The 270112-nt window shown below is 38.7% G+C and overlaps 3 protein-coding genes and 2 long non-coding RNA genes across 9 annotated transcripts; 2 read left to right on the top strand and 3 right to left on the bottom strand.

Moving 5' to 3' along the window:
* Positions 1-14374: 14374 nt before the first annotated feature.
* Positions 14375-155708, bottom strand: BCL2 (BCL2 apoptosis regulator). Of its 3 annotated transcripts, XR_004593975.3 has the most exons (4): positions 154888-155708; positions 153785-154634; positions 19223-19451; positions 14375-17991 (listed from the first exon to the last, which is right to left on the bottom strand). XR_004593975.3 is itself a non-coding variant. In XM_060691136.2 (3 exons), the coding sequence occupies exons 2-3, from the start codon at positions 154316-154318 to the stop codon at positions 19317-19319; spliced, it is 669 nt and encodes a 222-aa protein (XP_060547119.1). In that variant the 5' UTR covers positions 154319-154634; positions 154888-155708; the 3' UTR covers positions 14375-19316. The 3 variants fall into 3 exon arrangements, 2 of the variants coding, with proteins under 2 accessions (XP_060547119.1, XP_034288836.1); XM_060691136.2 differs by having other exon boundaries at positions 14375-19451; XM_034432945.3 differs by having other exon boundaries at positions 14375-19451; positions 153785-154513; positions 154888-155525.
* LOC148114839 (uncharacterized) lies at positions 73509-82051 on the top strand. The gene is made up of 3 exons (XR_015733262.1): positions 73509-73555; positions 78682-78755; positions 80477-82051. It is a non-coding gene; the product is annotated as an uncharacterized LOC148114839 (long non-coding RNA).
* Positions 109006-120355, top strand: LOC117674760 (uncharacterized). Of its 2 annotated transcripts, none has more exons than XR_004593977.3 (4): positions 109006-109095; positions 109611-109818; positions 118858-118980; positions 120172-120355. It is a non-coding gene; the product is annotated as an uncharacterized LOC117674760 (long non-coding RNA). The 2 variants fall into 2 exon arrangements; XR_009622490.2 differs by having other exon boundaries at positions 118861-118980.
* A 17852-nt stretch (positions 155709-173560) lies between the features above and the next one.
* KDSR (3-ketodihydrosphingosine reductase) lies at positions 173561-210275 on the bottom strand. The gene is made up of 10 exons (XM_060691137.2): positions 209934-210275; positions 195624-195713; positions 191928-191984; positions 187287-187352; positions 187089-187184; positions 185579-185770; positions 184435-184518; positions 175817-175900; positions 175324-175425; positions 173561-174596 (listed from the first exon to the last, which is right to left on the bottom strand). Exons 1-10 carry the CDS (start codon positions 210060-210062, stop codon positions 174486-174488), a joined length of 1011 nt encoding a protein of 336 aa, XP_060547120.1. The 5' UTR covers positions 210063-210275; the 3' UTR covers positions 173561-174485.
* A 9226-nt stretch (positions 210276-219501) lies between these two features.
* Positions 219502-246036, bottom strand: VPS4B (vacuolar protein sorting 4 homolog B). Of its 2 annotated transcripts, none has more exons than XM_087890261.1 (11): positions 244926-245563; positions 242851-242962; positions 241590-241740; positions 240323-240390; positions 235839-235958; positions 233874-234030; positions 232307-232455; positions 231996-232077; positions 230728-230947; positions 228173-228310; positions 219502-221913 (listed from the first exon to the last, which is right to left on the bottom strand). In XM_087890261.1, exons 1-11 carry the CDS (start codon positions 245031-245033, stop codon positions 221812-221814), a joined length of 1407 nt encoding a protein of 468 aa, XP_087746387.1. In that variant the 5' UTR covers positions 245034-245563; the 3' UTR covers positions 219502-221811. The 2 variants fall into 2 exon arrangements, with proteins under 2 accessions (XP_087746387.1, XP_034288835.1); XM_034432944.3 differs by lacking the exon at positions 244926-245563 and adding an exon at positions 245648-246036 and having other exon boundaries at positions 219977-221913.
* Positions 246037-270112: the final 24076 nt, after the last annotated feature.

The following is a 270112-nucleotide window of genomic DNA, read 5'->3' on the forward strand; positions in this document are numbered from 1 at the left end:
GAAATGTAAAATTTGTTACTACTGGTTCTGTGAGTGTGGCTTGGTGGTGGTGGGGTAATATGACTGAGTGGGCGTGGCCAATTTTTTTTTAACTTTTAAAACCATTTTTTCTACAACCTCTTCAGCTGAAGAGGTTGTAAAAAAAATGCTTTTAAAGCCTCTGACAATCCCAGCTGACTTGCCTGATCGGCAGAGGCTTTTTTTTTTAAGCCTTTGACGATCCCAGCTGAATTGCCTGATTGGCAGAAGCTTTTTTTTTTTAAGCCTCTGACAATCCCAGCTGACTTGCCTGATTGGCAGAGGCTTTTTTTTTTAAAAAAACTCTCTGACAATCCCAGCTGACTTGCCTGATCGGCAGAGGCTTTTTTTCCTTTTAAAAACATTTTTTCTATAACCTCTTCGGCTGAAGAAGTTATAGAAAAAATGCTTTTAAAAGCCACTGATGATCCCAGCTGAGCCATGCGATCGTCAGGGGCTTTTTTTTTACTTTTAAAAGCATTTTTTCGGCCAAAGAGGTTTTAGGAAAAATGCTTTTAAAAATTAAAAAAAAAGCCTCTGATGATTGCGCGGCTCAGCTTGGCAATGGGGGAGGGCAGAGATTTTTGCTACCGGTTTTTCAAACCACCCGCCTCCATCGCTACCGGATCGGGAGATCTGGTCTGAACCGGGAGCATTTCACCCCTGCTTGGGACTCAGGACAGTTTACAGAGTTGCCCCTGCATGGCCCCAGGGGAGTCTGACAACCAATCAGAATACAAGCTCAAATTCAAAGCCCAACAGAAGGCCTAAAACCAAGGCACTCTCAACATCTCGGCCTTTTTTTTTGTTCGGGAACTCAAGCCATGTGATCCTGTTCATCAATAAACCTTCTTTCCAAGCAACTTCCATGAATCCAGTGTCTTTTTCCCCACTTGGAACTGAACCCAGAAGGATATTTCTTCCAACACATACATGTACATGTATAGTAAACATAACATGAGGATAGAGTCCAAACACACATAACTATATATTTCTTTGTCCGTGTGTGACCACACACGCACACAAACTCACAAAACGTGTTAACTTCATTGCTGTGAAAAATTGCGGGTGCTGATTAAACCATTGGAAAGAATTCAAGAAACCGTGCTCTGCATGTGTCAAGGAAGATTCTCAGTCCTCCAGATAGAGTTGTGTGAAAGTTGAGTCATGGAAACTGGACTTTTAGGCTTGATATGTTTTGCTGCTTATCCAAGAAGCTTCTCCAGTCATGCACTGCGTGCATTCCTTATCATGTTTAGATTCGATTTCTCCAGCATGTCCAAAGCATCACTGCACTAAGAGCAAACTGGTCAGGTGCTGCATACAGTTTCTTCCTCTATCAGCCAAGGAACAATTGCAAGTCAGAACCCTACCTTACTTACTGGGTGTACAGAGTTCACTAATCCCTACAAGAACCAAAGATGCAAACTCCCACCTTGTAGCCCAGTATGGCTAACCTTTTTCCCATCATGTGCCAAAAACAGGGGGAGCATGGGGGGTTTATGTGCGTACGTGCCCACACCCATAATTCAATGCGCCCCATCCCCCCGCACATGCACGCATGACCCTCTCCGGGCTCCCCCCGCTTTTGGCACGTGATGGCCTGATGGGCCCGGTAGGCCCATTTTTCACCCTCCCCAGGCTGTCTAGAGGCTTTCTTGGAGCCTGGGGAGGGCCAAAACGGCTTCCCTCCCCCGGAGGCCCTCCAGAAGCTGGAAACAGCCTGTTTCCCGACTTTCGCTGGATTTGGAAGGCCTGTTTTTTGCCCTCCCCAGGCTCCAGAGGCTTTCTAGGAGCCTGGGAGGGCAAAAACTGCCTTCCCCACACTCCCAGAGGCCCTCCAGAGGCCGGAAACAGCCCATTTCCCGACTTCCGGTGGGCCCAGAAGGGCTGAAAATCAGGTGGCTGGCGCGCACATGTGTGCTGGAGCTGAGCTATGGCAACACTCACGTGCCCACATGTGCCATAGGTTCGCCATCACGGTTGTAGCCTTTGGTTTCTTAGTTCTCAAGCAATGTTTGTGTTGTACCACTAGGTGGCGCCAACTGTGAAGGATTCCATTTTACTACAGTATAGGAAAATTTCCCCATTCTTTTATATGGTGGGCTTCAGAGGGGTGCTCTGTGTGCAAAATCTTAGCTTGTGATTAAAGTCTAAATAAAATCTAATCTATGATATACGATAGGAAATGCTCAGCACAGAAAGGGATAGAACAGGGACAAATCTAGAAAGCGATCAAGGTGGAATATTTGTTTGTTTGTTCTGTTTCCAACCTTTCTGTCCATGTAGTCTCAAACAAATACAAAACGATTCAATTAACATATATGCAGATTCATCATGTAATCCATTTTTTGAGTAAACAAAAAGTTCCACTTTTCCACAAAAAGTGGAAAAGAATAAAAGAATAGTAATCAAAACAAAGGTATGAAATTCATGTAAAAATGAAAACGAAATGAATAATGTTTACACTAACATCATACCTGTTGCACATCCTTTCAAACTATCCATACTTCCGATATGCCCATGAACAACTTTGTACAGTGTCTTTTATTTGTCTCACCACTATCTCTTTGAGGATTACATCAACTCCTTCAGCAACAACTTTCTCAATCTTTCCTTTCGTCTTGAACCGTTTATTCTTTCTTCACATATTTGTTTTGCAATGTGGACATTGTTTCTTCTCTGTGTGTCCAAGCCACCCAACATACCTCTTTCAAAACTAAAGTGTTGAATCAGGGGTGAAATCCAGCTGGTTCTGACAGGTTCTGGAGAACCGGTAGAGGAAATTTTGAGCAGTTCAGAGAACCAGTAGCAGAAATTTTGGGTAGTTCGGAGAACCGGCAAATACCACCTCTGGCTGGCCCCAGAGTGGGGTGGGAATGGGAATTTTGCAATATCCTTCCCCTGGAGTGGGATGGGAATGGAGATTTTGCAGTATATAAAGATTTTGCAATAAATAAACATGGATTCAACACAGTGGTGAAATCCAAATTTTTTTACTACTGGTTCTGTGGGCATGGCTTGGTGGGCATGATATGGCATGGTAGGCGTGGCTTGGTAGGCATGGCAGGGGAAGGATACTGCAAAATCTCCATTCCTACCCCACTCCAGGGGAAGGATACTGCAAAATCCCCATTCCCTCCCCACTCCTGGGGAAGGATATTACAAAATCTCCATTCCCACCCCACTCTGAGGCCAGCCAGAGGTGGTATTAAATCCCAGCGGTGTGTGTGTGTGTGTGTGTGTGTGTGTGTGTGTGTGTGTGTGTGTGTATCATGCAGCCAAAGCAACATCATTCTGGGCTGCATGCAGATAGGGATGGTTGGAGCAAGATTGTGAAAGTCACTCAGGTTTTCCTTCTTGCCTTTTCATCAGGGGTGGGTTTTACTTACCTTTACTACCAGTTTGCAATGGGATCACGTGCTTGCTTCTGCTCATGTGCAGATTGCCTATGATGACATCCGGGGCAGTGGGCGGAGCCTCCTGCCAGTTTTACTACCGGTTCTTGCGAACCGTTCTGAACCAGGGGCAACTCACCACTGCTTTTCATGCCAATGTAGCAATTACCATAGCTAATTGGCTGATCCATTTTCAATCAGTAATAATTTGAATAATTTTATTCAAAAGAAGGATCACACAAATTCACTTATCATTTTGCTGAAAAACTTTGAGAATGACTGACTTAGGTCTCAATGGCATGAATTGACTATATTTACTGGAATAAAAATAACACTGAATTTAAGCCAATTTCCCCCTTCTCACCACCCATCAATCAAAGAAAGAATTGATAGAAAAAGACATTAAAATCTGGGAGTCCTCCTGGATAGGCAGCTGTCCTTGGAGGAACATCTGACAGCTGTAACCAGGGGGACCTTTTATCAGGTTCGCCTGATTCGCCAGTTGCGGCCCTTTCTTGATCGGGATTCCCTGTGCACAGTCACTCATGCCCTCATCACCTCTCGCCTTGACTACTACAACGCTCTCTACATGGGGCTCCCCTTGAAGAGCACCCGGAGGCTCCAACCGGTCCAGAATGCAGCAGCGCGGGTAGTGATGGGAGCAGCATGGCGCTCCCATGTAACACCGCTCCTGCGCGAGCTGCACTGGCTCCCAATGGTCTTCCGGGTGCGCTTCAAGGTGCTGGTTATCACCTTTAAAGCGCTCCATGGGATCGGGCCTAGCTATCTTCGAGACCGCCTGCTGCTACCAACGACCTCCCATCGTCCCGTGCGCTCCCACAGAGAGGGCCTCCTCAGGGTGCCATCAGCCAATCAATGCAGGCTGGTGACCCCCAGGGGGAGGGCCTTCTCTGTGGGGGCACCTACCCTCTGGAATCAGTTGCCCCCAGAGATAAGGAGAATCCAAGACCTTAGCGCCTTCCGCCGTGCCCTTAAAACCCACTTTTTCCAGCAAGCCGGGCTGGTTTAAGAAGAAATTTTAAATGTTTTAATTGGTTTGTATTTTTAATTTTGGGCCAAATTTATATATATTTTAATTGTTTTTAATATTTGTATTTTATTTTTTTTAATTCTGGCTGTACACCGCCCTGAGTCCTCAGGGAGAAGGGCGGTATATAAATTTAAAATAAAGTAAAGTAAAGTAAAAAATGACAAAAGTTCTATATAATGCCCAATTCCCCATCTTGTCGATCTGGGGTTTTCAACTCGATATCTGGAGATTATCTCTTTGTACATTTTTGTTTGTGACATACTTTTATTATGGATACTTGCTCAAGACCACATTCCAGTCAATTCCATGCGTGAGAATGACTCTTTTACCAATGTTGAGGTCTCTCTTTTTTTTGCCATTAAAGTTAAATTCATGTCTACAGAATGGCCAACATTATCAAATCTATCAATTTTACCCTTGAAGCTCTCTATGGGCCGAGGATTATTAAACATCCACCCATCAAGCTTCTCTGTGGCATTTTAAAAGTGGGCCTGGGCACCTCTCCTCCCACCCCTTGTCAGAGTGATTTGAGTCTCTATTGAAAAAGTTACAATAGAGAAGTTGGTTCCCATGTTCACTATTAAAATGGGATTGTTTCTTGGACAAAAGGACTGAGTGATTTTTGACCGTTAACTCAGCAGCAGCTCGAGATGTTTCCAGAGGGTTGGACAGAGAGATACATAGAAGGTGATAGTTTAATAGTTTGCTTAGGTCTTTATGGGCCTGCTGGAGCTTCTGTTTATTTTCTGTTTTCAGTTTCCCACTGTGGGATGATTTAATAAGTCAAATGCTTATTCAGTACAATAGGCGTCAGACTATGGGCAGCATGGAGTTTCTTGCTTCTGTAAATCAGTCAACATATTACTCACCGTGTTATTTTAATTAAGAACCTGTATTTTCAAATATTGTCCGCAAGGACTACGTGCGAGTTGTGTGACTTCAATGCAAAAGGTTGTGGAAATCACAACAGTGCCCCTCCAGCTGTTCCTTCTCCTATTAGATGGTGTTTTGGTGGTCTCTGAATGATAACTCACATGATCCCTTTGATTGGCCTTGCTAGATAGAGCTGAAATTCAATTTTTTGTAGTAATTTTTAAAAAAATATATTTCTAAACCGCTCGTCTCCCTCAAATTACAGGACAGCATTTGATTGAGTACTTACCGGTATATTGTGTTGTTGTATACACGCCAGTGGTGAGATTCAATTTTTTTTACTACTGGTTCTGTGGGCGTGGCATGGCTTGGTGGCTGTGGCTTGGTGGGCGTGGTAAGGGAATTTACTGTAAAATCTCCATTCCCATATCACTCCAGGGGAAGGATACTGCAAAATCCCCATTTCCTCCCGGTCAGCTGGGAGTCGGGAGGCAGAGAATAGATGGAGACAGGGCCAGTCAGAGGTGGTATTTACCGGTTCTCCGAACTACTCAAAATTTCCGCTACCGGTTCTCCAGAACTGGTCAGAACCTGATGAATACCACCTCTGATACACACAGTACGGTTTTTCATGGAGATAGAGTGTGCATTATGCTAGGCTGAACTGCTGTCCCAAACGTTTCTCCTGTTGCCATTATGGAAATAAGCTTGACCTGCTGATCCATTCAGCATCTGAACATGGAAATATAGACACTTGGTTGTGTATACTTTGTGGAGGTTTTAGCCTTTGGCTGACATTAACACTGCTTTTACAAAACAGCATATTCTTATACACATGTTGGAAAATGTGCCTCACCATGAATTTATGATAGAAAGTTCATTCCCAGTTCCAAGCTCAAGTAAGGAATTTCAATGGTTTTCCCTACCTCCCCCATAACTATATCAATAGTCATTCAATAAGCCTTGGATATGTTGGTCTGGTTTATGCACATAGTTCCAAAACAAGGGAGAGGGAGGGAAAAAAGCCTTTTAGCATTCAACTCTGACATTGTTGAGTGCTTAGGGACATTTTTGTCTGCTGTAAAGAGTTCTTTTTCAGATGCAACTTGGAATCATAAGTGGTGCACCTGTCAAGTAAGGCTCAGCTGCCTTTTCACCTGGAAACCTGACGGTGGAACGCTTTCCCTAAAGAGGATCACTTGGTACTTCCATCACTGTCTTCCCACCATCAGGTTTCCCCAGGCATTTAAATACCCATACTATACTTAGATTGCAGGGTTGAATTATTTTACTTTCTTGTGCTTTATATTGCTGAATGCCCCTCTCTTATTTTTCTCATACCTCTAAAATTGGCATAATGATTCTTATTAGATGGCTCATATGCACACATATCAGGGGTGGATTCTACTTACCTTTACTACCAGTTTGCAACGGGACCGTGCGCGTGCGCATGCGTCTGTGCATGCACATAAACTTCCTGATGACATCTGGGTCAGTGGGCGGAGCGTCCCGCCGATTTCACTACTGGTTCTTGCGAACTGGTCCGAACCCGGGGCAACCCACCACTGACACATATGGACATTTCCCTTCCATATACAGGTAGTCCATGACTTACAACAGTTTGTTCAGTATCCATTTGAAGTTACAACGGCACTGAAAAAAGGGACTTATGACCGTTTTTCACACTTACGACCATTGCAGCATCCCCATGGTCACGTGATCAAAATTCAGACGCTTGGCAACTGACTCATAGTTACGACCGTTGCAGTGTCCCGGGCCCATGTGATTCCCCTTTTGCCATCTTCTAACCAGCAAAGTCAATGGGGAAGCCAGATTCACTTAACAACAGTGTTAACAATTTAACAACTGCAGTGATTCACTTAACAACTGTGGCAAGAAAGATCGTAAATAGGGCAAAATTCAGTTAACTGATTCGCTTAGCAACAGACGTTTTGGGTTCAATTGTGGTTGTAAGTCAAGGACTACCTGTATACAGTACTGCTCCTTTGAGGTTTGTTTTCTTGTTCGCTATCTCCACCAAATTGCAGCTGTGTCATTTCATATTTTGGTTATTTTTTCCTGTTCTCTTACAAGGTATTATCTTCATTGCATTTTTTGAAAAACCTGGTTCTCACCAAATTTAGCTTCTGAAATGTATACACATTCTACTCTTTCCAACTTGTGTGTTTCATCTAGAGATAAAGCAAGCCATTATCTGTCTTCCAGTCATCTCCTTTATGTCTATATTCAAGAGTTCTCAATATGAGGAGTTAATTCCTAGACACTTAACTGTAAAATTATGATCCAAGGCAGGATTATGCAGTTTGCCGGATCTATCATTAGTCTCTTAGAGGTGTGGAAAACTGGAGGAGCTTAACTGGAGCAACATTTAGGCTTTTTTAGTGAATCGTGTTATCCAAATTCTTTTAAGAGTAGGCTTCCTGAAAAAAAAGAGTAGTTTATCTCAGTGGTGAAATCCTATTTTTTTTACTACCGGTTCTGTGGGCGTGACTTGGTGGGCGTGGTGTGGCTTGGTGGGCATGGCTTGGTGGGTGTGGCAGGGGAAAGATACTGCAAAATCCCCATTCCTACCCCATTCTGGGGCCAGCCAGAAGTGGTATTTGCCAGTTCTCCGAACTGCTCAAAATTTCTGCTACTGGTTCTCCAGAACCTGTCTTATCTAGACAATAAATGTTTTTATAGGGGCAATCTGGTCTACCCAAATATGGGACAGAGCATACTGCTTCCACTTACTCTCTCCCCTGCTATAGCTGACAAAGCTAGGAGAGCCCATGGCTTAGACGTTAATACATCTACCTAATATGTAAGCTGTCTGGGTTTGAATCCCAGAAGGCTAGCTCAGTGATGGCAAACCTTTTTGGCACTGAGTGCGCAAATTAGAACGCGCATGCCAGAGTGCTGGAAACCTGAAGACCAGCTGGCCGGCATACACATATCTGTTTTTGGCCATTTTTTGGCCTGTTTTCAGGCTGTTTTTAGGGCTGTTTTCAGGCCGTTTTTTGGACCATTTTCAGGCTGTTTTTGGGCTGTTTTTCAGAAACCAGAAGAGCAGCTGGCGACGATGCACGTGCCCACAGAGAGGGCTCTGCGTGCCACCTCTGGCATGCGTGCCATAGGTTCGTCATCACGGGCTAGCTGACCAGAGTTAAATAGCTCGAAATAGATCTATACTAGTCGCCCTTTATTTCTTTGTCGGTAAATATAACACAAAATAATTCTCTAGACAATGTTGAAGGGGTGTGGGCAATAAATGAATACTGACTATTTACGGTTGAGCCATGGATTTAACTAGAGTATGCTATTTCACAACTGATTTTTCTGCACACCCCTACTCTACCCTTCTTTATTAACACTACGTTTAATGAAATACAGTTCTTGCGGACTGGACGGGAGGAGAATATCGACAGATATAACCCCTTTATTTATGGATGGGCAGCAACAGAATGTCTCTTCCATCCCACTCTCAAAAAATTTATCGTGAGCATTTCTGCCTTTGGCAAATGCATTAGTGCAATCAAATTAGCCTAGACAGAAAATGGCTTTCTACGAGAATGCACTTTCTTAATAATTGCAGGTACAAATATAGATATCTAGAGAGGGAGACAGACAATATATTTTTTGATTAGCTTCCGTCTCAGGGATTGGATGGCATCTTTTTCTGTTCACAAGTGGCTGGCTGCCAAGTCGGTTATCTGACTCGATGGAAAACTCTTGCTTCCCCCCCACAATCTGAACGATGTCTGCTTTTGCACAAACCCATTAAATGCAGCTGTACTTAAAATGTATAACAGCATTGGTTTAAAAACAGTCTGAAGTTAATAACTGGTCTCCCCTCTTCTCTCTGATCTCGCTGATCTCTTTGATTATAGCTGAAATACACTCACATCTTGTGAAGTGTTTTCGTTCCTCTCTTTGGCAGCCCCACCATCTTTTTCCGCCTTCTTTTTCTTCTCTGAAAGCTGTCCTGCTTACTGTCAAATCTACAAACCGTTATGGCGTTTGAGATAATTTTTCTTCCTTTAGCTAAAATGCAAAAAAACCCAAAAACATTTTGGGTTTCTTTGGGGGTGGGAAAGTACTTCTCATTAATTGCAAAAGCCAAGTATCTCTCAGTATTTACATGAGCTCTGGCTGCTCCCAACGTTTGATATTCCCAGATGTTTTCAGATGCTACCACACATTCACCCAATGCTCTTCAAGTCCGAAGAACATCCATCCACCTTTCAGCTTGGCATACATTTCTATCAGTCCCAGATAGATTCTCCCTGGGTTCATCTGCAAATCCTGCTTGCCCTGGCACAAACCATTTGTTTAAGAAGTAAAAAGGTGAAGTTGCACTCAAAAGCTCTCCCCAGACCATTGCAACATTGTCTTCCTCCCATCATTTCTTACTCTGCATCAAAAGCAATCTTTCCCCTACTTCTACTGGCAGCCTGCATGTGGTACTTCATTATGTAGGAGGCAATTATTCTACTTCAAAGTCTAATTGAAAGAGCCAGTCAACTAATGCAGTAGTTGAGCCAAAGGGAAAATACGGATATGCAACTGAATTATCAATGATACCAACACAGAATTTGTCCAGTAGGTTGCAGAAAAATATAATCAATTATTTTAACTGTAAACAGTTTACCAAGTTTATTCTAACTTGGTAAACTATTTCCTCACCCCTGATCATTTCATTCTTTCATTCTGACTCTAAGTTTTATTACAGTGCTTTTATGCATGTATACTGCAACGCAGGGGTGAAATCTACTTATGTTCCCAACCGGTTCGGAAGTGCACGCACCCTGCACGCATGCAGACTCTGTGCATGCGCAAATCCTTCTCCGTATGCGCAGAGGGTAAAAAACAGGTTACTTCCTGATTAAAACCAGGAAGTAATGATGACCGGGTGGGTGGGTGGAGCCTCACGTCGCCATCGCTACTGGTTGTCCGAACCACCGGCCGCCATCGCTACCAGTTGTCCGAACCACCGGCTGCCATCGCTACCGGTTGTCCGAACCACCGGCCGCCATCGCTACCAGTTGTCCGAACCACCGGCTGCCATCGCTACCGGTTTGGCCGAACTGGGCCGAACTAGGCGCATTTCACCCCTATGCAACTGTTACATGGAAAACAGACTTCAAAATCTTCGTAAGAATGTTGTTGGAAGTCTCAGACATAACATATGGTGAATGTACATCTTTCTCAGTTCGAGCCACGTTTAAATGTTTAAAGTCTAAGAGATTTTGTTAGGAGTCATGTATGGGAGAAGCATTTGTGTTTTGTTAAAAATTGAACTGAACAATGGAAAGTGCATGGGAGCTTCCAAAAGGAGGGAATTCTTTATCTAATGTTCCTTTGGAGACAAAACAGCTGTTTCTGCAAATTCAGAATGTAAAAATCAAGAAAATCTATCTTGTAAAATTCAGGAACTTGGACAGGAGGAAGTCGGTAATGAGGAGAGGATGTTAAAAGGGAGAGAACCCTTCACCTGCTTTATCCATACATGTTGGGGGAATTCAATGTTAAAGACTCCAGATGTTGAGCAAAATATGGATTCAGAGGAGTTTCCCTCAGTTACATCCATTTGCAGGCTCACGAGAGAGCAGTTTGATTTTCTGCCAATCCTGTTTTTGCATAATTGCAAATGCAAGATGATTATGGAGTCAAAGTTCCTTTCAAACAATTACTAAGATGAGAGACATCATCATCTGCCTGGTAAAATTCAACAGGGATTGATCATTTGGGAGTTTAAAATGTGAAGTATTTCTTGGTCCAGAATCTTAACTGAGCTACCTCAGTTTTCCTCAGTCTTTTGCTCTCTAAATACATTGTGAGTACATCTCACAGAATTGCCAAGCTGTATAGTTGTTGAGAATTCTAAGGAATTTTACTTTAACCTATTTGAAGGACATCTGGATGAGATAGTTGGAAAGACAATTTGATATTGGTTATGGACATTTCTTATAGTCAAGCAAGAATGTGGGAATGGAATTTCCTCAAGAGCCAGGTCAACAGGGAAGATGGTTCTTTTTAGATAGGATATATGAACATATTTTTTCTAAGCTATTCAAACAGATATAACTAATTGGAGGGCAGACTCTATTAAAGGCATAATGGGAATTTCATTGCAAATGATTTTGCTTTGCAGCGTTTCTGGGCCTAGTTTCAGCTCTTGCATAATTGGATAATTGCCAAGACCATTAGAAATAGTGTCAGGCTACGCATCCTATAATCATATGGCTTTCTTCCAGTGTAGCCTAATGATCTGTTTTGGGCTCCAAATCATAGTTAACTGGAACCTTTAAGCAAATGGCTTATAGCTTCCATGTCATCTACTCTGGAATCGAAAGGCCCAAAGGAAGGCATGTTCTAAAGTTTTCTTCAGTCAGAAATTGGCCATAAGTGATTTTAAGAATTAATTATTACATGGAACACTGACATCATTTAACAGTTTCCATATGACTTCTAGTGAAAACAGAGGAAAATATACTGTGGGATTCCTTAAAACAGAATTTACTCTGGTAGATCTCTCCAAGTGGATCTCTAGAACTAGATAAATCTTCTATACTTGTGAAGATAAAATCAACTTTTTTTTTTAATGGTCATCCCAATTCTGGCTCATTCTGTAGCAATTTCAGTTGCATTTGGGGTCAGCAAAAGCTGCATGTTTATCTTCAAGAGGCATGCCATTATTTTGTTTAAAATCTATAATTTAACTCTCTGTTACTAACTGGATTGCATTTGTGATGTAATAAATATAATAAATGATTTTGCAATCTAAAAGGCAGAAATAATAGAGCATATATTTAAATCAATAAATTATCTTGTTCGAGCATTGCTGACTCTGTGAATATGACAGAATCAAACTATCACCCAAACTAACTGACTTTGCTTATACTTTTATCAGAAACCCAGCTACATCTAGCAATAGCAATAGCATTTAGACTTATATACCATGCAACACAGTGCTTTACTACACCCTCTGGGTAGTTTATATTTAAGACAGAGTAGTCTTCCTCGTCAACCCTCCATATTAGTTGGGAACTGAAGACTCAAAACATCAAAAACACAGCAGACAGAGGAAGACTGCTGTATAGAGTTATAAATTATATGTATCACCTTAACCTGATCCATATAATTAGGGGCTGAAAGCACATGTGATCTGTTTCTTACAATGTTAGATGAGTGTTATTGCCAAGTGGAAATTGTTATCTTAGTTTTAAGTATCAGACAACAAAACTTATAAGAATCTTGTTAATTGGGGGAGGGGAAATATCACCATCAACCAATATGCTTTTCTAACCAAAAATAGCTGGCTCCATGAAAAGCTGAATGGCTGCTTGATTTCTGATGAAATATGTGGAAAGTTAACTACATTAGGTCCAAAAAGAAAATGTTACTATGTAGAATGGTTGCATTATGAATTTAGCAAATTTACTAAAAAGGTAAATCACCCTTGGTGAAGAAACACACATGGTTCTTTCATTTGCCATTGATTATTTGAAATCGGCATACTTTTAGATACAACGTTGTGCATTGCGCCTCAACTTCAGCTCACTCTGTGCCTCCATTGAGACATAATGTTTGCAGTAAATCTACAATCTCTCAATGATGTGTTTGCAATAAATCTACAATCTCTCAACAATTACGGTGCACATGGAAGGGTGATTTAACACTGTCTCTCACTCCTCAGGGTCTCCATAAAACTCACTTCCTCACAGTTACTAAGAGACAAGCTTCCATTATCATCAAATGCTTGGGGTCAAAAGCAGTGGTGAAATTCAACTTTTTTTACTATCGGTTCTGTGGGCGTGGCTTGGTGGGTGTGGTGTGGCTTGGTGGGCGTGGCTTGGCGGGCATGGCAGAGGAAGGATACTACAAAATCCCCATTCCCTCCCCACTCCTGGAGGGAAAGGATATTGCAAAATCTCCATTCCCACCCCACTCTGGGGCCAGCCAGAGGTGGTATTTGCCAGTTCTCTGAACTACTCAAAATTTCCGCTACCGGTTCTCCGAACTGCTCAAAATTTCCACTACCGGTTCTCCAGAACCTGTCAGAACCTGCTGGATTTCACCCTGGGTCAAAAGCAATCGCAACTGAGTATCATTTTAAAATTGGTATCGTAAGAGTAATAAATACCCTTTTCATATACTGAATTTCATTGCTTCCAGGAAAGGTAATCAAGATATGTGAACTACGTTTACACTTTTAAATACTGAAATTCATTTGGCCCTTAGAAACTAGTTGGGATAGAAGGAATTCCTTCCCCAATCCCCAAATAAACGACAACCCAGTGTATTAGTTTTATTGATCTTTCACTGGAGATCTGAGAAGGTTTCTATATATTTAGAATTTATGCAGAATAGAAGAAGGGGTACTGGACTTGGAAATGAATGTCATTTTGAAACATTGTAAATATGCAGTATATTATACTAAACCAAGGTTATACTGGAGAAGGTAAATTAGGGGGATGTTTTGGTCAACCTCACCCCCAATATTTTTTCCCTTGGGAAACCATCATCCAAAACATTCATTGCTTGATGTTGTGTATTGATGCACTTTCAGTTTCTTATGGCAGAGGAATCACAGTTGGATGACTTAAACGCTCCTATCCTAAGCTATTACTACAATATGGCTGAGTGGATGAATACTGTCATCAAAAGACTCAAGTGCAAATCTCAGCCTTGCCGTGAGCCCGTAATTTATCTTGGAAGGAATATCTGTCAGCCCAATTCTATTCAACCCTTAAGAAGTTCAGTTCAACAAGTCTTTTACATCCGTAAGTGGACATAAGGACATAAGGTTGAATTTCTGTTTTCCAGACACAATGTGAAATACTCCACAAGATGAGATGAGAGGGAAATGGGATGAGTTATTTCAAAGCATAAGCAGATGAAAATATCTGTATAATGTTACATCATTTTCAGCTCTAAAAGCTGTGTTTTGCAGGATTTTCCCCTTAAATCAAAACAAAGTACCCAAGAAAAACAGGAAGGATTATCAATCATGGTGAAACAACTGAGAAGATAGGCAAAATCAAGCTTTTATGTACATTTAACATCTCTAAAATACGTTCAACTTGAATAGTACAGTATTAATATTAACAATCCTTATAGCTAGTGCAGCCACAGTATTATACAATTTGCAGCAATCGAGGGGTGGGAAGTGGGGTACACACTACTGGCCATCTATTAAAGACAATTGACAGACATTTGGACTTCTCTGGTATGTAGACACTTACAATACCACGAAGCCCAAGGGGACAAAAACAACAGGAAAACACCCAGCAGTAGCATCTATTTACATGCCTGCAATGTGAAGCAGTTCTGAAAAACAATCGCAGCATTAGGCAATACAAGAAAATGAACTTTGTTCCAATAATTACTATTTTCTAGCAGCATAGCCATTCCTAGCTCAGATAGCGTTCTATTTTGATAATGTAAACGTTTCATTCAAAAACATTCTGTTCTTACTGGATGGTGCTTGAGACCTGTAGTATGATTTTTTTAAAGAAGAGGAATCTGGAAATTAAGAAGAGAAAGTGCTGAGAATGCTCCATGCTTTCTTGTCCCATAAGCCATTATGCTCAGATGCTCGCACAACCTCTTTTGGAGGAACATCATTATTCTGCCCTAGTCAACAGAACAGGGGTCCTCCAAATTAGACAACTTTTAAGACTTGTGGACTTCAACTCCCAGAATTCCTCAGCCATCCGAGGCTGGCTGAGGAATTCTGAGAGTTGAAGTCCACAAGTCTTAAAGTTGCCAAGTTTTGGAGAGACCCCTGCTATAGATGATGGATATTCCCATATTTCTATTCTAGCCACACCAATTAAGCAGTTTCTTGAAAGTATTTCATTTGGCTCATTTATAATGACTTTCTTGCATATGAGGTGAGCCACTACACCAGATCTGAATTTCTTCCTACCTCTCAATGGTGAGAATGGTAGGGCAGTTACTTGTTACTATAGCTTAGAACCATCTCATGCCTTGCTCCATGTTCTTCCGTGACATATTTGAAAGCATGTAGCCTCTGACGCAGCACTGACCACACATTATTTTTTGTCATTCTCCTCAAGCTTCTGGACAGCATTTTAAGACTTGCCCAAGGGGTTGTATTAAGGAACCTAGTTTAAACATACATGCTTATTACTATTTTGACACTGACGTGTATCACAACTTAATCCTATTCGTATTTTCCGGTATCAGGAGAGCTCTTACACTGAAGGAATAGTCTGATTCTATGCACAGTTTTCCGTAAGTCAGTTGGATGAGCTAGTCTCAGTTTAGGATGTGTGAACCAGTTCTTTGGTAAAACTTTAAGCCTGGTGAATCACTGCACCTTGGAGTTTCAAGGACCTGAAGCTTGTTTGTGGAATGCAAAGGCACAGCTTTTGTGGCATTCCTTCTCTACACCAAATATTTTAACTGAAGGCTAGTTGGAAAAACATTGTGTGGTTTTCTTATATGTTTGGACTCTTTGGACATTCCAGTCGTTTTTAGGCACAGTTCAAATGCCTGAAATGCTACAGAATCTAAATGCACCTGATTTATACAGAATTGCTATTTATAAATCGACACTTTTAATATATGTTAATAAACATTTTTAGGCTTAGCAAAGCTAAATAAAGTGAAGCCGTAACACACATTGCCCAGTATCTAGAAATTAGAATTCAACCACATATCTCTATAGGTTTCTTTCTGCTATGAAATTAAAGCGCTCATTTCACGGATGCTCTTGAAATGCTGGATGCAAAGGCCATAACTGTATATAGTAGCTACAGCCACGTTTTAACATGCATAAAAACTCTGGGCTCAGCCTACCAGAAAGTTCTCGTGTGCATGCTCCATTGGCAGGAGAAAAAGCTGAGAAAAGGTGGCTTTCTGGTGGACTTGGCCCATTTACTTTTTAAAGCAGCTTTGAAAACATGGTATGAATCACAGCAGCCTTCCCGAACCATGGTGATCTTCAGATATGATGGGGCTTCAGCTCCCAGAATTCCCTTTGATTATGGGGGAATCCAATACATTTGGAATGCGGCAGGTTGGGGAAGACTGAACTACATTTTAAGTTTAAAAGTACTACATTTTTGAGACCAGCTTTTCCAGCTTGGTGCCCAACTATTGTTTTGGGACCTCAACTACAGTCACTAAGCAGCACATCAATGGAAGCTGGTTATTATTTCTTTATTAAACTTACATGCTGGCTTTCCAGTCAGTAAGAACTCTGAAGGTGATTGCGTTATCTAATCCATGTTAGCAAGTACCAGGTTAGAGAAGGCTGACCTCATTAGTTGTTGTTGTTTTTTTTGCATATAATGCCACAAAATCAAGTTATTTCGCTTCTTACATATGTTGTATCTGTTAATTATTTTGCTACATTCTTTTGAATACAAAGCTTTTGATGACTGTACTTCAGTCCTGACATTTTATCACTGAATTAATATTATTTCATAACTTCTACTACTTTACAGTTTTACAGACATTTTTTTTAAAAAATGGAAAGGAAAGCTTTAAAAAAATAAACAAGATAAAAATTCATTCATGTCAAATATGTCCATCTCATTTAATTTAACCTTTTGATCCTTTCAGTTTTTGATTTTCATCCCAGAATTTATGATGCCCCTCATGTAATAGCTCACTCACAAATCTGAAATACATTGCCTAGGATCCAAGGAACAAATTATAAGTTGGTATCTTTGAACTTGATGAGTCCTTCCTCTGCAACATCCCAAACACCTTTGCAAGATAATCAAAACATTGCAGAAAATCTCCAGTGTTGAACCCAACAGCAAAGTCCGGAACAACTACAGAAGTCCCAGCTGTGTAGACACGCGGCTTTTCACTGTGGCCATTTATTTAATCTGGTGATATAAATGGACTGTTAAGATGGAACAATGGACTACTGGAATGAATACCACAGCTGCTTTTGTCCAAGTGACAATCATCCTGACAATTTGCCTTCTTCTGGGACTAAGTCCACCTTAGGCAGTCCAGCAAGTTGATATCTATGCTGCTGTTAAACAACTTCATGAACCGAGTCCACTGCATTCTTGGTTACATTCTTAGATATTGCCAATTTTTTTATTTTGGGGGTTTAGAGGTATAATGCCCAGTAAGCACACACACACACACACACACACACTCAGGAAGGCTCAGGATCTTTGTCATCACCACTGCCTCATTTATTTGCCTTCTCCATCTGAGCCTAATTTGAACCAAAGGCCAGAAGGAGAAGTCAAGATAAGGGGAGGCAGCTACAACTTCTCTTTGCTTCATTGGTACTTGGTATTCTTTGGATAATAGATGAATTCACAGGAACAGTAATCAAGTGACAGGTGCTCAGTCGGTTGGGGTGGGACACCTTCAACGTAAACCTGGGTTGATGCCTGATGATGTTGAGTTAAGGTGCCAGAAGCTCTGCCTATAAGCCACCTTTGATATTTATAATCAAAGAACCCAAGTGTAGGCATGGAGAGTTTCATATTCATTTTGCTGAAAGTTATTGTAACAAATTTTCCATTCTCTTTCCTTTCCAGATTTCCATGCAAAAACACTTGGCATCTCAAAGGGTTGAATGTCTATGAGTCATACCAGATGGAGGCGTTGGACCATTTCTTTATCTTCTTTTCTTTTCGAAGACATCTGAAGGAATAAATAGTGTGCATCACTTCTGAGGCAAATACACTTCCAATCTGGGACTGGCCCAGGGCTAAGAATGCAATTTGGGTGTTAATTTTGGTACAAAGAGGAAGCCATACCTAATCTCCGCCAGCTAATCGCTTCTTCTGGCCAAATGAACCTTGAGCCTGTTTTCGACTTTGAGATGTTATTAATTAACAAAGAAAATTACATTTAAGACCCTAAGAAAAATTAACCAAGGAAGGCAGGCTCTATTGCGAGCAAACCCTCATTCTACTGGGAATGTGAGCCACGGCTGACTTTGAGGCTTCAGTTCTGCAAGCCAGGCACAGGCACTTTTGGTTTTCCTGATAATTGCACGAAAAACGGCAATTTTACCGATGAAATATTTAATGAAACTGTTTCTGCCCATTCCAATGTATTTCATTTCAGCCTTTTAAATCACAGTTTGAGGACCCACAAATAGCTTCCTTATAACGATGGCCAATTGTGGTATGTAATGGCACAGCACTCATGTAACAAAATACTGCATGAATCACTATTTCCAGCTGTTGCTCTGCTGGGCATTTTTCCAAAAACAGCTGTCGGCTGTAGGGACAGAGGGTTGAACCATATGGTCTTATTACTGGCCTGAATCTGGCATTGTTTCTCATTCTGAATAGGTACCATGCCGAACCACCAAATCATTGTCTTCTCATCCTGTTGCCTTTTTAAGTCACCCTATTCATAGGCAGCTCTGAAATCTTACCTACAAAATTACGCCACTTTATCATCACTCTTCCTAAGGGTTAGGGTATGTCTCTATACCTACAGTTCTTCAGCCTATTGTGATAAAATAGTCTGTGGAATGATGCTTTATAAGGAAGCCGAAGATCTTTGGAATCTTCATTAAAAAATATACAATGCTTGTGTTCCAGAATTTTAGGAAAATAGTGGGTTAAATGTAAAATACTTTTAATAAATAACTCCTCTGCAATGTAAAAAATAAATGAATATTCCCTTTGGCAGTAATAGCAGATATATATATATATATATTATATGTGTATGTGTGTGTGTGTGTGTGTGCATTTACGTATACACACAAATATGTGTGTGTGCTTGCGCGCGCATGTGTGTGTATAAATATATGCACACTCGTGTGTCTGTGTACACCCAATCACACCCGAAGACATATATAGAAAGATACTTGGCTCATAAAATAATAGCATTATTTGACACGGGGGGAGAAAAACACCTCATATTATTTTCTTCTTTCAACACTCCTCTTTTTTCAGTTTCTGAAATCAAGATTTCCCATCAGTCCATCACCAGTTGGATGAAGTCGAAAGTCACTTATGTCCCAGGTAAGCCCCCAGGGTGATGCAGGCGCCCACCACTGCCAGACTAAGGATCGTCTTCAGAGGCAGCCATGACAAATCGAACAAAGGCCTGATGTTGTTGCTGTACAGCTCCACAAAGGCATCCTGTATAAAAGAAAAGGATAGGGAAAATGATGAGAAACAGGAGAGTACATGCTATAAAACATGAATAGGCATAGTTGGTATTTGTGACCGTTAAAACCAAACCAGCCTCCAAAACAAGTATCAAATATGACCTTTTCATTCTCATTCCTGGAGGAATCTCTTGAATTGTGGAAGAAACTCCTGCCAGGTGCGACGGAAGAATCACCTGCCTTTTAGCCAAGATTGAGCCATTGGCATTCTTAACTGTCAAGCAATATAATAAGGGCAGTTTGGTCTAGTGGTTAAGACACTAGCTAGAAACCAGGAGACCATTAATTCTATATGGGGGCACCTGCCCTCTGGAATGAATTGCCCCCGGAGATATGGATGATCCCTGACCTACGCGCCTTTCGCCGTGCCCTCAAGACATTATTGTTCCAACAAGCTGGGCTGGCCTAAACATGATTTTTAATGGTTGTTTTAGTTTTTTAATAATATCGGGGCCAAATTATTTAATATATTTTTAAATTGCTTTTAAATTTTTTGTATATGTGTGTTTTAGTGTTGGCTGTGCACCGCCCTGAGTCCTTTGGGAGAAGGGCGGTATAAAAATTTAAATAATAAATAAATAAATAATAAATTCTAGCCCTGACTTAAATAAATGCATCTTGGGCCAGCTGGTTGGTGATCTTGGGCCAGTCACACTATCTCAGCCCTAGAAAAGAGGCAAGGGAAACCACTTCTGAAATCTTATCAAGAAAACTGCAGGGACTTATCTAGGAAGTTGCTTGGTATCAATACCTGGAATGGGAAAGGGGAAGAAGAGGAGGAGGAGGAGGAAGAGGAAAAAGGAGGAAGGAGGAGAAAGAGAAGGAGGAGGAGGAGGAGGAGGGGGAGAAGAATTTAATTTAATTTAATTTAATTTAATTTAATTTAATTTAATTTAATTTAATTTAATTTAATTTAATTTAATTTAATTTAATTTAATTTAATTTAATTAATTCAATTCAATTCAATTCAATTTATATGCCGCCCCTCTCCGAAGACTCAGGGTGGCTCACAATACATTTTTAAAAATCATTATAAAAACATCTAAAAATTAAAAACATTAAAAACATTAAAAACTCATTCACTCCATTCATGGCCAGATCTCGCCAGATCACAAGAGTCTTCACCGTTTTTCGGAAGGCTTCACCTTCTTTTCGGAAGAAGAAGAAGACGAAGATGAAGACGAAGAAGAAGAAGAGGAGGAGGAGGAGGAGGAGAGGAGGAGGAGGAGGAGGGGAAGAAGAAGAAGAAGAAGAAGAAGAAGAAGAAGAAGAAGAAGAAGAAGAAGAAGAAGAAGAAGAGGAGGAGGAGGAGGAGGAGGAGGAGGAGGAGGAGGAGGAGGAGGAGGAGGAGGAGGAGGAGGAGGAAGAGGAAGAAGAGGAGGAAGAAGAGGAGGCAGAAGAATTATTCCTCTATTAGATTGGATGCTTCCATTGAACAATGAAGCTGGCATGATAATTTGCTTAAATATTAGTTTCCAATGTTTATTCCATACAAATTCTCTGAGCCAAAAAAATATTCTATATTGTATAGCTTTTCTAAACCTCCCACCCTCCCAGGTAGGTTCCCTGGAATCGCCTCTTCTTCCAAATCACGCTTGTTATCCAACAGCAATGCCTTCTTGAAACCAGACATTCTTATTTGCTGCTGTTGCCACCAAAATTGTATTATATCTACCCAAGTGGACACAAAAATGCAAGTTTGCCTTTGGGGATTAATGCCAGTAACTATCTCCCACATCTGAATTTTGGTTTAGCCCTCTGAGCAGCCGTGCCGCTCAGGTAATTCAAGGAGCCTTGAGAATATGCCTTACTAGCAAGGTAATAAATACAAATGATGAGAATAAATCTTCTCTCCACTTTAGCTGCACAACTCCTTCTCCTCTGTCCACTCTTCTAATCGAGAGAAGCATCAATAGCTTTTAGAAGTGACAGCAGCTCTAAAGATGAGCATGTTACAAGTTTCCACAACTCTGCTAAATGCCTAAGCCAGCAATTATTCTTGCTGGCACATTTAACAGCAGACACAAGATGGCGCATCATCCTTCTTATGCCATGCAGTTCAAAATCGAGTGAATTAAAATCTGAAGGAGAAATGCTTACATAAAGAAACAGTCAATTTTTAAAATTTATCTTCCCAAAAGGAGGAACAAATAACAAGCAGGCTAGCTTGTATTCTGGTTTTTTGGGGGGAGGGAGAGGAAACCATTATACCTTTCATACCAGGATTAGGAGCCTTTAATACCACTAAAATGGCCTGAAATCAAAACTACTTACATTTCCTTGTTTGTAGCATCTATGTACAATCTTTCATTAGCAATTTTACTATCTGTCCTTCTGCCAAGGATAGTACAAAGTTAAACACTTTTCTCTAGGCTTGCTTTTCAAGGCATCAAGAAACAGAATGGGAAAAGCTTTAATATTCTAAAATAACACTACATTTTGTATATTGTCAAGGGCATCGCTGTACCTTTCAAAGCTTGAGGGCTGGTTATAATTGAGATACGCAATCTAAGCTACATGCTTGCTGGCAAATAAAAGGGTTCAGGCCACATATATTTGTATAAAGTACCGTACTATCTGTCCAAACCAAATTCCAGCATCTCCTTAGCCAACCGTCTTCAGGTTTACTGTGCCATCAATTATCTAGGAGATTTACCCTGGTATCTAATTGAATGCAGTTATGGCATGGTATGAAGTGGGAGATTCTTACAGGATTTACTACGTAATTATTTCCATCTATGATGTTGATGTTCTGATGTATGAATCATGAACAGGCAGTACTGCCTTGTGATACACAGCCTTGTGATAAAGATGTATATAAATGTCATTGTGTACCCTAGTTACTGTTGTATCGAATAGCCTTTTTGGGCTTTTGAGTACATTTTTGACTTTTGGTGGTTGATTGTCTACACTTTTCTTGGCAGGGTTGTTTGGGGTTGGCTGCCCTTGCCTTTTTCCTAGGGCCAAGAGAGAGTGACTGGCCCAGGTCACCCAACTGGCTCTGTCCTAAGACTAGATTAGATTTCACAGTCTTCTGGTTTCTAGCGTTTGCCTTAACCACTATACAGAATTGTCTCTATACAGCTTGTTTACTACTTAAAAAGACTCTGAATTTGATTCTTCCAAGGTGCATCAGAAATGCATGAATGTAGTGTCTATTCTTAACTTTTTAAAGCAGCTGCATCTCTTCCTGGGAAGTACCATATTTTCACATTCTCTCAGCCCAACCTACCTCATAGGGTTGTTGTTGTTGGAAACCTAGGAGGAGGAAGGTGTGTTGGATGTGTTTGCTGCCTTGAGTTATTTGTAAAAATAATAAAAATATAGCCCACTACATTTTGTAAATCCCATTACATTTTACATTTATTATTTTATTATTTATGTGTGGGTGGGTGAGTGAGTGGGTGGGTGGGTGAACCTGCCCTATTGATGCTAATTTAATTAAAGAAATGCTTAAAATGTGAAATTATTGCCTTGCTCTTCAGGACTCTGAATTTGTGGAATTGTGATGCAGCATAAATTGCATTGTCTTAATTATGTTGATGTAGGGTCAGTTTGACTGATGGAAAGCCATCTTATCTATACCTTCTCCCTTCTTCATATCCACATCACATCTACACGATCTGGATTTGACGAGGAAAAGGTGATTAGGGGTGGTTGTGGATTGGACACATAGCACCTGCTAGCTCTTTCTTAAATCAATTTCGTCTGTGTTAGGATTGTGCTGCAAGATTGTGTGAATTTTGGAGAAGACCCTGCTTCTTTACCGAAGTGATGAGAGGTGCTAAGGAAGCACCCCCGAATGTTGCAAGTCACCTTTTCTTAATTCAGTCAGGATTGCTGCATAGCTTTTAATCATTTGACCAGTCAGCCTATCTTCTATCCGGCGGCTCTGTTGCTGGGTTGCAAAACGGATTGAGTTTGCTGCATAATCTGGCTAACAGATGCCTCATATTACATCCCTTTCCTGAATCATTAATATTGATACCCTAATGTACAATCTGGAGCACAAGCAAATTGTGCAGAACTTCAATGCCCTTGCTGCAGACTTTTCCTCCCTTGATGATTTCATTTAGCACTTTGTTCTGATCAGGAAGTGGAAGAACTTGATGAAGAAGAAAAGCCAGGCTAATTTTACGTTCAAATGAATTCGCAGCGAGAGGACAAAAGCTTTAACTCCCGGATTCCTACTTCAATGAGAACTCATTACAGCATTAATTTTAATATTTTTGTGATACCTCTGTGCCCCATTAATCGCAATCACAAGCGTGTGGTTTGTGCCTAGCCTGAAGACATGCACACCAAAGATGCATTGTATTGACACAAAGAAGAGTGTCAAAGCTCAGAATTCTGGCAATGTATAAGAAAATACACAATGGGAAATTGCAGTTCTTACTGACAACAATAACATCAATGTCTATCTTATGGCTGTTGCTGCTCCATATATTTGGAAGTAAATATTTTATGGGTCCTTCCTTTCCTCTTTGGTGCTTTCTCAAACATCCTGATTAGACTTATTTCCGAAGCTTGTTTGAACAGCCAGTCACTATTTGTTTAAGTCTGAAACCTGATTTAAACAAACATCCCCACTTATAGTATTTTATGCATTACACCAACAGAGTTCCAAAGACAGAAGTCGGAAGTGAAGAAAGGTGATTGGGAAAGGAAGCTGCAAAACCTCTAGCATCTAGAGTCAAGTAAATTCTAACCTGTTATTGTTTCATTATGCTGACTTCTTAGGCTGGTCATAAAAAAACTTCCTATCAAATGACATTACTGGTCCCTTTTACTTTAAAGTAACTCTGCTACGCCTGGCACTGGCTTTACGCTTTCTAATCTCATTTCTTGGAGATTCCAGGGAATCAACATCAGATGATTGTATATCAAGAATATGCTGTACATTAGTAGAATGCAGATCTAGATATTATGTAGATTTTGGATGATTTGCAGTAACTGGGAGAATTTATTATTCATAATTGCATAAGAGTGACAGCAAACCCTTGTCTATGGCTGCCCAAATGTTAAAACTGTTCAATAAAATGTGGAATAAGTAGTAGTAGATTTTTAGGTGGAACAGCCAAACAAATTTATGGGGTCAAATGTTCATTTATACCAAGAGTAATGGATCTTAGGGTCTTAATAATAATAAAAAGAACCAAATAGAATTGACAATGAAGTGTACCCCTGCCATTCTGCATACAAGCTACAATCTTTTCCAACAAGGACTAATGCCATTACAGCAGCATTACCACAAGGATTAACGCCACTGTTATAATGTGAGATACAAACGTGTCAAGTGAAAGCAACATTAGCTTGATTCATAGTACAGATATTCGGCTGAATGCTGCAAAATCGGTAAAGTCTTATTAAATTCAATGCAGCTAATCCCCAAATAAGCCTAGTGTCTTAGATGGCTTTGTTGTGTTCACAGAATACATTTAACTGGTTCAGATAAAGACATTTTGCCTAACATATTTGATCAATATTAACTCTGGTTAAATTTTTTGCGGTTTTACTACATTGTGCAAACCTAGCCCTGTTTTGGTAGTTTATGGTTCAATGCATTGTGTGAACTCTCAGAATAGGTTAATTCAGTAGCCAGATTAAGTATGTTGTGAGAATGTCACTGTAAACAGTTTATAGCAGTGCTATGTTAATTGGGTATCTGTGATCTAGGCAGGAATGGGCTTTTGTGGATTAGAGGTGAGAAATGGACATTCAGCCTTTTCTTTTATAATAACCAATCCAATCCAAAAATACTAAGGAATTCCTAGAAGATTCACATTCAGATAAATCAGCCATCAATTTACACACCAAGATAAAGTACATTTACATACCATTCAAAAGAGACAATAAAAAAGCTAAGAAGGAAACAGAACAGAACAGAACACATCATTTCCTATCCTCAGATAAGCAAGGATTAACACCAGACAAACTATCAAGCAGAAAATAGTACATGACTCAACTACCAAAGAGAAAATGACACCCCCACCAACACTGACAGAGGAAGCTACTGTATATAAACAGGGAGCCAAGCCACACTTACTAGTACTGATGATTTTAGCTAGTCAGGTAATGAAATATCTGCAAGCAAACAAACAAGCTCAGAGAGCACAATGGGTTCCACTTTATAATCAATCCGTCCAGTTGCAAGGAAACTGGAATTGATCTAAAAGTAGCCTTGTTGGAAATCTCACCACCCCTTTCTACATAGCATGTTGCAAACTATGATTATATGCCATTTATTAAAGGCTCTTAAGTTCATTGAAAGGGTTATAGCATTCCTAATTTAAATAATAGCAAAAGAATCTCCATTATTTATATGAGCTCTTTCATATACAGTCACAATTTAATGGGTTCTTACTACAAAGGGCCTGTACCTGAGTATGTCAAAGACCTTGGTTAAGTGCATGATGATTTTTACTAAGTGGGTACATAGTTACAGTAGATGGCAGTACCTAGCCAAAGTTGGTTAGCTTAAAGAAAGTTAGTCTGTCCTGATTTGTACTTGGATGGGAAACCACCAGGAAATCCTAGGACTTTGCATTGGAAAGTCAAGAAGCCCCAGAAGGCACATGATGGCAAATGGCTGCTTTTTGTTGCTTAGAAAACAGCACAGACACGCTTCCTTAGGAGTTGAGCTTAAATCAAGTGAGACTGCTTTTACTAAATGTCTTTAGCACCGAAGTTCTGTGTTAAAAATGTGGAGCGTATCCTCTATGTATAGTTTAGCCCCTGACATTTCTAGCTGATGCTATCTCAATGGACCAATCTCAGTTTCATACCTTCTCTTATGACTGGCGCTCAGATTGCTACCACAGGCTAAAATGCAGCTCCCAGTTTGCAAAGCCTCAACCTATTAGCTGCACTTCAGTGCTCTGTTACAGATCGGCACCAAACATAAAACTGGAGTTAAATAAATGGTTTCCTTGGTGCTGCAGTTTGCATTTATGAGTGGGTGTTGGGCAGAGTTTACACCCAGAGGAAGCCGACTTCCTTTTTTTTTCTTTTTCTTTTCTTTTCTACCTGAATCAAACAGATGGTGAGGAAGTGATTTTATTTCCCTCATTATCACTGGTCCAACAGGATATCCTTTTTGACCACACTGTGCTGAATGAAGAGCTGGCAAGCCTTCCAAGGCTTGATGGAACACAACTGCTCGCTCGCCTTGTAATGCTTTCTTGCTGCCTTCTCTATGATTCACAAGCAAACACTGCTCATGCCAACTTTTCCGGAAGCTCACATAAGGATCGGGTGATACAACCGTTACATTCACATCCATGAGTCCAAATGGGTGAAATAGGGTATAATGCAGTGGTGGGCTCCAAATTTTTTAACAACCGGTTCTCTGCCCTAATGACTGGCTGGGTGGGCGTGGCTGGGTGGATGTGGCGGGGGGGTGTCATGTGACTGAATGGACATGGCCAACTCTATGTCACTTGTGCGGATGGTACAGGGGTGGGTTCCACTTACCTTTACTACCAGTTCGCAACGGGAGTGTGTGTGCGCACTCGCTTTGCTTGTGCGCACGTGCGCGCTTCTACGTACGCACAGATCATCAGTGATGATGTTGGGGTGGGTGGGCAGAACCTCCCACCGCCATTACTTGCCAGTTTGCAAGAACTGGACTGAACCGGGAGCAACCCACCACTGGGGTGGTACCTGTATGGGACAGGCAGGGTTGGAGAGGGACAGGCAGGGTTAGGGGGTCTCCGGTGGGGGGAGTGGGAGGAAAGAAAGATCCAACCTGTTTGTGTGTGCATGTGTGTGTGTGTGTGTGAGAGAGAGAGAGAGAGAGAAACTGCTAGACTGGGAAAGCTGGCTGCGAGAGGAAGAGAAGCTGGGTAAGCTGGACCCAGACCCTTCCCGAGTCCCCTCATCCCAGAAGCAGCAACCTCGCACTCTCCCCTCTCTGCTAGCCCTCTTCTTCATGCGGGATTGGCCAGCAGCGGAGACAGAGAGGGAGAAGGGGGCAGCAGCAGCCGCTAGCATTGAGGGGAGTGCCACACAGAAACGGGAGCACACAGAAACACCACCCCCTTCTCCCTCTCCGTCTCCATTGCTGGGTGATCCCATGAGAAGAAAGGAGCTAACAGAGGGGGGAAGAGTGTGAGGTTTCTGCTTCTGGGATGAGGGGACCTGGGACATGCCTGGGTCCAGCTCACCCGGCTTCTCTTCCTCTCACAGACAGCTTTTTTGGGCCATTTTCAGACCATTTTTGGACCGAAAAAGGCCCGGAATACAGGCCCCTGTTTTGGGGCCTGTTTTCGACTGTTTTCGGGCCATTTTCATGCCATTTTTTGGGCCATTTTTCACCTGAATCTTCTGAAAATGTTATATGTACAACTGCTATGGGTTTAGTGATGTCATTTCAAACAATGGCCTATATAAGTTTTCATGAAAATATATGCCACATATACAAATTAGGGTAGATCTCTAGAACATGGTTTGCTTGAAGAAGTGCCTTGTGCTTCTGTCATTTACAGAAAAATGACTGCATTACATCTTAATTACTAAAATATAGGCAGTTTTGAAATAAACACATGACATGTATGTTCATACTTCAATATCCAGCTAGTACTACAATAAAAAGTAGAGTGATTTGGAGTGCTATGCTATGCTATGCTTTACATATTTTATGTACACAGATTAAAACAGATTCTTAAAATATTTCAGAATGTGGATGTTCCACATAAAATACAGATAGTCCTCGACTTACAATAGTTCACCTAGTGACGGTTCGAAGTTACAACGAAGTTACAGTTACACTGAAAAAAGTGATTTATAACCATTTTTCAGAGTTATGACCATTGCAGCATCCCCATGGTCATGTGATTTACATTCAGATGTTTGAGAACTGATAGTTGGGTCATGTGATATACTTTTGTGAACTTCTGACAAGCAAAATCAATAGGGAAACCAGATTCACTTAACAAATGCTAAATTACTAATTTAACAACTGCAGTGATTCACTTAACAAATGTGGCAAGAAAAGTCGTAAAATGGGGCAAAACGCACTTAACCAATTTTTCAAATGACTGTTTGATGATGTTACAATGGCACTGAAAAAAGTGACTTACAACCAGTTCTTGCACTTACGACCATCACAGCATCCTCACAGTGTTGAGATCAAAATTTGGGCCCTGGGCAACTGGCGTGTATTTACGACGGTTGCAGGATCACTGGGTCACATGATCCCCATCTGAAAACCATCCCAGCCGGCTTCCGGCAAGCAAAATTCAATGGGGGAAGTCGGACTCATTTTAACAACCACATGATTCATTAATAACTGCAGTGATTTGCTTAACAAGCATCGCAAAAATAAAAAACTTTGACAACTGCCCTCAGTAGTGAGGGAGGGACTACCCTCACTGGTCCACACGGCATCGATGGGGAGGTATAAAAAAAGGCAAAGACTTTTTTTATAAAAACCACAATGTGATTGAAGAAGTCCAGCCCCTTTATCATGGGACATGGGACATTGGCACACCTCCAAAGGGGGCAAGGCTTGGACCACATTGTGGTGACTATCATCTTACCTTTCTTTATCACATCCTCTGCGGACGTTGGTGCCAATCTGTACAATTGGAAAGTCCTATGTTTAACAACTCTGTGTGCATCCAGAACAAGAAGTTTGGGGATAGTCCTTTGACAAGTTTCTACCTTTAGGCTTCGTGTGCAAGCTGCAGTAGGAGATAGGCTATGAAATTCAGAAATATCTGTGGTTTCTGATTACATTACTCCAGGGAATCTGCGTTGCCGTTGTTCCGTGGAAGCAACACTATATAACACTTCAGGGCTACTAGATGAGAGCAAGGAACCTGCACTGTTTGGAGAGGCTGAAATTTCTTGATTATGAGTGGTGAGGAGGTGGTGAATATCCTTCTATGACAGTCTGAGAACTCCCCCCACCCCCCAGCCTGATGCTGGCTAAACCAAGCCCGCCTGGGAAACGTTACAGCAATTAGTCTTGGCGTCTCCAACTTAATTCACTTACACACTGTTTTGCAATATCGAAAAGACAGCTCCCGTGAAGGGAGGGGGGGACGTTCTTTCTTTCCCTCCCCCCTTTTGTTTCCATTCTTGGAAAAGCCACCTCAAAAATGAGATTATATATCTGACACTAGGATAGCAGCTGCAACAGCATTAAGAAATCAGTAGTTAATCATGGTTGTCTAGGATGAAAATCCACATGATGGGATCAATGTTAACCCCCAAAATTTTAACAGCAGCAACACAGAGAAAGAGACACACACACAAACACAGAATGAATAAAAGCCGTGTTGTTACAATTCTGTTTTGCATGGGATCGTAGAAAGATAACAATTCCCAAATCAGGTAGTCCAGGTAGTTCTTGACTTACGACAATTCATTTAGTGATCGTTCAAAGTTACAACGGCATTGAAAAAAGGGACTTAATGACCACTGCAGAATCCCCATCAGGGGTGGGTTCTACTTACCTTTACTACCGGTTCGCATCGTGCCCATGCACGTGTTTTTCTGCGCATGCGCAGATCACTTATGATCTGCCACCCACCGGTTTTACTACTGGTTCTATAGAACCGGTCCAAACCGGGGGCAACCCACCACTGATCCCCATGGTCAGATGATCAAAATTTGGATGCTTGGCAACCAGTTCATATTTATATTTATGACACTTGTAGTGTCCTGGGCTCATGTGATCACCTTTTGCAACTTTCTGACAAGCAAACTCAATGGGGAAGCCAGATTCACTTAACAACCATGATAGTCATTTACCAACTGCGGAAAGAAAGGTCATAAAACGGGGCAAAATTAACAAATGTCTCACTTAGCAACAGAAATTTTGGGGTCAACTGCGATCGTAAGTTGAGGATTACCTGTATTCAGGGATGGGTTCTAACATTTTTTTACTACCAGTTCTGTGAGCATGGCTTATTTTGTGGGCGTGGCTTGATGGTCATGTGACAATTCTTTAGGATTTAGCAGAGATACTGGTCTACCAGGCTTTTAACTGCTTGCAGAGCTGTACTGGTCTATCTATTTATTTTTGCAGGCACTGGTCTATCCATTTATTTTTGCAGGCACCAGTCTACTCATTTGTTTTTGGAGGCACCGGTCTACCACTGCCTTTTAACACTGATCAGCTGTAGGGCGGCCCTTTGAAGCCCTGCGGCAAGAGTTTAAACAGTTTTTTTTCCTTCTAGCCGATCAGCTGGGACTCAGGAGGCAGCAATAGATTGGGGGTGAGGCCAAATAAAAGGTAAGAATAACGCGGGGGGCGGAAGGGGGGAGGAGAACTGGTTCGGTGATGTCATATCGTCACTGCTACCTGCTTGGCGGAACCAGGCGGAACCGGGAGGAACCCACCACTGCCTGTATTGACTTGGTAGTCCCCCCCCCAGATGTAAAACTGCAGGTAAGAATTTTTCTTCTCTTGAATAAATTCAAATCACTTTTGCTTCTTACATTTTAGAAAATGCCAGCACTTACTACCTTCAAATGATCATAAAAATAGTAAATTTGCAGAGCAATTTAAGAAATGAGAACTGAAAGTCTCCATTAAGTCAAATGTCTCCAAAGTAATTTGGGTTCACAGTTGCTGTCAGCAGGCTGCAGCAGCAGCAAGAATGGGGTTTATTCATTAAATATATTCAAGGTTTATTGATGGCCACTGCCCATAACTGCAGACCTTTTACTATCTAAGACAAAGGCAGAACAAAATTTTGAAAGCTCCCTGCTCTGAGTTTTAGTAAACTATGCAGACGAATAATTTAAAAAAAAAAAAAAAACTACAGGATGCATAATCAAGGATCTAATGAAAAGTCATTTCACTCTTTTTATGCTTTCCAAAATTAGACAAGATAGTCCTTCCAAACATGTTTGACAGGCAAATTCTAGTTATCCGACAAAGTTTCGGCTCATTCCAGCAATTTAGCATACAGAAGAAAAACATAAACTGATATCCCTGTTAAATTTCTGGAACCAATTAATGCAGTATGACATTAATGTAAATAAGTCAACAGAAACAGCCATTAAAAAATAATAATAAAAAAGCAATTACAATAGTGTCATATTCCTAATAAAAGTTTGCTGAGATTGAGCAATAAAAAACAATATAGAATGGAACAGGTCTAGTCAGAGAGCAGAGCAGAATCTGTGACTTGGGTCACTTCTTACCACTTACATCTCTGCATATTCTACTACATTGTAGAATGGTGAAATCCCAAATTTTTTAAATTATCGGTTCTGTGGGCGTGGCTTGGTGGGCGTGGTGTGGCTTGGTGGGTGTGGCAGGGGAAGGATACTGCAAAATCTCCATTCCTTCCCCACTCCAGGGGAAGGATACTGCAACATTCCCATTCCTTCCCCACTCCAGGAGGAAGGATATTGCAAAATCTCCATTCCCACCCCACTCTGGGGCCAGCCGAACTACTCAAAATTTCCGCTACCGGTTTTCCGAACTGCTCAAAATTTCTGCTACCGGTTCTCCAGAACCTGTCAGAACCTGCTGGATTTCACCCCTGACTGTACCTTCCTTCACATGCCAGTTCCAACTATGCCCTATCCTTAAACACCTAAATAATCCATTTACCTACACCAGGCCATAAACTCATTTAAAACTCCAATTCATCACATTATTTTCCCCTATTACTTCTACCCCTCCCACTGGATCTCCAAAACCTTTTATTTGCTGTACTACAGAAGAAAACAGAAAACATATGAACATGGAAACCTCAATACAATTAAGGGATATATAAATGGAAACCCTAAATACTGAACATTGTGTATCCTAACGTGTCATTCTGTTTTGGTCTGCTGTTCTCCTTCTCAGAGTAAATCCCATTACATTTTTTTAAACAATTACTTATTCCCTATTAATATTTAGAATTGTAACCAAACTATTTTTTTAATATAAAAACATTTTCTTATGAAAGGACCATGGCTTAGTTGCCTTGCATATAGGTAAAGGTAAAAGTTCCCCTCACACATATGTGCTAGTCGTTCCCGACTCTAGGGGCAGTGCTCATCTCCATTTCAAAGCCGAAAAGCCAGCACTATCCAAAGATGTCTCCGTGGTCCTGTGGCTGACATCACTCAGCACCAAAGGCGCATGGAGCGCTGTTACCTTCCCACCAAAGGTGGCCCCTATTTTTTCTACTTGCATTTTTTACTTGCTTTCGAACTGCTAGCTTGGCAGAAGCTGGGATAAGTAACGGGAGCTCACCCCGTTATGCGGCACTAGGGATTCAAACCGTTGAACTGCCAACCTTTCGATCGACAAGCTCAGCGTCTTAAGCCTCTGAGCCACCGGGTCCCTTACATATGCAAGCCTTACATATAAAGAATCCCCAATTCAATTTCCAGGCAGGGCTAGGAAACATTCCAGTCCAAAACTATAAAAAGCAACTGCAAATCATTGCAGAATGAACTAGACTGGCCTCTGATTGGATTTTTTTAAAGGCTGCTTTCAGTGACACGCGGAAGAATCCCTCATTAATTGCTGCTGTCTTATCAAACACAATTCAAAGAGTTGATCTTTTTTTCCTCTCTCCTAGAGATCTTCTCTGCTGCCCACAATGTATCTCTAAGCAATACTTTACCTTGGAACAAATCCTATGTGCATTTAAGCAACAGCTGCATTGAACCTTAAAGAGCTTATACATGGGTGGAGACACAGCCAGCTATCTCGGCTATTCTAAGATGAGGAAGGAGTTCTACTGCTACTATACCTAGCTTTGCTACTGCACCTAACAGGGCTGCCTGTGGCAGTCGTCGGAGGCAGTCCATACCGACAGAAATGAAGTAGTAAGAGGATATTGGAGGATAGAGTCACATTCAATATGTGGCTATCCCAGTGCTTTTTCAACAAATGTATTGCCCGTAGACACTGTGGAGAATGTCATTTCCCTATCAACATTTAATTGGGGATCTGGTTGTCTTACTGAAGATACTTACTGAACACTGCATCCATTTTTCATTTATAAGGGGAAAAACATATTACAGTATTCAGCCTTGGTTTCTGGCACAGATGTCATGGGAACAGTTCTTGGGATTTGCCCCGGTATTCAAGGCCGGGGAGCAACTAAAAACAATTGTATGAACGCTCTCTTGTTTTCTTCTCACTCAAGGACAGAACTCACATTGTGGCTAGATTCTTGACCACTCTTCTGCGACTTATATCATAACCAAACTTCCAGAGGCCTTGTTTACTGACACCTCAGACATAAAATAAAAGTAACGCATGGGTTGATTAGAGAAACTCCTTGAACTTCTCTGCTGTTGTGGTTTAGGAACATGATTTCCAGTTAAGGAAGGCAGCTATCTGTTGCAACTTAGAAGAAAAAGATATGTGGAATTATTAAGCGTATTAAACGCAAAGCATCTGTGTTACGAACATTGTGAGTGTTTTTGAAAGTGGTTAGTAGAAATACATACCATTTCATCCAATCAACCTAACAATCTACGTTACAATTATTCTCTCCCCCCCCCACTCCCCTTGCCTCCTCTCCTCTACCATTGTTCTGATTGCCAGCTTTTGGGAATATGAACCTGCCTTTTTTTAAACTTATCTTATTTGGCAATGTACCACACATCGCACTGGGGCTGTATAAATGAATAACAACAGCAGATGGAATGCCATCAGACACTGTAAACAGAATACAGATCAACATCCTGTAATAATAGACCGCGGTGCATATGGAAACTGAGAACTCTGCATTTGTTATTCAAATGGCCCCATCAATTATTTGCATTTATATTTGTAATCCACTGGGTATGACTGTTATATTTATTCATACAGTACCTTCAAAGACAACTGAAGACTGGCTTGCAAAAGTGAGCAATGAATTATTCCTATGCATTTATGGGTTAGCAAGAACATAGATTGCTCTTCAGTGTTGGCTGACTTTTATTTCTTGAAGAATGAACTCTTTGGAATTGTCCTCCATTTTAACAGTATTGCAGCAAATCAGTGAAAACATCACCAAGCTTCTACCAGAGTCTGAATTTAGCATTAAATCATAGCTTCTCTTTATCTCTGGATGTAATATTAAACTATAAGTACTGCTATGTGAAAAGTCTTGGGGTTTGTTTGTTTGTTTTTTGCACTCAATTTCTTTGATTGCTGCAATACACATTTTAGTAGTGCATATGTCAAAACAGAACTAGAGACAACTTGGAAAAGAGTTGATACAGTTCCCATCTTCAAAAAAGAGTGGGGGAAAAGATCCAGGAAACTACAGACTAATCAGCCTAAGATCAATACTTGGGAAAATCCTGGAAAATATAATAAAAAAACAGATCTGCAAACATTTAGAAACAAAGTTAAAACTAGAAGTTTGTTAAAAACAGATCATGCCAAATCAATCCTATTTCCTTGACAAAGTGACTAAATTAGTAGACCAGTGAAATGCTGTGGACATAGTAGACTTAGACTTCAGTAAGGCATTCGACAAAGTAGACCATAACCTACTTCTAGGTAAGCTAAAAAAATGTGGCATAGACAGCACCAGATGGATTTGCAATTGGCTGACAAATCATACCCAACAAGTAGGTCTTGATACTACATCTACATGAAGGGAAGTAGCCAGTGGGTACCACAAGATTCTGTCTTAGTCCCAATACTCTTTAATATCTTCATAAATGACTTAGATTAGGGAATAGAAGGTGAACTCATCAAATTTGCAGATAACACTAAGGTGGCAGGAGTAGCCAACACCCCAGAAGATAAACTCAATATCCAAAAGCTGGCATGCGCCAGAAACCAGAAGACAAGGGGGCTGGCGCACAAATGCGTGCTGGCCACCTGGTCTTCGAGTTTCCAGGGCTCCAGTGTGTGTGAAAAGCAGCTGGCCGGCACACATATGCATGCAGGAAACCAGAAGATCAGCTGGTCTTCAAGTTTCTGGGGCTCCGGTGCACACGCGTACACATGCGTGCACAGCACGCACATTCCGGTTTGGGAACTTGGTGCCAAAAGGGTTCATCATCACTTGTATAGGATCTCCTGCTTGTGCAGGGGGTTGCACTAGAAGACCTTCAAGGTACCTTCCAGCTCGATTCTGATTCTGATTTTATTTTTGAGTGGATGAAAATGGAGCATGTTCACCAATGCTACATGTACAGGTCTCCTGTTCTCTAAATAAAGACTGGATATAAAAACAATCTTGTACAAGAATAAATACTATTGTTCATAATAAAAGATAATGTGTCTGTTTCTGGTTTTTTTGATGGATGGGTAGACTTACATATTACTGGAGAAAAGCCCAAGTATGCATATCACAATCATGTCCTTAGAGGAACAAATAAGGATATGTGTAGCAGAATTTAAACCTGCCATTTTGATCTTCCAGCTAAATTTGATTATCTTGGCAAGAGAACATGGTGTAATTTATCTTATTTGTTTGGCTTCCACCACTGTGGATAAAATGTTAGTATTAGATATCAGATCAAAAAGAGGGCAAGACGCAAAAAAACAAAAAAGAGGACATAAACCAGAAATTAAAGCAATACTAAACAGCAATATATATCAAGATAGTTTCAGAAGTGGTTTCTGCATAACATGAACCCATGCAATTTTATAGTTTAGAGGTTTTCCATCAAAAACACTTCATGTACTAAAACCTTCAAGTCTGCCCAGATAAATCCTTTATATGATTGTAACTGACAACCTTTGATTCTTCTTATATAAAGTATTATCTGACAGCCCTTAGTAACTTTAATAATAGGTAGACAGGCAGGGTATGTGTCATTTGTAATGGGCATTAATCCTCTGCAGCTGAAAGATACTGAAATATATAATAATTATATATTATATATTGAAATATATAATAATTTAAATGCACGTACACCCTGAATATTTGCATCTTAAAAACAACTAGTACGATGTGCATCTGATACCTATGGGGTCAAACCAATTTGAATCAAGAGATCAAAAAGAAAAAATCTATTTTCTAAGCATGCCATATTTTCATCATCTTGACATCACTTTATGATGGGCAGGTTGTAAGAAATGTTTTATGTATGTAACCTGAGAGAGAAAGAGAGAGAAATGGCAAGATATAGAGGAAACAGACATAATGTAAAAGGTATGTTCTGTTGCTAGATTTTTCTGTCACATCTGCGCTAACTATCAGAAGTGGAGTCCCACATTTTAAAATGACTTTTCTGTTTTAGCTAGCCATGGGAAAGAGAATGCTGGATTAAATGGATCTTGGTCTGATTTGGCAAGGCAATTTCTATGTTTCTTTTTGTTCAGCGCTATTTGATTACAATGCCAAATTTGCTCTTTGCAGCTTGACATTGAACATTCCAAGGAATTAACTAATGTGATTCAGATTTCACAACAACAGAAAACTATTTATGACCTCAGATTGACAACAATATAATGGGAATTCAGAAATCTAATTAGACAACAAAGAGTACCTTAAAAGGAGGGGAAAAGGGATCTGCCTGGCAGCATTGTTTTACAGAAATAAGACAAAAGAAGTGCTTGTTCTGCCAAGCCTTTCCCTCCATTCAGTATTAATTGTGAAACGAAAATGCAGTACATTGCACTCATTCTTTGGAGCTAATTAACCATTCATAAATATGATTATATCACGGTATACACCTGTAGAGAAAGAAAGCACAAAAATCCATGGCTAAAAATGTCGAATATTATAAGAGGCCGAAGGAGTCTTGATGCAAGTGTTCTAAGAGTTTTGGAATACTGGATAGGAAAATGTTTTTATCATTTCTGAGGTGAGGGTTGAAAAACTTCATGCTTCTATATTACCTTATGATTCCCAACCTAAGTCTCATAATACAGAATTTGGTTCTCAACACTCTATCTGGATGGATGGCCATTATGTTTGGGGCTGATTCATGGCATACCCAAATCACAGGTGATGTAATAATTGTTTCTTTCCATACGGAAAACTGGGAATATCTCTGTGCATGTGGAATTTGGGACCTCTCAGCATTTTCACCATTGATGCTGTAGAAGCCTGGCTATAAATCTGGTGCAAAGCCCATACAAAAGTTCATAATGTAAATATACCTTAAATTAATTCTAGTGACACAAACTACCAGCATCAACAATGGAAGTTTTAACCTATTGAATCATTTATATGTTGCCAATATGGGGGGTGGGGAGTATTCTAATTGCACAAATGCAAAATAATTATAAAACAGTATAGGTAGGAATGAGTAAACTAAGGGCATAATAAAGGAGTCCCTGTGGATTTTACTCCACTAACCATAGCCAACCTTAGGGGATGGCACTCATCTCTGTTTCAAGGCTATTGAGACAGTGCTGTATGAAGACATTTCCGTGGTCACGTGGCCAGCATGATGTCACGGAGCGCTGTTACTTTCCCACCAAAAGGATACCTATTTATCTACTCACATTTGCTTGTTTCAAACTGCTAGTTTGGCAGGAGCTGGGGAGAGGACGGGAACTCATCCCATTGCATGACTCATGGGTCTTGAACCCTGGCATCTGACTTCCCAGCCGATAAGCCCCGTGTCTTTAACCAATGAGCCACTGCACCACTCAAGGACAGAATATCCACAGATAGTTTTGTTTGATATGACGAGTGAATAATAAAACCAAAATCTTTTGTTAGTGTTTCTTTTCAAATGTAACTAACTACAAGAAATCGAGACAATATAGGATAGGTCAGTGATGGTGAAACTTTTTGGCACTGAGTTGGCCAAACAGGGAGCACGCGTGCGGGGGGCACCAAATGCTGAAAAGGGACCACATGTATTGCTAAATGTGGACAATTTAGTAGTATTCTTTCATTCCTTTCTAATCAGAAAATATCATGTAGCAGATCCACAACAAAATCACAATACTCAAGCAAACAAAAAAAGAACACAAACACAAACATTCCAATTATCTTTTTTTAAGTGAGAAAGCTGTACAAAAGTTTCCAGGTTAAGTTTGCCTTGGAAGAAGATGAGCTACCACCACCAAGAAGGTTCTACCCATCCTTCCTTAGAAAACAGTGTTGGCTTTTGTGTATTGCCTTGCAAACAGGAGTGTCTGGCAAAGATACATACGGGGAAGACTCTGGCAAATAAAGGGAACGGAGGTGTAAAAACCCTTTGCCTGAATCTCCTGGTGAAGAAATTTTGCTGAAATAGATAATGTGGGAAGTGTATATGGAGTAAGAGCTGGAGAATTATGGGCATGATGGGAAGGAGAGGGCAGAAGCCAAACAGTTCTCCAGGGGCCTATTAATAGTGAGTGTTGAAGTTTAGGAATTTTTTTTCCAAATTTCTAATCAGATCCAAACTACCACAAACGCACCTCTGACACTGACAGGGCAAGCCATTTGCATATAAACAGAGAGCAAACCCCACTCCCTTCTAGTACTGATGAAGTTACCTAGTTGGGTAAGGAAACGTCTGCAAGAAAACAACCAACCTCAGAGAGCACCAAGGACCTCCCAGACTTGACCAAATGGTTGGCCTTGGACAAGCCAGTCACTCTGACTCTCTAGCAGGGGTGGGTTGTACTTACCTTTACTACCGGTTCACAACGGGAGCGCATGTGTGCTTCTGCGCATGCACAGATCATCCATGATGATGTCGTGGCGGGTGGGTGGAACCTCCTGCCAGTTTTATTACCGGTTCTATGGAACCGGACCGAACCGGGAGCAACCCACCACTGCTGCCTAGTGACAATACTACCTGCCCCCCGAGGATAAGAATAATAATTTTTAGAAGTGTCTTTGAGATTTCTGAGATGATACTGTATACATGAAGTGTATTCACTGATCAACAGTGGGCTATTAAAGCCAAGCATCTCTGCAGCCTATCTTAAAACAAGGCCCAGATGTGAGGAAGCTACACATATTTAAGAAATAATATGTCCTTCAACATCAAGATGATGCTGTCCTCAGCAGTGCTTTGTCTAAGAATAGAAAGAGCCACAAGATGTATCTGTTTAACCTGGATTTATGATTGAGGTCAAGGAGGAGGGCAGTGTTTTTGAATAAACAGTGGGGATAATAGGTGGCAACTGCCTGCCTACAGACATGGATTGTCCTTATTGTTTTACTTTACTACACATGTCCAGATGGATTTTCTTTTTATTTAGAAAATAAATGTTTGCCGTATGAAGACAATGAATTTTAAAACTGTCTAATATTGTGATAATTTTATTACTTAAACTGTCTTTTATACTATCACTGTATTATATTATTTGAAAATGTGTGTGTGTGTGTTTGTGTGCCTGGATGGATGGATGGATGGATAGACAGACAGACAGGCAGACAGGCAGACAGACAGACAGACAGACAGACAGACAGACATATTCCTTTCAAGATTAATACTTATAAAAAAACCAATTTAATAGAAATGATACACAATATGCTAATGTATTTCCCGTCATAAGTGGGACTCAATAGGATAACAGTGGCTGCATTATGCCCATGACATTTTAAGAGATGCCATAAATTAAAAAATGAGATGTAAAGTGCCCATGAAAATATATTTCATCTGCAATAAAATGTTGCAGTGTGAACTGTTCCTATTCAGGGTTCCCCCAACATTCATTCAGTGTCCTTTTGCTATATTTCTCAGGAAAAAGAAAGTCTTTCTCATCTACCAAGCATATTCAGATTTTGCAGAATGGTTTGAGGGGAGGTTATTTACCCTTATATTTATGTTCTTCTGGGCTTTGAAGTTTCCTAGTTTTGCTATGGTTCTAGTTTGAATCTTGTCCTCTTGGCACCATTCTGCCTTCATTTAGACGAAAACAGGGACTCACTGTACTCTGTACAGGTAAACATTTGATTCATTTCTTGTTGATCATATTAATTACCGCCGGTTGAAATAGGAAACACGATCACAAGTTTTAAAATGTAGTCTGGGATGGCTACAATTATGAACTTTTTTATTGGTTCTCCTGTGAATGATCAAGAGAGGTTCAGCCTATAGACTAATAGCAAATGATACTATTAAAATGATTTAAATCTCTTGTTTATTCGTTTCTAATATCAAAACACAGAAACTGGATTTTTTTTCTGATTCAGTGGAAATTTTGTCTGTAGCTTGAGACTTTTCTTCAGTTTAGCAAAAAAAGAAAAAAGAAAGAAAGAAAGAAAGAAAGAAAGAAAGAAAGAAAGAAAGAAAGAAAAGAAAAAGAGGGAAAAACCCGTTACAGATCATCGCAATTAATCCTTTGTGCAGAACAATCTGATAATATACAAGTATAATTTTAAAAACCCTTATTATAATTTCATAAACTATAATTTATGAAAAAGGGTATTTCCAAGTGTCACCACTACCCTTTTTACTGCCTTTTCTAGTTTCAAGAGGAATTATTTTAAAAGGCTGATTTGTCATAAAAAATGAAACTCTCTGAGCTAATTTGCAAATTTGTACAGAGTGGCCTAGGGGATTCCCATATCTGTACACAAAAATATTTTTTTTTTCATGAAGCAATAGGCACCTCCCTCCCTCCCCTTGCCCAAACAAACTTTTCAAACTATTAAATAAAAATATGTGTACTTGCTTATGTTCTTGCTATTTTATGGTATTCAATATGCTTAGGCTGTTTTCAATTGCCTAAGCCATATTGATATGATTTATGGCTGAACTTATTTTAACTGGTATATATATATATATAAAATAACATAAGCCAAGGCTTGGATCTCTGAGGCTTTTGCATATTTATGTGGAAAGGTTTGGTGGCTGAGAATTTTAAGAAAATCAGCTGAGTTTTCTTTTCCTTTTGGAATTCAGTATTAGTACACCTTTGTACTAATGCCAAATGCTTCAGATAATCAATCTGTCTGTAAAGTTAAAGTTATATTTCAGAACAACCTTGCAAATCAACAATATGGTAAAAGAGCTATAGGTCCTGGATTTTAAAATGAAACTTTGCAGATGTCACTGAATTTGTGACAAGGAAACTAAAAACAGACTGGATCTTATCAACCAAACAAGATGAAGTCAGACTGATGATTCTTCCATCATATCTGCAGGATATTTTTGGCAAATGAGAAGAAAGATTTGGTTCTATTCTGGATGCTTACATGCAGTCCTTCATTGATAGTTCACTTGGGATGTTCGGCAGACTATAATGATTTATAGAGATACTACGATCATGGAGACACCGTAAATGCAGTGAAAGCTGGATGGATGAAATAATCCTGTTCTCATAAACTAAGCTTTTAGACATTCAGGAGACAGATTTACATCAGCTGCAGAATACTTCCAGCTTTTATATAAAATTACGTTTGCCCCAGCACTGTTGTATAGAGCAAACGGGGAGGGGGGGGGGTTGATGTTAACCCATGTTTTAAATTATTGCTTGTTGAGCAACCCAAAATAGCCTAGTTCAAAAATCACACTAAGCCAAAATTAGACCAAACACATTTATATATTATTATTATTACTATATTATTATGCCTGGAGTAGATCAATGTGAGTAGCAGAATAATTTCCCTCAATTTTTTCCTACCAGCCCTAATTATATCATGATATTCCCTGTGACAGTCTTAATGGATGCGAAAGTTTAAATTTAAAAAAGCAGGATAGGAAGAGTATTGATGCTTTTGAACTTTGGTGTTGGAGAAGTTTCCTGGATGGCTACGAAAAAAAGGATGGATCACGGAATAAGGGTTCTCACTTGAGGCACAAATGACCAGATTCAAATTATTCTACTTAGGACAAATTATGCAAAGACCCAGCTCTCTAAAAAAGGCTGTAGTGTTGGGAAAAATAGAAGAAAAGAGGAGAAGAAGAATATGATTACAAGTAGTCCTCAACTTTTAATAGTTTGTTTAGTGACCGTTCAAAGTTACAACGCCACTGAAAAAAAGTGTCTTATGACCATTTTTCACACTTATGACCTTTGCAGCATCCCCATCGTCACGTGATTTTCATTCGGATGCTTGGCAACTGCTTGCAGCATCCCGGGGTCATGTGGTCCCCCTTTGCGACCCTCTGACAAGCAAATTCAATGGGGAAGCCAGATTCACTTAACAACCGTGTTGCTAATTTAACAACTGCAGTGATTCACTTAACCAAAATAGCAATAGCACTTAGATTTATATACTGCTTTACAGTGCTTTATAGCCCTCTCTAATCAATTTACAGAATCAGCATATTGCCCCCAACAATTTGGGTTCTCATTTTACCCACCTTGGAAGGATGGGAGGCTGAGTCAACCTTGAGCCTGGTGTGATTTGAACTGCCAAATTGCAGTCATAAGTTCAGTCAGTCAGCAGAAGTAGCCTACAGTACTGCACTCTAATCATTGTGCCACCACGGCTCATGTGGCAAGGAAAGTCGTAGAATAGGGCAAAACTCACTTAAATTTCTCACTTAGCAACATAAATTCCAGGCTTAGTTGGGATTGTAAGTCAAGGACTGCCTGTAACAGCAAAGTGAATGGAATCAGTTACAGAGGCAATGAATACAATTGCTGAAAGATGTGAAAGAATACCTTAGATTGTCAATGCCCTGGAGAACATCTGTGTAGTTAAGAGTTGAAAACATCTTGAAGGCACATTGTCTGTCCGTCCATCCATCCATCCATCCAACCATCCATCCATCCATCCATCCATCCATCCATCCATCCATCCATCCATCCATCCATCCATCCATCCATCTATCTATCTATCTATCTATCTATCTATCTATCTATCTATCTATCTATCTATCTATCTATCTATCTATCTCGACTACATGAGCATTAGTTTGATTTAATGGTTAAGGCATCAGCTTAGGAACCAGGAATGTCCCACCTTCAGCACAAAGACATCTGGCTGATCCTGGATCAGTTCAGTCCCTCTCAACTCTTAGATGAATACAATGGCAAACGGCTTCTGAAAATCTTGTTATGGAAACTGCAGGGACTTGCCTGTAGTCACATCTGACACATCTGGCAAAAAACACCCCAAAATCAAAACAAAAACATAACTACCTCCACTTCTCATATAACCATTATGAATATCTCTCTATTGCTCAGGTTCTTTTTTTTTTTTTTTGTTAATTCTCTTATGGTAATACACACACACACACACACACACACTGCCAAATCCATCACCACGCTTTGGCGTTTGAGAATGTTTGTTTGCTTGATTGCTTATCGTATTCAGATCCCAAAGGATCCACAGCAGCTCAAAGCAAGTAACATCAAATTCAATACAAAATTGAAGCACACAAAACATTGTGAACCTCCACGGAGCAATAGTGCAGCAGCCATCAGTGTACAACCCAGATAACATGCCCTAGAAAAGCTCCATTTTCACCTGCTTCTAATGGATAGCCAAAATGGAAGCTCACCTAATACCTACCAGGAGATCATTCCAGAGGGCCAGTGCTGTTACTGAAAAGTAATGCTACCAAGCCTCAGACATCTTCTTCATCTTCCCAAAGTAGAAACCACTATTTGTGATATTACAGTACTTTAGAACGGGTTTTTTTCTACATTTATTTCTGTAGCTTATTTGCATCCTGAAATCATACTGAACTTTGTAGCATTTGTGGATTAATCAATTTAGCGATATGAAACCATTCTCTGTTACTACATATAGAGGCAATATCAGTGGCTTATATAAAGAAAACACAAAATCTATCCCCCAGGGGTGAAGTTCATTTACCTTTCCCTATCAGCTTGCAAATGTGAGCGCCCACACCTCCTCCACGCATGGCAGAACCTTCTGCGCATGTGCAGAGAGTAAAAAATGGGACATGATGACGTCCGGGCGGGTGGGCGGAGCCTCCCGCCGCCAGTGCTACCGGATCATGCGATCCGGATAGATCCAGCTGAATTTCACCACTGCTATCCCCCCACCTTTGGCATGAGTCCTTTGTATATAACTCCATGAAGATACAACTAAAGTAGATCAGCCTTTTACAACTTGGTGACCTCCAGATGCAGGTAGTCCTCCACTTACAACAGTTTGTTTAATGATCATTTAAAATCACAACGGCACTGAAAAATGTGACTTATGGCCATTTTTCACAGTTACTTTCACAGACCTTTTTTGCATCATTCCCATGGTCATGTGACCAAAATTCAGAACCTTGGCAACTGATTCATATTTATGACGGTTGCAGTGTTTCATGTGTTCACCTTTTGCAACCTTCTGACAAGCAACTTCAACGGGGAAGCCAGTTTCACTTAACAACCATGTTATTAATTTAACAACTGCAGTGATTCACTTAATAAATGTGGCAAAAAAATAAATAAATCGTAGACTGGGGCAAAACTCACTTAACAACTGTCTCACTTAGCAATGGAAATTTTGGCCTCCCTTGTGGTCGTAAGTCGAGGGCTACCTGTATTTTGGATTGCAATTCCATAAAATCCCAGCTAACAGGAGCTTCCTGTTACATAAGAAAAGCAGGAAGACTAGAAGGGTGATAGTAGTTAGTTCCAGCCAAGAAAAAGTATCAAGCAAGATAGCTTCCTGTGTGCATCATTGAGATAAACTCCAATGATGCAGCAATACTGAATTTATGCTGAAGAAAAGTTAGACTGAGGGCATGAGCAAGAAACAGGTGAGCTGAAGAAAAAAATAAAAATAAACAAACTATAGTTACCATCTCAGCAAAATCAAACGCCTTGCTCACACTTCCTAGCCTACTCTGTGAGAACAGGCCCTACAGAACGTCTGATCATAACAATGTGGTTTTTTAATGTGTTGTTCTGAAAGGTCACCCCCTCCGCCCCGAGCATTGAAAGCACAGAGGATATGTTGAATCATACCTATTGTTCCTTATCTCATTTGCATTTGGTGAAATCCCTGCATGGGCCTGATTTAGTAAGTAAGTCCTGCGCTGATATTTCCCCAGGCGAAACGTGATTTCTAAATGTAGCTTCTGTGCTTCTCTAAAACAAACACTTGTTCTATTCTGCCTGTTTACGTCCACATTTTAATTTTGAAGGTTTGTATACTTGCTATACTTGAAGGTTTGTATGCTTTCATCTAACATCACTGGTAGGACCTTTATTACTTCCTTCAAAGAAATGTATCAGATAATCTATAGCCATGATGGCGAACCTATGGCAAGGGTGCCATAGGTGGCACGCAGCGCTCTCTCTGTGGGCACGTGAGCCGTTGCCCCAGTTTAGCTCTGCCGCGCATGCGTGCGTGCCTCCCACCAGCCAGCTGGTTGCCAGGTCTCTGTTGTGCATGCAAAGGGGAGCTGGCATGTGCGGTGGGCCCATGTGCTCATGCACAAGGGTAGGGCACGGGGGCACATGCAGGGGCCACACGTGTATGCACGGGAGTGAGGCACATGCAGGGGGACACGCACGCATGGGGAGGGGTCCATGCGCAGGGCCATGAGTGCATTGCATTTTGGAGGTTCGGGCATGCGCACGCTTTGGGAACTTCGTCCGAAAAAAGTTAGCCATCACTGATCTATAGTGATCAATGGCTATGGAGATTCTCAGTCATCCAGGTCATGGTTGCCCCAAAGGTGCTTTTTCAAGAGGCAACTGGCCTTTCTTGTTTTTCTCTGAAGACGTTTTGCTTCTCATCCAAGAAGCTTCTTCAGTTCTGTAGTTATCAGTATTAATCAAAAGCACTGGAGGAATGAACGTTGTATCCTTTTAGCATGGCTGTGAATAGAGGTAGTTCTTGACTTATGACCATTTGTTTAACAACTGTTCAAAGTTATGATAATGATGAAAAAAAGTGACTTAGGATGGTCTTTGCACTTATGACCATCACGGTATCCCTACAGTCACAATTAGCACTTAATAATTTATCATCATTTCAAATTCCTAGTCAGAGAAAGTTTCAGTGGCCTTTAAGGATGACGGCCTGACAGGTCCTCTTGCTTCAGTTCTTTTATTCTGTGAGCTTTCTAATGCCATATTGCCTCTGAGATACCAACTGAGAGAATTTTAGATTCTATTTAGCCCAGTTATCAATCTCTAATTAAGTATTTAAGCTGCTCTGGGATAAGAAGCTAAGTTCTCTCATGGATTAGTAACTGGTTAAAATATAGGAAACAAGAGTAGTAATATATAGGCAATGTACTAGTTAAGATATGCAAAGTCAGATTCATCAAAGACGAGTTTTAGGATAAATATGAATACATGTACAAGATTTGCAGTTACTGTAAATTTGTTATATTTAGTCAGGGTGATATCACCAATAAGGGAATGTGAAAAGCTTCAAAGGATCTCTACGAATTGCCTGATTAGGCTGCAACTGCTTTTCAAAACAATAACAAAGGCAAATTCTATGTTTGGCATCATTAGGAAGGAAACTGAAAATAAACCTACAGATATAATTATCTCTTTATGTTATCCATGGTGAAAGCACAGAACTATTGTGCAACTACTCTGCACCTTGCAAAGAATACAATCCTTGGTTTATGGAAACAGAATTCCTGTTGCTAAGCAAGCCAGTTGTTAAGTGAGTTGAGCCCAAGTTTACAAGCTTTTTTTGCCACAGTTGTTAAGCAAATCACTGAAGTTGTTACAAGAATCATGCAAATTCAACTTTTCCCATTGATTATTGCTTGTTGGAAGCCAGCTGGGAAGGTTACGAATGGCAATCACATGACCTTGTCATGCTACAACTGCCATAAATACATGACGGTTTCCATGGGCCTAAATTTGATCATGTGACTGTGGGGATGCTGCAATAGTGCAAGGACCAGTCGCAGGTCACTTTTTCATTGCTGCTGTAACTTTGAACAGTTGCTAAAGACATGGTTGTAAGTCAAGGACTCCCTGTACCACCAAGCTAGAAGTTGTTCGAAAGGGCCACTTGGAATTATTAAGAATTTGGGCTGAGTAACTCGCTTCTGAGGAAAGTCCATAGCAGCTGGGGACTTTAGGTTGGAATAAAGGGAGGGTAGTAATGATATGACTGGAATACATAAAATTATACACAGATAACACAAGTAGGAAGTTCTTTCCCCTCCTACAAAGTGCCAGAATACAGGGCCATCCAGTGAAGCTAAAGCTTGGAGATTGGGAATAAAGACAAGGAAATACTTATTCACACAGTGCATGGTTATACACTGTGGAACGGACGTTGTCCTACCTGAACGTCCATTTTCTGGGCGCTGCGCTACACTCCATAGCTGGGTTACTTCCTCATGTGTCTGACATCAACTGAGTGGAACTTTTTTTTTTAAAATCCGATCCTCTCCTCTCTCTCTCTCCGTGCCCTGGCCACACCCTCTTGTCCCATGATGCCTCAGTCTTGAACGGAGGTGCAGCACAGCAAACAAGGACCGTCCGAGTCAACAAAAACAGGAACAAACGAAGCTGGGTCTGAAAAGGAACAACAGGGAACAGAGCAGGAAGCCCCAACAATGAAGAAGGGGGGGTAATGGAGTGTAGCCGCAGCGCCCAGAAAATAGATGTTCAGGTAGGACAACGTCCGTTTTCCAGTGCGCTGCGTCTACACTCCATAGCTGGGACATACCCAAGCTTAAACCTCCGGGGCGGGAGGCTGACTGCTCCCCGCAGTTGAAGCCGAAAGGACACTCTGTAAAACCCTTTGCCCGAAGGAAGCCTCTGCTAAAGCGCATATATCTATCCGATAGTGATGAATAAAGGGAGACAAGGATGACCACGTGGCCGCCCGACATATGTCCGCCACTGACGCTTGTGTTGCCCATGCTGCCGACGTGGCAGCACTGCAGGTGGAATGCGGCAAAACCATGCCCGGAAGAGGCCGCGCATGCAGATCATAGGCGATTAGATGCAGGCCTTGATCCAGCGGCCCACCGTGGATGAGGAAACCTTCTGTCCCATGGAGGCAGGGTGAAAAGAGACTAGAAGGGCCTCTGTCTTCCTAAAAGAAGCCGTCCGATGGATATAACGCTGAAGGGCCTGACCGACATCTAGTGTGTGCCAGAGGACCTCACAGGGATGTCTCGGAAAATGGCAGAAATCCGGTAGGATGATCTCTTGGGCTCGGTGGAACCATGAGTTCCCCTTGGGGGTGAAAGCTGGATCAAGTCTAAGTACCACCGTGTTGGTATGGAATATGCAAAGATTTTTCCTAATAGATAAGGCAGAGAGCTCAGAGATCCTCCTGGCCGAGGTGATGGCCAGGAGGAAAGCCACCTTGAAGGAGAGAAATTTGAGCGAAACAGAGCCCAGAGGTTCAAACGGCAATGTGGTGAGCGCTTGTAAGACAAGTGGAAGATCCCAGGAGGGATATTGGTGCACTGTGGGAGGTCGTAAATTTGTAGCCTCATGGAGGAACCCCCGCACCCAGGGGTGATGAGACAAGGACTGATAAGGCGGGCAGGAAAGAACTGTAGACAGGGCAGCAGTTTGACGCCTCAAGGTGGCTGTGGCCAAGCCGTTGTCAAAACCCACCTGGAGAAAGTCAAGAATATCGTTAATATCTGCCGAAATCGGATCCACATGGTGGCTCGCACACCAAGACAAAAAGACCTCCAAGTCGCCTCATAAATCTGCATCGTGGACGGCCGCCTGGAAGCCTGGATTGTGCCGATCACCTTGTCCGAAAGCCTACCTCTCTTCAGGATGACCCGTTCAAATGCCAGAAGGCTAACTGGAGCCACTGAGGCTCTGGATGACAGATGCCCCCCTGGCACAGGGAGATCCGATGAGGAGGGATCACCCATGGGCTCTTGATGGAGAACTCCACGAGGTCGGCGAACCACTGGCGACGTGGCCAATTGGGGGCCACCAACAATAACTCCGCCCCGTCGGTGATCATCTTCCGGACAACTTGCTGGATGAATGGAATTGGAGGGAATGTGTATAACAACCCGGGAGGCCAACGACACTGCAACGCATCCATGTCCTCCGACAGTAGACTTGGAAAATGAGTTATGTACCGTGGGAGCTGGGCATTCGCCGGACTTGCAAACAGATCAATGAGTGGGGTCCCGAATCAGACCGACAGTTCCTGGAACAACTGAGGCTGAAGCTGCCATTCGGCAGGGTCGATCAGCTCCCGGCTGAGCCAGTCTGCATGAAGGTTGGCCGTTCCGGAAATATGGTCCGCCCGTATCGAGAGGAGGTGGCGATCCGCCCAGTTGAACAGTTTCTCCGACTCGAGCATCAGTGAGCGGGACCTTGTGCCCCCTTTCCGATTTACGTGGGCCTTGGCTGAGGTGTTTTCCGTGAGGACTAGGACGTGGCTTCCCTGCAGCATGAGGCGGAAGTGATGAAGAGCCAGCCGAATCATGCGCAGCTCGAGGAAGTTGATACTGTTGAGTTTCTCCAACGGTGACCACTGTCCCTGAGCCACCTGGTTGGCAAGGTGGGCGCCCCAGCCCTGGAGACTGGCATCAGTCGTCAGAACGAGGCAGTTGAGCTCCAAGAAGTGGCAGCCTTGCTGGAGAGCCGGCGACCTCCACCTTGGAGAAAGGTGAAGAGAAAGACGGACTTGAGGCGGCACAAATATTTTCTTCATCGTGTTGGAACAGCCTCTCTGCTGATAGGGAAGAAGGAGCCATTGCAAGGGCCGGAAGTATCTCCGTGCCCAAGGAACAATGTTGAAGCAAGACACTAGTTTCCCGAGCAGTTGAGAGAGTGTCAGTAAGGGAACCGACCTCCAAGCCAGAACTTGGTCTACTAAGTCCCTGATGCTCTGGACCCTGTCCGGGGACAGAAAAACCTGCCCTTTGATGGAGTCTATTAGAGACCCCAGATGAAGAATGGATGTAGAGGAGACGAGAAGACTCTTGTCCCAGTTTATTGAAAAGCCGTGGGTTTGAAACGCTGAGAGAACTAGGTCCATGTCGTGAACTGCTCGATGCCTGGATGCCGAAAGAACCAGGACATCGTCCAGGTAACAAAGGACTCTCACCGGGGTCGACCTGAGGGTGGCTGTCACCACTGCCACCAGCTTGGTGAAGGTACGGGGCGCTGATGAGAGCCCGAATGGCATGGCACAGTATTGGTAATGCCTCCCCGCATACTCGAATCTCAGGAAACGACGATGAGAGGGATGCACCGGGACGTGTAGGTACGCCTCCCGTAGATCCACGGACTGCATGAAGTCCCCTTGCCGGACAGATGAGAGACTCGACCGAAGCGAGTGCATTTTGAATCGGCAGTAGCGGACTGCCAGATTCAGATGCTTCAGGTTGAGGATCCCCCTATAACCTCCTGAGTGTTTGGGCACCAAAAATAGCACCGAGTAGAATCCAGTGCCTATTTGATCCCTGGGAACGGGCTCTATTGCATTGATGTTCAATAGATGTTTGATCTCTGCCGACATGAGACTGTGCAGATCCGCAGACCGAGGTACAGGGCACCTGAGGAAGCGACTCGGGGGAAGGCCGGTAAACTCGATAGATAGGCCTTGGGAGACCGTGCGACGTACCCAGGCATCTGGAGTCGACAAGTCCCACTGGTAGTGAAAGGTTTGGAGCTGACCGCCGATTGGACCCAGCAACCCTGAGTCATTTGCCCCGCCGGAAGGACTTGGAGCTGAAGCCCCGGAAGGAGCGTTTTGAAAATTGTTGAGGTCTCCCTTTGTCGCGGAAGTGCTGTCTGTCCGTGAAACGGTCAGCTGCCTGGGCCGATTGTCGGTAGGTAGAGGACCCCCCGGGCCTGGGGTAGTTCCGAAAGGGCTGCCGCTGGCCATAAGGAGTATAACGTCTGTCTTGTTTACTGTAGACCGACAGGAGGACTTTGCGCTTATCTTTGTCCTCAACGAGGACTGGGTTGAGCACGGGTCCAAAGAGGTTGGGGGCCTTATATGGGGCCGCTGCGAACTTCCATTTGGTCTTGACATCGGCCTTCCAGTGCCTAAACCAGAAAAGACGCCGACATGTAATCGAGAAGGCGAGGCCCCATGAGGCGAACTTGACTGAATTCAAGGAAGCGTCAGCTGTGATGATTTTATTAACATATTGGTGCAGCCTGGTCTCCTACGGGGGAGCCTTTCTTGCAATTGTCGCAGCCAGATCAGCGACACACGGTTAAAGAACAACGTGGCAGTTGCAATCCGTATCGCCCAGGCCACTGCTTGATGCAATTTGCGGAGGGCGAGCTCGGCTTGTCTATCCTCGGATTTCAGACTGTCCAAGGGGTCAGAAGAAAGGACCGAAGATGAAGTGAGGGCCGCCACCGGAGCATCGACGACTGGCAATTCCAGGAGTGCCTCCAGTTCGGGTGCTGGATAATAGAGCTTTTTGTCCAGATTGCTGGGGGTGGTTAAGGAGCCCAGTTGACCCCACGGTGTTTGAAGAACGTCCGCGAACAATTGCGGGCACGGAATGTAGTCCTTCTCCTGCTTGGCCTGCTTGAATAAAGCATCATGAGGGCCTGCCTCAGGTTGAGGGGTGGCGGCCTGTGCACCAACTGTCCCCAAATTGGTTGTCAGGTGCGCTTTGTGTAAGAGCGACTTAAACAATGCTGGGCGAAAGAGCCCGGTGAAAGCCGGGGAATCTGGTGTCAAGCCCTCGTCTTCTGAAAACTCAAGGTCCTAAGGATAATCATCGGCTTGGTCCAATTCCGCGGAAGAGTCAGACTCCTGTCTTCGAGGCGAACAAGACCGGTGTGTAGATTGACTGGGAGCTGCTCCCTGGGTAGGCACCGGAGGTGGGACCAGTGAAGCTTGCTGTAGACCAGCTGCTAGGATGGTTGATAAAGCCGACGACAGCACGGTCTGAAGATCAAACTGTGGGCCTGCTGGTGGCGGTTCCACTGTGCGGAGTCCCGCTGCCATGGGCATGAAAGTGGCCTCGGGAAGCTGCCTGTGATGAGGCTGAACAGAGGCCAACCCTGCAGAAGAGACGTCCGGCATAGACTGCGAGACACCTTTGACTAATGGCTGTGGAGCCGGTGAAGTATCCCGAGACGTGGCCAGTCCCGTCGCAGGAGGAGTCGGCTGACGCAGCCTGGAGTCCAAGGCAGAAGAAGCAGATGCCGCCTGCCTGGCCTTATCATATTGTCTCTCAAATGCCTTGTGGCGCCTCAAGGCATCCTTGTCAACAGGCGCAGCCACCTTAGAGCGATGGGTCTTGCAGCTGATGGGAGCAGACCACTTACCCGCCCCCTTCTTGAGCCCCTTGGCCCTGGGAGGGCTCTCCTCCTGTTCGAGGTCAGATGAAAGGAACGAATCGGCCATAGCAATGCTATTAGCAACCCAGTTGTTGGGTGAATCTGGCTTCTCCATTGACTTTGCTTGTCAGAAGGTGACCTTGGGACACAGCAACAGTCATAAATACCGACCAGTTGCCAAGCATCTGAAATTTGATCACGTGACCAAGTAACAACTGTTACAACTGTAACTGTGAAAAATGGTCATAAGGCACATTTTTCATTGCCACAGTAACTTTGAACTGTCACTAAACAAATTCTTGTAAGTCGAAGACTACCCGTGTGCTAAATATTGGCTTTTAAGAAGCAAAAGTGGACAATGTATAGTGCAAAATGCAAAACTTAGTGAATTCTAGTCCATCTTTCCATGTTCTCATCTTCAAGGCATTTTCTAAGGATTATTTTTACTTTGGCCTGTGCTAGTGACCGTGAGAAGTTTCCTGATCACAGGTTGAAAACATTTTTATATTATGGTTAAAATATTTTGTTAAGTTGTGTCATAGGCCACCAAGGATGCCTGAGATCAAACACGAGAATGGCACATAAATATTTTAAACAAAACAATGTTCAGTAGGACTCAAATTTTCTGGAATAATTTAGTATAAAAAAATATAGTATATTTCCCATGTGTTTCACATATGTAGATGAATAAGCCTTGTAGTAGTTTTGCGAAGGCAGCCAAATCTTTCCCCTAGTATTATTGGTGCATATATAGGGAATTTTCTCAAAGGGAACACTGTGATTAGGAAAGCAAAACATATTTGATATATAAAAAAGGCATTCAGATAAAACAAAATGTAAGTTAATTTTCGGCATAATGTGTGTGTTGGTATACACAGATTTGTAGGAATGAGAAGCAAACACAATTGTAAGTATATACAGTGTCTTGTTAGAGGGGAAGTTCATTCCCACAAGAATAGGGTGAGACAACAGTTTATTAGACCCACATGTGATTTAGCTACTTAAAATGCTATATTATGTTGAAGGGAGGAAGTGCCATTGTTAACAATATTCAATCCAGTCAGCTGGACTCAATAAAAGAAATTAAAGCAAAATCCCAACCTAAGCAATGCTTTTTAATTGAATCAAATCTTTACACATGAAAAGAATCTGGCCAACTCGTTCATGATGTAGCCAGAGAATTCTAAGGTCATTCAACTAATCCAACAAAGCTGGTACTTTCCTAGACATTATAAAATAGATCTAAGTACCGCATAAGTTTTTTTTCCTATCCAATATTTTAAATAATTTATATGAAGCATAAACCACCCTAAAACCTGGTCATTTGTCTGGTCATATTTATTTGCCAACAAATATGTTGTGTTTTCCTAGACAGAGCTTTCCCTTTGAGAAAGTTCCCTAATGACATATGCTGTCATGTGTTAATACAATTTATCCATATGGATTATCTCGTTCACTTCATCACAGCCTAGATTTATTCTGTAAAGCGACAGCTAGGTTTCTTTTAATATGGGATCCAATACTCTAGGTATGTTGCAAGTGTTATAAGGGCAATTCTTATTTTGTTCCATGTGTCTAAATCAGAACAATCCTAGATACTGTATTGATTCTTTATGTAAAATGAAAACCAAAGATATGCTGCTCTGATAATTGTCTCTGTTAAATTTTTTTGGAATTGGTTTAGAGCTGCCTTCAGCAACCTTTCCCATTCGATTGAAAAAGATGGTTTAGGAATAGCAAATTTCTAGATAATTACATTTTTAAAAAACTTGAGATGGAGAAGGGAAGAAACACTAGTAGAGTAACATAACAAATAATATCCATCCACTTTAAGAAACAAGTACTTTCTCAAAGTCTTGGGTGTATTCCAAGAACTATTTCAAAAGATATCTCTAATTGTAATTTTTAATGTGATAGAATGGTGGAAATAATTAAATATGGGGAGAAGTAACTGCATTAGGACATCCCAAGGAAATGAAAATTGGACTTTGAAGAAGCAGGAGAGAATATTGACACTTTTGAACTGTGAGGTTGGAGAAGGCTCTTGAGAATAACAATGGACAGCCAAAAGCAAGCAAACAAACAAATGAACCACAGAACAAATCATTCCAGACTTCTAATTTAAAGTACAAATTACCAGGTTCAAATTATTATACTTTGGATACATTATGCAAAGACCAAGCTCTCTGGATAAGTCTATAACACTGGGAAAAGTGGAAAGAAAGGAAGAAGATGACCAGCAGCAAGGTGGATGGACTCTATTACAGCAGCAATGGGTGCACCATTGGAAGACGTGAGGGGCCTGATTGGAGACAGGTTATCCTAGGGAAGCTCCTTCTAGATGGTTGCTAAATATTAACGTTGATTTGATAGTATAAAAATCAATCAAAATCCTATTAACAATATTTTCCTAATTCAATTAATTCCTAATTAAATATAATTATTGTAAATGGAAGTCTAATTGTCTCTATAAAATAGATTAGGGAGAGGAAAACGGAGATGGTTATAAACCACAGAATATTTACCTTTTACTAGATCAGAAGCTTTGTCAATTTAACCCAATATTTGTCTACCATGAATGGCTCCCTAGAGCAGGGGTGTCAAACTCATGTCGTCACAACATCGTCATGTGACGAATTGGGACTTTTTCCCCCTATGCTAAACTGGGTGTGGGCATGGCCAGCGCATGACGCATCCGGCCCATTGGCCGGGAGTTTGACAGCCCTGCTCTAGAGTCTCAGGGATTTGGTGATTTATCTGCATTTTTAAGGGGAAAAAATGGGAATTAGTTTTTGCTCATTAGAAGATGCCAGATTCAGCCATAATATCTCGTTTTTTTTAAAAAAAACTAGGAAACAACTAATATACATTGGGAAAATGCATAGTGGATTTGGCAATTAGAGGGGGAAAAAAACATAATCAGAGATATGTCACTCTCAAAATCTTTCATTAACAAATTACAAATGTGTTTGAATTTCAAATCCCCCCCTCCAAAATGTCATATCATTCTTGATTGCCCTCCCTCCATTGGGCTGACCACATCCTAATTTGTGCATATTTGGTGAAGAAACGTACACCCATCTTCTAGTGTTTATTTATATATTTTTCCTACGGATAACATTTTCATAGGGCAATCACCAGAGGTGGGTTTCAGCAGGAAATGGGGATTTTGCAGTAACCTTCCTCTGAACTGGGAAGGGAATGGAGATTTTATAGTATCCTTCCCCTGCCACGCCCACCAAGCCACGCCCACCAAGCTATGCCCACAGATCCGGTAGTAAAAAAATTTGAAACCCACCACTGGTAATCACCCTATTGATGTAACGGAGATAGGGTTTTGATGTCTAGCAAAATAGGCTTTTGCTCTTTTATCGGAAATAAAAAGAATTCAGTCAAGGTGTCAAAAAAGGTTTTAAATATCCTACTGATGTTTTTGCACTGTTATTGGATCTATTCAGTTCCTGTACACTGACAGTGTGAATGAAAGAGATTCATTGCTGAGCAAACAAGGCTGAGATTACAGGAACTGATCAGTGTGTTAAGACAGGCTGGAATGAGAATATCTCTGCCTTTTGTCAATGTCACAGAGATGAATCTATTAGGAAGGTGGGATAAAACAAGAATAAAGGAGAGAGACCAGAATGGTACATTAATATTCTGCCTTAATTTAGATTTTACTGTTATGTTTTGTTAAAGGGAACAGAGCCTGAACTGGAAAAATTGTGATTTCTTTTACATTTATCCTAAGCCATCAATTCAGCTGCAAGCCTTAGGAAGGCTTATAGCACTTGTTCTTCTGGGACATGTATAATGAATGAGTGTGGATGTGGGATAGCGAATGAGCTCAGTGAAATAAGCTCCGGTGTCAATATATATGAATTTGCCTGACCATCTCTATGCATCAACAAACCTCTGCAAGCAATGTACTATACACTGTTATGTATTTTTTTTTCCTGGAAAATTCAGCATGCATCTATTCTGGAATAGGGAGAGCAGCCTTTTCCAACTCAAGGCCCTCCAGATATATAGCATTATATAACCCCCTCATTCCAAAAGTACAAATGGAGTAAAAACGTGTGATGGGAGTCATAGGCCAATTCATCCAGATTGGAGAAAGATGAATTAAAGAGAAATGTTGAACATGGTCCAATCAAACATGAGATGGTCAAGTGAAGAGCAATGGACCAATTCAGTCACAAGTTCCACCTAAAAGTAAGATTAAAGCAAATGTTCTCTATTACGAAGCACAGTTCCTATGAAAATGGTCTTCTTTTGATCATCCAACCAACAGGCCTTCATTAAAGAGAGTAAGGTTGACAATGAATGGGATCTTTATACCTAGCCACAGAGGGAAAACTAGGACACAATTTGGTTACAAACCAGCCTTTGACGAAGAAGCTAGTTATGCTATTAGGCTGTACTGAATTGCCTTTTCTATTTTATTTTAGGCAGGCAGCTAATCAGGTTAAAATAACAGAAGAAGAAGAGCCTGTTTTGAGTAGAAACTGGAAATTAGATTTTACCTGAACATTCAGTATTCTTTACTTGGCTTCATTTGTCAGTTTCTTTTAGCTAATCTAAACAAGCTTTTCCTGTTCCTTGTGTTGTGTATATAAAATAGAAAACTGTTTTTCAAGAAAGCTTAGAGCATGGAAGGAAATATATAGAACTTTTGAATTAATACACTTTAAAAGAAAACCTCCCAAATTTGAAAAATACAAAAAAAGAGGAATGTTGAAAAGCAATAGCATTCAGTATAGAGTTATCTATATTGAAATGAATTAAGGCAATAGTCCAACATTTCCTTTATGCGAGGGCTATTGTATCTGGGCTACCAATTTAATTATCCCTAAATGACTGCAAAGAGATATAGAAAATTCCCTTTGTTATCAACTAGATGCTGCCCAGAGTTCTGCAATTCAGACACATTTTCACAGAAAATGAATGTTGAGTAAAATTTTGTGAGACGCCTAAAATCTCATGAGATAATTGTGCCTTCTCCCTTGAAATCCTTGATCTTTGAGACGAAAATTCCAAATGTAAAAGTCCATAATTTTTCAAGATTTGTTATATATAAACACCAACACACACTGCAGAAATAATTGCCAGCAGATTTATATAGTTCCAGTAGTTCCTAACTACAAACTGGGAACAGATACTCAGTTGTACATCTCCACCCCGAACCACCCCAATGATGCCCTTGATGTGATGTCCCGGTGCCTGGAGGCCGTGCGGATCTGGATGGGGAGAAACAGGCTCAAACTCAACCCCTCCAAGACTGAGTGGCTGTGGCTTCCGGCGGCCCGGTATAGTCAGCTGGCACCATCGCTGACTATTGGGGGTGAAACCTTGGCCCCCACAGAGAGGGCTCGCAACTTGGGTGTTCTCCTGGATGCACGGCTGTCTTTGGAAGATCATATGACGGCCGTGGCCAGGGGAGCTTTTTATCGGGTTCGCCTGGTACACCAGTTGCGTCCCTTTCTGGACCGGGATGCCCTCCGCACAGTCACTCATGCCCTCGTCATGTCCCGTCTGGACTACTGCAACACTCTCTACATGGGGCTCCCCTTGAAGAGCACTCGGAGGCTCCAGCTGGTCCAGGATGCGGCTGCGCGGGTGGTTATGGGTGCGACTCGGCGTACCCATGTAACACCTCTCCTGCATAAGCTGCACTGGCTCCCGTTGGTCTTCCGAGTGCGATTCAAGGTGTTGGTTACCACCTTTAAAGTGCTCCATGGCTTAGGACCAGGGTATATATGAGACCGCCTTCTGCCAGCAACAACCTCCCACCGGCCAATACGCTCCCACAGAGAGGGGCTCCTCAGGGTGCCGTTGGCCAAACAATGCTGACTGGCGACACCCAGGGGGAGAGCCTTCTCTGTGGGGGCACCAGCCCTTTGGAATGAGCTGCCCCTAGAGCTTTGTCTTAGCCCCGACCTGCGCACTTTTCGCCACGCCCTTAAGACTCTACTGTTTCAGCAAGCCGGACTGGCCTAATATAAATTTTAAATGGGTGTATATGTGTTTTAAATTGATGGCCAAATTTTATATATCTGATTTTAATTGGTTTTAAATTTTATAAATTTATGTGTTTTAATATGGCTGTACACCGCCCTGAGTCCCTCGGGAGAAGGGCGGTATAGAAATTTAATAAAACTAAACTAAAACTAAACTAAACCACTGAATTAAATGGTTTATGATGATTCTAGGAAAACATCTGCAGTAATTAACTTGAGCTGCTGAGATGTTTCAGACAGAAAGTTGCCCTTTACCAGGTGCTTAAAGCCCGGAACAAGCAATATGAAAATATGTAGTAAACACAGGTCTATTTTGTGGTCTTGGCCAGAACCACATACTGAAAAAATTATGAGTCAGTCCTTCTGCCCCCAATTATATACATTAAATATAGAGCTGATTTCATTTTGCCTTCTGATTTTAAATGTTTAGCCAGCTCTAAATGATACTAATATTTTCCATGGCAACCATTAGTCCAATATTCTTCAGAAAGGAAGGAAGGAACTAAATAAATCCAGTAGTTACTTGCAGTTAAATAGCTCCAAGAACTGAAGCTTAAAGAACCGCATTAAGCATCATGACTATCAGGATAAATTTGAACTTTGACAACACTGTTATTTCTTGGCAATCCAGATCAAAGGATTCTAGCTATACCTGTGGTTCCTTGAACCTACTTTTGGATAACTGCACTGTGATAACAATATGATACACTTAGGCCAAAATTATGACTTTTAAGCGCAATGTAAAATGCAATTTCAGCACATGTTTAGATCTGTGTTGGAGAAATCATAAAATGTATGACTTTGTAGAACAGGTGTAATGACAACAGAAGAGTAAGGATGAAATTGTTATATTTTATTTTGCAGTTACAAAGCCCTGAGTTTAGAAAGACAACTCTTTCTGCAATTCTTTTAAGGATTCCATTCCCAATAAGGGATTGATCCATCGATCCAACCAACCAACTATCTAACTATCTTATTTACCCTGTTTCCTCGAAAATAAGACATCCCCTGATAATAAACCCAATTGGGCTTTTGAGCGCATGTGCTAAAATAAGCCCCCCAAAATAAGCCCTCCCCCAAAATATTTAAACGCAGAGCTGGAAATCATAATCATAATAAGATCTCCCTGAAAATAAGGCCAAGCACTTATTTCGGGGTTCAAAAAATATAAGACAGGGTCTTATTTTCGGGGAAACATGGTAACTATTTGATAAGTGCTGTGAAACTCTCTGTTTTGAAGCAATATGTCAACAAAGAAATGTAATACTTTAGGTTATCCAATACAGGATAATTATCAGCCTGATAAATTAGGAAGGGTCCTTTTGAGTTTCTTTCTCTGACTATTATGCAGCTACCTCTCTTATCTGATCATAATCTAGGTAGCATCTCCCACATCTCCCCCAAAGGTAATTCATACCTACCATTACAAATAGGAATACATATTTTTTTTTGAGCCTTGGCCATTTTATATTGAGCTGCAGTGGATAAACTATAGTTGCATTAAATTAATAATTTTTTCAGGTTGAGACTTCTATTTTTGTATCTCTGCTCTAAAAGTAAACTTTTAATGTAACAGAACAAGCTATGCTTCCAATTTTGATTGAGAAAAATAATGAGTCTCAAGCGTATGTCAATGAGGAAGTGCTTCTATCATTAATATAGAAAGGTGATATGATTTAAGAAACAGTACAAATCACTTAATTAAAGGTTATATTAACATGTCATGCAGAGATATTTAGAAATGAGCGAGCCCCTAAAGCTCAGTCTCATTTAGTTTCTCATTTTTTTCCACTCATAAGTTCATTTTCTCCAACGTCCACATACTTTTTATTAAAAAAAATTCAATGAAAATTCATATGCATTTTCATTGGTGCTCTTGGTTTTTGAAAATGAAACAGGTAGTGCCATATCAAAAAAAGAAAAAGTAATCCTAAACTACTTCCCAAAACGTCAAATAAAATGGTTTGCTCACTTGAAGAGGACTGTCTTGGGATTCCCTTCCATACAAGACATTTACAAAAAGAAAAGAAGGTCAAAGAACAAGATGCACACCCAGAAAAAAAAGGAGAGACAACATCAAAGGCACACTACAACACTACAGCATCAAATAACAATGGTTGAGGCCGCCAGAAGAGCAAGAACCAGAACTTTCTATCTCTCTCAACACTCGAAGCGGTAAAAGAAGAGATATAGAAGGCGCCATATCAAAAATTGGTATCTGAATGGCACCTTGACTTCCAGAGAAAGAGTTCTGCCTCTACTAATCCATCTGTACTCAAAACGCTTCATCCCTTCCACCTCTACTCAAAACTCTTCATCTTTGGTGGACAAAACTATTGTGAATTAGCCTATTTTATTAAGGATTTATTTACAAGGCCTAGATAATTCTACATTCCATTTATAACCATTTCTACCTTACATCCATTTTTTTAAAAAACCCATTAAAGAGAAAAGGTTGTTGCTATTTATAGCAGTGATTACTTCAAGGTCCATTTACTATTCCCAACATGTGCAGTGGGATCATAAAATGTAGGAAGAATAATAAATTTCACTATAACTGTATCTATAACGATGTCCTATTGCTTACTTAGCCAAAAATGCTGAAAAAGTGCTGAAATGCATACCACCCCACTATAATCCATATTTATTCAGCATAAATGGGTCCAGAGGTTGAATTAGTAGGGGTGTAGGCTGGTCTCAGCCAGCTTTTAATGAGATATCACTGCTCATTATTTTGCACATAATCGGAAGAAGAGTTATCTAGCTTCTGTTAGCAGGAGGGTATTTCTCAAATTTCTTTAATAGAGCTTTTTTTTTTTTTGCTGAACTTCTATGTTTACCTCTGAGATACATTATGAAAACTCTTTTCGTATCTCTCGTAAGGCCATGAGGCAAATTAAAAGGAAAGCTGAGAAAAGCACTATGTAAACGAAAAGCAAGGCTATTGTATTGAGTGAAAATCAGTAATAAAATTAGAATGATTTCAAAAGTAACGGCAACAAAGAAATTTAAGTATGGCAGTAATTTTCCGCAAATCTAAGCGCTGGAGGAAAACCATATTAATCCTTCTAGCAAATGCCAGACAAAATCAAGCCAAAGTTAAATAATTAAACCCGCTGTCTGAAATGTTATTGAATGATGAATGATTTTATATACATGCTATAGACTGTTATAACACCAAACACTAAAATTGTCAGATCTGATTTCAATATTTTGGTTATCTAATTTTTTAAAAATGCGCTTTCCAATGTTTTCCCATTTGTCTTGAGAAGCTTGGTAATATGAATAAATTTCCTACATGAACAACATGGATAATATACAAGAACACTGATTTGATGAAAGAAAACATGCACCAACTGAACAAATCAGTCAGTAAATTATTATCCAGTCAATAATCAACCTAACTGCATGCTATTCTGCTTCCGGGTATCTTAAAGGGACATTCTAAACATTACCCTCAGAATTTAATAAAGATCTTGGCAACACATTTATCTATGGATCTTCTTTTCTCAATTTATTGCACTCCAGAGGAGCGGACTATTTCTTCCATAGTTCATTGACAATATGGAAATTTATTGGAATACAGGTAGTCCTCAACTTACAACAGTTTGTTTAGTGACTGTTTGAAGTTATAGAAAAAAAGTGACATGACCATTTTTCACTTATGACTGTTTCAGCATCCCCATGGTCACGTGATCAAAATTCAGATGCTTGGCAGCTGACTCAAATTTATGACGGTTGCAGTGTCCCAGGGTCATATGATAACCTTTTGCGACCTTCTGACAAGCAAAGTCAAAGTGAAGCCAGATTCACTTAACAACCGTGTTACTAACTTAAGAACTACAGTGATTCACTTAACAACTTTGGCAAGAAAGGTCAGAAAAAGAGACAAAACTCACTTCACAAATGTCTCACTTAGCAACATAAATGTTGGGCTCAATTGTGGTTGTATATTGAGGATACCTGTAATATCTCTGTTCATGTGAGTAATACCTAACTAAAGGTTATTCTAATAAAGAGGCTATTGAACTCTCAAACACAATGCCTTAGTAGGTGTTCTTTTAAACTAACAAATTAATAGTCTTTCAGTTTGATATTCTGAGCAACATTGAACTTTTACCTAATTCATTTTCCATAGTGTCTCTGATAAAGCCATATGCTGGAATATTGGAGGGAAACAGTGGCTGAATTTAATAGAGGTAGTGCCCAGTTTACAACAGTTTGTTCAGTGACCGTTCAGTGCAATATAAACCATGGAAACAGTCAGTATTTTGGCTTCAGAACTGAAATGGTCCACATCCCTATTAGCAAACAATCATGACTGGACTTTTTCTCCCCCAGATCAATGATACAAGAAGAGAAAGAAAAACCCTTAGTAGACAAATTACATGGAATTAATATTAACTGAATAAAAATACGAGTTCTAAAACACTGACACTTGCCCAAAGTTTCAAAAACTACAATTCTAGAATGAACGATTATTGGACTACTAAAATAATGAAATGCTAAAATGCTACGCTAATTCTAAAGCATTGCCATATTTTTTCCTCCTAACTTCATAAATTAATTGGGCAATATAACTTACCCAGCAAAAAAAAAAAAGTGATATGCTGTTAAAGTTATGATTCTCAAGTAAATGTCAGACATAAAAAGCCATAAGAATTTCCAGGAAAATTAGAGATTATAGGGCTACAATATCCTCATAGATATCTTCATGAAAAGAGTAGTATAAAAGGATGTGTACCATAAATATCTGGTCTAGGACAACTCACTGCAGCCAATTCACCGCAGCTTTAATGAGCTTGTAACATTACAAGATCTTTAGAGTTGTTCATTAAACAAGTGATGATCTTGACTTCAGCCATTCTATTTTTGGAACCTCTGGTCATCACTCAACTACCCACTAACTATCCTCTGTCCCAGATGGACTTATTCATAGTCCAGTGATTAAGCCTAAACTAGGTGAATTACAAAGCAGCATTAACAATTCTTTACACTCAATTGTCTTAATATCAGATAGAAGTTTACAAGTAAGGTATGTTGTCATCTGCTGAAACTGTCCTCCTAATTAAAAGTAATGTTATTAAATTCCACATTTCAATCCAGACTTTAAAAGAGTTCAATAGTATTTGGTAAAGAAATGGTGGAATCAAATTAAGTTAAGTAGATTGGATAATTTAATTACTTGAAGCCTAGAGAAGGTTTATTCAACTTGATGTCCTCCAGAAGTTTGGGATTAAGTCTTAGAATTCCCAGCCAAGATATTTAGAAAGTTCTTGCTTCTTCTGGAGGAAGATGATCTGAAGTTTTCCACCATGGTTTATTAGATCTTACTCTGTGGACCTGAGTGAGCAAAGGAAAGTGCCATAAAAATAGAAAAATCTATGGTATATTATTTTTAATTTGTATGATATTATCAGGTTTTATTGGTATGAAAGAAGAAATATCTGTTTAATTTTGATTAGTTTTCATAGAAAATTACTGTAAACAAATTTAATGCAACGAAACCAACATTGTCCAAAACTTAACTAGATACAGGTGAAATCTGTGCAAATTACAGGAAAAGAAATGATTTTATATGATTTAAAAAGAGGGAATTGGGACAGAAGAATGGAAAATTCTACAAGATAGGAGTTGCACTGCACATACCATGATCATAAATCCCATATGTTGCCATAATTTGAACTTCAAATTCAAATAATTTTAATTATGACCCTTATACACATTTTTCAAAACGGCAGGCTTATCTCACACAATAGGAACTAACACTCAAAGTGAGTACATCTTTGAAAAAAATAAGTATGTTTTACTGCTTTCATTGCCAAGATCTATTATAGGCTTTTACAATTGTTTGGATAGATTCACTTTTTGCCTTTCTCTAGGGGTAGTCTGGGCATTTCTTCTATGTTGTTTCATCTCCCAGGAAAACCACAGAGCCCCAAGATCAACAACAGAGAGGTTGCATAAGAAGAATGTGACCCACAGCTCTTGATTCCCCATTCTAGGAGGCAACTGAGGCCTTTGTCAAGTTGCCCACCACATCCACAGAAAAAGTCCAATCTCCTTCACAAATCCACCAGGGACCATGAATTCATATACCGCTCATCTACATGGAACATAATTACTAGGATTTGAATCATGCTTTTAGGTCTTCCTGGTCCTAAATAAACATGTCCCTGTACACACATGGTCTTTGCACAATAAAAGTCTACATTTGTACACAGAAACACATGCATACAGTATCTCTAGAAACTGACAAGTAGTGTGCTCAAAGTCAGTTGATGAAAACGCATAGAGGAGCTCAACTGGCATCCTCAAATTCTCCAAGACAAAAAGTGGCTGCTATGTATCTGTGGAACTCAAACTATTCAAAGCCAAGCCAATAACACAAGTTCTTTATAGTACCCAGCTGGGCCTCTTATCCAACTTTGCACCATTAGAACTTGTTTAATCCAAATGTTTGAAGTTGATCCTTCAAGTCCCAAAATGTGTTTCTGATGCCACCCTGAGATTTGAGACAGTCTTCATGTAAGTGGAGAACAGACTCTGGATGATCATACTTGAGGGGCTGCCACAAAGAATAGGGTATTGACTTATTCTCTAGGGCACCAGAGGGCAGGACAAGAAGTAATGGGTAGAAGCTTGTCAAACCTAAGAAATAAGGATAAATTTTCAGACAATAAGAGCAATTAATCAATGGAATAGCTTGCCTCCTGGGCTTAACCTGCTCCATTACTGGAGATTTTCAAAAATAGACTGAACAACCATTTGATTGGGATGATAAATCTCTCCTGCCTTGAATAGGGGGTTGGGCTAGAAGATCTCCGAGGTCCCTATGATTCTATGCTTTCCACTCAACTACATTACCTTGGTGAACATTCAACACTGAGGCTCCTTAGAGTTACAACAAGAGAATGGCTTCCTTCTCACTCAGAGATGGGGTTTCAGTTGTCAGACTTTTAACATAATTTCATTGGGAACAGAGTAGAGTACTCTCAATTCTTCTGTGCTTCATAGAGTAGACAGACATAAGACCTGAGCTTCTTGGATGAGGAGGTAATCAGAATTTCAGATGTAATTGTGCAGCAAGTGAAGGAGCAAAATCAGGTAGAAAAGAAAAGTGCTGGGGAAATCTGGTATCTAGTATACTGCTACCTACTGCACTCAGAAATACAGGAGGGGCTGCTTTTAGCTTGCAGCCGTACCTATGCTTTCCTAGAAGTAAATTTCATGGCATCTCATGAGGTCTTTCTCCTAAAGTGATCTGTATAAGGGTAACATTATTGTTGGAGCAAGTTGTTGCCTAGGTTATATAACATACTATGTGGGAACCAGTAGTGATTCAGATGTTACTGATCCATAATTTCAGCAGTCCCAGCCAGCAAAGCCACCGAAACAGCATTGCATAGAGTCAGGTCCCACACCATCAAAACCTCAGGGTTTCCAATCTGATCAGACTTTTAAAATGTCATGGCTAAGAAGTAAAAAAAAAAAAAAAAAAAGTAAGTCAAGTCATAAAGGAGAGATTACATCAAACACAGTCATCAGGATTAAATAAAATATACAAATGTACAGAAGATGACATTACTGATGGCATTCATCCCATTTATAATAGGGAAGACCAAATCTGAAATATTTTTTGCTCTAGTGAAGAATGATAGCCAGGGTCTATTTCAACATAGCATAGCAGTAGCAATAGCACTTAGACTTATATACTGTTCCACAATGTTTTACAGGACTCTCTGAGTGGTTTACAACATCCGCATATTGCCCCCAACCATCTGGGCCCACATTTTACCCACCTCAGAAAGATGGAAGGCTGAGTCTACCTTGAGGTCAAGATCGAACTCCTGGCAGTAGGCAGAGTCAACCTGCAATACTGCATTCTAACCACTGCACCACACAACTAACATAGGCTTCTAGTTTATTGGTACAAATTACAAATCATCTGATTCTTTACCAATCCTCCTTTATTATTATTAAGTTCAAGTTACACTTATTTAAAGATTCTGTTAGATAAAAAATTAACAGGGCTGTGAGTCAGAGTATGAATGCTATAGATACTACAGCTATAATATTGTAAAATTAGTCAGAAACTTTCCATAGAAGCAATGTTCCAAACAGATTGTGGTCCAGACTTTTTAAAAAAACTGTAATATTTTTATGTATCTTTGTTTTTTGCTTTTTTTTTTTGTTATTTTTATGAAAGCAATAAAAAATAAATTAAAAACCTCTCCTTTCCAGGCAAGTCCAAAATATTTAAAGAACATCAGACTGAAGAAGGGTGCCTTACAGGAATTTGGTGGTCCTTGAGCTGTTGGATTATTTAATTACAAGGTTCAATGAGGAAGGTGAATTAAGGCAGTAATGACACATTAAAAAACCCCAAATCTACTCTATACCCTTGTACTAGATGGAATGTTCCATTTAGTAAACTGTTATCTCAGCTTTCCCATTGCATTACTCATATATCTGCTAGTAGGTACTGGACTACCTTCTCCTCATTCTTTCCTTAAGGTTAATTTCTCAATGTGAACGTAATAGTCATAGTCATATTTGTTCAGACTTCTAACATCTTTACTGTGTTCATGAATAAAGAAACTGGTGGCTGTTTTGAACATCATACAGATGTTCAACAGTTTCTTTTATGCAATAGCACTAGGCCTTTCCTTTCCCGCTTGGCTTTCTTTGTGAGTGGGAATAACATAATGAATGAAAATGGCTTGAATGTTTCCTTATATTACATCACTCCCTCCAGATAAAAGACTATGCATCAGAGAAAGCAGACAGGCCAAATCACAGATATCCTAACTCAAAGAGACCAGTCTTGCATAAAACTGATTAACATAGGGTTTGAAACTTGTGAACTTCCAAATATAGCCACATTTCAACTTCCATAATTGTAACAAGTGGCCATGTTGTCTGGGCCAGTGAAAGTCAAATAATATCTGTCTTTTGATATAGGATCTCCAGACAGCTTGTACAGTACTTTGAAGTCCTTGATGCTCTCTGAGCTTGCTCATTTGCTTGCAGGTATTTCATTACCTGACTAGGCCAGTACTACTGAGTGTGGGCTTTGCACCATGTTTATTATTATTTTTTATACAGTAAGAAAAATGTTGGTGGGGCTGTGGTTTCTCTAAGGACCAAACTTTACACTCACTGGCACTGATGATGTTATCTAGTCAGGTAATAAAAGGTTCACAAGCAACGAGCTTCTGCTAGTAGTTAAAGCATCAGGCTATAAACCAAGAGATCTTGAGTTCAAGTCGTGGCTTAGTTATGAAAGCCACCCAAGTGACTCTGGGCCAATAACTATCAGCCCAGCCTACCTCACAGGGTTGTTGTTGTGGAGAAAGTTGGAACTGGAAGGTGTGTTGAATATGTTCGCTGTCTTGAGTTATTTGTAAAAATAATAAAGGTAGGATAGAAGGAAAGAAAGAAAGAAAGAAAGAAAGAAAGAAAGAAAGAAAGAAAGAAAGAAAGAAAGAAAGAAAGAAAGAAAGAAAGAAAGAAAGAAGCAAGCTCAGAGAGGACTTCACAGTTCAAACCTGAGCCTCCTTTTACTTTTCCCCACAATAAAAACACTTTAAGATACATTGGGCTAGAGTGAGGGAGTTGTCCAAAGTCCCCCAATGAGCTTTCCTCCAGATACTGTAGATACCTCTAACATATATAGCTTGTATTTCCTTCAAGACCGAACATCTGGGCTTAATATGGAAAGGCTTGTCTGTTAAAAAAAAAAAAGGTCCAGTTGTGGACACACCTGAGTGATGAGTTTTGATGTACACAAGAGAACAAACTATTTAAAACGATGGTTCCAGAGCCTTCTGTAGCTGGCTTATTGTCTTGAGAGTAGGGAAATCATAACACTGTTCAGACACATACAGTTTCTGTTTCAGACATTTTTATTTCCTTTGGCTTTCTTCTTATTTTAAGAGCAGGAAGCCTCAATAGATGGGGCAGGATGATTCGATTCTTAGAACATAAATATATACCACTTGATTTAATTCTTAGAAGTAGACATGCACCACTACCGGTGTTCTTGGAGTTCAGAGTATAATATAAGACATATTTTCCCTGAAAACACTAGTTTAGAGTCATTAACGCCTTTTCCTTAGAGACAAAATAAAGTGCAGCAGGCATTCCAACTCTACATGCAATTACCAATCTGAATTGCACAAAATATTCACTTTACATTGGAACACTCTTAAAATGACTACTCTGCAGTGGTATAACTAGATTGTGGTTAGCATCTGATTGCACCTTACTGTGAAGAACTAGGGAAAGGCAAGCATTATTTGGTATTGTATTCCAAAACCCAGAAAGTTGAGTTATATCATTGTATTAAGAAAGCCAATATATGGAATACAAAAATAGGAAGCAAATGGTCATAGTAGGTATGGGCATGATAAATGAGAAGTAATTAAAACTTTCCACAGTCACATTCAATTTATTCAAAGAATTTATGGCGAGGAAGGATTAAATGGACAAAAGCATAGAGATTATTGGGTACGGAATTGATTAATATTAATTTAAAGAGTTTAAACATTGGGGAGAATTACTTATTCTTCAACAACTTTTTGGAGTGTGATGCCAGGTAGGATCTACAGGCAGAAAGAAACCAGCAGGCTGTATAAGGAAATTCCTTGGACTATATATTCTCAACCACGGACAATTAATTTTATCTGTATCAGATCTGCAGACTGTGTGGTAAAGCAACTGGTGGTCGGTTGCTACCGGCTCGCCCCAGTTCGGGTGCACTGGTAGCGGCGGCGGGAGGCTCCACCCACCCACCTGGATGTCTCTGCACATGTGCAGAAGTACATGCGCGCCCATGAGCGAACCAGTAGCAGCCGAAATTGAAACCCACTACTGAAAGCAACTACATGTAGTTCATTTAAGAAATTTCCCATTCTGTAATCACAGGTTCAAGCAAGGAACAACCACGAGATGCTTACTGAGCCATGTGGGCCAGTAGATTGGGTTGGTGGAGAATTACAGATTGCACAGAACTCTCCTATACAGAAATGGACCATCAGAAAGTTGGTTAAAGTATTTGACTTGAAAAAACAAATGAACACTGATGGGAAACTCTGTTGCTCGAGGTGACAGTGTTTTGAAGAACAAGTCAAAGCCAGGAGCTTGGTTGATACAATAGGCAGAAAAATGAAAATGTGATTTAATCTTAGAAGTAAAGTTAAATTTTCTATTCTTACTAGTTGGAAAAGAAGGTGCCTTTAAGAAATTGCTATGGGCTTTTTCTGCATCATTATAATGTTTTTTCTGGGCAGACGGAGGGCTACATGGGAGCAATACATCACTGTATAAGCAGTTTTTTCTTATATGGATGAATGGCATTCCAAAAAAAAGAGGAAGAAATTAAATACGTCGTTGTTGACAATTCACTATGAACCCTTATTATAGCTGAAGATGAGGAGTAAGCCTCATATAGTCTATGGAACTTTTAAACATCTTTTAGAATTTGGCAATCCTAAATCCAAACATTTGATATTAAGCTTGACAAATGACATCCCATTCCTCCAGGGCAGTTCAAATGTATACGTGCCATTATTTTTTCTAGTTGCAAAGAAACAAAAACATTTTGTCGATATTAATTTATTGATATGAGCTAATAGCATCCGCTCTCTTTTATTTCCTACGAGACTCAACCCTCTAACCTACTCAGTGCTGTTTTATTTTAACATCAATTGATTTTGCAGGTTAAAAAGAAAACTATTTATGTCAGGGTGTATTTTCAAAGATAAGTAAGCGATTTAAAAAACTGTCTAATACAGACTGTGGTTTCAATTAGCCAGTTTATTTTTTAGTATGAACAGTGTGTGTGTGTGTGTGTGTGCGCGCGCGACTGCGCGTGCGTGCATGTTTGTGTGTAAAATTATTTTGTAATATTCCAACAAAGCAAGACAAGTGGCAGAGAACATTGAGAAAATGAATGGGAGATTGAATGTCCCACTTATTGGAACTAGAACAAGGGAATAGCAGGTAGTCAGCTTTTTGCTGACTTAATAAATGAACGGGATTTATTATATTTTATTTAGCACCATAAACACATGGCGTTCTTGCTCCCGAGTGGGAAGAGCGTCTGAGGGCCTCATTTACAGACCTAGAAGGACAAGTTAATCCCTTATCCTTGCTGCCAGTTTTAGCCACGCTTGCATTTTTCTTGGCACATGCTCAAATGTAATGTTGGTGTCATGTGTTTAAATGCTGCTTCAGTCAATATAATTTCTGTCCAGGTCACCTGCAGTGTGAATCGAGGGACTGTTTGGTCTTATTACTACCAAACAGTTACTTCAAACCAAAATCTACCAGCTGTCAAACTGCCAACAAAAGGCTCTTGCCTGAGATGTGGAGCAGGAAGAGACCATATTCTTAGAAAAGCATCGTTCTCAGTAACTGATAAACCGCAACAGCTACTGGGTTCACATTACCGTGCACATTAAACCACAAGAATAAGGTTTTTTTATATACTGCAGTATTGGAAGTCATACTCCCCCACCCTTCTCCTCCTCTTCCAACCCAGCCTCCGTAAGGAAGGGAAGGCCTATGTCCAGCAATAAACTCTTAGGCTCATATCCTCTTTCCCCACCATTAATTATTCCAATAACGTGAGATTTAAATTCTTTGATGCCTTCATCATTTATTACCATCATTGCTGATCTTTTAACAACCATACTGATAAATTTCTCAGGGAAGGCAAATAGAGGGCCAGAGTCCACGTCAAAGTAGCTGCAGCAAGATTCATAGACCGGCTGGTAATGGAGGGCACAGAAGTCATTGTCATGATGGAATTTCTCATTGCAATACTAGGTATACTTCTGCATGCTAAACAGGAATACATGAACGCAGCAGATTATAGCACTGCTGTGAAAGAAAACACCAAAGTATGCCAATAGCTCCCATGGTCCCTAAGATTCTTTAGAAGAAGAACAGAATAGAATTCTTTATTGGCGAAGTGTGATTAGACACACAAGAAATTTATCTCCGGTTCATAAGCTTTCAGTGTACATACAAGCCACAATTGATAAATCATGATCATAAAATACTATAATCATAAATCATATCATACAAGGCTTTGATAGTCATAGGATACTACATAAGCAATCAATGTAAATCATAATAGGTTCCTAAATAAATAATAACAAGTACAATGAGGGTAATCAAATGTAGTCTATAAAGCCCATGATTACCAGTGTCAGCAATGTGACACATTTAAGTTTTCATGTGATATTGAAGAAAATCACAGATACAAGCAAAGTTATAGTTGTATAGTATGCATTGCCATTGTTAAGGAGATATAATGCAAGGATATATGTTGCACTCCCATTTATTCTATGAAATATTTGAATGGGTTGTTCTGAAGTTCATTAATTGAAGTCAAAGAACTCAAATGGAGGGACTCTGACACTGAAAAGGTTTTAACATACAATGAGGGCTTTTCTTCAGGCCCAACTGAAGCGTTATTGGGCGATAGTGGACACAGCAAAGAAGTTCTGATTCTCTGCCTCCATTCCATCTGCCCGGACCGGCAGACCAACTCAGCAATGCATCTCCATCAAGGTGTTGGGGCAGGGAAATGAGAACTGTCAGAACTTGCTGAGAATGATTTTCATCATTCTTTGCAGGTAAAGTTGACCTGATTCACCTCAATTTGGACTGCAATATTGGGGGAGGTCATAAGAAAGTAACCATGGTAACTACTTGTCAGGTTCATTCCTTTCAGCTGGTAGATCTGAAGGATGTATCCAGAGTGTGTGGAGAAATAAGGGCCATTACTTGCTTACTCAACCCTTGCCCTTCCTGGCTAATTAAACCGGCTAGGTTGGGCTGGCCCTATGGTTAAGGGATGTGATCAATGCCTTCTCAAGCAAAGGATGTATTCCTGTATGTCTTAAGGAGGCAATTATAAAACCTTTATTTTTTAAAAAATCCTCCCTTACACTTGTCTAGTCAGATTAACAGGAGAAGCATTTCTAAAGATGCCCTACTACTATCAAGTACGTAAGAAAGGGTCTCCACTATTGTAGTTTCCAGAAAGTATTTGGTTCCTACTCTTCCAGTTATGAGGATGTTGGTAAAAACAATTCTTTTCCACCGAGGTTTGAAGATTTAACTCGTTTATTTTAATGTTTGCTTTAGTCTGAATTCTAGTTCTATTAGTACTGTTTTGTTCATATTTTGCATCTTCTGTATTTTCTGACAACGGTATTTACCCATATTGATTAAATTCACTGCACTTCAAAACATGATTGTTTAAGTAAAATGATCAGGGATGTAGCAATTATATTACTACATATATGAATAAATCATGAACAAACACAGGTTTCCATGATTCTGATCACCACATTATAAAAAAAGATGTTGAGACTCTGGAAAGAGTGCAGAGAAAAGCAACAAAAATGATTAGGGGACTGAAGGCTAAAACATACAAAGAACAGTTACAGGAATTGGGTATGTCAAGTCTAACAAAACGAAGGACCAGGGGAGACATGATAGCAGTGTTGCAATATCTGAGGAGCACCTACAAAGGAGAGAGCAATCAACCAGTAGAACAACTTGCCTTCAGAAATTGTTGGTGCTCCATTACTGGAGGCTTTCGAGACACTGGACAATGATCTATCTGAAATTCCAACTTTGTCGTAATGTCTGGTTTTAAAAAAATCAGATGTGAATAGCAATTTCTGTTAAAACTTTGGGGAAAGTCATGTTAGTTGAAGAAGCTAGCCTTCTTCAGACTGAGCTTGACCCAGCTAGCATGAAGTTATAATCCATCCTGGTTGGAGAGCAGCCCCTCTGAGAAACTTCGGATTCTGAAAGAAATGCAAATATTCTGACATGGTATGAAATAGTTTTTCATGTATATATAATATGAAATAGTTTTTCATGTATATGATACATATACGGAGATTCCTTGAAAATTATACCTCTTGTTGAACAATATGTGAAAAAATAAACTGGAAAAACAAGTCTGATTAAATGAATTAGGAAACTATTAAAAACTGGAACTGCAACAGCCATATTTTATTGTATCCAGAACCAATCTCCGTTTGAGCTGAACAGTCCTTGATTTTAAAGGTACATTTAAAGCCTTATGATACATTTCCACATTTGTGTTAGGCTCGTCATTGTAAATGTATGTTTTCCTTTTTCTCCTCCCATTAATTGCTAATTTTTAAATGTTCAAAATACTTTACAGGGAAATAGTTTCTAATTCTACTGATCACAAGATAATTCAGAATATCTAAGCCACACTTTCACAAACTGTAACTCACCACTGTCAATATTGTCAAACCATGAGTTGTGATGGTAACTGAGGAATTCCATATTGATATTATTGTTGTTGTTGTTGTTGTGGATTCTTGGAAGGACGTGTAAAATCTGACAGATACTAATCTACTATTAAACTATGCTCCAAAGTTTTGGACTGCATTAATTTATCAAGGACTTTGAATAAACTGTGCTTTGATGCTTGTGAAGAAGACACGTACTATATTCCAAGAAAGTTTTTATTATATCGAATTACAAATCTTGGTTCAATGAAATTTGCAACTCTTAGCCTTTGTTTCAATGGAGAATCAAGATTGGATAAGTTTCTTAATGGTCTAGGTTTATATTTAAAATCTGAATAACTTAAGAGTTCTATATCAAAGGAAAAGTAAGGAATACTTAACATTTTGAATTTTTTCCTAGTTTTTAAAATATATCTTTTCCTAAAGCATTCCTAGGATTTTCCTTTTATGTATGTAATACTTTCTGTAAGAGCACCATAGATTGCATATACAACATATACAATTGTTATTATTTTAAACTCAATAAAAATAATAAAAAGATGGCACCTCAAGAGGATCCAAAAAACTTGATTTTGTTTCCTCCTTGGGTCATCCCTCCAAAAAAAATGTATGCATCTGGTGTTGCAGCAACATATACTATTAACTGATATTTAATATGCTTGCTTACATGTGAAAAACCTATTCTCGGTAGTTGCTCTTACAAACTTATTTTAATTTTAATCAGCATCTATTAACACAACTTCAGAGACATACTTTGAACTCAGAGAAGTTGCTAAATAGACTTTCAAAGAACTCTAATTGCTTCAATTTGATTTGATGCCAAACTTTTTTTGAGATAACTAGTTTTAATTTTCCCAAAATGCAAACAAGAGGAACAATTCTACTTCTATCCCAGTAATTTAATTTGAGGCAAAATTTCGGTTACTTTTTTTTTTTTAAGTGTCGGGATCACATATTGCTCTGCATTGAAGAAAAAATTCTGGTTTGTTGCAAATATGTGTGTGTGTGTGTGTGTGTGTGTGTGTGTGTGTGTGTAATTATAAATCCTTATTTAAATGATATAAAAATGTTCTACTTTGCCCTGAAAAAATACATGCTTTGGGATTGTACATGACTGATTCTTTCCCCCACCCCAAACCTCTAGCTTAAATAGTGAATGGCTGAGTTCTGAGTCTGAATAAACAGTGTGGGAGGTGACTGTTCTGTGAGGCCCATGTAAAGGATGCAATCATTCTTCTTTCTTAGTCTGTTTGGTATTAAATCAAGTGAAACCAGCTCAATTACTCTACGCGACATTCATTCCACCACTGGAAGATCAACATACAGCATATGCTTTCCAAAAGGAATGGAGAAAACACATATTCGGTCAGGAATTCTCCCAGCTTCTGCTGCTTAATTGTGTATAAAGTTCATTGACTTGCTGGTTACTGTCAGATGATCTAGCTAAAAGCCTGTGGAAAAAAAATGTCAGGAATGCCGCGATCTGGGCAAAAACAAAGCCCACAGACTGCTTTAAATGAAATAAAATTCAGCCTGCCAGCCAGAGAAGTCACCAAACCCAGGGATGTGGGATCAATTCTGGTTTAATTTCACTCAAATATTCCCAAAGCCAATATAATTTTAAAAAACAACAACTATCCTTCCTAGAAACCAGTTTTTGAATGTGTAAAGTTAGTTTTGTTTCTGTGCAGGCTGCATTTGAAAAATGAAGGGAGGGTAGAGAGCAGAGGTGGGTTTCAGCAGGTTCTGACCAGTTCTGGAGAACCAGTAGTGGAAATTTTGAGTAGTTTGGAGAACCAGTAAATACTATCTCTGACTGGTCTCTCTGTCTCCAGAGTCCCAGCTGATTGGGAGAAAAAGGGGATCTTGCAGTAACCTTCCCCTGGATTGGGGAGGGAATGGAGATTTTACAGTATCCTTCCCCTGCCACACCCACCAAGCCACACCCACAGAACTGGTAGTAAAAATTTTTGAAATCCACCACTGGTAGAGTGCCTACTACAGTATATACAGTTGAATTCAGGAACAAATTCAGATTGATGGCTTTAAGCAAATCTTCACTCTTAACTTACTTTCTTAATCAGCAATGTGGAGTAGTAGATGGGTGTCAAAAACATCCTACAACCTTCGTGGTTAAATTTGTCTGCCGAGCAGTTCCTACTGCATTGTGTCATCAATTGCTACAGGTTTATAACAACTACATTCGGTATAACCAGATAGTTTTTTAATAAATGAGGACTGAGGTGTTCAATCAAATCTGTGTTATAGGGGAAAAAAATCAACATTATTCTTCCCAATCAAACCTATGACATAATTATTATCACATTTACAACAAATGAGGTTTAAGTGAAGTTATGAATACTGCACGAAGAAATCGTTCAGTACCAGGGGAAGTAAAACCAGACTGCTTACTAGAAGCACTAATAAAGAAGCTAAATATTTCTAATACATAATACAATGGTACGAATCAATGCAGAAGTCTCTATTTTTTAGATAAATTTAAACCAATCGAAAAGGAGGCCAGCAGAAAGCAAGATGGCAAGATAGTATCACTAACGACAGAGGCACGAGTTTATACAAACTCAAAGAAGTAATTACAGATGGTTCTGGTGAAATCATGTTAATTAGGTCACAAAGAATAAGAATGATTGAATCATAGCAAACAGTTACCTGCACTCCCTATGTTCTTAAAACAGAATTAGAAGCTGCTCTACTTGATTTGCATAATTACTGATAAAATAATATGAATACATGTCAGGTACCACAAGAGTTACCTGAATACAAATATAGATCTGAACACAATCTTGTGGTTTCTTTAGCAGGCATGTTAGCACAGCACTGAATATAGAGTTTTACAGACCTGGAGATTTTGGACTACACTTGATTGCAAAATATAAATTTGGCATTGTACAACACGATTCCTGTTGATGATGTTGCATTTTGCTTGGCAATATCTGATTACATTTGGAAAATGTTAACTTTTGTGATGAATATGAACAACTCTGTAGACTATACAGCTTGTGAAATACTTTGCCTTGTAGTAGCAAAACTGTTCTTAAGGTACTATATTTCCCTAAAATCAAGGAACTATATTCTCGGCGTCGGAAAATACTAGTCTTCACTCAATTTTTGTGTTCATTAATATTGTGACAATCTTTGGAAAAGGATTTCAGAAATAATATGTCTCTCAGGAATAATGCATCTTTCAGGAAGTTTTGCATACTGTACAGTAAGTTCAAGATCTGATATATCAGTTTTTAAAAAGCTGATGACAGGTCAGGGAAAAGATTGCATTTGAGACCTTGGGTAGCTTCTGCAAATTAGAGAAGAAATGCTGAGCTGAAAGGATAAGCAGACTGATGTGATAATAAGGCAGCTCCCTACTTTTTTTAACATGGCACAATGAATATTAATAGCGGTAACTGAAAAGAACTTCCATGTTCAAACCATGATAGGTTTTATTTTTTTTAGTGGCATCGCTACGGATGCAACAATCCAAAGGAGGACTACCTAACCAGCTCTTTTAAAACAAAATAGCAAAACAAAAACAATATTTTGGTCACATTATGCCACAGTATTGTGTTTTACTTTGTTGTGTCCTGCTCCAACCATGCTTTTAAAGGAATGCAACCATACATGTATTTTTCACCAACTGCCCAGTAAGTTATTCCTTCATCCATTATATGGACATTACACTATTCTTACTTAGGCAGGCTACAATACTATCCTACCAATATTAATACATGATTTCAATTGACCAACTACAGAAAGCCTAATGCTTCATAGCACATATTGATGACTACAAGAAGCCTGGATGATAATTTCAACCATCTGAACATAATGTACAAGACCAATAAAACCAGAGTAATATATTAAATTAAAAAGTATAGTACATCTTAGTATTAAATTATAAAGTTGGTTTTATAAGATTATATAGATAACTTACAACAGGCCCTGTTGCATGATCTGCTAGATGTTACTGAATCAAGTTCCCAGCATCTCACACAATTAAAAATATAGGATAGGATTGCTAGGACCGGACAGATTCCCCATCTCTGATCCAAAAGAGGAGTTCTTAATCTTATTGGCATAGTAGGCACTTTGGTAAGTTCTTGTTGGTCATTTGAGGGCTACTGTTGTGGGCTACTGAGATGCTTTATCCACTATAAGATCTACATCTCAACCACAAGTGGCACAGGTAGAACTATCAATGAGTGGCCTGTAGCCACTCATCCAACATATAGAGTCCATTTGGCACTCCACAATATTATTATAAATAACAGGCCAAATCCTAGCATTTTGCTTTGCAGCTGGCCATTTTCCTACTTCCACCTCACCCACTTTCCAGATCCCTAAAAATGATTTGATTCCATTTTTTTTCCAGAAGTACATTCATATTGGAAAATAATGTATTCTAAACTAAACATTTCTGCTTAAAAAGCTGCAATAGCCTGGAAGATTGTGAAATCCAGTGAGTAAAACATTATTTTCAGAAAAATTCTTGCTAGATAGAAGACTCCAGTTTACTTTTTGATTAAAAAAATATGGCGATACTTAAGACGCATAAACTTTTAGTCCTAAACAAATAAATAAATTACCAGTATATCAGTTAATGTTTGCAAACCATATTTCCCACATAAATCTGATGAAGGAGACTGTTGCATATGCATGTTCATTCAACAATAAATTAACTACTGGTAAGTCCCCTATAAGCTACATTTTCTTCACTTGTTATGAAATCCAGAGCACAGTGACTTTTACAATTCTACAATTAATCCTTGCCTGGTCCCCAAATCACTGAAAAGTTTGTATAAACAACTATTGGTTTTCAAGTGCATCAGGATCCTTATACTGCATAGCTTGGTTCAGGATGACGCCAACACTTAGTTAATAAAAGATTTTCTCCTACAGACATTGCACCAACTGTGTGAATGTCCAGGGGGAAAAATGATGTCAGCAATGAAATACTCACCATGTTGTAACAAGTAAGTGGAAGTTTAGATATCCTTATACTCACTGAGTTAAGTTAGCACCAGACTGCAACCCGGATATATTTTTATGGCATTGTGGTTGTAATCCTAGGCTTTTCATTTTGTTCTCTATAAATATCCATATTAAAAATTTAGCACTGTTTCCACAGAAAATATACAACTAGGCTACAAAAAGTTTTTTAACTGGGTCATTTTTAGTACTTATGTGACTCTATTCCCTGCTTTATTTCTTCTTTAATATTTAATTGCTTCTACAACCATCGACTCTTTCATAAAGCTGGAGGAACACTGATTTCACAAAAGTAGCAATTTTTGAGGATGCAAGAAAATCTTTTAAAGGGCCGTGGCATTCATATTACGTTGGCTGGGAGCACAGGAAATCATAATATAACTTAAATGAAGTATGGAAATTCATACTTAAAATGAAGAGGTCCTACATGCAACAGATTCATTATGTCTGGTATATGATATAATAAAAATAACAGAAGAAAGTCTGGACCACTTTGGACCAGTGGTTGGATTCTATTTTTTTTACTACCGGTTCTGTGGGCGTGGCTTGGAGGGCATGGCATGGCTTGGTGGGAGTGGCAGGGGAAGGATACTGTAAAATCTCCATTCCCTCCCCACTCCAGGGAAAGATTCCTGCAAAATCCCCATTTCCTCCTGATCAGCTGGGACTCGGGAGGCAGAGAATAGATGGGGGCAGAGAATAGTCAGAGGTGGTATTTACCAGTTCTCCAAACTACTCAAAATTTCTGCTACCGGTTCTCCAGAACTGGTCAGAACTTGCTGAATATCACCTCTGCTTTGAACATAATCAGTGCAGGAATATTTGGTTTTCTAATATTGTTGGACACAACCAGGTCATGGAAGGTAAACCTCAACAACTAAAGGCACATGTTGTCTATCCTTTCAATAAATCAGAAGTATGCACTAATAAAAGTTGTGTTCTATTGAGTTAGATTATCGTTCCATCGAAACCAAACATTTGTCCTGATTGGCAATGCCCTTTTAAAATTTCATAAAGGGATCTTTTCCTAGCATGCTCAAAATCTTTTTCACTTAAAAGATGTGATCTACCACTAAACCACAGACTCTCATAATCTAGCACAGGCCTTAGGTCTACAATAGGTTGATTTGAAATGAATATGCATTCAATTTTTTTCTGAAAAGCCCAAACTGTCATTCACTTTAAAAGACAGCCACCAGGTAAAGCAACCAATGTACCTGTTTAAAATCTTGCATTCCAAACAAGAAAAATCACATAATTTGTTAGAGGGAAAAATTGATATAACAGAAATTGTCAACCACAAGTCTCTTGAAATCTTCATTTTAGGCTCATTTATTCTTATGCTACCTCATTCCTGAGGCATCTGACAGGGGATCAGACAAAACTTTGATGAGCACAAAAAAGCAACACCATACTGAAGAGGTTGAAAAGAAACTTTAGCTGCTATGATTGGTCAAGGCACATATAAGTTAACTCTATTTCCTCATAACACGATGATTGAGCCACAAAACCATTATGATATAATCCATGGTTAGTTTACTCATATGGTTTAAGGGGGACAATCTCTGATCAGATCATCTTAACCTACTTAATCTAAATTAAAAAACAGAAATAAAACCATTAACCAGGGTTCGCTCTATGATTCTATCTTCTGTCATCAGATCAATCACAGTGATTCAAATCATGTATGTATTATCTTTCACAGTTTATCTAGAATACCTGAAACCATCACTATTATCATTATCATCAGTCACAGCATGGAAGTCCACAGGGAAGGCAAGACAACTAGCAGGAGCTGTGTCAAGACGTCTGCATACATTATGTAAATTATGTACTTGCATCATGATGCCTCAATGCAAATGACATAACTGCATTATTTACATCATCATTTTGGCATTATTTAACCACGTAATGAATCCTTACTATTGTAATTGTATCAACTACTAGAAAAGCATCCCAATAACTGCAAGAGATCATTAGAAATAACGAAGGCTTTTAATAATTTCTAGTATTTGGAATGCAGGCATGAAGTATTGGAAATCTAAAATAAAATGTCTGATAATTATGAAAATTATGTAATTCGGCACTCTAATTACTATGTACCTATCCCCCATTTCATTTTATATCCTTGCACCTTAAAACTGTGGTTGATTTCTTTATTTTGCACATTTTTTTCTGGCAGCAATCCAGGTTTAAAAGGAGTCTAGGATTGCAGCTCTTATACCAGCTTCCTTCCTAGTCTGAAAAAAGACAGAGAACAATTTCACTCAAAAGAAAAAAAAAAAAGACATATTGCTGATCCTGTGGAAATTAAAATATGGCATCTGATTTACAATGTGTGATAAAGCCATTCCTTTCAGAGGTCATTTTCATATGACTGGAGTAAACTGATCCTTAAAACAAAGGAAAACAAAACGGACTTCTGGTGTGTTTTAATATTTCCCCAGAATACCAATCCACAATTAACATGTGAGAATGACAACAATATTTGAAACAATTGAGAATTGAAAAATGGGCTTTTCATCCTTTCCCCGGGCCTGGACATTAACACGTTAAAGATTCCTTTCTATTTTAAACTCATTGATCTTTTATGTTTGAAAGATAAATTGCACAGGAGTACATACACATATGCCCCGCCAGTATCCTCACATCCAAGCAATTAAAACTTCTGAAGGGAAGAGAAACAATTAAGTATTTGTCAGACGGAGAGTTAAGATTAATTGAGCAAGTGAGACAGCAGGGCAACAAGACAGAGTGATTAAACTGAAAGCCTCCCTCTGTACGTTTGCACCAAAAATAAATGTGTTTAATCTTTCTCAACAAGTGCAGTGGAAACAATGATAACAGGCTTTAGCTATACTGGAAAATCTTACTGATTTTTCCCCTCTCAAAAGAACTGGTCAGAAAAGAAATATTATATTTTAAAATTTCCAATAATAACATTAGCATTTCCAATACCAATATTAGGACAGGTAAATTGCTGTAGCTTACATGTCAAGCATTATTTCTAGCCATCAACCTTCTCTCCTTCCTGGAAGTTGCAGGCAGCTTTAGAAGAAGATGGTACTTCCTTGTGAATGTGATATCAACTGTTAGTACTCAACTTGCCACCTTTTCCACAATCTCTTTCTAAGTTTGAAACTGTTGGTTTGATCTTAGCTTAAGCCCCCTACGTGCCTTTTCTTTTTCTTTTCTTTTTTCTTAGTATTACTGATTTTTAAAAAAAATCTATGTAAACTTCTTATGACATGTGGTCACAATAATAAATTGACTGCCTCAATTCAGTCTCCTCCCATTTTTTTTAAGGAAACTTACATGTAGCTTGAGCCAATCCATGTTTACTTGGAATTAAATCTTATTTTTGCAATGAAATTTACTGTAGTAAGTATACATAGAACTGCATTCTAAATCTTATAGGAAGTGATCTGGCAAACCACCAATGGGAATATAAGTGAAGAACGGTGTAATAAAATAAATAAGTAAATAACCTTCTTTGTAGAATGTGTCACAAAGAAATTATATTTTCTCTCCCTCAGCAGACCAAATTCTGCAATGCAAAAATTAAGTAATGAGCCAAAAAGATTTGGATTATTCTCTTGGGTTGCATAAAAGAACAACATAGCTGCAAGCTGATACGGTTTAAGAGTTGTAGCATTTCCCCCCCATCCCCAAATAAACCAGTAGTTTGCCTTTATAATCAAGGCTGGAGGCAAGAAGTAAAGACATGTCAGTGTTAACAATACACTAATATGTTCCAGCAAAAGCACTGCCACAAACTTGACAAACAGCAAGTGATTTAACAGGGTAAGTGAACCAAGAAAGTCGCAACCATCTACGGGGTGGCACAAAAGGACGGGATTGAAATGTAACAGTTCGTGTCTGTACTTGCAAACTCAACAATAAGCCTTCAGCAAATATATTAGGTCGTCCTTTCTTGGCTTCCTCCACAGTTTGAATAGCAAACATCCCAGAGATAGCTTTGTTTCAGAACTTTTAGCAAGGATCCTGTAATTCAAGTCTTCATTATCCCTCACAGATCCGTCTGTTTCTAGACAACAGTTTTTATTCCTGTTTCTTCTTTTCCTTTTACTGTACAATGAAGTGAGAGAGAGAGAAAAACAACAACTTTCCACTTCCCAAGTCAAAGACCAGGTCACAGCAGAAGCTGCAAATCTATTATATATTAGTAAATCTCCCTGCCTCCTTGCTTCAGAAATACAGGAATTGAAAAATAAAATGCTTGACTTAAATTGCTTTCTTTGAAGCAAATTAATGAAAGAAATTAGCAAGGAGGGGAACTTTGGGTATTTATCTAGCTTTATTGCGAGCAAAAAATATTTCTGCAATTGCCTTAAGTCAAACCAATATTCCCAGGTGCAGAGAATTATAGTGAAAAGATTTATTCCGATGGGAAATGAGAAAATGTTTTCCCTGACTGGTTTTTCCCTTTAGATCTCATGGAGAGGGCCAGGGGACTCTCCAGAAGAGTCTGGAAAAAGGGGTAAAGGAATTGCAAAAACCATACCTTTTCAGCCCCACTGGCTTTTCTCCAGTGACTTTTATGGTTGAAAAAGAGTTATTCTGAAAGGAATATTCTGGATCCAAGTTTCAATGCAAAAAACAGAATAATACAAGTTTTTGGGTTGCACAGTATTGGATTTTCAACTATTTTGAAATAATCATCATGGAGAGAGAGAAAAAAGGGATCTTACTATTCAGGGAATAGGAAGCAAATACCACACATTTTTGTGGTCAACCCCCCCCCCCAAATGTCTCTACTTATATAACATTGTCTAGTATTTCCCAGTCAATAAAACATAACTTTTATATGTAGCAGTAGTTCCTAGGAGAAGCATTCCATGTTGAAAAATGGCCAAAGTTCCAAAAATAGCATGTTCTTGAGGGGGGGTGGAATGCCCCTAATTAGCCATTTGCATAAGCTATAAATACAATTAAAAGTCCTCTAAATAACAACATTCATCTTATAGTTTGGATTTCAACAGTTCAGCTTTCCTTTTTTGACTCCTAAGAATAGTCTTTTCCTTCCTTTGTGCCATTTATAGAAACTTTGATTCCATCTGGATGAATTTTGTGACTTATACAAGTAGCTTTTGCTTGGCAAAATATCTAAAGAATATTTTTGCAGAATGCAGACTATAATTATATGAAACAATGATAACAAAATGGTGTGAATATCCATAGTTTCATAATTTCACTGGACCAATCTTGGTTCAGAAATGGTTATTTTAACATTGGTGTAGGAGACATTTTAAGATCCAAATAGTGGTAAATATATCAAAATAAAACAAATGCTGTGAAAACATTTATACCCGTTCTCTTTCTTTGGGGAAGTTAAAAAGCCATCTTCAAAATTTACAAAAGTTAGAGCAAGCGAGTGATCTATGTATGCTTCCCCAGTAATTGCTTAATACCATTTGTTGTTACTTAACTGTTTTTCTGACAAACTAAAAATAATGAGGATAGGTTTTAAATAATTTCAACAGCGGTTGGATAATGGAGTAAAGATACTTTCGTGGGCAGTGGCCTAAGACCCCTCATTCAATTAAATATAAAGACAGGGATTTTAAAAAGCAAGTTATCCAAATTATCGTCCTGGGTTGACAACGCGAATGATAGCTTCAAGCATATATATATATATATATATATTGTACTGTACACCAATATATAGAAACATCACATAACTGCCACATACCACAAAAGCTTGCCACAATAATATTATCTTAATCAACAAATAAAAATAAAACACACTGATGTGATAATATTAGCTGAGAAGCTGTTTCCTCTTGTCTCATTCCAGCATACTTTAATTCTGGGATGAGATAGCTGAAAATTGCCCCCCTGCTACTTAAGCAAACTCAGAAATAAGATGGAGCAGGTAATTTGCTTCAATATTCAGAAGGGTAGGGTTTAAAATTCCCTGTCACATAGCTATGATCCAATACAATGTATTCTTCCATTCTTTTATCATCTAAGTTCAACCCAAGTGAGTGTACTAAGAAGAAAAAGATTTTGAAAGACACTGTTTTGAGTGTTCTCAGCATAGTAATTAGAGTTTTGTGGCTTTGATTAGCTCAGGGGTCCCCAATCTCCAGTCCAATATCGGTCCATGGCCTGTTAGGAACTGGGTCACAATGCTGGAGGTGAGTGGTGGGTGAGCGAGCAAAGTTTCATCTATAGTTGCAGCCGCTCCTAAGCACTAACATCACCACCTCAGCTCTACCTCAGAACATCGGTCATTAGGGCCTGGTTATTTACGGGACCACCTACTACCACCAATAGCCTCCCACCGGCCAGTACACTCTCATAGAGAGGGACTCCTCCGGGTGCCGTCAGCCAAACAGTGTCAACTGGCGGCCCCTAGGGGGAGAGCCTTCTCTGTGGGGGCACCTACCATCTGGAATGAGCTCCCCCCGGAGATACGGAGGATCCCGGATCTGCGCTCCTTCCGCCGTGCTGTGAAGACCTTTTTATTCCATCAAGCGGGCTTGGCCTGATCTCTTCCCTTTTTAAATACGTAAATTTTAATCTGTTTTTAAATTATTGGGGTATTTTAATTTGTCTGGGCCAAATAATTTAATTTGATTTTATCGGGTTTTTAAATTTTGTGTATTTATGTATTTTATTGTTGGCTGTTCACCGCCCTGAGTCCTTCGGGAGTAGGGCGGTATACAAATCAAATAAACTAAACTAAACTAAACTCATAGGACCACGAAGCGTATTATAAATTCTGTATGTGAGGGATCTAGGTTGCACGCTCCTTCTCCCACCCTCACCCCCTATCTTCCATAAAATCGATCCCAAAAAGGTTGATGACTGCTGAATTAGCTTACGTGCATATTTCTTGTGAGACTGGCAGCTATATATATTTGATAATAAATACATGTTTTCAAGTTAGGTATTGCAGCAGAAAGAACTGATCTTGCTGCTTAGGATGGGCGGGATAAGGGATGAAGTCTTAAGGTAAAACAACAATTACTTAAACCTGTGGCTCAGGCCTTAAAACAATGTTCCAAAGCATACTTCCAATTCAACCCTTGTAATACTTTCAAGAAAGAAAGATAAAGTCTTTGGAATGACCTGCACTGTTCCCACATTTGAATATGATTGAAAATGTGTGGTATGATACAGATGTGGTAAGCATGTAGTGCATACAAGGAGATCTAAGAATATTTCTGAGCTAGAAGAGTGGAAAATTGTTTAAAAGCAAGAATAGGAAGACTTATAGCAAGTTACAAGAAAAATTTGGAAGCTGTTATTTCATTTAAAGGATTATAAAGGATGAATGAACCTGTTTTATGCACTATGTTCTTATTTTGATTCCATAAGCAGCTAAACATACGTAGTATGTATGTATTAAAATTTACAGAAAGATATCACTGATCCTCTTACCATGCAAAGACTGAGTCAGCTTTTCTTTGTTTTCAGATTCACTGAAACATACAATTTGACCAGGAGTGTTTAATCTTTGGAATCCAACTGTAATTCCCACATCAGTTGAGATGTAAAGATTGGGAACAAAAAAGCATCTTTAAAAAAAAAATCTAATGTATTCTGAATTATGACCTATGAGTCAACAATATTGTCCCTGATGAAGAAAGATAGTATGTTCAAATAAAAAAAATAGTTCTGCATTTGAGGTACAAATTGAAAGTGTTGTCATTGTAAACATATTGGAATTAAGGCAAAACATCATGGCATTTTTCATGTGTTTTCTTGGGACACTATACTTAAAACTGAGGAGTAAAAGCTTGATTCTTCCAACACATTCTATTTGAAGTATCAATATATATATTTTTTAATTAGATATTTTGTTTTGGCTATATGTATGTATATGTATGTGCATCTTTGAGTCAATTCTGATTTGCGGCAATTGCCCCCACAAGTCCCTGCAATTTTCATAAGTATTTTGCCACTGTCTTCTTCCTAGGGCTGAGAGACAAGGATCCCTAAAGTCTCCCAATTTCTAGCTAGTGTCTAAACTTTACATCAAATTGTGATTCTCAGAACTAGTTACCAAAATAATATTCCTTATTATTTAACTAAAGTGAAAAGTTGCAGTTATAAATAAGATGTCAGTATTCATTTTCTGGGGAATAAAAGGAAAAGAGATGTAGGAGATGACCAGGCTGAGCCCGAGGGAGGGGTCAAACGTGTCATCAGTCATGAGTCCCTTCGCACCCACAAGAAATTTAATTTGAATTCCTGTGACTCTTATCTACCGCCAATTTGCTTGGATCGCTAGTAGTTCAGATTCTTGTAGAGAGCTTAAGCTTGCAATAAATCTTTATACTGATTTAAACTGCCTGGATCTCCTGATTTCCCTGGCGCTTGACAGGAGGGAAGATATGCAAGATTCTGTTAATGTAACCTTACAATAAAGATAGAGTTAATATTCACTCTTGCGCTTCTTGTATGGACTACCTCAAAGGGCTAACATACCATAAGGAAGACAGATGGATGGTGGTAGCAATTCTCAATTATGTATACTGAAATAACAAGAAATCTGCCAGCCATTCCTGCATTCTTCTGTTCGATCAGAAAACTCAATCTCACTTTCAGAATGCAATTCCATTGTGCTATATTGCTTTGGCTTAGGGTGCCTGGATCTGTACTATTGACCCGAGATACTGCTAAATTTGTTTAACAGTCTCCCCATCTCTCCTTCCTGTAAGGAACTGTGGGAATTACAATGTTGTAGAGTTGCTGAGAGTTCTCAACACTATGCTAGGTTTACAATTCTCCAGGTTCCAAGGCAAGGTAGGGGGGAATCAAGATTCTTTTAAAGTGGTTTAAATTTGTAGTGTAGAATTTCCCCAGTCTCTATGCAGCTAAGTGTCTGTTAATAAGGAACATATGGAAGTATTTTATTTAAATCTTAACTCTGAAATATATGTCTAGAAAGAGAAGGAAAGGGACTCATAAGGAGAGTTTGAGATTAGTTCTATGTTACATCATGTGTGACTAACAGCCCTCACTAATTTTTGTAATTTTTATGTATTATGTTAAATTATCGGTACATTCCAATTTTAGATAGGTATGTCTGGGTGAGTGTGTGTGTGTACATACAGACATACATGATTCTGGATTATCAGCACTAACTATAAGAGATGTCTGAACTGAACAATGAGCAATGAGTAATGAAGCAATGAGCTGTATCTGCATATATTGCTGGTCTCTTGTATTGCAACCGTGTATGCATGTTTGCACTAGAAACATAGGGTGAGCTGCATATGCTCTACTTGGTCACAGTATGGATCATGGACCTAGAATGGATTTCTTGTCAAAATGCATCTTCAATAAGGATTTGCTGGGGGAATCTGGGACTATTTCTCTATCGTTCTCAACATGATCTGCCTATTGTTTTGGGATGAAGAGTAGACATCCCTATTACTCACCATTTAGATATTATCGAGTTATTGTAATTCATACTCATGCATCTTTGGAAAACAAAAGAAATAGCCAATGTGAAGTTAGTGAGAAATAAAATTGAAGGTCAGGACATGAGAATATGACTACCATCTATTCCTTTCTTATGCACAGCTTCACAAATCTCAATTCCTTCAAATTGGATTTCATACCCTGTGCCCCTATCACCAGTTTAAATTACAAAGGATCAAAATGTGTTGATAAATTTTCTTAAGAATTATAATCTAGCCTATAACTGGGTTCACACATGGCCCTACAACACAATTTCTAATTACAATTTCTAGATTAAACCAACACTGATAGATTCAGACATAGCATAAAACCATAATGGCTGGATTCTCAATTTCACCAAGCCACAAACAAATATTATGCCTTAGTACTATGAGTGAATTCATATTTTCAAACTGAAAACTCTGTACTTTTCACAAATAGACAAACTTTGTAAAAATATCTATCTGCCTACAAATGCATATCAACTTTCAAACAATTAAGAGGTAGTAGAACTCTAGATTCTTGCCTTCTAGGAAGATGAGTCGAACTTCATATGTTAAAGTATTTAATATATTTACTAGAACAATACAAAAGGAATTTTCCCACTGCTGCTCACAAGCAAATGATACAGTATGTGCCTACTGGTGCTTTGGGGTCAACCCATTTTCCAAAGCACCAGAAGGCAAGACAAGATGCAATGGATGGAAACTAATCAAGGAGAGAAGCAACTTGGAATTAAGGAGAAACTTCCTAACAGTGAGAACGATTAACCGGTGGAACAGCTTGCCTTCAGAAGTTGTATGTGCTCCATTGCTGAAGGCTTTTAAGAAGAGACTGAATAGTCACTTGTCTAGAATGGTATAGGGCAGTGATGGCTAACCTTTTTACTGTTGCGTGCCAAAAGCGGAGGGAGTGGGGGGGGTTGCCTTTGTATGTGCCCACACCCATAATTCAATGCCCCCCATGCTCCACCCACTTTTGGCACGCAATGGCAAAAAGGTTACCAGAGAGCCCAGTAGGCCCTTTTTTCGCCCTCCTCAGGCTCCAGAGGCTTTCTTGGAGCCTGGGGAGGGCGAAAATGGTCTTCCCCACCCCCACCCCTCGGAGGCCCTCCAGAAGCCGGAAACGGCCCTTTTCCTGACTTCTGGTGGGCCCAGAAGGCCCGAAAATCAGCTGGCCAGTGCACGCATGCACGCTGGAGCTGAGTTAGGGCAACGCTCACGTGCCCACAGATATGGCTCCGTGTGCCACTTGTGTCACACGTGCCATAGGTTCGCCATCATGGGTATAGAGTTGATCTGTCCCTGTACCCACACACACACAAACACAGCCAGCCGAGGGTTAAGGAAACACTTTGGAACGCACCCAGGTCTTATCTCCCACTTGGCAGCGATAGACACACCATCTGCCAAATGCCTTTATTTTCACAAACAGAAAGATAAGGTACTTAACGTGCAAAAAGTCCAAGCAGAAATAATATTTCTCTCCGCAGTTCCGAACGAGGCTTTAGTGACTATCCAAGGTTTACTTTTGTTCGTCACAAGAATCACTGACCACTACCCTCTATTATATAGTCTCTGAGGTGTGGTCCAGTGACTCAGTTCTAATCCCTAGCACGCCTCCTAAGCTGCTGCAAACGTTTATCACGCCTTCGGAGGTGTGCGTCCAGGAATGATGTTTCTTCGTCACTCTGATCCGAGCCAGCTGTCTCCCTACTGATCTCCTCTCCCTCGGCCGGCACCTGAGACAATGCCAGAGGGGAGGGGCCTGGAGAGGGAGGCCTGGCTGACTCCTCTTCCTCATGCTCGGAGCTTTCTTCCTCCGATGGGACAGGCTCAGAGGGCGGGGCCACAACAAGAGTCTCCTGCTTGAGCAGGGGAAGACTTCTAAGGTCCCTTCCAACTCAGTTATTCTGGTATTCTGTGTCACAATATCAATTTGAAAATTGTATGACTCATCACAGCCATATTATTTGTGTGATGACATCATGACCCATGTCATTTTGATATCATGGCTTGATATAAATGGTGCCACCATTGCTGAACTGAAATACTATGCATTTATCCTTGAATTAGCAAAAAAAAATTATACCAGCATGAAAATTACTACTGTATTTCTGTAACATCCTTTGTAGCCAACACATATGTCAGAAACACAGAGGTCTCAGTTAAGTTGAAATCTTTTATTCACTCCATTAGAAAAGAAAAGAAACAAAAACAAGCCTCTGTTTCAACAGGTCTAAGTAGTTCTTTGCCATTAATTTAAATATTTTCTTTGAACAATTACAAACAGTGAGCGATATCACGTATAAACACTAATGACTCTTAAAGAAACTTTTGATGCTGGGTTCCCATCAATCCTTATTTTGCCTCTGTGTGTTTCCTCTCAAGAAACTACAATCATTAGACTTCTCTCCTGTGTAAGAAGGAGACAAACCTACGTTTTATATACCTTGAGGCTCTTTGAATAGTGTCAGAATAAGGAGGAGAATACTACTTCAACCCTAAAGCTATTTAAACCATTGTCTCATTTGTGGGCTGGAGAAAAGATAAAGCTAGTGTCATGGGGATACAATAGAAAAGGGCTGCTTGCCAAGGATGTTTGTGCCATGATTGTGCTGTATAGTCTACTCTAAAGGAGAAAAACTCAATATTAAACTTTTTCCCTCACCTCTGCCAAATTCTCAAAGACATGCATGGCCTATAGTCATTTTATGAAAGCAGTTACAACATTTGTTTCACATCTATGTTGTAAGAGGAACTCATAGCTCTTGTAAATAATGGGTTCCATTGCTCAATACTAAGAGTTTTTCAACAAGGAAAAATGTTCTCTGATTTATGGCTCCAGTCTCCTTGGAGGTATTCAAAATACTGTCTATTGGAAATTTTCCAGCACTGGATTTTCTTTATCAAAGATGGACTAGATGGTTGCAAAAAACCTCCTTCTAACTTAAGATTCGATTCATGTTTTTGCATCTTGATGTTATCAAATAGCCTTCTGCCTTATGTCAGAAGAAGCTTCATAAATTAGTATTATTTGGGTTCACAGGGCCTAGCTGAAGGATACAACCTGCATTATTAAAACATAGACATTGTTATCTGATGAGAGTTGATGTTTCATAGGCTTGTGGGCAGAATGATTGAAGCATTCTGTAGCTTATATAAGTCCAATATCTTTTCAGCACTCCAGAAATAACATCCATATTGATTAGCAACAGATAGCAATGTTCTGTGGCAAGACGTTGTCAACTTCACTATATAAGCTGCTTCTTGTGTGCATCTTAATGGTTTTATTGATGTAACAAGCATCTCAGAAAGAAATAACAAGCACCACATCTATCTCACCCAGACAGTGTATTTTTCAGGAAAATATAAGAAAGCTATGCAAAGCTGAACTACGTGCACCACTTTGTATGCTACTAGTAGTCTACTAGGATGACACAAATTATACTCAAAGATCATATAAGCATCTTCTAGATGGCCTAGTTGAAATATGACAAAAGGAATAAGGAGAGAACACATCTGAATTAAATAAATAACACCTATGACAATAGTTTTATTCTGCAACCATATTTATTTATTTGCATCGTTTTATTTTTTTTTAAAAAAATTATGATGTACGTCACCCAGAGTCTCTTATTGAGATGGGTGGCTATAGAAATCAAACAAATAAATATTACATAAATAGTATGACATAACAGTAGAAGAGAATTTGGGGTGCTCTTAGTTGGCTCAACAAACCGATTCACCAGATAATGAATAACTTTCAATTTTCAATTATAAAACTGCACATAAAAAGTATGTAAAACAATAAAAATACACATTAATTAATGTAATTTAAATTTAATTATTCTGGGTTTTCTTTTTATGTAAACAACCCTGACATAAATGCCTTAAACAAATGCATAGGAAATTAAACAGACTATAATCCAGCTAAAATCAAGTGTTATAAAACTAAAAGTTCTATGAAATCAAATTGCTTTCTGATTTAAGTATCTTATTTATTAAATATAATGCTTGGTTACGTAATGGCAGAATTTAAAAATTAAACAGCGAAAACTGCCAAGACTAAAATTTACTGAATAAAAATAAAATATAAAAATAATCTTTCTACAAATTTGTTTTGTTCCTTTAAATAAATAAATAAATTCAAATCTAATTTATTGTTAAGATCAAAGATCAGAAACACTAAAATAAGTTTTAAAAAGAGGATAAAATTAAGGTAATTAAATTAATATAATTAATAAAACAAGATTGGAAAATGTACCACATTTTTACTGCCGCCACACAAATTTTGACTCCTGGGTTATTAATAATAGCACAGTTGGAATCTGATGGAAAATTGATGCAGTATTCTTCTATCTTTCCTAGGATGTATTGTGGCAGAGAAGAATGAGTGAGGGAGTAAATAAATAAATAAACAAACCAACAAATGTATGTATGTGGTGGCCATCACTACAACTGCTAATGGTGAATTGTGTATAAATTTATTTATTTATTTATTTATTTATTTATTTATTTATTTATTTATTTATTTATTTATTTATTTATTTATTTATTTATTATTTCGATTTATATGCCGCCCTTCTCCAGAGACTCAGGGCGGCTTATAATGCATTAAGCAATAGCCTTCATACTTTTGTATATACCTGCTTAGTAGGGCTTTCGGCCCCCCCAAGCGGTGTTCTTTTTTTATACAAAGTCAGCTTATTGCTCCCACAATCCTCATTTTACCTACCTCGAAAGGATGGAAAGCTGAGTCAACCTTGAGCCTGGTGAAATTTGAACTTGCAGTAATTGCAGGCAGCTGGTGCTATTTAATAGCACTTTAGTCTCCTGTGCCACCAAAGCTCTTGGTGTTATGTCAGCCCAATTGCTTTATCTATAACTTCTTGCAGTCTTGCAGTTTTTTAATGCAAAAATACTTGTAAGGGGAAAATTTGGGCCCAAAATAGTGGGACTCAAATCTAAAAAAAACCCAGAGGGCAGTTGATTGAGATGCACTATGGTTTATTGAACAGATGTGGCAAAGGTTGAGGGAATAAATGAACATTTATATCAAAGTTTTCCCAACTGATGCTATGCTAATTGGGGAATTCTGGAATCTGGAGTTTACATAACAAGTCAGCAAAGATAATAAAGAGGAACTGGCAGTCTCTGCAAAGGTATTCCAAACAAACTATGTGTATTTCTGTTTATTATAAATAACATTAATCACTTGTTAGCTATTGATTTTACTCCAAGTCATGTAAGCATACATAGTACATTGTTGAGAGATTAAGTTCTGTTGGTTGTGTTCCAGTTCAGATTATCATCCTATTTTCGCTAGAATAACTATTCTATATTGGTTTTGCATTATAGATTTCAGGCAGGCCTTTAAAGACAGTATGACTTTTATACTTCCACGCTTAGGGAGGGGATTCTTTTTCCGCTCACAGTATGATTGTATATGGTGCTAAAGTCAAGCCACATGAAAGCCAGAAGAAATCCTACATATGTGAATCCACGTTTAACCGAGGAGGGGAAACACACTTCAGATTTTTATTACGTGAACTTTATTGGAACATTCCCTTCATTTAGAAGAGAATCTGGATTTAGTTACAGTGCTGCTGACTCCCATATGTTTTCTTATTGTTAAGATTATCCTTCCCTTACTTGATAGTTTTAAAAAAAAATGAAGATCACCTTTTGCTATAGATGTGAGACATCAAATACTTGGGCTTCAGGTATTCTAGCAAAAATAGATTACAAGATGTGTTTGTTATGCCTTGAAAGTGCTTTATGGCAGCTGCCCCCAATGTTTTGGGCACCAGGGACCAGTTCCATGGAGAAAGGTTTTTCCATGGATTGGCGTGGTTTCATGTGCTGCCTGCATTCAGTGGATGGGCTTCGCTTCTTTGTGCAGTCCAGTTGCTGGCATGCCATGGACCACTTGGTTTAGGGTTTCTCCTGGCCTGATGTGGCTGCCTACCTTTCTGTAAAATTAGGCATCATTAGTGTAGATACAATTATCTAAAGTATTGTTGAAACTAATATTTGATGCCTCCTTTCTTGTAGAAATCATATTTTGATTGCAATCTTTTTCGATGTTCACCTACACATTCAAGCAGCTTTATACAGGTAGTCCTCAATTTATGACCACAATGGAGAAATTTGTTAAATGAATTTTGCCCCATTTTACAACTTGTCTTGCCACATTTGTTAAGTGAGTCACTGAAGTTGTTAAATTAGTAGCACGGTTGTTAAGGGAATCTGCCTTCCCCATTGACATTGCTCATGAGAAGGTTGGAAAAGTTGATCACAGGACACTGCAACCATCATAAATAGGAACCAGCTGTAAATCACATGACCATGGGGAGGCTGCAACAGTCATAAGTGTGAAAAATGGTCACGAATCACTTTTTGCAGTGCTGTTTTAACTTCGAGTGGTCACTAAATGAATTGTTGTAAGTTGAGGACTTCCTGTATTTTTATATCTGCAAGTCATGTTCTGCTTATGTACCCTAACAACATTTTTAACAAACATCCAAATAAACCTTGATGCTGTAAGCTTTATGTTTACAGCACAAACTATTTTCCAGGTTATACAATGAAAAGCAACAGATGAAAATTTGAAAGTTCATTGCACTGAAGAACTAAATATCTATGGCACCTCATGTATACCATGATATAAACCAGACTTCTCCATTTTTTTCGGCTTTGCGGACCGTGGGGGAGGGGTGATGGTTCCATGCATAGGATGGGCAAGCATGCATAGCTCCATCTGCACGAGCGGCAGGCATGCATGCCTGCTGCACATGTGAGTGGTGATACCCGTGCACTTGCCTGCCAGTTCTGCGGTCCAGTTCCAAAAGGCTCAAGGCCTGGTAGTGGGTGGTGGCCTGGGAGTTGTGGACCCCTGATATAAACAATGAATTGTGGTAGCTATTGGCAGCCAATCGTTACCAGGTGACTTTCAATAGAGAGAGATTTTGATACTATCATTAAGATCTATAAGTGGTCACTAAGAGTTGAAAATTGTTTGATGGCACATAACCAATCGGATATACTATCAGCTTCTATACTTATTTATTCCACCAAGCCGGCCTAGCCTAAATGGTTCTTAATTAGGATTTTAAATTTTATGAACTTGGTGGTTTTAAATTGGGAAGCTAATGATTTAATTCTTTTTAATTATCTTAACTTTTGTATTTGTATGTTTTTTAATTTTGGCTGTTCACCGCCCTGAGTCCCTTCTGGGAGAAGGGCGGTATACAAATTAAATAAATAAATAAATAATAAATAAATATACCAGTGGTGGGTTGCCCCCGGTTCGCACTGGTTCTATAGAACCGGTAGTAAAACTGGCAGGAGGCTCCGCCCACCAACTCCGACATCATCAGAACGCTTCTGCGCATGTGCGCAGCCCCGTTGCGAACTGGTAGTAAAGGTAAGTAGAACCCACCCCTATTCTATACCTATCACAACCAGCCATTAAGGACAATATCTGGAGGGCATCAAATTAGGGAAGGGCAGACTAAAGTTTTATACTTTATATAAGGAAAGTTGTTAAATGTTAATAAGTGAACAGCTGAAAAGATTTACATAGCATCGTTTCTCAAAGTGAAGTATAAAGTAATCCCTAAAGAATGGTGAGGGACAGTGAAAGAATAGGAAATCTGTCACTGTTGGCCAAACTGATGGTGGGTTTTGCCAAAAACTCTACCCAGCTGTTGTTTTTGTTTTCATGGTTTTTTCCACCTCTTATTTCAATGGGGAAGGCATATTCTTGTTAACTCCAAGTTGATGTAGATAATGGCTTCTTTTGTACCAATAAAGGATAATATCTGTATCTCAGGGTTGAAATAAGGGGTCTTTGGTGCGTCTCTTGAGCTTGGTTGTTTTCTTGCAGATGATTACCCAAACTAGGTAACATCATCAGGGCTAGCAAGGAGTGGGGTTTGCTCTCAATTTATATTCTAGTGGTTTGCCCTGCCAATGTTGGTAGGGTGATCTTAAAGGTTCTTTGGTTGGGCTGTTTATTGTTGACTTGTTTCTTGATTGGGGTATTGTTTTACTTGATTGTTGGTCTGATACTAATCTTGGAATTAATCAATGCCCATCTGGGTGTTGATTGCTGGTGGTGTGGTGCATAGGTCTTTTTGTTCCATTTTGGCTTGTTCATTGTCTCTTTTGCATTGCTTATATATGTTGTTTACGTCTATGTGTCTATTAATGGCTAATTTGTCAGAATGCCAGGCTACTTACACATTCCCTAGTTTTTGTTTTTGTTTTTGTAATTTTTTTTGTAATTTTTTCAAACATAAACATAAATCCCCCCCCCCCCAAGAACGAAGTCTTGGTCCGGTCACAAATGGTTATACTAGGTATAACTATATACTAGATGAATGGTGTTACCTAGTTTGGGTAATGAAATGTGTGCAAGAAAAGAACCAAGCTCGGAGAGCTCCAAAGGCTTCTTTTATGGGAGTTTATCATAAAATGAATTAGTTTGAATTCTAAAACCATAGATTATCTTCAACCCTATCACTACCAAATCTGGTTTGAAGCCTATTATTGATACTGCCAGCTACAGATCTGCATCTGGGAAACTTTTCATACACAGATCAGGAGCTCTCAGGAAAGATATCAAGCAACTGAGTGACGGTTCTGTATTCTAATAACCCTCCAGTTAGGGGATTGTGGGTCTATTTTTATTATAGTGTAATATAAATTCATGGAAAGCATTAATCTTTTGTAGGCTAGGAAGGGTTTCCTTTGGAATTCATCTAGAGTAGATACAAATTACTTATCCCCAAAGGAACCCACTCATCCTCACATGATTTAAAGAAACATCTTATCTGAGGAACAAAATACAATTTTCATTATTGGATGTATTTCTTCTCTATACCACGGATGGGAAAAAGGTGTCAGAAAATTTGCAATAATAATAATAATAATAATAACAACAACAACAACAACAACAACAACAATAAATCTCCCATTTATTGCATGTTTGTAGCTCACTAGATAGCTATACCTTTGGGATACATAATTTAGACTGCAAGTATAGTACATAGACATCTCTATGTGGTCCGCAAGGATTGAGCTTAAATTTTAACTTTATTGAGCAGGGAGTTGGATGAAATAATCATGTCCAACAGTATGATTCCACAATTTCAGTAAAAAGTTATAGTATATATTTCAATTAAACTTTTCCACTGAGATTAAGAGATCTTTAAAGTTTCTACTTTGGTAGTACTAATATGAAAAATAATGTTCTCTATAAAATTAACACTAGTACCACTGACGTGAAAATCAAAATTGGACTACAAAGAGAAATCTTATTCCAAAATATCCAGATATTTTATGTGCGTCACCCTCTTTCTCTCTCTCTCTCTCTCTCTCTCTCTCTCTCTCTCTCTGTGTGTGTGTGTGTGTGTATGTGTGTAGGTAGTTCCTGCCCCAAAGACCTAGCTCAACAAAGATAGAGCGCTTTCAATAATAATGGAATTTGCACACATAGAAATGAAAAATGGAAGCCAAGAAGAACTGAACCCTGGCCTGGAAGAACTGAAAAGAACACCTCTTTAAGATTTAAATACTCCTGAACTATCAAACAGCAGCTGGTCAACTGGACTCTCTAGGATTTTACTCAGAAAAGCTTGGTTCCTAGAATTCCTTTGATCAAGAAGCAGGGATCAGAGGTGTTTACATTCTACCCTTGGTACTATTCTCTTGATATAAACAGTAAAAATCATACTGAAATGGAAGAAAATACATTTAACGTTTATTTATTTATTGGAATTTGTCAAACAAAAATGAGAGCAAGAATAAAAGAATAAAAATACAATAACTGGGACGATAGGCACGTTAGTGCACTTATGCACGCCCCCTCTACTGACCACTTAAGGTCCACGGAAATTAATTTGTGACTGGAACTGTGAAAATTTGTAGCTGAAACAACTGAATCAGGTAGAGCATTCCAGACTTCGACAACTCTATTACAGAAATCATATTTCTTACAGTTAAGTTTAGAACGATTTACACTGAGTTCAAAGCGATTGTTAGAGCGCGTATTATTGTGATTAAAACAAAAAAAGTCATTTACAGGTAAAACATTACTATGTATAATTTTGTATGCAATACCCAGGTCTGACTGCAAGTGACGCAGTTCTAAGTTATCCAAACCGAGAATTTTGAGCCTAGTAGCATGGGGAATTCTATTGTGTACAGAAGAGTGCAAAACTTTTCTCGTGAAATACTTCTGAACCCGCTCAATTGTACTGATGTCAGATATACTGTCCAAACAGTTGAACAATATTCTAAGATTGGTCTAGCATAAATTAATGAAATAAACATTCATTGATGCTAGCAGAAAACTTCCTCCTAAACTTAAATATTCCTCATGGAATGTAATGAGGATGTGAGTACACTTAGTAGAATGTACCCATGTAAAAGGAATCCACAAATAAGACTATAAAGTTCTTTGCAAAACCCGCACAAATGTCATTTCTAAATAGTCACCTCATTGCTTTGACTGTAAATAGATTTCATTTGCTATAGATTTTCTTTTCTTTTTTCTTTTTTGCTAACCAACTCTCTATTGGAAGCACAGCTTTTTTTCATCACATGTACATTTTTATGTATTGCCATAGTACTTGGATTCCATACTCTCTTTTTTTGGCATTGTTGTGTTTTAAATTACCACATTTCCATGGAAAGATACAAAGATCCAAAGTTATGGAATTCCTCCCACACTTCCTTCCTTTGGCGAGCAGGAGCAAACAAGTGACTGTACAAGTGACTGTATGCCACTGTACACCACCCTTTCCATATGATTTGTTTCACAATTCTGTCTTTTATGCTCTTGGTGTCCGTGCCTTTTCTGTGATGTTCCCTGCAACACCATTTTCCCTCATCTCAGTTTTATTGTATCTCTTTCTTTTCCCCTTTTATTGCTTCCATTTATTTTCTCTTCCAGACCTATTTCATTAGTAAAGCTTTTTTTTAGAGGCCATATTATTCTGTATCACTATTGTTCATCATTTGCAGCCCTGAGTCCTTTCTTAAACTCAGCTGTTGAACCAAATCTAGTCTGCTTAATAATGATGTAAACATCCAAGGACAACAATGTTGATGTTTTCTATATTCTGAATTCATTTGGCATTAATAAAAATAACCATGTGGGAGCAGCATCAAGCAGTCTCGGATAGAAGACCTCATCGATAGAGGTAGATTTCAAAAATAAATGTATAAATCTCTCCATAATGTATTATCCAACTGTATTTGCATTTCCTCTTCCAGTATTATACGCACAGCCACCTCCTCCAGACAGTGGCTTGGGCCTAGAACAATATTTTACCATAAAACTGATCTATTCCTTTATTTATTCTCTGCATCGTCTCCTGCACAGGGTTTCAGCACATAGCAGAAATCTCAATGCCAAATTTTCTCTGCTACAGACACTCATGATGTGTTTGTGGATGACCAGTTCTTCACTGATGTAACCGCATGACTTAGGGCGTGCAGAGCTTGCTCACTGCTGCTTCTGTGTCATCCAGTTGTGGCCATAGATACCAACTGGGCAAATCAGAGAAAGTGATCCTATGCCCCTTGACATCCCTCCCGGGTAAATCAGACAGGAAACACAACTAAAGATGAATTGTTCTACTTTATTGTAAGACTGCATCAACAGAATCTTTCAAGTCTGAAAGTACAACTTCCCACTGCCACTTTTAATTGCTTGATTCATTAGGACAGGTCCTTCCTAGGTTTCTTTGACCCATTGGGGGCTCCTGTCTCTTTTGTCTGATTGTTTCCTAGGCAGCATCTCTTCCCCTCATTCTTCAAGGTCATCCACACATTCCATAACAGAAGACTGGAAGAAGGCCATTCATTATAGGTCAATTTTTAAAGAGTGGTCTAGGACAGCGGTCTCCAACCTTGGCAACTTTAAGACTTGTGGGCTTCAACTCTCAGAATTCCTCAGAATTCTGGGAGTTGAAGTCCACAAGTCTTAAAGTTGCCAAGGTTGGAGAACCCTGGTCTAGGACGTCCTCTTACTTTCATAACTGTTTTGGATTAGCTAGGGAGAATATCCTTAAACCTAAAATTAAGAAGCCCACGGAAAGCCAGTTTTTACTGAAAACATACCAATATGGCTTTAGCAAAGGTATCTGTTGTCTGATTAAGTTTTCAAAAGTTTTCAACTGTGCACATAGTTTTAGAGGACAACACTAGGAAAGAGACAAAAGGTTCGAAGTAACTATGATTTGGACCAGTGGTGGGTTTCAAAATTTTTTACTACTGGTTCTATGGGCGTGGCTTGGTGGGCGTGGCAGGGGAAGGATACTATAAAATCTCCATTCCCACCCCACTCCAAGGGAAGATTACTGCAAAATCCCCATTTCCTCCCAATCAGCTGGGACGTGGGAGGCAGAGAATAGATGGGTGCGGGGCCAGTCAGAATTTTTACTACCGGTTCTCCGAACTACTCAAAATTTCCGCTACCGGTTCTCCAGAACTGGTCAGAACCTGCTGAAACCCACCTCTGATTTGGACGACATTAATATCAGATCACAAGAAAATAGCTAGTATGAAAGCACCTGAACATCTAATGTTAGATGTGGGTCACATTTCAATATAAGTCCACAATCCCTGTATTTGCTATTAGGAAAATAAATTATAATAAAATCTAGGTATGTTCCAGGACCAGCATCTCAGCTTTCCAGAAACTGATATCGAATAAAGTATTCATGTATTTCTGTGTTGGTAACTAGGGATAATATATTTACTTTAACTAATTAAAGCTTTTTACCATTATGGCTTACATATTGTGATTATGTAAAATGGAATAGCGCTTTAGTATTCTATTCTATTACACATTTTTACGCAATACAGAAATGCTATGGAAGATTTGCAGATGAAGATCAATGTCTGCCTCTCCTTAAATTCCATAAATGGGGCTGAGGGACTTCATAAGAAAAGTCACAGCACTATAGCGGCTAGCATAAAAAGTGGCATTGGTTCACAACCTGAACTAATCAAAGCTTTTCCATCCTGTCTTTGATGACATTCCTGTTTTACCTTTTAAAGTAATTTATGAGACATAAATTTAACTAGCATTTACTTAAGTTCCACCTTTTCTCCAGACAGTCCAGAGCACCAAGCCTAGTTTTCTATTTGGTTTTTACATCAAGCTTGTAAGATTGAGAAATAGCGTTGGACTTCAGATGAACCTTACAGATATGCAGGAATTTTAATTCAGCCCTGCCACCATTTTATAGCAGAGTAACTAAAAACTGGAAATGGGCTTTACACATTATTCATTATTTAATGAAGCATTAAATAAAGACTGAAGGAAGCTTGAGCAACTGCATGATAGGGTGTTGTAGTTGACCAAGTGGGAATGACCAGCAGAATCAAATTAAAATGTCACAAAACTTTAATTTTACATACAAGAGCACCACGTAATTGCATTTTTAAACCAATTTCAGGGCCCAGTATTCTAAGGCAGCTTCATTCCTCAGTGATTATTGCCAGAAAAGATAAATTTGGTATCCTTTTCATGTCTGCTTCTGTCTGCTTCCAGAAACCTGTACTATAATCAGTCAGCTAGGCAGGTTATTAGAAGATAAGTACATTTTCTTCTCTTCTGGTCAAACAATATTCCCACTGAATTACTGCTACTAAATAAAAAACATTCTCATTTGATATGAAGTAAATTGCATAATCTATTAGACTATTAAACATGCATGCTTAAAAGCTCCTCTTGAAAATGCAATACAACATACCTTTCTGAATGCAAACAATCTAAAGTGAAATTAGATTTAAGTTTAAATGAAATTTATAAAACTATTTTTAGATAAGAATATGCAACTCTTTAACAGCCACCTGACTTATAGTATACCAGGAACAGGTGGTGTAACCTGGTCACATCTGGGATAATACTCTATGCATAACAAAACACCTATCATATTACACCAACAACCCACTGATTTCAATGCTCTTACTTAGCAATGGTGTTGTGTATAATACTTATGGGAAAATTTAGCCAGGGATTACAGATAGAAAACAAAATAAAGACTCCTTCAAATTGATCCCACTTCCTGAACATTATATGGGAATGGCCTTGGTCATGTGATTTGGGACAACAATATACGGGCTGCCATTGCTGCTGCTGCTGCTCCTCCTCTTCCTTCCATTTTTTATTTTCCAGTTTATCCTAGCATTTTACAGTCATCCTCCATCTATGAATTAACCAGATAAACAAATACACGCATATAAACACATCCTACCAGGGACTGTAGATTACTGTATATCTCAATTCTATTCCTCAGTGGCTAATCTTTCTCTAAAGCATTCTTCAAAATATAATCTTAGTAGATTAATTTCTGAATAATTACAGCCTAACACTGTAATGTCTAATAGTGAATGAATTAGATCTTAGATGATATACAGAAATGATTAACCGCAGGCAGAATTGCTTACTTTTGACTTAACCTGCTCTTGGGTGTTAACATTTCAGGCTAATGGTTTTTTTAAAATTGATGGTAGGATATTTAACCAAGAGAACTACTTGCTAGTAATTAATTCTACCTGGTTTATCAAATGGCAAATGGAATGTTCACCCATCAATACAGGTATTATCCTTAGCAGAGCGAAGCAACTGATTTACAGGTAGTTCTGAACATAAGAACATAATGGACCCTGGGATTTCCATCATGAGAGTTATAAGTGAATGCACCCATGTGATCAGACCCAATTTTATGCTTTTTTTAGTGGTAGTCATTAAGTGAACACCACAATTGTTAAGTAAATCAATGTATTTTGCCAGTAAGCCTTCTGGCAAGTATTTGATATGCAGTCATATGACTGTGGGGGGTATGTACAGCTGTTGGAACTCTGGAATTGGGTAGCTTTTAGGAAGGTCAGTCATAAACTTCGACCAGTTGTTAAACAAGGATAAGTTATTCATAGCAGATTCTTGTGAGTGCTTACTAGTAGCAGTTTCTTAGCTTACGTTTCATGAAGGTTTTTTTAATAAATAAATAAGTTATACTGATCTGGTTAACTTTTTCTCTCTGCTGTTGAATTCAAGAATGCAATATTAGAAATGCTTACAAATTTTTTTTTCCAATATGACCCGTGAAAATCCACTAAAGGGCCCCTGGTACATTAGAATTACTGTTTGTGAAAGAGACTTGAATTTAAAACACAACTATTTAAATATAAAATTTTCCAGAAAATTTTTACAGAAAGATGTCCATAGTTGCTTGGTGAATGAAAAAGGATATAGAACAGGATACAATCTGAAGCTGATTTCACAAACATTTTCCTGAGTTGGATCTGGCATTTAGAACATTTTTCTTACTTTTCTGCCTCAGGCAGAATCAAGTAAAGGACAATGGAGCAATTTACAAGACTATTTTAATGTGAGGATTCCAAGATGAAAACTCCAAGAATCAACATGTTAATGGACCCTGACTTAAAAAAATCTGGGAAAGGTCCTATTAGTACTCAACTGTACTCTATGGAATTGCAAGTTTTTCTTTTCTTATTTTCCCTGCTTCTCTTTTTAATTTGGAGGACTGGCCTGACCACTAAATGTTTTCCAATATAATGCAATTATTTTATTGCAAACTATAAATATTTTTGTGCATGACATCAGTGCTGTATGTTTTCTGCTAGCAGTTAGATTTTTTTAATTAGGATGAGGTCTTTGATACTTGGAAAAAACATTCAATCTCTTTCAGTGTATTCCTCTTTTCTAACAATAGACTATTTATTTTTTGTTGCTTACTGTCCTTGAAAATTGGCCTCCAGATCAGATTATCATGGTAAAAGAAAATAAAGCATCTAAAAACCATTATGAATCATTTTTAGATATATTTTTCACTTTCTTTTTTTTACAACTTTACATATAATTTTACATTTCCAGGTCAGAATGGCAAGAATGTTTAATCAGAAGGGCGAGAAAAGTAATAATTCTTTTTTTAAAAAAGTAGCGATTGTTACTCTGAACCAAAATTATTTATGGTTATTTCTGCAAGATGCTAGTTATAAACAAAATAAAATGTTTTCTATAGCTTTGTTCCCAAAGAAATCAGTGGCAAAACATTCTAAATTCCACATGAATGGTGACAGATTAATGTGTCACCAGATTTATATGATAACTTCTGTTGTGCAAGCTGCATTGCTTTCCAGGTGCAATTCAAGGTGCCATCTGCCATCTCTAAAACCATGTTATCTGAAGGATTGCCTTCCCCTAAGGACATCAGATTAGATAAAGTAAGCACAAGGCACTCTGGGGTCTAGGACAACTTGTTGTGGTCAACTCATAATGGCCAATTCATCACGGCCAACTCACTGAGAGACAACTTGCCACAGCCAACTCACCATGGAACAATTTGCCACAGGACAAGAGTTATACTAATATCAAAGAAATGGTGGAATAAAATCATTAAAAAAAAGGATGCAAAAGGAAGGATAAAATGAAATGTGAATGACAAACATTAAAATATTTTGAATTATTTTGAATAATAATATTGAATTGTTGAATTGTCCTGCAGCAAGTTGTCCCATGGTGAGTTGGCCGTGGTGAGTCGGCCATGGCGAGATGGCCATAGCAAGCTGTCCCATTCTGCATCCTTGGTCCCTTCCCCTAAATATTGCCATCTGATGGAAGCTAGGAAGTATGCCTTTTCAGCAGCAACCCCTACCCTACGGACCACCCTTCCCCTGGAAGTATGGCGGGCATCTACTCTCCTAGACTTCCGTAAAGTTTTGAGGACCTGACTTTTCCTCCAAGAGCTCAGCTAAATTTAGATGGCTATACATCAGAAGTTTGACTTGGCATCAGGTTTTCATGTGTTCAGTTTTATAGTTTTAATAGAGCTTTTATGCTGTTTTAACTTTTTATTGGGAGCTACGCAGAATTAATTTTAAGAAGGGTGGCTATATAAATCTTATAAATAAATGTGTTTTCCCGTCACATTGTTATAAGAATCATATGAATGTAGTGATGACGAATGAGTAAATATACCCACTGAAGAGCTTGATCGTCTTAGCTTCAATACAATCCTCTCATAATTATCTTCAAGAGGCATTGCACCATTTCCTACATGTCACCTCCCTCTAATGAATGAGAAATGTACTGTACATGAATAAGGATGTAGTGGATTGTCCCCAAGGTGCTTTTTCAAGAGGCAACTGGACTTTCTGGTTCTTTCTTTTGCTTCTCTTCCAAGAAGCTTCTTCAGCTCTGATTGGATAGTGGGGAAACCATCAAAGAAACTTTTCAAAGAAAAACAAGAAAGTCCAGTTGCCTCTTGAAAAAGCACCTTGGGGACAACCATGACCTGGATGACTGAAAATCTCCATAGAGACACAGTGAATTGTTCCTGAGATCATATGGGGAAACCAGTGTTTTACTGCTTAAGTTCTAAGTGGGAAAAGAAAGTTTGATACAACAAAAAGTTTAACATTTTGGTACTTTCCTAGACACATAATATAGCACAAGAATCTAATAAGAAATTATGTCAATGGAAATAAAAAAGAAATGAGGAAAAGTCCCAATTAAAGTACCAGTAAAATATATGCTCTATGACCACACAGCCATACCAGGGGATGTCCCATAACAAATATATATCTGCAATTTTTGACTGCTCCTTTGAAGTTACAGTATATCATTTATCACACTAAACACTAACATGCATGAAAAAAATGAACAAATTAAGAGTCAAAGTGAATCAGTGAGGAAAACAGTGTGTTGACATAAAAATTTAACCTTTTTATATTAAATCCACTAGTGCCGGTAACTGCTCATTTTGGTAGAACTTTGAAAAATATGCACATAGATCTGCAACATATACATAAACTATTATTCTAGTTCATTAATTTTTTTCTCTCCTGGATGGAACCAACAAGTTTATTACTTTTTTCAGCCTTGGATGAGAATGGAAAATATTTTGTAGGAAGTGTTGTTCTCTTCTCCTCTCTCAAAAACAGATTTCAAAAGCTTCATTTTAAAGTGGTGGCCAAATTACATTAATGCATGAAATAGTATCTAAGAGGTTTTAATAGTTCCAGGAAAACTAGATGGCAAAAGCTGTTATGGAATAGGCAGATGTACAGCACTGATAAATTATTTAATATTTTTATTTTTGAATTTTGAAGAGGTTAGAAAGTTTAAACTGTCTGGTTCACCATCTATATTTTCCACAAATAAGTTTAAAATAGTACATTAAATGACAGTGATTAATCTGGCTGGAAGCAATATCCAGCAGTATCCAGACATTCTATTTATTGGTGTTTTGATTAATTTATGATAGAACATTCAAACCCAAACAAAATGCTTTTATTTTCAGGAAAAGAGAGATTTTCTGTCTTGAGTTATTTTTGAGAGGAGAGGAGAGGAGAGGAGAGAGGAGACAGAGACAGACAGACAGACAGACAGACAGACAGACAGACAGACATAAAAGCAACCTGTTACTTTTTATTATATTGAAAATAAATTATTGGATAATTCCTTTAGCATGTCGCTACTGTCAAAATATGTCCATTCACTTTTATCTATCTATTTATTTATTTATTTTAATTTGATTTATATGCCACCCTTCTCTGGAGGCTCAGGGCGGCTTACAATGCGTTAAGCAATAGCCTTCATACTTTTGTATATTTATACAAAGTCAGCTTATTGCCCCCACAACTGGGTCCTCAATTTACCTACCTTAGAAAGGATGGAAGGCTGAGTCAACCTTGAGCCTGATAATTGCAGACAGCTGGTGTTAATCACAATGCTATCAGTCTGCTGAGCCACCAGGCCCTTAGTGAACATTTGAAGTTATTATGTCACTGAAAAAAGTGACTTATGATTGGTACTCGCATTAATGACAGTCATAGCACCCTTATGATCACATGAGCAAAATTGGGGCATGTATTTACAATGGTTGCATGTGATCGCCATTTGCAATATTTCTTAAACTTATTTCCCAAAGTTATCCATAGTTAGTGATGACCTTAAAGCAATGGATGAAACTTAGCTTCTTCTTCCCACCTAATGTCCCCCTTTACTGATGGATTTGGATTCCCACTCTCCCACAAAGTTTTAAGGTGTAAGCTTAGCAGGCCAATGTCTTCTCTTTGTGTTTATCATCTAACCTACAAATGGTCTTTAGTTTCTATAGAACAGTGTTTTCAAACTCAACAACTTGAAGCCCCATGGACTTTAATTTCCAGCCAGTAGACCAACCCCTGACATTATCAACCTTGGAAGACAAGGCATCAAACCCTATTAGATAATCAAGATCCTTTTGGCCAACTGATTGGAGAATGCAAAGACATAACTCATTCAGTGTCCTGTTTCTTGAGGTACATGGAATAGCTACCGGAGCAATAGAAATCCCTCACCTTTGCTCTACATGGAAAGAATTAAAAATAAATTGTTCCCCTTTATGTTTTTAGTACATGCTGTATGTAACTGGCTAACAATGGAGGTATGAATATGAGAGTAAGTATTCAAGACAAAATTCCTCTTCCATACAAATTTATACTGAACACCTTAATAATGCTATGAGCCTATGATTCTCCAGCCAGGCACTCTTCTACAGGCTGTAACCAGGGATGTAGGTTACAAACTACAATTTCTACATGTGTGGACAGAGTAGATCAGGAAGATAATATCTCACTAAACCCACAGAGCAGGATATAATCAGAGGCTAGAGTTTCTGACATGCTACATAGGTAAGCAAATAAAATCAAATAGGATTATTAAACCTGATTAGAAGAATCAAGATTGGATTCATGTATGTATCTGCCTGTCAAATCTATTAAAAAGATTTAAGTTCAAGCAGCCAGAGGAAGTTCCCTCGAATGGGAAAATGTCACTCTCCAATCTTCTAGAACTGTAGCATCACAAATGTGAACTGCACTGTACTGCCGGGAAAATAAATTCTTTAACTATTGCAGGAACATGGCACTGTCACATTATGGTTACATCAGTGCAACTATGGGTGGATGAGCCCACAACAAAAATGCAACAGCTAGTTCTCAATGGGATAGCTTTTCTGAATCTGGTGCCTTCCAAGATGTGTCACCTACAAATTTCATGGCCAATAGGTTCAATTATAAGGAAGTACCACATGGGGAAAACTTCACTTAGAACTTCTAATAAGCTTACCATGTCCTAAAATAAATATTTATGCTAGGTACCCACATGTTTATTTTAACACTGTTAACAGTCATACTACCAATATATTATGCTTGGTACAGTGGAACTTCATACCAGGTCTAACTGCTGTGGAAAGAAAAAGTTAATGTTTAAATTATTGCTTGATGTAAAAAGATGTGTTGTTACATGCTGAACAGAATTTAAAACAGGACTGTTCTTGATTTGTGGCTTGCATACACAACCGCCAGGTTTTATGTGGAGAATTTAGATTTGGTTCTCCAGAATTAGATGGAATGGCCAATAAAACTACACTGAAAAACTGTTTCGGTGACAATGAGTTTCAGTTTCAAGGCTGAAAAATGCTGAAGTCAAGTCAGGGCTGCAATAGTCCAGCGGAACTCCCCAATCCAAGTTACCACAATATGGTATTTGTGTAAATAGACAAAATTCTGATCATGTAGCACAAATAACTTTTTTTTTGTGGTCTGGCCAGCAATGAAGTGTAAAAGCCTGTTAGCTAGCTAACACAAAGCTAGCACAAAGAGCAGGAGTCAGGCGAGTGTGCGCTTGCATACAAAATTGCCGGAACAGAAGGGGAAGGCCAGGAAAGTGGGGTGTGGTACACTTGTATATGCAGTTGGCGACAGAGGAAGTTGTGCGGATTTTTGAAGTTGAAGAGGAAAATGGAGTTGAAGCATGATCAGATAGCCTGAGAATAGGGGAACGTGAAAAAAGGTACTCCCTATAATACGAATATTATTATTGCTTATATTATTATTAACTTCTGATATTATAGTTATTTATGTTATTCTGTGGTTTTTATGTACCGAAGGTTATTATTTTATTTTATATTGTTTTTATTTTTCATTCCTTGCTTTTATGTTTCTTCAAACTATAAATCACTCAGAATAGCTCTTGAGAATTGTGTAGTCATATAAACATAATGCAGTAGGTTGAATCTGGTTGCTGTCAAGAGACAACCTAGATTGGGAGCACTGAGTGGGAAGCAGATGCTGAAGTTACTTGCAGTAACTAGGGAACTAGGACAGGCTGGTTTATGCATCTTTCTGGTTAGACTCATGTACCTATACAGCCTTCCACTTAGCTATTAGTAATGAGGTGTTCATTGTGTCAGATCTTGTAAGTAATTGTAGTCTCTTTTTGAGTAACTTGTTTCTGCATAGTGTGGTATTTTTCCACTGAGGTTGGGATAGTCCATCACATGGCCTGGTATCATGTCTCCTTTGCAGAAGATGGTCTTCAGATCAGGGGTGGGTTCTACTTACCTTTACTACCAGTTCGCAATGGGGCCGTGCATGCTCGCTTCTGCGCAGCAGAAGCTTCCTGATGACATCAGGGTCGGTGGACGGAGCCTCCTGCTGGTTTTACTACTGGTTCTATAGAACTGGTCCGAACCTGGGACAACCCACCACTGCTTCAGATGCACCCTAATCAGTGGTGAGTTTCAATTTTTTTGCTACCAGTTCTGTGGGTGTGGCTTGGTGGGCGTGGCATGGCTTGGTGGGCGTGGCTTGGTGGGCATGACAGGGGAAGGATACTGTAAAATCTCCATTCCCTCCCCAATCCAGGGGAAGGTTACTGCAAAATCCCCATTTCCTCCCAATCAGCTGGGACTTGGGAGGCAGAAAATAGATGGGGGCGGGGCCAGTCAGAATTTTTACTGCCAGTTCTCCGAACTACTCAAAATTTCCGCTACTGGTTCTCCAGAACTGGTCAGAACCTGCTGAAACCCACCTCTGACCCTAATCTGTTAGTATCCAGAGGCTGGTTCTGCCATTTTGGGCATTATAGATTCAGTGTGAGTAAAGGAATAGCCATCTGCCTTAAGTGACAAATTCCTTCATCCTCACTCCTGGAAATGGCTTTATTTTTTCAATACTCTTTACTGAAAGGCCTTAAGGTAGAAGAAGATGTATTTAGGTTCTACTCAAAACTTCCCATAAAGATTTTGGTTTGTGCAAACCAAACAGAAGCAACATGGGGTTTTGGTTTGGCCCTATCAGTGCTTCAAGGTTGGTAGGTTCAAGAAGCAGAAGCAACATGAATCCCAGAAATGTTCTTTACTGTTATAAGTTGGGATATAATAATCCTTGAAAGCCTGTCAGAACTTCTTTCTGCCCATCTTATATTAAATTTTCTCATACTTTCCACTTTCTCAGTATTGAATGGTCTCCTTTACTGGTTCACTGCTCCTTTCCCATTCCCACTTCCCAAAAGCAGATACCCATTCTTTCACCATTCCAGAATTGCTCTTTGAACACTCTTACTTAAAGAGTTGCTAAAGCCTATCCTTCATCTGTGCTGTTTAATCTGCCTATTGATACCTGCAAGTTCAAAATGGGTTCAGCATTGAATCATTTTTCCTTATATTCCAGCTAGAAAACCTATTACTGGAGGCCTTTTTTATTTGTACCCTAAGGCCTTTTCAGAGACAGCACCTATTTATAAAGTGTCTTCCCCAAGAAAGCTTACCGGGTTTTACCCTGTTTCTTAAGTGTCAGGTGAAAATGTCTTTCTACTCAATATAATTTCTAATTATCACAAACATAGCTCATTCTTTATAGAAATGAATATCAGCATTTCATAACTTCCCTTATATTGTATCATTCAAATTTTGTGGATAAGATTCAAGTATCATTTTATTACAAGCTTGCTCCAGAAATCTACTTATAGATAACAAAACAAACATATGTTTTTGTTACTTCAGGTCCTCTAGTGACATATATTTATAGTTAAATGAAACAAGCCAGGATCTTATGTTCTGGGGAAAGGAAGAAAATTGCTATTGATCTTAATTATTAAATTGGATTATTTTTTATGTTATGCAAGAAAAATATACTTAAGTAGTTTCATGTGCAAATAACAAAAGGCCATTCAACTGAGAGAGATCCATGCACTTTGTACAGAACAATATATAGTTTTCCTTGTTGTTTTGAAGTTCCCAGCTTAGAATTTATCCAATTATATATCTATTGTGTGACATGCCAGGCATGAGAGATTCCATTTACAGGAAATATTTCTGAGATCACAAACACTCTAGGCTAAATGCAAACATTGGAGCAGACAGTAACTGATGCCTTGGGGTGCTAGAAGGGGAAAAGTCTTGGAGAGTAAACTCTGCTGAAAAAAATAATCTTATTATTATATAACAGAACAAACACAACTTCATCAGTCCAATGAGTGGGTAGGAATTCAGTTATATAACAGCATATCACATGGTTCTATTAGTCCATTTTTAGAAGAGAGAAGAAGAACAGAGGAAGTAAATGAAAGCAACTATCTAAATATATGGTTAATACAGTACTTCACTCTTTTAAGGTATTACTGCAGAATTAAATCCCATCAGTTTTCTATAATTTAAATTATTATGAAACTAATCCATGCAGTATGGTTTTTATGCAGGAAGTTGAAATGAAAGCACAAGCAAACTATGTGTTTTATTTTTATAGACTGTATAAATATTCCAAGACAGAATTATTAAATTAAGAAAGTACAAGATGTGGGTATAAAATCAGCTTGTGTATCTCCCAAACTTAACTTATTTTTTGGTTTATTTAAAAAATTATTTAATTCTTGATGAATATTATACCAGCTGCCATATGAGAAACTAAGATAATTAATATACCATATATTTAACTGGAACTAAAATGGAATGATTTTCATCCAGGTAAAACTGTGCAATAGTACATTCATTTGCACATGTTCCCTTTCCATCTCCCAAGCAAGAATATTCAAAGCATTTTCAGAATAATCCAGTTTAATTAACTAATGCAACTACCATGAAATAACAGTAGTGAAATAACAAGGAAAGAAGGAAAGAAGAAGGAAAAGAAGAAAAGAAGGAAGGGAGGGAGGAAGGAAGGTTGGTTTAATGGTGCCAGGAAAGGTGAGCAACATATAGTAATCATAACTCATTCCTCAAAATGAATATTTATAAACTTTTTAAAATAGTTCTCACAGATCTCAGCTGGCACTTTATCTTAGCACTGAACTGAACTCCAATTTTGACTCAGGCATACATAAGGCTCTGTTCAGAAATATATATCAGTTTTAATGAATTCTATAGAAACCAAGAGTATAATTTAAAACTGTAAAAATGAGTGAACTCAATTGGTTTTAGTTCAACATGTATTTAAGAAACTGACAAAATCCATTTTTCTACAAACAGCTCAACAGAAAGAACATGTCTCCTTTTAGCGACTTAAGGATAGTTTTCTATAGAACAAATGCTGTTCAGGAAAATCAAAGCTTCAATTAGCATTGAAGCATTAATTTTCTGCAAGAGGTATTTTCAGATAAGCAGTTCCTAAATGCATCCTATCCTTTTCTCCTTAATAGATTTTTTTGGGTAATAAGGAAATAAAGAGGAACATACAAAAGTACATAAATAAAAGATGGACCTACCCCCCCAATTTCTATAAATAAGGCAGGTTTTATATAATTGTATTGCAAGTGCAAGGGACACAATGGCTCAGTGGCTAAGACGCTGAGCTTGTTGATCAAAAGGTCAGCAGTTCAGTGGTTCGAATCCCTAGTGCCACATAACGGGGTGAGCTTGTTACTTGTCCCAGCTCCTGCCAACCTAGCAGTTCGAAAGCATGTAAAAATGCAAGTAGAAAAATAGGGACCACCTTTGGTGAGAAGGTAACAGCGTTCTGTGCATCTTTGACGTTTAGTCATGCCGGCCACATGACCATGGAGATGTCTTTGGACAGTGCTGGCTCTTCGGCTTTGAAACGGAGATGAGCACCACCTGCTAGAGTTGGGAACGACTAGCACATATGTGTGAGGGGAACCTTTACCTTTATTGCAAGTGCCTCACCTGGAAGCATGGTTATGAGACCAGTTAATATTACATGATTTATCATAGATAGGTTTCAAGCTTTTGGAAAAGGAAAATAAAATGTAGCAAAAACTGGGTTGCAAAACAGAAATATCTATGAATCCATCTCTACAAGTGCCTTCATACTATTTAAATACATCATCATGTTTAATCATGTCATCCTTTGAATATTTAATCACAAGAAGGACCTGTTGGATAGGTATTTCTGTATATGACCACAGTCTAGATAGATATTTCTGTAATTTTATCTGAAGCATAAAATCATTGAACCTCTACATGTCAAAGTGATCATCAGTCCAGTCCACGCTGCCAATAGCTAAGGTCAATAGGGTTTCGAAATGAGCAACTGCAATCTAATGTAATTTTTTTTTTCTAAATTCGAGCTTTGAATTCTCGATATATTTGTAAATTATTTTAAGATTTCCTGCTCAAAATTCCACACAGATACAATTGCATACAGGTAGTCCTCCACTTATGACCACAACTGAGCCCAAAATTGTTGCCAAGTGAGAAATTTGTTAAGTGAGTTTTACCCCATTTTACAACTTTTCTTGCCACATTTGTTAAGTGAATCACTGCAGTTATTAAATTAGTAACACAGTTGTTAAGTGAATCTGGTTTCCCCATTGACTTTGCCTGTCAGAAGGTTGCAGAAGGTGATCACATGTCCCTGAGATGCTGAAATTGTCATAAATGTGGTAAATACAGGTAGTCCACGACATGCAACAGTTCATTTAGTGATAAAAAAAATGACTTGTAAGTTTTTCACACTTATGAGTGTTGCAGCATCCCTGTGCTCACATGACCAAAATTCAAAAACCTGGCAACAGACTTGTTTTTATGAGGGTTACAGTGTCCCAGGGTCATGTGATCACCTTTTGCGAACTTCTGACAAGCAAAGTCAATGGGGAAGCCAGATTCCTTTAACAATCGTGTCATTAATGTAACAACTGCAGTGATTCACTTAACAACTGTGGCAAGAAAGGTCGTAAAATGGGGCAAAATTCACTTAACAAATGTCTCACTTAGCAACAAATTTGGGGCTCAGTTGTGGTCGTAAATTGAGGACTACCTTTATTTAGAAGTCATTGGAAACTGTGAGCCGTGTTGACACTGTAGTTAGAATGCAGTATTGCAGGCTAACTCTGCTGACTGCCAGCAGTCCATTTTTCAATGGCTCAAGGCTGATTCAGCCTTCCATTCTTCCAAGGTTAGTAAAATGAGGACTCAGCTTATTGGGAGCAATAGGCTGACTCTGTAAAAGGCTTAGAGAGGGCTGTAAAGCACTATGAAATGGCATATAAATCTAAGTGCTATTGCTATTGCTATTCACGCATGAACATGCATCATTGTAGCTATTTTTTTTAATTACTTGGGTAGGAAAAGTAAATTGAAAATTCATCAATTTATAAAAGTAATGACTATGTGCTCATGAATAGGAGCAATTAACTTTTTATTTTTATTTAATCGTTAATCAGCCTTTTATGTCATTTCAACCAAATCTACATCTTATTGTAATTGATATCCTTGAAATAGTTTGGCGATGTCTAAATAAATAAAATCCAAAACTGGAAAGCAACAGGTTGGAAAATGTTCTTCTTTGCTTGTTTTTCTACAAAACAAACTTTCAAAAATACTCCAGATCTCTAGCAGCTTCTCTACCTCCACTTTCACCTCTTATAAAATTAGAATAGCAGAACCAGATCAGTTGGTTCCCCCCCCCCCCGAGAATAAGGGAACTGTCCAATGAGAAGCAAACTGTATGAAACTTCCATCTTATGCTCTACCAGAGTCTTGAATATGCAATGCAGGAAAGCTAATATAGAGATATAATCTCATAAATTACTTATCCATTCCCCCCTCCCCCAGCTAATCTGATGTGGTTATGAGCAAATCTGTCATTTCTGTCATTTATGATTCATTATCAAAGCTGGTAGTTTTTCTATGGAGTATTTTTTTCATGATTCACTCTTTCCATGATCTCTAACTGTACCCAAAAAAGGATAGAAAACATTTAAACTATCTTGATAATTTATCACTATAATAACAGTTGCAATTTAGACGGTGATATATAAATTGGAGCTTTGATACACTGACAGTTTTCATGTTTTGTGTTCTAATTGCCATATACACCAGTTACAAATAAAAAAGGTTAAAAAACAGCCAGCTGTAAATTCAACAAGGGCTTTTCCCACTGCATATATCTCAGAGTTTTGATCGGGTAAAATATTTATCATCATACACTAGGAGGGAAAGTTCCAGGTGCTAAAATAAATTATGATGATCAATACATTTAAATGATACCTCACATCTACTTAAAAAACAAGGACAAAAAGTCCCTGTTTTGTTAAGCTACTAGGATTATGCGTTTGCGATACATCGTGTTGATCTCAGCTGAATTTCCAGCACATTTGCTTCTGGTAAATGTGTATTTTCATTTATTACCACCTGCCTATATTTGTAATGGTGCCAATGATCAAAACATTTTGGTTCACGTGTGATAGAACTTAGGTAAGCAGAAATATTTCAGTCAGTCATTAGCTAGCCGGCTCAGAGGAAGGAGACAATAGCTATAAAAGCACTTGCAGTTACATCATATACCTTCAAGACAAAGATTGGGAGCACAAAATATTTTTTTTGCACAGCTGATATACTAGTCAGAGAATGCCTAAAAAAAAGCAAAATATCTTGGACAAGGATAGAAAACTTGATATCCCTCAAATGATGTGGAATGTGGCGACAAGATGGGCAGCTAAACAAACAAACAAATATTTTCCATTATCCATTTCTGGCAGTTTTCTTGCTGAAAATTTTGGAAATAGTATTGAGAACATATTTAAAAGGCACCACATTGGGAAAATATACAGTAAACTATAGCATGGTCAGGTCAGGATTAAATACAATTCGTCAGCCTAAGTCAAGACAATTAACTGTATTTCAATATGACTTGTTAAATGAACCACAAGCTGAGGGTAGACAACTAGTGTGAATTACATAGCCTATCAAGAAAAGCCAATTATCTATGGGGGATACCGGAAGAAGTAGTTCAACAGTATCTGAGTGCCATAATTTGTCTATGCCTGTACTTAGTCATAACCTGTGGTTAACAAACCACAATGGCTGGATTCACACAGCAAGCTAAGCTCAAATAGAGCACATTATAGTTTAGCAAAATTTGTCAATCCAGTCTAAAACAGATCCAATTGCTCCTATTCACAACTGCAAGAAAAATAGGGAAAGTAGAGTGTGAGGCTGAGATTTGTCAAAGGTTGTTCTTGAATGATAAACTAGATACTGTAAATGTTCAACTAGCTGATCAGCCAAATACATATATTTGGATGGTCAGCTAGTTGATCACCCAGATATATTATAGTGACCACCAGTGTCTCTATGATATATCTATATCTATCAACATCCATATCTATCTATCTATCTATCTATCTATCTATCTATCTATCTATCTATCTATCTATCTATCTATCTATCTATCTATCTATCTATCTACCTACCTACCTACCTACCTACCTACCTACCTACCTACCTACCTACTTACCTACCTATCCACCCACCCACCCATCTCTGTATCACAATATCCATATCTATATATCAACTTTTATCTAGAACCTCAGGTGCCTATGGATCTCCCTTTATTTTATCCCCAAACCACATCCTATGGGGTGTTGGGCCAAGAGTGATTAGCTCAAAGTCACATACTGAGTTTCTGTGACTGAGGATATGTTAACCGCCTTGAGTTATTTATAAAAATAGTAAAGGTGAGATAAAAACAACAAACAAATAAATACCAATCTAACTGCTTCTTTGAAGATCAGACATTCTTTATCCTGAAGCAAATAAATTACACTCAGGTGTTAGCCACACAAAGTATTTGACAAAACTAAAGCTGCATTACTAGTTAACTGTTTTTGAGGTAATGGTTTTAATTTCCCTTGGTGTTTTACACATATACATTTTTTTGTTTTTCTGATAGAAAAGGTTGTAATATCAGACTTGACAGATTTTATAATTTTATAAGACTGTTGAAAAGCGTATATAACTGAGTCTGACAAGTTATGAACTGCAGATTTTAGCAAAAGTGCATTCAAGGCCAAAGGCACTTTTATGACAGCCATCAAAGTACAGCTTTTGGTTACCTTCTCGAACACTAAGTCTAATAAACTATTTACAGTTGGCCAGGATTTCACAATATAATATAATAACCCAAGACCATGATTTCCGAATAAAATGTTATTTTGTTCCCAATAAAAACCAAATGTATCAAATGCTTGAAAAAAAATCACATATTATTTTTACTATAATTAGAATTCCATGCATGGTTCATAACTCTCAAGTTGGCCCCCATATTCAGCGTCATCTTCATTCCAATACTTTATTGAAATTAATAAATCTGCCCAATAGCATACTTTAAAATCAAGAACGTTAAAACCATCAAATTGATGATCCTCAAAATTATGGCAAGAAAATTACTGATAAATCTGTATTTGGATTACCTACTCCTGGACTATAATTTTCATCAAATATGATTCTCCAAATTAGAAATTGATTTGTTCAAATGAATCTGTCTATTATTTAGAACAAAAACAAGGATAGAAAGTGGCAGTTCTTAATCTGAAGCTCACCTAGCTTCGATAGAAAATGGAGATAGGCCATTTTTAAAACAGCTCTATTTTGGGAGGAAAAAAACCCTTTTCCTATTCCATATATCAAAACAATGACATTTTAGAGTTTTTGAAAATGCTCTGTCATATAGAGGATTATCCCTAAGGTGATGAAGATCATCTACGAAAGACTATTCAAGTGAACCACCTTCAGTTTATCTATAAAAGGTGAACCTCATATCTTATATCTCTCAACATGACATTGCTACAAGGCACCACATAAAAGTAGAGTGGTAGGTTTTCTCACTTGCCTGAAATACAGGAGGCATCTGGGATGGGTTTTGCTATAGTTCTGAGCTTGGGAAGTGGCTGAAAAATGTCAAATAATTTGGTTGGCAAGCAGTTAAGTTTAGCTCAGGAAAAATGTAGTATTGAGGGATCCTTGGTGTTCTCTAACCTTGGTTTTCTTGCAGATGTTTCATGTTTCAAACTAAGTAACACTGATGATATTACCTAGTTTGGCCAATGAAATGTCTGTAAGAAAACAACCAAAGAGCAACAAGACTCATTTCAACCCTGAATTACAAAAAGTAGTACATTTGTATAAATTATTGATGTGCTTTGGACAAGACATTCATTCGTTTTTTTAAACTTGATTCTCACATAATCTTTTTAAATGTAGAATGAGATGCTCTTCCCAAATAAATAAAAAGCATGGGCACAATCCATAAATGTAACTTTTATAGTTTTACATGTTTTTATGCAATGCAGCCCAGCACATGTTTAAAAATGGAATTGTAAAGATGTCTTCCGAAATCTACTTCTTGATAGTACTTAATATTATCTGGCAGTGTTGCATTAATTATAGAATTGACAACTTATCCCTTAAAGTCAATGAAACTAATGTTATCAAATGTATCAACATTTTCAAAACATGATAAATCCTTCTGTCATATAACTATAATGTTATAAACACCTTCCTAATTCTCAATAAATGGTCTTTTTCATCTGTATCAGTAGTGGGTTGCTCCCGGTTGTGTCTGGTTCTATAGAACCGGTAGTAAAACCGGCGGGAGGCTCCGCCCACCTGCCACGACGTTATCATGGGTCATCTGCGCATGGTGCGAACCGTTAGTAAAGGTAAGTAGAACCCACCCCTGATCTGTATAATAAGTGGTATAACGTCTTTAGAAAAAAGAAGAGTTGAAGAATCTCTACAAAACTAGAACTAGGATAGAGTATCAAATGGCTTACCTATCTTATTCATATCTCACTCTTTCTCTAAGGACTTTGCCAAATAGGGGTTGGGGAGGTGTTGAACCCATTTTCAAGTTGACTTTGTTCTGCTCCAAGTAAAAAGCCACATGTTAGCTAACTTTTTAGCTGAACTTTAAATGAGAATTTTGCAAATGATAATTATCTTCAAGTGCACATCTGACCTGCAAAAACAATCTAGGGATAGGGAAACAATTCTGCAGTCAAAATTACTCATCTACAGCAAATCGTCAAAAAAGAAAAGCTTTCTTTCTGAGTAGGCATGTATATGCTTGCACCATGGAAGGCATTTCTCGATATATGGGATGATCATAAATCTAGATACATTTATAAAATCCTAGCTGTTTAAAAATAGATTTGATTATTTTTTGGAGACATACCAGACAACTTCAGTTGCACATGGAAAACAGATCAGAATCAAGCTCACCTAGCTTCTAAAAGCTAAACAGACTAGGAATGGTAAATACTTGGATGGGAGACCATTATGAAATTATAATGCAGTGTTTCTCAACCGAGCCGACTTTAAGATGTGTGGGCTTCATCTTCCATATTCTCCAGATGACATCTTAAAGTCAGCAAGTTTGAGGAACTCTAATGTAGGGTAAGCTTGTTGCAAAAATATCCTGGAAAAAAGCAATGACAAATCAGTTCTGTACTGTCCGTTCTTTCACTTTTTCCAAGGCGACCATAACTTTGAACCATTGTTAAATGAACAGTTGTAAGTTGAAAACTACCTGTATATCCTTTATTTAAACATATTTTTCTATATCCTCTGACTCCAAAAGAAAAAGTCAAGATAAAATTGTAAAAAAAAAACACTGGCCACTTTGCAAAAAAAATAAATAAATCTCATCTATGAAATATCCCTTATGTCATGACATTACTTTTCTGGAAATGCCATTCTATTTGTCCAGAATAAATAAATGATATTCTTTTACCATTACAAAAATGTCATGTGAAGGGATAACAGTGTTCCTTTCTTATTATTACTCAGATTAATTATATGTGGAATCTAATATCTTATGACATCAACACTGATCAAATTTCCTCCTTCAGATGGTGCCATCTCCTTCGCGTATCCTGATATCCAGTGCAGCACAATGAAGTTATTTCAGAAAAGATCCCAGGAGAACTAACCGAAACATGGCATGGAAAGAAAAAAGAATTTTCAATTTCTGTAAACACTGGCAAGAACATTCTCTGTCAAATGTGGAATAAAAAAAATCCGGAGACACAAGAATTTTTTCCCTCCTCTTATTCCTCCTTTGGGACATAAAACATGCCAGTTGAAAAGAAAAAGCATATCTCTTGTTTTTCTAGGTTTTTTCCCCCTCAAATCATCTATTAACAATAATATTCAAAAGGAAATTTAAAAAAGGTGGGAAGAGAATAAAAATTGTTTTTAGTCAATGTCTCAGGGTGGAAAATAGCGGTCTTCATTGGCACAAATATCAACTTTTAAACTCCATGTTAAAAGCTCCATTAGCAGGAGTCATTCCTACATTGTTGTAAAATGAAGTTCTTATAATGTTTAAAGTTACATTTCAACAACCCCACAGAACTGCATTCATATTTTGTACTTTCCACAGAAAAAGGAGTGATCTTATTCTGCTACAGTATTATTATATTTTATAGATTCAAAATATTCTGTCCAATGTTCTTCTAAAAGATCTGTTCAAGCATGTTTTTCAATAACTAAAAGCATGGCATAGATCTACCTAGACATACCTAACCATTTCTAGCTCTCTATTTGTCAAATAAAACATGAAATTATATCTAATTTGGGACTAAATGAGCACGTCAAAGAAACCAAATCTGCCAAAGATCTTAAGCAACATTCTGAGATACCATTTATGACTTCAGAGCAGGGGTGAAATCCAGCAGGTTCTGACAGGTTCTGGAGAACCAATAGTGGAAATTTTGAGCAGTTTGGAGAACCGGTAGCGGAAATTTTGAGTAGTTCGGAGAACCGGCAAATACTACTTCTGGCTGGCCCCAGAGTGGGGTGGGAATGGAGATTTTGCAATATCCTCCTCCCGGAGTGGGGTGGGAATGGAGATTTTGCAGTATCATTCCCCTGCCACCCCCACCAAGCCACCCCCACCAAGCCACACCCACAGAACCGGTAGTAAAAAAATTTGGATTTCACCACTGCTTCAAAGCTCTGGTAAATAGGCTCTTCCTTACAAATAAGCAGTAATGAAAATTAAACAAAAAAGTAACAAAATATAATATATGGAGTATTTGCTGCTCTCTGAGTTCGATTGTTTGCTAACATACATTAATTAACATACATAATATCATCAATGTTAGCAACTGTGGGATTTATTCTGTTTATATACAATAACTTACTTTATCAATATTGGTGGGATGTGGTTTTGTCCTCGATAGTTCCTTGATTAGGGTGTGGTTTTTTTTCTGATTGAATGTTTGCTTGGTATTAGTTCTTGTTTATATGGGTGTTGGTTGCAGGAGAGGAACTGTTTTAGTCTTTTTATTTCTTTCTTAGATTGAACGTTGTCTCACCTGAACGTTCCTTTTCGGGGCGATGCTAAGCAATTCCTCATTGGGATCTCCCTCACATCTTGCTAGGGACTGAGAGTGTGCTGTGCCTTTAAATCTTCTGCTGGCCACTCCTCCCTGGCTCCTCAGCACGGCAGTTTATTTCTCGAAGGTACCCCATAGTAGTCGTGATCTGAGGAGGAAAAACAGGAAAGAGCCCGCTCCCGTCCCAGACAGCCTGAGAGGAGGGATGAATTGCTTAGCATCGCCCCGAAAAGGAACGTTCAGGTGAGACAACGTTCATTTTCCATGGTGATGCTGCGCAATTCCTCATTGGGATATGCCCAAGCACCTGTCTATTGGGAGGGAGGCTGGCTGGGTCCCAGGATCCCAGGGGAGTGGACAGATTGCAATACCCTCCGGCCAAATGAAGCGTCTGCAGAGGCGAAGGTATCGATCTTATAATGGCGAACAAAAGGTGAGAGCGATGTCCACATGGCAGCTCGGCAAATGTCCAGGATAGACGCTTGAGTTGACCACGCCGCCGACGTGGCTGCACTGCGTGTTGAATGTGCCCAAATTCGCCCTGGCACTTGCTTGCCCCTAGCGCCATAGGCTGCGGAGATACAGGCCCTGATCCATCTGGCTATGGTTTGAGATGACACCCATTGGCCCATGGTTGCCGGGTGGAAGGACACGAAGAGTGATTCTGACTTACGAAAAGTGGCAGTCCTGGCAATATAACGGCGTAGTGCCCGGGGTATGTCGAGGGTATGCCATTGGGTCTCTAAGGGGTGTCGGGGTTCAGGACAAAAGTCAGGGAGGATAACCTCCTGTTGTCTATGGAAAACCGAATTGATTTTGGGAACAAACGAGGGGTCTAGTCTAAGGACAACCAAATTGGGTTTAAAAATACAAAGGTCACTGCGAATTGACAGGGCGGCAAGTTCAGAGACCCTCCGAGCTGACATGATGGCCAGTAAAAAGGCCAGCTTCAGAGACAAAAACTTAAGGCTAACAGAGGCTAACGGCTCGAAAGGAGCAATCGTAAGAGAATTCAAAACAAGAGGTAAGTCCCAGGTAGGGTATCTACGAATGGGAGGAGGTCGGAGATTCGTAGCACCCCTTAAAAAACTACGAATACGGGGATCCAGAGTCAGCGAGCCGGAATCCCCTAGCACAAGAACAGTTGCTAAAGCAGCCACCTGTCTTTTGAGGGTAGAGGGGGCAAAACCTTTGGCGAGGCCCGCTTGGAGGAAGTTGATAACGTCAGGTACAGTTGCGGACGTAGGGTCCGTATGCTGGGAGGCACACCAAAGGCAAAAGGCCCTCCAGGAGGCGTCATAAATTTGGACAGTGGACGGGCGTCTGGCCGCTTGGATGGTAAGGATGGCGTCATTTGAGATGTTATCTTTCCTCAGGCGGACCCGCTCAAGCGCCATACGGCTAACTGCAGCCACTGGGGGCTTGGATGTAGAACAGCCCCCTGACTGAGCGAGACCTGGTCCTGGGGAATGCGCCACGGTCGATCTACGGAGAGGCTCACCAAGTCGGCGAACCAGGGACGCCGAGGCCAGTGGGGAGCGACCAGCAACAGATCCGCTTTCTCTAACAACAGTTTTCGGGTCACCCTTGGAATCAGTGGGATGGGGGGAAAGGCATAAAGGAGGCCCTGAGGCCAGGGACTCCTCAGGGCGTCGCAGGCTTCGGCCCCCCGGCAAGGGAATCGTGTGACAAACCTCGGTAGCTGTGTGTTGTCCGGACTGGCGAAGAGGTCCACCAGGGGAAGGCCGAATCGACATGTCAGCTGCCGAAACAGGTCGGGATGCAACCTCCACTCCGACTGGTCCTGATGTTGTCTGCTCAGCCAGTCCGCAGTGATGTTCGCCGTCCCGGAAATATGCTCCGCCCTCAGAGACAACACATGAATCTTCGCCCAGTCCAACAATGCTTCGGCCTCCCTCATGAGAGCAGGGGATTGGGTACCCCCCTCCCGATTGATGTGGGCTTTTGCTGACATATTGTCCGTGAGGACAAGGACATGCCGGTGGAGGAGGGACTGTTGAAAATGTAGCAGTGTCAGACGCACGGCTCTCAATTCCAGAACGTTGATATTGTCCTGAGAGTCTGCCATCGACCAGAGTCCCTGGACCACCAGAGAGCCCAGATGACCGCCCCAACCGGACAGACTGGCGTCCGTGGTAATCACTAACCTGGAGACCACATGGAAGTGGCAACCTCTGGAGAGAGCTTCCGACATCCACCACTGGAGAGACCCCCGTACTGGGCTCGGAAGCAACACCGCGATCTTGGAAGAACCCAGGCCCCGGCACTGGAAGGGCAGGAGGAACCACTGGAGCGGCCTCGAGTGACGGTGTGCCCACGGAACTATATCTAAACAGGAAATAAACTTGCCGAGCAACCGAGATAAAGTTATCAGAGACACTCGCCTCAAGGACAGGGTATGCTGGACCAAGTCTGTGATGTTCCTCCGTCGCTCTTCCGTGAGGAACACCTGAAGCGCCTCTGAGTCGATGCGGGTTCCCAGATGAACGATGGACCTGGTCGGGGAGAGGTGGCTCTTTTTGTGGTTTATAGAGAAGCCATGGAGTTCCAGGGCCCGACAGACCCGCTGCATGTCCTGCTGAGCTTGAAGGGGGGAATTGGACAAAATTAAAATATCGTCGAGATAGCACAATATGCGGATTGGAATTAACCGAATGGTGGCAGCAACTGCTGCTAACAGTTTGGTGAACACCCTCGGAGCAGACGAAAGCCCAAAGGGCATCGCCCAGTACTGATAATGTTGGCTGTTGTACACAAAGCGGAGGTACTTGCGATGGTGAGGGTGGATTGGTACATGCAAGTAAGCTTCCTGCAAATCGATGGAAGTCATAACATCCCCCTTCCGAATGCAACCCAGAATGGTTCGGAGGGACTGCATCTTGAATCTCTTGTACCTGATGAACTTGTTGAGGTACTTGAGATTCAAGATGGCCCTCCACCCCTCCGAGGCCTTTGGAACCAAAACCAGGAGAGAATAAACTCCCTTCCTCCGTTGCGATAGAGGAACTTCCTCTATTGCTCCAATCCGAAGAAGGTGCTAGATTTCTGAGTTGAGATTGTTCAGTTTGTCTCGACGTCGGGGCACTGGGGAGCGAACAAAAACACATTTGGGAAGGGTCCAAAATTCCAGAGTCAATCCTACCCCCACAGTACGATGAACCCAAGGATCGGACGTGGAGGTCTCCCATTGGGGAAGAAAGTGAAGAAGCCGCCCCCCAATTGGGAAAGGTTCGAGGGAGTCATTTTCCCCTTCTGGAAGAACGGGGTCTGGCTCCGGCTCCCTTAAAGGGTCGTCTGGAAGAGGATTGGAACCTCTCTCTGTCACTATTGCCCTGCCTTCCTGCAAAGCGGTCGGATCCTTGTGAATACTGTCGACCATAATAGGACCCCCTGGGCCCAGATTCTGGCCGAAAGGGCTGCCGCTGACCATAAGGCGTGAACCTACGGTCCTGTCTACTGTAAGAAACAGGCAAGACTTTACGTTTATCTTTCCCTTCTATTAAAATTGGATCCAATGCTGCCCCAAATAAAGAGGACCCGTGGTAAGGGGCAGATGCTAATCTCCACTTTGATTTGGAGTCAGCCTTCCAGGGTTTAAGCCACAGAAGTCTACGTGAGGAGATGGAAGAAGCCATGCCCTGGCTGCAAACCGGGCCGCATCCAAGGATGCGTCCGCCGAGTATTCCGTAGCAGCCACCAATTTGTTGAAATCCTGGGCAATTCTGGTGTCCCCCGGTGGCAACCTCTCCTGCAACTGCCGAAGCCATATTAAGGTGGCTCTGTTAAAGAAGGAGGCGGATGTTGCAGCTTTCACCGCCCAGGCCGCGGCCTGGTGCGTTTTATGGAAGGAAACCTCCATCTTACGTTCATCGGATTTCAACACCTCCACAGCGTCAGATGACAAGACAGCTGAAGAGGATAGACTCACAACAGGAGGATTTACTGATGGAAGGTTGAGAAGGGCCTCCAGAGCCGGGTCAGCACAATACAGCTTTTTATCGTGCCCGCTGGGAGCCGACAGAACCCCGGGCGATTCCCACTGTCTTTTAATGACCTCTTTAAATAAATCAGGACACGGGATATAGTCATGATCAGGAGCAGGAACAGCGAAAAGCTCGCCATGCGGTTGTGTATCAGAAGAACCCTGAAGGTTAGGATTGACGATGGTACCCATGTTTGTAGCTGCTTTAGCCTTTCTGAGTAAAGTCTTAAAGACAGCAGGCCTGAACAAGGTGGCAAAGGCCGGCCTCTCTGGGGTCACTTGTTCATCATCTGAGAACTCTGGCTCAACCTGTTCTCCCTCAGTTGAGTATGATACCTCACTTGGAGCCTCTAAGGAAGGTTGGATTGCCTGGGCCGGCAGGGGAGGGGGTGGAGGGGGGGAGGGGGAGGAGGAGGATGCGTAGTAGGATGATGCCCACAAGCTGGCCTGGAAGGAGCTGGCATCTGACAAGTATGATACCCAAACTGGGGCTGTCCCCCTTGTTGAAGGCCTGAGGTGATTGCCTTAGCCAGTGCATCTGTGAATAAGGCTTGAAAGTCTAAATGTGGTGGCCAGCCGAAAGCCTCCTGAGGCCTCAGACCAGCCGCCGTGGGTGTAAATGACGCTGAAGGTCCCGGCCTATCAGACAACATGGGTGCCTGAGGTAAATCAGAAGGCATATCTTGTGATGCCAGCTGGGTCGTCTCTGAGCCCAATGGATCCGGTTGAGGAGGGGAAGGCTCCAGAACCACCTCCCCTATGAGTTGGGCCTGTTTTTGGGCCCTGGAAAATTGTTTCTCTAGAGCGTTGTGTCTCCGCTGTTCCTCCCTGGCTGTAATAGATAAGGGCTGACTGGCTGAAGAGGCTGAAGCTTGGGCAGCAGGCCTCTTTTTTGAGAGGGAGCCTGTTCAGGGTCAGACGAAAATTCCTGGTCGGCCATGATGGTTAAAGACTACCAGGAGTCTCCAAGGACAATCCTGAGGAGAAAGGGTAAAATTATGGCCAAGAACAGGCACTAAAATTCTCCCTCAAAATGGCCGCCGCAACCGAAAAGGCGCCAAATTAATGGCAGAAAGCTCCCCTGACAGGACACATACTCACTCCAATGCAGACTTCAGTTTGAGGAAATTCAAGAAGCGCCAGGAAACAACGCCCCTGAAAGTGCAGCCTTGCCAATGAGTCACCGCAGAGCTTCACAGAAACGAAATTAGCTCTAAAATTCAGCAGTTGTAAAGGGATCCGATCACCTTCCAACAGCCAGCCAAATCTTCCAGATGTAAGGCGCGAGAGGCTTCCGCCCCCTGAGCGCCGCGAGGCAAATGATAAGGCAGAGTCTGTACTCGGGGGCCCCGAGCAGGAACTCTGCAACCGCCAACTAATTAGGGAACAAAATGGCGGCGACGGGACGACCAGCGGACCAGCGGCCCCAAACGCGCGCCAGCGGCAAGGAAAAAACAGCGCGAGGGCTGTCCAGAGCTCCAAACGAGGGAGGCTCAGATCGCTGCTGAAAGAAGCCGGGGCGTCCAAGTTAATTAGAAACGGCGCCCACGGCAGCAGCCAGGGGCTTGCTGCCACTGCAGCAGCCTCTCTGGAGGAAAAACGCTCCCACGCTAATAACTAAACAGTAAAATTATTAACTATATACACGATATACACTATTAGACTATACACTATTTACAGCAAGGAAAGGAAAAAACTAGTAAAAGGCAAAAAAAGTCTCACTGAGGTGAGAGAAACTATACTCACGTCCCTACACTAAGACTGAGAGAAATAAACTGCCGTGCTGAGGAGCCAGGGAGGAGTGGCCAGCAGAAGATTTAAAGGCACAGCACACTCTCAGTCCCTAGCAAGATGTGAGGGAGATCCCAGTGAGGAATTGCGCAGCATCGCCATGGAAAATTTTTTAGTCTCTCTTTTGAACATAAATGTGGTTTATCTCAATTTTTTGTTCAGATAAAAACTGATTTGCCTGAATGTCTAGCTTTCAGGAATTCCCTACTGTCTTTGGATTTAGCTTGGTCTATGATGTTCAGTTTCCCAGTTGAAACTATGGTTGAGTCTCTCTATTTTCATCATATATTCTGATTGTTTGTTGGTTGGGAGTACAGGTAGTCTCAACTTACAAATGTAATGGTGCCTGCCCATTCCATTCGTAACCTGAGGATTCGTGAGACTAAATCTTATACCTTAAATGGGAACATTCCCTCCTTTTGCCCACGCGTTCGCTAATCAAATGTGAGGCTCATTAAGTGCACATGAGGTATTTCATGAGCTCCATTTCGGCCTGCAACATGCTGGGTGAGGCCTCTAGAGGCCTGAACGGAGCGTTGGAGGGGCGGATCCGCCCCTCGGAAGCTCCATTTTGGCCAGCAATGTTCAGGACAAATGTTGAAGAGCCTCTGGGGTTGTTTGTAAGGGTGAACAACTGCCATGGTGCTGCAAGATTCGTACTTTCGGGACTTGTTCATAAATGCTAGGAGGCGCTTAGCGCATAACTTCAAACATTCACTAAGGGAACGCTCATAACCCGGGGATTACCTGTATTTGTAGTATTGCCACAGATTCTTTCATTAATTCTGGACCTATGGACATGCTATGGCATCGAATGAAACCATCGTTTCATCTTCTATTTTTAGGTCTTTGATTTTCTGGAGGAACTGTAGTAAGGAGTTGATAAAATATTCACTTCCCTTTGTGAGATGTCCAAACTTTTTTGCAAGTACAATATATATTTGAATGCATTTTTAAATTGAAGACAGTATATGCTGTGTCCTTATCTATGTCTATGTCTATCCCTACTCTATTTCTATAACTTCACAATCATGTCACCAAACTTCAGTAGCATAACTGTTCCCCACTCTCTCTCTTTTAATTAAAAAAGCAGAAAAGCAGATATCTTAATGCACTTATTCTGATGGATAATCCCTCAAAATCCTAGTAATAGATGCAAATTTATTAAAATAGTTATATACCTTACTTTGAATTATAAATCTGCACAGCAGCTAACTTTTTCATAATTCGCAATGCAAATTAAAGAAATTATAAATCAAGAAAATTCTCCTCACCCCTGTTAATTAAGCAGCTGGGACAGACAAAACTCTCAGGAGAAAAGTTTGCATCTCCTCCCTCTTCAAAACTTCATCTGAAAGAAACATTTACTGGTGCTTTAATGCTAAGAAAGATTGAACATTTTATTCAAGCCTTTCCTAGCACATGAGAAGCAGAAATACGTGTATACAAATGGTCTCCTTAACTGGGTTTGACTACATGATATGACCATTTAATTACTTGTCTGTCTATGTAAAGACTTTCAAGACTGCTTTCAAGGTGCCAAATTCAACTGTATACAAGTGGGAGCTTTGCCATAGCTTCCTTCTCATATTGAATGATGCCAGAAAGACTCTTAAGAAGTCCATGTATCCTAGCGAAGCAAAGACTATAGGATGGTTGGAGCCCTTTTCAGTCCTTTATTTTGAGGCTTTTCTGATGATATTCCCCTGAGGCGAGCTCAAGAGAACAACAGCTAAACATTTGATAGGAAATTAAAACCCAAACTGTGAACTCCTATTAGCTTTCCTCTAAGTAAGCCAACTGAGCTTATTATCCAACCCACTGCAATTTAAACAGAATCTCCAATAGTTTGCCTTACAACTGGTTCCCTACCAGAAAATGAGTTACATTCATATAGATCGGGTGACTCTATCTTAAGATGGAGAAAATAACCAGAACAGAGAATTTACAGTTTTGATTTGATGACTAGAGTGCTTCAAGTTCTCAAACAAATACACACACACAGAGACACATTTCATGAGCAATGTCTTTCTAAAATAATAATAATAGTAATTCATATTTTATGTGCAAATCTTATTTCTGTTCAAATCCATCATCTGTAATTATACATCCTTTCTCCATGCTCCAACACCATAGAGGAAGCCATCAAAAAGCCATCACAGAGACAGAATAGGACTCTTGCCTTGGGCAGGTGGTTGGACTAGAACAGGGTTGTCAAATTCGCGTCATCACAGTGTCATCACCTGACGTATTGGGACTTTTTTCCCCTTCGCTAAACAGGGCTGGGCCATCATGTGATGCATCCAGCCCACGGCCCGCAAGTTTGACACCCCTGGACTAGAAGACCTCCAAAGTTCCTTCCAGCCCTATGATTCTATGTACTAATCCACTGCTAAACTAAGAACCTCCTATTAGATTTATGATTATTTGTACAGCCTTAAATTGATCTGGAAGTCTATTTAGAACTTGAAACAAAAATAAACAATAGCATTAAATAAATCCTAACTTGGCTGTACTTTTTGCTGTGGTAAAAAAAAAGTGACTCACTGGCTATTGTGAAAAATTAATGTGTGGTGACAATAGAATGCATTTAAGATTGAAAACTATGAAGGCAGCCTGAATCATTTGGATAAACTGGACTGCTATTTAGAGGGGCATCGAGAAAATTAATCATTTAAGTATTGGAGTGCTACTACACAGAACATTATCATCTTTAGACATGACGAGTCAAGAAATGACTAATTAGTTCAACTCAATCTGAGAAATGTAATTCTACTTTTCCAGCCCACAAACACTTGCCTTATGACCTTTAAGCCTTTCCCAGTTAATTCTATTCCTGCTTTCTCTTTAGGCTCTGTATGAGATTTTTTTTTAGTCCTCCTCATCCCATTCCTCAATTACTTAGCAAGTGTATGAATAGCAGTGTTCATGTTCTATTATCTCCTACACAATCTGATTCCAATTAGCTATGGGCCAAAGATACAGCAGGCACAGAAGCAGAGTTTGCTATAAATACAATTCTGCTTTAAGTGTAATACATTTATTAATAACCCAAACTATGCTAGTCCAGGGTTCTAAATGTAACACACTAAATGTATTACTTGGTAGCTCCATCTTTATTTTTACCTGAAATCAGAGCTATAAACACCTCCACAACTAAAAAGGACAACTCACATTAACTTTTTACTCAAGATTTTTTTGAAGTTAATTGAATTTCACCTAGCAAAAAAAGGTGGAAGGAACATTTCATTTTTTCAGCTGGTTTATTCTCAAATTTTTCTGAAACTGACTGGAAAGGATATAGCACTTGGTTTTCCATTAAGACAAAATCAATTCACAGTTTGGAGATCACTCCAGGCCTAATCCACAATTCTTTGCAAATCAGAGGAACAGTTCGTGTTGATTTAGTAGATGGTGACTGGGCTAATAAGAACAAATTCCTTACTAGGAAAATCCATAGCTCATTGTTTTTATTACTTGTACAAGCTGCTGCTTCATGGTTTCTGATTTTCATTTTCATTCAAACCAGTCTAAAATGAGAAAATAGACTCCATTTTGCTGAGCTAGTGGTTGCAGCAATACCTTTCACAGTACTTTTGAGTGGAGAGGAGAACCTCTTCTGTGCCATGTTTCTCCTTTGCCTAGGAATATCTAAGTCTTTTTAATTAGTTATCCTCATGTTTAATTGAACATCCCCTCATTTTGCGAACAAGGCAGGTGACTACATGCTGATTTATACTTCTTTTCACTGAAACGTATGTCAGTTTTTCTCTGACAATGTAATTATCAGAGATTAAAAAGGAGCAAATTACATTTATTTGCATGTAAAATTATGTTCTACTTTTCTTTCTTCTCTCAAGACAGAGACTTCCACCTCCAGCTTTCCTCATAACAAACAACCTTTTGAGCTAGGCTGGGATGAGATTGATCCAGTCATCCAGTGAGCTTTCATGAGCTGTGGTGGTACAGTGATTAGAATGCAGTATTGCAGGCTAATTCAGTGCTCACTGCCAGGAGTTCAATTCTGACCAGCTCAAGGTTGACTCATCCTTCCATCCTTCCAAGGTGGGTAAAATGAGGACCTAGATTGTTGGGGGCAATATGCTAACTCTGTAAAGCACTATGAAGCAGTATATAAGTCTAAGTGCTATTACTATGACTGAGAATGAACTTAAACCTGAGTTCTTCCTTGTCCCGGTTTAAACATCATAATTCTAATGACAACAACAATTTATGTATATTAAATAACTTTACCGGCATATTACATTGCAGCATTAGCAATCTTATATTCTTCTCCTTAATTTCTCATTCTGGGCAAATTTTAAAGCTATTTAATAGTAACTTCCTCAGGAATCCTGACAACCACAGTTCAATAGAGGTAAGAAACCTCATAAAGAAATGTCCCAATATCCCTCACCAAATCACAATTCCTACAACTCACTGCAGAAAACCATGTCAAATCTGATTGAAATAAACCTCATCTTTTATCTTGAAGGATACAGTAGTAATAATCTATGTAGTTCAAGGATTGGTGGCAGGTGACCAGAATACTTTAAATACTGATGACCCACATTGATCAATCAGAATGTTTCTCAATGTGGGTTATCAGTATTAAAAGCATTCTAGCCCTCCGCCTCCAACTTTTAGCTCAACAATTTTTATTTATTTAACTGGACTATTCCTACACAACCTTTCAGTACAATGTTCTGTGTGGAGTATGTCTGTAATAGTAATAATAAAAGATACAAGCAAGAGCATCCATAAAAGAACAGATGGAAGAGCCATTCAGATAATTGAAATTCTATAGAGCAGGGTCCCTAACCCTTGGTCCATGGACTGGCACCAGGCTGCAGCATGCCAGAAACCAGGCTGCGCAAACACATGAAGCCTCATCCATGGGATGCAGGTAGCACATGAAACCATGCCCCCTTTGGTCCACGGAAAAACCTTTCTCCACAGAACCTGTCCCTGGTGCCCAAAAGGTTGGAGACCGCTGCTCTCAAGTTCTGAAAACAAATTAGTTATTATAACAAATAATTCACTAAAATATGTGGGGTAGGCTTGCCATCAAACTTTACTCCAAATGTGGCAATAAATCTCCACTCCCGGGAAATCCAAATCCAAATCCGGTAACTAGTTGATAGCAGAAGCTTCACGGAGTTGGCATAGCTAAACATGCTATTGTCAATATGAAGGAATTATGGATGTGCAGAAGGTCTGTCTAGAGCAAAATGTAAAACTCAATTTCCATTTTAGGATTTAAATTGTACACCTTTCCTCCTGTCTTTATGAGTCATTGGAAATTTGGCTGATCCCTATATAGCCTCAAGAATGTGGAATGCCTGCTTAAAATTCACAAAATAGTTTCGACCTTAAAACTGTTGAGTCTCAATTCACCAGTTTCAGACTTTTATCATCACCCCATTTTCTTCTTCTTCTCCCACTTTGGACATGAAAGTGTTGTCTGCATATCTCCTTTCTCTACCTCTAGTTATGGGCGATTTTTCTACAGTATTTCTTTGTCTCTGCCCTTCAACATTATCTATCCTTTCTTTATCTCAACTGGAGATCTTGAAAAGAGGAATTTCCCTAACTCCTTTGGCTATAATCAGAAGTTTCTCTTCTTTCTGGCCTTTCTATCTCTCTATCCTCCTGACATCAGAAATCAGGGAGGAGGGGGTTGTTTCCATCTCTTCTAGTCTTCATCAAGACCGTGTGAAGGGCAAGAACCTCATCTGCTGCTTATCATAATCAGTCTGTATCCAGGTAACCATTCAAATGAATTGAATATTCCAGTCTGCTGCTCCTGCACTTAGAGACCAAAGTCAGATTCTTTCCCACAAAAGACTGGGTAGTAGTGGGAGCAGACAAGACTGGGTTTTCAATGTGTCTGGGAACTGCAAATGAAAGGCTACACTACTGACCTATGCCAGTATGAGAAATGACCCAATAAATTTGATATCCAGCTTTGCAGATGCTGTATATGGGGTAAAAATTGGTAGAAAGTCACTGGCAATGGTGGGCCTTTCTAGTCAGCAGAGTACAGATTCGATTAAGTGAGGGAATGAATCTCTCCTCTGGCCCCAGATGTCTCAGAAGGCAGGCAAGTTTTGAGACGGAGTTCTGAAAGTAAAAGGAATATTCTGGTTTACCCTCACACTGTAAATTCCGGAATGGGACAACTTGGTGTGGCCAACTTGCCGCAGCTAACTCAGCGTAGGCAACATGCCATGGGACAACTCACCTTGGGCAACTCACTGCAGGACAACTGGCTGTGGGACAATTCAATTCAAGTATTTGAATTGTATCTTTGGCTATACACTGCCCTGAGTCCTTTGGGAGAAGGGCGGTATATAAATTTAAATAAATGAAATGAAATGAAAGTATTTAAAATTATTTTAAAAATTATTTTAATTTCAGTCATTCACATTTCATTTTGTCCTTCCTTTGGCATCTTTTTTTAATAAATCTATTCCACAATTTCTTCGATATTAGTGTAACTCTTGTCCTGCGGTGAATTGATGAGTTGTCCTGCAGAGAGTTGGCCATGGCAAGTTGCCCATGTCGAGTTGGTTGTGCTCAATTGTCCTAGACCTGTAAATCCCTCTGCAATTTAATTTGGTAAAAATGCATGCTTTCTGCATCTGTTCCAAGAATTCAAAAATGAGCGAAAAGTAGCCTTTTGCAAAAATTCAGGTCCAGAAATAAGATTTGAAATAAGTTCAATCACCAAATCGGTGGTGGTGCGGTGGAAATATCACTACCTCTTTTCAAACATATAAACTTAGTATTACAGTACCAGACAAAGTAAGAATGATTTGCTGCTACAAGATGATGGGCAGTAGGATATATTTATTGTTATTTATTATTTAATGGTAATATTTAAATATTTTATTAAATATTAAATAAAAATATTAAATGTTGAAATATAGATTGTAAATATTGTAAATGTAGTGACTATTGGTAAAACTAAAATGTTTCACAGACTTCCAATGATTGCTGATGATGAGCAAGAGAGAAATTGAGTGTTAACTGCTATACATAAATAATCTCAGGTTATCAGAGGATTGTATAGGCCAGCGTTGGTGAACCTTTTCGGCACTGAGTGCTAAAACGGGAGCGCGCACGCGGAGCAGCACTGGAAACCGGAAGAGCAGCTCCCCAGCACGCACACGCGGGAGCACCAGAAACTGAAAGAGCAGTTCCCCAGCGCACACATGCACCACCTTCCTTGTGTGTGCGTGCGTGCGCTGGGGAACTGCTCTTTCAGTTTCTGGTGCTCCCATGTGTGCGTGCTGGGGAGCTGCTCTCCAGCATATGCATGAGCACCAGTCACCTGGTCTTCTGGTTTCTGGCACGCATGCACACACGAAGACCAGCTAGCAGGAAGCTCAGCTTCCTGGCACACACATGCATGCCAAGGAGCTGCTCTTCCAGTTTCCGGTGCTCCCACACATGCGAAGACCAGCTGGCTGGTGTGCATGTGCACCAGAAGCCAGAAGAGTAACAGATGACAGCTGGCGTGCCCAGAGAGATGGCTCTACGTGCCACTTCCAATACGTGTGCCACAGGTTCGCCATCACGGGTATAGGCTAAGTGAGCAGAGCACATGATACGGACAGAGCATGTGATAAGGATTCAATGAAATTGCTATGGGGCAGAATCTACTACAACCTACCGTTGTATTTCTGAGCCTGTACTGTATTTAGGCTTATAGAGTAACAGGGATGAACAAATGCCAAGGTACAAAATATCTCATTTGGGGGGCTCTACTTAATGTCCAAGTGCTTCTGAGTCTGAGCCACTGGTGTCTAAGATAGATTCATTTTCGAATAGGTCAAATTGGAAGGGCATTTGCTTGTAAAATGCCCCCTTTCTCAGGTATGACCCTTACTTGATGCTTCAGAAGGGAAGCACCTTAAGAATCTTCATGTGCAATGTGTCCAGGTTCTCCACAATACCCAGATAGGCTTGGTATGTGTTGACTAACTTTTCTCAGTTGCTTTGGCTTACTTTCTGGAATCTTTGATGTCTGGGCAAGAGAGGAGGATGGGACAAAGAGAATTTTGGCATTTTCCTCTTCCATCTCAATGGAATCAAAGTTAATGTCATTTTAGCTGCACCTTTTTCAGGCTGATGTGAATTGGCAGTTTTTATGAATAAAAGAAAAATGCTGTGCTTGTCCTTGTTTGAGATCCAAAGCAATTTTACCATATTATTTTTGAGGTATATATTGATACACGCTGAATCTAAAACTGTGAAAAATTTAGTACAGGTTCTACTTCAGATCTCAGAAGGAAGCTGCAAAGTCCTATTAGGTGCATTCAGGTTTAAATTAGGAAACAACAACAATCTGCTGTTTAATTGCTTGATAAATTGCAATGTTTTCTCACGTGATTAATTCATTAAAATTCCAATTAATCAAAGTTATGGCATTTATTTAAAAAGTAAAATAATAAAAAAAGGGAAACAGCAACCTAATATAATTTTCCTTCTTTCACAAACATCTGTACAAACTCTTGCAAACAAATCAAGAGTAATGATTTATTTCAAATGAATGTAATCAGTCATTAACTATAACTTACGTACAGGTTATTCTGGACAGAAATACTCAAATGGATATTAAAAATGCTTGCATTTATTTTTGTTGTTGCCATATAGAATGGATTGTAAGTGAAGTAGCCCATAAACTTCACGTGTATGTGTATCTACATACATACATGCTTGTCGTCAAGGAATAGGCCAAAAGATGTTTGCTAATTTGGTTGTAGTTATTATAACTAAATGTGATAAAAATCAGTTATTAAACCTAAGAGGAGATTACTTTTTTCGCACTGGCACATGGCACATTGGATGAGTTTATTTAATCAAGCGCCAAATGTTGATGTTTTTAATGCACTAATAATCCCTTTATATAATATCAATAGGACACATTTGTAGGTCTAATAATAATTCAATAGCAAAGATAGGCAAAGATTTAAAATATTTCAAAAGGGAGAATACTTTTTCATGAACAGCATGTATGTGTGATAATTCTGTGGGGGGTTTTTTCCCCCTTCAGTTGCTTTTGTTTGTTATTTCAAGTTTTTTCTTGCAAATTCTGTATTTTAATATATATTATTTTGCTTTTAAAAGCTGATTAAAACAATAATAAGATGTGTGGTGAATCGATTTAAATATATTTAATCAAATTGCAGTGTTTATTTTAAGAGTGTTTCTTGTATTTTACAACTCTCAGAAGTCTCTGTCACGTAACCAATAGGAAATTTTAGTCCAAAACATCTGGAGGACACAAGATTGCCTAACTCTAACTTTTATCTGATAATGGCTTCTGAGATGTTGCCAACAGAGGGAAGAAATAGTTATATATTGTTACTAACCAAGATTTGCAATTTGATCTAACATAGGTTTATCAGAACAGCAATGCTAATTGCAATCATAGAAGTGCAATATGGTACATCTGTATATCCAGAACCCTGTTACCGATGGAGAAAGCAATGTTTTGTTTTTCTTTGGCAGTGTAGTTATGTTTTGTTTTTTCTTTCCAGAAACTCCCTCCTGTAAGTACAGATTTGCTTCAGGCTGGTACAGCTAATAGTTCCAGAGAATCAAAGACTATTTGATATACTAGATGCAAAACACACGGTTATCTAATAGTAGAGCCTGTGGTAAGCTTCGGGTAGCCTGCAGATGACTAGTAATAAATACAAGTCGTCCTCAACTTACCACCACAATTGACACCATCGGTAAGTGAGACATTTGTTAAGTGAGTTTTGCCCCATTTTACGACCTTTCTTGCCACAGCTGTTAAGTGAATCCCTGTAGCTGATACGTTAGTAACCTGGCTGTTAAGTGAATCTGGCTTCCCCATTGACTTTGCTTGTCAGAAGGCTGTAAAAGTTGATCATATGACATGATCACATGACACAGCAACCATCATAAGTATGAACCAGTTGCCAAGCATCTGAATTTTGATCATATGATCATAAGAATGCTTCAAAGGCCATAACTGGAAAAATGGTCATAAGTCACTTTTTTCAGTGCCGTTGCAACTTTGAACAGTCACTAAATGAACTGTTGTAAGTTGAGGACTACCTGTACCCACTGTCCATGTCAACCCTACAAGGTAGAGCAGACTAAGAAACAGTGCAGATCTGAATCTACTTTTATTAGAACAGCTATAGCAGAGATGATGAGCCTTTTAGGAACCAAGTGTCCAAACTACGCATGTGCGCATGCCTAAACTGAAAGGTCTGTACACGCATTTGCGCATGTGTGGGCATGCACAAATGTGCGCATGCACAGGCATGCACACATGCGCAGCACAGATCCGAAGACCAGCTGGCCAGCGGGAAGTGGAGCATCCCAACACTGGCAGCGCAGCAAGAGGTAAGATCTTTTTCTTTCGTGAGCTTCTGTTTCGTTGTTTGCAGGGAAACAGAAGCTCATGAAAGAAATGCCACGGAGATCTGACCTGGGGCGATGGTGCGTGTGCCAGCAGAGAGGGCTCTGCATGCCACCTCTGGCACGCGTGCCATAGGTTTGCCATCACGGAGCCATAGTAACAAAATCTTGCAAGCCTGGGAGACAGGCATTTTTGTTAAGGCATTTTCTTGGCCTCATTTATCTGATCGTTGCCTTGGGAATGGATCTTCCCTCTGTTCTACAAATGTCATCCTCTGTGCTCACTATGCCACTTGACTACGTTACAGCATCATGCGTCTTCATATGACTGGTTGATGAGCAATAATATAATGAAGATTCACAAACCTTATTAACAGTTTATTGGCAAAATATTCCAAAATTGTATTGGTTGCTGAAAACCTGATTAGCTTTCTCGCCTCAATTTAAGTTTTTTGGCAAAGCTCATTTTCAGTCTGCATTTCAGCATAGCATGAAAATACAGTTTTTCCCTTCATCCTCCAATGTTTGTAAATTAAACAAAATGGAAATAATATTGCTGGCTAGGTAGAGATGACAAATGGTGCCTTTGTTTATGAAGAGTGCAAAGTATAAAAATAGACATCAGAATATTGTGAACAACAGCCCGTTGGGACTATCTGTACAGTGGAAAGAACACGAAGGGTGGAACTAAAATAAGATTAATAACTACTGAAGAAAAACAGCCTTGTTAAGAAGTAAAACAAAAAAATCTCTCTCAACTAGTGGAATTGGTATTTCTCCTCATTCCGAAACATAAGCCTTAATTTTAACAAATTGTGCGCTATTTGTGTTGCTTTTTCAATCAGAAGAATAAAACCAACAATTCTATTCCTTATGAATTTTTGGATCCCACAATTCATCTTACAGATATTCAAGAATTCAAGAGCCGAGGTGGCGCAGTGGTTAGAGTGCAGTACTGCAGCTACTTCAGCTGACTGCTAGTTCAGCAGATCAAATCTCACCGGCTCAAGGTTGACTTAGCCTTCCATTCTTCCGAGGTGGGTAAAATGAGGACCCAGATTGCTGGGGGCAATATGCTAATGCTAATGCAATATGCTAATATGCTATATGCTAACTTTGTAAACCACTTAGAGAGGGCTGTAAAGCACTATGAAGCAGTATAGAAGTCTAAATAAATAAAAAAAAAGAATGATTTATATATGAAAACTCTTGCTCTAAAAAAAACCCCAATAAGTTGCTTATAATTAATTGCATGAACAATAGAACTGAGCTTTCAAGCTACGCACTGAGAGAGTTTCTTTTTATATAATTGCTTGGAAGTCTTCCAAACTATTGAGCATTCCAGTGCACAACTGATTCCATAATTTAATAAAACAAGAATGCTCAGATGAAAAATATTGTTGTCGAAGATGGTTGAACTACATGAATTCACTACTTAGGCAAATTCAGGCCTATAGAAATATCTTCCCGATAATCAAAGTGCCTTTCCCCACTGCTGAGCTGATATGCTTCCTACTCCATTGCTGAGTCAGCAGAAAGCTATACCAGTATGAAATGCGCTGTCCCCATTGCTAACCCTAATCTCCCTTTAATGCTTTTGTTTCACATCATTACCATTCCAAAATAAGGAGGTGGGGGAGGGGAAACAAATTTTATACACTGTGAGGCTGTCTTCCCTATCAAATGATATTTGACAGCACTGGGGTTTGCTTTGAATTTCAGAAGTTCAGAAACATTTTTTTTCCTGAGTTCATTCCATTTGACTCTTTGGATTTCTTTTTTAAGCCATCTAACTTTTAAACAGTAAGACTGCCATTTTCCCTCTAATGGATACTATTTATTATACCAAGCACAATTGATCCAGAGACTATGGATCACATTTGATTTAGATAATGAAGCAGAGTAGGGTAATTCAAAACAGGTTTTTCTCTTGCCATACTAGGAAAAAAATGGCTTTGAACCTTCACAGTTCCATAAAGTTCCAGTTACAAGAATTCTAGTCTTCTCCAAAGGACAGCAATGTAGAAGACATTAGCAAATCAATTCTTCAAGAAAATTTATAGGTGGATGTGTCCATTTAATCACTAAGAGTGAACTCAACCCATAGAAAATTTTAGCTTTAAAAAACAATCTGATAAAAAGGAACATGGCTCAAAACCCAATCCAATAATTCAGCAAGCTTCATATTCTTACAAAAGTTTAGCATTTCCATATACAGTATATATAGTCCTATTTCTGACTAATATAATAATATTATACCTTTTTGTGTTTTTCCATGCTAAATTATGGAAGAAGAGTTCAATTTTTTTCCTAATTTCACTCCAGATGCAGACAGTGAGTTGGACTGGACTATTTCTAAGTATCTCAAACTCAAAGACTGAGTCATTTTGGAGCAAGTTCTCCAAACTGAATAGCAAATCAGATTGGAGAAATTGCCCCCGTCAAAAACCATGGTAAATTTGTATTGACAACAAAAGGAAATACAAAACTGATTATGCACCTTTCCAAAAGTGCCTGATATCTAAAGTATTTATCAACCAGAAGGAAAAGTTGTCTATTTCAAAGATGCAAAAAATGTGGCTGGAGGAGAATTGTCACAGCTTTGCTTAGAGGATGAAATAGGTGTCTTCTTGTGGCATGGGGAAAAAAAAATACAAGGTTACTTTCAAAGACATTATATTAGGAATGCATTATTGTTAGTGTGGGAGAAAATTAGAGAACAACATTACTTAAGGATACCAGTTTGGCTATCAACAATGGAAGCACTGATTCACCCAAATGTTATTAACATAGAAAATATTGTTAGGTACAAATATATTTTCAATGAAAAGGGGGAACTCAAAACTAAACAAGAATTAAGCAATCAAGGGATTGATATGGCATGGTACTCACAAGTGCAGATACATTCTAGATATGAGAAAGATGTTACATTATACGGTTTTTATAATGAATTAACAGAATTAGAGAAGATATTAACAGGGACAGAAGAAAAATTGATAAAGAAAATGTATAGCTACTTATTGGGAATTAAATTGGAAGATGAACAAGTGAAGGAGACAATGATAGTATGGGCAAAATGAAGATGTTTAATTGAAGATGTAATTATTATTTAAAAAATAAAAAAATCAAAAAAGAAAAAAAAAATAGAAATAGGCGTCTTAAAATTAATGCACTAATCTTCCCAAAGTAGCCTTGGTTCCATCTGGTTTAGAAAGCATTATGTCACACAAAGCCTGCTGTGACCCTCAAACCAACAGAAGTTGTACCCTCTGTACCACAGAATAATCTTATTTCATTGCCATCCCATTAGAGGAGTGATTCAAGTGCTGAAGAAAAGTTTACACTCTTTCTGATTCCCTAGGTTCCTCCTGTCACCAAGAAGCAATTCTGTTCCTGCTTATTGTGTTAAATTACAATAATTTAACACAATAGGAGAACACAGTGCTTCAATACTCTATTAGGGGGACTACAAGAACATACAATATTGCTTGTTATAAAGAAAGCAACAGAAAGATTTTTATATATGAACCTGCTGCAGAAATATGACATTATTCTTTTTTTCCATTTTATCTACTTATTGGTTAAACTTCACAGCTCCTGTAATAAGTGGATGGTAGGCCATGTCTTCACCCAAAAGAAACAAGAGATAATAACTCATCCAGAAGTGCATTCAGCCTTCAGTAGTCTTTTGGGTCTTGTATCTTCTGACTTGGGGAAGATAATTCTGTCTGGAATATATCATACCTACCTACAGTATGTGTTATCTGCTTCTCAGGAGAACATGTTATAGTGAATACGTGTTTTACTGGAATAACTAGGAGAGAGATATCTATTATTCATGAAGCCATGTTTATGATGCCATTATGCAAATAATACAAATAACATCACTTGTTCCAATTTGCATCTTTTGCATCTATTGCTTTATGAGGTGTGTAGTACACTGGTTCATTCAATGAGAAGTTTATTGTACTGAGGTCTAGTAGATCAAGATTTTATTTTACATTGTTTAAAAATTTTATTTCACTTTGTAGCACAATACGAAAAGGATGCTGAGGAACTGGAATGAGGGCAGAGAAGAGCAACAAAGATTTAATTGAATTGGATTGAATTGAAACCAGTGTAATTTGTATCTTTGAACTCAGTAATCTATGGTAGTGAGCTTCAATGTTTAACTAATATAGTAGAAGCCCCAAATGACTAATAACACATAATAGTCAAAACAGATATTTCCAAAATAACAAATCACCTGGCACTGCTCAACATTTGAATCGACTGGCTGTTTGATACACAAACATATATTACCTATCCTCAAAACTTTCCAATAATGTTGCCGGTGGATGTGGATAATGAATTTGTTTAAGAAAATTAAGTTGGCTGAATTATTTAACTTGTCCCACCAGCCTTAATGGATGAATTACTTAACTAGCTTAAATGAGAAATATAACCACTATGCATAGATTGTCCCTGCTAATGTGTTTAATTTCAGCTTGTTACTTGTTGTGGAAGTATTATACAAGTCAAGAAAATTAAGAAATCCTTTAGTACAGTGTTTAGCATACATGGCTTGTCTTTATAATGTCCTTAGTTCAATATCTTGGGTCTGGAAAAATGTGAAATCTTGAGGCACTATTGATAGTCAAGTAATGAGTTTGAATAAGGCTAGAATCTAGGAGGCTGTGAGTTCTAGTTCCACCTTAGGTACAAAGCCAGCTGGGGTATTTTGTGCTAGTCACTTTCTGTCAGCTCTAGTAAGGAGGCAATGACAAACCTCTTTTGAAAAACCTTGCCAAGAAAACTGGAGAAACTTTTTTCCAGAATCTGAAACAATTGGGGGAAAAAAATGAATAGTTTTGAGAAGCACTTTTCTATATTCCTAGAAAAAATTAATTATCTAGCATACCTCCAAATGAGTATGATTAAACTAAAAATAGAATGGATCTATAATGTTAATCACAGTATTATTTCAACAATGCTGCTACTTGGAAGGAAAAATGAATTTGCAGGACATTTAAAAAGAAACTGTCCAGCAATGCCATTTTCAAAAAAACATTTTTTAGATTATTAATGAAGTCAAAAAAATCAGAGCACGGTAAAATTCTTAACAACTCATCATCAACATATGCATATGCCAAATATTCATAGATGATATTCAGCTTCTGAAGAAAAGACTTATAATGCTGCATATCTCAGTCTATCATTTTGCTAGACACAGAATGAAAAACATGGTGCCAAAATGGCTCTGAAAAACAGTATCTTTGTTGCCAAAAAGCTCAATTCCCTTCTCATAGCTAAGGTATTTATTACTGTTTGGTCACAGTCCCACAGAACCAGCATTTGCTGCATGAAGATTATAAATGATGCATAAGCCCTATTTTCCAGTTTGTGTGAGAAAGGAAAGAGATGTATAATAGACCACAAACATCAAAAGAAGGAGTTTATCACTCAAGTTGAATAACTGATTGGTCATTTAGGAATTATATTCTTGGCCAGGAAATGAAATCTTATGGCTGCTCAAGGCTCCATACATAATAACCAAGCCCCTCTGCCATTTGGTATGATTGAATTATTTATCTGGGTACAACTGTTTCTTGAATAATAGCTTACAACAAACTGAAAGTGACTGGCCCTATCTCTTTCTCTAATAAGAAATATTCATTGTGTTGTCAAATAAGGCAATTTAATTTATATCTATTAATAATGTTCTTTCCAACCATTTGCAGCACAAGCCTCCCATCCATATCTTTCTTTATTCTTCCTGAAATATTTTTTCCCCAAACATGATTCTCCTTTTCTATGAGCTAGTATTACACCATCTCTGTATATGCAAACACTTGCAAAGTTATGTTTTATTTACTCTATTCTTATGTGGATGGAAATGATGACTTACAAGTCTTACATTTAATTTCCGCAGATTTCATCCATAGCCCACTAAAAACTTCCCATCGTATTTAATAAATTGAGAATTATTAGCTGAATGAGAAAGGTGCAATTACAGAATCTCAGTAAGGCTTTCAACTCCACACACTTCATCTCTGAAACAACAAAGACACCTCTATTTGCTGTCATGATTAAAAATGCATTCAACTGAATCGTAGGATGGCTGAACTTCAGGTCCAGAGAGAGACTAAGATAAAAATGTTGAAACACGGTGGGCCAATGCACGATGTCTCTGTATATGTGTGTGATTTTCAAGCTAAAATCGAACAGGGGTAAAAAAGGGGGAGGGAATGGACGGTGCATGCAGCTGCAATTTCTTATGGTACTCTCTGGCCATTGACATTTAGGAGACTGGAACTGCGTCATGACTAGAAAGCACAACAGAGAGTTGGAAAGCACATTAGGCAGTCAGTCAACTGGAACAAAAGAGAACTGCAATTTAGCAATAGCAGAATAAAAGCATGTAAAAACAAGCCAAACATAAAGTCAGCAGGGTAAGCATATGACTCTAAAAGCACTTTTTCAACTGAGTTTTGTACTCCCACTCTCTTTTACAAACAGATACAAATCACAATGCCTTGTGATTATAAAACTGCAGCATTGTTACAGCATAATTCTTTCTGATTACAAAAAGATCCTAAGTTTAAGTCTCTGGTATTCTCAGGTAGGACTAAAATTCCCATTCTTAACCACTGTCAAGAGTTGACACCGCTAGACTAGATAAGCCAACAGTCTGATTTAGCATAAGGCAAGAATCAGAAGCAACCAAAATTTATTCATCCAGGACTTAACTGGATAAATTACAGAGACTCGTGTGGGATATAAAAATTCGATGTATTAAAATTGGAATATAAAGAACAAAACATTTATATTCTTCATGAGCAGGATCCTGAAGTTCTTCTCATGGAGATTAAAAAATTTCACAGATTTTTTCAGAGTCCTAGGGCAGAAAAGGGGATTTGCCTGTTGTATCTTTCACTCTCTGTAGATTTCTAGAATCTGTTCTCTTCACCCTAATATCAATACTACTCAACATTCTACATGCTATGGATATTGAATGCCTATGGAAAAGAGGTTGCCAAATATTTGCAATTTTGTGTTAAGTGGAATGTTCATAGAAGCTTGGCATTGAGAAAAAAACAGAACAAAACCCTAGTTCTTTAAAGGACATGAGCCAAGAATGAAGAACAGCAGATTGGGAGAGATTCCTGTAGGAAATCGAAACCCAAAGATCCTGGGTGATACAAGATCCTTCAATAAACACTTCTCTTACCTGAACACATTAACTAGTATTAGTCACTAGAACTGAATTATTAGAACACAGGGGACATTTGGTCTCTTTGCTTTCGTATACATTTTTAAAAAGTTGTGAATAGCTTTTTATCTTAAAACTTCACAGAGTACTACAGCCAACTGTTTTATAACTATAGAAGAGTTCATTATAAGTATACAACAGTTAATTCTAACAGTAGAAAAGCAGACAAAAGTTTATTCAAATACTATGTCCACTGTTTATGGGCTAAAGGACTAATTGACACTAAGGACATGGCATGGTTTCTACCATACTGAGTATATTTGAATGTATAATGAATATGTGTATTTATGATAAGATCACAAACAAACAAATGATATGTGGCAAATAATGAGAGAATTGGGACAGAATGGTGAAGTAAAGGATGGAATTTGGAGGGAAAAGGACATGGATGGAAAGAAGCTAAATTAACTACAGGAAGAGGAAGTTGAAGTCTTTTATGAAAAAGTATTAGAAGGGATCTTAATCTTCCAGCAAACTGAATATAAATTAGACATAAGGAAAAATGATGCAGAAGCTCTCTGCAATAAAGTGAAAAATATTAAAGTAAAGGTTTCCCTCACACATACGTGCTAACTCTAGGGGGCGGTGCTCATCTCCATTTCAAAGCCGAAGAACCAGCACTGCCTGAAGACGTCTCCATGGTCATGTGGCCGGCATGACTAAATGCCAAAGGCGCACGGAACGCTGTTACCTTCCCACCAAAGTAGTCCCTATTTATCTACTTGCATTTTTTACGTGCTTTCGAACTTCTAGGTTGGCAGAAGCTCAGACATGTAACAGGAACTCACCCCATTATGTAGCACTAGGGATTCGAACCCCTGAACTGCCGACCTTTCGATCGACAAGCTCAGCATCTTAGCCACTGAGCCACTGCGTTCCTGAGAAATATTATCCTACCAAAATACCAGATAGGCATGTGGCATTATAGTAACTATGAAAAAGATGTTGGAATACATCATAGTAAAAATCATATGAGAAGATGAATGATTTCTGCAGTAAATGAATATTTCAATAAATGAAATATGAAAAATGAAAAAATATATATTTTCATAGAGAAAAGGAGAATTGCAAAGTATCCAAAAAAATCAAGAAAACTTAAGATAAAAAGAGGCTGAAAAATATGGAACAATTTTGATATAAATAAAATTATTTTTGAAGTGGGTGAAAAGCAGTAGACTTTACACAAGCAAACTATACAAAGGTGAACACATTTAAAAACAAAAGTGGCAGAAGTATTTGGGAAGAAAATAAAATGGATGAATGTTGAAAGAAATATTTTATAGGTTTAAATGGACATGAAAGACATAATCAAACAAAAAAAAAATAATGAAAAGGAAGCCATAAATGTGGTGAGACTGTTGAAGAACGATAAGAATGAAGAATAGATAGTGAAGAAAATAAAGATGACATAATTATTGAAATGTTAAAATGTGAATGCGGATTGCTTATGGAGTAGTTATGCGACTATCTCTTCCTCATGTTCCAAAGAATGTTGTTATTGGTCCCTAATACCAAAAGAAAAGAAATTTGTGTGAATGCAAAAATAATAGTAGGAGTTGAATTATGGAACATGGTTGTGCTATTATTGAGCTGAAGGATGATAGGTGAATGGGGTAAGAACGGTATGCTTGGAAATAAAGTGTATGCATACTGATCAGTGCAACAATGAGCTAGGAGTAAAACAATTTAAACAATTAAATGAGTCATATTCTGCTTTTATAATTCTTCATTTTATGTTGAATATAAAACTAAATAAAGATTTTTTTAAAAGTCATTAGAAATGTATTAATTGGGGATATTTTAAAAATAGAAGACTACATACGAATTAGTAAATGGACATGATAGAAGTAAGAATGGATTGCAAGGATAGAAAGAAAAGTACAGACAGCTGTAGAGAATAATGTTGGGAGTAAACTAGGTTTAGATTTCCTTTCTTTGTATTTTATCTTCTGCCTTTAATTTATTTTGCTTACTACAACATACCCCTTCTCTTCACTTTGCATAATGTTGCTTACTTTGAAAGGGAATAGCATTTTGGTATGTATGTGTGTGTATATGCATAAACATTACTTTATCAACAGAGTCAAAATACTACATTGTGAACTATCAAATCTGCAGTTTAAAGTTCTAAATATAGAAACAAGTAAATATTTAAAAATCTTTACTTGTTTTAAAGGTACTCCCCATCCTCTGTTAAACCACACAAGACCCAACAAGTTACATAATGGATTCAGAAGGATCTAGGGAAAAACGTAAAGACACAATCTGTTTCCAATAATTTGAGATTACAATCACAAATTAACCAATTAGCTTCTGGTATCTGGGCTCCCCCAGGTGTATGTGAAGAGAGAAATAGGTAAATATATAAAATGGCCAAACCGATTATCAATGAAGAATTGAGGAAAGTTATACTGTATAACTTTCACAGCTCAAAAACAGTTTTTATTTGTTGAGTCTATATATAGGAACAACTGCAGAAGGAAACCAGTTGAAAGACATGCTAGTTTAAATATTGTCTTGATAAGCCTGGATTCATCAAACATATCTGTCTCCTCTTCAACAGTCTTCCAGAACAAAAACAAAACAGAAAAACAAAAACAAAACAAAACAAAACAAATAAAAAACCATGTTTCCAAAGAAATTCACAGCCAGTTGAATACATACAACACAAGTTCCACTTACCAGGGGCATGAGGAAATCAAAGGATATTACTTAAAACACTTCTCAATTGTGAACACAAACTGAAGGAGAGTCCCCAAACAAGTGAGAAGGCACATCTACATCAAGTAATCTCAAAGATTATTATTACTCATTTTCTTTTTAGGATTTCAGCAGCTATTGGAAGACCTAGGGATATTACAACCTTTTGTTCAGCATCACAGAAAGCTTTTAATAAAGCTCTCACTAAAATCTCCTAAGCGTACAGGACCTAAAACAAAAATAGAATGTCAAATGCAATGCTTCCACTGCTCTATTGCATTACTTTTTCCATTTTTTCTATTTTTTATTTCAACCCCTCCCCCACCCCCCAGTAATTAATGGCCATGTTGTGGAAAGTCAGTTAATTTTTTTCTACAGGAAGTTTTTTTGGCATGTATTCCTTTTGAAATGTTTCTCTTCATTGTACATTTTGTACTTCAGCAAGATTCAGGATTCCTCAGACTTCCCTCAACTCTGGGACCTTTAAGACGTGTGGATTTCAACTCCTATGTTGGCTAGAGTATTCTGGGAGTTGAAGTCCACACGTTTTAAAGTCCCAGGATTGAGACACACTGCTCTGGGGCATAGATTATATTACTCTGGTTACATCAGGAACAGTTCACTGAGAACTGAAATCACTATTATATATTTGTATATACAAATGCAAGAAACTGTTGAAGTGTGAAGTGCTTCTTGGTTGAGATTCTGGCATGTCCCCATCCCTATTCCCTATCCCTTCTGATTTTCTCGTTTTATTTCAACAAACCATCAGAATTCTATGATGAACAAGCACTTTTTAAAAGTTTTCTTTCCCTCCTCATAATGATAATAATTACCTCAGAAGAGATTTTTTTTTCCTAATGACTTCTTTAATTCTATAAGCCTTCAAATTCCTTGAACTCTGCCAATACCTCCCTCTTGTGTATAAGTGATGCATTTTGACTCCATACATAACGGCATGCACATGGACTTTGAAAATAGCAGATATGGTAAACTCATAAGAAGAACCAATTAATACTGTTATTCAATAAATGTTTAATGAGCAATTAGTCCCCTGTACTCAGCACAGCCAGGAAGAGCACTCTAAGACTTTCCAAAATACAGCTCTAGTATTACTATTATTAGATGAACATTATTAGATGAACATCCTCCAGTTAAAACAACATTTAAAAGGCTATGTAATGGAAGCAAAAACAAGCTTTCTCTGATGGGCTGCTAAAGCAGAATCTAAAATTTAATCTTTTTGGCACATCTGAACCCTGCAAAAAAGAGCCATATGTTAGGCTATAACCAAGCATTCCTAATATGCAATCTATCTAGTATCTCCACACTTGACTTGTCAAACGATGACTCTTCCAAGAAAAATATAAACTCGATGTTAATCACACTCCGTATCTACCAAAGTCAAATTTCTAATGTATAAATGGCTGATCAGCTTTCATCACTTCTAGAAAAAGTAATTCTCTAGAAGAGGGAGTGGGCAAAAGGGGGAAATCACAGCCGCTACCAATTAACATCAAATGATACAATTGGAAAACATTTATTTTTCCCAATGCAGGAAAACCTACTTATTAGCAGCTTTGAAGCAAGACAGCTAATACTCAGTTTCTATTGCTACTAATGTTTTTTTTTTTTTTGCAAAATTAATACTGTGGTATTTTAAATTGGCATGCAAATAATTTGTGCTCTCTTGTGCCACCCAGAAAGCAAGTCATGTGTTTTTGTTTCATCTAGTGATAAAAGCTAGTTTTGGGGTAGAAGAAAAGCTGTTCTCTAGGAGAACAAGTATTTCCAAAGTTAAAGTTAAGATATGCCAGGTATAGAAATTAAGTTAATTTAATTTAAAGGAAGTCAATTCTGATACACAACACATGTGTTAATTCAAATTATTCCCCTATCTTTCGTGATATGGCCATCAGATGGATTGCAATGCATTTGATGACTAAGAGTTAAACGTGTCAACCTGAAAATGGTATTTTAGCATAGGATCTGTAATAGGGCTGTTGAAATGACAACGTGTGACATGGCATCATTGCACAATTATTAGATAGACTGTCTAGGACCTAGGTAGTTAACACAGTCACTCCAATTGATTATTTCTTTCTGACAGATGGTGAAGAACATGAAAGAGTTGGGGATACAATTAGAAGTGCACTGGTAAAGATTAAGGCCATATTTGACACACATGAATAAGCTCTTGTTGAAGCTTATGCCACAGCAGTAGAAGAAGCAAAAGATTTATTTTTCTCTCAATCTACTGCTTCAGCACAATGTCATCCGGCCAAGTGAACCATTTCTTGCATTCTGAACCCTGCAGAGACTACAGGTGAATCTTCAGCAGTTCAATGTCAAATGTTTGTGCTATACTTTGAAAGTTACATCGCTCCTGCTTTCTCAAATTTAAATCTCCAAGCAAAGGACAGATTTTGAGAGGATACCTGATTGTGCAGTTTTAATAAATGATACAGAATTTTGCTGCTTTAAAATGTGGTTAAATTGGCTGGAGTGGCCAACTTGCTTGGATTTTCCCTACCTGGCTGTTAATGTGTGGTATAGTGTAATGAATATTGTGCTGGATTAGAACTAAGAAAACCCAAGTTGAAATCTACTATACGAATATTGATTGGATGACATTGGGCCAGCCTTGATCTAATCTGGTCCCAGATGATGTAGGGAAAAAGTTGGAGATGAGAGTGCCAGATATTCAATCTTGAACTTCAAGAGGAAAGGTGAAAAATAAATTTGAGCTGAAGAAGCTTGTTGGATGAGAAGCGAAATGTTTTCAAAGAAAGTCCAGTTGCCTCTTGAAAAAGCATCTTTGGGACAACCATGACCTAGATGACTGTGAATCTCCATAGACATGAAAAATAAATCTAACATACAAGCAAATAAATGAAATTGCCAAAGATTACTTGACTAACTGTGTTAATGGATATTGTGGATGATTCTTGAAAGAGACCATTCTCACTTTAATAAAAGAGTGTGGCTAAAGCTTATGTTAAATTATTTTGGATAATAATTAGTCGCATTTTGCATTTTTCAGGAAGATCTAAAGGAAATAGTAACTGTCCAACTATGTATTTCTTTCTAATTTAGAAAAAAAAGAGGAAAAAATGATGAGCTGTGGTAGCGCAGCTGTGGTTAGAATGCAGTATTGCAGACTAATTCTGCTGACTGCCAGTGGTTTGATCTTGACCTGCTCAAGGTTGACTCAGCCTTCTATCCTTCTGAGATTGGTAAATGAGAACCCAGAGAGTTTGGGAGCAATAGGATGACTCTGTAAACTGCTTAGAGAATGCTGTAAAGCACTATGAAGCGGTGTATAAGTCTAAATGCTCTTGCTATACTCTGTTGATTATGCTGACCCTTTTGATGATATTCAATACTGTTGATCAGGTCTCCTTCTAAGGCGGTTAACTAGATGAGAACATTGGGGGATTGCTCTGCAGTAAGTTCACTACTTGCTGATACTGCTGAGGCACTGTAACTCATATTTGGCCCATTGCTTTCTGTGGTATGTTTTAAACTTCTACATGAAACCATTCTGAGAGGTAATCTGATGGTATGTCACATCACATGAGAATGACACCCAGCTCTCTATATTTTCAACTCATTTCCAGGAGTATGGAAATCTTGAAGGAGTGACTAGAAAAAAATCATAGATTGGTTGTTCATTAACAAATGACTATGAGATGTTAAACTGGTTGGAACATGGATAAGAGAGTCTTCTGCAGTAGCATCTGCTACCAGAAGAATGATCTTTCAAGAGGGTTTTACATTGTCCTCTCCTTGCCTTTTGTTGAGCAATAAGAGTATTTGGATTTGGTTTGGTATTTCTTAACTCTCAGCTTGCTTTTGTTATGTTCTTCCAAGTACTGTATGGCTCTGTTTTTAGGTTCTGTGTGTGTGCAAGCTCTTGAAGTTGAAATACTATATCTAATATTTGCACTAGGGTTTTCCAACTAAAAATACATGACATGCATCTGATTATGGGTAGCAAAGCTGCATGAAGGTATCTATCTATTTATTCTCTCCTAAACAATGTAGGCAACACTAGGTATAGGATTAGGCTGCTAGTCCTGTCATGTTATATTCCTGGTATAAATAGAGATAATGCAAACATTATTAACTGTAATATGAAAAAGATGCTAAATTGATTCAAAATTAAAACCCAGGGAATTTCAAAATGGACAGTTACTCCATGTATAATATATGATGAGGATATGATTGATTTGAGTAATATAAAGGTTTCACTTTCTAGACCCAACTGACTCAATAAATATGTCTTGGGTATTTTTGTTGGTTTACAACTTGTCTTCTAATTTCTTCAAACATCCCAATTTCTTTCATAAGGAGGGAAAAATGACATATACTCTTAACTCAACATTGCTATTCTTTTTAGGATTTCCTAATTTTTTTGAGGAGGAAATGGGTGTTATAGTTGATTATAAAATCCAAGTAAATCACCTTTATACCCCTTTTCTGCCTGTTTCTAATTCTACTTTGATTCTTATATAATTCATTTTAACATGCAGACTTTCTACTTGTGCACTGAATCTAACAAATAAAGCCAATCAGTTTAATATGATTATCCAAGATGATAACATGTCAGAGTTAAGAAGACAATATTTATCTGTACAAAGATATTTAGTTTATATTGTAACAGGTGGGAAAAGATACCATTATTTTTTTAAAAAAATGGTTCCTTCCTGAATCCACATACTTTTAAAGTAAATTAGTTAGCACCTCATCTGACTAAAAAAATTATTATTCAGAAAAAGTACAATTAGACTCATGTTGTTTAGACACATAGTCAAACACAGATCTCTACCCACAATGTAGAATTCAAATATTCTAAAAATTATCACAATAAGCAATCAAAGAACTAATTAAAGGAAATGCACCTGAATATTAGTCAAATAACATCATTCTGAAAATAAATAAAAATGTTGTTATATCTTTGCTATCCCAGACATATTTCCAAATTTCTTTACTTGTATAAGCTGTTTTATGTAAGCTTAACTGCTTAAGGTGGCTCTTATAAAGAACATTTATCCACACACTTAATAAGGACTCCAAACTTAGAAAAAGTTCATAAACAGTTGAAGTATTGTGAAATATATTTTCCAGAATTCCATCTTTGTGCAAGTGAAAGTCTGAAATCTATCACAAACATGAAGGTTTTACAATGCTATGACAATCCACTTTGGACAGGGTTTGGGGTCTTTTTGCTTTTTTTCAGTCTAAGTCAAGGTGTCAAACTGGTGGCCCGCGGGCCAGATGCATCATGCGCAGGCCACGCCTACCCCAGCTCCGCAAAGGAAAAAAACATTGCAATATGTCACATGACGCGATCGAGTTTGACACCCGTGGTCTAAATTTGTTTTTTTAAATATCTGCACATGCCATGATTAGCTGCTGCATTGCTAACTTTTCTCTCCTCTGCTTGTGACCTCATTTACCAGCAACTTTCACAACCAGTGAATGACATCAGTGACTAAATGTTGATTAAAACAAGATAGGGAGTACTTACTCCCTTTGACCAGAAAGAGCACAGCTCAATACAGCCATCGGTTAACCAAAAGGAATTACATGTCCGTATTGCTGGAACACATTACTTTCTACATTGACCTTGATAGGACAATTAATGTTCATTCAAAGTAAGCAGGATGGTGAAAAAAGGTGTGCTTTCTATCCTGAAATGATCATGCTGGTAACAGAAGGTCAATAGTATGACAAATTTCAATAACTACTCTATGGTAACAGGCTGTTGCATTTAGTCTGCAAGAATTGAATTGCTTGAAACCATTATACACAGATTAATACACCAATGACGTTCCCAAACAGAAAATACTAGTCATGCAAGCCACACTTGATTCTACTGCAAATATGTCAGTGAAGTGAACCTGAACTAGTGAGATTACTACATTCTGAAAAGCAAACACAGTCAAAGGACACAACCAGCCACGTACCCAGCCTCCATTGTCCTGGATCCAATTGTGCAGGTGCCTGTTCATGTACTCAGTCATCCATTCAGCAATACTGTCCACAAGAGGTGACATCTCCCGACTGACACTTTCCACACACAGCATGCCACCAAATTCAAAGAATGCCACAATCCTTCCCCAATTTACTCCGTCTCGGAACAGCTCTTCCACAACAGCCATGAAATGACTTCTGGCAGTGACTGGAGTCAAGTGCAGTTGACCAGACATCTGGGTAAAGTCCCTTTGATATCTTCGGGAAAACTCATCACCAGCTTGGCATAATGTGGAATAAACAACTTGGGGTACAGGATGTTCTTCAGTGGCAGCCAAGTTACTAACAGCAGCAGAAGGCAGAGGCACCAGTCCTCCAAGGGCAGGAAAGGTCCCAACAGCAGAAGAAACATTTTCTCTGTCTCCACTGGCAACCCAGTCATATCCTTTCTGTGACAGCTTGTAATGGATGTACCTCAGTACTATCTCCCGGTTACTGTAATCTCTTATCCCAGGATGAGCCATCATTTACAACAGAGTGCTGGGAGGGGAATAAAAAGAAAGACAAAATGTCCCCCTCCCCACCCAAAAATTAAAGCTGCCAGTAATAATAAGTGCCAGTGTTATATGGAATCCAGTTGCTTTGTTGTGTGTAGTTCCATTTGTGGAGGTGGGGTGAAGTCCTTAGATCTCAAATGTATTTCTGTCTTCCCAGTGTCTCTTCTTTCGTATATGATAGGGGATGAAGATTAGATTTAAAATGAAGCCAATATTGTATTCCACATGTAATATTTATTACAAAATTAATGTTCAGAATCCTTCCTTCCTTTGGGTTAAAATACATCTAAAAAGAAAAAAGATCAAATACCTTTTTTCAAAATCAGGTGCTTTTTTTCCCTCCATTCTAGATGCTGATCTAGAATAGGGAAGAAGATGCTGTGCATACATTTCAATTCTCCTCCCGCCCCCTTCAAAATGATTTACAGATTAGAGCAGTTTCCAATGCAAATTCATGTAAAGCACATTTAACAAAACTCTTTTATTTTTTCTATAAAGAAAAGTTAACACAAAGTAAATTCCCTGTAGAAAATACTTACTTGAATTAGAAATGTTCTTTCCTGTCAAATGTCCTTACAGGAGAAAAAGCAAACAAAAAACTTCACAGGTTTCTTAAAATATTAAATACAAGGATTTTTTTGATGAGGATTCCAAAAAATAAAAATAAAGAAGCAAAAGAGGCCTTCAGCTCCTGTTGAATTAGCTTGATTTCCAAAAATATTTCTTGGATTTCTGTTTGGGTGACATTTCCAAAGATGTGTCAGAGCTCACAAATCCTGGTTCTGAAACTTCAGAAAAGGAGACCAAGCCAAAACAGAGGCAGCAGGGTTTGGGTAAAAATAAATTCTGAAAAGCATCAGAGAAATGCATTTTTCAGTTTAGGCTCTGGAATGAAGTAGGGTGCTCCAGGGCCATAGATTTTTTTCACCACCAACGTAGTTTCATTCAGACCACGGATCTTGAACCCAATACCCCTAAACCACCATCACCCATCATCATCATTCTCTGAAATTATACCACCCACCCTCCTCCCTTCTTCCACTGCTTAACTCCAGGAGGCAGACAGGCAGACAGACAGACCCACATCCATAATTGGGAAGGAGCCAAATAAGTCTCAAGCAAAAAAAAAAAAAAGGCAAAGAGAAGAGGTGTCTGAAGTATTAATTGATCCTAATTATTCCCCCCTCCCCCCCCACCACCCTCCCTCCCCGGTGCCCTTGGTACCCCGGGCAGCCTCGTAAAGCTTCCTAGTCACGAGGCGCCTCCTCCTTCTCCAGCGTCGGCTCCAGATTGGATGTGCTGCGTTCGGCGCGGAGGCTCCAGCTGCCGATGGGGAGGTCTCGGCGGCGGGGGAAGGCATAGTCAATGCGGCCGCACACGGGGGGGAGGAGACTGAGGAGGGGAGCTCCCGACGCTTCAGGCTCGGCAAATGGGGCAGCCTTTCTTCTATCTAGCCCCACCTCGCTCTTCATTCAAGAAAAGGGGAGGGGGGGAGGGAGAGGAAGACGCAGAGGGAGGGCGCCAACTCTCGCCTTTTTCGCCGCTGCAGCCTCGGACGAGGCTCACACGGTTGTGCGGCTGACCTGCCTTTTCTCGACCTTGGAATTGCGTGCTTCTCCGCCAGGGCTTCAGGCTCCGATGGGTGGGTGGGTGGTCCACGACGAGGAAGGGTGGACCGGGGGAAAAAAAAAAAAAAAGACAGGACGTTCCCCTTGGTTGCTTTTCATTCATGTTTATGGTTGGGATGGATCGACTTTGAAGCGGTCCCGGGATTGTTTTCAGAGCGAAAACGCCCTGAGAGAGGAAGGAGACATTGTGTCCCAAAGCGCCTTTTGGAGTTGTAACTGGCCGGGGCCCATCGCTGCGGCAGGTCAAGGACGCTTAGATCTCCAAAGAAGAAACTGAGGCCGAGAAAGAAGAGGAGGCACAACCTGCCGGGGACCACCCAGTAGCTTCCCATTATGGGAGCTACAAAATGCAACCCATCTCCAGCTTCACAAAAAAAAAAACAACGTTGGACTCTAAAGCGGGGTGGGGTGGGGGAATAATATAGTTGAGGAAGCGTGCTGTGTAACGTCCCAGCTGCCAAAAATATGTGCATCCAGTTTTTTTGGGTTTTTTTTTAAACCACTTAAGTTTAGGAAGTGTCGTCTCCCCCCCCCCAATTAAACAGCCACGATGAACCATCAGTGCAAATGTAGCTGCGTCTGCAAAGCGGAGGGAGGGGGGTGTCTCTGTCCTTCATAGTTCCTAATTCGTTTGAAGCAGGCATCTCCACGCAGTAGAGCCGATTTCCCACCCACCCCCCTTCCCCTCTGCTGGGGTCTCCCAGCAAAAGTTGCCCCTAGAAAAGCAGAGCGGGGGTGCGGAGAAGTCACCAAGGTGGGCTTGATGGGGATTGTCACGCGGTTTTTTGGGGGGGAGGGAAGGGGAGGAAATATTATTTGTATCAACAGGGTGCCACCTGCCGTCCAGCCTGAATGCCTTCCTCAGGCTGGAATCTGTCCTTGAATCTCCTTGCTCAGTTTATTCCCGCCTTTTCTTGAAGGGACTATATGTGTAATACTGTCAGGGTGTGGGTTGAGAAGAGCTGTGTAGTCTTCATCTGGTGGAAGGCGCCAAACCGAGCACTCCAATTCTGTTCTGGGTCTTGTGGTAAAAATGTTGTGGTCTAGGGCATATTATGCACCTTACATCCCGACTCTTAACAAAGCATCCTCCAGTACTAAAAAATAACAAGGGTTGTTGTTAAACCCCAGTTCTTATTGCTGCTCAGTTCTTCTGACTCCCCCCTCCTGACCTTCGCATTGTTGAAAATACGTTGGTGCACATTAGCAGATTATAATCTGGAAATAACACTTCAGATTTAGGCCAGCAGTGGCAAACGTAGGATGTGTGTTAAAAGTAACATGCCATGGCATTTTGGGTGATACACCAGCGCTCAACAACAACCAACTATTCTTGACAGTTCACCCCATTTTTGCACAATTTTGGGAGGCCGTGCAGGAATGAGGTGTTCTGCATTGCTTCTAGACATTGGTACAAGAGGGTCGTGCTTTCACACAGCCTCCAAAAAATGCATGAGAATGGAGTGCGCTTCTGCTTGGTTTTTGGAAGCTGCAGAAGAGCATTCTCTGAAGCTGCTTCAAGAACAAGTGTGTGATCTAGTGTGACTGGGAGCAGCTTTGGGTAGGCCAGAGGGTCTTTTTGTCAACAGACAACATCACCTGAAGGTAAGTGGCATATGGAAGATCCTGAGGACTGCTGGGCAATCATGCTGTTTCCCAAGGCTCATGCACCTTGGGAATAGCATGTACCTGGCTCCCTGCCACGTGGCAATGACCCTGCCTGAACTGCTTAACGTCATAGCCAAGGTGGCGGTTGATACCCCCAGACTTTTGGTCATGGGGGATTTCAACCTGCCATCTATCGGTGAAACGTCTGAGGTGGCTCGGGAGTTCATGGCTTCCATGACGGCCATGGACCTGACTCAGTTAATTCATGACCCTACTCACATGGGCGGGCCCACTCTGGACTTAGTTTTTATCTCTTGTCAATGGTCGAGTGGCCTTGATACAGGGGATATAGTCATCGAACCCTTGTCATGGTCTGACCACTAGCTCCTTCGACTTGACTTTCTAACCGCTACACCCCACCGCAGGGAGGCGGGACCAACTAGGTGGTTCCGCCCCAGGCACCTGATGGATCCTGATAGGTTCCAGATGGAGCTTGGGCCATTTCCTGAGACTCTGGCTCATGACTCGGCTGAAGACCTGGTGGCCGCTGGGGCTTTGGACCGCGTCGTGCCTTTGCGGCCTCTGACCCAGCATCAAACTCACCTAGCTCCTTGGTTCTCCGAGAAGCTGAGGGAGATGAAGCGCCGGAAAAGACTCCAGGAGAGCAGTTGGAGGACCAGCCGTTCCGAATCCGACCGAACACTGGTGAGATCTATATTAAGACCTACCTAGTGGTGATAAAAGCGGCAAAATCTAACTATTTTGCCGCCCTTATTGCGTCATCAGATAATTGCCCAACCGCCCTGTTTAGGGTGACCCGCTTCCTCCTCCATCTGGGAGCGCGGGATGATCCCTTGCAGGGTCGAGCTGAGGATTTTGTGCAGTATCTGCATGACAAGATCGCTCAGATTCGGGAAGGCCTGGCTTCTGACTGGGTAAGTCCAGACGGACTGAGGCAGGTCTTGAGAGTGTTATCTGGGAGGAGTTCGATCCTGTGGCTCCCGAGGATGTGGACAGGATTCTGGGACGGCTGAACGCGACCACATGTTTATTGGACCCATGTCCCTCCTGGTTGGTGCTGGCTTCCCGGGAGGTTACACGAGGCTGGCTCCAGAGGATTATTAACGCTTCCTTGAGCGAGGGTGTCCTACCGGCCGCCTTGAAAGAAGCGGTGGTGAGGCCCCTCCTCAAGAAGCCCTCTCTGGATCCGGCTGTTTTGGCTAATTATCGTCCAGTCTCCAACCTTCGTTTTATTGCGAGGGGGCGTGGCAACTTCCACAGTACCTGGATGAAGCTGTCTATCTAGATCTGCTCCAGTCCGGCTTCAGGCCTGGGCATAGCACGGAAACGGCATTGGTCGCGTTGGTGGATGATCTCTGGAGGGCTCGGGATAGGGGTTGTTCCTCTATCCTGGTCCTGTTAGATCACTCAGCGGCTTTTGATACCATCGACCATGGTATGTTGCACCGGTTGGAGAGGTTGGGGGTGGGGGGCACCGTTTCGCGGTGGTTCTCCTCCTACCTCTCTGACCGGTCGCAATCTGTGTTGGCAGGGGGGCAGTGGTCGACCCCGAGGCGCCTGGCTTGTGGGGTGCCGCAAGGGTTGGTCCTCTCGCCCCTTCTGTTCAACATTTATGTAAAGCCGCTGGGTGAGATCATCCGTGGCTTTGGGGTGGAGTTCCATCAGTACGCTGATGACACTCGGCTGTACATCTCCATCCCAGGCCACTCCAACAATGCCCTTGAAGTGATGTCCTGGTGCCTGGAGGCCCTGCGGGCCTAGATGGGGAGAAACAGGCTCCGACTCAACCCTTCCAAGACCGAGTGGCTGTGGCTTCTGGCGTCCCGATATAGCCAGCTGGTGCCATCGCTGGTTATTGGGGGTGAATCATTGGCCCCCACGGAAGGGGCTCGCAACTTGGGCGTCCTCTTGGATACCCAGCTGTCTTTAGAAGAGCATATGACGGCCGTGGCCAGGGGGGCTTTTTATCAGGTCCGCCTGATATGCCAGTTGCGTCCCTTTCTAGATCGGGACTCCCTACGCACGGTCACTCAGGGACCTCCCATGCGACGGGACGCTCCCATGTGACACCTCTCCTGCGCGAGCTGCACTGGCTTCCTGTGGTCTTCCAGGTGCACTTCAAGGTATTGGTGACCACCTTTAAAGCGCTCCATGGCTTAGGGCCGGGGTATTTACGAGACCGCCTTCTGCCGCCAATAGCCTCCCATCGGCCAGTTCGCTTGCACAGAGAGGGCCTCCTCAGGGTGCCGTCGGCCAGACAATGTCGGCTGGCCCCCCAGGGGGAGAGCCTTCTCTGTGGCAGCACCTGCCCTCTGGAACGACCTACCCCCAGAGATACGCACGATACCAGACCTCCGGACTTTTCGTCGGGCCCTGAAAACACATCTATTTCATCTAGCTGGGCTGGCTTGATCCCATCCTTTCGGTTTTAATTTGTAATTGGTTTTAACTGGGTTGTTTTAAATCGATGGCCAAAATTATTTAATGTCTTTGAAACTGCTTTTAAATTTTATATGTTATGTTTTACCGTGGCTGTTCACCACCCTGAGTCCTGTTGGAGAAGGGCGGTATACAAATTAAATAAAATAAATTAATTAATTAAATAAAAAAGGTGACCTTTTTGAATGGCTGCTCTGGCATTAGTCTCTACTTCAGGCCCAGCCTCTGAGCTGCTGCAGAGTGCTGATGTTCAAGGTGGGCTTGATGGGATATTGAGATAGAAAACTGTTTCTCTTGTTGAGGGGAGGGTGTGGGCCACTGGCAGAGTTAAGTTAGGCCTTTTCCAAATTTTGACACATGGAGCCCAAAAGGTTTGCCATCACTGATTTAGGGTGTGAAATAGTCCCCTGAATATCAATAGCTCGGTTTATAACACAATATTAGATGGCCTAATACTGTGATGGCGAACCTATGGCACGTGTGCCAGGGGTGGCATGCAGCGCCCTCTCTGTGGGTACCTGAGCCATTGCCCCAGTTCAGCTCTGCTGTCCATGTACGTGCACCTCCCGCCTGCCAGCTGGTCTTCGGGTCTCTGCTGCGCATGTGGGGGGGGTAGGGGCAGGTGCTGGGGCTGCGCACACATGCATGGGGTGGGGCGCATGCGGGGGCCTTTGTGCACATGTGGAGATGGGGTGCATGCATGGGGGTGCATTACATTTTGGGGGTTTGGCCGCGCATGAGCATGTGCATGCTTTGGGCACTCGGTCTGGAAAAGGTTAGCCATCATTGGCCTAATATATAGATAAACCATTCTGCTTTTTTGGGGCACTCTGGTTAGAAAAGCAGAAAGGTATATTAGGCCATTTAACTGTTAAAAATAAGTTTTGGAGTTTTCAAGATTCACCATCAAGCCAGACATGGTAAAATACATACCTGACTGCTTGTAGGATCTGAGGTATCACAAACTTTGCTCAATCCACAGGAAACATTAAAATGCAAATTGGTCCTTCATGGAGAAAGCATCCTAGAAAATACCTCAAAAGCTACAGCTGGCTAACAGTATGTGGGCTGCTACATTCTGGATTTAATGAGGTTTTTGGATGAATTTCAAGGACAACCCCAAAATTCCTACAATTGGCTACAATTCCTACAATGTGCAGTACTGATCAAGGAATCTTGGAAACATTTTGTTGCCATTATTGCTGTTTAAGAGGTCTCACCAGTTACTGAAAACAAAGAACTGCCACACACAAATATGTAGATTTGAGGATCATTTTCCTCAATAAAAAAATGAACAAGTATAATATTTTGACTCATTTAACTAGGTTCTCTTTATATAGTTAAGTTTATTTTCTCTTTATATATAGTTTGTGTGGAGAACAGATCATTTTAGCTCATATTTATGCAGAAATATTAAAAATTTTTAAAAGCTCACAATTTTTTTCAGCATCACTAAATAGTGGAAGAAAGATTAATTGCCAAACTGTTTAAAAATGGGGGGGGGGATCAGATGCCTACATTATGAAAAGTCATCTCTTAAATGCCGTTTAAAAATATCCTCTGGGACTAATGGAAATCATCATAATAGTGTTCATGTTCTAATGTCACCTAAATAAAAGTGGAAAGGCAACTAGAGTATGCTACAACTAAAGGGAATGTTTTACAAAATCTTTCCATTTCTTGTTTCCTGGTTTTACCTGTTTACAAAATTTTAATGGGTTTGAATAAAACAGATACTAATAGATAAAATAGAGTTATTAACCCAAGCTGTCTGGGCTATTTTTAGTTCTTTAGTGTAAGAATGAGTGAAGAAGAAAATGATTCTTCCATTATACTTTTTGAATTTTGAAACTATGCACTCCCTACCTTTACAGAAAATTAGTCTTATTTTATGATACCACCTAGTGGCCATTCATATTTTTACACTTTGTTAAAATCAATCAATCAGTCAGAATAGAGCTGCGGGACCTTAGGAGTCCAGTCCCTATAACATTTCAGATAAGTGACTGTCCAGTCTTTTCTTAAAAACCTCCAGTGATGAAGCACCCACAACTTCTGAAGGCAAACTGTTCCACTGGTTAATTGTTCTCACCAGAGGTGGGCTTCACATTCTGTCACCACCGGTTCGCCCAGCACCAGAAATGTGAGTGCACGCCATCCACACATGCGTGCGGCATCAAACAACATGGGAATTGGCTCACGTGTGCCATCCACACATGCGTGCGGTGTCAAAGCCACAGCAATATAGGACGGGATTGAAGGTTGCTACTACCAGCTGAATACAACCTCTGGTTCTCACTGTTAGGGAAGTTTCTCCTTAATTCCAGATTGCTTCTCTCCTTGATTAGTTTCTATCAATTGTTTCTTGTCGTACCTTCTGATGCTTTGAAAAATAAGTTGACCCTGTCTTCTTTGTGGCAGCCCCTCAAATACTGGAATACTGGAATACTGCTAAGATGTCACCCTTAGCTCTTCTTTTCTCTAGACCAGGGGTGTCAAACAAGGCCCATGGGCCAGATCTGGCACACAGGGTGCTTAAATCTGGCCTGCGGTGCCTCTGGCAGCCAAAATGCATGCAGTCCCCTCGCACCCCTTTTTCAACCTGGATGGCCTCCTGCAGCACTCTGCCAGCCAAAACGTCCGTCCTGTCTCCCCTCCCCCCTTGGCCGGCCCCTGGAGAACTACAATCTGGCCCTCGAAGAAATCCTGTTTGACATCCCTGTTCTAGACTGAGTGGCCATACCCAGTTCCTCCTGCCATACTTCACATTTTTGTCTCCAGAACCTTAATCATCTTAGTTGCTCTTCTTTGCACTTTTTCCAAAGTCTCAACATCTTTTTTGTAATGTGGTGACCAAAACTGGATGCAGCATTCCAGGTGTAGTCTTACTAAAGCTTTATAAAGTGATACTAATACTTCCCATTATTTCGATTCTATACCTCTGTTTATTAAACCAAGCATTGTATTAGCTTTCTTGGGTGCTGCTGCACAGTGCTGACTCATGTTTAAGTGATCATCCACTAGGACTCCAAGGTTCCTCTCACAGTTACTGTTTTTGAGTCAGATTTATCCTAATCAGTACTTGTACCATTGGTTTTTCCTGCTTAGGTATAAATTTTTTCTCCACATTAAATTTCATGTTGTTGTATAGCGCCCATTGTCAAGATCTTTTTGGATCCTGAGCTTGTCTTCTGCAGTGTTGGCTATTCTTGCCAGCTTAGTATCATGTGCAAATTTGATGAGTTCCCCTTCTATTCCCTCATCTAAGTCATTTATGAAGATATTGAAGAGTACTGGGCCTAAGACAGAACCTTATGGTATTACTTCTCTCCAGGTAGATGTAGTACCATTAAGGACTACTCATTGAGTACAGTTTGTCAGTCAGTTACAAATCTATCTGGTGGTGATACTGTCTATCCCACATTTTTCTAGTTTACCAAGAAGTAGGTTGTGGTCTACATTGTTGAAAACCTTGCTGAAGTCTAAGTATACTATGTCCTCAGCATTTTACTGGTCTACTAACTTAGTCACTTTGTCAAGGAATGAAATAAGATTGGTTTGGCATGATTGGTTTTTAACAAACCCGTGCTGGCTACTAGTTATAACTTCGTTTGTTTCTACATTTTCACATATTTTATTATTATTATTTCTTCCAGTATCTTCCCAGGTATTAATTTTAGGCTGATTGGTCTGTAGTTTCCCGAGTCTGGTTTTTTTTCTTCCTTTTTTGAAGATGGGAACTACATCAGATCTTTTCCAATCCTCTGGTAGTTCCTCGGTGCTCCAGGATTTTTAAAGATATGGTACAATGGTTCTGAAATAACATCTGCCAGCTCCTTCGGAACTCTGGGATATAATCCATCAGGTCCCAGTGATTTATATTCATCAAGATCCAACTGGTGTGTCTTACCATTTTCTTGCTTATTTTAAATTTTTATTTCTAGTTTGGCTATAGTTTTTTTTGTGTGTGTGTGTGAAGATTGATGCAAAGAATGAGTTAAGCAGCTCAGCTTTCTCTTCAGTGCCTTTTACTTCCTTGCCATCTTCTCACTTTAGTGGGCTGACTGTTTCCTTGACTTTTTTTCTTGTTATTCATATGTTGAAATAATTTTTTTTTATCTTTGACTTTTGTTACAAGTCTTTGCTCATTCTGCACCTTTGCTTTCTAACGTCATCAGAAGTCAGATCCCTAATATTCTGCCTTATGTTTTCCTCTTTCCATTTTTTGTACTTATCCTTTTTGTCTTTTAGTTTATCAGAGATATCTTTGTGCAAACATGATGGTTTTCTTCTTGGATTTTTTATTTTTCTTTTTCAGTGGTATTGTGTTGGACTGGGCTTTTATGATTGTCTCTTTTTAGTTTCCCACACTTCTTAAGTTGTTTTCCCCTTTAGGATTTTTATCCATTGAATTTTTCTTAGGCTCTCTCTGAATTTGTTAAAATCAGTTCTTTTAAAGTTTAAGACATTGGCTGGATCATATTCTATTGCTTGTGTTTGCATTGCATTGAATTCCAATGTGATGTGGTCACTGTCGCCCAAGGTTCCGACAATTTCAACTCCCTCTATCACTTCTTCTCTATTAGTAAGAATTAGGTCCTCTAGTTCCCTCCTCTACCTTTTGGATGACAAAATTGTCAGCTAAATTAGTTAGAAATCTGTTAGATCTCCCACTCGCTGCAGATTTTCCCGGTTGATATCAGGGTAGTTAAAGTCTTCCTTTACTGCTGAATCTAGATCTGAATTTATATTTCAGTTAGGGATTTGCTACAAAACTAGACACTCGGAAATGTATGCAGGGTTGAAAACATGCACCAAAATAACAAAAGCAGGGATATGTCATGATGCAACTTCTCCTTTCATCATGTGACATGACATATATACAAAAGGGTAGAGGTTGCATTGCAATGGTACAATGCTGCTTTCTTCATTGGTGAAGACACCAACACTGACATCTCTGGGTGGACTCCATCTAGTCTGCTACACAGTATGTCCCCCTCCACCAAAAAAGAGGAAATGCATAATAAAAAAAGAGCGCCAAATCGCACAAAAACAGCTTATGTTGTTCAATATTAATATACGCAAATTTATGCAAAATGTATTTTAATAAAAGTCAAATTTATCTCATGGTGCAGGAGATTAGGAAGCATGCTTTGCCTGATGCTATCCATATGTTAATCTCTAAATAAACAAGCCCTGTTCTGTATAGATCAGAACAGGGCAAGTTCTTCAAGTTGCACAAGTTTTTAGCTGTTTGTATATAAAATTGCACCAGTTAATAAGAACCCAGCTCCCAACAATAAGGAAAAAGAAAGTCTGCCTTTTTAATTAAGGAAATATGCATCTTGTAACTCATAAGCATCTTGTTATTCATCAGTTATGGTACATTTTAAGTACTGTATGTAGAAAATATAACAGTTGTGAATGCTTCTATAAAATAAGGGGAGAGAACTGGTTGAAGCAGAATCTGCCTCTATAGGATTAAATCTTTTCTTAAACCTAAACCAAGTAAAATATCCAAATAATGAAAAATAATTATAGGGTCTATACAACCCTATTTCCCCCCTCAAAACTCACTTTTGTCCTTTTTTTGTGGTCATTTAACTTTTACTATACAAATGGTACCCCTAAATGCAGTCTTTCACATTCATTAGAATTGTCTTTTCAAAAATATACTGTTTGATTGTAGATATTTTAATTGGAATATGCTTTCTTATATTATTTTTTCTTGGCTTTGCTCTTGGATTTTCCTTTGTAAAGCAACATTATAAGCCATTCAAGATTTTTTTTTTTATTCTTACAAACCTTTTTCAAATTTGTCCTTAATTTTTTTCTAAGAAAATATTTTATTTTAGGCTTTTATTTTTTTTTAGCTCTTACGTTCAGGTTCATTATGCCAGACTTTTTGAAATGTGCTGCCAAGATGCATGGTTACCTTTGCTGTACTGCATGCAACCATAGACTGCCAGCCAGCCTGCTTTTTCTCATAGCTTCTGTTTCTCTATTATTTGAAGAAGAAGAAGAAGAAGAAAAAAAAAATAGAAGTAGAAGACACTTTTAAATAAAAGAATCTACTTTGTAATTTACAGCCCACTTTTTACTTAATCTCTCAAATCAGGATGCCAGTCATTTTGGAACAGGAGCCTAGTATAGTAGAAGTAGTACTCGAAGGAAAATGGAACTCTCCACTCTGCTGAACTTTTTTCTTCATTGTCTAATACAATACAAAAGGCTCCCAGTTCAAATTCAGTTAAAAGACAATGAAAAAAATTAGATAGAATTCTTTATTGGCCAAGTGTGATTGGACACACAAGGAATTTGTCTTGGTGCATACGCTCTCAGAGTACATAAAAGAAAAGATACATTCATCAAGAATCATAAGGTACAATACTTAATGATAGTCGTAGGGAAACAGTCAATATAAATCTTGAGGATACCAGCGACAAGGTTACAGTCATAAGTGGGAGGGGATGGGTGATAGGAACAATGAGAAGATTAATAGTAATGCAGACTTAGTAACTAGTTTAACAGTGTTGAGGGAATTATTTGTTTAGCAGAGTGATGGCGTTTAGGAAAAAAAAAATCTATGAAATGCCAGATAGCTTAAAGGAAGAGTCCTTTTTTGTTCACTCTTTTTGCTAATAAATACTTTGCCAATCTAAATATTATAAGAATTAACTACTAAAAAGTGTATTTGTGATTATCTTGAAGAGAAATGGACTTCAATGTATTTTTCTTCATTACTGGTGTATAATATTAACCTTTTTTGTTCTCTTGAGTAATGTGGTACATATTACAACTATCTTTAAATCCAAAGCAAGTAGTGATATTTCATGGAAACCTGAAGGCAGAATAAATGTGTAAACATAGACTTTAATCAACAATTTTGTTTGGAACTCTGAATGCAGCTGGTTAATATTGTTATTGTTGATACTTTTCAAAGAGCTTGATTAGAATTTTATCTTTCTGTAGCATGTTTCCCCATTGCCTTATGTATTCCAGTTTGGAGAATTTTATCTTATTGTATTTTCTTATGTGTTTTATGTACTTAATGTATTTTAATGGATTCTGTTATGTTGTGTTATGTGAATAAACCACATTGCTTATGAATATTTATTTTATTTTTATCCCATCTGTATTATTTTTATAAACAACTCAAAGTGATAAACATACTTAATAGTCCTTCTTCCTATTTTCTTCACAACAACCCTGTGAGATGGTTGAATGACAAGCCCAAGTCATCAGCCAGTTGTCATTTCTAAAGCAGGATTAGAATTCAGTTTCCTGGTTTCTAGCCTGGTGCCTTAACCACTAGAACAAACTGGTTACCAATAATGTTAATGTCCTAGCTTGGGTCAATATAGGATCTGACAAAATATCCCAATACCCATTGTACTAACATTATGTTGAAGATCATTTTAAAAAAATTCTTAAAAAGTTATTGGGCAGATCAGTTCTCTCTCTTATTTTTCCTCTTGAAATATATTTCCTGCACGAAAGCATGCTTTTTCTCAAATACAAACTAAAGATATCTAACGGGTATGTGTGAAATCATTATTTCCCTGATCTAAAATTATTTATCTATGCCACTGTGAATTAATTTTAAGATTTTCCCAATGGCAAAGGAAATATTTTCAAAGAAATGCAGCTGCTTTCATCTTTGTCAGATGCTGTTTAACAAATCCAAGGAATTTGTTTAGTCATTTAAAACCCCTTGGGGGCAGGTGTCCTGTATTAGTTTTAGTGGTTGTTGGGTTGTTGGGTTGTTGGGTTTCCGGCGCTCTGGCGTGCGCACCTTCCAGTTTGGGCACTCTGTGCCTAGGTTTGTCATCACTGGCTATTAGAATCATTTAGAATCTATTAAAATATGTCTGCTCTCTGAATATGTCACTTGAAACTTATTTTGGATCAGGGAATTGATTGTGGCAGAACACTGAATCACATCAGAAGTCTACCTCAATATTATCTTGTAATGTATTGAACCCTCTACCAAAGAAATACACTTTTACAAAAAAAGTGTCTGCTAGTACAAGACTTATTCTGTCTCAGCTGCAAAAGCCAGCATAACCGAATTTTGTCCATCACTTTACCTAATTCTACTGATACAAGATATGTCAATTGATATAACTGACTTTTTCTGTCTTTCATTAAAGACAGGTTTAGACCAAAAAGAAGTGACTAAAAGCTCTCTCTTCTAAACCTAAACTTCAGTCTGCTTAGTTAAATCATTGCCTGCTGAATTCAGAAGGCAACCTGATCTAATCAATCTTTACTTTGAGGAACATAATTTCTGTTATCTACGGCATGTGCTTAGATATGATGTGTTTATTCTATCATTCAACCCATTACTCTCTTTTATTTTTTTGGAAAGAAGTTTAAATTTATTTTTGTCTCAGCAGACTTTGGATTCCTCTAAAAATTCTGTCATTTGAGCTTGATCCTATCTTTTAGGGGTATAGCATCCATCCTGGCCATTTTTGTATTATTTACAAATCTGGTAAAGATTCTCTCCATTTCAGCATTTGACACCTGAATACAATATTGAAGACAACCAAACAGAAGACTATTCCTACAAACCATCTATACCATCTTCCACATTTATTTTGAAAAAGTGCTCTAATTATGTTTTGGGGAAAAATATGCAGTAAATACACTACTTAAGATCTAGCTATATTATAATCAAAGATTTAAAAATGAGCATTTGAATAGTGTATGAAAATGGAAGAAATTGAACAATCTGAACATCTTTCCAGTCACAGTAATTTGAAGGGCTATTTGCTGAATCCTAACACCAAATTTTCTTATTTTTAACTCTGAAGACAATAATTTATAAAAACATCAAAATAAAAACTTGGTCTCTTAAATTAAAAAATCATTATACTTTCTTAATGTTCGTGTTCAGCTTTTGATCACACATGTAATTACATAACTGGGTTTGAAGAGGTGGCACGTAGAGCCCTCTCTGTGGGCACACGTGCCGTCGCCCCAGCTCAGTCAGCTAGTCATCGGGCTTCCAAGGCGCACGTGTGCTGGCCAGCTGGTTGTTGGGTTTCCGGCGCTCTGGCATGCGCACCTTCCAGTTTGGGCACTCTGTACCTAGAAGGTTTGTCATCATTGGCTATTAGAATCATTTAGAATCTATTAAAATATGTCTGCTCTCTGAATATGTCACTTGAAACTTATTTTGGATCAGGGAATTGATTGTGGCAGAACACTGAATCACATCAGAAGTCTACCTCAATATTATTTATTTATTTATTTATTTATTTGTTTGTTTGTTTAAATTTCTATACCGCCCTTCTCCAATATAGGACATTATCTTGTAATGTATTGAACCCTCTACCAAAGAAATACACTTTTACAAAAAAAGTATCTGCTAGTACAAGAGTTATTCTGTCTCAGCTGCAAAAGCCAGCATAACCGAATTTTGTCCATCACTTTACCTTTCTCTAACAATTAACAAGTGCCGTGTAACGGGGAGAGCTCCCGTTACTTGTCCCAGCTTCTGCCAACCTAGCAGTTTGAAAGCAAGTAAAAAATGCAAGTAGAAAAATAGGGACCACCTTTGGTGGGAAGGTAACAGCATTCCGTGCGCCTTTGGTGTTTAGTCATGCCGTCCACATGATCACGGAGATGTCTTTGGACAGTGCTGGCTCTTCGGCTTTGAAACGGAGATGGGTACCGCCCCCTAGAGTCAGGAACGACTAGCACATATGTGCAAGGGAACCTTTACCGTTAACAATTACCTGGATTTCTGCTGTTCAAATGTAACTGCAGTCAGTGCTTAAAATATGGCTGGGTTTTTAAAACTGCCAAAACTCATCAGCAAATTTTGTTCACTTGTGGTACACATGCAATCTCCTGTTTTCTAAAATAAAAGCTAAAATAATATTTTTTTTAATTGTATGAGCAAAGAAATGTTAAGGAAAGGCAGAATATATAAAAATGCCCGGTGCATCTTATCTATGAGATCCCTGATGTGATCGGCATCCCGATATAGTCAGTTGACTCCATCACTGACTATTGGGGGCAAGTCGTTGGCCCCCACAGAGAGGGCTCACAATCTGGGAGTCCTCCTGGATATGCAGCTGTCCTTGGAGGAACATCTGACAGCTGTAACCAGGGGGATCTTTTGTCAGGTTCGCCTGATTCGCCAGTTGCGGCCCTTTCTTGATCGGGATTCCCTGTGCACAGTCACTCATGCCCTCGTCACCTCTCACCTTGACTACTTCAACGCTCTCTACATGGGGCTCCCCTTGAAGAGCACCCGGAGGCTCCAGCTGGTCCAGAACGCAGCAGCGCGGGTAGTGATGGGAGCAGCATGGCGCTCCCATGTAACACCGCTCCTGCGTGAGCTGCACTGGCTCCTGGTGGTCTTCCGGGTGCGCTTCAAGGTGTTGGTTATCATCTTTAAAGCGCTCCATGGCATAGGGCCTAGCTATCTTCGAGACCGCCTGCTGCCACCGACGACCTCCCATCAACCCGTGCGCTCCCACAGAGAGGGCCTCCTCGGGGTGCCATCAGCCAAACAGTGCAGGCTGGTGGCCCCCAGGGGGAGGGCCTTCTCTGTGGGGGCACCTACCCTCTGGAATCAATTGCCTCCAGAGATAAGGAGAATCCAAGACCTCAGTGCCTTCCGCTGTGCCCTTAAAACCTTCCTTTTCCAGCAAGCCGGGCTGGCCTAATTTTTTAAGTGTTTTTAAGTGTTTTGTTTATCGTTTTTAATTAATGGGGCCAAATTTATATATACTTTTAATTGTATTTTAATATTTGTGCTTGATGTTTTTACTTGGCTGTTCACCGCCCTGAGTCCTCAGGGAGAAGGGCGGTATACAAATTCAAAATAAAATAAAATAAAATAAAAAATCATAATTCAATTCTTAGCATCACTGTAGAAAAAAATTAAGAGGCAGTGCATCTAGCCATGGTATGAGGCTTGTGGAGTTGTATCTGCCGATTTTTCACTATTGTAAGCAAACTAAAATCTGGCACAGGACAGTGTCATTTTCTTTTCCCTATAAAATAAAGAGAGGAGGCGGGTTCCCTTAACCGGGAATCACAATTTGGGGACAAAAATAATTCCATCATATAAAATATTTTCCTACCAAAATTCAACTCCCTTAGAGTACTGGCTATCAAATAATTGGAAGAGTTGATTTCCAGCAAGAAAAATGGCTTAAAGAGATTTGATTCCAACTGCTATGCAATAGAATGTTTCAATACCTTCTTTAAAAAATGTTAAGATGTTAAAAAATGTTGTGATTAGTATCATAATATGTTAGGTCATGAGAAACGAATGAGCACAACAGGATAGACGTCACATTAATCAATTAATTATTGCATTGCTCCCAGCAGGACCTGCCCCAGCAGTTTACTTTTGGTCAGCAATCCAGAAGATGTCTCCACCCATTTATCACCATAGTACTTGGAATTCTAAAATGGGATCTAATGCATTTCAATCTCCTCTATCTGCTCAGTTCATTGAACAAGGCCCATAAATGCCTTCCCGTATTTTTCATGGCAGACATGAGAGAAGGAGCCTTCCAGCTGTCCCCACTTCCTCTCAGAACTTCATTTTAAAAATCTGTTTAGGAAAGTATCCCAAATCCTTACTACTATGACAGCCATTAATAAAAACACATTTACACAGCAGAATCAGGAGAACAAGTTGAACCAGTTTCAAAGAAAGGCACAGAGGAATGTAGTTTTTTTTAAATTTAATAAAATACAAAATATTACAATGTATAATAACTCTGCCACAGCAAAAAGCTAAGCACTAATGGATTTTAGCTGTATTCAACATTAAAAGTGCATAACATTTTTCACAGTATACATTTATATATGACCTATTGTCTCTTTTATTAACTTTATTTTTATAAAATATGAGCCATAATTTTAAGTAAGGTTAAAGCCAGTTAGAACTATTTAGGGGAAAATTTGAAAATAACAAAACTTTTTTTTTTTTGTTTAGGTTGAAGAAATGGAGCAACTGATTTTAGGTCAACAATGAAGAAGCTAATCCATCCATAAAGGATCTTACAAAAAACTCATCGGTTTCAGCAAGTTTATCATATGCTCTTGTGGAGAAATGCAAATGAGTCTTGCTTCTTTGAACTGTTTATGGTATTTCTAACATCTTTTACAGAACTGAAAATTCAATGCTGAATCAAGTGCCTTATTTACTAGCTTCTGTAGTCTTCTATAGCTACTTGCACCTACTTTGGTATACGGTCAGTATAGCAATCAGGTTAACAGGTTCTAATTTAACAGTTCCAATTAAAACATTCTAACAAAAACATAGTTGCTTTCCTCCAAGTAACGTTAAAAATGTGAGCTCTTCTTTATCGTCAACCCTCCCTTTATTTTTTGTCGTCAACCATCCCTTTATTTTTATCATATGTTTAACATGACAATGCAAGGCTTTTGGATCGTATAAACTTTCTCTATTAAGCATGTAACAAACATACCAAGGTATTTGGAAACGAGAGATATAGCAGAAATTATGTATGAAACTGTTCAAATCAAGAAACAATTGGCAACAATTAGAGTATATGCAACAAAACAAGTTCACTAAACCAGGGGTCCCGAACCCCCAGTCCATGGATCAGCATTGGTTTGTGGCGCGTTGAGAACCGGGTTCTGGAAGCGGCAGGTGAACGTGCAAAGCTTCATTTTTGCACACGTCGAATTAGGTTGTGCATGCAAAAACATCCCCTCGCCCCCCACCGCCACTCTGCAGAGGCGGAAAGGTTGGGGATTTCTACACTAAAAGCTTTTTAAAAATATTAAATGTTGACATCCTATGTTTAAAACCTTAAGATAATATCGCAAGTAATGTTACCACACAGGATTAACCCAAGCGTGTTCTTGCATAATGTTTAAAAGTATCAAGCATACAACTTAATAATTTCCATTTGTATTATACAATGTAAGCCCACCTGAGTTGGCAAAGAATAAGCATGAATTAAATTATAGACAATGTTTATAATTATACCAACACATTACATCTGTTTTAGTTATAGTCAAGGCATAAGGCAGTGGTGGCAAACCTTTTACTTACCAAGTGCCGAACAGGTACGCACTTTGTGAGCTTGAGTGCTATCCATGCGGCTCCTTCTCCATGAGCACCATCTGCGCATATGCACAACTTTCATGCTACTCCCCCGTGCATGCAATTGCATCATCTGTGCATGCACACATGTTTTGCATGGCTCCCCCATGTGCTGCCATCGACATATGCATGTGCTGTTTGCAAGTACTCTTGTGTGCATGCGCAAACACGCACGCATGTGCAGGAGAGCTCTGAAGACCGGCTGGGTCCCCTGAATTGTGTGCATGCGCACTGGAGGCCTGAACATCAGCTGGGGCGGGCGCGCATGCAGAACTGCAGGTGAATTGGGTGACAGCTCGAATGCCCGGAAAGATGGCCCTCCGTGCCACCTTGGGCATGCGTGCCATAGGTTTGCTATCACGGGCGTAAGGCATACACAGAAAAAAAACACACACACACATCCAGTTTCTCAGAGTCATGTGTCCTTCATTTTTCCCGAAGATTTGTTACAGTTAAAACATTCTTCATTGTTCCGACACAGGGAACTTTGGAACATATTAATAACATTCTGCCATCTAGGCACAGCGCTTAATAAAACAGAATACTTCACAAAACTATACACTCAAGAGCAGAAATTACCATATTTTATTAGACCAGGTCCCAAGAACTCATAGGAGGAAACCTATCAATTCTTGACTGGTGTATTAAATCCAACGGAACCGTCCTATGAAAGGTTAGTTCTCCAATTTGATATAATCTTCTTCATATAACTAACTACAATTTAAATTGTAAAAAAAACCAAACTACTTTTGTTTATTTAAAGTGTCATTATGGGCAGACAACTCAATTGCATGACTTTGGGGAGCTACAAAATAAGGATTAGATATGAGGCAGTTGCGCTGTCTTTTACATCACAGAAACATGTAAATTGTATCTTAGATTTGGTTAGTCAACCTTTCATTCTCCAAGGCTTGGAGGGGATGGGAAAGTGGGGATAACGGCAGGGACAATGGCAATCATCTGTGAGAATTGTAGTCCTCAATAACTGAAAGAAACCAAGTTGTTTACTCCAGTTCTGGATAAAATTTGCCATTGAACAAATACTTCAACACTGCTAAAACAATGTATTTGTGCAGAATTACCAGCAAAAAGAGCACTCTGAAGCTCTGCTCTTTCATAAATTCATTTCTAAGGCAACATCTATTATTTCAAATAACAGAAAATAAAGAGCAGTCTTCTTCATTAGCACTTTTTCTGGAATTGTTCATTTGTTTCCTTCTTTCACCACTGAAGATTACCATCACTTCAGCATATATATCTCTATGAGGCATATTTAACAACAAAGTGTCCACCTTTCTAATTAGGATTCAGTTCAAAGTGTGGTTCTACTTCAGTCTGTCTTTTCAGATTTCTCTTTTTCTATCATGCACCGGCGAACAATGCTGTCAAAACCTGCTATAAAATACAGGCTGGCCAAGCGAAAAATGCCCAGGAACATGACCTGTGAGAGAAAGAATCACATTTAATTCAATGTAAGTTTTATTTCTTTAAATACCAAAATCACATATTTCATTATACGCAAAGGAAATATATAATTCGACATATTTTGCCTAATAGGCATTTCACAATTCTTACGGATTAAATCAGGTGTAGAGAAATGAAAGTCCAAGAGCTTAATCTAAATCCCAATTTCCTTGGTGAGTCGAAAGAAATTATACCAAGTAATACCTATACCTCCGTGCGTGACTCTTTTAGTTAATAACTTTGTTCAGATAAAAATACTTGGTTGACCTACTTGGTTCTGTCCTAAACATGTTTGTTCATGCCGGAGGACACTGGGATGGATGGAACAATTCTTAAGTGGAGAGGAGGGGCCTTAGCCTACAAGACCAAATATTCTACTTTCCTGAATTAAGTGATGGTGTTGTTGCTAAAAAGCAAAAAATAAAATAGCCTCAAGTATGGATGAGTACATATTTTATAAATTTGAATTTAATTCAATCCAATCAAGAATAAATTGAGGGCCTTATCTTTCACTGTAAGATATGAATTACTACTTGAAAAAATTCAAATTAGAGAAAACCAAGAGGAAGTTTCATGGAACTTTATGAAAAAGATCAACCCTAACCCCATAAATACTGGATTTACCCCCATCATTAACTTCGACTAATACAAAGCATCACAACAATTCCAAGAACGATGCTTCTATCTTGATTTTTGTTTCTTACCGACTCTAGGATTTCAGCAATGGAAGAAACTGGCGCCAATCCATTAGTCAATATTGTCAGCATGTGACCATCAGCACCAAAAGAACTAGTAAATTTTCCTTGCTGTGGGAAATCATAAAACCAAACAAAACACAAATAGATTATCAAAACAATTCCATCATCGTATGAACAGCTTTGGGGGAAAGAACAAATAAAATATATATAACAAATAGTACTGCCCCAACTTCATTTCTCCTTTTATATTTTTATATATCCATTTTAGCTTTTGATACCCTTTGGAACAGAGAGTTTTTTATTTTTAACAATATAAGACACTACATTTCTGATGCTACTCAATATTGTAGTATTAAAATCTTCAATGTTGATATTTGGGAGAGAAAAGTTACTATGCATGGAATAAATTTTTTGAAAAGTATAATTGTTTTGTTTTTTCCCAACTAATAATGCACCCATGTTTGCTTGTCATCCAGGAAAAATGCAATATTTTACTTACAACAGCATTCTTAACAATGATTTTGGCAACATAGTCAGGTTGGCAGATTGATGATGATTCTGAAATAAGCTTGGTTTCTAACACCTTGAATAGAAATACAAAGATCATATGTATATAAAAGATAAATGCATTGACAAATCTAGCCACAAAAAACACCCCTCTGAAACCTTTCTCTTAAATAAAACAGATGCATCAAGAGCGATCCAACAGTATATATCTCTAAACCCTAAAATATATTATTTGTTTTTTGTAGATACTGAGGGTAAAACTAAAAATAATGAAGTGTTTTATAGTGCCCACTGACCATTTCTATAATCATATATCTGCACCCAGGGATAATTCCTTTTTTTTGACTCGGCAAGCTTTTTAATTTTTTTTAAAAGAACTTTTATGTTTTACAGTAATTTTATTAAACCTTACAATTAAAAACATAAATTAAGAAATACAAATTTATTTAAAAAATAAAAGAAAAAGAAAAAATAGAAATTGCAGGAAAAAAATAGAAAAAAACAGTGTATGTGTATGTATGTAACTCTCTTTTGTAAATGCAATATAGAAAAATTAATCTAGGTCACTCTTTGGTTTATTATTTGTATATCCTTGTTGATTGTTAAGACATCAACTGGTTTCCTTTGTAAATCCAATATGACATCTTTTTGTATGATCTGTATCATTCTTGTGGTCTGACATTTTAAAATCCACATTTGAATCTCAATCTTGCACAGTAAAACCTGTTCTTCTTCTGTAATCTTTTTAAATTCCATTTTTATGGTGGAAGACAATCTTAAAAGTTCTGAGTTCATTCTCCCCAAATACCTTTGAATTCTTCCAAAGTTAAGAATATTTTGCTTTATTCTGTTTTTGGATCTCTTCTTTTTTAATTATAATTTTTAGTTTTTTTCTGATTCCCTTTAGACTCCAACCTTCAAAGTCTTTTTTATCATGTCTTTTTTTTTTAATCAACAGCATTTTCCCATGGGGAAGATTTCTTATACTTAATTTCAAAATCTTCATTTGTCTATAGAATTGTAAATAACCCACAGGAAGAATTCTTATAATTAATTTCAAAATCTTATTTCAATTCCATTTGGACCCCTAATCTGTTTGTACTGTAACTTTCCAAATTCTAATCACCTCTTTGCTATTTATTCTGAAATATTTTTTCTCACTCCTTAAAACTTTTATTTAAAATTTCTTTTGCTAAGGATTGATGGAAATGTACCCGGTGCTTTAAAACCTGTCAATCCCAATAGTTGAAAAGCAGTTAACAAGCAATTTCTGAAAGTGATTACTTTGTGGAAGTGAATGAACCCAGTGTCCCTTCCAAACATGGTTTGAGGAAAAAGATGGGTACTCCTTCATCTCCAAGAACTCTACAGGTGAAACTCGAAAAATTAGAATATCGTGCAAAAGTTCATTTATTTCAGTAATGCAACTTAAAAGGTGAAACTAATATATGAGATAGACTCATTACATGCAAAGTGAGATAGTTCAAGCCTTGATTTGTCATACTTTTGATGATTATGGCTTACAGCTCATGAAAACCCCAAATTCACAATCTCAGAAAATTAGAATATTGTGAAAAGGTTCAATATACTAGGCTCAAAGTGTCCCACTCTAACCAGCTAATTAAGCCATAACACCTGCAAAGGGTTCCTGAGCCTTTAAATGGTCTCTCAGTCTGGTTCAGTAGGAATCACAATCATGGGAAAGACTGCTGACCTGACAGTTGTGCAGAAAACCATCATTGATACCCTCCATAAGGAGGGAAAGCCTCAAAAGGTCATTGCAAAAGAAGTTGGATGTTCCCAAAGTGCTGTATCAAAGCACATTAATAGAAAGTTATGTGGAAGGGAAAAGTGTGGAAGAAAAAGGTGCACAAGCAGCAGGGATGACCGCAGCCTGGAGAGGATTGTCAGGAAAAGGCCATTCAAAAGTGTTGGGGACTTTCACAAGGAGTGGACTGAGGCTGGAGTCAGTGCATCAAGAGCTACCACACACAGACGGATCCTGGACATGAAAATGTCGTATTCCTCTTGTCAAGCCGCTCCTGAACAACAAACAATGTCAGAAGCGTCTTACCTGGGCTAAAGAAAAAAAGAACTGGTCTGTTGCTCAGTGGTCCAAAGTCCCCTTTTCTGATGAGAGCAACTTTTGCATCTCATTTGGAAACCAAGGACCCAGAGTCTGGAGGAAGAATGGAGAGGCACACACTGCAAGATGCTTAAAGTCCAGTGTGAAGTTTCCACAGTCTGTTTTGATTTGGGGAGCCATGTCATCTGCTGGTGTTGGTCCACTGTGCTTCATTAAGTCCAGGGTCAACACAGCCGTCTACCAGGAGATTTTGGAGCACTTCATGCTTCCTTCCGCAGACGAGCTTTATGGGGGTGCTGACTTCATTTTCCAGCAGGACTTGGCACCTGCCCACACTGCCAAAACTACCAAAACCTGGTTCAATGACCATGCGATTACTATGTTTGATTGGCCAGCAAACTCACCTGACCTGAACCCTATAGAGAATCTATGGGGCATTGCCAAGAGAAAGATGAGAGACATGAGATCGAACAATGCAGAAGAGCTGAAGGCTGCTATTGAAGCATCCTGGTCTTCCATAACACCTCAGCAGTGCCACAGGCTGATAGTATCCATGCCACGCCGCATTGAGGCAATAATTGATGCAAAAGGGGCCCAAACCAAGTACTGAGTACATACAGTCAGGTCCAGAAATATTGGGACATCAACACAATTCTAACATCTTTGGCTCTATACACCACCACAATGGAGTTGGAATGAAACAAATACAATGTGCTTTAACTGAAGACTGGTAGCTTTAATTTGAGGGTATGTACATCCAACTCAGGTGAACGGTGTAGGACTTACAGCAGTTTGCATATGTGCCTCCCACTTGTTAAGGGACCAAAGGTAATGGGACAATTGGCTTCTCAGCTGTTCCATGGCCAGGTGTGTGATATTCCCTCATTACCCCAATTACAATGTGCAGATAAAAGGCCCAGAGTTCATTTCAAATGTGCTATTTGCATTTGGAATCTGTTGCTGTCAACTCTCAAAATAAGATCCAAAGAGCTGTCACTATCAGTGAAGCAAGCCATCATTAGGCTGAAGAAACAAAACAAACCCATCAGAGAGATAGCAAGAACATTAGGCATGGCCAAAACAACTGTTTGGAACATTCTCAAAAAGAAGGAACGCACCGGTGAGCTCAGCAACACCAAAAGACCCAGGAGACCATGGAAAATAACTGTGGTGGATGACCGAAGAATTCTTTCCCTGGTGAAAAAAACACCCTTCACAACAGTTGGCCAGATCAAGAACACTCTCCAGGAGGTAGGTGTATGTGTGTCAAAGTCAACAATCAAGAGAAGACTTCACCAGAGTGAATACAGAGGGTTCACCACAAGATATAAACCATTGGTGAGCCTCAAAAACAGGAAGGCCAGATTAGAGTTTGCCAAACAACATCTAACAAAGCCTTCACAGTTCTGGAACAAGATCCTATGGACAGATGAGACCAAGATCAACTTGTACCAGAGTGATGGGAAGAGAAGAGTATGGAGAAGGAAAGGAACTGCTCATGATCCTAAGCATACCACCTCATCAGTGAAGCATGGTGGTGGTAGTGTCATGGCGTGGGCATGTATGGCTGCCAATGGAACTGGTTCTCTTGTATTTATTGATGATGTGACTGCTGACAAAAGCAGCAGGATGAATTCTGAAATGTTTCGGGCAATATTATCTGCTCACATTCAGCCGAATGCTGCAGAACTCATCGGACGGCGCTTCACAGTGCAGATGGACAATGACCCAAAGCATACTGCAAAAGCAACCAAAGAGTTTTTGAAGGGACAGAAGTGGAATGTTATGCAATGGACAAGTCAATCACCTGACCTGAATCCCATTGAGCATGCATTTCACTTGCTGAAGACAAAACTGAAGGGAAAATGCCCCAAGAACAAGCAGGAACTGAAGACAGTTGCAGTAGAGGCCTGGCAGAGCATCACCAGGGATGAAACCCAGTGTCTGGTGATGTCTATGCATTCCAGACTTCAGGCTGTGATTGACTGCAAAGGATTTGCAACCAAGTATTAAGAAGGGAAAGTTTGATTTATGATTATTATTCTGTCCCATTACCTTTGGTCCCTTAACAAATGGGAGGCACATATGCAAACTGCTGTAAGTCCTACACCGTTCACCTGAGTTGGATGTACATACACTCAAATTAAAGCTGACAGTCTGCAGTTAAAGCACATTGTGTTTGTTTCATTCTAACTCCATTGTGGTGGTGTATAGAGCCAAAGATGTTAGAATTTTGTCGATGTCCCAATATTTCTGCACCTGACTGTATGCATGCTTATACTTTTCAGAGGTCCGATATTATTCTATGTACAATCCTTGTTTTATTGATTTCATGTAATATTCTAATTTTCTGAGATTGTGAATTTGGGGTTTTCATGAGCTGTAAGCCATAATCATCAAAATTATGACAAATCAAGGCTTGAACTATCTCGCTTTGCATGTAATGAGTATCTCATATATTAGTTTCATCTTTTAAGTTGCATTACTGAAATAAATGAACTTTTGCACGGTATTCTAATTTTTCGAGTTGCACCTGTAAATCCTCTTGAGTAGGGGTCCCCAACCCATGGTCCATGGACTGGCACCAGTCCACAGCATGCCAGAAACTGGGCCTGGCAAACAAGCAAAACCTATCTGTGGGATGCAGGGAGCACGTGAAATCACATCCCCTCGTTTGCAGAAAAGCCTCTCTCTACAGAATCGGTCCCTGGTGCCCAAAAGGTTGGGGGCCATTGCTCTAGAGACCACTGTCTTGCAATCTCCTCATGAGAAGCAATTGTATGGAACATCTGTGGGTGATTGCAAGTTCTTGACCAGAGGAATTACAGGTAGTCCTCGACTTACAGTATGACTATAATAGAGTCTGGCCTTTACAGTCATTAGTCATGAAAATTGTAAAATGAGTTACCCATGTGACCGACTGATTTCACAATCTTTTGGTGCAGCAGTCATTAAGCAAAATACCATGGTTGTTAAGCAAACCCACTGTTCACTGAAAATGGAAGCAAATGGCACTTTTTGTCAAAAACATCGCAAATTGCAGTTATGTGACTGCAGGATGCATAAATGTGGGCTGGTTGCCAAATGCCCAAAATGCGGTAATGGGACTGCAGAAATTTTTTTGGGGGGGAGGGAATACACTGTAACATTTAATATTCACTAAGTGAGCGGTAATAAGTCAAGTACTAACTATATAAAAAGCCAGTCTACTTGCCAGTCCTTCATTCCACTATAATCATTGACTTTTCTGTTCTCCATTTTTCCTGAAAGTCCCATGCAGTGAACTTTCAAAGATCAGCAGAACTCAGGTTGTCCTCTCCCTTTTCATGAAAAGCACTTTGCATTAACTTTCCTTATGCCCAACAGAACACTCCCTCTCATTTAATTAAAGTTGCTTGTAGTTTTCTTTGTAATGTAAACACAACGTACTGTGTTGTAATACACCCACTTCGGTTTTCTTCTCACAGATCCTATTGCGCATATTTCAAAAGTTATGTAGGTTAGGATCTCTGCCAAACAGAAAACTGAATAACCCAGAGATGACGTAGAGAATGAGAGAGACAAATGCTATCATATAGATGGATCTTGTCAATGCTTCAGGGGATACCATCTTGAAAAGTACTATCTGTTGTAATGGGACACTTGGTTCGATGAGCATGCTTGCACATGTGTGCACATACACACAGATCTGTGCACAGCTTCCAGCATGTAGAAGTGTAAGATTTCTCCTAGCAATGTTGTCTTTTCAAATTCAAACACTAAAAATATACTATTGCATAACCTAGTTCATCTGTGAACCATTCCAACATTGAAAAAAGCATAGCTGTACCTGTATTATTAAAGTTTATGCTATTATGTGTTATATTCTTCACATCCAAATAATGAAGACAGAACAGAAATAGCAATCGTGGTCAGATGGATTATGAAGCAAAAAATTGACTCCCCACACTTCCCCCTTTATTTGCAAAATAACTGCTTGGAGACTAATGGAATATGACAGTATATAAATACCGTTAGCAAATCAATATAAACAAGAAAATGTACGGAACTTCAAAAATTGCATCCTCCCTTCAAATTCTTAATCCTATCTTACTTTTTAGCAGACCTGAAACAAAGAAAAGTGGAAGAGTGAGAGGAGTTCAAGACATACAGCTAACCAGGACTGTTTCTTTAAATGCTTCATTCTCAAAAGGCATTTTGTCAGTTTGCAGTAAAGTTGCAGTTGGACGCACCAACTACCATCCAGGTGAACAAAGTGCCTGTGTAGTATGAAGCAGCCATAGTGGGAAGCAATTGGTCGGTCTGCAAGCATCAAAGCTAGTAAGAGCTATGGTGCTGATTAAAATATTGGTTGATTAGCCCTTCAGAATGACGGAGGAAGCTGAATTCTTTCTCTTTCTGGTTGCCTTATTATCCAAATCCCTTGCACTCCATCTTTAGCAGGCAGAACATGTCTCCTCGATACAAGTGGTGCTCAATTTACAATCACAGTTGAGACCAAAATTGTTGTTGCTAATTGAGACATTTAAGTGAGTTTTGCCCCATTTTACGATTTTACAGATTAACAGAGTTGGAAGGGATCTTGTAGGTCATCTAGTCCAACCCCCTGCCCAAGCAGGAGACCCTACACCATCTTTCTTGTTACAAAAGGTGAAGACATGATCCCGGGATACTGCAACCATCATAAATATGAGTCAGTTGCCAAATGTTTGAATTTTGATCACGTGACCCTGGGGATGCTGCGATGGTTGTAAATGTGAAAAATGGTCATAAGTTACTTTTTTCAATGCTGTTGTAAGTTTGAACAGGAGAGGAACTGTTGTTAGGTAGAGGACTACCTGTATAGAAGTACAGGTGGTCCTCGACTTACAGTTCATTTAGTGACCATTCGAAGTTACGATGGCACGGAAAAAAGTGACTTATGATCATTTTTCACACTTAGGCCCATTCCAGCATCCCAATGGTCCCATGATTTATATTAGGATGCTTGACAACTGACTCAGCTTTATGATGGTTGCAGTGTCCCAGGGTCACATGATCACTCTTTGCAATCTTCTGACAAGAAAAGTCAACAGGGGAAACCAGATTCACTTAACAACCATGTCATTAATTTAACAACTGCAGTTAACAAATGTGACAAGAAAAGTCGTAAAATGGGGCAAAACTCCCTTAACAAATTTCTCACTTAGCAATGCAAGTTTGGGGCTCAATTTTGGTTGTAAGTGGAGGACTACCTACATATAGAAGCAAAATACTATTTCCTATTATTTTGAACTTTCTTACCCTTCACCAGCTATATTAAGGTACGTTTGGCTAGACTCAATATGTTAAAAAATAACCTACTCGTGTACACAGGTCATATAAAATAAAAATAGAGCACAGCAAAGGGTTGAGACTACAATATTGTGAGGCAGTCCACTTAACCTCAGAAAATTGGCCTGACTGAAGTGATGTTTCCACTGGGTGGAGTGGGGGATACTGAGGAGACATTTACTGCCTTAGTACTTTCTATGATGCAAAGCTTGGAGGCAGAAAACGCTTCTTCCCTTCCATTTTGTTATTGTTTTTCCTTTCCCTCATTTATGTAGCTCTGGGAGAAGAGAGAATGGTATATATGCCTGCACTGGTATGTCTCTGGTATGTCTCTGGTAGAAATTTTTGTAGGTTTAGTTTCCCTTTAAAAAAAAAAGTAATAATTTTCTTCACTTTTTTCTGTAAGTTTTTGTTGTTGTTAATACGGCTTTAGTGGCCTCCAATTTTGTGATTATTATATATTATCTTCAGATTAAGTTTTTCTTGTCTAAATTAATTATTTTGTTAAATATGAAGCTTCAATTGTAAGAAATTGTTGTTCATAACTAATCAAATAACTAAATAAAATCATATATTTTTCTTTATTTAAATATATAGGCTTTTGTAAATCAAGGATGCTAAAGGTTGATAATTAGATATAGAAGATTTTTTTTTTTTTTTTTTTTTACAAAACTTCTAAAGGGCAGGGATTTTATTTTGTTTTTGCAAGAAACTCAATTTTTTTCTGACAAAGAATATTTTGGGCTAGATTTTGGAACAGAGATACACATTCAAATTCATGGTAGAACAGATACTGCAGCTATTATTGTGTTTCCCTGAAAATAAGACCCTGTCTTATATTTTTTTTGAACCCTCAAATAAGCCCTTGGCCTTATTGCCATGCACTCAAAAGCCTGATTGGGCTTATTATCAGGGGATGTCTTATTTTGGGGAAAACAGGGTATAGTATACAGTTGTAGCACTAATAATGGGGAAAACTGAAATGTTCACTGTCTAATTAGAGATAAATCCAATAATCATTTTGCAAATCTTTTTACTTTCAGATAAACCAAATACTTTCACTGTAGATCAAAATAAAATAAATAAAAGTTTTCAGAACTGTGGTGAATGTTGTGTACATGATAAGAGTTGTTATGCAACATAAAATGAGTTTGGAGAAAACATGTTGATGTGTATATCTGGAATTTGATTGAAAGAAACTAAGAAGTTACCTTGTTCTGACTTTCCTCTGCAAAGCCAGGTGTGTCTGTATCTGGAGGATAGGCAATGGTCACACATATATTATATGGCTTTACCTATTGAGAAAAATACTCAGTTTATGTTATAGTAGTTTGAGAGCTTCATGCTTACTAATCTTACATAAAAATAGATGATGAGATGCAAGAAAAGGCATATACTTGCCTTATAGTTGCCAAGAAGTTGGTAATACTCCAAAAATACTTCTCAGCTTACACTCTGTACAATTATTTCATATTTTATTCTAATATATATTTGTCGCTACAAATTAAATCAGTGGTGCAAGTAGGATATTACTGGGGCTATAAGACGTATAAATCCCAGTAAAACCTGGGATGTTTGCTGCAAGTTACAAAATAATACAGCTATGAACTTAGAATTGAATGTGAACTATAATTTCAACCTTCTATGTTCTGCTTGTGTTTTTTTAAGATGTTAAATTGTATTCTTTTATCATAAGAAATGATGCTGACTTAAGAGCATACAGCTATTAATCTATATTTTACAAAAAGAAAAAAAATCTTACTTTTGAACCTGGACATAATGTTGGCATGACTATTTGAATACATCTATAGAATAGGGAAAGTTTATTTTCATGCCATTAACAGCTACTACTTTTGAAAAGTATCAGTATTCTGTTGCCAGACTGAGACAATTAGCATTGCCACAGAATGCACAGAATGGAAGAGACGTAATTTAGCAATATTGTGTTAAATGAACAACTAAATGAATTACGTGGTAATTCAGAAATATTTCATAAATAGGAGAGATCTAGTCTACAGTATAAATTACTCTAAGCAACCTTCTTCATCTAAGGATCCTATTTTGCTTCTGGTTCAGCCTTTACTTATTATTTGGTCCTTATCCCTAACTTCTGAGCCTTAAAACCTTCTGGAAAAGAGAGAGGTAAGTCCTATAAGAATTAAGAAATTAAGTTTTCCTGGTTGAAGGGTTGATTATTCTACTTTGTGTTCACCATAAATAATCCAAGTATGGTCAGAATGGGGCTTCGACAGGACTGTAAAGCACTAGGAAGTGATATTTAAGTCTAAATATTGCTATAACAAGTTATGACTATTTTCTTTAAGTACCACAGCTACTGGTGAGAGATAATCATACCTCCATATGTAAAGATTCAGCTAATCCTCTAAGAGCATATTTTGTTGCAGAATAAGCCGAATAGCCATAAACACCAATTTGTCCAGCCTGAGATGAGACAAACACAATCCTCCCCATTCTTCTCTCCTTCATTTTACCAACTACTGCACGAGTTGGGTAAACACTACCCAGATAGTTGATAGCCATTAATTGCTGTAAATAAACATATATTAGTGTCAGCTGCTTTCATAATAAAATTGGCACAGGTTGCATTAATGTATAGGTAGATTAAAACAGGTGTGGTGCTGGCCTGTAACTTCACTCTTAGGTTTCAGCAATATTAATCTAAATTACATAGTGGCATAATCCTATGCAAAACCTATAATAAAACCCCCACAAAATATTGCTCCATGCAATGTGCTGACTTTAACTCTTGTAAAACACACCATGGTGTTGTTGCACTCAGTTCTATAGCCATTTTGATACCCAATGGGATATATGTTCTTGGGTTTTCACCCAAGAGGAAGAAGCGTGCAAGAAAGCATTTGAAAGGGTAGTTCTGGAAAGCCACTATTAGTCAGTTTCCCATGTTTATCAGTAGTTACAAGCAACCTAACTCCATTCCCAACAATAGGTCTTCATTACTAATTGAATCAATGAGAAACTACTATAAAAATATACGGTATCTACAAGGCCTCGTCTTCTAAAAATGATGCTGTTGTATTTTGCCTTAATTAATATACCACACATCCACAAAACATTTTCAACAATTAAATTGGTTCAGTGTTGCAACACTTTACACATAAAAAGTATCCAAGAATATTTATTAAGTTATAATGTAAGTAGGAAAGATTTGACCTTATTAAGTAGTAACAATAGAACAAATCTCAGGTATACTTTATATCAGGCATGTCCAACATTTTGGCTTGCCTGGGTTGTATTCCATGAAGGGGAATTGTCTTGGGCCAAATATAAAATATACAATAGAGTTCAGGGGTCCCCAACCTCGGGCCGTGGCCCACTACTGGACCTTGAGTCTTATGGAACCGGGCTGCGGAAATGGTGGGTGACCGCGCATGGGTGCACATCCCCACCCATGTGAGCAGCGGGTGACCACATGCACATCCCCACTCACGCAAGCGACTGTGCGTGTGCCCGCTGCTCGCACAAATGGAGCTGTGTGAGCATGGGACCATCCCCTCTCTCCCTCCTGTCAGTCTGCAAAGCCAAAAAGGTTGGAGAACTCTGATACAGTTAATCTATATAAATGCACATCATCATGTTAAAAGTTTACAATTGTGTGGGGCTCCTTACTATCCAAAGGCCATAGTTGGACATACCTGCTTTATATAAAGATTAACATTCGATGTTTTATTTCATATAATTTAGGTACAGATGCATTTATATAAGTTGTCTTTAAGGTCCTTGAGAAGTTTTAATTTTTAGTAATTTCACTTCCATATAAGATATAAATAATCAATATAATGCAACAGAAAAAGATTCATTTAAGACTTAAGCTAGGACCACTTACCTCAAACCTATAGGTATCAATTTCTTCAAATTTTCCAGTTATTGATGTTCCAGCACAATTAACAAGCATGTCAACAGGACCCAATCTTTCTTGAGCCTAAAAGACATCAGTGTCACAAATTATATGCTACTATTTGAACAGAATAACTCTATCATAACATGAAAATATGAGCTTTATAAAAGCCAGCAGGTCCCTTACTTGTTTAAGCAACTTCTCCACATTTGCATAATCTTTGGAAACATCAAGAGAAATAGAATGCACAACCTAAAAGAGAGAGAAAAAAAAGAAGAATTATATGACCCCATTCAACTGAATGTAATGTTGTTGATTTCATCATTTACAACCATTTTAAATTACCATTTTATTTGTTTTGAATTATTTCTACTTTCCCAAATGCCATATTATGTAAGAAGCTATAGAATTATTACTAGCATAAAAAAAAACTTATAAAATATATATTTAGGTTACCATATCTAAAATATGAAACAATATTTCTTTGTTTATTTTATTATATTTTTATCCTGCTCTTATTACTTAACAGAGTAAGAGCTGGAAGTGACCTTGGAGTAGTGGTGAAATCTGAACCGGTTTGCCACCGGTTCGCTGGCTGCGCATGCATGGTGTGCGCCAAATGCATGCTGTGTGTGCACCAAATGCATGCTGTGCACACGCGCATACACAGTACATGCCAAACGCGTGCTGCACATGGAATAAAGGATGCTTGGGAAGGTAAGTAGAACAGCGAGGAGGGGAACAGCTGTGCCGCGTGATTTAGATTTAGATTTAGATTTTAAATCGCGCGGCACAGCTGATCGTCAGAAATACTGGTTTGGAGGAACTGGTAGCTTTTTTTAAATACTGGTTTGCCTGAACTGGTAGTTTTTATCACTACCATTTCGTCCAAACTGGTGCAATCTGGTAGCATTTCACCACTGCCTTGGAGGTCTTCTAGTTCAACCCACTGCTCAGGGAGGAAACCCTATACCAGTGATGGCGAACCTTTTAGAGACCGAGTGTCCAAACTGCAACCCAAAACCCACTTATTTATTGCAAAGTGTCAACACAGCAATTTAACCTGAATACTGAGGTTTTAGTTTATAAAAAACAACTCATGCATTAACATGAAAAAATATATTAGAAAATATAGTTTTCAAGGACTATAAATTCAGGGGACTTAGAGATATAATTTTGGGACTGATTAAATTTAATTGACAACTGGTTTTATTGGTGTTTATAGAAAATTGAGATATTGAAAATGTGGTGGAACATTTTTATAATATTAAAATATTAGTGATTTAACAGGTGTTAATAAGTATATTGTATAAAGAAATGTTATTGATGTTTACATATACTTTTTGGAGAAAGTGATAAAAAATCACAGAGAATAGTATTGGTATTGAAGAACCCCAACATATCGGAAAAATAAAGAAAATAGTATAATATAGATTGATACATAAAATAATATATTATAATTATAATGAGCACATTAACGTTAGAAGTTGGACAAAAATTCTGTATATGTAACTGTATTAGTACTGTGAGCACTGTGTGAAAAATATGTTAACCCAGTCATTACACTGTCCACAAAAAATGTTGGTTGTTAAAGGAAAACTGCAAATAAAACATTTATTAAAAAAGAAGCAGCAGCAGCAATGGATGGAAACTAATCAAGGAGAGAAGCAATCTAGAACTAAGGAGAAATTTCCTGACAGAACAATTAATCAGTGGAATTACTTCCCTCAAGAAGTTGTGGGTGCTTCAACACTGGAAGTTTTTCATACATAATATTCCTTTTCGTCCTATTTTCCCCACAGCAACAATCCTGGGAGGTGGTTTGGGCTGAGAGAGAGTTATTGGTCCAAAGTCACCCAGCTAGCTTGCATTCCTGAGATGGCACGAGAACTGGTCTCCTGTTTTTAGGCAAGCACCTTAACCATTACTATACACAAACTGGTTTCAAACAGACTTTCAAAAAAACTATTTGTGGATAGCAAAATAATGTTTCCCCGATGTGTCATTGATGAGCCACAAACATTAACATTCATGCCTTGAGCACTACTAAATCTAAATTGGCATCATCCTGAGTCCACCTTCCTTGTTTAAAAAATGTGTAAGTGTGGTAGTAAGCACAGATTTTGGCTAGTCATTAGGACATTAGATGTATGTCTAAGCTTTATTTTATCAGGACAAAGATTTCCTGCAGGATGCAACTATTTTATCAATGAAAAATAGCAGTTTTGAACAGCCTCCTGGAAACAGCTGCTAAGAAAATAAATAGAAAGGTATTATTATGTAGGGGTCTTATTTATGGGCTTCTTATTAATGTATGGTTGACCACTGTAGGAATTTTGATTAGATAGGGTTGGGCTAGCTCATCTCTTGTTCTTTATATGGCTAAATAATACATTTAATGCCAAAGTCATCGTAAACCATTTAATTCATTCTAAAATCAAGAAGCTCAGCAAAAGTTTTGCATTAATAGACAGCTATGAGTACTCAATAGACAGCTATGAGCTCAGAGGTGGATTTAAAGATGTCATCTATTTAGAGTCCTTGTGTTGCCAAGTCCAGCCTCAGCCTGATTTCCATTGGCCCTTATCTAGCACCAATTTAATGCTAACCATTAATTGGTTAAATTCTTGTGATTAAGCTTGAGTAATAAATCTTTCTGAGCTATAACTTAATCTAAAGTCCTGATCTTTTACTTTTGATATTAAACGGGACATTTCACAGTAAATTGGAATTAAAATTGCCAGGAGAAATATCAACAACAGATATGCAGATGATACCACTCTAATGGCAGAAAGTAAAGAGGAACTAAAGAGCCTCTTGATGCAGATGAAGGAGGAGAGTGCAAAAGTTGGCTTGAAACTCAACATTAAGAAAACTAAGATCAAGGCTATGGTTTTCCCAGTTGCAATGTATGGCTGTGAAAGTTGGACCATAAGGAAGGCTGAGCGCCAAAGAATTGAGGCCTTTGAATTATGGTGCTGGAGAAGACTCCTGCGAATCCCTTGGACTGCAATGTGATCAAACTGGTCAGACCTAGAGGAGATCAATCCTTACTGTTCTTTAGAAGGCCAGATCCTGAAGATGAAACTCAAATATTTTGGCCACCTAATGAGAAGGAAGGACTCACTGAAGAAGAGCCTAATGTTGGGAAAGATTGAGGGCAAAAGAAGAAGGGAACGACAGAGAATGAGTCTAAAATGGAATTGGACATTTTATGGCCCGCAGGCCACATCTGGCCCTTTGGTTGCCCCTGTCTGGCCTGCGGTGGCAAGCAGCAGATGGAGTGGTGGGGAGGCAGTGGCAGCAGAGTGGTGGCAGCAGGAGGTGGTCCGGTGGCATCCTTCTCAATTTCTCATGTGGCCCCTTGGGAAAATTAATTGCTCATCCTGACTATAATGTAGAAGTAGTAAACTACAACTAGAAGAAATAAAGAGTGTAGCCTTCCTGAGGTCACAGTTTACCTACCATCAACTGCAGCTTGACCAATAATCAAAAAATGTAATTCAGTGAAATAATGAATAACAAACAAATGAATGAAATGGTGAATAATGAAAAATAGTAATGCAGTGAAATCTAAGAGTCACAGGTTCCCTATTTCCCTTGAATTACTGTGCATTCATGTAGTCATCATCCACTATATGCTACTGTAGATTACTCTGCTGTACTTGTTGATTCTGCTTACAAGGAATTTATTTATTTATTTATTTATTTATTTATTTATTTATTTATTTATTTATTTATTTATTTATTTATTTATTTATTTATTTGATTTATATGCCGCCCTTCTCCGGAGACTCAGGGCGGCTTACAATGTGTTAAGTAATAGCCTTCATACTTTTGTATATACCTGCTTAGTAGGGCTTTTGGCCCCCCTGCTAAGCGGTGTTCTTTTTTTATACAAAGTCAGCTTATTGCCCCCACAATCCGGGTCCTCATTTTACCTACCTCGGAAGGATGGAAGGCTGAGTCAACCTTGAGCCTGGTGAGATTTGAACTCGCAGTAATTGCAGGCAGCTTACAGCTAAGTGCTACTTTAACAGCACTTTAGCCCGCTGCGCCACCAAGGCTCTTATGATCTGGATGACTGAGAATCTCCATTAGTCAGACAGGAGATCTTAAGACACAGTAGTGTCAGACAGTATCTTAAGACACAAAAGTGCTGGAAGGGTCCCTGGAGGTCTTCTATTCCAACCCCGTGCTCAAGCAGGAAACCTTATTCCAGACAAATGGCTTTCCAGTCTCTTCTTGGAAACTTCCAGTGTTCTGGAACTGACTAATAAACACCTCTCCGATTTCAACACATTTATTTAGTGGATATAAGGTAGGAAGCTATGAAGATCTCTAAGGTTTTCTGCCACCTACACTCCTGACTTGTGGTACTTATTATGGGTTATTCATTCCAAAGATATAACAGCGGTTAGCCTATTACTTCTGCCATGAATAATATAATTATTCTGGGAACTCCCTATGACTTAAAGACATTGACTGAAGGATGCAAATCCCATTAGTTTCAGAAAATATAATGCTGGGAACTTTTACATGTCTCCCTCAAAATAAATGTGTATTTCTACCTTCTGGCTGCTATATAATTTAGGACTTCCTTTTCCTTAACAAACAAGCTTCAGATTATCTATGAAATTATTTGCCAAGTACTTTAGTTTTATGACTCATGAGGAAACTATTACATCACATTTCATCTATAACATCTGACAGTTAGGATAGCAACACTTCATTTACTTTAAGTTAGAGTGTGTGGAGGAGGAGGAGGAGGAGGAGGAGAGAGGGGGTGGGAGAGGTGTATTGTTAAAAGTGAAAGTGGAAACTTACCTGCTTCTCATTAACTGAAAATGTCTCAATTTCTTTCTTGGCCTCCAAGAGACGTTTCTGGAATTAAATAAGCACATCTTGGACTTGCAACTAAAATATTTTGTTAAAATATAGCATTATTTAAATTTTTAAATTTTAAATTATTTTAGAAATTACCATCTAGCATATAACAAATCTATATATAAATAATGTATTACAAGTTCTATAACTATGTAAGTAACTTCTTCAGCTAATTAGGATTAAATCAACCATTCAACTCCACTTTAAGAAGTTTGACTTGAGTTATTTATTTATTTATTATATTTCTATACCGCCTTTCTCCCGTAGGACTCAAGGCGGTGTACAGTCAAGAAAAAATATAGATATGCAAACATCATAAAATTGCTAATTAAAATTATTATTATAACATAGTTTGGCCCAATTAAATAGAACCTAAAATTAGATAACATTTTAAAATCATTCACATGTTCATATGTTTAGCCCCGCCTGTTGGAACATCAGGGTCTCGAGGGTACGGCGGAAAGCACGGAGATCAGGGATATTTCGTATCTCAGGGGGCAGTTCATTCCAAAGGGTTGGAGCCTTCACAGAGAAGGCCCTCCCCCTGGGAGTCGCCAGTCGGCATAATTTGACTGACGTTACCTTGAGTAGTCCCTCCTTGTGAGAACGAACTGGTCGGTGGGAGGCTATTGGTGGCAAAAGACGGTCTCATAGGTACCCAGGTCCTAAGCCATGGAGCGCTTTAAAGGTGATGACTAACACCTTGAATCGCACCCGGAAGACCACAGGGAGCCAGTGCAGCTTGCGTAGGAGAGGTATTACATGGGCACAAGCTGCGCCCATAATCACCTGCGCGGCTACATTCTGGACCAGTTGGAGCCTCCGGGTGCTTTTCAAGGGGAGCCTCATGTAGAGAGCATTACAGTAGTCCATACGGGAGGTGACTAGGGCATGAGTGACCGTGCGCAAGGTGTCCCGATCCAGAAAGGGACGCAACTGGCAGATCAGGCGAACCTGATAAAAGGCACCCCTTGCCACGGCCGTCAAATGATCTTCTAAAGATAGCCGTGAATCCAGGAGGACACCCAAGTTGCGGGCCCTCTCTGTGGGGAGGGCTTATGTCTACATTCATGTGCAATACAAGTCCTTCAATGTATATTCAGAAGTTTCATTGTGTTCCATGGGACTTATTAAGATATAAAAGTTTACAGTAGAGTAACCTTTCTTCTTAAGATCTCTACTTCCCAAGAAGCAAGCAATCATTATCATAAGGCATCCACATGACATATATCATTCCAGGAAGAGATGCAGCTACTTTAAGCAATGCCAAATAGTGAGATGTACTGCATATCCATACTTTTTTAGTCTGTAAATGTCACCAACACAGAACTATATGCAAATCTGTTAAGAGCTGGAATTCTAGCCAATACTGTTCAATATTTTTAAAAAGTAATATAATATTGTAGCATCAGATACACACCAGTGCAAATAAAATTATTTTTGTATTTCTTTTTAACATTTTTAACTTAAAAATTAGTATTTCATTTTCAGTTCTTAAATTGTTATATTTGTGCTTTTGTATTGTTGCTTGTTCCATTATTAATGTTTTTAATTAAAGTACAAGTGTGCTTCTTTGATTCAATCATAAAAAGCTGGAGGTTGCAAATTCCAAAATAAAAATTAAAAAGGTTTTTAATATATAATGCACAATAAGTAGCTGCATAACACTAAACAGAGTCCACATAATGGTTTCAAACCCACAAAACATAAATAAATATGAACATCTATAACTGTTTCTTTAATGAAAGAGGATACAATGACTGTCCAAAAATGTGAGGTTTGATATGGAAGCCCTAAACATCTGAGAGCTCCAGCCTTTTCCTACACTTTTATTTCTAGCTGCTAATGAAAAGTAATAATGCCTCTAGTGACAACTGCAGCAAGATCAGCTGATATGAGTCCTAGGCAGCCTTTGTTGAAGAGCTGGCCAAAGGGGAGCATTGCCCTGACAACTTCACCTGAGTTTGTTTCTGAGACCTATTTCTGTGAACATATTAGCTGCCTTGGTGTTGACTAAGATGAGGATATGTCAACTACATAAAACTATGTTTTGGAGTTGTGTAGTTCTGGCCTAGAAATCAGGAGAGAGTGAGTGCTAGTCCCATCCTAGGCGTGAAAATCAGCTTTGGCCCAGTCGCTCTCTTAGCCCAACCCACTTCATGGGCTTGTTGCGGGGAAAATAGGAGAAAGGAGTATTATATATGTTCACTGCCATGAAGGTGGGATAAAAATCTAATAATCAATCAACCTTTGCCAGGTTTCGTGCTGCAAGGGGAAATGCCATCTAGAGCCTTGGAACTGGTCACAATGTTCTTTGATGGCTTACTATACAGAGACTAGATCAGGAGTGTCAAACTCAAGGTCTGCGGGCCAGATTTGACCCATGGGGTGCTTAGATCTGACCTGCAGGGCCATCCTGGAAACAGCAAAGGACTGGCCTGCGGTGCCTCTGCCAGTGAAAATGGAGCACAGGGAGGCTGCTTCTTCAGTTATGAATCCAGAACTGAAGAAGCTTTCAGAACTGAGGAAGCTTTTTGGATGAGAATCAAAACATTTTCAAGAAAAAAAAGAAAGCCCCAGGGTCTCCGTTTTCACTGACAGAGGGCTGCAGGAGGCTGTTGCGGCTGAAAATGGAGCCCGGGTGGGCCGTGCATAGCCCCCTGGGCTCTGTTTTTGCTGGCAGAGGGCTGCAGGAGGCTGTCATGGCTGAAAACGGAGCCTCGACAAGTGACATCAAGCTGACCATGCCCCCCCCTGGGCCCCCAAGATCAAGCAGAACCCTGATGCTGCCCCTCCATAAAATTGAGTTTGACACCCCTGGACTAAATGTACTTATTCTGCTCTATTGATATATCTCTGTGGAGGCTGTTTGCTCATGCTATTGTTCAACTTTGTAGAACTGTGGTTACTTTTCAATAGAAATGGACACAATTTCTTTGAATCTATGACTAATGTCTCTTCATGCTTTGCACACCCTGAATGAGAAACTCTGTTTAGTATAGAAATGCTTCTACAGCAGTAAAGTGGCTGATTTCGAACCATTTCACTCTTAAGCCTTGTGGGGCTACAGTGAAAAATTACAGTAGAGACCTGCTGAATTCCACCAATAAAAACTTACCCATCTCCATATGCAAAATTGAAGTTTGACAGTAGACAGTAGATTAGGACCAGTCACATATGAAAAAGTGGGACAAAAAATGCCAGCTCTGTGCTTTGTCCTCTGGATTGCTGAGTTACATGCACAAAGAAGTAGAAAATATTGCTCCTTGTGCACTGAGAAACCATTCTATAAAAATAGAATGTTGGCTTTCCCTCCTCAAAACTCAATCCATGTTTTTTTTTAACAATCCATGTTATTTAAATGGCTGCCACTGATGTGATCCTATCCTGATTTTTCTACATCTGACCCAAATTTACAAGAGTAAGGTCTCTATTTTTAAAAAACCACTAGAAATGCCACAAATTCAGTTAGAGTTTGCTATCATTAATTTAATTTCTATTTTTTCCAGCGATCAGTGCTTGATTTTGAATCCCAGAATGCATTTAATTAAAGAACAGTGCCATATGGTCACTGTTGTTTAATAATCTGTAATTAGCTTAAAACATGACAATTACTAAATAAACTTAAAAATTTACCTCATTTCTTGCAATCAGAGTTATGAAAGCACCCTGCTTGAAGCATTCAATAGCAATGCTTTTCCCAATGCCACTGGAACCACCAGTTACCTTTAAGTAAAGGAGATATGGATTAAAGTCATGAAGTTGATAATCTGTCATTGTACAGCTCTTAGAAATAAGAATTCCAAGTAGGAGCCACACATTTGCATGCACCAGCATTTTCCTTCCATATACAATGGGACATTTCTGGTCCATGGCTAATACTATGAAGATGGTAAACAATAATATAAATGGTTGCAGGTTGCCTTCATGGACAATCAAGTTCATTTTAAACTTAATTATTTAATTGAGTTGTGAATCCTAATCTACTACTAATCTATCTACATCCTAATCTACACCCTAATCCACTAATCTGTTTATAAATCATAATATGATATAGTTGGGGTATATTTGCATATCACTGCATTGAGGTATTTCTCTGTAACTGTACTCAAGACAAATTACAGATAGCTAGGCAGATTGACATATAGTTATGTAATCACAAACTAGGAATCTAAGGTTCTCTCTTCTTAAAAATTTGTATTTATTGAGGATTTTATATCAAGTAAAAAAGGAAATCTAAATAAAAATTTAGAAAATAAAAAAGTGCAAGAAAATATAAGGGGAAAGTTATAAAGTATGACTTTCAACCTTCTCTTCAACACATATTAACAAACCTATTATCTCCTCTCCTTAACTCTTCTTCCAAAAAGCTCTTCAATCCCTTACAGGTAGACCTTGATTTACAATCACAATTGAGCCCAAAATTTCTCTTGCTAAGGTGACAGTTGTTAAGTGAGTTTTGCCCATTTTATAGCCTTTCTTGCCACAGGTAAGTGAATAACTGCAGTTGTTAAGTTAGTAACACAGTTATTAAGGGAATTGGCTTACCTATTGACTTTGCTTGTTAGAAGGTAGCAAAGGTCCAGGACACTACAACCATCAAGAATATGATCTAGTTTCTAAGCATACAAATTTTGATCACATAACCATGAGGACGCTGCAATGGTCATAAGTGGGAAAAACAGCCCTCAGTCACTTTTTCAGTGCCCTTGTAACTTTGGTCACTAAACAAATGCTTGTAAATTGAGGACTACCTGTATCTCACACGTTTCTATCATTAAATTCATAAAACATCATTTCACATTTTCTTCATTTAGCAAAAAGTCCTTTAAAGTTTTTTAGTCTTTAAAAAAATACTTATTTTGTCCCTGATAAATTATGTCAGTTTTGTCATTTTCACTAATTCTGACATTTTTACGATCCATTTCTTCATTGTAGAAATTTCCTTCCAGCTTTCTGTATATACTAATCTTGCTGCTGTTATCATACATAAAATTAACCTTCCATGAGTCTTTTCCAGTTTAACATCAATTTGTCCTAAGTAAAAATTTCTGGGTTTTTTTTGTTGCAATATCGACTTTTAAAATTCTTTATATTGTTATATGTATTTGTATTTTGTATCCAAAATTTCTTAGCTTTTTCACAAATGTACCATGCCTGGTAAAATGTCCCTCAGGGGCAACTCAGGGAATCTGAGGGAATATAAATATATTTTTGAAAATTTCTCTGATACCAACAATACATCAATTTTCATTTATTGTTCTTTAAATGCTGCTAAATTGCAACTCCTACTGTATTATCCTTATTTATCCAAGCTAACTCGATTGCTGGAAATGGAGTTCAGCACTTGATGGAATTCAATACAAAAACCTGCATATTTTAAATTTTTGTTCAATACCAAAAATGCTTTACAGCTTTCAGTAGCATGCCTTTTAAGGCAGACATTAAAATTCTTCGCTCAATCCACCCTGCATCCTTGAATGGTAGCAAACTTTTTTGTGGACAAAAGTATATACAGATATATCTAAGATTTGTTAATGTGTTATCTATACATCTTTATTTGGCTAAATTCATACCTGTCATGCATGTTCAAAACTCATTTTATCAAACATGTGGGATGTTATTCTGAGTGATGAGTATTTGGGTGTCATCATCATCATCATCACTTTTGCCTATCCACTGCAGGAGGATGAAGGCCTCTTCTGCATGTTTCCAACCAATACAGTCATGAGCTTTCTTTTTTCAACTGGGCCCACAATACTTGCTGATGTCATCGATCCATCTTGTTTTAGGTCTTTTTCATGGATGCTTTTTATTCTATGACTGCTTTGATCCACCTGCCATCAGTTCTTCTTGCTATGTGACCAGCCCATTTCCATGTCAATTCTTTTACTCTCTTTATGATATTGTATACTTTGTTTGTTCTCTAATCCCTGTGCAGGTCTATCTTGTCTTGTAATGCCGAGCATGGTATCTTTCCATGGCTCTTCGCGCCACTCACAGCTTTTGTATCGATTGTGAGGTTAGTGTCCATGTTCCACCGGCACGTTAGAGTAGGTAGCATACACTGATCGAACACTTTTCTCTTCAGGCATAGGGGGAGGTTGTTCTTGAAAATTATACTTAGCTTGCTGAACAACCTGGATGTGATCCATTGTGCTATAGTCACTTCTGAACTTGCCTGTTCCTTTGGCTGTGCATCATTTAATGTTTTCAATATTCTTTTTGCTATTATCTTGGTGAAAACCTTTTTTTAAAGACAAGTATTATTAAATTTTTCTTTTACATACATATTTTATGAACAGAGTATTGACCGGGTCACATCTTTTACAACTTATAACATAATTATATATTGATTTTTATAACCTATTCCAATATTTTTTGTTTTTTCCAGATACAATTTACATATTTCATTTTCTGCCATGATATTATTTTTCTCTACTTTTTTATCTTATCTTAATCTCTTCTTATACATAATATATAAACAGTATCACAATCCGCCCTTTAAATACTGATTTCTTAGCTTTACTTCAATTATTTATCTTATTTCTCCATTTATAAAGTATATTTCTTATAATCCCCATACATTTTTTTGGTTATAAACAATAAACTTCATCTTATTCAATTTTTACTTTGAAACCCTTTAAGTTAATTGATCTTCCACATCATATTTTATCTCTTCTTAATACATAATAAGTAATATCACTATCTGCCCTTAATTTCTAATTTCTATTATAGCATCAATTAATTATTTTGTTTCATCATTTACAACATATTATTTCAAAATCCCCATCAGTTTTTTTTACATTTCCATTTTGTATCTTTTTTAAAAAAAAATTATTTTACCCATTTTGTATCTTAATTTCATTTTCATAATTAAACCTAATTACCACTTCATATTTCATCTGCTGTTCCATTTTACAATACACTATACATCATCGTATTTACTTTTTGCATTCACAATTACTAATATTAATACAGTTCCCTTAGATCTACTAATATATACCTTATTTCCCTTCCTCCTTTCCACTATTCTTCACCTTTTAACCATTTTCTCTTGGTCTCTCCAGAATTCCATTTTTTAATAATTTTCTCCCTTCGTCCGATTTTCTTTCCTTCTTCTTCTTCTTTTTTATTTTTATATTTATTGTGTCTTTTCTCTTGAATCCTTTCTCTGGCTTTTAAGTCATCACTCGCTTAATTCGCGCCCCCCCCCACTGTTACCTAATCTTTTCCCATTTCCTTCTCTTCCCTTAGATTGCTTTTTTTGGGGGGGGGAAAAGATTCCCCCTTATCCATTCTTTTTTTGCCACTGTAAATCCGTGTAATCATCTAACTTTTTGCTTTCAATTCTTTCTTCAACATTGTTTTCTTGTTTCTCATTTATGTTCTCTTTTTTCTGTTTTATATGCTCTTAGAAAATTTCTGACTTTTTATTGCCCTTATTTTTATTGATTCATGCACATTTTTAAGCATCTCAATTAAGTCCTCACACATCCAAGACTCCATATTGTCAGTTTAAAACATTATTGGTATTTCAACTTATGTTAATTAAGATTTAGGTCCATATAGTCTCTTTTTTCTTTCTAACTAATATCCAGTACAAATGTTTGTCTAATCCACTCAAATTTAATGCTTTATTATTGTTCACCTCCTTTAGAAGTCGAGACCAAGCAGTTTAAGAAAAAACAAATGCTCCTTAAAGTTTCTCACAGCTCTTATCATGATCAAGGTCACTGTAATTATTTCCTTGAATTTTAAGGCCAATTGTTGTAGTGCTTTCTACCAGATGTCTCTCTCCAATCCACAATTCTCAAAACAACAAAGTATCCAGTTTACACAAGTACTTTAAATCCACATAAAAATACTTTCTCTCAAATTGCTTTTCCTTTTATTGTTTTTAATTTTCCCAAATTCAGTTTTAAATCCAGTTGTAAAATTTCTTTTCTTGGGGTTTAATATTTTGACCTCCTCTTTGTTCTTCCTTCAAACTTCAGAACTGTCAAAATTATTTCAAATCTTCATTAAAAAATACTTTCCCTCGGGTTTCCTTTTTTAAAAATTAATTTTAATTACTCCAAATCCAATTTCAGATCCAAATATAAAGTTTTCTTTCCTGGGCTTTAGTACTTTAACTTCCTCTTTGTTCTTCTCCCTCCACTAAAATTCCCAGGTGCCGTTTCCTCGCCGGGACCTTTTAGAGGTTTCTTTGGAAAAAAATTACTTTTTTACCTGTGAGTTGGCCAATCACTCACCCGGTATCAGTACTCCGTCCAAACACCACTCTTGCACAAAATCTTATTCCAGTTGCCCCAGCTTCAAAGTGGTCATTTTAAATGGCTGCTGCCCTCGCTGCCAGATCAAAGAGCTGCCTCTGACCTTCCGTGGAATTTGCCTCTTCCTCTTGGTTGTCCAAGGCTCTTCTCCTTCTTCACTTTCCCTACAAGATGGTTCCGGTCCGATGACCCCCTGACAGCGATTTGTCTGGCTGGATTTTCACCGGGCTCATTGGAGCCCACTAATTTCCAGCCAGTCTCGCCGTGACACTTCTGGTTTCTCCTTCTTGGTGAAAACCTTGTAGATGACTGAAAGAAGACTTATTGGGCAATAATTCTTTAAATCATCTTGGCCCCCTTTCTTGTGTATAAGAATCACTTCAGCATTTTTCCATGCATCGGGTATTTTTTTTCTTCTTCTTTTTCTCAGTCATTTCCTGAAGTTTTGTCATTTTTTATTGATTTTATGGCACTTTAAACTTTCTCCACTAAAATATCTGGCATTTCCTCTTTCATGAGTGTTGTTACTTTTGAGTGATCTTGATTTTTGTATAGCTCTGAAAAGAATTTTCCAATTGTTTCTAACATTTCCTCACTTGCTCTCCACACAGAGCCATCTTCACGTTTTAATGCAAAAACCTTCTTTCTTGTATTTATAAGCTTGCATTTTGCTCTATTTATCCCTTGTTTTCTTCAGTTGCCTTTTTCACATGCTGACATATTTCTTCTTAAATACATTTTCTTATGGTTCAACTAACTTGTTTATTAGTGAAACTTCCGGTATTCTTCATTGTCCATCATTTTTTTCATTAAATCAATAGTTCATCAGAGATTTTTGACTGTAACAAAGTGTTTTTTTCAGCGGTGTAATAGATGTAGCAGATTCAAGGATGTTTTCATTTTGGTCCAAAATGTTCATATCTTCCATATCTTACAACAGAGCAAAACGATATGATAGATTAATCTCAAAGTCACTGTTCTTGCCTAACATCTTATCACTCTTTATTTTTATTTTTTGTGACATCTTTCTTATATTCATAAATTCTTTTCAACATTCATACAGTTTTTTGGGGGGTGTATCATGTAATATAATTTTTAACTTTTCTTTAATTTATGGCTTCAATTATATTCTTAAGAGCCAATACACTGTCATTATATTTGTATGTGTTATCCATGTCATCAGTTTGACATACCCAATAGCTGATCTACAGTCAAAATGGATAATAACTATGTGCAACTCTGGATTTTGTTTTGTCCTCTTTATTTTTCCTCTTACTCCAGCCTTCTTATATATATTTTCTTTGCCAAAGATAACAGCTGATGCATTTGATAAAATTGACTGTAATTCATAACATACAGTGTCTCTTTGAGATATCAGAATACTTGTTTTCCTGCAACAGGAAACTACCATGTTTTTAAAAAATTAGAATTACATGATTTTAATTTTTTAAAATTTTAACTTTGGATTTTAAAGTAGCAATTTTATTGATTAAAATACAAATTCAGTTGCATTTTAAACCAGTTGAACATCTTCAGGATTTAATTAAACTGATGCTATTGGGAGCTTGTTGAAAATGGAAAATTAGCATATTGATCTAGCATTATCTATTAACGATGGAATGAAGGAAAGGATGGAAGTAGGAAGAAATGTTTGTCATCAAACATAGATGTAACAGATGTTGTACATTTATTACCAAATAATGAATATTTGGTTTGGGGAATATGAGCATTCATTACCAAATCTAAGTAATTCCTTAGGCTCTTTAAGAAAGTTTGAAGCTCTGAAAATCTGCTTCAGATCCACTTCAGAAGACGTTTCCTAAAAAAACTCCTATGTACATTTGGGCCTGAAAAAGAGAAGTGTACTTCTTTAAAGAAGAAAAAGAAAGAAAGCTTGTAGAAGGAAGTATTATATTTGTTTAAATTCTTGCCTTTATCTTTTTTAAAACTAACATTAAGTTCAAAAGGAAAAAAATAAATGTAATTCATGAATGTCAGAATTTCTCTCACAGTAACATGCTAACATGTAATAGATTTCAGGATAAAACTTCCTGAAATAAAGTCCTAATATTGTAAACTGATTTTAGAAGTAAATCAGTATTCCTTGATTGTTCTAAAGAAATAGGAAACAGTGGTTTTTAAATGTAGTCAGTCAACAATAGTTGAAGCCAGGGTGGATAAAAATCAATGATTTTTTTTAAAAAAATCAAAAAAATCAGATTTTTTTTTATTTAGATCGGATTTTTTTTATTTAAATCGGAATTTTTTGATTTTTATCGAATTTATTTTAATAAAAAACTTTTGGGGTAAAAATCTATCGTAAGATAGTTTTCTATTTAAGATACATAAATAATTTAGTTTATTCAGCATGAAATGGAACTTAGTTATGTAGCATGAGGCTCTATATTCTGCAACACTGGGACTATCGGTGAGTCAACAGTGGGTCAAAGGAGTAGCAGAGATGACAGTTGCTCTTTAAAAATTATGATTTAAATCGAGTTGATTTAAATCAAGCCTTTTTACTAGTGATTTAAATCATGATTTAAATTGTGATTTAAATCAACTCGATTTAAATCAAATCCACCCTGGTTGAAGCTGAAATATCTTTTAAATTCACATGTTAATACTTTATCAACCGAAAGATGGGTTCTTAAGGTAGTATTTTTGGTTCAAGGTAGGTTCAAGTCAAATAATATAATAGCTTACTAACTATGAATAAATATTCTAAAAGTAGGAAAAAACTGGGTATGTTTTCCTTCCTGTGGCATGCCTATTGTTGACTGACTACATTTAAAAATCACTATCAAGTTAGGCAACCGGTCATAAACTGAAAATTATCTGTATGCTAGGAAACTCTAAACTCTCTGTTATAAGGAGAGAACATTACATAAGCTGCCTTGAGCTCCTGAATAAAGACTGAGATATTAAAATAATAATAAGCAGAAATAAAACCTCTGGGGATCCTTGGTTCTCTCTGAGCTTACTTGTTTTCTTGTAGACATTTCATTATCCAAACCAGGTATCATCAGTGCTGGTCTAATAAAACCTCTGTTGGGTATCAATCCATTATACTGAATAAATTCTATTAAGTAATAAACATAAGAAGAAAACTGGAATCTCGTACATCAATACAGATATATCCAGGAATCCATCTGTGTAGTTACCAAATTAAGAGAATTATCCTCTACCACACACCCTTTCCTGCCTGCAGTCATTTTCCAAATTATCGTTTAAATAATCCAGTTCAACAAAAAAATAAAAATAAAAATCCCAGGAGGGTAGATTTGCATTTTAAAAAAAGGAACAAAAGGCATCTGTTTCGTTAGCTGGAAAAACTAACATAGTTAGTTGGAAAAAGGCATAAAGTTGGAACACAGTTATCTTGTAAGACAACACACTGACCAGCTTTTTATTTCTTAAAATTCATTCTGCAGCTGGCTATCCAACCACCTACCAGTTTTCAGGACTTTAAGTGATACTAGAATATATCAATTTTGATCCTAGCTACCGAAACTTGCCCCAAGGGGCATCCCTCAGAAGGAATATTCAGAGTTGAACATTTTTCTCCAAGAACTGTTGTAAGGCAAACAGGCAGACATCTCTTGCTATCTTGTTATCTATAGAGAGAAATAATATCCCAAAGATTTAACAGATTTTGTTTTGTTTGTTAAAATTATATGCTGCCCATTTTACTGAACTCTGGACAGCTACAATAGATTTAGTCACATACAATGAATGCAAATTAAAACAAATCTGACAGCAAAACAATGACCGTTAGTGACTCATGCTTGCTTCAAAAAAACAACCACCGATTACACAAAGAAACAAATGCATACCACATTACATACAGTCTGGATGAATATTAACACAATAGTTTGGGAGATCTGATATTGCACATTGTCCTCAACTTAAAACTGTTCATTTAGCGACTGTTCTAAGCTACAGCAGGACTGAAAAAAAGTGACGAATGCCGCTTCTCACACTTATGTCTATTACAGTGACCCATAGTCAGGTGATCAAAATTCAGGCACTTGACCATATGTAAGGTTGCAGAGATCCAGAATGATGTGATGTGACCTTCATTTGCGACTTTCTCAGGCAGCTTCTGACAAGCAAAGTCAATGGGGGAAGCCAGATTCGCTTACTGACCACGATTCATTTAAGAACTACAATGATTCACAATGGTGGCAAAAAGGGTAGTAAAAGGGGACATGACTTACTTAATAACTGCCTTGCTTAGCAATGGAAACTTTGGGCTCAATTGTGGTCATAAATCGAGGACTACCTCTATGTCAGAATGAAATCCCTTTGAAAAAAATTCTCTAAACATTTAGAGGTAGTCCTCAGCTTACAACCATTTGTTCAATGTTCAAAGTTAGCACAGCACTGAAAAAATGGACACACAACCAATTCCCAAAGTTCTGGCCATTGCATCTTGCAGTCACATGATCACAATCTAGGTGCCCAGATTCTCAGCTCATGACTTCTGCATTGCAGAGCATTGAGGACATGTGATTGCCATTTGTTACCTTCCCTGCTGGCTTCCCATGAACACAATCAAATCGCACTGCAGGAAAGATCTTAGATTGCTCCAGTGTCACTCACACCTGAAGTATCTTACTGCCCACATGAAGTTGGCCTTCCCCAAATCATACTTGACCTTTACTGGGTCTCCCACTGTCTTTTAGTCTCCTTACCTGAGACTCCAATCTCTTCCCGCTTAACCTGCATGTCCTGCGGTTGTGACAGCTACTGGGTCAGCTGGGATTGCCATCACTGAGATGGTCACATGACATTGTGCTTTATGACTGCATTGATAGGTAGTTAAATTCATAAGTCACACACCCTCAATTCTAAAATTGAGTTGAACAATAGTCAGAACAATCTTCACTAGCCAGGCATTATCCACTTCACTGTTGCTAAAATAGAGTTCCTATATAGAAACTGCAAATTTGAACAGAGGAATGATGGAATGTTGCCTTCCCAAAATCTTCCAACTGTTTCTTCACCCATGGAGAAACAGGATGGAATCCTACCTTTTGGAAGGTTCCAAATTCTATAGTCAGTGAATGAAAAACTAGCGGTTCTCTATTGGTACTAAGAATTTTTTGGGTATAACTCTCACTTGAGAATCACTTGGCTGAAAAAAAAATGCAGTAATTTTATCATAAATACATATTTAATACCAAATTTATTTTAGTTTAGATTTTATATCATTTGAGAACTTTGGTGACCTACAGTTTCCATGGTAAAAGTGCTGAATATTTAGTAAATATGCCCATATAGCAGTACTTTAGTGACTCTTTATGAAATTTTATAGCTGTTTTCAAGACCTTATATTTTTCAAAACAAATATATTGCAACAGGCACAGGAAGCAAGCTGTGAAAAATTGAAGGAAAAATGGTAGGACATAGATTAGGAAGACTCAGGTTCAAAATCCCACTCTACATGGAATTCATTGGGCGATTTGGGGCCAATCATTTCTTTCAGCACAATCTACCTCACAGGGTTGTTCATGGGATATTATGAAATGTGATCCTTGCACTTTGGCTTGAGTTCCCAGAGAAAAGGCAGGGTATAAAGGCAATAAATAAATGCATAAACGGGATAATAAACAGATCTGACAAAATGACATGATGATAATGTACATGACTTTAACAACTTGGACATGTTCTCAAAAGTTCCTTTCCAGAGATTTCGAAGTATAATTTGCAAAGTCATATTGAGCAAAATAGTCCATATATTTAACATAAAGGTATATATGATTCTAACATTAGAAATGTAAACTAATGGTATCTTGCAACTTATTTCATCAGTTCAACCATTCCTATGATTTTAGAAAGTACACAAAATATAGACATGAGAAATAAAACCTCTAAGATGACCATATAGTACTTTACACATAAATTTCCAACACATAAGCATCTACAAGATACATTTCCATAACAGAAATGTAATTTGTGTTACACAGATATTACAGCACTCGCTTATCTACAACCAGGGCAAAATTCCAAGGCACAAATTCAGTGCTGTCATGGCTGCATTTGAACACAATTTGATATGATGAGAACAATGTCCTGGATTTGCATATTTCCTTTTCCTCCCTCACAACCCTGGCCAATCATTTATTTCAGCACAATCTACCTCACAGGGTTGTTCATGGGATATTATGAAATGTGATCCTTGCACTTTGGCTTGAGCTCCCAGAGAAAAGGCAGGGTATAAATCGAGGACTACCTCTATGTCAGAATGAAATCCCTTTGAAAAAAATTCTCTAAACATTTTGTAATAATATCTAAGTTTAATATAATGGACTTAAGTGTTTAAAGAACTTCATACTCAGACCAACTCTTAATGCCAATTAAGAGTATTTTAATTCTCAGTATTTATGCCTTATCATCTGACAATTTATGCAATCAGCTAATTCTTGATCATACTGTACATCATTGTCACTTGCATTCACTAAGTATTCTTTTACAGTTTGTAACAATTCTTTGATTTTTACATTAGTCTTGACCGTAATATTTTATATGATTCCTTGATTTTGTTCAGTCCTTGAGACTAAACAAGGAAATTATGTATAGCATTGCTTCCAATGTTCTGCCGGGTTTGATTGCTGCAATTAAGTTCAATTTCTAGTTAAAGTTCAACTAAATAATTTCAGTTTATGCTGGTACTGCTGCTCCTACTGGCCAAGTCTGGCTGGGGCAATGGGGGAAAAGAGCAGTTACTTAAGATCCCATTCAATTACTACTGCAAGTGGCTTGTCTGCAAGACTGTTCTCAACTGTATGCCCAGTAGATCTTTTTAAAAAAACAAGTTCTTTGGTGTGGGGTTGAGTTTTACATTACTGTATGCTTTCTTCTGCAAACTATATCCATTAGATAAATGCAAAAGTATGTGTACATGTAATTTTTGCACCACATGCGTATTAATATGCTGATGAAGTTGCAGGTTATAAGTTGGAAATGCAAATCAGTTTTTTAATTAAAAACACAGCAAAACTCCAAGACACTAGTGACTTTCGGTATAAAACATGCTTGGTTTTCATGAGAACTTGACTTCAGTGAATATATTAAATAAAATTCTAGTAACCAAACTGAACTGAAACCTGAGATTTTTCACTTCTTTTTGGTCTTTGACTTTCTTATAAATTTCAAATAAAGAAATTAAGTTGCAAGTAAGCTAAATTACAACCTGGAGAATATTACTAGAGGAACAGAGGTAAAGACTGCATTCTATTATCTAATCTCCTATGGTGAGAATATTGTTGGCGCATCATCAGCCCAAATGGTATCACTTAATAGTAAACTTCTCAGGGCGGCTTACAATGCGTTAAGCAATAGCCTTCATACTTTTGTATATTTATACAAAGTCAGCTTATTGCCCCCACAAACTGGGTCCTCATTTAACCTACATCCTTAGAAAGGATGGAAGGCTGAGTCAACCTTGAGCCTGGTACGATTCGAACCTGCAGTAATTGCAGGCAGCTGTGTTAATAACAGGGTGCTTTAAACCACTGTACAGAGGGACATCTGTGTATAACATTATGTAATGATCTGAGAATTTGAGTATGAGTTACTACTGCATTTGTTCATTCCTTACCTTAGTTAAAAAATAACTTCTTTTGAGCAAATGGAATTAGGGGGTTGTTTGCTGTCAAATATCTGTTGTTCTAAAATAATCCTTATATATACGAAACATGAAAATCCAGTTTGATTCCATCACGCTTCCTTAGAAAAATAATGGCGTGGGTGTCACTGGTAAGTGTGTTGGTGTATGTCCATGTGGAATATAAAGTGGTTTCAGATACTTACTATAAAAATATAGTAAAAGAATCTCTATTAAATGTGGCAAATCAATACAATAAGTATAAAAAATGTAACGTGAGAACAGGAATAAAATAATTGCAACGTGAGCTCTTTTTCAAGGATTTACCTCATTTATACCCATTACTGTAGCTTCTGACTTTTGTTTAACTTATGCACATCATGTCTGAAAAAATCAAAATTTTGCATGCACTTTGAAAACTTTTTCTCAAGCTATTAGAAATAGAAAACACCTGCTCTGCTGTATATGCTACATTCATGTAAATAAAAAGCCTACACATGCTGTTAAAACGTGATTAATAAGGCTTTGTACAGGTTATTATCATGCATCCTTAGTATTCAGTTTTTTCAAGTCTAGACATTTCACTTCTGTGATCTTTGCTTCCTCTAAGCCACACATACATAAACATCCAGGAAAAGGAGAAAGTAAAAATATATCTGTGAGAAAAGCCCTTTATATACTAAGATCTCATGGACTGCCTACAATACCACAAGTATTTTGTTTTGTGTTGTTTGGATGCATACTATAACGCAGGAGAGTCTCCTTGATTGTGGCAGGGAAAATTCAATAAATGAATAAATTAGTGTGTGTGAGGCAGATTCATGTCGAGGTCTAGATCATGCAAGTATTATTCCTCCTCATTTATATTACACTTTCAATTCATTTCGGCCTCTCAGAGAATGGTTGTATATAAAGTAGATTCTTCAACATGGTACCCTCCAGATATGCTGAGATTTCCAACTTCTGGTCAGCAAAGCAGTGCATCCACTTCTTTACAAAGCCAATTGTACAATAAAATTGTTTATAAGATCCCCTGAGGCCTTATTCATAAAAATAAAAAAGAAATAGTGACGAGAATGTCTACCCAGGTCTGCAACCTAAATTCACCCCAAGAATTAGCTTTGACCTGAAGGCAATTCACATTCCTACATGCCAGTCTACAATCCTAAACTCTTAGGATGGTAAAACAGTCATAAAGTATACATGCAGTTTAGGCATACTTTTTAAAGAGCGCAAATATAAAACAAAGTCATCTGAAGTCCAACACCCACTTGTGACTAAATAAGATTGGCTTGTTTTAAAGCATGTATGACACTGAATTTAAGAACACCAAGTGTGCAACATTAAAATCTATACGGCTAATAAATGTTTGGTTAGGATTTACAGCTTGCATTTCTTTCACCAAAATCTTTAATAATAACAACAACAACAACAACAACAATTCCTAGGTCCTTGGTTAAGACTCGAGCTGCTGAGCTATTAACCAGCCTCAAAGGTTGTGAATCTCACTAAAAATTAACTAATAATAATAATAATAATAATAATAATAATAATAATAATAACCATGCTCTTACAATTCTGAGTATTCATTTATCGAAGTGAAACATTCCAGAACATAAAAGCGGAATCAGCAAAAAACTATCAAAACACATCAACATCCTGTTCATTTCCTAACCGATTCACATTTTTTTTTTTTTAAGAATGAATTCAAGGAACACCTGGTAGTGTAGTATTGCGCTTTAGGCTAAAAATAACAGAGGTCATTCACACCCTTTTCGACTTTAATAATAAACCGAAACCATTCTAGAAACCATTTTTGGAAGGCTGCATCTTGAAACCGATACTCACCCCCCATTGGATTGTGGACAGAGTTAAAACCCACAGAGTACAAACATGCATCTAATACGGTAAAAGAGGCTGGGAAGAGTGGAGAAGAGAAGCGGGAAAAGAAACCAGAGGTTTAGAAATATCTGGCAGCAGGACCGCAAAATGTCATCTTTTCGCACCAGCCTCCCTTTTCCCTCCCCAACTCTGCAATCATCTCGGCTAGATTCTCACCACAACGTGAGCCCCGGATAACGACAGCGGCTTGGGATGGTTGAGCGGCGACAATAGGTAGAGCAGCAGCAGAAAGGCCACAAAGAGAGCGACTCCCGTGGCCGCCACTAGCAGAACCGTGCCCGGCATCACTGCGCCCCGAACGCCACAGACTCGACTGACGCACGTTCCTCTTCCCCCACCAGCCACCGCCGTGCCGCGACCGCCGGGCGACCGAGTGACCCGGTTCAGCCAACCAAGGCTTCTTTTTCAAGGAAACGAACCCCAGGACCAGGGGGACGGGAAGAAAACTAGAGCTGCTCTCTCATTGGGAAGGAGACCGAAAGGAAGTCCTGATTGGCTGCCTGTGTGGCGGGGGGGCGGGAATAGGAACGGAGCGCGATGACATATCCGCACGAGATTGGGCACGACGAAGGAGAGCGGGCTTGTGAAAGGTTGGCACGCGCGGGTGGGGAGGGGAGAAGACGGCGGCAGCGGAGGGTTCGCCCGCTTATTGTTTTGTGTGTTTGGCTCCCATTCCCGCCGGCGCCGCTGGAGGAGAAGGAGGAGAGGAGAAGCAGACGGAGGAAACCCGGCGGCAGTGGCGCAGCTGATCTTTCGCATTGCAAACAGGGCGACGAAGCGGCCCCTCGTCCTTTCTATGCCTACAAAAATCATTCCTCCAGAATGGGACCAATTCCTAAATTCAGATATGCTCTTAGGATCGTTGCCTTAAATAACTCCACAAAACATTTTCCCAAAGGTGCTTTTCCCCCCGCCCCCAGGAGGCAACTGGACTTTCTTGCGTTTTTTGTCTTTGAAGACGTTTCGCTTTTCATCCAGGAAGCTTCTTCAGCTCTGACTGGATGGTGGGGAATGGAAGGATTTTTTATTCCTTGCAGACAGCTGGTCAGAGCTGAAGAAGCTTCTTGAGGAAGCCATGACTACTTTTGAGGAAGGATAGGATATATGTATTGTAAATGAATAAAAGCTGGAATTAATCCAAATCCAAATGTCTTAAATTGTACTTGCTTTGGTCTAGCTGAAATATCAACCACTTACAGTATTTATTGAAATAAGTCTGGTATGTGTGAAGGGAAACAATAATAAGGATATAATAAATAATACTAGAATATGATATACTGGTATACTAGATTCTGTAACCATTAGGTTCCTGTAATACATATATGCCTTTGTATTTGTATCACATATATTATGCCTTTATATTTGTATCTCCTGTAACAAACATATTATGTTATTAGGCCTCTAATGTATCTGTTATTTGTCAAACGTATGTCCCTGCCATTTGACCTGAACTCATATCAATCTATCTAAAAGCATGGTACGTATCTCAGTTGGAACTACAGCCATCAACAAAGGGATAATTTACACCTCAGCCCTAATTTATGTTTGATCTGGATAAACTCCTGCTTTCCAGAGCCAGGGGGCCAAAGTGGCCAATTGAGTAAACAAAGAAATGCTCAAGATTACTAATTGGGAAGTTTCTATTCCCCCTTGCAGGGCAACAAGGAATACACAAACCTAAATTAGGAGGCCAGAATTGGGTACTAAGCTGACGTCTCTGAGGATATAAAAGGACGCCATACCTTCCTCAAGGTGTGGCTATCTCCTCGCATGCATTGTATCTGTATGTTCTGGATATAGTTCCACCCAGTATTTTGTTTTTGGCCATAAATAAAATCTGGTGGTTTTTTTTGCAAGCCTTGTCTTGAGTCTCTCTCTTTGGCATTCTGGTGACTCAAGTGTATTTTGGGACCTTACATTTCCTTAAGAAATCCAGTTTCACAAGCCTATGTTTTTTTGAGTCCATATTATTTTTGCCTTGGTGAAGAGTGGAATTTTGAAAATGTGGTGAGCCTTCTTCCTGAATGACTCCTAGAGGCTAATTTGCCCAAATTATCTGACAGAAGTTACAAAGTTATACCAGAATTCTATTTGCTAGCCTCTTCCTACTACCCAGGTTTATGATTATATTTCCAGATAAGGGGACAAACAAGCAAAAAAGCACTGGACTGTTACATGATTATTTATATGTATAAGCATATTTATATTTTTAATAAGTTTTATGATCTATAATACTTGGAGGTGAAATGAATTGGAAATAAAAGCCATGCTGGTCACTTTCAGCAATGCAGGATTTCATTTTGGGGAATGGGATTGGGGTGGGGAAAGTCATTTATGCCAGAAAGCCCGTCAGGAATCAAGGGAATATTAATATTCCCAGATGCTATGTTAGGGGCCTGGCTCTAAAATTTCTCACATATTTTATGTTGTATGTACTACAGGTAGCCCTTGACTTGCAGCCATTCATTTAGTGACCATTTGAAGTTACAGCGGCACTGAAAAAAGTGAGGTATGACCATTTTTCACACAATTGTAGCATTGCCATGGGCATGTGATCAAAATTCAGATACTTGGCAACTGGCATGTATCAGTGATTACAGCGTGCTGGGACTATGTGATCACTTTTTGCGACCATCTCACAAGCAAGTTAATGGGGAAGCCAGATTCACTTAACAACCATGTCACTACTTTAACAAATACTTAACAAATTTACTTAAGAACTGTGGCAATAAAAGTTGTAAAATGGGGCAAAATTCACTTAACAAATGTTTCACTTAGCAACAAATTTTGAGCTAAATTGTGGTCGTAATTCAAGGACTGCCTGTACTGAGAAAATCTAAACGTGGTTTTTAAAATGACAACCACAGGTTGCAAGAATAATATGGAATTAAGTTGATACACTGGACATTCAAGTGAAACTGGTTGAAATCTTAGTAATTAAAGGGATTAAATTAAATTAATAGACTGAAAGAGTGACCTAGACAATTTTCCTGTATTGGATTTGCAAAAGAGAGTTGTTAAAGCTTTTAAGAAATTTGTGAGAATGGACAAAGAAAAAATTAAAAGAAATCAAGTTGTAGGTGAGGCTTTAAAGATATGTTTATAGATAAGAGATGGGATATAGAAAGAAATTATTATTGTATTTTAAGAGAAGATGATAAGTTAATTTTAATCAAATTAAAAAAAAAAAAAACAGGTCACCTAATGACCATTCGAAGTTATGACAGATGCTCCAAAACTACATACAAACTTCTCCTGACTCCTGCTAGACTTTGAAAAGCCAGCTGCCTGGCGACAGTTTCAAAACCAGCTTCCTAAAACCTGCCTTTGCTTAGCCCCTCCCTCTCCCAGAAAGCCACATTTCTTCAATAAAGAAAACAAACAAAAAAGCTGGCTGGGTGTCACAGACTTGTTGATCTTTGTTTCCCCCACCCGCCAATTAGATGCTGAAGCTGAACGTTTTGCCTTTACCCGCCAATCATGATCCCTTTGAAAAATCTCATTTGCTAAATTTAAATCAAAAGATTGGGTGACAAAAGTTACTTTGGCCCTAGGCTGAAGAGTAGAGGAAAGGAAGCAAGCAACCAAGCGAAGAAAATTATTTTGCAGTGGGTGGGTGTAGCATCTGAAGAAAAAATTCAGCAAAATGTGCAGCAAATGGTTCCGCAAAGCAACAGCTGGATCCTAAATGCAGTCAGTCAGTCGGCAAAAAGCCTTTCAAAAGGTTTCCAAACTTTTTGCGGCCTGGTTCCCTTTAGGACTCGGCTTCTGCTGCACATGATGACCCTTTGATGCGTGCAGTGTCATAAAACAGAAAAAAGCACCAGAATTAAAAAACCTCAAAAGTGATTTTAAGAAACAAGATGAACTGTATAAAAAATTATTAGATCAATTAAAATAAAGTTATGAAAAAGGCCTAGGGCAAAGTGGAAAGATTTTAATTATGATTTTTTTTTTTTAAATGGAGGCTTGTCTAACCTCCAAGGATTACCAATATTACTGACACCAGTGCCTAGAACTCCTACTTCGCACTGTTTCAAACTGGGTATCAGCAGTGCCATTAGCTATTATATTCTCTGTAGATTATAAAAAACAAAATAGGCCAAAAATAAAACAGGGTATTCCTTGTACAGCTTGGTGTTTAACTTTTAGACCCATTTAAGGCAACACAAATACCCTGCTTAGTAGTTAACTAGGGCAGATTTTTCAGGATAGGCATTACAAGTAAGGAATCCACTGAAGCTACTGTACAGTATAGCATTCTAAGTAGAGCCCCACCTATAATGCATTACATCAGGGGTGTCAAACTCACGTCGTCACGTGATATATCGGGACTTTTGTCCCCTTCACTAAACCAGATGTGGGCGTGGCCAGCACATGAGGTGGGCTGGGAATTTGACAGCATTACATAATCCAATCCTGAAGTCATCAATGCATGTTTTTTTTCTGACAAGGTTACTTATATCCTGCAAAACCTTTAGTTGTACAAACTAAACTTGTAATAGGTATTTTTGACCACTAGGACTACTTGAGCCTCCAATGACAAATAAAAAACAACCTACTCCTGAATATGAACCTACAGTGGATGCAAAAAGTCTACACACCCCTGTTAAAACACCAGAGATGTAAAAAAAAAAAAAAAAAAAACCCAGACCAAATTAAATCACTTCAGAATTTCCCCCCCACCTTTAATGTAACATATAACATGTACAATTGTACATTTCAATTGAAAAACAAACCGAAACCTTTCAGGGGGAAATAACAATAAGAAACAGACAATAACATGGTTGCCTAAGTATCCACACCATCTTATTAGTAGGGATATGGCTGTCTTCAGAATTAACCATAGCCAATCATATTCAAACGGATGTTAAATAATAATCAGAACACACCTGCCATCAATCAAAGTGACTCTGATTAAGCCTATATAAAGTTCAGCTGTTCAAGTAGGATTTTTCTGACATTTATTCAGTTGCCTCTTGCAAAAGCCATGATCTACAAAGAGCTTACAAAACATAAAAGGGATCACGTTGTTGGAAGGGATCACTTGGGAGAAGAATACAAAACAATTTCCAAGGCGTTGGATATACCATGGAACACAATGAAGACAGTCATCAACAAGTGGAGAAAATATGGCACATGAGTTACATGACCAAGAACTGAATGTCCCTCCAAAGCTGATGAAAAAACAAGAAGAAAAAGAGTCTGAGAGGCTGCCCAGAGGCCTACAGCAACGTTAAAGGAGCTGCAGGAATTTCTAGCAAGTATTGGTTTTGTACTACATGTGACAATGATCTCCCATATTCTTCATAGATCTGGACTGTGCAGTAGGGATCAAGGATGAAGCCTTTTCTTCCAAAGAAAAATAGCCAAGCCCGGCTTCGTTTTGCAAAAAGTTACATCAAGTCTGACAAAAGAATGCAGGAAAATGTGTTATGGTCTGATGAGACCAAAGTTGAACTTTTTGGCCATGATTCCCCAAAAGTATGATTGATGCAAAAACAACACTGTGCATCACCAAAAGTACACCATGCCCACAGTGAAACATGACGGTGTGACCCGGGGCATGACATAAAGGCAACACAGCCAGAGAACCGGTATGAGTCCCTTTATTATCACCAACTGTGCCCCCAATGTCCCCTTCAACTCTCCGGCTTGGAGAGAGCTCTTCCAGCAACCTGTGCTAGTCTTTGGCTGACAATACTTCAGTCCCAAACGTTGTAAGCAGAAAACTAGATAAGGTAATTAATCCAGCAGGGCAAGCAAGATAAGGAGTTCCAGAAGGGAAGTAGCACGGCAGTAAATCAAATCAGTTGGGAGGATGCCAGGAACTCAGATAAAAAGTGAACACAGATGAACTCAATGATTGTTCCTGACAACCGCCCCTCTCATTTGCCTCTCCTTTAAACTCCATCCCCAGGTGTGCCTTGTGAAGGGAATCGGGGCCCTTTCCTCCCTCATAAGTCACATAACCTACATTGCTCTCTTCTCTGTTCTTCCCTGTGTGCCTAGGATGAGGAGGGGGTGGGCCTTGTTCTTCATCTGAACCCCCTCTCCCTTGTTCTACCATTCCCCTGGTCTGCCCAGCCTGACTTTGTCCTTCCCAATTTCTTCCACAGCCAACAGAGCCACTCTCTCGCTCTCTATGTCAGCTGTTTGTCTTCCCCTTCAGATTCAGACTCCAACAGGGGCATGACAGGTGGTGGCAGTGTTATGTTTTGGGGCTGTTTTTCTTCAGCTGGAAATGGGGCTTTAATCAAGGTGGAGGGAATTTTGACCGGTTCCAAGTATCAGTCAATTTTGGCACAAAACCTTCAAGCCTCTGCTAAAATGCTTGAAGAGGAATTTCACCTTTCAACACGACAATAGCCCAAAGCATCCCTCCAAATCAACAAAAGAATGGCTTCACCAGAAGATCAAAGTTTTGATATGGCCCAGACCTGAATCCAATTGAACATCTGTGGGGTGACCTGATGAGGGCTGTGCAGAGATGTCCTTAATCTGAATATTTGGAGCATTTTTGCAAGGAAGAGTCGGCAAAGATTCCCAAGGCAAGATGTGCCATGCTGATCCCGAAAAGACTGAATCCTGTCATAAAATCAAAATGTGATTCAACAAAGTATTAATTTTAAGGTGTGCACACAGATTCAACCTTATTATTATATGTTTTTATTATTTGTTAAAGGTTTCAGTTTGTTTTTTTTAATTGAATTGTACAGCTTATATATCAAAGGTGGAAAAAAATATTGCCATGATTTATGTTGGTCTGATTTCTTTTACAGCTCAAAAACCTGGCATTTTAACAGGGATGTGTAGACTTTTTATATCTATTGTACCCCAAATGTGTACCAGATGCCTTCTAGGTGTTACCTGTTCTGTTTCAGTCTCCCAGGTGTTGTCTGATTTGTTCGATCTGCTCAAAGAATATGGAAATCTGATGTTTTCCAGTGTTATGAAAGATGCTAAAAGAACATTCTGGTTGGTGGCCTGCTTTGCCTCACCATCTCATTTTAAGACTAAGGCGGCAACTAGATCATGGCCTTTAGCAGGCAGAAATTTTTGAAGAGCACTGAAGAACACATTAGAGTTCTTGATCAAGAACACAAGTCTCAGAGGATACAGTAAATAACTCATTATATCAGGTTTTGAATTGTGCTCCAATGAGACCAAATTTCATTAGAAATCGGCCCGATTATGCCAATACATTGATTTCTCACCCCACCTCCTTTAATCAGATCTTTTCTTTTCACATCTAGGGCAAAGACCTGATCAAGGATCTGACCTTTCCGGCCAATTATGCATTGAGATAACTCCATCACGAAACTACAAGTTGGACTATTAAATGCAACCTTATCATAATAAATACAAGTAATCCCTGTTTTACAACCACAATTGAGCCCAAAATTTCTGTTGCTAAGTGATATGTTTATTAAGTGAAATTTACCCCATTTTATGACTTCTTGCCCCAGTTGTTAAGTGAATCACTGCAACTCTTCAATTAGTAACATGGTTGTTAAGTAAATCTGGCTTCCCCATTGACTAGACAGATAGTTTCAAAAGATGATCACATGTCCCTGGGATACTGCAGCCGTCATAAATATGAGTCAGTTGCCAAGTGTCTAAATTTTAATTACGTGATCATGGGGATGCTGCAATGGTCATAAGTTACTTTTTTCAGTGCAATTGTAACTTTGAATGGTCACTAAATGAACTGTTGTAAATCAAGAACTATGTGTTTAAATCCTCACAATAACTGTCCTTCAATACTATACCCATTTCAGCAGGGATGTCATTGGATAACAGAGACAATGGTACACCAACAATCATTTGTCAGCATCAGATGGATTCTTAAAACTCACTGCATGATCAGGTTTCCTAATAAAATGTGCCATGAACCCTAATTCCTAGTACTGAATTCAGTGTACCAATGTTCCTTTGTTCTCTACACCCTCCACATCTTTGCTCTAGTTCCATTCAGTTCCTCCCAAATCAAGACAATCCATATCCCTATTTTCACTCTTACACAAAGGACTAATGTTACCACTGTTGAGGATTTAATTCCGTTAAAGTTGTCCAAATTGGTGACAATTATTTCATCTGAACCTCTCTGATTAAGCGTAAGATATATGAAGTGTGTTGCTGCCCTTGATTTTTCACTATTCAGCTTTATAGGGTGCACCCAGGTTTTAGTATTCTTCAAAACAAAACATTGCTTTTTTCCAAATTACAAATGCCCTACCTTTCCTGCCTTCCCACATAAAGGAGTTGTTCCATTATTTCCGTGGTCCATTTTCAGCAATGGAAATGTTTGTTAAGGTGCAGTTTTCTGAACCATACATAATAGTATTCAAACATGTTAGCACTATAAATTGATGTGAGGGTAGATATTCAAAGACAAGCTTGATTCCCAAGGAGTATATCCACAAGTTCATTATCAGCCTCCCAAATAGGCCAAAATCAGACAGAAAAACATGAGCCAAATTCTACTTTATTGTAGAGCTGCATTAGCAGAATCTTGCAAGTCTGAAAATACAAATATTATGTTTTCTCTTTTGTTGCCTGAAAAGCTTGGGTGGATCCTTTGTTTCTTCTCTTCTGTTATTTAGCTGTGGGCTTTCCCCCCTTTCATCTGTTTGTTCCCTAGCAACATCTCTGTCCCTGGTCTCTCAAGGCCATTCCCACATACTACTACAGTTGTCTTTACAATCATACAAAAGTGACTTTCAGGATGTTTTGATAAACTTCTCAGCTAACTTTTGTCCCCCAATTTCCTGGCAGCCTGCCATCAAATTATTTAACCATCTAAATGCTTTTCATCTCCTTTTCTGTACTTTCTTACCTGAATTCCATAATATGAAAATAAGCTTATTTGGGAGGAAGACCAGAAAGGAAAGGTACAGGTAGTCTTCAGCTTACAACCATTTGTTCAATGTTCAAAGTTAGCACAGCACTGAAAAAATGGACACACAACCAATTCCCAAAGTTCTGGCCATTGCATCTTGCAGTCACATGATCACAATCTAGGTGCCCAGATTCTCAGCTCATGACTTCTGCATTGCAGAGCATTGAGGACATGTGATTGCCATTTGTTACCTTCCCTGCTGGCTTCCCATGAACACAATCAAATCGCACTGCAGGAAAGATCTTAGATTGCTCCAGTGTCACTCACACCTGAAGTATCTTACTGCCCACATGAAGTTGGCCTTCCCCAAATCATACTTGACCTTTACTGGGTCTCCCACTGTCTTTTAGTCTCCTTACCTGAGACTCCAATCTCTTCCCGCTTAACCTGCATGTCCTGCGGTTGTGACAGCTACTGGGTCAGCTGGGATTGCCATCACTGAGATGGTCACATGACATTGTGCTTTATGACTGCATTGATAGGTAGTTAAATTCATAAGTCACACACCCTCAATTCTAAAATTGAGTTGAACAATAGTCAGAACAATCTTCACTAGCCAGGCATTATCCACCTCACTGTTGCTAAAATAGAGTTCCTGTATAGAAACTGCAAATTTGAACAGAGGAATGATGGAATGTTGCCTTCCCAAAATCTTCCAACTGTTTCTTCACCCATGGAGAAACAGGATGGAATCCTACCTTTTGGAAGGTTCCAAATTCTATAGTCAGTGGATGAAAAACTAGCGGTTCTCTATTGGTACTAAGAATTTTTTGGGTACAACTCTCACTTGAGAATCACTTGGCTGAAAAAAAAATGCAGTAATTTTATCATAAATACATATTTAATACCAAATTTATTTTAGTTTAGATTTTATATCATTTGAGAACTTTGGTGACCTACAGTTTCCATGGTAAAAGTGCTGAATATTTAGTAAATATGCACATATAGCAGTACTGTAGTGAATCTTTATGAAATTTTATAGCTGTTTTCAAGACCTTATATTTTTCAAAACAAATATATTGCAACAGGCACAGGAAGCAAGCTGTGAAAAATTGAAGGAAAAATGGTAGGACATAGATTAGGAAGACTCAGGTTCAAAATCCCACTCTACATGGAATTCATTGGGCGATTTGGGGCCAATCATTTCTTTCAGCACAATCTACCTCACAGGGTTGTTCATGGGATATTATGAAATGTGATCCTTGCACTTTGGCTTGAGTTCCCAGAGAAAAGGCAGGGTATAAAGGCAATAAATAAATGCATAAACTGGATAGTAAACAGATCTGACAAAATGACATGATGATAATGTACATGACTTTAACAACTTGGACATGTTCTCAAAAGTTCCTTTCCAGAGATTTCGAAGTATAATTTGCAAAGTCATATTGAGCAAAATAGTCCATATATTTAACATAAAGGTATATATGATTCTAACATTAGAAATGTAAACTAATGGTATCTTGCAACTTATTTCATCAGTTCAACCATTCCTATGATTTTAGAAAGTACACAAAATATAGACATGAGAAATAAAACCTCTAAGATGACCATATAGTACTTTACACATAAATTTCCAACACATAAGCATCTACAAGATACATTTCCATAACAGAAATGTAATTTGTGTTACACAGATATTACAGCACTCGCTTATCTACAACCAGGGCAAAATTCCAAGGCACAAATTCAGTGCTGTCATGGCTGCATTTGAACACAATTTGATATGATGAGAACAATGTCCTGGATTTGCATATTTCCTTTTCCTCCCTTACAACCCTGGCCAAAATTTTGGAAGTTTCTGCTTCTTATTAACCAGAGGCTAATGTTTCTTGAATCTTAAATTCTGATTAATTTTAACTCTGGCATATTTAATAAGGAGCTTCATTATCCATGGTTTTAAGCTTGCTTATTTTAAAGCATGTATAAGATTAATTATAATTGGTTGATTTTGGATGACAAGGCAAACTGCAGTTAAAAGTAATCCAGAAGCAAGAAACTTGTAACTGTACCTTCCGTTATATTATATGGAAGGAGGAAGACTTTAAGCCTGAGGTTCAGTAAAACTTTTTTTAATGTGATGTTGAAACTGGCTGCTGTAATATTATAGATCACATTAAGAATTTCTTTAAAATGCATACTTTTTAACAAAAGGCTTTGGGAACAAAACATGCACTGTGCTTAATTCTTAATATAGTTTATCTATTAAACTAACAATATAGATTTTCTTTCTAATTTTTTAAAGGTAGATCTTGAAAAACAGCATCTCCCCTGAGCATCCTTGGGAAGTTCAGGCTGTTTAGCACGTTGTTCCAAGAACGTCTTTCAAAATGAAGGTCAGTTCAGAAAATAACTTCTGTCAAGCAATGGCTGGCTAAAAACGTGGATTTCAGATTTCTCCATGGAATTTTAATAGAATATGTCCCTTGCTTGATTTAAATTCCTACAGAGAATAAAGCAAGATGAAACCAGACAGGAAGAGAAATTGTCTCACACACTATTTACATTTCAAGTCTATTCTCTGGTAGGTTGCACAGTGTCTGTGAATTATTCAGAACAATGCTTGATGTTTTTAAGGCAATACCATATTGCAGAAATAAAAATAATAATAATCAGAACTTCAATTCTGCACTCAGTTAAGTATTGACTGTATTGATCGGAACATTTTAATCATATGATTACCAAGTTCCAGATGATAATTCAAGAGAGAACATTTGTTTTGCAAGCAAATTCACCAATTATAAAAATCAACACTTGACAACCAAATAGAATTCAGTTTAAAAAAAATACTCTTGGAAGTATTTTTTAGGCCAATAGGAGCTTATAAATACTTCTGACTAGGGGTAGCATATATTATTTCTTACTGAGAAATTCTCCAAAGGGGCTGTCAAATGTTTAAATATATATATACCACATTTGTCCATTATTATTTTTTTTGCCAACAAGTCCTATTATCGTGCTCCCAGTAAATGACATTTAATAGATATTTTTGGGAAGTGATACACATAAGCCTGAAGATCTTTGCAAGAGGCTCTTTAGTTCATATGCAAAAGAAGGAATGAGCAATCTATTTATTGGCAACATAGAGGCAATAATGCCAAATAAAGAAATAATAGGATTAGAGAGCTGTTTGGATTAGCCTTCCTGTCCAAAATCTTCTGTGAACTTCTTTAGTTTTTCCAGGTCCTGCTCATTTACCGTTGGTTTTGTGTTGGCTAGTGATCTCAGCATATCACCCTGCGCATAAATGAAAGGAGAGTTAAAAGCTGCACATTTCTCCATCACACATATTCATATAGATAGCACACACACCACAATTACATGAGTTATGGCATGGGAGAAGGAACCAAAAGAAGCTATAAAAACTAAGAAATCTCTAACATTTCTAACCGGTTTTTTCACAATTGTTCAAATAATTAGCACGAATCAGAAATCTAACAATATTATTGGAAATTTAGCAATACAAGATACCATGAAAGATATCACATCTGCTTTGTATTACCAGTAACAGGTAGGCCTTGATTTACAACTGTTCATTTAGTGACTATTCAAAGTTACAACAGTGATGCAGACTGTTTTTCACACTTATGGCCATTACAGCATCCCCATGGCCATATGATCAAAATCCAGGTGCTGGGCAACTGGTTCATGTTTATGATGCTTGCAGTGTCACAGAGTCATATGATCACTTTTGCAACCTTGTGGCAAGCAAAATCAATGTGGAAGCCAGTTTCACTTAACAACTGTGTTACTAACATAACTGCAATGATTCCCTTAACAACTGTGGCAAGAAAGGTCACAAAGTGGAACAAAACTCATTTAACTATCTCGCTTAGCAACATAAATTTTGGACTCAACTATTTTCTTAAGTTGAGAACTAACCATGTTGCTAACATAATAATTGCAATGATTCACTTAACAACTGTGGCAAGAAAACTCGTAAAATAGGACAAAATTCACTTAACAAATGTCTCACTTAGCAACAGAAATTTTGGGCTCAACTGTGGTTTTAAGTCGAGGACTATCTGTACTTAGAAGGAATGCACTGATGTAAAATGATTTTATTGATTAAAATTTAACAGCAGAGGTCTCTGCCTCTACGCAGAAGCAAGGTTCCCTTAAGTGGTTTATTTTCAAGTACTTACTTATATATACAGCCTAAACATTTCCAACCACCATTCACATTTCACAATGCTTTACTACTTTGTATGTTACAACCCAAAGAGTTGTAGATTTTATTCTTCCTTAACTCAGAATTTTAAAGTACTCTAGAGAAAGGTTTCAAAATGCAGATTTATAGGAAAATAAAATAACTACGGGATATTTCACTACGGATACTTAAATTCTATGGCAAACAAAGTTAAGTGAAGAAGTAACTGCAGAAATGTAATAGGGAGATTAGATAAACAACCCCTCAATGGCTTAAGTTAGCTTCTTAAAAGATGAAATCAAAATACATTTGTAGTCAATGAAGAAAATCTTTCTCGTCATTGTTTAAAACAGCTTCTGTTTTTCTGAACAAGTTTTGAAAAGAGAGGTGGTGGCCTTGGGTTGGTGAGATTATTGTTATGTGTCATGCAACCTCAATGGGAGAGGATATTTCTCCTGGCAGAGCAGGTCTGCTGATTGAATGGGAAACAAAAGTATATGACAGGTAACTTAGGGAACCCAAAGGTGATTCAAATCTGCAGCCTCTGCATAGAAATGCAAAATCCACTTTTGAATGCCCGGCCCTTTAAAAAACAATGCTAGTGTCACACCTAGGAGATTAAATTATGTGCCTATGAATGCTTCAAACTAGTACATTAAATTACATTCCTGCACAGAAAGATCACTCTGTGCTCGTAATTTAAAAAACATAAAATAGGCCATCATCTTGCTATGGATCAGCAGTACTTTTTTAAGGTAGATAAGAGTTCAGAAAGTTTCTATTGAGCTCTAAAGCACTGTTTGCACTGGTAATTTTGTACCCTGTATTTGAAGCTCTTGCTTCAAATTAAATGTTACATCTGCTTCTTTACTTAAACTCTCTATATGGTTTTTCTTTGGGGAAGGGTGAGCCTTCGAATCGGCTTTGTCCCTCGGCAATCACCAGAGGTTTTTTTGGCAGCATTTTCAAAAGACATTTGCTAGTGTCTTCCTCCTAGAGAGGGAGTGAGTAGACTAAGATATCCAACTGGTTTTGTGCCCAAGGCAGGGCAAGGACTGATGATCTCCCAATTTCTAGCTTGGTGCCACTGTCTCAATAGATGCTTAGTGTTAGTTAGTTAGTTAGTTAGTTAGTTAGTTAGTTAGTTAGTGTGTGTATGTATGTATGTATGTATGTATGTGTGTGTGTAATTTATATGCCGCCCTTCTCCCGAAGGACTCAGGGCGGCTTACAAAAGAACGGAACAAAAATTATATTAAAAATCCAATTAAAATTGATTAAAATTATTTAAAAATCACCCCTGCGGATCAGCCCATTTGATGAAAGAGCCACATCTTCAATCCGCGGCGAAAGGAGAGGAGGTCAGGGGCCGTCCTAAGGCCGTGGGCAGCCAATTCCAGAGGTCGGCGCTCCCACAGAGAACGCTCTCCCCCTGGGGGTTGCCAGCCAACATTGTCTGGCTGACGGCACCCTGAGGAGGCCCGCTCTATGAGAGAGCACAGGATGATGGGAGGATGGCAGGAGATGATCCTGCAGGTACCCCGGGCCTAAGCCATGTAGGGCTTTATAGGTGAGCACCAGCACCTTAAAACGGACCGGAAGGACCACCGGTAGCCAGTGCAGCTCACGCAGGAGAGGTGTCACACGGGAGTAACGAGAAGCCCCCATAACAACCCGCGCGGCTGCGTTCTGGACTAGCTGCAGCCTCCGGGTGCATCCCAAGAGCAGCCCCATGTAGAGGACGTTACAGTAGTCCAACCGAGAAGTAACAAGGGCATGAGTGATCGTGGCAAGGGCATCCCGGTCTAGGAAAGGGTGCAACTGGCGCACAAGGCGTACTTGTGCGAAGGCCCCCCTGGTCATACATATACATATGTATATAAAATGAGAACCATTATTTATCATTTCCATTAGGTTCCAGAAACTTTATTTGAAAGCTTAGGTATACTTAAGAGGATGCCAAGAGGACGTTAGATTGATCTGCCTTAGAAGGGCTAACTTTGATTTAAATTGGAACATTATACTAAGCCATAATTGCTTAAGCATCAAGATACACACCACACACACACACAAACACACACAATAATTAGATGGATTCATGCAATATGTGAAGCAACTGGAAAACAAATTGGATTTTGAACTAATACAGCATATGAACCTAGCTTTGGTCTAGATTTAGTTCAATGTTTTATCACATAAAATTACTTAAGCTACTTTTTAACATTGGAAGTTTAAATTTTTATATAGAAGAAAAAAAAATTCTTAAATCGGGCCACTATTTTAAAAAAATCTTGTAAATAGCATCTAAAGTTATAGTGTTTGTTTGCTTGTGCAATAACTATTATCTGGATATATAATCAAGCAAGAGATAAATCCTGGATTTGGGTCAAGTTATTAAGAAGGTTGAGTTGTTTTGCTAGAGGGCAGCTCCTACTCACCGATCACCTTTGTAAAAGGCAAGGTCTCCTTTAGTCAACAATGATGCCTGGAGACTTTGTGGGCAGCTGTTTAGCAACATTAGATCAGAAACTTGCCTTCTGCCCTCTTCTAGGGTATTTTTCAACTTCCCAGTGCAGCCTACAGCTCTGGTAGTTGCAAGTCTTCTTCCATCCAAGTATTAAACCACTTGGAGCCCTGATAATATCAGCCAAGTGCTGTCACCTACCGAAGCATAATGTTTTGGTAACTAAAATTATAATACATATTCATTTTCCCACTTTTGAGAGAAGCATACTATTACTTGCTTAGAAGTCGTCAAGTATGACTGCAGGCCTTTTTATAAGCCAAGAGCTCATATTGTAAATAACTTGTGTTCAAGGAAACTATTCCTTTGTGTTAAGGTGAATGAACTGATAATGATACTTTTTAATTCATGACAGATACAGTCATATGAAAAAGTATGGTTAGTCACTTGCTACTGGTTGCATAGTGATCGTTCAAATTTACCATGGTCCCATCTGGGGATACTTATGACCTGTATTCGAAGTTAGAATGGTCATCCCCCCACTCCAAGTGACTGAACTTTGGGTTCTTGGAAACCGAGCTGCATTTATGGCTGTTTGCACGGTCCCATGACTGTGTTTTATGATGGCTTTGCCATCATAGCAAACTACTGGTTTGCTTAATGACTGCAGCATTTGCCTAACCACTAAAAAAAGGCTGTAAAATCAATTTGGACACATGAGCTGCCTTGTTTACCACCGTCATGAATTATAATTGTGATGGGCAGGCTCCATTACAGTAATAAATTGAGGACTACCTGTATAGCAATCCACTGAAATGCTTGGTTATGCATTTATTTTTATCTATACCATGGATTACAAAATGTAAATGGTACATAGCACTAGCACATTGACTTATATATTGCTTCACAGTGCTTTACAGACCTCCTTAAGCAGTTTACAGAGTCAGCCTATTGCCCCCAATCATCTGGGTCCTCATTTTACCTACCTCAGAAGGATGGAAGGCTGAGTCAACCTTGAGCCGGTGAGAATCGAACTGCCTGCAGTCGGCAGAGTTTGCCTGCAATACTACATTCTAACCACTGAACCACCACGGCTCTTACATATTTATTATATCTCCTTTATCTATTACTATTCTTGAAATGATCAAATATCTGTATATTTAAATATATTGAAAAAGTTAAAAAAATCAGTGGGGTGTACTTACTTTTGCATATGACTGTAATTCTAGTTGAGGAAATTAAATCACTGAGTTCATACAACACATTAAGCCATAATTTAATTGGGATCCTGAAACTTATTATGCCATAAGCCAAAGGTAGAAAATCTTTCTGTGGATGAGGGCTACATTTCACAAATATTTTCAACAGAAACTGAAAATTACATTGCAGATTGGATAATTTGCATAGCTTATTACAAATCCACATCACAGTGTTGAGTTGCTATGCAAGAAACTTAATTCTAAATAACAATGCAGTAGGTTTTTGAGTAAGAATCTTGAATTATTAATCTTCTTTGGCCTACATTATTACATCCCATATTTAATATTCAATCTTTAGAAGCTTTCTGATAGCAAAAATTCACGAATCATTTAAGTTTTAAGGTTAACTCAGAATTCCAGAACAGAATTCCGAGAATTAGAATTCTGAGAATTCTTAATTATTAAGTATAATAATGCTTAATAATTTAATATTATGCATAAATTACACCATACAATTTAAAAAAACCTTATCTGGTACCATACCTGATTTGTGTAAAAAAGATTTTCAGTTCAATTATTAGCATTTTCAAAGACTCAAAGACTTCATTTTGAATCTTGAATTACTGATAAATCAGAGCAACTAAGTTAAATGATTGTTATCTACTTTGACACAATATGTTCCTATGTACTTATGCATAAACATGCACTGTATGTAATATAAAGAACCAGTTTGGTATAGTGGTAAAGGTGTTGGCCTAGAAACAGGACACTGAATTCTAGGCCTACTTTAGGCATGAAAACTATCTGTGTAACTCAGTCATTCTCTCTCTCGCTCAAATCAGCTCAAAGATTGTTATGGTAGGGAAACAGGAGGCAGGATTATTAAATATGCTCACAGTCATGAATTTTAATTAAAATAATAGTAATAATAACCTCAGTGTCAAGCCTGGATTTTAAGTGGGTGTGAGATTGTTTGTGTCCTGGAGTGTTCTAACGTTAATTCAGTTTGACATAGCTTGGAGCCTTCAGCATCCACAGCATAACTAGCCAATGAGTCATGTATATTCCAATGGCTCGCTGACTGGAGGAGGATGAGAGAAGTTACCAAGCAACCAGTTCCCATCTTGGTTGGACAATGTGACTGATTGTTTTGGAAACTTGATAAAACTGAAACTTATACTGATGTGAAAAGCCCGGGAACTTTAGTACTGGCTTTTCACTAGTTAGTCCCAATATGGTGTATCTAAATAAATTTGTGCTTTGAGAAAAAGAATGCCTCAGGGTTCAATTTGTGAAGGATGCATTACTTGGAACCTGACACCCAGCTTCAAAGTTTGTCTATAGGGTGATTGTGAGCTAGAATAGTAGCCATTAGGATTTATAAATTGATACAGAATGACAAACATACACAAAAGTTCTTGATTTTCAGATATAAAAAAGGACATGCACCAAAACACAAGAGGGAGGTGCTCAGTCTGTGCAGGGTTTATCAGGATAAGTATAGGGTTCCATTTGTTCTGAGCCAGGCATGCTTTGCAATCTGTCATACCACTTTTGGCAGTCCATAAGTATTTAGAAGATATTTGAGATTTCTGAAAATAGGCCCTGATTGAATCTGTGATCTTTATTCTAAGATGCTACAGCAGGCCAAAGTCAAAACATTCATAGTAAATAAATACTGACCATACAAACAACAGGTTCCAGAAGCTTATCTCCTGGTACCTCCATCCATGTCATTTCAATGGCATTGGGTTCCCCTGGAGAACATGGGGTTAAGAGATCTACTAGAACATTGGGATCTGATAGCGATGGTCCTTTCACCTTTGAAACAAACAAGAATTTTGAGGTCAGAACTGAAAATATTTTGAGGTGTATACAATTAAGAAGAATAATAGTTAGTTAATCGATACAGGTGTAACATCATTGTCTAACCAGCTTTAACACTGCTCCTAAAAAGATTGAATATATAGAAATCTCTTTGACAAAAATAGTAACAAAACAAATACAAAAATTACTTTTAATCTTTTGTCTAACCAGCTTTAACATTATTGATAAAAAGATTAAATATACAGAACTCTCTGACAAAAAAACAAAACCCTATTCAAGAACAACTATTTACCAGTTTGGAAACACATTATGTAACTCATTTGATCTTAATGAAAGAAATTACATTTGTCCTGGTTAAGAAAACTTGCGGCAAAAAGTTCAATATTTTTACCAAGACTTTTTTAAAAATTTCGTATTATTCCAACTCCTATTGATAACAAGGTATAGATAATTATAACACAGAAGTATATGGTCAAATAAAAAGCCAAGGATTAGATTCAACAATCAGCAATCTACAAAAAGAAATGAGGTGGCCTAGCTGATCATATTATTATGCCAATTGTGTCATATAGGCTTCAAAATGGAAAGAAGACCTTCTACAGAGTCCGCAGATATATGTCGGTTGATATACCGTATTTTTTGGAGTATAAGACACACTCCCCCCCCCCAAAGGGTGAAAATTTGGATGCGTCTTATACACTGAATGTAGCCCCGACCACCTGCCGGCCTCCATCCTTTGGCCTCTGGCTCCCAGCATTTGTCTCCTTGCAGCAAACAGCCCGTTTCAGTTTCAGCTCAGCCTCATTAGCACAAGCAGCTGATTGTCGGTTGGATCGGCCTCCTGACCATCAGCTGTTTCAGGCTGCAGGGATTGCCTTTGCTGCAATGAGGCAAATTGCTGGGAGGCAGATTTTTTTTTCTTGTTTTCTTCCCCAAAAAAGTCTCTTATAGTCTGAGGCATCTTATACTCCAAGAAATATGGTACATGAAGAACTTTCTTACATTTGTTAAATATAAGAAATAATAAACCTAGACTTATCGCTTCTGGTTCCTTGCTGAATGTCTACTTTTATGAACAATTGAAAAATAAAAAAATTGCTCGATAGAGAGACAATTGTGTACTTTACAATACGTTATTATTAATAGAGTAAGAGTCTTTTGTTACTTTTGTTATTCAAAAGACTTTTGAGTCTTTTGTTATACAAAACTCTTCCACATTCAGTTATTTTCAATATTCTCAAATCAGCAGCATTGCAACAAGAAAACCGTGGAAGTGAGGGAGACTGTTCAGAATTTAACTGAACTTGAAAATCTTCTAATTCATTCTGAACATTTAATAGTGAACATTTAGCAATTTCTGTTAAGGTACAATCTACTACATAGAACTCAGTTGAACCGAAAGAGGTAAACATCTGTTATTATTAAATACAAACAAAATATGAATATAGTTGTAGATATGGAACAATTTCAGTGGAAGAATAACATCAAGAACACCTCAAATGTTATACTTAGAGAAAACTGGTACAAGATGTTTTATTGCCATTCAAGTCATATTTGCTAAATGAATAGCTCTTTTCCCCCCAAAATGCTGGAAATGGAAGAATAGGTTGGAAAATACGCTTTCTCCCACATGGGGTAGTAATATTGTAATGCTCAATAATATTAGAAATAAATTTATTGAAGAATGGAACAAATTTTAAAAGTCATTCCAATCTAACCAGGGACATTTTGATTAAACTTCAGTTTTAAGCTTAAGAGGTGAGGTGGCGCAGTAGTTAAGAGTGCAGTACTGCAGGCTACTTCAGCTGACTGCCAGCTGCAGTTCAGCAGTTCAAATCTCACCAGGTTCAAGGTTGGCTCAGCTTTCCATCCTTCCAAGGTGGGTAAAATGACCCAGATTGTTGGGGGCAGTATGCTGACTCTGTAAAGTCACTTAGAGAGGGCTGTAAAAACACTATGAAGCGGTATATAAATCTAAGTGCTATTGCTATTAAAAGTAAATCAGGTATATATTAGTATATATTGGTATCAACCTCTCTGCCATCTTTGTACTATGCCATTGTACATTGCCAAAACTAGTAAACACTAATATATTTCCAAACCAAACATACCCCTATAATAGTAGTAGTAAAAGAACTAAGAGGTAGTAGATAGAGAGGTTGGGCAAGGCAGGATATTTTATTTAACTTTCTCATTAGCATCTCCAACAGTTCCTCTCCCAAGAGATCTGAGATTTAGAAACAGGCCCTAATTCTTAAAACTGAAATAAACTTTAAAAAATTAGATTGAGATGAGGAAATCTTGAGTTCATGCTGCATTTCAGAGACATGGAATCAGAAAACAGGTCCCTTAGGCAGTATTTTTGTTATTCTTGACAAAAAAAAAAAGAAAAAAGAAATCCAGCTACTCACTTTTTTAAAATGTGTTGCTGATTGAACTTTCCTAACTGGTTGCATTAGAGCATCACGCACTATGACGCTAACATCAGCCCCTGAATAGCCATCAGTTCGCTTTCCAAGTTCCCGATAATCTGATTCAGACAAGGTATTTTTAGTAGTCCCAAGATGAAGCTTAAACATTGAAGCTCTTGCATGATCTTCAGGTAAGGGAATATAAATCCGCTTCTCAAACCTTATTTAAAAAAATCAGAAATATTAACTCTTATCCATGCCCATAATACACATTTCAAATAATGAACTGACGGTCACGTCCCTCTTATTAATCTAAATTAAACAAGTTATCAACACAATTTTTGCAAGACAGCAAATAAAGAACTAAATCTAAGGAGTCGCTTGGGGTATAACATTCCTGGATCAGCAACCAGAACTGGGAATAAGAATTAAGGCAGAATATTTCCAGTATTATTTGCCAAGTTTGAGCTTCAGTCCTAGTTTTCTTTTAGTCACTGCTTCCTGTTATGCGAAAATAATGTTTTTAATAGAGAAATTTTCCTGTTAAATGGAACAAAGTGTTCTATCCTTGCACTGTGGTGGCACAATGGTTAGAATGCAGTATTGCAGGCTCATTCTTCTTACTGCCAACTGCCAGCAGTTCAATTCTCACTGGCTCAAGGTTGACTCAGCCTTTCATCCTTCTGAGGTAGGTAAAATGAGGCTCAGATTGTTGGGGCCAACAGCCGCCCTGAGTCTTCGGAGAGGGGTGGCATATAAATTTAATTAATTAAATTTAATTAATTAAATCGGTTGACTTTGTACACTGCTTAGAGAGGGCTGTAAAGCACTGTGAAGTGGCACGTAAGTCTAAGGGCTATTGCTATTTATTATAAGAATGTAACGTTAATTGGATTGTTTTAAATTGTGGGCCAAAGCTTTATAATTCTTTTAATTGATTTTAAATTTTGTATTGGTATGTTTTTTATCCTTGGCTGTGCACCGCCCTGAGTCCAATAGGAGAAGGGCGGTATATAAATTGAAATAATAATAATAATAATAATAATAATAATAATAATAATAATAATAATAATAATGATGATGCTACCCTGGTGCCCTTTTTTGATATTGATAAAATAACACACCATTTATGCTGATGTCAAAAAATCTGCTGTTTACATAAACAAGGAAATGCTTTAACTGTGATGTAAAATCAGTTTTCCAGTCCAAATTGCTCTGAAACATGAGCCATTCTGGCTCAAACCATAAGAGAGAAGTTAATTCTTTACCTCCTCCTTATGGCAGAATCTAGAACCCAAGGGATATTTGTAGCTCCAAGAACCAAAATTCCTTCATTGTCTGTTCCAACTCCTAAAAAAACAAATGAATTTAATAAGTGCCCATTAGTAGAATATATTTCATAAAGTAGTTACAAAATATACCATAAAACTTTCAGCTCCACATATTATATATTAAACACACTGATGCATGTAGTCTCATTAAACACCACTGTATTTTATAGTCATTATGTAATATACACTCATGCTTTAAAGTACTCTAATCAAGTAATCAAGTATTAAAAGTACTTTAATAATCTTACCTTGCATCTGAACCAAAAACTCTGTTTTAATTCTCCGAGCTGCCTCACTTTCATTTTCACTTCGGGAACCACATAAAGAATCGATTTCATCAATGAAGATAATTGAAGGTTTATTTTCTCTGGCCAGTTGGAATAGATTTTTCACCAGCCTAGGAAACAATTTAAATTATATTAAAGTAAAAGGCAGTGATAAAGCACAGCAAGACAACCACTTTTTATGTGTACAAAATGTTAATGTAAAATGTTAATCTACCATATGTAGGAAGGCATTTAAAGCTTTTGCAATTAAATTTTAGTTAAGATATCAGTCATTCAGATAAAAATGACTTTCATTCAATTGCTTTATACACATTTTCCCAAATTAAACTGTAAAGTTACAAATTCTTGAACACCTTTTAATGATCACCAGAGCAAACATCCTTTCTGCAAAGGAGTTAGATAATCTGTGATAAATAGTTGTTATAGGAATTGGATGGTCTTAAACATTTCTAAAATATATAATTGTGAAGGACACATGTTTTGGGCAGTAATCCACAAAAGAAATTTATAAAACCATCTTTTCTTCTGATATTATGTTTATTTAATCATCCTAACATCTTTTTATTCCCTAGTCTTATCCCTCGATCACATAAAAATTGCATAAAATTTACATTTAGTTCATTCCACTGTTGGATTGTCCATACAAATATGGACAATGAATGGTTGAGGGGACATGGGGCCCAGTAATTAAAAGCAAAAATGCTTATTCTGATGAAGATATGATGGAACGGTTTATCTGAAAGTAGTCCTCCGGAGAGCAGAAGATGGTATTTGTCCTCTTCCAGCAGAGAATAAAATTCTAACAATGCCTAGATTTGAATCAAAATCTAGACAATGTTGATCAGACATTGAAAATTGCTGGTCAGCGTAGCAGCACATTATTTTGCTAAATAGTGTAAGAAGACAAAAAATCAGTTAATTTAGCTGTTTATTCAGCTCTGCATTCAATTTTCCCAACAAGATATCTTAGATCCTAGCATTTTCCCCATCAATTGGCATCATGAAAGATGCAAAGCCGTCAAATTTTTTTTACACCTGTACAGAAGTATAAATTATTTTATAAACTCCACAGTTTTACTTTTTCCTCAGTAAGAAATTCAGGATAATACATTGGTTTTTTTCTTGATTTTTTTTCTTCTTATGTACCTGTCATTGAATAATTCTTTAAAAATAGTTAACTATTATAAAATGGGTCTTGCTGCTGTGAATTATACATGTGATACATGACAGAGCGATGGAGAACAATAGAATCAGTCCTCATAAGGATAAATTAACCAGAAATACCCATAGTTTCTATTTCCGGCATAGATTGAATATAATAAATTGGAATGGGGAGAGGAAGAGAAGCTTCATGCCAGAATATTGCAATTCTACTCAGGTATCAGTGGCAGCTTGCCTACCTTGCTCCACAGTGTAATTATTTCTGTATCTACTTTGAACATTTTAGGTTAGGCAAGAGTTGTCTATTTAAATTTATTTATGGGTCTAAGATTCAAATGTTTAAATTATTTGATCAGTTACTACTCACTTTTCACTCTCTCCCAACCATTTTGAGACAAGATCTGAAGATGATACAGAGAAGAATGTAGAATTGTTAGCTTCTGTTGCAACAGCTTTTGCCAAGTAGGATTTCCCAGTTCCTGGAGGTCCAAACAGAAGGATCCCCCTCCAGGGAGTTCGCTTCCCTAAAAATAAATGAGTGACATGATACGTATGTTTTCTGAAAATCTAGTAAGTTCCCTGCTCATTTAGCACGTACAGTCACAAACTTTTCAAAAAACATCCTGCAATTTTTGCATTCCCTTTTTGCGCAGGCTTAATCTGGACAGCTTGGTCAGCCTAGTGGTTTTGTTATTTAATTCCAGGTCAGAACTTAATCGTAGAGAAGGATGTTGAGCTGCATTTGTGAATTGGATAGAGCTGATGTCACTTGGCTGTGTTCTCACAGGAATTCTGTGCAGCACTCAATGCAGACTGGATCATAGGTGTGATTGTGGGAATTACTGCAATCCATACAAACATGGCCATCCTTAGCAAGATTTCTTTCTGTCCAAAGCTAACACCAAGTAGAGACTCATAGGGACAAAGTGGAGAAGCTACTTGTATTCCACATACCAAGCCACACTTGTCTTGGAAGTGGAATTACAGAATCCCAAAACTTGGGGGATTAACATCCATACTAAAATAACTCGGACCCTGGAACATTATGTTCTTCATCACAATAATGAAATTGTCCCAAATGTCATTAGACCCATACTGTTAGCCATACTAACTAAAATACTGCAATTAATTATCCCAATGTAGTTCAATAGTACCAGATTGGGGATGGCTGGTTTAAAACAAGAAATACAGATAGTCTTTGACTTACAACAACAGACCAAAATTTCTGTTGCTAAGTGAGACATTTGTTACGTGAGTTCTGCTCCATTTTATGATCTTTTTTTGCCACAGTTGTTAAGTGAATCACTGCAGTTGTTAAGTTAGTAGCATGGTTGTTAAGTAAACTGGCTTCCTCATTGACTTTGCTTGTCAGAAGGTTGCACAAAGGGATCACATGATCCGGGGACACTGCAACCGTCATAAATATGAATGAATTGCCAAGCATCTGAATACTCATCATGTGACCATGGGGATGCTGCAACGGTCGTGTGAAAAACGGTCATAAGTCATTTTTTTCAGTGCTGTTATAACTTCAAATGGGCACTAAATGAACTGTTGTAAGTCAAGGATTATTTATTTGTGTAATATAATTACACAAATTTTATGTTGACCAATCTTCTCTACAATGAAACCGAAACCAAAGTTGAGTGTTTTTTATGAACTTCTATTAAAGAATAAGATTAATAGCTTTCGTAGTTAGAATTTCTGGGCAGAGTAAGATTTTATTTAGATGATGAAAAATATTATCACTTTTTATTCTTCCCTTCCAGGAACATAGTCAGTACCTAATGCCTCTGCTTAGCTTATTTTATATCCAAATATAGTTAATTAAACTGACTGGGAGGTACTAATCTAAGTGTTTCCAGCCTTAAGTCTCACTTTAGTGAGTTCTACATTACACTAGTTCTATGCATTTGATGGAAAGCTCCAGTATCCAGCAAGTTCTTCAGTAATAAAGATACAAATCTTGGGCATTGGTTCAAGAATTTGCGCAGTCTATTCAAGCAGTCACATGACTAGCATAAAGAACAAAACAAATATACAACCAAAAAACACGAACTGAAATTTTTACTCCATTACATAGCAACAAAATTCCATAGAGATATGTAACATTAAGTAGTCCAAAAACAGCCAATCAGGTAATTCCATACATTCATATTCTTGCACTTAGCCATAACTATTATTCTTCGAGAACAGATTTCTTAACTGTATTGCTTCACTTACACTGCATGTATCTTTCTTATGAAAGCTAAATGACCTTAGTTGTACTCTGTACCTCAAACACCTGAGGATAGGCCAAGAAGGCACTGATTGCATATTCACTTGCCTTTACCTGTAAAAAGGTGAGGAAATTTAATGGGTAGTATTACTGCTTCTTTGAGGGCTTCTTTTGCTCCCTCTAGTCCAGCAACATCACTCCATTTTACGTTTGGTCGTTCCATGACAATGGCACCTGTAAAGCAAAGGAATATAGGTCAGGCCTGTCAAACTGGTGGTCCATGGGCTGGATGCATCACGCACAGGCCCCGCCCACCCCAGCTCTGCAAAGGCAGAAAATGTCATCATACATCACGATATGTCACGTAACGTGATCGAGTTTGACACCCGTGCCATAGGTAACCACATTCCATACTATAATTCCCTAAAAAAAAAAATATCAAAACATCTCCTTTAAAGTAGAATCTGAAATAAATTTTTTGACAATACAAGAATTCAACCATAGCATATTTATGGTTTACTTCAGACAAAAACAAGTGAGCAAGTTATGGTTATTTCATTACTTGAAATACTATTCTAATCCAAACTAAGTGCAAATTTCTACAATACTAATACTACAAATTCACTGAATGATTGCCAAAATGTAAAGATCCTATATGTTTTTCTTTAAATCTGAATTTTAACTTGATCACAGTGAACCAAGACATGTTGGTTCACCTTCCAAGAAGTAAACAGGGGAAATTTATTTTGTTCCCTTAGATTGCTGTGAAATCCATAAGACAGCCCCATGCCCTTTTATATTTTCATATCAATTCTAATAAAGGAGAACACTTGCAGCTCAGGATTGATATGATGCTTGCTATTTTTATATTCTAGAACAGTGATGGCTAACCTTTTTGCCATCGTGTGCCAGGAGAGGGGGGGCGGGGGAGAGTCGCGTGCGTGCGTGCCCACACCAATAATTCTATGCGCCCTGCCCTGCGCATGCACGCGCAACCCCCCCCACCCGCTCCTGGCACGCGATGGCCTGGTAGGCCTGTTTTTCTTTCTTACCTGGCTCCAGATCCTCTCTATTTATCAGGGAAGGGTGAAAACAGCCTTTCTCACTCCCTCGGAGGCCCTCCAAAGGCCCATTTCCCAACGGCCCATTTCCCAACTCCTGGTGGGACAGGAAGTGATGTTTTTTGCTGTCCCCAGCCTCCAGAGCCTCTCTAGGAGTCTCTAGGAGCCCCTCTAAGAGTCTCTAAGAGTCTCTGGAGGTGGCACGCATGCCATAGGTTCGCCATCTCGGTTCTAGAATATACACTGACAGCAAACTGCACTCCTTACTAGCACTGATGTTATCTGGTTTGGGTAATGAAATGTCTGCAAGAAAACATGCAAGCTCAGAGAGCACCAAGGACCCCTCATATCAATTGACCATAGTACAGTGATACTAAAAGGTTTGTGGATGCATTTGAATTTTTAACATTTCTGCATAAATATGAACTAAAATGGGATTTCTTCTCCAAGCAAGTCCTAAAACTAGACAAACAATCAAATTAAATAAAGGAGTCAAAAACATTATGCTTATTAGTTGATGAAAATGATCCAAAGTTAAATATCTGGGTGTGGCAAAAGGATATGAACTTCTAGGATTATAACTTCCTTTGAAGGGGAAATTAGAGTCAGGAATTTCAATTAACAGAATGATAATCAAGGGTAAGTGGGGGAAGGGGAGAGGGAATTCCTACATTATTTAAAGAACAGAATTCTGGATATACTCTGTCGAAGTCTGTTCTTCATAAGACAAGAAGGATGCCATGGTTCAAACAAAGGATAATTTTGAGCACTTCCAAAAAACAGTTGTTGATGTTCACTAGGCAGGAAAATGTTACAGAACTATTTCCTCTCTCCCACCATAGGAGAGAGAAAATAGAGAGAGGCAAACCCCCAGCATATTTTACGAAACATCACGTGCGAGGAGTCCTGATTGAGAGTTGGATGGAAATTAGGAAAACATATTATAATAAGTTACCACTCTGGGTTTCACCTGTGGAAGCTGTGATCTATCCGAGTCTGTATAATCCGGAGAAAAAATTGATTTACAAAGAAATATTAGATACGAACGGGAAGTTAAAAACTAAATTGTTACTTCAGGAACAAAGAGTGAATATAGATTGGTGGATGTACATGCAAATTAGCAGTAAGTATATGAGAGATAGACAGAGACTTGGGATTAGCCGAGAGGTGCAGATTTTGGATAGAATATTATTGGGGGTGGATGAAAAGGTGTTATCTAAATGCTATAAATTCTTTATGGCTATGGAAGTAGGTGAGGAAGGTGCAAAGAATTCGGTTCATGCCTGGGAGAAGAATTTAGGTTATTCAATAGAGCCTGAGAGGTGGGGCGAAATTTGGACTAAGAATGTGAAATTAACCCGGTCAATAGAATATAAAGAAAATATATATAAAATGGCATATTGATGGCATTTACCGCCGGCCAGACTCGTAAAAATGTTCCCTGGAACACCCTCAGTCTGTTGGAAATGTGGTGTTAAAGAAGGCACAAATTTCCACCAATGGTGGACCTCCCGAGAGACAATGAAATTTTGGAAGAATATTCTGAAGTGGCTCAATGAAATGTTGGGGCAACATATACAATTGCACCCTAAGGTATTTTTATTAGAGATAAGACCCGAAAATGTTAATAGAATGGCATGGTACCTGCTGCTGCATATAACAACAGCTGCAAGATTGGCATGGGCCCAATACTGGAAGATGTTAGCCCACCCAAACAAGTAGTAATTCAGAAAATAATGAATTGTGCGGAATCAGATCAACTTACTATGTTACTGAAAGGACGGGGGGGACACAGATTACTATATATCTTGGAGTCAATGGTATAATTGGATGTCAAATCGAGCTATAAATAGAGATATTGGATAAGCATGTCAATTGGTATATGTAATAGACTTTTGTACATAAAAAAAAGAACTATTTCCGAACAGTTTGGACTCCACCAGGCCACTGTCAGGCACATCATGTACAAATCGAGGCAATTTAATGTCACCATCGAGTGGTCGACCAACCAATATCACACCAAGAATAAGCTACGTAATACTTTGGGAAGTCTTAGACGTTGCCTAGGATAACATCTAAGGAACTTAAGGCTTGCTTTTGAGAATGTCAATGAACATTGAACAATGGTGTGTATGGCAGGATTGCAAGGAGAAAGCCACTACTCTCCAAAAAGAACATTGTTGCCTATTTACAGTTTCTGAAATACCATGTCAATAATCCAGAAAACTATTGGGACAGTGTTTCAAAATATAACTTTTTAGCATCAATGCAGTGTTACGTTTGATAAAAGGCAACCATTGCATTCCAGCATAAAAACTTTCTTCCATCTGTGAAACATGGTGCTGGCAGTATCATGATATGGGCCTCCAGACCAAGACAGTTTGCTATCATTGATGGAACTATGAATTCTGAATTCTACCAGCAAATTCCACAGGAAAATGTCAGGATATCTATCTGTGAACTGAAGCTCCAGAGAAAATGGTCATGTTGTAAATGTAAGAGAACAATTCAAAACACACAAGTCGTATGAACAAAAAGTGGTTAAATCAGAAAAAAGTTAATGTTTTGAAATGACCAAGTCCTGATCTTAATTCTATAGAAATCTTATGAAGTGGCCAGTTCATGCAAGGCAGCCCATCAACATTCCTGAATTGAAACTGTTCTGTAAAGGAGAAGGGGCCAAAACTCTTCCAAGCCAATATGCATTTATGATTGATCAACCATTATCAGAAATTTTTAGTTTGAGTTATTCCTGACCAAGGGAGGCTATTGAAAGCAAAAGTTCAGATAGTTTTGTCACACATGATTTGTAGCTTTGAATCTTTTTCCTCAGTAAATGAATAAATAATGGAATTGTCCTCATAAAACATCATAAGAGATGGCAGAGGATGATGCCAGTAAACACAAAAGCTCTTCCTTACATTCTTTAATATTTTCATAATGAAGATTTTCCTTAACCTTCCCACACAAACAAAGTCAATTAGTCAATCTGATAAATTGTGCAGCAGAAAACCATAATCTTGCTCACTATGTTGTTCCGCCAGGCCGGGCTATCAACATAATAGTTTTAAATTGGGGTATTTTAAATTTCTGGGGTTTTAAATTGAGCCAAATCTATTTAATCATTTTAAATTTTAATCGTTGTTTTGTCTTGTTTTTTTAAATAGGCTGTACACCGCCCTGAGTCCTTCGGGAGAAGGGCGGTATAGAAATAAATAATAATAATAATAATAATAATAATAATTATTATTATTATTATTATTATTATTATTATTATTATTATTAGAACTGAAAGGCTAGGATCAGTAAGAAATCAAAATTGTTTGAAAAAGGAATAACTATTTACAAATAGTCAAGAAGCAAAAGAGTGTATGTATCAGGTTTGAAAATATCCTATGTGCCTTTTTACTTATGAAATCCACTTCATTATAAGGGTGATAGGAAAGTGCACTTATTATTTAACATCTTGCACCCTTCATCTGACAACTTGATAGAAACATTTGTGTTCAAAATATTAAGAGCTTCATGGAAGGCTACCTTGAAGTTGATTCTGTAGCTTCTTTTTTTCAGGATCATCTGATTCTCCTTCCCCATCACTATCATTCCTAATTTGGATGTAAGTAAAGCACACAGCTAAAACAGAGATAGATTCTTTTGCTCAAGATTGATTCATTTCTAACACAAATAGTCTTCCCTCAGAGAACATACCAAAAAACACCAGAAGTTCAGGTTCTTATACATCTTTAAAGTATATTATTACCAAAAGATTAACAAAAAAGTTGTTTATAGGCAGATGTAATTTAGTCTTTCTTAAGCAGATTTGTACTCTGACCTGGCCACTTACTCTTTAAAACCCCATCCCCCCAAATTATACAAGATTTTTCAATATGTTGAGGAAGATATACATTTAATCTTAACATGATTTCCAGTAAGTGTGAGAGTTAAAGTTTGGAAAGCTGCTGCTGCAGGGAAGAACCAAGTAAGTTCAGTCGTTACAAAGCTCTCTCCAAACAGCATGGAAGTTGTCTTTCTGCCTTCAACAGGAAAAAGAACTGAGGCCCAAAATTAATTTGAATACAATAGATGCATCCGATTTTAAATCATGTTTGGAACAGATCCAACAAAACCAACAGCCATTAATTCTGAATTCAATCCAATATCTACTATTTCATTATTAGAAACAATAAGTCTACCACAAATTAAAAAAAAAAATACAAGGAAAGACGAGCCGATACCAAAAGCCTAACCACCCACCCCACCAACCTCCCAAGATAGCCAAAACAGATACAATGGATATAATTCAACTGGTGATTTCAATTCAGCAGATGGGAACCATTTACAAAGTACCCCTGACAAGAGTTTGTATCCAAATAAAGTCTGGCCTAATTAACAAAAATCAAAAAGTTCTGCACTGATATTTGACTCCATTCCTCCCCCCCCCCCGTTTGCTCCTTGATTCTAAGATGTATGTCCATTCAGATACATACATGCATACATAAAAAAAACAGGGTCTTCAGTACTGTGTTCATTATTTCCTAACCCCTCTGGAAAGAACAAATTAAAAGAAATCATAATGCACATAATTCTTAGAACCAAATATTTTAGAAACAAGTACAATGACTATGTAAAGGAAAACGGTGATATATAAGTTAACTGGAGTCAGAAAAAACTGGTATAAAAATACAGAATATACTGTAATATTTCCATAATTTGCTAAAATCCAACAATATTTTGAGTACTTTTTTTGCATGATACAGAGAGGAATAAATGTAAAATATTGGAATAAATTAAGAAGATGGCATACCCTTTTTCATCAGCTGGACCAGATTCTTTCACTGGTTTAAGAGGAGTTTTCTCCTTCTTTTTCAAATAGTCCTTCAGCTTTTCTGCTCTGTCCAAATATTCAGTACATTTTGCTCTGATGCTTTGTTTTGCTTTGTCACCCTGTGCCTCATCTGATAAAAATAAATTCTTTTACTTCTCAAAGAAATAGCTACTTAAACCACACACACACACACACACACACAATATCTTTCTCTTTAAAGCACTACAAATTGTTATCAGTGATGAAACTATTCTTGTTTTGCTGATTTTTCAATTAGGACTCTGGAATAGCTTAACAATTATTTGATTTTTAAAGAATGTTGGCTATGTTCTTGAACTTAAAAGACAAAACAGATTGGAATATTTTTAACAGATTGGGACCTATAAGGAAACAAATATCTACAGCTTCTATACTTCAATGAACCTTTCCTTAGGAGAAACCCCCCCCCATAATTTTATAGAAAACTAAATAAAACGAGATAAAAATGAATGAACTAAATAGTAACTAAATTATTACTTAGTTATTTCTAGTGAATTGGAGTGAGCAGGAAAGGTTAAATAACTTTCTAAATGTCTAAAACTTTCCCTTGAAATGTTAGATGGTCTTTTGATAGTCCAGAAAATGTAGCAAGGCACAAAACACAGATTATACATGACATGAGCTGACCTCTTTTAACTGAACTTCTGTGTTCAGTTTCTTTATGTATCTTCTCCCCCATTTTTAGTCCTTCCCTCTCCTGCTACTCTTTCTCAAGTCAATTTCCTATCTTCATTGCTTTTTCTTACTCTTTATAATTAATCTTACAATTCCTTCGGGAGGCATTCTTCACCCAACAGAGAATATATCCATTTTCTGCCTTTTGCTTTCACTGATAGCCAAATTTACATTTCTTCAAGTATCTCTTACACAACAAATTCTTAAGTACTTCCTTAAAATGCTAACGAGCTTATTTCAACTGAAATTCATGACAATTCATATGTTAACATTTTAATTTATTACTAAGTATTTCTACCTTTAAAGATAATCCTTTAAGGGACAGTAGGATAGGATCCTAACCAGAACAATTAACCATATCCTTTTCTTGAGGCCATTAAAAAAATGTAAAGATAATCTGTAGTTTTAGAAAACATCCCAAAAGTTCTAAAAGCCATTAGGAAGATCAATGCATTTATTTTTGCTTCTAAAACAGAGAAGAATATGAAGTTTATTTCTAGCCACATATATTTAGTATAATTCTTACATTTAACAACATGAAGAAAATACTGCACAGCATGTTGATACAAACGTAGGGCTTCCTCAAAGTTCCCTGCTTTATCTTCTTGTGCTGCTTTGCTAGCAAGGTCTATTGCTTTCTAGAAAAAAATATAATATTAAAAAATATTTGGTCAATTGTTCTAACTAAAATAAGTTTTCAACATATAAACCTAAGAATATAGTATGATTACATTACAACTCCATTTTTAACAGCCTTAAGCTATTATTGAAAGTAAATCTTATGTGTGTGTGTGTGTGTCCATGTCCGTATCCTGTTTATGTTGCAATATTTTCTATGAATCCCACAAAAACATTCCTGCCAGGACCCAAACTTTCAGCAGAAGCTTTCTTTCTCTTCTAACCTAAGGATTTATTACTTCATACCAGGGTGGATAAAAATCAATGATTTTTTTAAAAAATATTTTTTTAATTTAAATAGATTTTTTTTATTTTAATCAAATTTATTTTAATAAAATGCTTTTCGAGTATAAATCTATCTAAAGATAGTTTTCTATTTCAGATACATTAAAAATTTAGCTTATTCAGCATGAAATGGAGCTTAGTTATGTAACATGAGGCTGTATTATATTTTTCAATATTGGCACTGTCAGTAAGTCAACAGTGGGTCAGAGGAGGAGCTGCTGCGGGACAGAGATGACAGTTGCTCTTTAAAAATTATGATTTAAATCAAGTTGATTTAAATCAAGCCTTTTACCAGTGATTTAAATCATGATTTAAATCAAATCCACACTGCCTCATACAGTATGACAGTTTGTTTTTGTAATTGTTTGCATTTACCATATTTATATTCCTACCTATACTGAATCCTGAAGCACCCACATTGCAATTGAAAGCAATATAAACTGTTCTGTAAGGGATTACTAAGGGAAAGATATTGTCTCAAATCTAGCATGTTATATTATGGATATAGTGATGATTAAAAATTATGATGACCAGGAACATTTCACTGATCTGAACATGGCCTGAATACCATAGAGGTTTCATGCTTTATAATACATGAAATGCGTATCAAAAATCTTTGCAAACATTTTTTTTCAAGTAGCTACTGAAGTTTCCAACATTCTTTTAATCTGTTTGCAAAACCCAGGAAACATTTTCTTTATAATGCCACACAAAAACTTTGTTAGTATTTAATTATTATTTATTGGAAAAATAGTTACATTAAAATTGTGATAAGGTAATAATCACTTTGCAGGATGTATATGCATACTTACCCGTGTTTTCAAGTAAGACTTTACATTTATAAATTATAATAAAAGTTATATTAATGAAATAGTAACTAATTCATTACCATGCTACTAGTAATAAACATTTTTTTCTTTTTAGCTGTATGTTAAACACCTCCAATCAAACAATAACTTGGTTTAATAATACAACAATTAAACATGATGAGAATCAAGAAAGGTGACTACGATTATGCTACGGAGCCAGAGGCATAATCAAGTTAAGTTAGAATTGTTTCCTTCAACTGATTACGAAGAGGAATGAATAAAAATACTCCTTACATCTCCACCCACATACAGGTAGTCATCGACTTAGACCAGTTTAGCCCAAAATTTATGTTGCTAAGTGAGAAATTCATTAAGTGAGTTTTGTCCCATTTTATGATTTTTTTTTTTGCCACATTTGTGAAGTGAATCACTTCACCATTGTGAGTGAATCTGGTTTCCCCACTGACTTAGCTCACGGGTGTCAAACTCAATTGCGTCACGTGATGTTACATGATGTATCGTGACTTTTTTTGCCTTTGCAGAGCCGGGGTGGGCGTGGCCTATGCGTGATACATCTGGCCCGTGGGCCGCCAGTTTGACATCCCTGATTTAGCCCGTCAGGAGGTCGCAAAAGGGGATCACGTGACTCTGGGATGCTGCAACCATCATCAATCTGAAACAACGGTCAAGCCCCCGAATGTAAAATCCCATGACCATGGGGGAATGCTGCTACGGTCCTAAGAATGAAAAATGGCCCTGTCATTTTTTTCCTCAGTGGCGTTCTAACTTCCAACGGTCACTCTGCGAACGGCTGTAAGAGGAGGACTACCTGCAATGAGAACAAACTCCTAATTTTGCGTCCCTCATACCGACTCTGACCTAGGGAGGCTTCTTGAGCTGTTTGGCAAAGCAGAAACAAACAGGATAATAATATCATCCGGCAATTGCCCTAAAGCATTTGAACTTCAACCTTAATTTCTTCAACCTAATAATCCAGGATCTGAACTCTCTTGGTAATATTATAGTTCCTTCAGGAAACACTTTTCTCCCCAGCCACTCCTTTAGCTCAAGTCTCCTCCTCTTCCTCCTCCTCCTCCTTCCTGCTTCTTTAAACTTCCCGGTTTACAAATCCAGGATTAGAGAGCGCTGGATCAGAGCGAAGGTCCCGGGATTGCAAAATCCCGTTCCTCACATTGGGCCAATCAATTACCGTAAATACTCAACGTAAAGGCCCCAATGAAGCCCCCCCCCAAAAAAAAGGTGGTGGGGGGGGGGAAGCAGCTTTCTCCTGCGGGGGTCGGGCAACTTGTTCCCTATTACCGGGTTAATGAGGGGGGGGGATAGCAGGGCCACAGTAAAAGCCACTCCGGAGGGCACAGGTGGAACTCAGGCCAAGTCAGGGTCCCCCCGCCACCCACATTGAGGCGCTTGAACGCGCCTCACCCCCCTCCCGTCCCTCCGAACGTTACGCTTTCTCCCCCCCGCCCCTTTGGAATGTGGGCGGTGCCTTTCTCACGCGACCCCCCCCCCCGAAGCCGAGGCCCCGCTCACCTGCAGGTTGGAGTTGGCCGCCATGATGGGCGGGCGGGGGAAGCGAAAAAAAAGGACAAAAGAAACTGAAAGGGAAACCTATCGCTCGCCCACCTCCTCAAGAAACTCCGCTCCTCCCTCGTCCACCCCCCCTCCTCGCCCTTCCGTCGTTCTGCGGAGACAAAATTCTCTCTTTAAAAAAGAATAATAATAATAAAAAAAACCACAACACAACCCCGAGTTTCTTATTAACTTCCGCAACTCGGTCCCCGCAGCCGGCCGAAATCGACCCAAACGGCTCTTCCGCATCCGCTGAAAGGTGCTGACGTCACACACCGCGCCTTCGTCGGATCAGGACCGACGGGATGTCAAAGCCGGAAGTGCAAAATTATGGGCCGCTTCGTGATACTGGGGGTGGTGGGGGGCGGGGCGCATGCGCGGCAGCCGGGCCCTCTTCCGTCTTCTTGTTTGTGTTCCTCTGCTGCCTGGTGGTGTGTTTATGCTCGCAGTTATGCGGATTATTGCTTCCTCTGTTGTAATGTAATTGTAAAGGAACGCACCTTTTGTTTAAAAGCAATTTAAAAAGAAATCCTAAACTGCAATCCTACTTACTGAGTAGGCTTATTTTAAATTAATGCTTAATATAACGAGGACAAACTTCCTTCGGAGGAAATGGAGATTGCACGGTTTGTTTGTTTTAGTTGTTCTTGCTAGGTCAAGAAAACCACAATAATGGTGCTTGGTGCCAAGCAAGTGAGCCCTCCTATGGAATTAAGGCTCTTTGAACATCGTGTTGGGCGTCATTGGCATATTGATGACACTAATGGAGAAAGCAACAAAAGGCACCAAAAAAACCAAAAACAAAACCCACACCAAAAGACAAGACGAGAAACGATGAATGGAAACGAACCAATGAGAGAAGCAACCAAGAACTAAGGAGAAATTTCCTAATGGTGAGAACAATCAATCAATGGAACAACTTGCCTTCAGAAGTTGTGGTTGCTCCATCATTGGAGGCTTTCAAAAAGAGACTGACAATAATTTATCTGAAACGGTATAGAATTTCTAAAATTCTGGGCTTATGGAAGCTCACCAAAATGAAGGTGTTAGCACAACCTGGACACGGATGATTTTTTTTAAATCAAAAGATATTCAGCTAAAGTTAAAGAGATTTCATGTTATTACAATTGGACCTATGTCATTCGAAGTAAATTGCTTTCCAATAGAAGGACATGAGCTGAAAATACCTGAACTAAAACAGCAAACTGCAATAAATGTCTATGGAGATTCTCAGTCATTCAGGTCATGGTTGTTCTAAAGGTGCTTTTTCAAGAGGCAACTGGACTTCCTGGTTTTTCTTGGAAGACATTTCACTTCTCATTCAAGAAGCTGCTTCTGCTGTGACTGGATGGTGGGGGACGTCTTCCAAGAAAAACCAGAAAGTCCAGTTGTAACTGCAATAAGATATTAATTCATTGACTTATGTGCTATCAAATCCATGTCATCTCCTAGACCTTTAGGATGATCTGCCTCAATTGATCCAACAGTGCATCCATCACCAATGTAAATGAATCCATCCTGTTTGCTGCTGGCCATCCTCTTCTATTTATTTCCACTTTTACAGACTTCTCAGCTGGGTCTAAGCATTATGTGCCCAACATATAATTTGAGTGCCTCAAGTGAGAACTTTGGATTGATTTGGTCTATGATCTATATTTTCCTCATCCACTCTACTCAAGAATCCTCTTCAACACCAAAGTTGAAAACATCAATACTTTTTGTAACCAGTGTCGTTAAAATCTATGTATATCAGTTGAAATTTTGGCTGTTTGAAGAATATATTAATAGTGAAAGAATGATTGGATTGGCAGAAACTGATAAGCAGTTCTGCCTCATTGGTTCCTAGATCGTATGATTTTTTTTGTCTGTGTGTCTGTGTTAACTCTGATACTACACTGCCAATGCTTAAAAAATCTTGACATAAAGATCAAGGTACCATATTTTTCAGAGTTAGATGCTCCAGAGTATAAGACACACATTAGTTTTTGGGGAGGAAAACAAGAAAATTCTGCCTCTACCTACCAACATCCATCGGTATTCATCTGGCTAGCGTCCTTGCAGCAAATAGCAAACAACCTGGTCAGCTTTAGCACATCGCAGCCTTATTCAGCACAAGCAGCTGATTGGCGGGTGGATTGGCATCCCGGAATACCCCCAATCAGCTGTTCCAGGCTGCAGGGATTGCCACAGATCATCGCCGCCTCTGTGCATCGCATTTTTGGCTTCTGTGCCTTGTGTTTTTGGCTTCCGAACACTCTGTTTTAGACCTGTCCCAGGCTGCAAGGATTGCCACAGGACATCACTGCTGATTGCTGCCTCTGCATGTCGCATTTTTGGCCTCCGCCCTTTGCATTTTTGGCCTCCAAACACCCCTTTTTTGGCCTTTGTGCATCGCATTTTTGGGTGGTTCCAGGCGGTGGAGATCTCCGCCGCCACCAATCCCCTCCACCGCCCGAACTGTCTGAAAATGCGATGCATGGAGGCCAAACACGGGGTATGCAGAGGTTGAAAACGTGACACGCAGAGGCTGAAAACATGATGCGCCTGGGCGGGGATGTGCTGTGGTGATATCTGCAGCCTGGAACAGGTCTAAAGCAGCGTGCAAAGGCTGAAAACGGCCAAAGGGTGAGGGCTGAAGGGAGGGCGAGGCTACATTCGGTGTATAAGATGCACCCAAATTTTCACCCTCTCTTGGGGGTGTGGGGGAAAGTCCCTCTTATATTCAGAAAAGTACAGTATATGATGCTGTGAATGGCTAAATGGATATAGCAATTCTTTTGTCAATATAAAGAAAAATAATGTAGACATCTTTCCTCTTTGTTTCTTAGCATTAATGATAGAACAGGTGATTTCTGTAAAGGAGTTTATTGCATCCTGTTATGATATTCCATTGTTAAGTTTGCTACTTCATTCAAATGTAATGACATGAAACATTTTCCTGATATTGGATAATAATAATTATTAGTTGTCCATACTATCTTTTGTGGGATATTTCCAACATTAAATTCCTATATGTTTTTTAATCAACATTTTAAAGATAGCTGTAAAATGAGTCAGTGGATTCAAATGTTCAGCATTTCTAAGGATGCTAATAGGCATGTTAGTATTATAAATTAAATTAAGGAGTTCTTGGTGTTCTCCAAGCTTGGCTGTTTGTTTGCAAACATGTCATTGCCCAACCAGATAACTTCATTAATGGGAGGGAGAAAGGGATTTACTAGCTATCTATTAGTAAGTGTAGCTTGTCCTGCCAGTCTTGGAATGGGTACAACCTGATTCCATGATTAGGGTACTTAATCTCAAAGTTGTCTCCTGGTGTGTGAATTATAGGCTATTTGTTTCCTTCTCAAGCTTTTGATTGAGAAAATAGTTTCCCAATTCAAAAGATAGCTAGTTGATAACAGTTTCAAGACATATTCTTTAATGGGCAGATTCAACCACCATTTCAATTGGTAAAACTGTTAGTATCTAGGAAATTTAGACAAACTGAGCCATCATTAGACACATAGATCACACAAACCACATTTATGCACCATTCAAAAGAGACAATAATAAAATCTAGGATGGAAACAAGAAACTAGGGTGCATCCTCTGCAGCAGCCAATATTCTGATAAACAGGAATCAATACCAGATGATGAGGCAGAAAACAATACCCTAATCAAGGAACCATCAAGAAGCAAACCACACAGCCACAAAGGAAAGCATGCACTCACCCATACTGACAGGCCAAGCTGCTGTATATTAACAGGCAGCAAACCTCTTACTCATTTGCACTGATATTACCTATTTGGATAATGAAACATCTGCAAGCAAGCAGCTAAATTTTTAGAGCACCAAGGATTCAATCCCAAACTACATTCTTCTGTTGAAACTAACTAGGTTCATGTTGCATACCTTAGTTTACAGTTAATGTTTAAGTACAATAGCTTTTTAAAGAATCAACAGACTAGATAAGCATTAAATATGTACCTCTTTTAGTATTAGCCCAAGGATTGGTGTTAGCCAAGGAATTCTTTGGGATTTATTTCTGACCCGGGTCTCCTCCAGGTGCTGTCGGTCAGGCAATGTCAACTGGTGACCCCCAGGGGGAGAGCTTTCTCGGGTGGGGGGCACCTGCCCTCTGGAACGAATTGCTCCCGGAGATTTGGAGGATCCCGGACCTACGCACCTTCCGCTGTGCCCTCAAGACTCTGTTGTTCCAACAAGCTGGGCTGGCCTAATTCCAATTCTTTTCAACTTTTCATCTTTAATTTTTTAATTTTTTAACTCTTGAGGTTTAAAAATGGGTTTTTAATTAGTTACTGGCCATATTCTTTAATATATATTTTAAATTGTTATTAATTTTTCTATTTGTGTGTTCTTATTCTGGCTGTACACCGCCCTGAGTTCTTCGGGAGAAGGGTGGTATATAAATTCAAATAAATAAATAAATAAATAAATAAATAAATAAATAAATAAATAAATAAATAAATAAATAAATAAATAAATGCAATGAAAATAATGGGGGGGGGGTTTGGAAATCCACTGAGAGCATATTGGGAGGTTTGACTTAACCCCAAAATGATTAAGTACCAAAGACAGCAGTTATCTGTGGATTCAGTTTTGCTTTTTAATGAAAAGTATTGTATGGATTCAAACACTGATTCAAAGAAACGTTCTATATTTTCTTTCAACAATTTAGTAATTAATTTCTAGGCATCCATAGGAAATGGATGGATTTCTCTCTGATGCAAATAGCTTTAGACAAATATTTTTGTCAGAATAGCCTAAGGAGAGGAAAGAACTTAATTTCTATTCCCCACTGATAAGGTGATGTTAATTGCCCTCTCAATAAAGGAGAATATTTGTAGCTTAGGGGTAAATGAGGGGTCATTGGTGCTCTCTGGGCTTGTTTGTTTTCTTGTAAATGTTTTGTTTCTCAAATTAGGTCACATTATCAGTGCTCTTCTGTTATTGTAATTGCCCTCTTCTGTTGTTGTCTTTTCATTTTAAGAATATGCAGATACAGTATGAAGATGTGTTGCTTTCTAGTACGTTTGTTTTTCCAGCAGTGTTTTCAAAAAGGTGTAATTAAAAAAATATGATCACAATCTATTATTAACTGTTCAGAATGAAATGACAGGCGTTTCCTGAATACGTTTTTATTGAATAGCCATGTACATATGTATTAGAGGCAGGTTACTTCAATTACCAGCATAATCCCTTAAGTATGAGTTCTGTAGACCTTGGATAGAAGACTGAAATCAGAGGAAATACCAATCTAGCTGGTCAAGCAACTTGCATAAACTATAAAAATAATTAAGCTACAATATCTCAATATCCCTCAGACCCAGTATTAGGATCCTGTAGTGGTTACAAACACCCCTTGGCAACTGCACCTGCTGTTAAAAAGTAACACCTTTTTAATACCCCAGGCCCCCATCACAGAAAGCCCAAATAAAAATCACAAAAACCACAAAAAAGGGAAACCATTCTGCAGTATAACACTCATAGGTTTTCATAGCATAAAATGGTCTTTCTGCTGTCTGCAGCCTGCTTGAACCGAAAAGAAGGAAACTGCTTATGTTGCTCTCTATCCTTCCAAGACTAATATTGAGAATATTGGAAAATATCGAGGAAATAAAAAGTTGATTTTCATCATTGCAAGGAGGAATTGAGATTAGCTAACTTTACCATGAGGACATCTGGTCCATATGAAGCCCCCAGGTGAACTCTGTCAGGTTTACTGTTTGTTTACTATTACTAAATTATAATAGTAAGCAAAGAATATGGAATGACTTAGGTCCATCACATATGATCAACCTATAAAATTCTAATCCAATGATTGGATTAGGTTTTTATAGATTGATGTACCTAAATCATTCGTATTCTTTGTTTACTATTACAATTTACAAAATCCAGTGGCTTGCAGATTAATCCGTGATGGCTAATCATTTTTTTTAATGATAGAGTTGTAAATATCTCTATTCCAATTATCTTGGAATCAACTATTTTTGTCTCCCAATTATAGGATTTTGGTTGAATCTTAATTCCAAACAATACATACATAATTACTAATAGTCTTCTGGACAATTTCATTTCATTACATTTATTTCCTGTTTGTGCATTTAGATTTGCATGGCATAACAAGGTTTTACAAACAGTAATTAAGAGGATGGAAAATAATATATTGCTCAAATAAATAGGAGAGTAGCTTGGAGCCCAGAAAGTAGCACACTAAATTCAAAGAAAAATAAAAGCAGTTCAGAGGCTGACAAAGAAATAAAGGCAGTTCAAGCCAGTTGGAGAGGGAACAAAAGGAAACCTAAAACCTTTTGTAATAAAGCCAGAATTTTGGAGGCTTCCTACCATAGCAAAGAAGGAAAGATAACACAAGAGAGCATTCATGCACACATGCACTAAGGAAGAACATCTTCGGCTCAGATAGCACTTCACTTGAGAATGAAAAAATAAATCACCTTACACAGAAAACTAGAGGACAAAGAAGCCCAGACCTCCTTTGGTTAACAAAGATGTTTCATGGAAGATCCAGTGTTTCATGGACAAATTATGTCTATTGCTCCTTGAGAGGAATTGTCAGAAATGAATTCATAACATTTTCTTAAGGGAAATAGTCTACAACTGCTCCATTGTTTTACCAAGATCTGTCAATCATCCGTGTAATTGGAAAGAATTGGTTCCCATCTTAGTTTGGAGAAGTCATTCCTGGGTCCTTTTTAACCTTTGTTACTACTAGAATTGCTATACCAGGGTGCTGTTGAAGGCACCTCTTTTTTCCTAGAAACTGGCATCGTCTTCTCAATTTGACATGCCTGCTAGATTTTTTTTTTAAATACAAATTTTTCCCCCTTCCCCCCCTCCTCCCTAACCCCCCCTCACCCTCCCCTCACCCTGTGGCTTCTCCAAAATAAAACCCAAATTCATAACAGATTATATAATACTTCACCATCCCCTTGCTCCACCCCCCATACGCTGACCCTTTCTTTCTAATAGTATTATTATATCCCCCTTATACTATACATTTCAAAATAACATTCAACTATAACATTATATAATAATTCCTAGTTTAACATAATAATATTATTATATCCCCCAGTTTAGCAATTTCTACTCATAATCTGCTCTTTTTCTCCTCCCCCATACATATATCTCTTAATTCAGATCTTTTATATATATTAATATAGCATTTCAAAGCAACCTTCCACTATAAAAATCCTAATTTAACATTTATTCAACTCATAGTCTGCCCATTTCCTCCACCCCCATACATATATCTCTTAACTCAAATCTTTTATATATATTCATATCTAAACATAATATCTCTTTTCTTAAACTAAACAATCAATAAATTAACCTATCTCCACCCACTTTCCTACAGGACTACCATACATAATAATTCTTAATATCTTTATTCTTCTGCCCACACCACTAAAAAATATTCCCTTATGTAAATAAAATCCTCAAATGACTTTAAGCTTGTAATCCATATGATATCTTCTGTAATGTCTTTCAGATGGATTGTTAACTCCATCACCCATGTTAGGGTAACATCACATCCTAATTCCAAAAGTATGTTCGGTATCTTCAATTATTTATTTATTTATTTATTTATTTTTCATATTTGTATACCGCCCTACTCCTGAAGGACTCAGGGCGGTGAACAGCCATAATAAATACAAATACATATAGAAGTTAAAAACTATTTAGAAACAGATTAAGTAATTCAGGCTCAAAGATTAAAAAACATCCAAATTTATCTAAAGAGGTTTAAAACCCAATTTAAAAGCCAGTTTAAAAGCCAATTAAAAAGGGAGAGTTAGGCCAGACCAGCTTGTTGGAATAGAAATGTTTTCAGGGCACGGCGGAATATGCGTAAGTCTTGGATGTTTCGTAACTCCGGGGGAAGCCTGTTCCAGATGGTAGGTGCCCCCACAGAAAAGGCTCTCCCCCTGGGGGCCGTCAGTCGACATTGTTTGGCCAATGGCACCCTGAGGAGTCCCTCTCTATGGGAGCGAACTGGTCGGTGAGAGGCTATTGGTGGCAGGAGGCGGTCTCGTAAGTACCCTGGTCCTGAGCCATGGAGCGCTCTAAAGATAGTAACCAAAACCTTGACGTGCACCTGGAAGACCACTGGGAGCCAGTGCAGCTCGCGCAGGAGGGGGGAGCGCCACATTGCTCCCATTACCACCCGCGCGGCCGCATTCTGGACCAGTTGGAGCCTTCGGGTGCTTCTCAAGGGGAGCCCCATGTAGAGAGCATTACAATAATCCAGGCGTGAGGTGACAAGGGCGTGAGTGACCGTGCGTAACGAGTCCCGATCCAGAAAGGGATGCAACTGGCGAATCAGGCGAACCTGATAAAAAGTCCTCCTGGCTACGGCCGTCATATGCTCTTCAAAAGACAGCCGTGAGTCCAGGAGGATGCCCAAGTTGCGAACCCCATCTGTGGGGGCCAACGACTCGCCCCCAATAGTCAGAGATGGCGCCAACTGACTATATCGGGACGACGGAAACCACAGCCACTCGGTCTTGGATGGGTTGAGTCTGAGTTTGTTCCTCCCCATCCAGATCCGTACGGCCTCCAGGCACCGGGACATCACTTTGAGGGCATCATTGGGGTGGTCTGGGGTGGAGATGTACAGCTGGGTGTCATCAGCGTACTGATGGTACTTCACCCCAAAACCACGGATGATCTCACCCAGCGGCTTCACATAAATGTTGAATAGAAGGGGTGAGAGGACCGATCCTTGTGGCACCCCACATATAAGGGGCCTCGGGGTCGACCTCTGCCCCCCTGTCAACACAGACTGCGACCGGTCAGAGAGAAAGGAGGAGAACCACTGTAGAACAGTGCCCCCCACCCCCAACCCTTCCAACCGGTGCAGCATGATATCATGATCGATGGTATCAAAAGCCGCTGAGAGGTCTAATAGGACCAGGACTGAGGAGCAACCCCTGTCTCGAGCCCTCCAGAGATCATCAACCAATGCGACCAATGCTGTCTCTGTGCTGTACCCGGGCCTGAATCCCGACTGGAATGGATCTAGATAATTCGATTCATCCAGCTACTGAGGCAGTTGTCGTTTACCATCTGCCCCCATCAATAGTAGATATCTTCATATATAAAAAACAACCACCCGAGTAACTTTATATTTGTATTCCATATAGTGTCTATTGTAGTGTCTTTCATCTAAATTATTAATTCCAACCAGCGTAATAGGGTAACAACCAGATCTTCTGCGTGTCCCAATCCCATAACTCTCTTGCCTTGTAGCTCAGCATAAACGTAATACATTTATCAAAGAATCCAAAATAGATAATTCCAATCCATTCAGTTTAAGGCCATTTTCACATCCCAAAAGTACAGCACTGCAGAGGTCTGTCACTCTCCTCAAGATAATATAAACCAATACTTTGCCTCAACTAACTTTTCATGTATTCAATCATCTCTTAGATAACTGGCATTACACTGTTGTTTAGTTTAAAAGTTTTTATTTTTATAAGACCTGCTTCTTCTTTTCTTGACTTTTGTGGGTTAGATCTCCATCCTGATTTCCTTTCTATAAGTTTTATATCAACTGTTTGGTTTTCATGCTGATCTATAACTTGATCTTGTTGGTTTTGCTTTTGTGGCTTAAATCTCCATTCTGATTTCTTTTCTATGAGTTGTGTATCAACTGATTGATTTCCATGCTGGTCTGTAACTTGATAAGTCATCACATTAGAATCCAGAGCCGCCTCTTTTGTATTTATAAATAATCCAGCTGCAACCTCTGAAGGAGAATCCAGAAGCGGCTCATCTACAAAGACCTCTATGACTTGTTGTTCTTCCATTATTTCCACCTCCTTCTGCTTATCCTGAATTTTTATCTCTTGTTGATTTTGCTTTTCTTTATTCCACTCATGTATTATACATGGAGATGTTGAACCTATTTTGAGAACCTTATAATAAAATTCTTCCGCTTTTTCAACAGTATTTAGTTGATATCTTTCTCCTTGATATCTCAATATTATTCCAACTGGAGCATCCCACCTGAATGAGATGTTTTGTTTCTTTAGCTCAGTCACCAAAAATCCAAATTTCTTTCTGTCTTTTAACATCTTGGGCGGCAACTCTTTATATATCCAAATCTTTCTTCCATACAGTTGTAGAGTAGAATTAAAGGATTTTTGCACAATATCATTTCTTATTCCTTTATCTGTAAAGTAGATCACCACATCTCTAGGCAATTGCCTTTGCTTTGCAATCCAAGAATTTACTCTATAAGCCTTGTCAATCTTACAAGATACCTCCTCAGGATGAACCTTTAAAATCCCAGCCAGAACTTCAGCAGATATTTTTCTTAAGTCATCTCTATTATTTTCCTGTAACCCTCTCATTCTAACCGCAAATTCCGTGAGCCTGTATTGCATCATTGTAACTTCTTTTTCAATTCCTTGCTTTATATTTTCTGCATTGTAAGTCTCGTGATCAGCTTCCTTTTTAGACTTTACTTCTAAGCTATTGTCTTGAATATTTATCAAGTCATTTTCAATTCTTTGTATTTTATTATCCAAATTATAAATCTTATCATCAACTTCCTCCATTTTAGACTCTAATAACTTAATATTTGTGTCCATCTTTATAACTATTTCTGAAAAAGCATTAGTCACTGTTACAATCTTTCGTTGCAAATTATCATACTTTAGTTGTATCAATTCTTTAATTTCCTGCCTAAATTTTTCAAGATTCTGGTTCACAATCTTGTCATGTCTTGCCATCTCCTCCAGGACAAATTCTTTTAAATTAAAGCCATTCTTCTGAGTCTGCAAGTTCGAAACTTGTTCACATAATTGTAAATGGGGGAAACCCCCCCCCCACTGCTTGTTTGTCTGGCTTTGTTAATTTTAGCGCCATCCTGCCACACAGACAAACTCTTTTTAAAGAAAGAAGACTTCTCTCGAATCAAAGTCAATATCAAATCTCCAAGAAGAAAGAAACTTAAAATAGAAATTTTTCTTCTCAATTCTAGCCAGCACTGTTTATTTTGCTACTTTGTAGCTTGTTACGGAAGGACTTTCGCTTTCGGCTTTCTTCTTCTCAAGCCTCAGCGGTTGCCATTTTAAGCTTTTTTTCCCTTCACTTAAGATTGCTTAAAAAAATCATTAAGAATACTTGCGATTAGGGTCCCTAGTCAAAATCTCATCCTCTTTAACTAAACAATCTGTTGATTTTCGTTGAAAGGTTGGTCTCGTCGCCTAGCTCTGCAAAAGGCAGAGTTCTCCCGAAGCCCGGAGCAGCGGCGAGGGAAATAGGGAGCCTCATCCTGCTTCGTCCCCAGGAGTAAAAGAAAAACTCTGGGGACTTCGCAGAGGGCTCTACCTGCCCTCGCCTGCTCTATCTCACATTTCCTTATGGAAATGGAGTTTTTCGAACCGCCTTTCAGCTGTAAAGGCGGCTCTTTACGGGCGACGGGGCTGGCGGTCCCAAGGGACCATCTGACAGCGACGGAAGCCAAACCGGAAGCCCATGCCTGCTAGATTTCTTGTAATGCATACATCCAGCAAAAAACTTATCCCAAATTGGTGGTGTAATATAAAGGGTGTGGGAATAAATCACATAACAATCTCTCCCCTCTCTCCACTTCCATTAAGCAAAAGTCACCTGGTGTCTTCCTAGTTCAAGCACTGAATTATAAATGAGCATACTGTACATTACAGCATGCTTCAGTTTACTTAACTCTTGTGTGGATTTTTAATAAGACAATAGCACACAAGGCCAAAATAACTTCAAAAAGCAAAAATGGCTATAAAGGGATGCAATAGGAATGAAAAACATTACAGGTAGTCCTCGACTTACAACAGTTCATTTAGCGGCCATTCAAAGTTACAATGTCACTGGAAAAAAAAGTGAATAATGACCATTTTTCACACTTACAACTGTTGCAGCATCCCCGTGGTCACATGATCAAAATGCAGATGCTTGGCAACTTACTCATATTTATGATGGTTCCAGTGTCTTTGAGTCATGTGATCACCTTTTTGCCACCTTCTGACAAGCAAAGTCAATGAGGAAGCCAAATTCACTTAACAATTCTGGCAAGAAAAGTTGCAAAGTGTGGCAAAACTTACTTAACAAATGTTTCACTTAACAAAAAAATTTGGGGTCAATTATGGTCGTACGTTGAGGACTACCTGCACCATGGTTGCTCCCATCCAACTAAGCATACAGGCTAACTTTTCTAATTTCAATTACTTGCCTACTCTTTAATGTCTGAGGAGTTTTAAGTTTCCCTATAAATCTGGTACAAAACTAACATTTCCGGATCACTGCACAAATGGATAGCTGCATTCTTGTCAATCAGGCAACAAGTAGTCAAAATAAAGAGTGTCCTATCAAACCTTGCAGCTGTTAACAGCAGCATCCCCCAAGGCAGCATTCTAGGACCCACTCTCTTTCTAATATACATAAATGACCTTTGCGATCATATTATAAGCAACTGCGTCCTCTTCGCTGATGATGTAAAACTATTTAACACCACCAACAATACTGCTTCCTACAAAGTGACCTAGACTATGTGTCAGAATGTGTCGAACAATTGGCAACTTCACATCTCAACCAACAAATGCTGTGTCTTACACATTGGCAACAAAAACCAGAAAACCAAATACAAACTGGGAGGATGAGACTTCTTAGACAACCCTCACTCTGTCAAGAATCTAGGAGTACTTATTTCAAAAGATCTAAGCCCTAGAGTTTACTGTAACAGCATTGCCAAAAAGGCATTAAGAGTTGTTAATCTAATTTTACGAAGCTTCTTCTCCAGTAATATTGTACTGCTAACTAGGGCATACAAAACCTTTGCCAGACCAATTCTCGAATACAGCTTGTTTGCCTGGAATCCACACTGTATATCGGACATTAATACAACTGATGTCAATACAATATTATACAATTAATACAATATTACAATTAATATAAAATGTGTTTGTTTCTATTTCAAGAAAAGTGTTTTGTGGAAAAACACTGCAAATATAACACTGTATATTACAAGTGCAAAGGTTAAATAAGAATATTCAGGAATCATGCTGAGTGTCAGTCTTGCCTTCCTCAATTCCGTACCCACATTAAGAATAGAAGAAATGACAAGTAAGGGTCTTAATTGCTAGAGCAACATTTCTCAAGCTTGACAACTTTAACATATGTGGACTTCAACTCCCAGAATTCCCCAGCCAGCCCTTAAGTCCACATGACTTAAAGTTGCCAAGAAATGTTGTGTTAGAGAGGAATCTGCCCAGGATCTTCTTAAAATTTCTTATTTCCCTGTTTCAGCATTACAAGCATGTTTCTTTTCTGAATGTACAGTGTTGATCAGGGAGCAATTCAACAGGGCCCTTTGGGTTATCTTGATAATAATATATATCAGATGTTGGTGAAACAAGAATCCTTGAATCTGTTCTGGACACATTTTTCAGTTTGCCACTAGCAGTTGCCTGCAATGGGGGGCACATTTCCCCCCAGGAAACACAATAATCTACAGTGTGTGGCTCATCTGTACATTTTCCCCATGCCAATATATTTCTTCCATAATTTTTGCCACTTCTTGAAAATGAATCTCTAAAATTCATTAGTAGGCATAAAAAATTCCTTTTTTTTGGAAGTTTATAATATTTTATTAAATTATAGAATAAAATACAAAAATACAAAAGTAAATAGTAGGGCACAGTGGGGAGGGGGAGGGGAAAGAAAGGGACGAGGGGAGGGAGAAAAGAAAAAAAAGTGTTGACTTCTGAAAATTTTGCCGCTGATCTAGAACATTTTCCACCACCCCCAGTCCCCCCATCCAATGAAACCAAGGCTTCTTCCTCTAATATTATCTGTGAAAAAAAATGTTATCTCTTCCCTTCCCAGGTGTCCATTGCTGATGTTTTAATACCGTAGTACACACCTGAGAACAAATTTGCTTCATTTTCTGTAATATTATAATTCCAAATGTATTTTTTTCCATGTACAAGCTCTTTTTATCTGGCCTACAGGAAGCAAAAGCATCCTTTGTCTGAAATATGCTTAAGTTCAATATTTTGCTTCCTTGTGTTAAAAATAAAAAGAGAGTTACTAATATTAACAGAAGACCTATGAGACACAATATTTTGTTCCCAAAGAGTCTCTTTAAACCAAAACATTTGGAGATATATTATACCAGCCGCTGGTGCTCTATTTTTTAAGTCCTCCTGGTTTCATTATCACTGAATCATTTCTCCCAGGCTCTTCCTGATTTATAGCAGTGAGGAGCTACAGCACCTCAGTAAATAAAAAAATAAGCATAGAACAAATAAATACTTACATTTAACTGTTTGCATTTAACTAGTCCCATAAAACTACAAAGACTAGTCCAGGCAGTCAAAACTGATTTGAAGAGACACGCACGCACGCACGCACGCATGCACATGTAACCATTACCATCACTGCTGCTTCCAGATTTTGGATAGTCTTGGAGGAGCACCTTTTAAGCTTGCAAACAAAGTCTTAAAGGCAATTTTGAAAGTTTTGTGCCAAAAGCAATGACCTTGCTGTTGGAGCATTGGGCTGTCTGCCAACATCCCTGGATGCCTTTCCTGTACTGATTTGTTCTGTGCTTCTAGTGATACAATGAGGCCACCTTGTGTCTAGAAAGAGAATATTAATTTCTGTTAAAATCTTGGGGTGGGGGGGAAAGGTAAAGATAAAGGTTATCCTTGTTTAGTCATGCCCGACTTTAGCGGGCAGTGCTCATTTCCATTTCCTAGCCGAGGGAGCTACCATTGGCTAAAGATGTTTCCGTGGTCATGTGGCTGGCATGACTATATGCTGAGGTGCATGAAGCACTGTTACTTTCCCACTGAAGTGGTACCTATCGATTCATATTTGCATGCTTTCAAGCTGCTAGGTTGGCACGAGATGGGGCCGGATTAGGGGTTCACCCAGTCTCACGTAGTGTTTGGGTCTTGAACTGCTAGCCTTCCGGTCGACAAGTCCAGCATCTTTGGTTCTTCTCAAATGCTGTAGATTTAACCTTTAGAATGATACCTAAAGCGCACTTTCCTTTTTTAAAAAAGCTCTCAGGACAGTACAGATATTACATTACCGTGTTTTCCTGAAAATAAGACCCTGTCTTATATTTTTTTAAACCCTGAAATAAGCGTTTGGCCTTATTGCCATGTGCTCGCAAGCCCAATCGGGCTTATAATCAGGGGAGGTCTTATTTTGGTGGAAACAGAGTAGGTAATGCCTTCATTTATTGGTAGTCCGTGACTAATGACCAGTTGCTTAGCAACCATTCAAAGTTACTACCTTCAGACAATGTGACCTGGATTCAAGGCTCTGATGATCAGGGTCCCTCTGCAGAGTTGGGACCAAACTTCAGGTGCTTGGCTAGATAGCCACATTGATGATCCTTTGCATGTCCTGTGGTCACATGACAGCCTTTTTTTGATGGTTTTATTAAAAACAGGCACTTTGGTTTTTGGCAAAACAACACCACAATGAATAATTGGTTTGCTTAATGACTGTGGTGTTTGTTTTATGATGGCAGTGTCTGCCTTATGACTGCTGTATTTGCTTAATAATTGCTGCAAATAAGATTGGAAAATTGGTCACATGATCGACCCACTTTACGATGACGATGATATTTTTTTGTTGCCGCTCTTGCCATGGGGCTACTCTAGGTGGATGACAACCATTTAAAAAGAAGAAGAAAGAAAAAAGGAGTTTAAACAAAGCAAAAGTAAAATAGAATAATAGAACAAAGTCACCAAGGGAAAAGAAAACAAAGAAAAAGAAAACAAAGAAAATACATAGTAAAAAAAAGATGGATCAGTGAGGAGCAGAGAACTGGGAGGAGGAAGTGGCATCTGCTACCGATCTACCCCATTGGGTCCCCAGGCAAAGGCTGTTTAGGCTCTTATGGAATGATAAGAGGTTGGGGGCAGATCTTACCCTGGAAGGCAGGATGTTCCAAAGGGGGTGAAGGTGGGGTACTGAGGCAAAGAAGGCTCTTTTTTTCTGGATCCCAACAGTTGGGAGGTTTTTGACCAAAAAATTCCAACTGTTGGAGTCTGCAATAGGCCCTCTCTGCCAGCCCAAATAGGACAGGCTATACTTAGCAAACAGTACAGTTCATGAGGTAACCTGGACCTATGCGGTTAAGGGCTTTAAAGAGGGGTGGGCTTCAAAAATTTTAGCAAGGGGTTCTCTGCCTGGTTGCTGGGTGGGCGTGGCCTAGTCAGCCTCCTGCACCACTGTGTGTGTGTGTGTGTGTGTGTGTGTGTGTGTGTGATTTTTTGCCCTCCCCAGGCTCCAGAGGCTTTCCTTGAGCTTCTGGGAGGGCGAAAACAGCTTCCCCAGGCTCTGGAGGCCCTCTGGAGGCCAGAAATGAGCCCGTTTCTAGCCTTCCCAAACTTCCAGTAGCCCTGTTTTTCGCCTTCCTCAAGCCTCCCTGCGTACCCTGCACTTACCTGAATCCAAAATGGGCCGTGTGGGGACTCCAGAGAGGGTAGGGTAGGGTTGGGAGGGGCCAGCCAGTTGGGGGTTCTTCGAACTGCACAGAATCTTAGCTAGAGGTTCTCCCGAACCCCTGTGAACCCCCAGTTATAACTTTAATAAAAGTCATAACCAACACTCTGAACTACACTCGGAAGCAGACCGGTAGCCAGTGTAGTTTGTGAAACACTGATGTAATACAGTCTCACTGTCTCACCATCATAACAGTACTTACTACTGTAATGGGCAGGGTCCATTACGATCACAAGGACTTACTTGTATGAGATTTTACAGGACTTCCACCTTCCCTCTTAACAGCAGAAATTTCTCTATTACAGTTGTTTTACTTGGGTGGATCACTAGGTGGCAGTACATGACTAGTGTAGTCTTGGGATGAGTCCAAACTAGGAAAAAACTGATCATAGTAGGGACTTATGACCACAGATGAACCCAAAATTTCCATTGCTAAACGGCTCTATTGTTACGTACTTGCGCCTTATTTTACGAACTTTTTGTCACAGTTATCAAGCAAATCCCTGCAGTTGTTAAGCAAATCCCTACAGTTTTAAGCATGTTCAGCTCCAGATTGTTCCTGCTGCACCAGTTTAACAAACTACCTGAGTATCACCGTGTTTCCCCAAAAATAAGACACTATCTTATATTTTTTTGAACCCTGAAATAAGCGCTTGGCCTTATTTTTGGGGAGGTCTTATTATTTTGGGGTCCATGGAGCAAGATGGGGCTCCTCTTGCCGTCTTACCTGATTTCCAGCTCTGCGTTTAAATATTTTCGGGGAGGGCTTATTTTCAGAGGCAGACTTATTTTAGCGCATGCGCTCAAAAGCCCAATTGGGCTTATTATCAGGGGATGTCTTAGTTTGGGGAAACGGGGTATTAGTATTACTAAGAAAAGTACTTGAATGCATCCATGAATAGAAAGAAAGAGCCACTTTGGTGTAGTGGTTAAGGTACCAGGCTAGAAACTAGGAGACTAGGAGTTCTAGTTCTACATGAAACCTAATGGGTGACCTTGGGCCTGTCACTTTCTCAACTGTAGGAAGAAGGCAATCACAAACCATCTCTGAAATTTTGCTAGGAATACTGCAAGGTGTAGTCCAGACAGTTGCCAGGAGTCAAAACTGATTTGAAGGCAGTCCCCTCCCATGCATCCATGAAGTCACTGGGGTGGAGCTCAATTTTTTTACCTGATTGCAAAGTGGTGGAAATCACATGGGAGGAAGAAACCAAAGAAGCAAACTGGCACTTTGCAAACCACATAAGCTTTCCTGAGATTTTAAACTCTGACAGGCATGGCTGCAAAATAGTTTTTAAAAAAGTATATTTGTATGCATGTATGTACGTGATACATCGCTAATATTTTTCTGTTTTATAGCAAAGTATTGGCATAAGCAGTGGTGGCAAACCTTTTACTTACTGAGTGCTGAACAGGAATGTGCTTCGTGTGCTGCGCGTGCTTGCATTCCATCTGCGCTAATGCGTGGCTCCTCCCCATGTGCTGCATGTGCAACTGCACCATCTGCGCATGCGCACAGCTTTCACGTGCAGCCCCACCGTGTACTGTGTGTGCAACCACACCATCTGCGCATGCACACAGCTTTCGCGTATGGATCCCAGCACACGCTGTGTGCGCAATCTCATCATCTGCACATTTGCATGGTTTTGTGTGCGCAATGCACACGCACAAATTGTCTGTGCATGCATGCGCTGTGCACCAGTCATCTTGCACGCATGCACAAACATGTGCACATGTGTAGGAGAGCTCCGAAGATCAGCTGGGTCCCCTGAATTGCGTGCATGCGAACCAGAGGCCTGAACATGAGCTTTGGCGTGTGTACATGTGCAACTTCAGGTGAGTTTGGTGACAGTTGTGTGCCCGGAAAAACGGTTCTGCATGCCACTTCAGGCATGCATGCCATAGGTTTGCGATCATAGGCATAAGCCATGTGATTATAAGAATGTAAAATCAAAGCTTAAAGAAATCCAGAATAACTGCTTTTAATAATAGAGATGAGGCAATTAATCTCTGTCTGTGATCCAGCCTTTTCTTTCCACTTGCAAGCTAGACCATTCCTTTAAACAAAGGACTTCCTGTGAGTCACCCTTTTGCAAAATAGGTATTGTAGGAATTATTAGGAAATTACCTGACTAGGCCATCTGAGGCATTAATAGGTCAAGCTGTTTCCAGTCCCTAGAAAGCACCTTCTTGTTGGGGGCATCTGAAGAGCTTGACAGAGAGCCAGTGCCAGTTGTGTCGTGGAGTCCCAGGCAGTGGTGGGTTGCCCCCGGTTTGCACCGGTTCTAGAGAACCGATAGTAAAACTGGCGGGAGGCTCCGCCCACCGCCCCCAACATCATCAAACACTTCTGCGCATGTGTAGATGCTTCTGCACATGTGCAAAAGCTTCTGCGCTTGTGCAGAAGAGCGTGTGTGTGAGTGAAGTGAGTGCATGCGTGGCCCCATTGCGAACTGGTAATAAAGGTAAGTAGAACCCACCCCTGGTCCCAGGGCATTGTGTATATTAAATTATAGATTTTTTAGTAAATCTTGATAAAGCTAAAAGTCATTGTTTACTGCAGCTTTAAGAAATGTACAGAATTAAGAACTGGAGTTGAGCTGAGCATTTTGCTTAGCCTGGGGAATGATTGTATCAGTATGTCAGACTTTTGGGTGTCTGCAGATTCTTAGAAGAAAGAAGCAGAAAACTACTAAAAACTGTGTTCTTCCTATAAAAAAAATATACCTTAGGCTTAGGTTCTATTTTGGGTGCACTGAAATTTAGTATTTGTAAATCAGCTGAGTGGTATTAGGACATGAGCTCACAAATAAATAATAACAGGTTGGGGCAAGATCTGACCGCCTAGTTGACATATGACCCTCTTCTAGTCAGTAAATGACATTTCAAGGAAGGGTAGTTGTGTTTTGGAATCATCCAGGAGAGCCGTTGGGCAGGCCACAAATGGATTGAATGAAGGTTTGCTTTGCTTTGATTGTAGAGATCAAGTGGAAGAAATGAAATGGCTCAGACTCAGGAAAGCACCATCATTTTATTGCAATGCAAGCCCCACCCATTTTATAAATGCATTTATGCTGGTGCAGGTGCAGACCTCACGGCACGAGGACACAACGCCACTTTCATCAATTTGATGATTTAACTTGTGGATGCCTATGGGAGAAAAAAATGAGTAAGGGTGGATAAGTCTGCAGTGCTCACACCTGAGTAATAAATCAAAGGATCTGAGCCAACTTCTCAATGCCTTTTTAAATTTGGACTACTATTTTTGCTTTGAGTGTTTTACTGATTCTAAATATATTTATAATATTTTCTCCTTAAAATAGATTCTCCCCACATGGATCAATGGAAACTAAATTTATTTTAAACTGGGATGTCTTGAATTATCTAGGACCAGAATGTTTAGTATATTTTAATTGGTTTTTTATTATTAACGTTTGTATTACATGTATTTTTATCGTTCGCTGTTTACCGCCCTGAGTCCCTTAGGAATAGGGCGGTATATAAATTTAATAAATAAATAAATAAATAAATAAATAAATAAATAAATAAATAGCTAGCTATAAGGGTTAATTACTATTGTTTATGGCATTTTAAACTCTAAAAACACTTAGATAAATACATAAGATGTGTAGCATTTAATGTTTTTGGCTGATACATAAAAGTCCAAACCTCACATGTTAACAGATGCTGTTATGCAGGGCAACTGATGAAAAATCGTTTTAAAAGAGTAGGAGGTGTAATGACATACCAGAGGAGCATAATTATTATTATTTTTAAGTGAGGCAGATGTACCAATCCCTACTTAGTCTGAGTGATTTTTATCAGATTTATGAATGAATTTCAGCTTATTTTTGTTGAATTGCAAAAAATGTTGGTGTCTGTACGTGATATCCAAAGATACAAAATGAAGGGGATTATATGGGAATAACACCTGCTGTGAGTATTTAAGGGAAGATAGACTTATATATGCCAGCACTTTTAGAACTCTCTTCTTGCAACTGCTGAGCCAGTCTGGATTTTATCTCTTTAAACAGTGTAGAGAATGTGGATCAAATGATGATAGAGTGCAAGCCAATATCCTTGGATGGCATTTTGATAATTCTGGGTACTGTAATAATATTACTTGAAGAGTGTATCAAATATTTTGCATGGTGGCCATTTGGAATTAAAAGATAATAGATCCCAACAAGATACCTAGTGCTTCTATCTAAGTTTATTTTAAAATAGAGGTGTCCAACCTTGGCAACTGTAAGACTTGTGGACTTTAGTTCCCAGAATTCCCCAGCTGGCATTTAAAACATTGTTTTCAGATTGAAGCTCTGCTCTTCAGCAATCAAAGGAGTAAAGGACTGGGAGAATTAGTTTTTATGAGGTAGTTTTAGTTATAATGAAACAAAATTCAAGATGCAGAGTGTTTTATTCTTTTTATTGATCTCTATTCAATTTGATGTTTCTATCATTTGTAGTTTTCCACTCTATTTACTACCACACATGAAACTTTTCTTCAGTTTGGTGAGAAACCATTTCTGAGATGCAGTCGTCAACCTATTTGGGTGGTAACCATAGCTTTCCTAATCTACATCAGATAACATAGAGTCATAGACTAAGAGGCCACCTCTGGTTTGCAGTAGCTGATCAGCCAAAACATTCCTGGTTTTCAGCTAAAGAACTGCAGTAGATTTCCCATTTCACCTTTCCCATGTGCCCCTAGTGGAAATAAAAATGGGAGGAAAAACTCACTAGAGTAATCCCATTTCAAGTCAGTCTGTATTTGGAAGCTGAAGAGTGGCAGTTCACTGATTGTCTGGCTGGGTTTGGACAGCATAAGGAATTAGGACTAAGATAAGTCAACCAACTACAAACCTTTATGCCAAATCACAGTCAAGGCACTTTGCCTTGACATAATTTGACTAAAATTCAAGTCAAAAAACATACTGAAGATCTGCCCTTTCTCCTTGCCCCATCGACAATACAGATCACCCACTATTTGAGAATAGGAATTGAGGATACTGCTCTTCATTCATTACAAATGCACCCTCTACCTGTATTTTGTTCAAAGGAGCTGTTTTCTCTCCATAGGTGAAATGTACCTTGTTCTGTGGTGGTTCCTTCTTGACAGCTCTAAATCTGATTGGTTACAGTGCCAACATTCCCCCTCATTTCCAGTGGAGCCATTTCATCCTGGACTGCCAGGCTCCTATATCCTATGCTGGTCAGTAGCTGCCATTTTGAAATTATTTTATGGTTGATCCAATTATGGCCTACTAAATCAATGAAGTTACTTCTCAATCCTGCTAGAAAAGGGTTTCCCAAACTGTGAGGTAGTCAAGAGGTGTGAGGAACCTTTTAGTTGTGCATGATTACAATAAGTCCACCAGAATTATTTTCTCCTTTCTTTTGAAAATTGGGACATCTGCTATTCTTTAATCTTAATCTTAAATTTGATCTTAAACCTAATCTTCCTTTAGCACCCAATCTATCTGCCCAAATTTTAAAAAGTTAATAGAAAACACATTTTTTGGTATCCTAGATGGATACAATTTGGATGCAATTGGCTAGGCTCCTGCACTCATTTAAAGTGGCCGAGTAATTTCTTATTAATCTTAAACAGCAATTCTGATCTAATATCAGTTCCTATTGTGCAATGGTTTATATAGCTCATTTGGGAAACACTGGAGGCAAAATAAGAGTTGAGCAATTCTGCCTTCTCCTTGCCACCTCTTCATATTTCATTTTCTATATACTAAGCAACAGAATTTGTATTTTATTCCTCTTATTTTCAACATACTTTCAGAAGAAATTTTGCAGCCTTTGCTGGTATTGGCTAGTTCTGAATTCAGCTTCTTAGAAATTGTGCCTATGTTTATATATCTACATTCATACTTAGCAATGAGTCTTCTCTATTCTTAGATATGTCATTTCTTTTCATCACCTAAGCCTTTTAGGTACAGTACAGTAGTGGGTTCCACTTACCTTCGCTACCAATTTAGAACTGTGACCACACGTGTGCATGTGCTTGCTTTGCTCGCATGCGGCGCTTCTGCGCATGTGCAGAGTGTCCGTGATGATGTCCAGGTAGGTGGGCGGAGCCTCCCGCCACCGCCACTACCGGCTTGCCCGAACTGGGACGAACCAGTAGAAACCCACCACTGGTACAGTATCTATAATGGCTTTATAAACTTAAAGCATCTGAATTAACTCTGTTTTTGTTTTAAGTTACAAGACAGGAATACTCATACATAGTATACTACTGGATAGTATACTAGTGGAAATATGATTGCAATATATTTCTTATGTATCCTTAGAATCTTTGAAGTAAAGGAGCTGGGAGAGATTTACATTATATAGTTGGCTTATGTATTGTAATTCTTTGGCTCTGTTTGTGATAATGCATCAGTTCTGTCCACTGTTGCTGCCTCCCCAGCATTATTGTCTTCAGGACAGTTTGTTGGGAAAGGTTGCAAATGAAATCCTACACTATAGATACCTATCCAGCCTCACCTATTGACTTAGCCAATTGGAAGGGCATCTCTACAGAATGCCACTGTACTGAGATGGTTAGAGAGGCTCTGCTGATGCCAGTGCTTAATAATAGAGATGCAAGTCTGCCTGATCATCCTTATTTATTCCCATAGCTCCCCCAAGATGAAACAAATAACTTGCAGTAGCAGTAAATATTATTTTTGTACTGTGGCCTAAGAAGCTACAGGTTTTACTATGTAATAAACAGGTGAGAAAAAGTTGCTTGGATGCTATAGAGTGAAATAAATAAGATCATTAATGTATATATAAACAACCAGAATCTCTACTACTAGACAAAGGGGTATTATCAACATGGAATGAACCTGCTCAAATGAAATAAAGAGGTAGATCACTCCATTTAATATTCTGCTATGTATTCTTAATTCTAGTAATTTGTTCATTCCCCTGAAAGCAGTGCACTTTCGTTTATGTACTGCCCTAAAAACCTGAAACATTTTTATTATCATAGGTTCAGATTTCTTAGGCAGCTGCTTATGAGATATATATAGATACAGCGTTTGCACTGTTTTTTTACCATTTTCCAGCAAAAAGATGTCCATTGAATAAAATGGATTTGGATGTATGAACATGGGATTTGCTTAATGATCATAATGATTTGCTTTGTGATAGTTGTACAAATGGTCATAAAATCGAGTTTGGTCTCAGGGTGACTCAACTTATGACTGCAACAACTCTTGATCAAAATCAGGATTGGCCATAAATCAAGGAATGCCTTTTATCTGGATCATGGATGTCAGAATTGTCCTCTTGTAAATAATCTGTGTGACATTGGTGGGGGAGTTAGTTGACTGGGTACAATTAGTTTGATTTTTAAAAAGACTGGGGCACAACTTAACCCCTTCTGGGTTAATTACTTGAGGTAACTCAATTTTTAAGTTTGTACAGGTTGCTTACCCCTCTGCCACCCAAATCAGTGTGTCATGGAAATGGAGCTTTGAATTAGAAAGCAAAGCACATTAGGAGCCAAATAAGGTCAAAGAACAACAACAATGAATGGTGAGGAAGGTTTTGTCTGACTTTTGAGATTTCTTTATTGTCCAGTTTGATGCAAATCAATTCATTTCAAAAAGCATGAAGATCATTCATTCATTCATTCATTCATTCATCCTATTTCTATATCACCTATTTCCCTCAGAGTTTTAAATTTGCATAAGAGACTTTTAGGCTTTAGTTTCATGAATGCCAGTATCTGACTTTTCACGAGGTCTTCCTTGGCTATTGTGTTTCAGCGAAAATAAGATTCTGCCTTATATTTTTTTGAACCCTGAAATAAGCGCTTGACCTGATTGGTCTTATTATCAGGGGATGTCTTATTTTGGGGGAAACAGAGTATTTAAAATGCTATAGCTTTA

Source organism: Pantherophis guttatus, chromosome 3 (genome assembly GCF_059756535.1).
Source record: "Pantherophis guttatus breed Tessera chromosome 3, ASM5975653v1, whole genome shotgun sequence".
NCBI classification, from domain to species: Eukaryota; Metazoa; Chordata; class Lepidosauria; order Squamata; family Colubridae; genus Pantherophis; species Pantherophis guttatus.

What these genes read in the sequence shown, in the direction of transcription:
- BCL2 (XM_060691136.2), bottom strand. Translation starts at nt 154,318, where the DNA reads ATGATGGCTCATCCTGGGATAAGAGATTACAGTAACCGGGAGATAGTA. An exon ending in TCCAGGACAATGGAGGCTGG is followed by an intron (nt 19,452 to 153,784) that starts GTACGTGGCTGG and finishes TCTTTTATACAG; the next exon opens with GATGCCTTTGTGGAGCTGTA.
- KDSR (XM_060691137.2), bottom strand. Translation starts at nt 210,062, where the DNA reads ATGCCGGGCACGGTTCTGCTAGTGGCGGCCACGGGAGTCGCTCTCTTT. An exon ending in TTGATACCTATAGGTTTGAG is followed by an intron (nt 185,771 to 187,088) that starts GTAAGTGGTCCT and finishes GTTTATTTACAG; the next exon opens with CAATTAATGGCTATCAACTA. An exon ending in CTGAATCTTTACATATGGAG is followed by an intron (nt 184,519 to 185,578) that starts GTATGATTATCT and finishes TTTTCTCAATAG; the next exon opens with GTAAAGCCATATAATATATG.
- VPS4B (XM_087890261.1), bottom strand. Translation starts at nt 245,033, where the DNA reads ATGATATTATTATCCTGTTTGTTTCTGCTTTGCCAAACAGCTCAAGAA. An exon ending in GCTACAGAATCAACTTCAAG is followed by an intron (nt 235,959 to 240,322) that starts GTAGCCTTCCAT and finishes TTTGCTTTACAG; the next exon opens with GTGCCATTGTCATGGAACGA. An exon ending in TGGTTGGGAGAGAGTGAAAA is followed by an intron (nt 232,456 to 233,873) that starts GTGAGTAGTAAC and finishes ATTGTTTCCTAG; the next exon opens with GCTGGTGAAAAATCTATTCC.